The sequence below is a fragment of the Podarcis vaucheri genome (genome assembly GCF_965113315.1).
Source record: "Podarcis vaucheri genome assembly, chromosome: 11".
In the NCBI taxonomy this organism is placed as follows: domain Eukaryota; kingdom Metazoa; phylum Chordata; class Lepidosauria; order Squamata; family Lacertidae; genus Podarcis; species Podarcis vaucheri.
Window position 1 is genome coordinate 28,618,481 of NC_138749.1, and position 230,970 is coordinate 28,849,450.

General features: G+C 41.2%; 4 protein-coding genes and 1 long non-coding RNA gene across 13 annotated transcripts; 3 read left to right on the forward strand and 2 right to left on the reverse strand.

Moving 5' to 3' along the window:
• Positions 1 to 14,405: 14,405 nt before the first annotated feature.
• On the forward strand, positions 14,406 to 90,841 carry HOMER1 (homer scaffold protein 1). Of its 4 annotated transcripts, none has more exons than XM_082191998.1 (9): positions 14,406 to 14,624; positions 43,966 to 44,122; positions 54,546 to 54,677; positions 57,871 to 57,963; positions 60,241 to 60,383; positions 73,338 to 73,494; positions 83,245 to 83,355; positions 85,087 to 85,167; positions 87,739 to 90,841. In XM_082191998.1, exons 3-9 carry the CDS (start codon positions 54,576 to 54,578, stop codon positions 87,925 to 87,927), a joined length of 876 nt encoding a protein of 291 aa, XP_082048124.1. In that variant the 5' UTR covers positions 14,406 to 14,624; positions 43,966 to 44,122; positions 54,546 to 54,575; the 3' UTR covers positions 87,928 to 90,841. The 4 variants fall into 4 exon arrangements, with proteins under 4 accessions (XP_082048124.1, XP_082048123.1, XP_082048125.1 ...); XM_082191997.1 differs by lacking the exon at positions 14,406 to 14,624 and adding an exon at positions 17,378 to 18,004; XM_082191999.1 differs by lacking the exon at positions 14,406 to 14,624 and adding an exon at positions 18,029 to 18,103.
• A 2,931-nt stretch (positions 90,842 to 93,772) lies between these two features.
• Positions 93,773 to 140,693, reverse strand: JMY (junction mediating and regulatory protein, p53 cofactor). Of its 4 annotated transcripts, XR_014212104.1 has the most exons (12): positions 138,629 to 140,693; positions 127,140 to 127,313; positions 123,473 to 123,623; positions 119,107 to 119,276; positions 111,967 to 112,132; positions 111,079 to 111,266; positions 108,106 to 108,186; positions 105,809 to 105,904; positions 104,701 to 105,232; positions 103,208 to 103,518; positions 100,972 to 101,027; positions 93,773 to 100,867 (listed from the first exon to the last, which is right to left on the reverse strand). XR_014212104.1 is itself a non-coding variant. In XM_082191888.1 (11 exons), exons 1-10 carry the CDS (start codon positions 139,595 to 139,597, stop codon positions 103,211 to 103,213), a joined length of 2,835 nt encoding a protein of 944 aa, XP_082048014.1. In that variant the 5' UTR covers positions 139,598 to 140,693; the 3' UTR covers positions 93,773 to 100,867; positions 103,208 to 103,210. The 4 variants fall into 4 exon arrangements, 3 of the variants coding, with proteins under 3 accessions (XP_082048014.1, XP_082048013.1, XP_082048012.1); XM_082191888.1 differs by lacking the exon at positions 100,972 to 101,027; XM_082191887.1 differs by having other exon boundaries at positions 93,773 to 101,027.
• On the forward strand, positions 112,614 to 116,981 carry LOC309514747. Its single transcript, XR_014212165.1, has 3 exons — positions 112,614 to 113,391; positions 113,526 to 113,639; positions 115,564 to 116,981. It is a non-coding gene; the product is annotated as an uncharacterized lncRNA (long non-coding RNA).
• A 19,065-nt stretch (positions 140,694 to 159,758) lies between the features above and the next one.
• Positions 159,759 to 183,942, reverse strand: LOC309514693 (betaine--homocysteine S-methyltransferase 1). Its single transcript, XM_082191995.1, has 8 exons — positions 183,783 to 183,942; positions 177,900 to 178,032; positions 169,051 to 169,169; positions 167,515 to 167,706; positions 166,331 to 166,478; positions 164,972 to 165,154; positions 163,294 to 163,522; positions 159,759 to 161,672 (listed from the first exon to the last, which is right to left on the reverse strand). Exons 1-8 carry the CDS (start codon positions 183,816 to 183,818, stop codon positions 161,480 to 161,482), a joined length of 1,233 nt encoding a protein of 410 aa, XP_082048121.1. The 5' UTR covers positions 183,819 to 183,942; the 3' UTR covers positions 159,759 to 161,479.
• Positions 183,943 to 184,543: 601 nt separating this feature from the next.
• On the forward strand, positions 184,544 to 228,106 carry DMGDH (dimethylglycine dehydrogenase). 3 transcript variants are annotated; one of them, XR_014212105.1, is made up of 17 exons: positions 184,544 to 185,391; positions 188,159 to 188,327; positions 191,401 to 191,499; positions 194,247 to 194,411; positions 196,314 to 196,518; positions 201,039 to 201,287; positions 203,393 to 203,591; positions 204,620 to 204,789; positions 206,224 to 206,377; positions 207,914 to 208,079; positions 209,042 to 209,172; positions 210,041 to 210,258; positions 210,461 to 210,618; positions 212,615 to 212,674; positions 222,901 to 223,035; positions 223,711 to 223,849; positions 224,566 to 224,686. XR_014212105.1 is itself a non-coding variant. In XM_082191901.1 (16 exons), the coding sequence occupies exons 1-16, from the start codon at positions 185,285 to 185,287 to the stop codon at positions 224,779 to 224,781; spliced, it is 2,601 nt and encodes an 866-aa protein (XP_082048027.1). In that variant the 5' UTR covers positions 184,544 to 185,284; the 3' UTR covers positions 224,782 to 228,106. The 3 variants fall into 3 exon arrangements, 2 of the variants coding, with proteins under 2 accessions (XP_082048027.1, XP_082048028.1); XM_082191901.1 differs by lacking the exon at positions 223,711 to 223,849 and having other exon boundaries at positions 224,566 to 228,106; XM_082191902.1 differs by lacking the exon at positions 223,711 to 223,849 and having other exon boundaries at positions 184,544 to 185,388; positions 224,566 to 228,106.
• Positions 228,107 to 230,970: the final 2,864 nt, after the last annotated feature.

Here is a 230,970-nt window from a genome sequence, read left to right on the forward strand (position 1 = left end):
TTATTTATACCCCGCCCATCTGGCTGGGTTTCCCCAGCCACTCTGGGCGGCTTCCAACAGAACAGTAAAATACAAGTGTAGAGTAGACCCGCTGAAAGCAATGGAATTAAAACTACATGTCCCATTAATGTCAGGGGGGCTGCTTTGAGCACGACTGCCTTGAGCCAGCCCAATACATATTTACTTCGAAGTAAGTCCCTCTGAATTATTAGGGTTTCCCCTCAACTAAGGGGCCATAACAGCCAATAACTTCAAAGAGAGTGTATCTTACCAGCTATGCTGCTTGTTTGCTAGCTTCTGACTTCTTCAAACGTTTTACATTGCGACTGATGATGTACACTGCTTTGGACACTTAAAATGTAAAGGTGAAATAAGATAGATGAATAAATCGGCCGTATAATGTGCATAGACATCAATTACAGGTGAGGAGAAGCAGGTAGTCTTTAATCTCTAAAGGGTGTCCCTCCCTCACTCCCTGGTACTGTTAGCTTGCCGAGCCCCCAAAACTCTCTAAACTACCAAAACTGCAGTCTTAGCTCTTGTGCCTTTGCACAGTGACACAGAACTAGATTAGAAGAGAAGAAGAAGAGTTTGGATTTGATATCCCGCCTTTCACTCCCTTTAAGAAGTCTCAAAGCGGCTAACATTCTCCTTTCCCTTCCTCCCCCACAACAAACACTCTGTGAGGTGAGTGGGGCTGAGAGAAGTGTGACTGGCCCAAGGTCACCCAGCAGCTGCATGTGGAGGAGCGGAGACGCGAACCCGGTTACCCAGATTACGAGAGTACCGCTCTTAACCACTACACCACACTGGTGATTACACCACCCTTCTATAGAGTTCGGAAGTGTATACCCCCTAATCCCTTTTCTGAATATCCCAGTGGTTATGTATCAAGAAGTCATCTTCTAACCTTAGCTTCCTTCCATAGGGACACATCTTTCCATGAGTATATATCACCTGTTCTGGGCTATTCACACTCCTTTCTCAATTCCAAGACATCTAGTATCATAAAGCAAAAACACAGAAACAGTCCTATTCACAGAAATTCAGAGAACAGCAAAATCCATAGCACTTATAATGTGTTTCTTAAAATTCCAGTTTATGTTTGCATTTTTGACTAACAGTCTTGTGAGAGATTGTGGTATATTCCCCTAATTTCTGTATATGATTGGCTGCACTATAGGTTTTTTTTCCTGATATTGCTTCCTTTAATAATGCCTTTGCAGAATTCCATCTTTAAGCTGTCTTTTATGATGCTATTGTCTTTTAGTTGTAGATTGCTCTGTAGTTTTACTAATATATTCACTGTTTTTATTACAGTGGTACCTCGCAAGACGAATGCCTCGCAAAACGCGCAAGACGAAAGAGTTTTCCGTTTTTTGAGTCGTTCCGCAAGACGAATTTCCCTATGGGCTTGCTTCACAAAACGAAACGTCTTGCGAGTTCTTGCGAGTTTGTTTCCTTTTTCTTAAAGCCGCTAAGCCGTTAATAGCCGCTAAGCCGCTAATAGCCGCTAAGCTGCTAAGCCGCTAATAGCCGTGCTTCGCAAGACGAAAAAACCGCAAGACGAAGAGACTTGCGGAACGGATTAATTTCGTCTTGCGAGGCACCACTGTATTCTGTATTGCTTTCAGGGGTTTTTTTTTGGGGGGGGGTTGTTTTGCTAGCTGCCTTGAATATTTATTACAAAGGCCTGGCCAACTACATTGCCAAGTCAGGATATAAAAGGTAATAAGTACGTAGCTGTGGCAAGTTAACTATGGTACACAATACCTACTTATTTCCAGGCTGAACTGGCAATAACAAGGTCCTTTTTATCCTTTCTGCCAAAAGCAACAACAAAATGGTTGAAGATTCAGCCTTCCTTCTGGGACAGCAGCCAAATCAAGTGTTCAGCATAAATAAATACAATGCAATGCATATTGGGGCAAAAAAGAATCCCAACTTCACAGTGATAAAATCTGAACTGGCTGTTAACTAAATAGGAAGCTATCTTGGGATCACAGTGGACAGTTCAATGAAATGGTCAACTCATTGCACAGCAGTAGTCACACAGTATTTATTAGAAAAGGGATGGAGTAAAACAACCAGTATCACATTATTGGTGTGGAATAGTGTGTACAGTTCTAGTCATTCCATTTCAAAAAGAGATATTACAGTGAGAAATGAAAATAAGGGGTTGGAGCACCTTATGTAGTCACCTTTAGCTCAGAAAAGGGACAGTTAAGGTGGGGGAGATATGATAATAGTTTTTTTTGAAATTATGCATGGTGTTGGAAAAGCAGATGGAGGTATTTTTTGTGATAAACTTGGGGACATATAATTGACTTGATATCAATTAAGGACAGACAAAAGAAAATAACTTATTCACACGATGCGTAGTTCATTGCCCTAAGATATGGTGAGGGTCACTGACTTACATGGCTTTGGGATTAGACAAATTCATGGAGGATCAGTCAATTAACTACTCTTAGCCATGTTGACTAAATGGAATCTCCAGGTTCAGAGAAACTGTAACCGTAGCTCAATGTTAGTGGCTCATGGTGAGGAATGGAGGAAGGCTATTAGCTTTATACCCTTAATGTTGGCTTCTGGGAACCACCTGGATAGCTGCTGTTGGTAAGAGAATCCTGGCTGAGATGAACCTGTGTTCTGACCCAGCAGGGCTGCACTTACATTCAAATGGCACTGCATTAAGGTTTGATGGGGCTTACTCCCGAGTAAATGTGCATAGCCCGAACATGACCCTTCTTTCTTGTTGCCAGTTTGCAACAAGACGTTTTTGATATTTTTGCATATAATTTAATTTATATGATATATCAGAGGGACCAATATGACCTAGTAAACCAAACGTATTGAATACTCTATTCTGGCAGCACAGACATAAATTACATTAATTGGGTTTAATTTCGTTCAGTTTCCACAGAGAAAATTGTAGTTTTCAAAATATAATACCCATATGAAGTACTTTGAAGTTCATTCTGGGAAGAAAGCCAAAAGATCAGCTTAGCTAGCAGTAAAAGAAATTTTCTTTTCCAGTGAAAAAGCATCCCTCTGAAAAGGCAATATAGGCCTTTAATAGTAGCAAAAATGCAATTCTAAAATGGACTTCTAAGAAACAGGGCAATAACAGAGCCCGACAAGAAAATAACAAAGCTTCTAAATGACATCCTAACTTTATTTTAAAGCCTAAAAAATTAATAGGCGAAAATTGGAATGTGACTTTCAGTATCCTTCTGTGCATATCACACACAATATAAGATCAGACTAAAGATCAGACTAGCATTACTTTACTGTTGTCTTCAGTTCCCCTAAGCGTTCATTTAAGGGTTGATGCTGCAAGTCTTCAAAGAACTGGATCACATTGCAACCTCTGCAAAAGTCTGGCCTTACACCCAGCAGATTGGATCTCCTGAAAGTTTTCCTTAAATAGACAGTCTGCCTGGGCACTTCTCTGCACAGCCTCTACCATGCTGTCTCAGGCACATCTGGTTGATTCGCCTGCTGACCCTCAGAGACATGGTATCCCTACTGGAACTGAGCAGGGGTCCTAGCTCCACCTCCTTGATAATTGGCAGGGGTTCATTAGTGGCAGAGTCAGGTATCTAAGGTTCAATTTAGCCCTTCTTGGATCAGTGCTAGAAGGTATGGCAGGGCCAAGGAACCCCTAGTTTCGAGGCCCTTCTCCTGTCAATAAGATCCTATTTCCTCAAACCCACTGATATTGCTGAGGATTCCTCAGTCATAAAGAACACTTGGGTTTTGGTCCAGGATATTAGTTTAGATTAGGAATAGCAAATGTCTTCCCCTGCTGGCTAATGCTGATGGGAGCTGAAGTGTGACGACACCTGGAGGGCAACCCTGCTCTGGAGGATGGGGCTAATAAAATGTGCATGGATTTCTTGTATTGCAGGGTGTGTTTTTTGTAGTCAATGATTATTCATTCACCTACCCACCCCACCTACCTTTAGCTCTGGTGATTTTAAGTTTGCACCTTTTCCTAACACACATGTACTTGGAAAGGGGGAAGCTTTTTCAGGAAGCTGGTGCAACTGAAGCCTTAAAATGGCGACCAACTTTGCATAAGCACATCAAAGGCAGAACATCTTGAATGTTCTGTGAGCTGAGTATTAATACTTTTGTGATTTAAAATGTTGATGTGCAGATTAACTACAGGGTTAGACACTTTAGAAACGTCAAGCTCCTTAATAATCCTCTATTGGCAAATTTATTCAGTGCAAAAAAAATAGTATGTTAATGCAACACTGAGGCTAAAAATTTAAACCTGCAAATGGAAGAGAACTCAAAAGTTAAGGTTTCTATGGCAACCATAACAGGAACTCTTAATATATGCAATATGCTATGGGTTTAATTACCCCCTTTATTGATCAGCTTTATATAAGAGCTCTGAATTATTAAATTCATTAACCAATGTTTAATTACTCCAAACATGCTGTTCATACTATTATATTTAAATTTCTTTGACACATGGTTCTGTAGGTCTTTGTTCATTATTACCAGTCTTGTATTTTTTTAAAAAATCTGCCTTATGCCAAAAAGCTTTAATGACTGATTTGTAATTTTAATCCTTATATGGACACAAACTCTGTATCTTGAGTTATAAGCTTTAGTTAAGACAGCACAGCAGGTGTTATAGCTATTGCAAGCAGTAGCCAGAAGTGGAAGCTGCAACAAAATGTAGCAGTGTGGAGTGTTCTTCTTTAGTGTGCCTGACAGCCATACTCTATGCCATCTTCCACCCAAAACTTGCTCAGCATTCTGTGGCCTGAGCACCCTTTGTAGGTTGTATGAGGGGAGGGTTCACCCCTAAAAATTTGTGGCATTTCTGAAAATCCTGAAGTTTCACTGAGCCACTTGATACCACCCTCTTTTGTGTAGATGGTGCCATTTTGGCTACATAAACATCGGCACCCATGCATGAATATCAGAAATGGAGAGAATAAAAAGTAATAGATCCACTGTTATTCCTAGAGTAACAACCATTTATTAAAGCCAGGCCTGGAGCCAGGGGTCAGAACCATCAGGCAGTTGTAATATTAATGGGCAGTTGCTGAAAGCCGAAGTTCTCAGGAACCTTCGCCACCTAATACGTCACGATCCCATATTGTCTGTTATGGCCACTTGAGTGCAGCATGTATCTTGGTGCTGCAGCATCAGTGGCTTCGGTTGGTGACTTGCCATCATTCCCTGGGAGAAATTAAATTCAGTTTGCATTTTAAAGGGAACATACTGTATTTTCCCGTGTATAAGATGCTCCCATGTATAAGACACACCCCCCCCCCTATTTCTGGGGACTCCAAATTAAGAAAACACCCCTTAGCCCTACCCGTGTATAAGACGAGCCCCAATTTTAAACCAATTTTTTGGAAAAAACCTCAAGTCTTATATATGGAAAAATACGATACATAATTTACACTTTCTGTAAAAAATCAAGAACTGAAACACAACCATCATTTGATATTTGGACAAACACAGAAACTTTCACGTGAGGTAAATGCCTACAAAGAGTATACTAAACCACTTTATATAAAAAAGTGTGCCCCAGCAGTTGTGCATTATAATGAATTCAGCTTATACAATGTTTTTCCTTGATTCTACTATTTTCTAAAATAAGGTTTTCAGATCGCTGGGGGATGAGAACTATCTAAAAGCTTAGAATTAATGAAAAATGAAACTGAGATATGTCCTTCCGTGAACCTAGCAGAAAACACCAAGTCTACGTGAGGTTTCCACCCCTTAAAACATAGTTAACAAAAGCATAGCTGGGAACAGAGATTAGCTATAGTTCTTGAACTACAGGAATACACCCACAGTCTGAGATTCTTACAAACACCATTCCAATTCTGTATTATTTTCATCACAATTTGTATGTTGTGTGCCTAGAGAGTACAGCTGTGCCTTTGGCAAAAGAAAATCTAACTGCACTACTATGTATGTCTACTCAAAAGTCTAACTGATTTCAACTTACACATGGGTTTACATTCTGGGGATCACACCTAAAGCCAAAATCACATATACAGTGGTACCTCGGGTTAAGTACTTAATTCATTCCAAGGGTCCGTTCTTAACCTGAAACTGTTCTTAACCTGAAGCACCACTTTAGCTAATGGGGCCTCCTGCTACTGCTGTGCCGCCGGAGCACGATTTCTGTTCTCATCCTGAAGCAAAGTTCTTAACCTGAAGCACTATTTCTGGGTTAGCGGAGTCTGTAACCTGAAGCATATGTAACCTGAAGTGATGTAATCCGAGTTACCACTGTAGTCAAAACTCATTGAGTAACTCTTGCAGTGGGAGACGATGTCATCTGGAGATGATATAATTGGTGAATGTACAAAAATGCTCAGTGTGGAATGGTGGTTAGAGTGTTGGGCTAAGACCTGGGAGACCAGGGTTCAAATCCCCACTTGGCTATGACCTTGGTCCAGAGCTATGGTTTTGGAACCTCCCACCCAAAATCCAGTGGGGGAGCAAGATCTGCTGGAGTGCTAATGCTGTGAACCCATCCATATTATGCTCAGTCAGTTTATATGTGTAAATAAAACCATGTATAACCAGGAACATGGTCACCTCCCCACCCCCCAAAAAAAATCACACCACTCAGAGATTGGGGTGTGTATAACAATCCTATTGTTAAACTTGTATCAGGCACGCTGGAGAGTCTTTTAGATCAGACGCTCACTCTCTGCACCAGGGGCATTGTTAAGAGATGGCCTAGGCACATTCCTCAGACTTTGTTGGACGATGAAAGTGCAACTTCCAGGCTTCTGGAAAAGGAGACTTAGTTGGAGTCATAGTTCCCTCCTCTGCCCCATCATCTAGAAATCCATGGCACTATTTCCTGATCTTGGAGAGTCTGATCCTGAGGCCATTACATCTCTGTTCTTTATAAAATAATTATTGTTACAAATTTTGAAGCATTGAAACATTTATCACTGGCTGCAGCGGGGGCGGCGGGGAATCCACTGCAACTTCTTACACTATTAGTCCAAATGATACGTCAGCATGACCCACAACACAGAAGATGATTCCAAACAGAGCCTAAAACTAGAAAGGAGGAGGAAGCAGCCGCAAAGTTTAAGAGGACTGCTGCTAAGTGCTTGCCAGAGTGGCTTCATTGGGTGGGGGTGGGGGGAAGGGAATGGAAACTAAGTTCTGGAAGGTCTGAAGCAGGGAACTTGCCTTGCACACTTGGGCTTTCTGTGGGATTTAGAACCCTGTGTAATCAGGGTTCTAAATTACTTACATGAAGAATCTATAGCCCTACCTGCACTGTACATTTAAAGCAGCACCCTAGGACTTTAAACAGTCTTGGCTTCCTGCAAAGAATCTTGAGAAGTATTGTTATGGGTGTTGAGAGCTGTTAGGAGACTGCTATTCCCCTCACAGCTAAAATTCTCAGAGTTCCCTGGGAAGAAAGATTTAACTGCTAAACTACTCTGCACTTTATGTTCTTTGAACACCTGAATAGTCATATTTGGGCATCAAAGCTTTTACTGTTGCTATTTTTGAGTGGGAGTCAATCACATATTGGCAAATTCAGGATGTGCAGTTATAGTTGATTGGGAATTCTTGTGACACAAACTCGCTTCCCCAAAAGACTGGACTTTTGTGATAAGGAAAGGGATGGAAAATGCACTGGAAAGTGTGGGATAACTCTTGCTTCGTCACAACGTCATCTAACCTCCTCTCAAACAAATCCAGATGCATGCTCAATAAGCAGGTGATTTGCAAGCGCCCTTGAAATCTCTCCCCCCCCCCCAATCAGGAACCAGGATTGCACAGCTTTCTCTTCCTCCAGCTGTTCATTCTCAGTGCACAGTGAGGAAACAAAGTGAGCTGGTAATGCAGTAGGAGATCTCACTTGGCCAGATTGCCTTTCCTCTCTGCATGCTGTAAAGGGAAAGCCCTGAAATGCCACACACAGATTATTTTAACTCTGTCAAAATCAAACCTACTGAAATCATGAATTATCATAGAATTTGTTACTGCTTCTACAGCAAGAAAGGGCTGGTGTATCAAATGCTTCTTTAGCCACAGCTCTGCCCTCTGCAATATAATGACCGGCTTTGTATCCATTGCCATTTACAGTGTAATCAAATGGGCTGTGTCACTTTTTTTTTTTGTATGAAATAAGATCTGAGTTAGAAAGATCATGAACTCTTTGTCTTTACTGCTATCTTTTGCTTTCTGGTAGACACACTGCTGCCTAATCACAAAAATCCTAGATTTCTGACTTGTTTACTATGTGGAAGCAGTCACTTCTCCACCCCAGAAGAGCAGCAAATGGCTTAAAAATAAACCAGCAAGTTCCTTCTCCAGACAATAGATGTAGCACTCTAACTTTATTTCTGTCTTATTAGCTAGCTCTGAAAGGCAGGAGTAGGCTAGTTTCTTACAAAATAAATAGGCAGAATTGTACCTACATCTTTCCCCTTGAAACTTGGAGCATACAACAAATTGAGACTTGTTCTTTTTTCTTCTTTAATTGGAAATCCAAGGATTATGGCTCATCCAGAACAATTGTTTCTCCTGTTCCCTTGCAGACACTCGGGCAGGGAAGGGAGCTGAAGCACCATATATTTATTTCAGATCTTCCTCTAAAATGCTTGAACAAAACACTGTGGTTTTAAAAGCACTCGAAGGAAATGGTCAAATTGCCCAAATGGGTTTCAAGGCATGCTGGATGCTGATGATGGAGATGTTCACACACCACTACTCTTCGCAAGCACCATCGCACATTGAATAGCCTTGCCATTTATAATGGGCAACTAAAAGGCATATTGACTGAAATGCATATCACCATCCTCCTCTTTGCAGCACATGTGAATAAATGCATGATTGCCTCCCTGTTGTGACGCCGCAACCTTGTTTGCAGTGTCTTCTACAGTTAAGTCAACCAAACAGCCAAATAAATGTGGGTGGTAAGGAGCAACAAATATTGAATGAATTTTGCCAAGAGCAAAGATGAAAAGGTCAACATCGTTTGTACGGCAAGATCTATCAAATAATCGGTAAAAGTCCAGCCATGTCAATATGTGTCATCTGGTATTTTGAAGTTGATCCATGATGATGATTGCAATTTCTTGAATACATAATACTTATCCATTAGAGCTCTGGAGTGTTGTTTTATAAACATTTCACATAATGTGTGTTGATTAGGCTGCTCAGCAATCAGTTTTGGAAGGTTCATAAATTCTATTGAAATGGGACCATTACAATGTACAAAACTTCAAAAATGCAAAATTTGCATGGCTATTGCTAACAATATGTGGATTCTTTTGTAGCGCTTGAAGTGTTTTCCAGACATGAATCCATTAGTGGAGCCTGGTGCCAAGACTCCTGATGCACACAATATATTCCCAGCTCCTGAAGGCTCTAAAAAATAACCAAGTGAACTAAAGTATGCCATTTGAATATGAAATGGGCCAAAGCAAATTAAAATATTGTCATAAACTGGTGCTTCTGTGAGTTATATTTGCAATGCAGGTTTTGCAATGGCTAGATAATAACGAACAACAGCAACATTTTCTCCACATTCCTCTGCTACAATCTACCAGAGTTTCAGAGTTTTTGAATTATATCAAGGGCAGTTTTAGATTTTCAGTGTACCCCATCACCTACATAAGTAGTTCATCCATGCATTCCAGCTTCGATCTATGGGTGTCCTAGTGACGTGAGAGCACAACATTATGCGAAGAAAATCAATTCTATATCAGCCTTTTATGTTTTGAAATGGTTATGCTGATAAATTAATGCATATGAAGGCTTTCAATGAACGTCTGTAACTCTGAGATTGGATGTCATTATGGTACTCCATACATTCTGATACATTTTTTAAAGTTTGCTTGCAAAGTCATATCCTAAATTCAATGGAATACAATTTTGGGTTCTTTTTGAAAGACTTGCATCTGAAGCACCTCTGAATAAAAGTTTCACTACTCAAAGCTCATTGGGCAATAAGTAGTCTCTATGCATCTTTGAGAACTCCTTCCCCTTTGGCTCCTGCATTTGGTGCATCCCCTTATTCCAACCATTGGATCAACAATTTATTTATCATTTACATTCTGACTAACAGGATTTTACCATTGGGCATTACAATTTTGCAAAAACAGATTTATCATATAATTTTAATAGTTGTATATAGTTTGATGTAAAGACACAAAGCAGCAAAACCTGTGATTGCTGCTGGAAGAAAGTCTGCTCCCTGCTGCAAGACCCATTCCCACCTGACCTAGGGGACGGGGCCCAGATTCACCCTGATCAGCTAAAAGGCTCCTGGGAGGCTGGAGGGACATTGTTGGAACAACTCTTGGGTAGGGGTACCTGGCTAAAATGTTTTAAACTGTTCTAATTTTGGATCCTCCATTTCATTTTTGTCGGATTGGTGTTGGTTAAATATTAAGTTGGGGTTGGTGGTTAATTTGGGTATAACTGTAAATTGTTTATTGTTGTTATTATTGTTATTGGTTTTTATTGCTGTATTGGTTGGTTTGTTGCTTGTATAGGATATCTTGTTTTTGAGTGTTTGATGCTTTGTTGTGTTTTATATGTTGTAAGCAGCCCAGAGAGGCTGGGGAAACCCAGCCAGATGGGCAGGATATGAATTAAATTTATATAATTAATTTACTTAATTTATTTATTTATTTTTAAAATAGTCAAAGGTTTTTTAAAAGGTGTTTTGGTTTTTGTATACTTGAATAACATTTTTTTAAAATGTAACCAAGCTTTTCAAAAAACGTCTTTAAGTGTTTATCAGTCATCCAAACGGTGTTGCAGTCAGTTGTCTGGATTATTGGGAACTGGAAGGTTTACTGATTAATATTTCTGGAACTTAATGGACTAGGTAGTTACTTTAGAGAGAAAGAGAGAGAGAGAGAGAGAGAGAGAGAGAGAGAGAGAGAGAGAATGGAACATCTGTGACACAGCAGCTAGGCCTCCACAGGTTCTTTTGTGCTACATCTCAGGTTACAAATTATGTTACAAATTAGTGTTTAAATTCTAATTTTGTGCTTTATTTCAAGCACTATATATAATTTTGCGTTCCATCATCAGGAATGCTTTAGTAACCAGGGGTTACTGTTTAAATGCCCAGCACCAGGCAAATGTTCTGGCCAATAAATCATGTCAAATACCCACTAGATCCTGTAGCATGCTTACTAAATTTTGACCAAGGCAAACCTTTGTATGTAATGTCCATATTCTACATATATTAACTGCTGCAAGGCTAATTTAGGCAAGAGCATGGAAAGATGCTAATAAACTAACTAAGCAATCACACACACACACACACACACACACACAATTAATAAATAAATTGTATATCACCACCATAAAATATCAAGACAATGTACAGGTGTATGAAAACATACAAAATCATTCACAGCAATACAAAGCAGTAATTAAAATGGCTACTGAATATAATTTTTAAACAACTGCATAGACTTCTCAGCATAAAAAGTCTCTGAGACACTATTAATTAAATATTTATACTGATTAAATATACTTATACACATATGTATATGTCATTTATGATAAATAAGGAACAATGAATGTACCACCCAACTTTTGGACTAATAACTTTCTTACTAACAGACAGTGGTGAAGCTGCATGCTCCACTACCAGGGGCGGAGAGCAGACAGGGGTGTGGCTGGTGCCCCTGGGGGGGGGTGGCGCTCGGCCACCGCAATGGCACCCTATTGGAATAGTGGTGCCGGGGGCAGTCTGCTCCCTCTGTACCCCCGTTCCTCTGCCAGTGCTAAGAGTGCAATTCTAATGACTGTGCTCAGGAGTTGTTGTTTTTTAATGTAGATAATGGCACTGGCAGCTAGTGGTTATCTTACCCTTTCCAATGTAGTTTTCGGTTGCTTTTCATATGGGACCTTTAGCAGCTAGCTATGTGAAGGGATAATTGCAGTAGAAAGTGTGGGACAGCCATTTTTTGTGTGAATAAATAGCCCATATGGATGTGTCCTTTAAGGAAGGGAAGCAAAAGGTGGTTTTGCTGTCAGCTTCATCTTGCTGTCAAGGTGGAGTCAATACTGTACAGTCATGGGGAAAGATAAGAGATGGTTGCCTCAAAGCTATAAAATGAGCTCCCTGCCAAAGTACATATATGTCTATCACTCTTACTTTTTAAGGCAGAGAAGTTGCATATCTGTGACACTTTCAGGAACCTGCTGGTGATGTAGTACTACAGTTTTATTGGCTTTCTTCCTTTAGAGAGTGTTTAGGATTTGCTTTTGATATTTTATGTTAATTGTACATATTATATTATTACACTTTATTCATCGTCCTTGGGACACGGGTGGCGCTGTGGGTTAAACCACAGAGCCCAGGACTTGCTGATCAGAAGGTTGGCGGTTCAAATCCCCGTGACGGGGTGAGCTCCCGTTGCTCGGTCCCTACTCCTGCCAACATAGCAGTTTGAAAGCACATCATTGTGCAAGTAGATAAATAGGTACTACTCCGGCGGGAAGGTAAGCGGTGTTTCCGTGCGCTGCTCTGGTTCGCCAGAAGCGGCTTAGTCATGCCGGCCACATGACCCGGAAGCTGTACACTGACTCCCTCGGCCAATAAAGCGAGATGAGCACCGCAACCCCAGAGTCGGTCACGACTTGACTGAATGGTCAGGGGTCCCTTTACCTTTAAACCACTATCACAAGTTGATTTACACATAAAATAATTTAAAATGGTTAAAAACACAAAAATGACAAATGCATTTAAAACAAGATTAGAACTCTAACAAGTGGACACCTGCGGGAAAGACCCATTCCTTTGTGATGAGCTGTCTTGTACAAATATGCTAAAACAAAAAATAATACTGGACAACTAGATCCACATAACTTTGGCTCCTAGCATCACTGGAGGACTTTCAAAAGCAGTTTCTGTTCTGTGGCAATGAGGGTCTCCTGTTTAAAGAGAAAAACAAATTCTGGCAACCCGGAAGGGAAATCTACAGATCCTATTGGAGTTATAGAGCAGTAAAGAGTAGGAGTTTTTGCTGACATGGGGTGGGAGATTAACCTGCAGAGGCTAGATGGGAGATAAACTAAGTCTGTGTAGTTTATTAAACTAATATAGAATAAAACAGAATACTGTTGTACTGGTCATAGACCATATCAAAAAAAAACACAAAATAGAATATATTTAAAGTGCATATGAAAGTAAAATATATTTAAAACTCCAGATAAAATATACATTAAACAGATATTTTTTTAAAAAACCTAAGAATTTAACATTTTAAAAATAAAATAAGCATAGTGATATATGTCAAAATGAATTTATATTTTGAAAACTCACTAATCTCCACTACAGTTTTGGGAAATGGATTCCAAACATTTATTTTCCTGAGGCTTGAGGCCTATACTGCAGGAGGTGCCCTTTCCAGTTACATCCTGATTAGTAGCTTGTAACAAGAGCTTAATTTTTCTTTCATGCTCCAATAGTCCACATCTTTTATTAAGGGCTCTAAATAGTGTTAGGTAAAAGCTTTCTGGTATTCTATTTTCTTGGGATATGACAGTTTTCATATTGATGCTGCTAATGTTTTGCTCTTTCTGACCCATACTTGAAGAAGAAAGGGCAACTGTGTCAACTCTTGTTTCTGTACCTTACATTTCCAAGTGAATTCCATACTCCTGTCATAAATTTGAACATTTTAAAATGAGAAATTACCCAAAGCTAGAGCCTATCTTCACCCATTTTAATTTTGTACCAATAATTACACTTCCTAATATGTATTAAGTCAGAGACTGCCTCACCTTTGAGCTGAAAATCAGTATATCAATAAACCATAGAGATAACAACATACTTCCTTCACAGTTTCAAAGTAACTGACATTAAATACCAATTAATACATGTTTCTACAGGCACTTGTGTTACTAGTATTAGAATACTTTTCTGGGAAGTTCACTATTATTGCTTGAGGCGATAGGTATCGATGTGAGGCCAATGTACTTGTTGAAACTTTGAATGGATGCATGGAAATTAAAGCATCCAATTAAACAATGTAGTTAATTCAAACTGTTTTCAAATTAGAAAGCTTGTTACTCATTTAATTTTCTTTGTTGTTTCCTTTATACTCCTTTAAACAGCGGCAGCGAAAGCAACTCTATAAATAGCAGCATGTATGTTTCCCGTGAGACATTTTGGTTTTTATTAGCTAATCAGAACCTGAGGTAGATTTGAGTTAACTAATGGATCAGATGTGGGGAAATCTACTTCTTCCCACTTTGGCTGATGGCCTTTACAAGGCAAATGCATAATTTTCTGTGCCTCATTTGGAATGTGCTGTTCTTAAACAAGTCTGAAACAAGGTGCTTTTGTAAACTATTATTTCTTTACTCTGCTTCTAGAATTAGAAGGTTCTAGAGGTTTCCATGGGGATGGCAGTTGAGACCGTTGAGAGATTTGAAGAGTCAGCACAAGAACATCACAAGAGTAAACGACAGGGCTATGTGCGTTAAGACCACCAAAAACGTCTCAATATGAGCAAAGAATGAATGAGGTAAAAAGGAACCACAAGGAAGTGAATAAAGAGGGAAAAAAGGCTAAAGAATGACAAACTGAAAGGAAACAAAAGCTCCAGGTCATTGACATGCAGGTAGGAAGAGCTGAATTGCATTTATTTCCTTCCTTTGACTAAAAATTACAGTTTTACTCTTCTATCATGTTACAGAATACTATGTTTCAATTTCTTTTCATTCATCTGTATATTTGTATGCAAACAATTAGCATTACAGGATTCCAATATAGAAATGTTTTCCTATCTATATATAGTATTACATGAACTCTTGTGGAACAATACTAGCAGCTTATTTTAATTCTGCTTACAAATTCTTCCAGATCCAGCAGTAACAATTATATAAAAGATTTTGAGGCTGTTCAGTCACAAGTCTCTCTAAGCAGGGTCAGTGTGTCCTGTTTTGCCACTTGAGGCAAAATGGGAAGTGCTTCCCGCCCTGCTGCACCCCCCGTTGAAGGATCCCTTAGCTAGGTTGTACAGCGGCAGCAGGTTCTGCTGAGATCTCACAAACATCTTGCAGAAAATTGGTGCTTGCTTCTCCACAGGTGGCGGCAGGGCAGGTGGGGCTCCTGCAGGAATGCTGCCTTGGAGGCTTCCACTGCCTGAGACAGCTGCTACATCCCACCAGTCTCTAAGTGGTGTACATAATAAAATTATTGATAAAACACAGCTGAATTCCACAAACTACTAAAAAAAATATTATTATTATTATTATTAACAAAAACACATAAAATCAGTAAAACTTTTAATGCAAACAGATAACTAAATTATATGTCTGTTGATACATGAAAAGTGGGTTTCTAGTGGTTTTCTATTCAGCTCCCTGGTTCTGCCCCTGGTGTCTTGATAGGAACTGGGAAATATTTCTGTCTGACACCTGGCAAGCAGCTGCTGGTTAGCACTCACAATTCTGCCCAAGAGGAACTGATTTGTTGGTTGATGACTTGGTAGAAACAGCTTCCTGTGTTCCAGTTCAAGAGGAGGATCGATTCCCTTTAGCAATTCACAGCATTGGCTTCTTTCTAAAATTTTAACGTTTTTGCCATCATACTTTCTAATTTAAGCTGCAATCATACAAGCCATCTTTTATTTGAAAATGTGTTTATTATATGCAATCATAGAAGTCATCTTTAACACAAAACCCAAAGATGCGTAAAATTCTACTAAAAATATTTTACAGTGCAATCTAGTTGTTGCCCACTTCATCCTTAGACTATGGGTAGTATAACATTTTATTTATTTTAAGTATTTATGAGTTGCTCTTTGAGTAAAAATCTCCAAAGCAACATATAAACAACATCAAAGAGGACGTGACCCTTTTAGCATTGTGCTAGCTAGCTGCCTGCCTGGTTTGCAATTCAAATTGCAACGCCGACTCCCGGCATGAGAGTCTGGATTTGACTTGCTTCAGGGCGTATTTGCTACTTTCACGGTATGTTTTCAGTCTTTAGGTGGAAAACGAAGAGTCAGAACTTCCCTTTCTAGACAAGCAATTTTTTGAGGGTAACTATGGGGGGTGGGGGGGTTAGACGACGCACCAGGGGCAAGCCAAGATCCTGGAGGTGGGTCGCAGCAGCCCATTCTATCCTTCCCTCTCCTTGCACTCGCGCGCGCGCCCCTATTCCATTCCCTATTATAGAAGCGCTTCCGGCGGCGTGGACCAACCTGACATCATCCCCCGCACCCCGGTGACGTCAGCGCCGGGAGCAGTGTGTGACGGCGATGCGTAGGGGAGCGTGGTGACGTGCCCTATTTAAAGGTCCCCGAGTAGAGGATGGAGGCAGAATAAGCAGGTGCTGCCGCGCGGGGGGTTCGTGGCTGCGGAGAAGCCGAGAGAAGACATTGCACCGCGCAGCCCCACAGGGAAAGAGCTGGGCCCGAGTGGAGGGGCAGACCCCGCGCCTAGCCCGGGTTGCTTACACGCCGCTGCAGCCGCAGCCCTTCCACCGTCGCGCTTTTTTAATTGTATTTTTTGGGTCTGGGTGGCTGCGGGCGCCGGTGGGAGGGACGGAGCGAAGGGAGAGCGGGGCGCCCGTCTCTTCTCTGGCGCCTCCAGCTCTGAGCGCCGCCCTCCCGGCTCTCCCCCCTCACGCCCCCAGCCTGTCCTGCGCGGGAAACCGGCAGAGGGAGAGAGTGAGGGAGCAACCGACTGAGGCGGAGGCGTGTGCGAGGGCGGGGAGAGGAGGAGGAGGAGGAGGTGTGAGGCGGGAGGATGTGAGCGGGCGGCGCGGAGAGGCTTTTGCGGGCAGGGAAGAGCCGGAGCGGCCGGGCACGGATTGACCCTGCGGTTGGAGAGCCCCGCGCCTTGACTGCCTGCCTGCCTGCCCGCTCGCCGGGGGAACGGTGCCTGAGGTGTTGTAGGGGCAAGCGCCCTCCTCCTCCTCCTCCCGCTGTCGCCGCAGCAGCCCGCGCTGTGGCCCCGCTGCTGCAGAGAGGGGCGCGAGGGGGCTCTGCTGCTATCGACGCGGTTACCACCACCGCCACTCCTCCTCCTTTTTCTCCTCCCGCCTCGCTGCTGCTGCTGTTGTGAATGATTGATCTGCCAGCTCCGAGCCGGAGGAAGATGCTCCCCTGCTGCAGAAACAGGCGTGCCTGAAGTGGGGACCCGCCACATCTCCCCTTTAGCCCCCCACGTCTTCATCATCCCGCCCTTGCAAGGGATGCGCGGCCGGTGCCCTGCCTCAGCCGCCGTTTTACCGGAGCCCGATGTCAGCGCCGGCGAAACGGCTTCTTCCTCCGCCGCCGCCGCCTCCCGCTGCTGCTGCCGCCGCTGCTGCTGCTTGGGAAAATGAAGCGACACCCCCCATTCTGCTGCTGCTGCTGCCGGCGGGGGTGTTAGAAGGAAGGGCGGCGCGGAGCGCTGCGCACACCGCAAGCCCCCCAGTCCCGCTCTGCACCTGAGACGGACGGCGATACGGGGCTCTCGCAGCCGCTCCAGGGCATTTGTATTAACTGCCGACGGCATAAGCGCTGCTGTGGGGTTTCTAACCCCCCCCCTCCCTGCAGAAGGAGAGTTGGCTTGGTGCTGCTGCTTCTACCTCCTGTCCGCCGCCTCCTGGCAGGGAGCTGGAGCTGCCCCTGGACCCCGTGGTGCAGGGGGTGCGGAGGAGACTGGCTCCGGGAGGCTATGGGGGAGAGTCCCCTCGGGCCGACTCCCTAGCCAGACTCCCTGTCTTCTCTACATAAGGGTTTCTTCCCCCTCCCCCGGCCACGCTCCCACATGCCTGTAGACTCTAGCGTTTGAAATTCTGCTGAGAAGGATTATAGGGCCCCGTGGATTTCGTGGAAACACCTGGGATCTACTACAGGAAAAGGCAGAAAACCAGACCGAGAAGGAGTGTCAGCACTGCTAACTAGCTGGGGTCCAGTTGCCGCGTTGTAAAAGTGCAAGGCAAATCCATTTAGGAATTGGTCTGCTTAAACGACTCACATAGCACGTCTCCATTGGTCATCATGGGGTAAGGATTTCATACTGAATCTAGGAGTTGTAAAGGAGGGAAGTGGGTGTCTTTAACATGTCCAGGTTCCATGAAGTCTGGAATGCTTGCCTTTTAAAGGTAGGCCACGTCATTTCCACTATTATCTGTAAGAGAGGCACTGTAATAGGTAACTATGTTGGAATTTAAATCGGCACTAAGACTACCTTCCGTAATAGCTAAGTAAATATCTTGCTTCTTGGTTAGCAGCACCGAGAAATGTCACAAAGGCAATGAAACCAGAGACTTATTTATTCAGCTTTGAATATGGATAACGTTAAATATTACTGGAATGCTTCAGCCATAAAACAGGAAACATTTGTTGCTCTTGTTTTGTCAGCCAGGTCTGACAATCAGTGATCCTGTTTTCCATAAGTACTAGAAAGATAATGGAAAGAGGAATATACAGACTCTCTTTTCCTGCAAGCAGCTAACACTCTGAGAAAATCCTCTTTAGTCAAAATATTTTAAAATGCTGGGGATTTTTTTTTAGCCCTGCTGGTTGCTTTCAAAAGTGAGGAAAATGGCTCCTTAAGCAGCTTGTGGGTTGGGTGAATGGCTATTCCAAAGTAGTTTGTACACTACTGTACTACCTTTTCGTTGATGGTGCCAACCACCAGTACAGCTATGAGAGTTTTTGAAAGTGCCACTTAATGCATACAGTATACATATGTGTATTTTTGCAGTTGCGGAATCTGTATTGGCTGGAATGTGCATGGAGTTTTTTGTTTTTTTAAAAGATGATATTCTGCTTTCTATCTTTGGTTAATAATATTCTTATTTTACATATTCCCCTCTCCTCACCCAAAGAATCTAAGGATCATGTGATAGCTCAGCTTGTAGAGCATGAGACTCTTAATCTCAGGGTGGTGGGTTTGAACCCCATGTTGGGCAAAAAATTCCTGCATTGCAGGGGTTGGACTAGATGATCCTTGTGGTCCCTTTTAACTCCACAATTCTATGATTCTATGTGTGAAATGAACTGTAATCTAGATGCTTCTTATGTATCAAGATAATACATGTGTGGTTGGTTTACATAGTAAAGTGCATGTCATGGCTAACTAGTGAAAGGCAACAAATAATACGGTTATGGTTTCTGTTCTCCTATGACTTACGGTGTCTGTAGGGCTCGGTCATTAACTAATTGTCCTGGATGGTTTCTTCAAGAAGGCAAAGGAGGGGCCAGCGCCTGAAACCCCACGCCCTAAAGTGCCCTGAATTCAAGTTCTGTTGCTGCAAATATAACTTGCAGCACCTCTATTTTTGTCTTCAAGTTGGCAGCTCGGGAGACCAGGCAATATCTTGGGCTAGGGAGATGTGGTCCAAGTTCCTCATTGTCAAGTATACATAATGAGCTTGCAAGCCATGCTAGACCTTTCTTTAGTTGATTGAACCCAGCGAAAGGATTCATCTGCATGTGTAATATTTTGTGTACAGGTCTAAGCTAATCACAATTTAATGTTGTCTTTGGTAGATCCCTGTGTGCTGTGGATTTTCAGTGAGCGTAATTGCTAGGAAGCCAGAGACCTTAGTAGAGTAGATGAACACCTTTTTCCTATTTCCTCTTAGAGTCACTGTGTGTTGTCTTGTTTCTCTCCTTTCTTGTTCTCCTTAAACCAGCCAGGGGCATCTCAATGGAAGAAAGGCATGCAAGAAAGAAGCTGCTGGTTTTCAGTTCACAAACTCCCTCCCTAAACTGTCTTTTTATCTATGGGAGAGAGATGGAGAGGACAGGGAATAGAGTAACAAGGGCTAAGCACCTACCCACCCGCATAGGCCTTTGGTTTTTTAAAAAGTAAGAAGAAATAACTATAAAATATTGCTTAATCTATAACTTGAGATTTAGTGTACCTTGATTGCACCAAGTAGCAGAATGCCAACTTTCCATCTTCAGTCTTTTCTGAAGCCTGAGACTGCATGCTTAGGTTTTCTTTGCTTGCTGGGGACAATCAGTCTTGCCTGTAGATTTCCATGGCTTTTCCACTTCATGGGATTTTGTGGCCTTGCTTTCTCTCTTGCTTTTGGTCTACTTGGATCTGAGCTTCAGTATTGCCATTGAATGGCTTGTGTTTTATTTTAGAAAACCTGCTTCTGGCCTTGAAGAACCTAATCTATTACATCCTAAATCTAAAGGCCTGATTTAGGATGTTGCATGCAAAAAGGCCTGATGACCCCACTGCTTCTGTAACATGGCTCTTCTTGGGACAACAAAAAGATTCTAGTCTTCACTTCCATGCTTTTTTGTGTAACATTTAAATGCTGCCAGCACAGTTATTAGAATGTGGATTCCAGTGAAATCAGTGGGATATTTACAACATGCTGCATATGTTTTGTACTGAAGAACAAAGCACAGAAAATCTAAGGCATTAAAAATTATTCCCATTTGCCAAAGGACCTTGAAGCTTTACAGATATTCCTTAGGAAGTTGTTAGTTGGTTGGATACACCTAGAAGCAAACATTTGCATCTACATGCAGGCAATATAGCTCCCTGATCTTAAGTTTTGTTAAAACTGCCCATTCCAAAATGCCTCTGTGTAGCATTCAGGTAATTTGTTTTCTGTCTGCTACTTGCCTTAGCCACCCATGTGAAAAGTTTTCCCCTCATGTTCTGTAGATTTGCCAAATACTTCCCCAACCTGGTTCAATTTAGACTTTGTTGGACTCCAGCTCTCTCATAACTCAAGATAGCATGGCCAGTTGTCGGGGATAATGGAAGTATTTACTGGAAAGGTGGGCCAGACTAGTTTGGGGGAGTATGTTTTGACATCTCAAATCCTTGTCAGATGTTTTTCCTCTTTTGTCATTCTGTCCATACATATCCATAAATTAACTGAAACTTCTTGATCATTCCATATCACGTGGTCCAACTTTTTTACCTAATGTCATCCAGTTTTCTTAGGATTTTGTACACTTGTTGAATGATCAAAACTAAGTTTAGCAACCAAATAAATATCAAACAACATTATGACACTGCTGGAACTGTTTAACTTGTGCCAAGATAACATCCTTTCTATCTAGTTCTTATTTTCAACAAATGAGGAGTGCAGAAAAGAAGAAATGCTCCTAAAATGACAAAAAGAGTGAAAGTGTTCAAGGGGAAACACAAGGATTTCATTGCTACATCCAGTCCAACAGAAATTGTGACCAAGGTGTACTTCTTTAGCAATGAGAGGGAGAAGTTTGACATTGAAGGAGGTACAAAATCTCTGGATATGGCTGAGATAACTGGGTATGCGACCTGTGAATACAAGCTAACATGGTTGTTGGTGCTGTTGGTGGACTATAAAAGTGAAGAAGCAACTGTGACCTCCTTACACATTTTCCCCATAATTTTGTTTGATATGCATTTTGTTGTAATGGTCACAAGATGAAGTACTAACAAGAATTATTTCAAAGTGTTAATTCTATCATGCAACAGCAAGCTATCAATCTGCTTTGGAATACATTTTTAAAAGAAAAGCTTGACTGGCTTTTCAGACACCTTTTAATTGAATAACTTTCTAAAGAAATGCCTGCAACGACTAGTATTATAGTTGAAGTCTTGTTTATTTTGTTATATATTTCCTCCAAGAAGACCCATTTATCCTAAATAGAAGCCAATAATGCAGACATGTATAAGGCCGACAGATCCCATTGAGATCCCAAGATAAAATTTTACAGATAGCTATTAGAAATATTAAATAATGAACACAGTTTTTCGGAAACTTTTAATCATATTTTTATCACTTTTTAAATTTTGCAACTTAAATTTAAAATTTACATTTTTAAGTAAGTCCACCATGTGACATATCCTGTTAAAGCCCACAAAGTTCTGAAAAGATTGGTGTTTTTAATTTTGATGTATCTCAATCCTGGGCTGAGCTTTAAAGGTTTTTGTGTAGTCGGCAAGGCCAAAATTGTCAATTTTTTTGAAATTTCAAACCGTCATAACTCAAAAACAGGATGAGAGGAAAAATTAAAATTTTAGATTTAAACTTAATTTTGATCATCCAACAAGTGTACAGAATATTAAGAAAATCAATGACATGAGGTAAAAAAGATGGATCACTTGATATGGAATGACCCTTCTGTTATCTTGATGGCATTCTGTGAGTGCATAACCCTTTGAAAATAACAATAGTATGGTATAATATGTTTTTTTTAAACCCAAAACAGAACCTTTGTTGAACCTGTATGGCTTGCTAAAGACCAGCAACTGCTGGAGTGTATAATACTCTTAGTCATGGAATGGTGGTTGTTTTTATCTACTCTTATGCAGAAGCTATAATGAGCAGGCTTGATCATCTAGAGAATCTTCCATAGACTGTATGTATAAAAAGCCCAATACAAATGGAAGCAGATATCCACAACAAGTTGTGTGTTGAATTTTGCCTAAGCCCTTTTGGGAACCTGGCTGCATTCCCATCAGTCATTGGGTTACTCTAATTTTGACTCAGGTATATATGATAGCCAGCTGCTACAGACATAACACTGCTGGCTAACATTTCACGTTTCTACAGAGTATATTAATGAAAGCTCTAAAATCATGTTACCAAAAAGGCCAGACTATATGTGATGGTGGCTCCTACTTGAGTTTAAAACCCAGAACTGCTCCAATTGCATATTTGTTGTTGTTTTTAAGTATTTGTAGGCTACTTTTTGAGGTAGGGGAGCCTGAGATAGGGTTGTGGCTTAAGTGTGCATTAGTGTGGAGCACTGAGCTCTGTATTTTGCTTCCTGCAGCATCTCTTCCTCAAGTACTGTTTTCCTTGGCTAGACGTCTGTACCAGAAATGACAATACTCAGTTGGACAAAAATGTGCTTGGAATTAGGGACTGTTTCGGCCCCTTTTTCCTCTTAAAACCCATCCCTCTTTTCTATGTGATTGTGGGAGTATTATTTTTAAACACAAGGAGAGCTATCATTACTACCATGGCCCTTTCTTCTTACAAGGTGATGATAAAGATGCGTAGCCAAGCGCATGGTTTGCCTGCATATGTTTGTGACATTGTTACTGCTTCCCTCTTTGCCCACATTGAGTTAGCATGTGAAAAATGACAATCTGACCTATAGTTTATTAAATGTAACCCGTAACTTACTAGGAGGTATCTCCATTGACATGTACTTAAATCACAGATGTAGTGGCAAAAAAATGCAACTATTTATTGCCTTAGAGACAGAATGATGTTGACGACTGGCAAATTATTGCAGTTTTAAATCTCTTCTTTTCATAGATTCCTGAAAAATTCTTAGTTGCAGACCTAGACTAGATAGTTATAATTTAGTACTGACATGTGCAGAAAAAGGACTTGTTTTCTTCAAAAGCAAGCATGAGCAGCATGGTTTGGCATGTGAAATTATTCTAACTGTTGTCAGATGTTTGTCTCTCTTGTTGTTCCATTCATACATAGTATTAAATTATCTGAAACTTCAGCTATCTAGGTGGCATTCTATGAGTGAATAATCCTTTGTAAGTAGCACTCCCGTTTACTTGAACCTCTTATTTGAAATATCTGTCCCAAAGGCAAGTAGTCCCCCTTTCCCCATGCAGCTTAAAGTATAAAGTCTGGCAGAGAGAAAATGAAAGAAGGAAGGAGTGCTCAGAGAGGCAAGGACAGGGGCAGGTGGGTGTTGGGGATGGAAATTGAGGACTAAGCAGTGGCTTCATTAAAGGGGGATTTGGCAAGGAGGTGGCATCACACAGGTGTTCTGGGGTGGAATTCCAGACCCAAGAGGCAGTGTTGCAGAGTGATTAGTACTAGAGTTTACTGTGGAGATCCTTGTTCAAATTCCTTCTTGGGCATAAATGCTACTTCATGATCCTGAGTCAGCCATTCTCTCTTTCTCAGGGCTGCTTTGAGGGAGGAAATGGTGTAAGTTGTATGTACAACACGCTTTGTGTTGATTGCATTGACAAACGGTAATATGGAGTAAGATGTCATCGGGGTCTTAGGGTGAAGGGCAAGTAATAAATAATTAAATGATGATGATGATACCCGGCTCTAATTGTAACATATGAATCAGGAAATGCATGAAAGCCCTGGTTTGGTGCCCGGACTCTGTGGGCTGTTGAGGGCCAATAAACTCACTCTTAACCATGACAGCTTTCCAGGCAATCAGTCAGTTGCCTGTTTTGGAAAGAGTGGGCTCCCCTCATAGAGCAGGTTTGTAGTCAGGGAATGTTCCTGGATCCATCTTCATCACTAGAGGTCCAGCTGACCTCAGTGGGTAAAAGCGCCTTTTATCAGCTTTGGCTGGTTAGACAGCTGCTGACATTTCTGAACTGGATGGCCTAACCATTGTCATCCAGGTAAGTGCCAGGTTGGATTACTGAACTGTGCTGTTTGTAGGACTGCCTTTGACATTTGTTCAGAGGCTGCAACTTTTCCCGAGAAATTCTTTCACCACCGCTGAAAGAATTGCACTGTCTGCCAAGTAGCTAAGTTCAAAGTGGTAGTTTTGGTATGTAGAGCCCTATACAGCTTGGACCAGGATACCTGAAAGACTGTTTCGCTGGAGAGGGCCTCCTTACAGATGCATCTTATCAGGAGATCCGTTCTGTAAAATAAAGGCATCTGGCCTTTAGTATTGTGGCACTTACCCTTTGGAGTTTCCTCCTGTTAAATATTAGACAGGCACCATCTCTGTTGCCTTTTCAGCGCTTACTGAAGACCTTCTTCCAATAACCTTTTAAGTAGTGATCTTTCCTAGTTTGCATCTGTATTGGAGATGCGTTAGATGTGTCATCATTTGTGTGTTTGCCTCCCTGGGTTCCTTTGGGAGAAAGGACAGGATATAAATTTAATTAATATTAATATTATTAACAACAACAGAGAAGAAATGGTGGTTCAGAAGAACAGAACAACAAAGGCAGTTGAGACTGGCAGGGTAGATTACATTGTATCAGTTTTAGATTATTTCAGATTACAGTGATGCCTTGGTTTTTGAACGTCTCTGTTGACAAACATTTCGGGTTTTGAACGCCGTAAACCCGAAAGTAAATGTTTCAGTTTTTGAACATGCCTGGGAAGTCGAACATGCCACATGGCTTCCACTGAGTGTGAGATCCTGAGGCCTAGCTGTAGGCTATTGAATTTTCGGTTTTCAAACGTTTCAGAACTTGGAACAGTCTTCTGGAATGGATTACGTTCGAAAACCGAGGTACCACTGTATGATTATCCTTGGAATGGAAGCATGGGAAACCACTGTAGAGTTCATTATATGATTTTAAAATCTTTCAGCAGAATTTTGTCATATTCATTTGTTGCGTTTAAACCACACAAACAAATATATTTGCAATCTCAAGTACTCATGTGGATTGGACCAGTCATCCATTTAGTACAGTATTCTGCTTCCCACAGTGACCAATCGTATGCCTCTACAATGATGGCCTGAAGAGAATAGCCCTTGCTAGGTGATTCCACATAGCCATTATGGCCAATAGCTATGGTTGGAACAATTCTTCATCAATTTATGGTCATAATCACATTTTGTTATTATGTGTGGTATAAAGCAGGGGTGGAGATACGTTTTGGTTGGATGGCCAGATGTTTATTTCCCACACCCCTGGGAGGCCAAATTTGGCAGGTAGGCAGGGCAGCCCACCTGTTGTAATACTAAATCAACCCCTCTGTGGCTTGTTTCCCTGTCCGGTTAAGAGAAGCGCTCAATAATCTTATGTAAGTGGATAGAGGATTTCAGGCAGCATACATTGTTCACCAAAATAAAATCATAGCAATTATCCTAGCTTCATGGCTAAGTGAGGTTTTGAACCCAGGTTTCCCAGGCCCCTAGCCCAGCAGTCCTACTACTGAACCTGTACACTGCAGTACCTCTATAAATCACAATATAATAGAATTCTGCCCCGCCTCCTTGCAGCGCCAAAAATGGTGTGTGCATCAGCGATCATGGACATGCCAATTGCACACAAGGGGGTCGGATGCCCGTATAAGCAAATGTCCACCTTTTCTCACAACCATTTCAGCAAAAGAGAAAGCTGGGTTCTTCCATTAATTTTCTCAAGAATTTCTAAAGTAAAAGCAAAGGGTTTACAATGCAACCCCCCCCCCCCACACACACACACTTCACTCAATGTGCCTGGACAAAATCCTTCTTCCTCTCTTTCTCACATGCAAGCATATTGAGGGAGGGAGGCAATAAATGAAACTGTGCACACTCAAAGAAGCAAACAGCTTGGGTCTATTGCAGAAACCTCCCCATTGGATTCCACCTTCAGGGGCTTAGAGAGATTAAATTTTGTTTAAATTTTGCCTCCTGGGTGGTTTCTGAGAAAGAGAAAGCAAGGGGGAAGAGGAATGATTCTGCTCTGCCTCCCTTGCTTTCTCTATGATTGGGTTGCTGTTTTTAACTGTTTCCTTCCCTTGGAGACGGTGGGATCTACTGCTAATGATTTTTATGACATGCTAAGCAGAAAAGACGGACAGAATCATCTCAGTCACTGGAAATGTATTGATATTATTGTGAGTGACAGGTCAAAGACTGGACCATGGCTTTGAAGGTTTGGAGAGGGGTTCAGAATCTTGGCAGAGCTATGCCCCACTTTGCACATAAGACAAACTGTCCCTGGTTTAATATAATGTCAGAAAACTCTGCTGTTATGAGCTCCTTGGAGGCAGAAGTGTTAGCATTGAGAAAGTGCTTTAGGCTGCCCTGAGCCCATGGAATAGAGTGGGATATTTAATATAGTGGCCTCCTCTGCTAGGTGGCTGAGACACAGCCATTCACTTCAGTTTTACTTGCTGTTAACAGTGCCTCTATATCCCCTGTTCTATGTTACTAAATCTGGTAAGAGAATGTGCCGGTGATGGAGAGGCAGGCCCTTAAGTGTAGACAATGTGCTCCATCATGTTCTCCATATATTGGTGCTCTCGCAGAGAACACCATCACACCTGCTGCTACTCTGCCAGTTGAAGATTAGAATTAAGGTTCCACTAGTAGAACAAAGGGACAGATTTTGTGCCGATTCAGGAACCCTTTTGCTTTGCTGCCTCTCCCTGATGCTTCAGAAGCATATGGGTTATGTCTGACACACTTTTGACTTGAAGAGTCATGCCTGGGAAAAGGCATGAAATGCCATTACCATTGCTACTGTGAAATTTTAGAGTGGATGTTTAGTGAATTTGATGTTAATCATCATGTGCTATTAAAGATGCCACACTCTGGCATCATAAAAGTTACTGTCTAAATAGATCTATGCAGATAGAAAATGGAAGAAGACACTGTTGAAGTAATGAAAGCTACGTCTGCTAGCAGTGTCATGGGAGCTGTGCACCTCTCTTGCAGAGGCAATATTTGTGTACTTCCTCCTGGGCACACAGCAGAGTTGCTTTGTGTTGCTGATGCACAACCCAGTCACATGATTCATTTGGTAGAGCAGTTGCTTTGCACTTGAAGCTGTGTCAATTGCCAGGTTATCTCATGTCACACCAATCCTGATTTACGATGTACTGAGTACTTACAAACCTTCCTGCATGATTCTTCTGCCTGAGAGCAGAAGCATGGAAGAGGTAGTCATAGTCTTGGAGTTGTTGAACACAGACCATGTCCTGGAATCTTCTGTTTGATAGAATACGGTACTGCCAGATTGTCAGGCCTTTTGCATAGAGATGCTGTACATGAACTATATACAAATTGCTCTTGGCAGCAAGGTCATGCAAAGCCAATTCACATGATTAAACTGACATGTTGATAGGTCTTGAATTCACCTTGTAGTGAATAAATTGTAATTTCTTATTGTTATTCATGTCCTACCACTTAAAGATGTCTTTTGCATGGTAACATAGATGATGAGTTGTGTACTGAATGTGCAGTAAAACAGTTGCACAATTTATTGCAAAGTACCAAATTGTATCAAACTAATTTAGTGTCTAGGTTTTGACATGTGGTCCCAAGTCAAACTGTATTATGGTTGCCGTAGGGAACCTGCTCTTTCCTTTTTAAACAGTGTGGAAGATTCTTTCACATGAAATGTCTATACTCAGTTGTTGCTATCAACTTGTAGAGTTTTTTTTGGGGGGAGGGGAAGCACAATTAATATGTTCCTGCTGTAGTAGGTTATCTAGAATACTGATAGGAGACTGTTGTCTAGAATACAACACCCAGCTGTCACATTGTCATTAGAAAGCATTCCAGACCCTCAATCTCCCAGAACCTAGCAAGCCTTAAAAGTAGGAGACTAAAGAGCTCAAAGACAGAGGGCATGTAGCAGCACCCATAGAGGAGACAATGAGAATGATGAATGTGGAAGTGGAAGAGACGGGGAGGGGTGGCGATTCACTCGGGACAACGCCATTATCCAAGAGGCTGGGTTCTATAGCCTCTCTCTGTAAAGATTGAAATAAAAATGGAGGGTAAGAAACTTTTCCTTGTCTTTGTACTTTCCTGGGCAACCAGCCGGGAGCTGCTGACAGAATCCTGACACCCTAGTGGGAGCCAGCACAAGTCCAGCTAGTGTAGCAGGGTTGCCCCATCACATTTCCCTGTGGCCCCGGAACAGTGCATGAGTGGGAGAAGAGGGCAGATCATCTGTCATAGTGTGACATTGAATTCCTCCCTTTTCTCACCTGCATGACCAAGACTTAGCTCTGATAATGTCCTTTGGCATAGCAGAACTGTCCATTTGGAACACGTGGATATATGCTACTGTCAATGCTGGTTAAAGCCACTGTGGCATTCCCAAACTATTTGTAATGGTCATTGCTAAATATACGCAAAACCACATGTTTTTAGTGATCCTTTGGATAAGCTGCAATGGAATATGCTTGACACCAGTTTTCATATTGGTGAATTTCATTAATTTAAATTGAGATTACTGGTGTGGTGTTGTAGATGGGATGATGGATGCAAGCTGCCTGGGTTAAAGTTCTTTCTTTTAGGCTTGAGTATAACTTGCTATCATTTACCACTCTTCTCTCTAATATTAAATATCTTGTTCAGACTTATTAGGCTAACAGTAAAGTACTTTTTGTATGCTATAGGAGCAGTGTTAGAAACTCAGATATACTGTATAGGTGCCAAATGGCTCCCTAAACCAAGGTTACACTCGCCAGAACAGAATGTCTAGTTGCTATTTTTGGACAAGATTGCTTTAAAGTCTTATATTTCAAATGATGGACTAACTGTGACTGATTATCAGTTAAACATCTGGCTAGTCCAGTTGACAACCTTGAGCTAGTTGTATAACAACCTTCGAGAATTTAAGAAAAGTCACTTGATCCAGGGACAGTCCACGTATAGACTGGCCTATTCCTACCTCTTTTCTTAATGGTGATGCAGACCATTCATAATATAAAAATATTCTTAACAACTGTGAGCAGGAAAGTGGGGTGGGGTAAGTGAAGAGAAGCTACAACAATTAACTATAACATTGTGCAGTGCTCTGCTCAGGCTGCACAGAAAAAGCATTTTGGTTCCTGAAATTCATCCTGATTGTGCAGATAAAATATAACTGATAGAATTCTACAGGATGAGGCATTAGTCTGTGAAAACAGTCAAGATCCGATGATCCCCAGGCAAGCACCTCCAGATAGTGGAGATGTCAGGTGCTATCCTGGTGCCCAGGCGTCTTCACTTGGTCAATAGGTGGAAATTTGAACACTATATATGAGTATATTATATAGCAAGTGGGGACTCATGAAAATTAGCAGTGAGAGCCAGTGTGGTGTAGTGGTTAAGAGCAGTAGTCTTGTAATCTGGGGAACCGGGTTCGCGTCTCCGCTCCTCCACATGCAGCTGCTGGGTGACCTTGGGCCAGTCACACTTCTCTGAAGTCTCTCAGCCCCACTCACCTCACAGAGTGTTTGTTGTGGGTGAGGAAGGGAAAGGAGATTGTTAGCCGCTTTGAGACTCCTTAAAGGGAGTGAAAGGCGGAATATCAAATCCAAACTCCTCCTCCTCCTCCTCCTCTTCTTCTTCTTCTTCTTCTTCTTCTGCTTGGTAGGGGCTAGAATTATGGGTACAGGCACACACATAGGTCCTTGGAAACAGTTGGCAGGGGGTGAAAAACCCTTCCAACACATGCTCACAAAGGAACACTCTCAGACAGACACCCCAGCTTATCTTTTAATTCCATTGTAGGTGCATAATGTAAAGAGGTACTAAGGGTATTGAGTTGGAGATCCTGCTCATTACTACAGGATTAGTGATTGCCTGAGCAAGACCAGCTGGATGTCATCCCTAAAGCAATAAGTGATTGTGGTATTTTGTTTTAGGGGAAGTATACACCAGGCCCCCCAGAATTTACTTTGTCTTAGGCAAAGCCTAGCCCAGAACCTTCCCTGTGATAACTTTCTATGTGCACGGGATTCTTTTTGCATGAAGGATGATTCAGTTAAATGAGCCAGCCCAGTCTATAGGGTTTTTTGGTTCCCTCTGTGGGGAGAAAATAGAAACCACAGAAAGGAAACTGCTAAGCAGCAGGTCTTCTGCTTTTCATGGCAAGGCCCAAGACTCCTTTTCAGTTAGAAAAAAGAAAAGAAAAGAGTGTATCTTGTAGTTGGACAACTCTGTCTTATTATAGGAAGTGACCTGTAGAAAACTCTGAACCCTAGAGAAGCTCGCTAGGTTACTTCAGGACTGTTGCCTCTATTAGTAAACAAGTTCAAATATTAATTGTAAAATTTAAGAAAATCTTTTTTTTTTTTAATTTAGCTTGACTACCTGATCTACTGGTACTATCTACCATATATTTAAAAATAAAAAATCCAAACTAGAATTATGCATCAAATGTACATTTGCATAGTGACGCATGCAACTTGACTTCATTCAGTTGTATTCTAAATCTGGTGTGTTGTCTTCTCTAAAATAATACATCCAATTTTGGGATTTCCGTGATTCCTACTAAGGAAAGGTGATTTGATTTTTGGTGAAGACGAGGGTGTACACATGGGGTTTTGCCCTCTATATTGCCTTTTGAAGTTGTAGAATTTTGCCATTTAAGTTAGAGTAAGCTAAGTTTTTTATCAAAATGTTTAGAAATATAAAATATAAAGCTTTTTAAATACAAATTTTAAATAAAAACTCTCATACTGAAAAGCTAGCAGATTGTAAACTACATGGGTACAGTAGTCGTTTTTCCATGTAATAATGCTGAACTTGACCTTTTAAGAGCTATAATGCTAGGCACCAGTTCTTGAGAAATAAAGAGCTTCAGATAAGCACTTGAAAAATAAATCTAAAATAAATGCTGTGAAGATAACAGAAGCACTGGAGCCTTCTAAAGCTGATTATAGCAGTAGGCCTGGTAGCTCCTTAATGCTAAGCACTATCAGCTATGGAAATTTCTCTTGCACTGTTTTGTTCTGATATAGCAAGAATGCATTTAAACCAGATGTGTGTGCCTTCTGTTTAGGAACAGAACTATAGTTTTCATTTTCCTTTTAAACACACTGAAAACCTACAGCTGTCTCTCAGCAACTGCTTGCTGGTTGACACTGAAATACATACATAGTAAAAATACAACCAGAGCTACCTGTGCCAATTCTGGTACTGTATCTTTTAAAAGCTGAAGACTTAATATGGGCTCCTCCTACCTTCAAGTTAATGAAGAATGTATTATGGAAAAATACTCAATTTTCAAAATGGAGTCTTCCACTTCCTGATTAAAAATGGCACTAGTATTACAAAGGACTAGAACAGAAGATTACCTAATGCCACAATAGTTTTGTCAGGGTAGCTGTGTTGAACATTACTCTAAATTTGCTAAAATCAAATCTGTATGCATCTAGACTTGGTAGGTGTTCTCGTAGTTTAGAAAGGCTTGCTGAAATCAAAATTGTTTTTTTAAAAAACCTGTCACATGCACAGAATGTCAGTTCTTATCCGAAAAGAAATGCAACTGGATTTGTTATTCTAAGTATATTATCTGTGGGGATAAAAACCTGTGCTACTAAGTGGTGGAAAAGATTAAGATTTGGATACTAAATTAAGAATCAACATCCCAGTCATAAAAGAAGACAATGGCTTGTTGAAGGAGATTGTTTCAGTGGTTCTCTGGCTCAAAGGCAACATCTTTGGTGGTCGCTGGAGCCTGGAGGTTTCTTTCTCCCATTTTATGGCTCGCCACATACCAAGCCTGGAGCATCAGCACCTGGAGGCTCATAAAAGCTGCAAGCAAACCAAGAGAGGTTTGCATCAAGGTTTGCTTCTCTGGGGGAGCAGGCCACCCTTGTTGTTTCAGAGTATGCACAACTCCTTCCAAAGGCAGCATCCCATGGGTGTTTTGATGGGGGCACGCAGGTGTCCCTTTCCTTCACTCAAGAGAGTGGAGGAAGCCTGGCTTTTTAAAATCCCAAACTGGATATATATATAAAAATCTGATTTTCATGCTTTGCCCTGTCTGTTCCTATTTATTCCCTTTTATTCCTCCAATACAAAAAGAAGGCAATGTCCCTAGGCAAGCCCCTACATGTTCCAACTTCAAAATCTTATCCTAACCTTAATAGCTAGTTCTTTCATGGCAACTAATAGAAATTTCTCTCTCCTACACAAGAAAATGGTAAAGTGCTACAATAATTTTAGTTTGAAGTAGAAATATTGATGCTCTGTGTAGCATCAAATTGTGGTGTGTCTGGGGGAACAGGGCTAGACAATGGAAGCTCTGGGTAGTGGGCTGTCTGGGGCTGGATAGTAAAGGTGTTCTACATTCTAAATGTTTCTGTCTATATCCTGCAGAAAGCACATTCCAAACAATTGTTAAAGTTTGCTAGTCTTGATAGTGTTAAATAGCTTATTATCCTGTAAGAAAGTGATAGAGTTTAATAAAGGTTTAATACAATTCAGAAGTCTCGGTGATCCCACTGAGACTTAATTGCTTAATTGTTTTTGTTTAAATGTGGTGATTTCAATTGCAGTTTGGTACACCTAGTATCATCTAGATGAGTATCCCTCTTTGTCTTTGTATGTGTGCATTGAGAACAATTCCATATCCAAGGTTTTGGGGCATATCATTGAATTGATGGAAGAATATGATAGTGTCCAAGGTAGAAATTGCAATTAATGCTTTTGAAGAGCAGACATCACTGAAATAATAGTGTTTATACAGGTGGTAATTTCAAAGTACCGTAATACTGTAACAACAACTCCGCTTTTAAACTTGCTACTGCTAACATCAGTGTATTTAACTTTTGGAGAACAATTAAGTTAACTTCAGTTAATAAGTAACACCCCTCTGCAAAGTAGTTGTGCACAGAAACAAGTACAATGAACCCTCCTAAAAGTAGACTATAAAATAAATAATGCAACAGGTTTATACTCACTACTATCCTTAGAATTAAGTTTGTACAGCAGACCTCTTTTCCCTACTGCCTCTGAACAATGGCAAATTAAACCTGCTGGAGAATGTGAAAAATTATTGGATTAACCTGATTCGTAAAGAATGTGTAGATGAGCTTTAAGATGCAGGTGGTGAAGTTCATTGTTCGTGCCCTTATTTTAAGCCGAAGAAGAGTGGTCTTGAGCTCTCAGAAGCTTTCAGAGTCACCATCTGGAACTGGCTCAGCAAGAGGTGCTGTAGTACCTAATGGCTCATCAAGAGCTTTACTCCGCCAAGTGACAGGCTGGTTGAGACAATCTTTCCAGCATTTATTTATTTTTGTCTGTTGGTTTGTTAGACTAAATACATATAATATTTGTAAAAATCTACATTTATAACAGGGACGCGGGTGGCGCTGTGGGTAAAAGCCTCAGCGCCTAGGGCTTGCCGATTGAAAGGTCGGCGGTTCGAATCCCCGCGGCGGGGTGCGCTCCCGCTGCTCGGTCCCAGCGCCTGCCAACCTAGCAGTTCGAAAGCACCCCCGGGTGCAAGTAGATAAATAGGTACCGCTTACCAGCGGGAAGGTAAACGGCGTTCCGTGTGCTGCGCTGGCTCGCCAGATGCAGCTTTGTCACGCTGGCCACGTGACCCGGAAGTGTCTCCGGACAGCGCTGGCCCCCGGCCTATAGATGTGAGATGGGCGCACAAACCCCAGAGTCTGGCAAGACTGGCCCGTACGGTCAGGGGTACCTTTACCTTTACCTTTACATTTATAACAGAAGTTACCAATTTTTGTAGTCTTGCAGGCACATCTGGAATTTTAGAGAGTACAGTGGGCATCATCCCTTTCTTTGGTTTTCTCCCTGCTTTCCATAGTGTTACATATAAAACAGGGACAGCAGGAGAGAAAGAGAGCCCACATACATATTCTTTTGATTCTCATGAATCTGCCTGATTTTACACAGTGAACTTCAAAACACCATCAAGTTAAAGCTTACCTTGGTAGACTACAGAGTAAAATTGTACTTCTTGTTATTGTCATCACCACAAAAACATTGATCAAAGGCATGTATCTCAATGATACATTTTTTTTAAACATAGGGTGACAATAGAATCACCAGCAAATTGGAAAACACTTGTGTGGAAAAGTGGTGGCCTATTTAATAGTGGCAGTTTTGAGAAGATCCTTTGTAAAAATTATGAGTACCCATGCCTGCACTGGGTGTGTGTTTTTTAAGAGAGGTGACTAGTGATGGGAAGAGCAGGGGAAGGTAAAGGTAAAGGTACCCCTGCCCGAACGGGCCAGTCTTGACAGACTCTGGGGTTTGTGCGCCCATCTCACATCTATAGGCCGGGGGCCAGCGCTGTCCGGAGACACTTCCGGGTCACGTGGCCAGCGTGACAAAGCTGCATCTGGCGAGCCAGCGCAGCACACGGAACGCCGTTTACCTTCCCGCTGGTAAGCGGTACCTATTTATCTACTTGCCCCCGGGGGTGCTTTCGAACTGCTAGGTTGGCAGGCGCTGGGACCGAGCAGTGGGAGCGCACCCCGCCGCGGGGATTCGAACTGCCGACCTTTCGATCGGCAAGCCCTAGGCGCTGAGGCTTTAACCCACAGCGCCACCCGCGTCCCACCCGCCTGCACTGGGTGTGTGTTTTTTAAGAGAGGTGACTAGTGATGGGAAGAGCAGGGGAAAGAACCCATTAAAAATGATGCCATTTCAAGGGGATCCAGTTTACTAAATAAGATGTACGTGTGTTCATGTGTGTGTGTGCTCTTTCTCTTGGTGGCATGCCTCTTTCTCTGCCTTGGTGGCTCTTGTTTTCCTCCCTCTCCCCAGTCTCCCAGATTGCTGCCCTTTGCACACTTTCCCTCCTACCCTTGGTTGCTGCACCATCTCTCCAGCTGCTCAGGTGTCAACCTGTGCTTTGATGAGCACACAAAGCTGAATGAGGGCTGTGGGAAAGAGTGTCACTCTTACTCCTTTAGGTCTGTACTTTTTATGGATGGGGGGTGCGGAAGGTAACCACTTCCCCCAACTTATGACAAAGGGAGCAATGGCAGGGGGTGGGGCTTAGAGGCTTTGTGGGCACTATGTTGGAACCCTAGCTTTATACTGAGTCAGGGCATTGTCTACTTGAACAATATCTATAGTGTTCCTGGCAGTTATTATCTAGGGTTTGGACTAATGTCTTTCCCAGTCCTATTGCATGAGACGCTTTAACAGGAAATACCATGGATTCTGGGATCATTATATATTCAAAGTATGTACTTCTCTCTAGACCAGTGTTTCCCAACCTTGGGTCTCCAGCTGTTTTTGGACTACAACTCCCATCATCCCTAGCTAGCAAGACCATTGGTCAGGGATGATGGGAATTGTAGTTCAAAAACAGCTGGAGGCCCAAGTTTGGGAAACACTGCTCTAGACCAGGGGTCAGCAACCTTTTCAGCCATGGGCCGGTCCACCATCTCTCAGCCCGTGTGGTGGGCCAGACTATATTTTGAAAAATAATAATGAATGAATTCCTATGCCCCACAAAAAAACCAGAGATGCATTTTAAATAAAAGCACACATTCTACTCATGTAAAAACATGCTGATTCCCAGACAGTCCGTGGGCCGGATTGAGAAGGCAATTGGGCAGCATCCGGCCCACGGGCCTTACGTTGCCTACCCTTGCTCTAGACTCCTTTTGACCCCAAAGGAACCAATGTGAATTAGACTTGGTAGCTCACAATCTAAACATGTATCTCCCCCAGATATCTTTTGAAATCTAGTTAGCTCTGAATCTGAGCATACATTAAACTTGCTAATTTACCTACAGCCCCTAAAGGGATGGAGATTTGTGCCTTTATATGGAAAGATTTGACAATGAAAATGGCATCCCCACCATACATTCAGAACCAAAAGGACATTTCCCCCTATTCCAGGTTCATATTTTGTCCTGCCCCATGTGGTGGCCTAGTTATCAAAAGAAATAGACTCATAGCTATTTCCAGGGGTAACTCAGTCACAAGCCAGTTCTGAAAAACTGGTCTCGAGTGGTGAAATCATCCATAGCAAATTCTAATATCAGGAACCAACTCAACAAGCTCTCCTAGAGAAAATCTGTGGCAAAGGATGGGCAGTACACCAGTAAAATAGGCAAGTGATCCTGAGTTTGTCAAGAAACAATATTCTCTGCATTTTAGGTTCCAGTGCATCAGTAAAGCTTTGGAGATTATGAAAAGATGGAGGCAGTTCTAGCTTCCATGGCTTTCCTTATGGTATGGTATATACCAGCCTCTGCCATGCTGATGCCCTCCAGATGTTCTGAACACAAAACATCTGGACCGTTCCCAGTGTGAGGGACGCGCCTCCGCCATGCTGATGCCCTCCAGATGTTTTGAACCCAAAACATCTGGACGTTCCCAGTGTGAGGGACGCTGGTATATTCTTCAAGTAAATACAATAGCTAGGCACATTTTTTTTTTTAAAAAAAGGTTTGTCATATTGGCCATAAAGAAGAAGTTGAAAATCCACAGTTGGACAATACCTATATTATGACTAAAAGTGTACCACATCCAGGATTTTGCATAGCTGACCTCATGGCTAAAATATCCAACACAATGCTTGTACCTTTTTGTTTTTCCTTGATTTCTACCCCACAACCACTGCTTTGTGCAACTTCTTGTGACAATTTTTGTTTTTGTGAGAATTTGGTGGGTCCTGTTAAATACACTGCCCAACTGAATTTTAGACTACTTAAGCAACAACTCCTAAGTTTCAGATCTCTTAACTGTATAATTTTTAATGAGGCGCCCAACTGGTGGTGTTTTTTTAACACTTTAAAATTTAATGGTTTTCTTCATAAGGGGCAGTTTAAAGCTGGCAAGATTGCCAAACACTTCTCATAGAATCAGGAATAGAATATGTTTAGTGATTGGGTTGTTGACTGGAGTGACTGGAGTGCTAATCTAAGCAAGGTCTCAACATATATTTTAATCAACTAAAATTCTTTAAGGACTGGTAGCAGAATTGTTTTTCCCATTTAAATTTGAGTGGGTACTGTATTGGTGTGAAATGCATAGCCGAGTGCAGCTGTAATTGAATTTAGGCCTTTTGATTGGCTTTAAGGTTGACTTGCCAATTGAATATACCTTGTAGTTGTTGCTAGTCTTCCTTTAAATATCACTATCAAATGTTGCTTTTAAAACTGTCTTGTCAGATGTCCTTGGTGCATTCCATATAAGATAGCATGTTATACACGCACACCATGAGAGGAGAAAACGAGTGCATGATACAGATGCCTGGGTCACAATGACCTTAACTGAGAAGCATATTGTCTACTGTTTTGTTTAGCCTGTTATCTAAGGTGGATTTTTGTGGGCATTACTTTACACTGCTTGGCTTGAGATGAAATTTTATAGGCATGGCAAAGTGTAGTAGGCTGTGACATATTTGCAATGTGTTTACACTACCAAGTACATGTAGCAGCTGCTTCCATCTGTGTTCCCCACACAATTTCCCCCATTCATTTTAAATCGGTTTGCTAAAATACCCCATGGCTTAATATTTTGTAGGGAGCAGAACTTGCTAAAGAAGCAACAGCACAGCTTCCCTTGTTTTCAGTGCTGAAAATATGTGTGACATAAAAATGGCTACCCCTCGGTGGGTATTTTGGCTGCAGGGTGCCCATCTTTTTCCTAGTTTCTCAATGAGAACAACAGCTTACACATATCAGTGAATTCAGTATATTCCAGTAGTTAGTCTTGCTTCTCCTCCCATGTTTCAGGTGGACTGCTTGGCCTTTAAAAGAGAGGTGCATTTTGATTGACTGTAGTGAGGACTCTTCCAGGTTGGTTCAGCTGCTTTAAATATTTATGCTTGTCCTCTTCACCCTAACTTTTTCACTAGGTTTTTCCCTTTGTGCCTTCTCTACTGATGAAGCATTATAATGCATTGCATTTTTTTAAAAAGCCTACTCATTTTATCCACCATGAAAGAAGAGCAGTATAAACGTAAGCCACAATATTGCCATGTTTGTCACCCGGCTACTAGACTTGGATAGAGTGTAGCTTCATGAATAGACTTTTCCACACTCCCCACTTCTTTGAGCAGTGAGAAAGGAAAGAACACTGGGAACTTACGGAGTTTCTGTAACACTGGCTTTATTTACAATTACACAAATAGTGTGTGAGAACAAACAACAGGCACACCTGCAAGGCAGCAAATCACATCCCCACATCAGATTCCCCAGAAAGAGATCCTGAGGCACATGTGCCATCCACTACTTTCTTGCTTTCTCTGCTTCCACCTGCTTCCACGTGTTTCCAAATTGCTAGAAATGCTATTTCTCCAAACATGCACCCCCCACTTTATACACACACATGCTTGTGCATATAAGCAGGGATGCTCAAAGTGTTCAGTGCAGAGTTCTGTTCAAATTCCACCCATCTACCACGGTGTGCATGTTAAAAATCAGGGAGTGGATAGTTTAAATCAGGGGTCAGCAAGGTTTATCTTGCCTGGGCAGGATCGATCCTGCGTAGATCTCTTCATGGGCCAGATCACGCATGTGAGTGTGTGCGCCCATGATTTTCTGCGTCTGTGCGTGCACGCCTGCGATTTTCAGTGTCTGCATCTGTACAGACGCAATTTTTGATGCCGCGAAAGTGAGTCCCCGTGCCGCGTTGGTTTATCACAGTGCACAAGCAGCCAGCTCAGTTCGGGGGTGGCTTGTGGGCCGGTCAAACAATCTCCATGGGGCGCTTCCAGCCCATGGGCCTTAGGTTGCTGACCCCTGGTTTAAATACATATTTATAGTATTACAAGGTGGTCCAAGACCGGCTTTAAAAAAATCCCCATCTTCTCCCCCACACCCCTGCCCTGCCCAGTATGGTTGCTCTAGGAGAGGGTTAAGGAGTAAACCCTACACAAATCCAGAGTGGAGTCCCTAAGACAGTTGGATGGCATCTTGTATGCCTCCTTCTGGCAACTCCTGCAGCCAAGCTGGTGCCTAATGTATTGCTCTACTTCCCTTTGGACCACATCAGCAGGATGAACAGGGGTTGTTATCATCTAGGCAACCCTGGACCTCCATACACGCTGCCCAGAGAGGTCACTTCTGTGTAGCTAACATAGCAAAAACTATGGGCAGCAGTTATGTGTTACCAGTCTCTGCAGGCACAGGAGGTGCTGTGATTCTCCAGTGGTTTGCCTTCACCCCCAGAGGCACACTCCATTGTCTCTTGATACATGTGGATGTCAACAACCAATGACATATTTAAATATGCGTTTCTGCGTGGACTTTGAATAAAATCAGATTAATGCAGAAGTAGGATGGCACAGACTGAGGAATGATCACATGCAGAAGTGACATGAACCAGAAATAGACACACCTGTCCACCCCTACAGATACACTGTAACAGAAGAGTGAGTGGAAGAATGACTGAGAGCCATGGAGCGTGATGGAATGCTGGGTGGAGTCAGAGTGACTGACAGGTGGAGGGTGTCTGAGAATTACAGTTGAAGTAGAGTTGTGAGAAAGTGTATGAAAGCAGAGGTAAAAAGTAAGGGTAGCCATAAAGAGGAAAATTGGTAATTTTAGATTAGGTGATATCAGTAAATAAACAGTGTTCTTCTGTACGATCTATGGTAGCTCAATAGGTTGTGGTGGCAGGTATTGTGAGGGTCTTAAAGGCAAGTTGGTGAACTAGATGTTTGAACTAATTATTTCCAGGGACCTGAGCCTTGGCACACACACCTTTTGCTGGAGATGGTGTGATAGGTCACCTCCCCCAAATTCTGACTTTCCCTTTGCCAAACAAGAGAGGTCTCGATATAAAGAAACAATGAACTCCCATAAAAAAGCACCAACCAATCTTTAAGGACTCTTAACCAGTGATCTGCTAACAAAAAAGAATTATTAGGTCAGTGATAGTGGTGCTTGCTAATTCCTTCTCACCCTATCCTTAAGTTGTAGGAAGAATTCACTCAATTTTTTTTTTTTTTTGTATCAGGCTTTTAAGTATTTTAAATAATTATTTCTTACCTTAATGTTCAAGGCTGAGCATTTTAAGAAAATTATTCCAAGTTCCAAAAGTGACTAGATTTAAACCTGTGAATAATGAATTAATTCACTTGATGACTCTTGGGGTTCCTTCCAACTCTATAATTCTGTGCTTTACTCACTACCTTTTAAGTCAGGGGTAGGCAACCTAAGGTCCATGGGCCACAAGCAGCCCATGGGGGTCATTTAACCAGCCCACGAGTCACGCCCGAACCGAACTGCCCACTCGAGTTCCTGCATGCTGCGCTAAACTGGCACAGCATGTCATGGGGACTCACTTCTGCGGCGCTGGAAATTGCATCTGTGCATGCGCAGATGCCGGAAATCGTGGGGGCGTGCACAATCCGGCCCACGGAGGGATCTCCACTGGAGTGAACCGGCCCAGGCTTGGTAAACCTTGCCAATCCCTGGTTAGAGTCTTCTCTGTGCCCTTATTTCCTCTGTCTCCTTAAACCCTTTCCATCCTATTTCTCCTTAATTATAGATAGTGTCATCAATGTACATAGCACCATCCATCTTAAGGAGAAGTTACCCAAAGTGAACACAATAATCCAGCTTTATCTTTACTAATGCCAAACAGTGTGGAAGTATTTGAGGCTTCTCTTAGTATAACCCTAGATAGCACTCTGGCTCCTTCAGTGCATGTAGAAATGGGAAAAATCAGCCCAGGCAGCCACCCACTCTGGGTTGGCGATAATGCTATTAGGAGAACAGGAGATGAGACTAGATGGTGCCTGCTGGCTGGGTGGGTGTGTTGGGGTTTTTTCTTTATAATTTTTCTTCAAAATATGTCTGTTCAGTCACATCACAGTTGTATTTCAAAAATGGATACTACACAAGCAGAACAGCTACAAGCAGGCTCAAATGATCTTTGGCATGGTTTACTGCTTAAAGGTAAAGGTAAAGGGACCTCTGACCATTAGGTCCAGTCGTGGCTGATTCTGGGGTTGCGGCACTCATCTTGCTTTACTGGCCAAGGGAGACGGCGTACAGCTTCCGGGTCATGTGGCCAGCATGACTAAGCCACTTCTGGCGAACCAGAGCAGCGCATGGAAACGCCGTTTACCTTCCCACCAGAGCGGTACCTATTTATCTACTTGCACTTTGACGTGCTTTTGAACTGCTAGGTTGGCAGGAGCTGGGATCGAACAACGGGAGCTCACCCCGTCACGGGGATTCTAACCGCTGACCTTCTGATCGACAAGCCCTAGGCTCTGTGGTTTAACCCACAGCGCCACCCATGTCCCAGTTTACTGCTTACTACTGGTCAAAAAAACTACTTAATTTTTCATCTCTCCTTTTCAAATGAGATGTTGGTATGAAACTGGGGCTGTAGCTAGGGTGGGAAATGAGGCTTAATGGAGCATCTGAACATTGATGGGACCCGCCCCTTAGGGGAAAAAAGGGGAGGAGGCAAAGTGCCTCAGCCCCCAGGAGCTGGCATTTACACTGCAGAACTTGCATGCAACTCTTCTGGGACTCCTTACATGGCAGTGGTGTGTGGTCAGTGGACCAAGGGGACAAGGCTAGTTCCCTAAATTTTTCCCTGGTGTCTCCTTCCCAGAGCCCAGGAAGCTTCAGCCTGGCTTAGGGAGAGAGGTGCAGTGCTCACAGGCATGACATCACAGTGTCCCCCCCCCCCGCCTCCAATCACCCTTGGAAGCTGGCACCTCTGGCCCTAACTCTTTCCTAAGAAAAAATTCACTGCACACCATTGTTCTGTGGAGAGGCTCACCTAGTATATACTCTGCTATTTTTTATGTATCTGGCAAAAACCTTTCTATTTTATCAGGCTTGTTAGGGATGTTAGATTTGAGCCTGCTATTTTAATTAGAATTTTGATTCTTATGCAAATGGTATTTTCTGTTCTTAGTAGTGAAGTGTACATATACATTCTGTAACTAAATAAGAATACCTTGGGTAGGATGAAGGGGCAGAAAGGTTCCCTCTGGTGTTGGTAATGTTTGGAGACAGTGATTGAAGAATGCAGAAAGAACCTGCCAAGAAACCTGGTTTTTATTTTTGCTTTGTGTGTACAAGCATGTTTCAGGGTGGTAAATGTTAAGCCTTGTTGTGGCAGCTGTTGTAGCAGCTCTCAGTGCTTAGGATATTGTTGCAAAATATTAAAATAACTTTGTTATGAAGTGTAGAAGGAAGTGAACTGTGAAAATATGATATAACAGGAGTCAGATGGCATTTACCTGAGAGTTACCTCTAATGTGTGAAGACATACAATGTGAAGTAGCTGAACAAGTAAATAAATTATGCCACATCACTAAAATAAGAGGCTATAAGAATATAGCCAATGTAATACCAGCTTTTTAAAAAAGAATGAGACAGGATCCAGAAAATTACAGACCTATCAGTCGCTACTTCTCCCCTACATAATTAGAGAATGGTGCTAAAGTCTTCAGATTGTTAATTACAATTGCAGTGCAGTAGTAGAACACTGATGAGTAGCTACTAGATAACATCAGCAATGCTAGACAGTCTATATGGAAAAAAATCTTTCCATCTTTTAAACTTTAAAAATGGAAAGGATTAAACCTGGAAGAGAAAAAACTGGTAGCATTAATACTCTAGATCTTTTAAATGTACAAAGTTACATAAGTCATTTATTTACACACAATCCTATGAAGTTGGCTGGTGGATATTCTGCATTTGCCTTAGGCTATCCAATGAGTTTTGTGATTTAGAGATTTAATCTAAGGGATTAAATCACATATAAGACACTTAATTTGATATTTCATTGATTAACTATTCAATACGATAAACAATTCTCTGCTATCACTTTCAAATTGCCCCTGTTGTGCAGATTCTCCTCAAGTGCAAGCAACAAGCCCCTAGCCTTGACTTACTTTGATGTCCAAACTAGCGCATTGTTTCTGTCCAAACAAGCCAGGTTTGGGAAGCCAAGGATAAACCTTAGCTTAGCATCATGACTTGTTTGGAGAGAAGCAAACCATTTTGTACAGAGTGCTAGATTCCTGATCACAGCAACACGATTATTGAATTAATGAATTCATTGGAGTTAATGGACAGCTCAGATTCTGTACTTTTTCCCCCTAGGCAGACATAAGCAGATATTTTATACATGCCTCAACAGCCATAATATTAGATTGTGAGATAAAGGCTAAAAGAGACAGTAGTTGTGATGTACCATGTGAAGCATTTGACAGGAAAGCAACAAATATTTTTCAGTAAGTCATAGCTCATGATATCTAGGGCTTCTAGGCTATTGAGAAAAGGATGAGAAAACTCCTCTCACTAGGTTTCGCTCAATGGAAGAAAATCACACTTCTATTATTGACAGTTAGTGTTAAAGAGGTTGACAGATGGAGAGTGAGGGAGGGGGAGGTGGTATATCAGTAGTGCCTCTATATTTAGATATGCCTCCTTTATCTGACTGTACAGCTGGCCACTCAATTTATTTTAAAGGACTTGTGCTTCCCTTTCCTGTGAGTACTTTTCATGTGCTTCACAGATATATCCTACTCCATGCACGCAAGTCTGTGGGGGCCAAGTACATTACTCATGCAAAGTGAAGTTCATAGGGGCCAATGGATGGACTATCCAAATGACTTGTGTACAACCATATTGCGTCCAAATCAGATTCATCACTTTTACTTTCTGCCCTTCAGGGAGCAACCCATCTACAGCACCCGAGCTCATGTCTTCCAGATTGACCCTAACACGAAGAAGAACTGGGTTCCCACCAGCAAGCATGCTGTTACTGTGTCCTACTTCTATGACAGCACAAGAAATGTCTATAGGATAATCAGCTTGGATGGCTCAAAGGTAAGCTATCTGACAGTTTAAACTCAGGTAAACTTCTACGTTTAATCTGTGCCCCCCCCCCTTTTTAACGTTACTGAAAAGTGATGCAAAATGAGAGCACCACTCTTGGAACTTAACATACAATATAATACTTGATTAACATTTGAAGTTGGTTGAGAAACCTGTTTGGGGACTGCTTGTCTCCTCTGACTTCTCTGTCTTTCAATTCACTGTAAAGGAAGAAGGAGGCTAAAAGGCATTCTGCTTGGAGTATATATCTTTAGTTCTAAGTAATATGACAGATATTATGTTGAGTAGTTTTATTTTTTTTATTAATATTAATGTAGAAATCCATTTCCCACCAGAAAATCTAGTCTTCTTTTCCCTGTGTGCCAGAATGTCAAAACGTCTATACTAAACATAACACTGCATATTGAGGAACGTTATAATGTTTGCATTTAATCAATCTGTTCAACAGCAACAGTTGATCCATTTACTAAAATTTGATTGCTACCCTGGGCTCCATTGGGAGAAAGGGCAGGATATATGTTAAATAGATAGATAGATAGATAGATAGATAGATAGATAGATAGATATGCTGATAATATTGAATGTGAAGATTTCAAGTCTAAATTACCTTTTGGAAATCAACAGCTTGATTATTTCAAGTGGCATTTTCTCTCCCACTCTGAATCTTCTTTAAAATCCTGACATGGTCCAAATATATTGTATCTTAGGTAAATTGGTTCATCAATGTGTTTAGATTACATTATCCAAAACTCATCCTTCCTGACTAGAGTTAAAAACAAAAACAAAAACAAAAAAGCTTCAAGGAAAAGGCCAACTTCCTGCATACTTGTGCAGAAAATATAGATTATGTCACCCAAGTTCATGGTGTAACATAAGCAAAAGAAAAATGGAGGTCCCTGCCTCAAAGGAGTTCACAATCTAAATTTTGATAGCAGGAGAGACAATAGAATACTATTAAAACATCTGCATTGTTTGCTCTGTGGTGGAAAAAGTTTTTTTTCATTTTAAAAAATGGCATTTTGCTAATTGTCCTATAATTGTTGGGGCTGGGGTGTCTAAAGATATGCTGATTTCATGATCAGGCACTTATAAAATCCAGCTGCCTGGCCTCCAGTATTATGAGCAGTTTGTATTCTTGGAGTAAATCAGTCTGCTAATTCATTAAGAAAACTAATTGATGTCAATATGCAAAGCAGATATGAATGCTGTACGATTTATTTCAAACAATAAAAGATCATGTAATTTTTCTATTGTATCCTGTTGGTAAGGCACAAAGTAAACTTCTGATAATATTTCCACTGCCATTCAATTTCGTTCATGCTGTAGTGGACTCTTGCAGACATCAGAATAAACATGCAGTGTTTCATGTAAGGATTCAGTTTGCACAATTATCTAGCACCACCAACTGGATGATTTAAATGTAGAAAGCTAAAATATTCCTTCATTTTTCGACAACTATATGGTACCAACTCCTCATCTGGATGAAAGGCAGCTGCTGTCAGTACAAAAAATATGAACCTTTGACCTAGGCATTTTAATTAGGATTTCATTGGCTTCAGTGTCATTTGTATCTTTTGAAAACCTATTCCTTGGAATGAGGCGCAATTTAAAGTTACTGAGGTTTGAATGAGTATTTCTTTCTCCAGTTTTGCTGAGTGGCAGATTTCAAGCTGCTGTGGTAAGTCTCGATTTCTAATCCCAGGGAAGATGACCTTTGGATTCAGGAACTGATCTGACTATAGGTGTCAAACTTCCCAAGGCCCTGGTCTAAATTCAGAGCTAATTATTGCTTTAAAATGAACCTTCTCCAGTTTCTGAGCAGTAGTTTACTAAAACAAAGTGCATAGATATTACGGTATATAAGCTACATTTTTTGAAAAACACAGAATAGAGTTTATGGCACATACTTGCTAATTAGGTTTCATTAACCTAGACTTCTGAAATAAATTAAATGTGGAGTATTATTGCTATCTTGTTCTTGACTTTTGCTCAACTGTTTCATCCAAAGAGTCACATACAAGAGCACATTATAAAACTACATGTGATGCATAAGATCTGTGGATCAATTCATCCAACATTTCAAAGCAACTGTAGGAGAGCTCAAAGTTGAAGATGTGGGACTATTTAACTCTATCCTGATCTTACTACCCAAAGCTGCTATTAGCCCAGCAGAGGGGGAAGGTGCTGTAACTTTTTCTCCCTTTGGGGCTAGTGGCTGCTTTGTGATGAGACAGTTAAGCAACCCTTACTCAGTCCCACAAGCGTTGATCCAATTTGGAGTTTTCCTGTGGTTGCTTTAAATTGTAAGGAAAACTGTTTTGGAAAACTGAATTACAGATTTTCTGTGGAATGTACAGTTTCACTCCTCTATACAGAGTACCTCAGGTTACATACGCTTCAGGTTACAGACTCCGCTAACCCAGAAATATTACCTCAGGTTAAGAACTTTGCTTCAAGATGAGAACAGAAATCATGTAGTGGCGGCGCGGCGGCAGCAGGAGGCCCAATTGGCTAAAGTGGTGCTTCAGGTTAAGAACAGTTTCAGGTTAAGAATGGATCTCCGGAATGAATTAAGTACTTAACCTGAGGTACCACCAGCCATTTTTAAAACTAATGCAGCATGTTTCAAAGCCTTTCTTAACAATGCCTTTTTGGTGCATACTGGCAGAAGAAACAAACCTTCCAATACAAACTCCTCCCTTTTTCTACACACTGTTCCACATGGTGCTTTGATGTTACAGCAATTGCTGAAGGGAAGCACAACATTCCTGATTGCCTGTTCAGTCTCTTAAAACAATGATAATCCCAGTAAGCTTTTTCAGGAAGGCTGCTAATAGCAAACCTCGCCATGTGAATTAAGCAATAACATGCTCTCTGAATCTTATCTGATGACTGTTTCTGCCACCTCAGCAGGTTTTTTTTTTGAAAGGCTATAATCTTGTGCCCAATTAGCTGGGAGCAAGCCTTGTTGAATTTAATGGAAATTACTTCTGAGTAGACATGAACACGATTGTGCTGCACCAGATGTGTTTCTGCCAATCCTGTGCTAGCTTCCTAATTTTAAGGAGGTGCTATCTGTCAAACCTGATGGGTTTGTAATTCTATAACTTCAATATCTCCAACATTTTTAGTGTAGTGATGCTGTCATACAACAGGCTAATAGAGAGCGACCTTCATTTGAATCTTTGTACTAAGACTCTTTCAAGAGGATTGGTCTCAACCTTCCATAAAAGCCTTAATCACGATTTTTAAGGGTGACACAATGGCTTACTCATTAGTGCTCTTTCTAAAAGCTGTACTTGGAATTGTTTGCAATCTTCGTTGTAAATAAAAAGAGTGCACTTGATTGTGCCTTTCTAAATTTTTAACATTTTCCATTTTCTGGTTTTCTGAATGCCATCTGGATATAAACATTTACCTGCTTCAGCCTTTGATTTTTCCAAAGTCTCTGGCTATTTAGGGACTTGTAAGGGAATAGAGTGATGTGTCCACTGCAAATCTAGCTGCTTCCAAGTCTAACTAGCAATAACCTGGAGTAAGGCTAGAGACCTGTCAGCAAATAACTGTAATGAGAAAAGGTTCCTAAGAGAATATCCCCAGGGTAGCAAGTTCAGGGGAGTTTGGGTAGAAAAGAAAGGTAGCTTGCTCTGGGGACTTCCGGAGGCGGCGCGAAACGTGTAATGGCGGTCCTCTTTGCGCAGCAAAGAGGGGCTCCGCAGAAAAGGGTTGTTCGCTACGGCGAAGCGACGACCCATTAAGTTAAACCACGAGCAGAGCGAGCTCGTGGCCGTGGGATCCGGCGGGCACCGAGAGCGACCCCCAAAACGAAGAAGGGACCCCGTAAGGGGCTCCGGAAGCGCGGAGGGGAAGCGGTGCTGTGGATTCATCGCTCTTTCTGCGGGAGTGAAGCCGCGCGGCTGTTACCGATGAGCGCCGACCTTTCTTCCTTTACATTGGATTACAAAGTAACTACTCGTGAGTAGGATTTATTTGAGATTGGATTACAAATTCGTGAATTCGGCTGAAAGCGGGAGATGAGAAAAAGGAAGTCCGTCTCCCGGAGGTGCTTAATGATCAAAGGCAAAGAAACTGACAAGCTGGAAGCAGTACAAAAGGGTTTTTAAATGAGAGACAGCATACGTCTGGAGAAGTTCGGAAATTGAAGGGAAAGGCAAGTTATCTTTATTTTTCTGTGACTGTGTCTATTCTACTTGGGGTTTCTTCTCCGCTAAAACTCTTAAAACTTTCAAGACTTGAAAATCCCTAGTCCCGGACTTGCAGCGGGCAAAAAGCTGTGTTGCGGATACACTTACAAAGTTGAAACAGATACTTAGAGGCACTACCGGTGGATATAATTAAGTAACTGTATTTTGCACCTTTTAAGAAACTATTGTGGCAAAATTGAGAGGGCTCTGCAAGAAGGAAAAGTTCTTCTCTAAAGACATTTATTAACTTGACTAACTGTAGGAACTTTAATGGCGACTGAAACTTTGTTTCTTCTTTCATGAACTGAACAATACTCCCTCTAGTGGAGTTTGGGATTTACAATTTCCTGAGAACTGACTTTGTTTTGTCTCTCTGTGGTCTGGTGACTCACTCTGAGGCCTGTCTTTCCCATGGAACTTTTGACAGCTTGACCTTGAATCCAAAGACAGGTGTGGAATGAGTGTGGAATGAGTGGCAAACCAAAAACAAGAGCTGCGTCGAAAGCAGGGAAAGGCAAATTGGTACAAACAACTTTGGTTTCCCAGGGCCGTAGATCTTTAGTCCCGGCGGTATTACAGGCTGTACCATTACCAACAACCCCAGCTGAAGAATCAGAACAATTAACAAGTGAAGATATGGCAGCTGGGGGATCCAACATTCTTCTAGAGGAAATGCTACAACAATTTGCAATTTTGAACAAAAAAGTGGATGATCAAACTGCAAAAATTGACTTAGCCACATCTTCAGTTAACAAACTTTCTGAACAGGTGGCTAAGCATTCACAAGATATTGGAAACCTAAAGGACGTTGTATCTGAAAATCGAAAATTGGCCGAGGCTGCGAACGAGAAAGTAGAAGCAGTAACTAAAGAAGTGGAGGAACTGAAAGGAGAGGTAAGGCCACTCCATAAGCATATTACTGACCAGCAGGCCTATCTGTCTTTGGTGGAACTGCGAAACAGGGAAAATAATTTGAGATTACGCTCTATCCCAGAGATTGAGAAGGAGGATTTGACTGGCTTTTTGACAGAAGAATTTTCTAAATTCTGGGGTATAAACGAAGATACAGACTTCAAAATAACAACTGCATTTAGATTGGGAAGGGCTGCTGGGAAGGACAGACCTAGAGATTGTTTGATTATCTTAAGGACTAAGCAGGAGAGAGACAAGCTACTTGACCTACATTTTAATAAAGCACTTGAGATCCAGGATAGAAGAGCACAAATCTACAAGGACATACCTAAACAATTACTGGATCTAAGATCTAACTACACTGACCTAACTGGACTTTTGAGAGGCAACGGAATACCTTACAGGTGGGAGTTTCCACAAGGCCTTTCGTTCAAATATAAAGGAAAGAAGATAAAAATCAAAACGAAAGAGGATAGCCAGAAGTTCCTACACGACTACGGAGAAGACTTGCAGAAAGGAGCGGTAGCTATTTGGCCACCACCAGGGCTAGGAAAAGAGCCACCATCCTCGGATTTGGATAAAAAAGAAGACACCCAACAAGAGTAACAACAGATTGATACAGGATGTCTCTGCAGCTTTATAGTTGGAACATTAATGGCGCGAATTCCCCAGAAAAACGCAAAAGGATTTTCCATATATTAAAGAAAGAGAATTTGGACATAATTTGCTTGCAAGAAACTCATGTGACCAGGTTACACAGGAAGGTGTTAACAAATAAAAGATTAGGCCAAGAATTTATTTCATCAGATCGAGTTAAGAAGAGAGGCGTGGTGATTTACGCCAAAGAGAATTTATCACCAAAATTTTTGTTCAAAGATGAACAAGGAAGAATCCTGGCTATTGAAATTCTGACCCAAGGAGAAAAAGTTTTGATATTAGGAATTTATGCACCAAACGAGGGGAAATCAGAATTTTATAAGAAGCTGCATGAGACACTACTGGACTATCTGGACTACTCCAACATCATTATGATGGGAGATATGAATGGGGTCGTCTCTACTTTGATGGATAAGTCACAGAATCAGAATTTGACTAAAGACGGAAGACTACCAAAAACTTTCTTTGAACTAACTGACAATATGGACCTAATTGATTTATGGAGGACGAGAAACCCCCTAGGTAAAGAAGGAACTTTTTTTTCTGAGGCCCACCTGTCATGGACAAGAATCGACCAAATCTGGGCAACTAGAGGGCTGGCACCTAAGACTACAAAAATAGAAATCTGCCCAAAGACTTGCTCCGACCATAACGCTTTGAAAATGGAAATGAGATTTACTACTGCCGACTCCTTCAGATGGAAAATGAATGACAACCTGTTAAGAGATCAAGAGATCGTAAAGAAGGCCCAAAAAACTTTAAAGGACTATTTTGAAATTAACTTGAATACCTCGGTGGAAAAAAGAATCATCTGGGACGCAAGCAAAGCCGTTATGAGAGGGTTTCTGATACAACAGAATACAATTAAGAAAAAACTTTGGAATAGTAAAAAAGATAAGATATTGGAGAAGATAAGTGATGGAGAGAAAAAATTAAGAGTGAATCCAAAATCAAAAGAGACTTTAAGAGAAATCAAATTTCACCAGTCACAATATGCGAAATTGATTAACCAAGAAGTGGAATGGAAAATCAAACAAATGAAACAAAGATCTTTTGAATCTGCGAACAAATGTGGGAAACTGCTCGCTTGGCAGTTGAAAAAGAGACAAAAATTAAACTATGTCACCAACTTAGAAGTTGAAGGGAAAAACTTTCAGAAACCGGGAGAAATTAGAAAGTGCTTCCAGAAATATTTTAAAAAATTGTACACACAAGAACCCGAGGAAGCAACTGAGATAGAACAATTTTTGAAAGACAATGGCCTACCAAAATTATCTCAAGAGAAGAGATCAATCTTGAATTGTAAAATAACACAACAGGAAATCGAGGATGCCATTCAGAATATGCAACTAGGCAAATCTCCGGGCCCCGATGGACTTACCTCCAAATACTATAGGACTTTAAAAAACTATTTGATACAACCATTAATGGAGGTTTGCAACCAGATTATGGGGGGAGGGAGGGCACCAGATACGTGGAAAGAAGCATTCATCACATTGATACCTAAAGTGGAAACTGAAAAGACTCAACTTAAGAACTATCGCCCCATCTCACTCCTAAATGTGGATTACAAAATATTTGCGGATGTTTTGGCTAACAGACTTAAAAAAGTATTAAATGAAGTAATCCATAAGGACCAAGCAGGCTTTCTCCCAGGTAGACATTTGTATGATAATACCAGGAACATTATCGATATTTTGGAACTTTTACAAACAAATATTAACACCAAAGCGGTGTTAATTTTTATTGACGCGGAGAAGGCCTTTGACAACATTTCTTGGAAATTTATGAAGAAAAACTTGGAAGGGATGGGAGTGGGAAGGGGGTTCGAGAATGGAATAGAGGCAATCTATTCTGAACAAAAAGCTAAGTTGATAGTGAACAATGTGGTGACAGAAGAACTTCATATTGAAAAAGGAACACGCCAGGGGTGCCCCCTATCTCCTCTGTTGTTTATTTCGGTCCTGGAGGTTTTGCTGAAAATGATAAGGGAGGATCGGCAGGTACAAGGAATACGGGTCGGAGCGAAACAATATAAACTGAAAGCATTTGCAGATGACTTAGTTTTAACATTACAGGAGCCAGAATCTAGCACAAAAAGAGTTTTGGAATTGATTCAGAAATTTGGTCGGGTGGCGGGTTTTAAGCTGAATAAACAAAAAACTAAGGTGTTAGGGAAAAACTTGACGGTTACTGAAACAGAGGGGTTTCAGAGGGAAACAGAACTAAACATTGTTAAAAAAGTGAAATACCTAGGGGTCAATCTGTCCTCCAAGAACTTGAATTTATTTAAAGATAATTATGAAAAATGTTGGTCAGAAGTTAAAAAAGATCTAGAAATTTGGTCAAGATTGAAATTATCCTTGTTAGGCCGAATTGCAGCTATAAAAATGAACGTTTTGCCAAAAATGTTGTTTTTGTTTCAGGCTTTGCAGATCGTGGACAGAGTGGATTGTTTTGGAAAGTGGCAGAAGGATATTTCTAAATTTGTCTGGCAGGGCAAAAAGCCCCGAATAAAGTTTAAAATATTAACTGATGCAAAGGAGAGAGGGGGGTTTGCCCTGCCGGACTTAAGGTTATACTACGAAGCTGCGGCCTTCTGCTGGATGAAAGATTGGATTTTATTGGAAAACACTGATGTCCTAGATCTGGAAGGCTTTAACAATTCGTTAGGTTGGCATGCGTATTTGTGGTATGACAAGGGGAAAACACATGGAATGTTTAAAAACCATATTGTCAGAAAAGCAATATTTATGGTCTGGAAAAAATACAAAGACTTATTGGAAAGCAAAACTCCGAGGTGGATTTCACCAATAGAGGCCAAAGCTCGGAAAACATCCAATATGGAGGCATATTGGCCGAAATATTGGGAAATAATAGAAAACGTTGGAGGTAATTGGAGGTTGCAGAGCTTTGAAAAATTAAAGGATAAGGTGCAAAATTGGCTACATTATGCCCAAATTAATGAGGTTTTTAAGCAAGATAAAAAAATAGGATTCCAGGTGGAAAAATCGAAACTTGAGACAGAGTTGCTAGAACCAAAGACCAAGGTAATATCGAGAATGTACAACTTGCTGCTTAAATGGAACACTCAGGATGAAACGGTTAAATCAGCCATGATAAAATGGGCTCAAGACATTGGTTACAATATCATGTCAGAAGACTGGGAAAAGTTATGGACCACCGGTATGAAGTTTACGGCATGTAATGCCTTGAAAGAAAACATTATGAAAATGGTATACAGGTGGTACATGACCCCAGTCAAACTCGCTAAGATATACCATTTGTCTGATAATAAATGTTGGAAATGTAAGGAGGCTGAAGGGACATTCTTTCACCTCTGGTGGACGTGCCCAAGATTGAAGGCCTTTTGGGAAATGATCTACAATGAGTTAAAGAAGGTGTTTAAGTACACCTTTCCCAAGAAACCAGAGGCCTTCCTTCTGGGCATTGTCGGCCAGAAGGTGTTAAAAAAGGATAGAATTTTTTTTATGTATGCTACAACTGCAGCAAGAATCCTTATCGCCAAGTATTGGAAGACCCAAGATTTGCCCACACTGGAGGAGTGGCAGACGCAACTGATGAACTATATGGAACTGGCTGAGATGACTGCAAGAATCCGGGACCTGGGAGAAGAGGCAATGGAGGAGGATTGGAAAAAATTCAAAGACTATTTGCAAAAGTATTACAAGTTGTATGAAACATAAGATGTCGTATGATTCAGAACATTAGCCCCAGCAATGAAGTTTAATTATTTATGAAATTGTTAACATTCGGGAAAGAACCAAAGTTTGAATGGGTTAAAATGATATCAGGTTATATTTTTAGAGTAAACGGAGAATAAGAGATTTAAACTTAAATTGCAATTGAAAATATAAAGAAATATACGAAATAAGGGTATAATTTGCTGACGACTTTATTATCAAGAAGGCATTATGCGGGAGATGTGGGGAAGTCCAATGGAAATTTGAAATAAGTTATTGAAACGGATGTGATTTTTTGCTCTTTTTTCTTTCTTTTCTTCTATTCTGTCTTTTCTTATCTGTAATTTGGAAAAATGTAATAAAAATTATTATAAAAAAAATAAAAAAAAAGAAAGGTAGCTTGCTCTGCCTCTTTCCGTTGCTGCTGTTAGCCTATCTCTGAAAAAACTCCTCTGGGGAATGGTTGCATAGCTTTTCACCCCCCACCTTTATCTCTATGAGGGGAAAGATTCCGTCATTATTGCACCCATTTTACAAAGGGGTGGGCAGGGCTGTGGCTGAAGGTGTCCCCGTTTTTTAATTAAATTTTAATTAAAGGCTAGGATAACAATAGAAAAAGCTCAGCATGCAAGGCAAAAAATCCGAGGGTGAGCACAGCTCTCTCCAGCTTTCCAAAAGTGGGTCTAGCATCATTATCATTCTCAAATTTTGAGTCTTCCATTCTGCCCTCCTTTTATCCTTACAATTACTCTGAGAGCAAGCAGAAACTGGAATCCATAGCTGGATCTACACTGATCTGTTAATCACTAACAAAATTCCACCTTCTCCCTCTTCAGGTTGCTGTTCAACATGCAAAGCTGACTCCCATGACGTTAAGGGAAGCTTTATGAGTATATTACTTTGTTATTTCATAACTTCTTCTTTTCTTTTTTGCAGGCAATAATAAACAGCACCATCACTCCCAACATGACATTCACTAAAACATCACAGAAGTTTGGTCAGTGGGCAGATAGCAGAGCAAATACTGTTTATGGCTTGGGATTTTCCTCTGAACACCATCTCTCAAAAGTAAGTAAAAGGCAAGGTAATATCTCAACAGGGTCTTGAAGTATTGTCTAGTTTTTGTCAGCAAAGATGCCTCCCTACCCCTGCCCTGGAGGAAGACTCATCAAGGAAACCATAAGTTGCCACTATATTCCTCCAATTCATAGCAGCAAAAGCAAAATAATTGCAGGTTTGGGAAGAATAATGCCATATAAACATTAATTCTCAAATTTATTCTTTTGCTCTTTTAATATTTTACTATTCCAAAGGCTGAAATAGATTTTTTTAACCTATAAAAAGTTACTAAAACTACTAAAGCCATCAGTCATGAATTTGCAGAACCCTGGATACCAAAGCTAAGCCTAGGATTTTTGTTAGGCAGAGTGAGGCTGCTGCCTTAGGTAGCAAGTGCTGGGTGGTGCAGGAAGTAGCAGCAAGACATTGGAGCTGCATGGGCCTGCCCTGAACCCCATAAATGAGCTTGCTGCCCTCGTGGGCAGTGGAAGATGCTTGACCCATCACTAGAGTCAAACCAAGAAACTGCCATTCTGCTTAGTTTCTGTACAAGGAATGGGGTGAGTGCCATCATGTTGCTTGCCAAATGACCAAAACCCACTCAACATTCAAAGTCCTTAAACTTTGTTCAGGATTGGACTTGGCAGCACTTCTCCATGTGCATTACCTGTTTTGGGTTGAGAGTGCTTTCATCTAATCTTACAGTTATATAACCTGATGGAGAAGGTGAACCTTATGTGTTGGGTTGGAGTCAGTACAAGTTACATTGGCCAATGAGTGGTTTCCTTGAATTGACCAAACCAGTGGCACTGAAGACCATAATTCATTCAGGTTTTGATCTGATTTCTGCTTTGGTTGGCTTGCTTTCATTTTATGATGGTGAGGCATGAAGCAAAGACCCAAGCTGGAGAAGAGGCAATAGTGATCTACATGGTCAGAGCACTGATACTGTCTTCCTCAGCTCTCCATATAATCTTATTCAATGAGTTTATATTCACTTTTAAAGTATGGGATCTCAAATGGAGGACACCCTCTTAAAACCACACTTGACTATTCTAGTGAACATTTGCCCAGTCCCACAGTTCACACTCTCCCTTCCAGCTGAGAACCTACAGTGGCCATGGTAACAGAGCTGTCTTTGTTGCAAGAGAGATTTGGCAGTGGGCACTTAATAAGTCAGGGTTTAACCCCAATAGTGCTATAGTGTAGCTTGAGCTCTAGGAATACAGGGAGCTGCATTTATACTGCATCATATTGTTTGCCATCTAGCTCAATATAGTCTTCTCTGACTGCCTGTGACTCTCCATGGCCTCAAGCGTAGGCCTTTCTCATCTCCCGTTACCTGACCATTTCAACTAAGGATGCCAATGGATTGTATCCAAGACCTTCTAGATGCAAAGCATGTTCCCTACTAAGCTGTGACCTATCCATATAGCTATTAGTTTCTGTGTGGGAAAAGTAGGTTTTTAAGAGTATCCTATATATGGAGCAGAGTATTTGAACAGATGTAGCCCAGGGAACATTGACTTCTTGCATATTCTTTTGAATTGTTACAGCATGCAGCTGTTCTACAGAGAAGTATGTAGTGGGGTACATGTGGTTTTGTGCACGGTATCTGAAGAAAGCATTGAATTTGGAAATGGTTGTGCTGCCTACTTGTCAGAATTGCTGAAACAGATAGTTCTGTGGAATCAGACAGGTGCTTGAGTAGTGAAAATTAAACAAATGTAAAAGCAAGTGTAAGCCAGTTAGATTGGGAACAAAAATGGCTTCTTGGCAAATTACAAAAGGATTATTTTTCAAATATAGATGCCTGCACACATGTGGGGACAATTCTTGGTGATAAAATGGTCAAGTAAACCAGAGGTTTATATGTAACAAAGAATTAAAGAAAATAAGGGAAAGCTTGTCCTCTTTCCTCTCAAATTTCTCCACTGGCCCTTGGGAATCTGTCCTCCTATATGCTCCCCAGCTCAGAGTGTGACTTACGTGTGAGAACCAATGACAATAATAATAATAATAATAATTTATTATTTATACCCCGCCCATCTGGCTGGGTTTCCCCAGCCACTCTGCAGGTAGAGACATCAGCAAGTGTAACAGAGGAGCATGTGCCAGACCCTGTACACTAGGAGAAGTCTTCTCTGATTTACTGTTCATAATGTCTGAATTCAAAGGTTCTTATCCACTGATAGAGAGAGCCTTTCTCCAGTGGAGGAGAGGAGCCTTTGGCTCCCACCTAAAGAACTGATGATTCATATCATCTGAAGTAAAATGCCATTTAAAATTGATTACTTACACAGGGTTAGAAAAAACCCACAGAGCCTCTTGCTGGGGAAAAAAAAGGCTAGCAAGCTGTATTCTGAAAATTAATGGTGACTAGTACTGTAGAAAAATATAGTAGGATCAGAACAGTAACAGTTTCCTTATCAATCTCTAGGCAGGAATATTCAGCCATGGCCTTTCAGCAGTCCTTGCTTTACTTCAGTAGAAACCCAGCCAGTCAGTGGGTAAAAGAGCAAGAGCATTCAAGTATACCTAAAGGTCCTCTTCCCTGATACTGCAGGCTCTAAATGGTTAACTGTTATACCAAAAGTTCCGCCCATAACTGACTTTTGACTACAGTGGTGCCCCGCAAGACGAATGCCTCGCAAGACGAAACACTCGCTAGATGAAAGGGTTTTGCGTTTTTTGAGTCGCTTCGCAAGACGAATTTCCCTATGGGCTTGCTTCGCAAGACGAAACGTCTTGCAAGTTCTTGCGAGTTTGTTTCCTTTTTCTTAAAGCCGCTAAGCCGTTAATAGCCGCTAAGCCGCTAATAGCCGTGCTTCGCAAAACAAAAAATCCGCAAGACGAAGAGACTCGCGGAACGGATTAATTTTGTCTTGCGAGGCACCACTGTACAGGCTAGATGACAGTTTTTGAAGAGTATGGGTTAGGACATTTTTGAGAGGTAGCAACCTGGCTTAGCAATCTGAATAGCTGTTCCACATTGCATTTTGCAGATAGAATGACAAACAGAAGACAGATTCTTTGTGACCACCACTACTAGAACATGGTATTTCAAAAATGGTCTCTATAAACCCCTGTTGATTATTGGAGAGCAAATGTTTTTCTCTAGCCCGATTCATTATATAGAATATGTTCTGCTTAGCAAAGCTATGCTATATACAGTGTATAATTATGTAATCTTTGCCTTTAGTTTGCAGAAAAATTTCAGGAATTTAAAGAAGCTGCACGGCTAGCTAAGGAAAAATCCCAAGAAAAGATGGAATTAACAAGTACACCCTCACAGGTGCGTTTGTTCTGGTCTCTGTTCAGATTGCATTCTGAATGCTACTAACTTCTTTGCAGATGGGCTTCATTAATCCATTTTACTTTGCAGTTTCGGAAAGACAGGTGCTTAGTTGCATGCAAACTGTTTCACAGTCCTGTACCTGGTTTGACAATAGTTATGTTGAAGAATGCTCTGTAATAGATTCTGTGGGGCTTTTGTGGGAGTGTGTATGCAGCCCCAGTAGCAGTAATTTATATTGTCTTAAGGTTGGGATAGGGACGTGGGTGGCGCTGTGGGTTAAACCACAGAGCCTAGGACTTGCTGATCAGAAGGTTGGCAGTTCGATTCCCCATGACGGGGTGAGCTCCCGTTGCTCGGTCCCTGCTCCTGCCAACCTAGCAGTTCAAAAGCACATCAAAGTGCTAGTAGATAAATAGGTACTGCTCCAGCAGGAAGGTAAACGGCGTTTCCGTGTGCTGCTCTGGTTCGCCAGAAGCGGCTTAGTCATGCTGGCCACATGACCCAGAAACTGTACGCCAGCTCCCTCGGCCAGTAAAGTGAGATGAGTGCTGCAACCCCAGAGTCAGCTACAACTGGACTTAATGGTCAGGGGTCCCCTTTACCTTTACCTAAGGTTGGGATAGCACCAACACTGGGTGAGTGGCATAGCGAGCTTGCATACAGCCCTTCAGTATTGCAAGTTCAGCCCACCTTTGGCTCTGGCTTCACTCATCATAGAAGACATGTGCATGCACTGTTTTTCCCCCATGGGTCAATCAGTGACCCTTTGTAAGAAGATGATTTCATGCCCCTGTTAACCTAATCACAAATACCTAAGTTTGGGTTTTAACTTTTATGCTGCACCAAAGGATATTTGCAACAAAATGCTGCTATGCAAAATGCCTCTAGCAGGAGTACTCCTATTCAGGATTCAGATAGCGACTTTTCTAGAATACTGTAAGAAACTGTAGGGACCAGGTGAAGGACAGCAGGATTATTTCCTAGACTGGCAACTGGCTGCAGTGTGCAGTTGCATTCTTATCTCCAATCTAGGGCAACTGAGGAGCTAGGGAGGAGGGCAGAGAGGATTTTGGGCAGTGAGGATAGTAGAGGAGGGCAAATCTAAGCAAAGTGGGTGGGTGGGAATGCTGAGGAAAGGTGTGCTGTGGAAGATGGAAAAAGAAAAGACGACTTAGGGGCTCCTGGCCTCAAATTGTTATATCTTGCCCTCAATAGCTATTTCTTTCCCCAAAAAGCTTGCCAGGATTAGAGGGCAGGGAATCCTGAGAGAAGTATGGTGGCACAGGACGCCTGCAGAGATTTAATCCTATCTGCCTAGGCTGTGCAAGCAAAAGCAAGGAAGTACTAAAGATACAAATGTCCTTGCTTTGTCTCACACACCAGCTAGTGGCTGTTTCTCACTTTGCTTTTGAGCATATTTCTCCAAAAATGACTGCTTTCAATTGAACTCTGTCTCAGTTTTTCCAGTCCACATTAGTGGCAGTTGTTGATGGAATTTAGCGTCCTGTGTGTTGTTGTTTACTCCCCTCAGTTAGTACCTGCCTACATTCCTGAGTTCCAGAAACATGGGGTCCATTTTGGGGCATGCACACGTGCATTCATTTACCTGTGCACATGGCCATTAAAAAGAGAGAGAGATACAAACTTTATAATATACCAGACTTTCCCAAAACAGACTTGAACAAAACTATGGATTAAAAAATATTTTTTTTAATGTGTGTGCTGCACCAGTGGAAGTAGAGGGTGTGGTGATAGATGGGAAAACATCACCACAGAAGTTAAAAAAACAAACCACCTACACAATATGCTTCAGTGTGTCCACAGCTAAGTAACATGTGATGTTATCTTTGATACTTATCACATTATCCATGGATGGAGAAAAACTGAATTAAATGGGAGGAACATGTGTTATGGTGCAAAAAATACGGTGTGTGTGTGTGTGTGTGTGTATATATATATATATATATATATATATATATATATATATATATCTTATGGTGAGATGTGACATTTATTTTGTAACAGAAGCCAGTACTCTACCACATAAAACTAAATGGTCTTAATGGGCATTCTAGGCCAGTTCCCTATGGAAGTAAAGATCACCAGTTAATTCATTTGTTTTTCTTTCAAATGATGGAGGAAAATGTTGCCATTTCCCCACCCCCTTATATCTGCTAAGGTGTAAAATTCAACTCTGGTACTTGGATGTTTGTCTATTATTGGAAGTACATTTGTGCATAATTCAGCGTGTAACCATAATTTTCTTTTTTTAAGGAATCTGCAGGAGGTGATATTCAATCTCCTCTTACACCTGAGAGTATTAATGGAACAGATGATGAAAGAACAACCCCAGAAGTGACGCAAAACTCAGAACCAAGGGCTGAACCAACCCAGAATGCATTACCATTTGCGCATAGGTACAGATTTCATTCACACATCCTTATTAAGTAATACGTGTGCACTTTATTAAGACGGCCTCTTTCTCCATTTGTTTAATTTAAATTTTTAAAAAGACTTAATGCAGTGTGGATCTGTGTCCAAAGAGGCGTTTGTGCAGAGGGTGCAGTGAAGGAGACACACTATTATTAAGGGACTACTGTTCAGTTTAAAAAGAAGCTTGTCTCTTCAGGAGGGAAACCACTGCAGCAAAAGCAAGAAACTTCACATGTTTCGCCCTCCTGTGTGCATAGCCCACTTATGTCTTACCCTTTTCTTAAAGTAAAGAAAAGGAAATGGAATAGAATGGCTACTTTTGAGCTTCAATATATTTTTGTCTGGGAAGCACAATATAGATGCCTCTGAGACTTTTAATATTTTGGACTAAATGCAGATTAAAAGAAGAAGGGGAAAAAAGTAGAAGCTGCAACAAAATGTTGCAATGTGGAGTGCATCTGTCCAGGGTGCCAGTCAGCCATGTCAGAATTTTTAATTTCTTACCTCCTATCCCCTGTTTTCCTCTCTGCCCCCACGCCCATTCACCCACTGTTGGTCAGCAATCCAGGCCTACTGAGCATGCTCATTCCTCGCTGGGCTATTTTGGGGAAGTGGCTTTAAAGATTGCTTGTACTTCTGCAGCCCTTTGGGTTCCTCCCAGCTGGCAGGTTCCTCTCTCTTGTGTGTGGATGGTGCTATTACGGCTACATAAGGATCCACACTAGGAGAATTGAGTTTGCTATTAATATATAGGATGAGTGATCACACTATGCTGCAACCTTTAACTTTCTAGTGTACAAGAATAATTTATACTGCTGCAAGAATTATTGGTCTAGTGTGTGTATTTTGTGGGTAATGAGAATTACTTCAAATTCTTGAGCTACGTGGTATTATTCTCTTTTGCACTTAAAAATGGCACTTAAGCAGGTCTTGAATGTCAAAGGAAATGCTAATATCCCAAACAAGTATGTTTTATGGGAAAATATGACATTATAAAATATCTTCAGCCTGATGATTAAAACATTGATAAAATCACAATTGTGATATTTCACATGAAGATGAGCAGGCAGGTGTTTGACATTTATTATATAGTGAACCATCTTTTCGCATCTAGAAGGGCTGAACTTTAACTTTTCTAATGTAATTTTTATATATTGCACTAAAGCACATTAAGTTGAAGCAGAGTGTTTGAATTATTTTGAGCTGCTGTAGTTTCCAATTCTTATCTAAAAATCTGTAGGCACAAAACTGTGCCCACCTTCTATTTTAGATAGTCCCAATCACTTGTGTGATGGGGAAAGAAGACCAAAATACAATCTCCTCATCCCCATATCAAACAGCTGATTAATTTGAGATTGCATACCAGTGATGAGAACTGTATGTGCAGATATGGGTTCTGGATATTGGGATCCAGATTATGGTTAAGGTGAAACCGTACCAAATTTGTCCAGACACATTTACTACTCTAGCCATCAAAATATATGATCATGAGTTGAGCTAAATAACTTGAAAAGTACAGTATATGTTGAAGTGACTTTGGTAACCTATCTTGATTATTGCAAAATGACCAATTCCTATCTATATTGTGGTAACTTGGGTCTGAAGACAGGAGTGCCTGGCATGCTCTGGTCCATGGGGTCATGAAGAGTTGGACACAACTAAACAACAACAAATTGTGTCTGTTTTTAATAACAATTTAAAAACTGTCAGTCAGACTAACAGCAGATAATATTATTATTTTCCTGAAAATAAGTACTGTAATTGTACTACAGCTTAAACTGTATCATTAGTAACAGAAGTCTAAATCTGATCTATGTACATTTCTACAATATGTATACACAATTTGAGAGAGAATTGTTTACAGTATTGTGCTATCAGGCTTCAAAATTTTGAATTGGTCTTCCAGTACTGAACCTTCTGCTGAAACAAAAGAATATTTATTGCCTGAATCTCATGTGAACAGTCTCGTCTTAAGTTACTTACAGCTAGATTTCACCAGCAAGTTATGATTTAATATGCAGAGGGGACTGTCAACATACTGGTATATGTTGTAGTTCAGTGTAGATTTTTATAGACAACTGCTTTGTTATGGGCTCTTCTTGATGGAGAGAGTTTGTAGACTTTTAGAAACTCCTAGGACTTTTTTTTTATCAGAAAGGTATGTTTCTTTGAAGATCAAAAAAAATTGTGTTCACAAATACTTTGGTTTCTATTCTGTCAGTTAGGGGTGTGCGGGTGTATGCGGGTATGAGTGAATGAAAGGGTGGGGGAAGAATCTCAAATTGACTTCTGAAAATGGACTGTTGTGGTAATCGTGCTGATAGGAACATATAACTGAGTGGGAATTACATCCCCTGTTCTGTGGATCTTAAATGCTGAAGATTTATACTTACTGTTGTATCTGCTGCCCACTTTTTAAGAACAAAAAGGCGAAATTTTCAATAGAGCTCTTTCCCTGATAAGAAAACTTCATTGGGTTTTTGGATATTTTTCAAAGGAGCCATCCTAGATGTTTTAAGTTTCTGCATGTGCATAATTTACTTATTATTGTGAAAGGTGGGGGGGGGGCTGCTGGAAAGCTAGCCACATTTATAAATTTGAATCCAATTTTGGATGCTTCTAAAATCAACCTTTACATTATTAAATGTTCATTTTACAAGAAAACCGGAACACTGCTTGAAAACAAGTGGAATGTTGTTTAATAACCTTTAAAAACTGGAGATTAATAAGTAGGTTGGAGACAGCTTCTCAGATATTTCGGATGTCCTGTTAAAATTGCTTGTCAACACTGACTTGAAGATGTTCCTAAGTATCTTTTCAGTATCATAAACTGTGTCGTATATCTTCTTATTGGAACATTTTAATATATAGTGTGTTTGGAAAATACATTGTAGGACTAACAGAAATAGATTTATAGTGATGTGATTGCTTGCCTACTTAAGTAATTGTTTTTTCTGTACAAAGTTTTGGCAAAAAAAACCCCACAAACATACCTGATTTATTGCCATAGTGAAGAGGTTCTTTCAGATCATGGATTTCTTTTAATTTTTATTCTCTGTATAGCAAACCGTTTGATAATGCTGCATGTATATCCATTACTGTAACAAATTTGTTAAGACCCTGTTTCTCTCCTATGGGTTATTATTAAAGAATGACTATAGAAATTTACCTTTTGAAGACTGGCTTGCATTTTTTAAATATGTATTACGTTTGTACTGAGGCATTTATAACTTTACTGTTTAGCAAAAAGTTTTTTTTTTAATTAAAGGTTTTACTATATTCCTTAAATATCTTAGATTTGAATCCAAACATCATCTTCTATTTGCACAACCTTCCTTGCTTTAAATCACATAAATAAATGGTAAAGATAAATTGGCTTTTTACCTGTCCTTCATCATAAGGTCCCAGGGTAGAAGATTATAACAATATAATGGCACTGCAAGCAAAAATGTAGCAACCCTAGACCAGTATTAATTTTTCTATAGGTCCTTTCCATCCTTGGTTCCTCTTTTACCCCAAGTTCTGTTCTTGCACCACTTACAGTTGCATCAAACCCTTGTTTTGCTTACTGCTCCTTCTTCTATCCGCTACTTTGGCTCAAGCTCAGCATTCTTCTTGTACAACACTCCTGTTTCATTCTTTCCCAGCAATATACGGCTTAGACTATGGATGAGTCTTTTCTCTATACGAAGAGAGGCAGATGTGCACATGAACAGTTTTAACTCTGTGAAACCGCTCCTGCAATCCACCAACTCCTAGCTTCTCTCAAAGGACCTTGCATCTGTGCGTTCCATGGTTCCTATTCCCATTCTCAGTTCTTAGAATGTTTGCAAATATGTTAAGGCGTCATCAGTTGATGCCAGAAGTTTCACCATCACCACAACCAAAATCCTTTTGTTAGGTCAATTCATTATCTTACATAAATAACAGCAAACTAGGCCTTATTAAATAGAAGTGGAATGCATTGCAGAAAAAAAGCACTCAAAACTCCAGCTGGTCTGGTATTAGTGTTGTCATCCTTGTACATTCCGCCTTTTGTTCAAAAGTAAATTATTCAGGAAATTATCAGATTTTAAATTCTGAGCAATATTGTTTCCTTCCTTTGCTTCATACCCATGAAGCAAAAGTACCGTATTTTTTGCACCACAACACTCACTTTTTTCCTCCTAGAAAGTAAGGGGAAATGTCTGTGTGTGTTATGGAGCGAATGCCTGCAGGTGGCGGGGGGATCTGCTGCAGTCGTGAGCAGAAGATCCATGGTTCCCCTTCCTTCCCTCCTCCGTGGTTACAAAGCATGGATCCACATGGATCCTCAGGATTTTTGCATTGGGCTACTCCAAAATCACTGTCAGATCACATGTCTGTGGCCACAGCATGAACCACAAAAATCATATATCCACTATTTCATTTAGAATATTTTTTTCTTGTTTTCCTCCTCTAAAAACGACGTGCGTGTTATGGTCTGGTGCGTGTTATAGAGCGAAAAATATGGTACTTTTGTATAAAGTATGGTCAACCCTTACTGGGATCTGGCCAGACATCCCAAGGGTAGCCCTCTTGCCTGAAGGGAAATGAGCACAGATATTGCAGTGCTAGTTTTCAGGAAAGATTTGTGCGGATTCATATGTTATGGGTACTATATAGAGAAAGGTCCTTTCTAGCAGCAAACAAACTAATTAAAAGCAATGGTGCCTAGCCACAAATGATAAGTAAATATAATATAAAAGTCAGGGTAAAAATTGCTGGAATATTTTATTTACAAATAAATACAAAAATTCAATGATATAGCACATGCTTTTCATGCAGAAGAACTCAAATTCAATCTCTGGCATCTCCAGGTATGGCCGGGAAAGGCTCTTGGCCTGAAACCCTGTAGTGAACCACATGGACCCCATGGTCTGACATTGTAGAAGGCAGGTTTCTGTTATTAAACCAGTGATATATCTACACGTCAGCAGACAAAAAGCACACATTATTTTGGAACTCTACATTCAGGGGATAAAGTTTAAAAACAACAATAATAAACATGTTTAATAAACATGTTGCTGACCAACGTTCTTAAAAACCACAATGCATTGTAAATATGTTTTAATTGAAAGTAGCACAGGAAACATCTAATAACAGATAGTTAATGCACTTTTAATGCATAGTCTTCAATGGCTCAAATTTACAAAGCAGTGTCATATTTCATTTTCAGAATTCTCCTCCAGTTCAGGCTTGCATATAGTTACATAGCCTAACAGTAGAAGCCTGTGCATATTTCCTTGGAAGTAAGTCCCATTATGCTTAATGAGGTTTACTCCCGTGTAAATGTGTATAGGATTGTGATTTAAAGCAGTTCTTCTCCTTATTGAATTCACTGTAATGTAAATCTTAAATGATTTTCATCATATGTTTATCTCAATCATCTCATAAATATAACAAACATTTATTTGGATCTTAAGAGAAATTAATTCAAGGAAGTTCGCAGAAGGAAAGTTTCCCTCCCCTTTTCATTTGCAGCAATCTGCCCCCTTCCAAAAAGCATTTTGTTTTTATTAAATGTTCTTTGTAGAACTGGCAATTCCCTCCTGAACAAAACTGGATGGATCAGGGGGGAGGGGAAGGGAGGAGTTGAACAGCTGGAGGAAAGCAGAATTTCCCAAAATTGGGCTTGAAACCAAAACTATGTTAAGCAAGTTTACAGAAGGAAAGTTTTAATTTGCATCCCCACACACCCCTTTCTGCAGGGTCAGAGTCCCTGACCCTCTTAAGAGGCTTTGCCTGGAAGGTAGAAAGGGCACATTTGGCTGCAAGGGGCTGGGAGGGGAAACTTGCCTTTTCATGAACATCCTTGTTAGCTTACTTTATAATCCAGGTCTTTTGTAGAAGTAGAAGGATACCATGTCAATGCAGAGCCTTAATTGATCTTCAACATAATTGAACAAAATATTTATTTATGCTTAGTGTAAAGATTTACACTGAGAGAGAAGTGCTCATAGAAGCGAATGTAAATGCTAAGCATGTACAGTAGGCAAATTTCTATCTACACCCCTCTCCATTCTGCTTCCATACCAAATAGGGATATACCCTCTCAAGGCAAAACACACAAGGGTGTGAAGTAAAGTTGCTGAGGCATGTGGCTTGGAGAGAGAGGATACAACCTAGAGAGAGTCTCAAGAGCCAAAGGCAGTTTCCCAACCCTGATTTTAGAATAATTCAAGTTGAAGCGGCTTCATTTATGGCAAAAAGAAAATATGCCAATAGCAGCACTATGGGTTACACAAGACACTAATTGTGTGGTTTTCTCTTGAGTTCTGTATTTTTCCTTCACAAATATGGGAACTAGTTCCAGACCCTCTAAGTGTCCCTGTTTTCCAGAAGCCATTCCAGTTTTGATCTGATTTGATCCCAGAATGTCCCACTTTTTCTTAAGGTGTCCTTATTTTCACTGGAGAAATGTTGGAGGGTATGGAGTTCTTTGCCCTGGAATGCATTTGTGTTTTTGTGGCAGTTAATACTACCTTTCATGAGGAAGTAACAGTAAATGAGAAGATGAATTCAACTTGCTTACTACGCAAACTGCTTTGAGAATATTTTGAAGGATAGTGGTGTAGAAATATTTTAAATAAATAAATTTGTAAACAAATTTTAGTCTTGAAATTCTGTTATTAGCCAGTTGATTCTTTTGGGGGGGCGGGACGGATTGTATAGATCTATCACACACTAATTGCAAACTCCACGTTTTCTATGTAGCCAATGTCGCACTATCCACACAACACCAGCAAAGCTGACAGAACTTTTTAAAAGAAAAAAATGGAGGCAAACAGCCCAATGATGACTAAGCATGCTCAGTGGGCAGTGAATGCTACTTAACTGTGAGGAAATGAAACAGAAAATGTGGTGGGGGGTGGGTGGAATGGTTGGAACCCTGAACTGCGCACTACAGAATTTTGTAGCAGGTCCCTTGCAATAAAACTAGTGGCAATCCAACATCGCAAGTATACTGTCCTATTTCTTCCTTCCATCCATAATGGAAGGAGAGAAGCCTTAGTGCAGGAGCTATTCCTACACTGAAAAGAATTGGATGGCATGTGTACTTCACTGTTTGGAGAAGAAGTAAAATGACAGACTTCCAGGAAATTGTGAAGGGAAAGGAGTGGTCTTGCTGGTTATTACCGGGGGGGGGGGGATGCCAAAGGGCCACATAACTTTAACACACACACATGACAAATACTGCAAGAGAGTGCAAATGATCTGAGAGAACTTTTGCAGAATCTCACACAATATTGCTGGCTGCCAAGGAGAGAAGTTATGACCTTTTGCCTTGACCCGTATTGGAGGCATTATCGAACAGGTGTGACTCTCGTGCAGTTGCATTCATTATGGTGCTAATGATAGCACTTGACCTCCCAGCGTCCAGGAAAGGCATAATTATTTATACTCCAAAATCACTATACCAGATGCCATATGAAATGTGGCTCTCTCTTCACACACATTTAAAAGATATTTTTCCCAACCTGCTTTGAGTTAGGAAAATGCAGTAATAGCCCTATCAAAATATTTTTAAACAAAAACCTAAACATTTTAAGATGGCAGCAGCGTATGTATATAATGTGTGTATTAATTAAATAGTTCATTCAGATATAAATAAATAAAAATAAGTAAAACAGCAGCATAGATTTATTTTAAATAAATGAAAATACTTAATACAGTGGTGCCCCGCAAGACGAATGCCTCGCAAGACGAAAAACCCGCTAGACGAAAGGGTTTTCCGTTTTTCGATGCGCTTCACAAGACAAATTTCCCTATGGGCTTGCTTCGCAAGACGAAAACGTCTTGCAAGTCTTGCGATTTTTTTCGCTCCCCCCCCCTTGCTAAGCCGCTAATAGCCTTTTAGCCGCTAAGTCGCTAAGCCTTTAATAGCCGCTAAACCGCTAATAGCGCAAAGCCGCTAATAGGGTTGCTTCACAAGATGAAAAAACCGCTAGACGAAGAGACTCGCGGAACGGATTATTTTCGTCTTGCGAGGCACCACTGTTCTTTAAAAAATAGCCCAGTCATTCTTCACAAACAGCATTTAAGAAGCAGTGGCCCAAAATAATTAAGTTTTGAAATCCACTTAAAAGTTTGTGCCCATCTTATTGGGGAGGAAACTTCATAAGTTGGGTACCATCACAACAAAGGCCCTATCTCTTTTGCCTGGCAGCTGAATCAAATCTAGATGTATGGCATCTGAAGCACATTTTCATACCCAAGCAGGCTTGTATGAGTGTAGGCTGACCTTCAGGCTACTTGATCACAAACTCTTTAGGACTTTAAAATTTTCCAGTAACCAGTACAACTGGTACAGGACCACTGTCACATGGGGACCAGAAAACATCTGGCAGGGGGGCTGTCTTCTGCACCAGTTGAGGTATCGGAACCATCCTCAATGGTAGCTCCTCTCAGAGTGTCTTACAGCAGTCCAGCCTAGATGTGAGCAATCAAGGCAAGATCTGACCTCTCTCTAAATGGGATGCAGCTGGCATGATTCAGATTTTACTCTTGGTCACATAGATGCAGCTGGCATAAAATTTCAATCATTCCATGATGTAGAATAGTACAAAGGTAGCTCATTTGGGAATCCTAGGTTTACAAGAGCCAAGAGAAGATTTCAAAAACCCTGCATTGCATGCCAAAAGACAGATAATAACTCAAGGTGTTGCAACTAATTGTCACATAAGGGATTATTTAGCTAGCAACTATAGAGCACTTTTCACATTTTAAAGAAAGTGTCCAACAGCTTTTATTGTGATGAATATATTTTTCTGCCTTGAGCATAGAGAGAAGCAGTAAGTAGGGTAATCCAGTTCTTAAGCAGAGTGGCAATGAAAAAGGAAATTTGTACATTTTCGATACCATTTATGTTATATTTATTTGCTGCTTTTTACAGCAAAGTGTCTTAAACTGACCAACGGGGGGGGGGGGTAACAAAAAACATTTAAACCAAATGTCAGAACAGCAGTAATACAAGTACTCATTCATATATAAAAAATCCTAACATAAAAGATGAGCACAAAAGAGGCCACAGGTATAGCTAGTTACCCACTGAATTAAGGGCCAAAATTTGGCTGACATCTAAAAGTAGACCATAATGGTGCCAGCTGTGCTTCCTTGGGGGAAAGCTTTCCAGCGCAAAGCCACCAGTGAAAAAGCCTGTACTTGTGTTGCCACCTTCTGCATCCCTGTGGACGAGAAACAAAGAGAAGGGTCTCATATGATGAACACGGTGTTTGGGTTGGTTCATGTAAGGAGAGGCATCCCTGAGGTATTGGGGTCCTGAGCCACATATTGCTTAATAGGTCAAAACTAGCACTGTTGTGGAAACTTAACTGACAGCCAGTAAAGTTGTGTCAGGATGGGTGTTACATACTCAGTCCATCTGGCTGTTGAATTCTGCACCCAGAGCGGTTTCAAAGGCAGCCCCATGTATATAGTACATTGCCGTAATGTATACTGGAGTTTACCAGACTGTAGACAACAGAAGTCAGTTTATCTCTGTCCAGATAGCCACCTGGACTTAGCTGCATAGAATACAATCTGCTCCACCAAGGCCAGTTGTGCATCAAACAGCAGTAATGGATCCAGAAGTAGCCCCAGGCTATACACCTGCTCCTTCAGAGGGACCGTGACCCAATCCAGAGCAGCCATGGATCTGAGGGAAACACCCACTAACAGCACCTCAGCCTTATTCAATTCAGTTTCAGTTTATTGGGTCTTATCCAGTCCATTACTGAGGCAAGACACCAGTCTAGCAGATTCACTGCCACGACTACATAGAATCGTAGAACTGTAAAGTTGGAAGGGATTCCAAGGCTCATCTAGTCCAACCCCCTGAAATGCAGGAATCATAACTAAAGAGTCAGTGTGGTGTAGTGGTTAAGAGTGGTAATCTTGTAATCTGGTTACCGCTCCTCCACGTGCAGCTGCTGGGTGACCTTGGGCCAGTCACACGTCTTTGAAGTCTCTCAGCCCCACTCACCTCACAAGTGTTTGTTGTGGGGGAGGAAGGGAAAGGAGAATGTTAGCTACTTTGAGACTCGTTCAGGTAGTGATAAAGCGGGATATCAAATCTAAACTCTTCTTCTAAAGAATCCCTGACCAATGGCCATCCAACATCTGCTTAAAAACCTTCAATGAAGGGCAGTCCACCAGCTTCTGAGGGAGTGCATTCTGCTGTTGCATAGCTATTACTGTCAAAAAGTTATTTTTAACATTTGGTTGGAATCTCCTTTCTTGTAATTTGATTCCATTGGTTTGGGTCCTACCCACCAGGGCAGTAGAAAAGAAGCCTGCTCCATTTCCCATGTGACAGACCTTTAGATATTTGAAGATGGTTATCATATCACTTCTCAGTCTCCCCTTCTCCGGGCTAAACGTACCCAACTCCTTCAACTGTTGCTCAAAAGACTTGGTTTCCAGACCCTTCATTTTGGTTTCCACCCTCTGCACACTCTTCAGCTTGTCAATATCCTTATATTGTGGTGCCCAGAACTGGACACTGTACTCCAGGTGGGGTCTGACCAAGGTAGAATAAAGCAGTACTATTACTTCCCTTAATCTGGACACAATACGTCTGCAGCTGTGATAGAGCAATGTATCACCAGCACATTACTGAAAATGTACTCCAGAGCTCTGGGTGAGCCCATTCAGTATAGGAAAACCTAAACCAGCAGCACTGAGGACTGTAGGGGCTGAACAACACCCCCCATCACCAGCCTCTGAAGATATCCATCCCGAATTGTATTGGAACCACTGAAAAGCAGTACTGCCTACCCTCAATTTGGACAGTCACAAATACTGTGGTCAATGGTATAGAAAGCCACTGAGAGATCAAGGAACAGTAACAGAGACACACACCGCCTGTCTTTCCTGACAAAGGTCTTTGTGACCAAGGTGGTTTCCATGCCCAAACCCTGATTGAAATAGGTCTGAAAAGTTAGTCTTACACAAGAGAGCCTGGATCTGACCTGCAGCCATGCACTCAAGAACGTTGCTCAAGAAACAAACATTGGCAACTGGTCACTAATTGTTTAGATTATGGATCCAGGAAAGGTTTCTAATGAGTGGTCTTACCATCACCTCCTTTTGGCAAGCAAGGACCTTCTTGCATGGCCAAGCAAGCTGCTGCCTCCTTCTTAGATTTTACCAGCCTTGAAGAGCAAGAGTAAGAAGAGAAATGGTCACCTGTGCTGATGCCAGCACCTTGTCCACATCCTCGTGCTTTACTAACAAACTCTGGATGGCACTTGAGAATCGTATGCTAAAATAGTGGAGTCAAGGTCTCAGCTGATTCAAGTGATTTTATCTTCAAATTGCTCTGCAAACAAATCACAGCAAGCCACCACTGGTTTTAGCTCAGCTAGATTATCATTAGGATTTATTAAATTTGTATACTGCCCTTCATCTCAATATCCCAGGGCAGTTCGCAACAGATAAATACAAAATGAGAATACAAAATACTTTACATACTAAATAAACAAAAGGAAAAACAAACCAATAACCCACAAACACATTGGAAACAAAGTAAGCTTTATACCGCCTTCATTGCCACCAAGTAAACTTGATAATGAGCACTCACTAGTTTTCTGTTGCATTCGCCTGAAGATTTTCTCCACTTGCATTCAAGTTGTCTTCCAGCTTGTTTCATTGCCCAAACAAGGTTCTATCAAGTGGCAGAGGGAACTCGGGGGATTGTGTCAGTGGCCCAGATCATCCATGTTTTCTACAGGCAACCAGGGCCAGTCATATCAGCTGGAAAAGCCTCCATAGGGTCTGGGAACTAATTGAATCCTTCAGCCTCCAAGGACATTCCCCTGCCTCTGTGGAGGGGGAAAGCTGCTGAAAACCTAAAATGCAACAGGAAGTGATCTGATCTTGACAATGGACTGGATCACTCTCCGATCACCCTATTTCTGCTCAGTTAATGAAATCAGATGTATAGGCTATGGCCTGCTACATGTGTGAGGCCAATGGCCTGTTGAGACAGTGCCATGGTCGTCATGGCAGCCATGAAGTCCTGAGCTGTCCCAGATTTAATGGCCTCAGCATGGATGCCGAAGTCCCCCAGAACCAACAGTCTGCGTCTCCTCAACACCATATCTATGGTTTTAATTTTTTGATTGTTTTAATGGCTTTTACTTATAATTTCTTGTTTTATTATGTTGGTTAACTGCTTCAAGGTTTTTTTTTACAATCAAGTGATATATAAATTTTACGACAGATGTAATGGCAAACTGTGGTTAGTTTACAAATGAAAGCAAATGTTTCTATCTTCCTTGAGGTTGAGCAGGGGAAGGGAGAGTACATGGGCCTTGGGGTTGTCCAAGTTATTTTCCATATTGCTAATCTTTGGCTTAGGCATACTTTCAAACTCTCTCTTTGTATATTGTAAGATGGTTAATTAGTATAATGCAATTAATTTTTTACTAATTCCTGACCTGTTGTTGGAGAAGATAACAATAGGTATTTTCATTGTTTACTTTTTATCTTCTATGATTAAGTAGTATCTAGTATGAAAATTCAAAAAATCATTCGCATATTCACAGTCAGATATTTGTCTTCCAAAACATACAAAGCTACCTTATATTGAGTCAAATAATTGGGCCATCTGCCCCACTAATGTGGCAGTGGTTCTCTCTTAGGGAGAGGTCTTTCCCAGCCTTGATGTCCTTTTAAGTGGCAAACCAGAGTTTGAACCTAGAATCTTCAGCGTGCAAAATATGTGCTTATCTACTAAGCTTCCTCCCACCCCAATCCCTAGGCAATGAGTTTTTGCACCATAATCATAGAACTTGGGAGGGACCACAAGACTTGCTGGCTTCTGAAGACAATTGTATAGGCATGAGCCAGAGAACAAAAATAACCCAGTGATGCTGTGGTCTCCACTATTGTGACAACTGTTTTTTTGTCCATAGTTCAGCAATCGGCAAGCACTGGGAGGCAGAACTTGCAACACTCAAGGGTAACAATGCCAAGCTTACAGCAGCTCTGCTCGAGTCCACTGCCAACGTGAAACAATGGAAACAACAGCTTGCTGCATATCAAGAGGAAGCAGAACGTCTACACAAGCGGGTAAGTTTAAAGCTTTTGCCTACATATTGTTAGTGGATCTGCATGTTATGAACTAAGAAAAAGGTGCAGTAAAAATCTTCTGGTCATCTGACAATAGCATTCATGCAAGCTGAGCTTTATTTTCTCTTCTGATGAAATATATTATAAAGTTTTCATGTAATAAATTATCCCGTAGTAATAAATTATATATTATTGTATTATATAGTTTGAGTTTTATCTAACAAATCATATAAATATGTATTACTAAGTGATGTCTATAGCACTGGGTCAGACGTATAAGATTAATCTAGTGTACTTGGACTTGCCTATATGTGAGTCACTTTAAACCATAGCTAAGCATTATTTTGGTTTAAAGGTGAATGTGCAGTGTACTGGTGCATGGGGCTAAAATCGTGGGCAACTTTGCTTCTCTTCTTCTCATGCTGCTGCTTCAGTGCTGGAAGCTAAACCATGGTTTGGTTTGGTTTAGCGTTAGGTCTCAACCTGGGCTCATGGTTTTTCTTTCTCCAAACAAACCATGAGCTGCAACCTACTGTAAGTTTGCTTTTGTGAGCTTGTGCCCATTAAGACAACTGAAACCAGTGCAAAATAGCTGGAAAATAAATTCTTTATTCATGGAGAAGTGCAGGCAAACTATCTCAGTCCAGATATATGGCAGGCACAGTGTCATTTTGTCCGTGTATATTTATGTGCCTTGTGAAATGGTAGCAAGCACAATTTTTTTCACTTTATATACTGCATTGATTCATATTCAACTGAGCACTAATTCGATAAACTCATAATGTAGACAACTGTGGATATTCAAAATGATCTGCTCTCTTTTTCATCTCTTGTTGTTTCATTTATCCTCTAGTTTGTACATTCCTCCCACTCTAAACTATATTCTCTCTTTAGATCTGTTAATAAGATAAACTAAGGCAAGTTAAGTAACTGCATGAATTAAGATTCTGTAAGGGTGAAGGCATATGTAACATTTTTAGAAGAGCATTTGCCCAGGAAGGACATTCACCGCATTCAGTTCAAACATACCTTGTTGACCTCTGGAGGGAAATAGCTCTGCAAGGATAAAGTAGAAGGCTGCAATGTACTCTTCTGCCCAGCTGTTCCTCTTGGTGTCATCCAGAAGCAAATACTCCTAGAGAAGTTTTGTGCTTTTGAATTTTTTTCCCGTCTTCAATTTATGAGTTGACAAGTGAGCAGATTAAAATAAAATTAAAAAGTGGATAGCCATCTGAAGTATGGGAGGGAAGGTCAAGAATGTTGGCTGAGCTCACGCATGATTTGTTGGTATGTGTATCTGTCATTTCAGCTGTAGAGCTGGAAGGAAGCCAGTCTTGCATTGCTGTTAGAAACACCCTTGGTACTGTTTTGTTACATCAAGTTTTATTAAATGTGTTGGAATTTTGGGTGGGTGATGGTTGTAGACAAAAGGGAGCTGTATTTTGTATGCAAATCTGTTAAAGCCCAACATCACTGGATGCAAAAGATTTTTCTATGCATATCCCATTCTCCAGGGAGGATCACTGCAAAGTATTTATCCCAGCATGCCACTGTGATAAGAACCTTTCAGAGGATAAAGGATGGAAGTTCTGAAACTGTCTAAGGGGCAAACTACATATCATATGCAAATGTTTGTACCAAATCCCTGGCAGCTGCATTTCTGAATAAAAGTGGGTTGGGAGGGGCATATCTTCAGTCGAAAAGTGGGGAAAGGCTTTTAACCCTTTCCCTGACAGCTAGCTTCTCAAACAAGGAAATACAGTGGTACCTTGGGTACAGATGCTTCAGATTACAGACGCTTTAGGTTACAGACTCTGCTAACCCAGAAATACTACCTTGGGTTAAGAACTTTGCTTCAGGATGAGAACAGAGATCGTGCAGCGGCAGTGCAGTGGCAGCAGGAGGCCCCATTTGCTAAAGTGGTGCTTCAGGTTATGAACAGTTTCGGGTTAAGAACGGACCTCCGGAACGAATTAAGTTCTTAACCTGAGGTACTACTGTAGATACTTGCATCCTGATGGTAATCAGGATGGTAATCAGCTAGGATAATTTGGAAAAGAAAAGTCTGTCTGTTGGGAAAAGGCTTAAGGGCCTGCTCCCTATCTAATGCTTTGCTGCTCAAAATGGTTCTCTCCCAAAGCCTATTTTCTTCAGAAAAAGTGGCTGGAGGAGCAGCATTCACACGTGGTTCTTTTTGTCTCTAAAAGACTGTAGTCTTGTTCACACTTGTTTCACTAAAATCCATCCAAGCAAGATGTTTCAGTAAGCTTCAATACTGTTTTTTGTATTGACACAAATTGCTAACAAGTAATATTGCTAAAAGGCCTATAGCCTTCACAATGCTTAGTCGTTAACCCTTGATCCATCCACTTTTCTGGGAACAGCAGACTTCAAAGCTGTAAGGATGATTGAAACAGGTACATCAAGAGCCTCCATAATATTAATATAAATAAAAACTTCAGAATATTTTACAGGTACAGTAAGCACTTTGTGGCCACTGTAGGTCAAGTCAAGTCGAGTAACCTTTATTGGCATCACATAAGAACATTCGCTACTGTAGGTGAGGGAGCGTCTCTCATTCACCATGAAGAAACTACACTGTCCAATTCACTCCAGATGTTTTTAAGCGTGTTCATGTGCCTACAAATACAATTTAAACTTAAAGAAATAAGAAAATGTGTATTTTGCAAAAGCTGGATTTGCATGTGATACCTCCTTGCCACATTGTTTTCTATAGTTTTCTTTCCTTCCTTTCCTAGTATAATTTCTCCTTTGTTTTGTGAAATTATTGACTTAAGTTATAATAACAGAGGGTTAGTTATGAAGTTGGCTGCATGTTTATGCTGAGAAATGTGTATAAACGTGACCATAAATCACACCAGGGAAGGCTCCTGCTGTGTGCTGTCCTCTTTGGGAATTACTAAGCGTAGCTGACAGACACGGCCAAACTAATAAATCCAACTCTCCAAGGAAACCTAGGACATGTTTGTATTTAAAAAACAAATCGGCTTCAATTTGTGATCACCTCAATAGCTGTAGAGGTGAAGCAAAACAGGGAAATCAATGTGCCTATTCCTGTAAAAGGCTGACCACACACTGTTTGCTTCCTTCCTTCCTGGGCTACTTCCATCCTCAGCAATAGCAGGTTTTTCTGGCCCTCTCTCCTCCTGGCATAATTTGGTCCTCAGGAATGCTTAGTAGGTGACAGGCAAGCCTTAGCAGAGAGCACAGGTTTTGTGGCATTTTTTCCCCTTTCCCTTTTCCATCTCGTCATAAAACTATGGCCCTTTACTGATATGCAGTGTAAACCTATCCATGTATATGCCAAAGGAAGTCATCCTGTATTCAGTGGTGCTTGCATCCAGTTAAGTGTGCATAGGATTTCAACTTCAGTTTTCTTTGTTTTCAACTGGCATCCTTCTGCTGGTGCATGACTTTGATCCAGTGAAGGCTCTTGCCATCAGAATGCAGGGAGAAACAAAGTTTGCTGCTCCCCCCCCCCTTCTGTACCCACACTGTTGCGAAGGGTCAGCTGGTCTCTAGAGCAGATTTTGCATAGCGATATCCTCAAAGGATGAGGGGAAAAGGTGAAAATTGTCTCCCTTACTGTTTCGCTTACAGAAGCCTCTACTGAATTAAAGAGGCTTTTGTTAGCATGGGGATACTATTGGTTATCCCTTAATTAAAGCAGTTAAATATTATATATTAAATATATTAATGCAATAAAGCATAGTGTAGTCCTTCCACCCTCGGCCAGGTGAAAAAAATGCCCCAAAGCACATATTTGTTCATAGTCCTTTATTGGCGTTACTGGAAGACTTAATTTGCTGGGGAAAGTGTGTCCCTTGTTGTTTTTCCTCTATTTGTCCATCCAGTAAGAGCTGGAATTGTAGAATTTGAGGTTAGCCATGCACATGAGAAGAATCCAATTAATGCAGAATCTTACCATAGTTGATACATTCATATTGTAGGTGAAAAAACAAACTGCTAAATGTGTCAGCTGTTCTGTGCGTGTTTTGTGCCCAGTACTGTTTAAATTGTCACAGGCATTCTGAATATTCTACATTCCACTCGGAGTGTTTCTCCCAATTCCTGCTTCAGCTTCTTGCCCAAGTATAATGAATGTTCTAGGACAGAGGATATTGTTTTAACAGGTCCTGGAACATCAGTTATAATAAAAACAAGCTAAGGAAACACAGCAAAACAAAATTTCATCCATTTTGCCTGGAGCCATTATCCTTTTGTTTGTTTGCTCCCACTTTCAGTTGTACAACTCTTGTACTGCAGTGCTATGCAGTTACTTGTTTTGTAGATTTTGAGTGCTGTATATGCAACTTACCTTCCATGCATAGTTTAAGTTGATCATTCCCTCCTGGATACCTAGAAATGTGACCTATAAACTTAGCAAGCCAAAGGATTTCCATTTCAACTGATGTAACACCTATTCTCAATTGGAGTTTTAGAAATAGAAGAACATATACATTTATAAATGGGAGCTCCACTCTATTTTGCTTCTTCACATAAGACAGAGGTTTCCAACCTTTTTGAGTCCACGGCTCCCTTAACCAATTGCATTCTTTCTGCAGCACCCCATGGGGCCCAGGAGCCCAGTTATGTCACCTCTTGCCTGCAGAGCTGGCAGCCTCTCACTCTTTTTCAAACAGCCTTGGAGTGTTCCCTCATCCTTCTCCCCTCTCCTCTCTCCTTGGGAGTCCTCTAGGCGGCAGCTGCTGCTGCCCTTGGCCTCTAAGCCCCGCCCCCCACCCCAAAGAGAGGTGCCTGCCAGAGGCACCATTCGCCTGTAGATCTTATAGCCAGGCTGCTGCAATAAACAGCTGTGCAAGCCTTTGGGAGGCAGAGACACAAGAGAGCATCAGTGGAGGGAGGGGTGGAAAGAGGGACAGAGGCCAGTGTTGGCCGCGGCACCCCTGACCATCATTCAAGGCACCCCAGGGTACCACGGCATACCAGTTGAAAACCACTGACACAAGGGATTGATTACGTACAACAGTGCCTTCATGAAGGTACATAATTATATTACAAGTTGCCTTTTTTAACCTAAGGGAAGTTTAAAAGCAACTTTGGATATATCAGGAATGGATAAGCAGAATTAGATAGAAATTGTTATATGGGTCTTCTATTCATGCTTTGCTGGATTGGGGTTTAAGAGTAATTGTGGATTCTGCTGATACTACCCTTCTTTTAAAGCAACATGCTGGTTGTATATTTATTATAAGCACATTTTGTAGAGAGTTCATATTTTCTTGTGTTTAGGTAAATTAACTAAATAACTAACTAACTAATCAACTAACTATTGGAATTCTACATGTTACCATAATGTGTTAAGGTTAAAAGTGCATGCAAAAATGGTTTCTACACTGAAAATGTAAATTCTAAGCTTTCAGATATCCTTGGACAATTTTTCAACCCCCTGGCAATCAGGAATTGTCTAACTAACATCAAGGAGACATTGCTTGAAATATAGAAAACTTTTATTTGAATTGTTTGATATTTGACTTCGTTCTTCGTGTAATGAGTTGTGTGATGTTTCTTTTTCCTCTTTTTAAAAACTTTGTAACAAGACCCTTGAGATTTGTATTCTGATTAATTTGGAAATCTGGATTAGTCTTCTTTAGCAATACCTTTTAACATAGTAAGCACACCGGAGGGGCCACTAGGGGCGCATCAGAAGATGGCTGACAATAACATCTCTCTGACCCACACGAGGTAATTTGGAGGCTGTGATGGGAGTAAATAGCCTCCCTACCCCCCCCCCAGATTGTGGGGTGGGACTGCCCTTGCCTGCTGTGCCCTATACCACCCCCGAATTTGTGGGGATGGGGGCACTAGGCACAATGCCCTCCTGTGGGATTTCGGCGCTCCTGGACACCGTCTCTGATCCGCGCCACTAGCTGCAAGAACTTCAAAAGAAACAATTTGGATGAAGCGAATGCACATATTTCAAGGAAGGAGGGGGAGTGAAGACTGCTAACAGAAGAGATCTCTGATAAAACAAGACCAGTCGGAGGAACAAGTATAAATCTTGAGAAGATACGCAAAGACTCGGTATGGCAAAGGGACTGATGGGGGAGGGGGGAAACTTTCCTTTCTTTTATGTGATTAAACAAGAATCCCCCCCCCCACGTCAGAAATGTCGTTTTAAGGACTTAAGCTGTGGATTTAAGGCTGTGTGGAGATAAACCTTCGAACCAAAGCATGTTTTGAGAAGAGCGTGGAATGTATAAGGGCTTTGGAATGACGCAGTTAAAAGTGCCGTCACCATATTGAGAAGTTCTGTCGGAGGACTTAAGTCTGGGAGGAGAAATAGAGAAATAGAGCTGTTTTTATATTGTGGGTGAAACTCCTCAGAGGGACTTAAGAATGACAGTTCTGTAATTAAAGATGGAAAGAGCAATGTTATCTATGAAGGCGATGATATATAGAAACCATCTCGATTTGAGGATTGGAAGAACGGAAAAATTCACACAGGATTATTATTGGTGTTTATCAGCTTAAGGAGACCATCAGAAGAGATCATAAAGAAAAAAGAGAAAATATATGAACAAGATGTGACGTGGAAACAGCAAGATAAGACTGGATAGAATTATGAACTTTGTTTGGACTGATTTGGACATTAACGCAGTAGCAAGAAGATGATCAGAATCCCCCTTCAGATCTTGAAATATGGGTCCCCTCAACAAAATTTAAAATTCGGCTTTGTAATTCGGAATTTATGTGATTTGATTTGATTTGATTTGATTGGCCGGTTAATAAAAATTATTTTTTTAAAAAAATAACATAGTAAGCACACCAGCATCTTTTAACAGCTTATTGCCAGAAGCCAAAGAGTAATTTGGTTTATGACAATAGGGCCTAAATCCAGTTAGAGTCATGTGTGCTGTTAATAAACCATTGTAATTATCAGATGATCAGGACCAATACATTGGCAGTAGATCCTAATTAATGGTTTTCTGTGAACATGCAGATGACTCTGGCTTCACTACTCCCATAGCATAGGCAGGAGCAACAAACCACAATCCCTGGTTTAGCATGATGTCCAAAGACCCAGTATGAAACTGATGAGACTTATATTTGAGTTCACAGTCGGGCCTTTTGTGTGGTGGTGAAGACAGCAAAGAAGGCTTAGTGTGCTGACTGCACTGCATATTTGAGTAGCTGGCCAGCAGAACTGTTCCATGTGGTGAGAGGAATGTTGACATCTGTCCCAGGGAATAGTGTTGGAACCATGGGAGACCTGCTGTGACGAGTTTGACAGGCCTTTGAGGATAAAAGTACTTGTCTTCATGCTAAGTTCAGTGCCACCATTATTATAGAGCCAGGGAGCTGTCCAGCAAAACATATTGCCCAATCCTGTGGGATTGGTTTCAGCTGATGAGGCCTGAAAATATGGACAAGGTGCTTGCAGCTCTTTAGCCTACAATATGTCCCCCGCCCCCCGGCAACCCCTGCCCACCATGGCTTATTTGAGCTGGTCTGGGTTGAAGGTGGGAAGGTGGCCAGGTGAAATAACAACAACAACAACAACAACAACAACAACAACTATTATTATTATTATTATTATTATTATTATTATTATTATTATTATTATGTATACCCCCATCTGGCTGGGTTTCCCCAGCCACTCTGGGTGGCTTCCAACCAAATATTAAAAACACAATACAGCATCAAACATTAAAAACTTCCCTAAACAGGGCTGCCTTCAGGTGTCTTTAAAAAGTAAGTTAGTTTCTTATTGCCTTGACATCTGCTGGGAGGGCGTTCCATAGGGCAGGGACCACTACCGAGAGGGCCCTCTGCCTGGTTCCCTGTAACCTCACTTCTTGCAGCAAGGAAACCGCCAGAAGGCCCTCAGCGCTGGACCTCTTTGTCCGGGTTGAACAATTATTGCTTCTACCCTAAAAAAAAAAGTCCTGGAGTTGCTAGTTACAGGATTTTTATAGTAGCTATGTCATGGAAAACTCACTTTCTACATCTCAGGCCAGAATTACACGCCAGCCAACTAATTTTTCTATAGGAATGTGAGATAGGCATCATTTTCTCTTCCACCCCGTATTTGTCATATGCAGCACTGTTTCCATTCTGCTGCAGTTCATCTTCCATCAAATACTGTTATTCACCTTGCTGTCTGCTGTGGGAAAATTTAATAATTTGCATAATGAATTAGAAACTTCATCTGCATGTAAAGACAGGCTCTGGTGGGTTGAGTGGATGAGACCAATAGTAGGTCCAATGGTCAAGAAGGTAGTTGAATAGTGTCTTGTACGCCTCCTTCCAACAACTCCTTAGGCCCAGCTGGTACCAAACGTATTGCTGTGCTTTCCTTTGCTCCACATCAGTGAGACCAAGAGAAGGATCTTGTCATCTGGGCAGCCCAGGATCTCCATACACACTGCCCAGGCTTGCATCCCAGGGAGGTCAATTTGGTGGCATGACCCTGCTTTGCTTTAATCACAGAGAGTTTCTTCTCTATGAAAAGGGATACAGTCTGCCTGACTTCTAGTTTCCCTCTTCTTTTTTAAAGGTTCAACTCCCCACTGCATTCTGTGAGCTCACATGTTGTGGTTGAGCTGTTTTTATTAATTTCCGTTTTCTCTTTCTTTACCAACCTCTATACGTCTGAGTACCTAGGGAGTCCACAAAGCATGCAGAAATTACAGCCTTGTATTTGAGTGGCCCCATTTTGCTTCCAAAATGATAGGCGCTCAAACACCTGAGCTTACTATTATGTGGAATGATGATAGTTAAATGAGACCTTTGAAGTTAAAAGCAGTATGCCTCTGAATACTAGATGTTGGCAATAATCAATGGGGGAGGTGTGTTTCTTTCATGGCCTACTAGTGGGTTTTCTGCAGGCCTTTGGCTGGTCAAAACAGTGCCGGATTAGATGAGCTCTCTTATCCAGCAGAGTTTTTCCTTTGTGCTTATGTTTTAATGCCCGCAAGTCACATTCAGAGGATTTGGCTGCCGTTAAATAAAAATTAGCATTGGGCATAATCCAGAGAAAGTTAAGCATGCTTATGAGTTGTTGAACTTAGTGCTACATTAGTATTTAATTGTACAGTTAGGTCCCACTGAATGGCGCAATCTAGAGAAAGTTAAGCATACTTCAATTCTATTAATGTTTTCTACAAGCACCTGAGTGACAACATGCACATGGTCTGTAGAATTGTAAGTATTGATGTTTAAATCACATTGTTTTAAGCGCCCATTGGTTTTGTTGTACAGTGCTGGTGGAAAAATACAGAGGTTAATTAGAATTTTGGGGAAGTCTTTGGATGGTAAAGGTTTATGAATTACTAAAGTATAGGGCGGCATAATAATAATAATAATAATAATAATAATAATAATAATAATAGGTGTGGGGTTAAAAGCTTTGTGTGAATCATTTTAGCAAACTAGTTACACATCATTCTACTATATAGTGTCAACTAGAAGAGTGCAGTTTGAAGGAGAACAGTCTTCATAATTAAATAAGCCATTCTTAGGTTTATATTTATCACTTTAATTCCCAACCAACCCATTATTTGATTCAAACTTTGCCACTTTTAGAAGCACTAGCATCAGGCACAGAACTTAAACAGTGCTCCACCATCACTTCATAAAATACTGTGCAAAGCTAATGAAACCATTTCAATAAGTGTTAATGCTGTGATACAGATGCTTAGTAAAGCAGAAATGTCCCATATGGTCCTATAATTGTATATTTATCATTTGTATTTATTTTTACAGGTGACTGAGCTGGAGTGTGTTAGTAGTCAAGCAAGTGCGGTCCACACACATAAAACAGAATTAAACCAGACAATACAAGAATTAGAGGCAACGTTGAAGAAAAAGGAAGAGGTACTTGCTTGCATTTGTTAATTGACTTTTTAATAGCCCTGATTATTTATTTCATACACCATTCATAGTATTGCATTAAAGGTAAAGGTAAAGGTACCCCTGCCCGAACGGGCCAGTCTTGACAGACTCTGGGGTTTGTGCGCCCATCTCACATCTATTGGCCGGGGGCCAGCGCTGTCCGAAGACACTTCCGGGTCACGTGGCCAGCGTGACAACGCTGCTCTGGCGAGCCAGAGCCGCACACGGAACGCCGTTTACCTTCCCGCTGGTAAGCGGTACCTATTTATCTACTTGCCCCCGGGGGTGCTTTCGAACTGCTAGGTTGGCAGGCGCTGGGACCGAGCAGCAGGAGCGCACCCCGCCGCGGGGATTCGAACCGCCGACCTTTCGATCGGCAAGCCCTAGGCGCTGAGGCTTTAACCCACAGCGCCACCCGCGTCCAGTATTGCATTAGCATGTATCAAAATACGGGTTACAAAAATAAGTTGTCTAATTTGTTGTTTTTTTTATTCTGTTGACTAACATCTAGAATGAGATGCAAAATTCTTTGCACAGGGAAAACCATTTAGATAAATATGGGTTGTTTCCCCCCAAAAACACACATTTCTTTCAAAAGTCAGTAGCTTTCCTCTGTCCTTCCTAGAAGCGTGAAAGCAGGCTGACAAACAGGCCATAACTCATTTCTAAAAGATGGCTTTTATATACTGGTTCAAAGTGCCTGAAGAGTCAGGTGTATTAGAATTAAAAGTACTTCCTCTAGTGATGATGATCGGCAAGCTGACCCCTGCAGTATGAGGCCATGCATTGGTGGGAAGTTCAAAAAGCGTCTTTGTTGCCTTTGGCAAAGCACACTCACTTCCCCAAAGAGTGAATAATAGGTAGGGATTGCTTTTTATATCACTTCTCTAGTCCTAGAAGCACGCTATTATTTCGCTGTCAGTAATTGGCGCCAGATGTTTCAGAAGAGAGTTCAAGATATCTCACTGCAGTTCCGAAATAGCATGCCTTCAGGGAAGCTTCTTCCTAGTCACCTAACTGGTAGACTTTTATTGCACAAAGAAGTGTTGAGTTGTTCACTACTTCCACAGATGTCTACTTTAATTCTTGAAATCATTCTCATCACAGAAGGCAAGTTAGGCTCTAAGCCAATGTTATTAGTATCTAGCCTGTCTAAATGATTCCAGTGTTGTTTTAGACTTGGTCATGAATTGTTGCATATATTTCATTACGATTCCTCTGGCTTTCTTCTTGCTATAAAATAGACAGTTGTTCACAGTCCCTTGTAACTGAAATTTCAACTTTGTTCTTTGCAGCGTTCCCTCCCTGGTGTCTTTAGCCCTGAGAAACTGGCTCTCTGGCAGCCGATTCTTATGACTCAATTTCAGCTGTTGCTGCATAATCATTAGCAGATTTCTATGCTTATGAACCTGAAGCACAAATGATGCTTCCTACTGGGAACTGTGCATGTTTTGAGAAGCATGCTGAAGTTCAAAGCTCTAGGGCCGGCCAGATGGCTCTCAGGGTGATACAGTTTGGCCCACTCTCTGATTCTAGTTTCACTGCATAAGTACCTGGGAGAAGTACCAATGGTTTCTGCAGCATTGGCAACCCTGTCTTGTATGTCCAGATTGGATGAGGAGGATTTGTCCAGGATGAAAGTTAGGATTTGTCCAGGATGAAAGTTAGGATTTGTCCAGGATGAAAGATAATATGCTGTTTTATCCCCTTTAGGAAATAGAAAAATTGAGACAAGAAATTGACAATGCCAGAGAGCTTCAGGCACAGAGGGACTCTTTGACTCAGAAGTTACAAGTAAGTTACAGGGCGAATAGGGTTGTATCTGCTTGTAGGTAACAATAAAAAAGAGGAAAAAAGTTGGATAATTTTGGATCTTGAAGACTTGTACAGACCGACAGTTTGGGGGTGCAGAATAGCCCCCACCTCCTTACTTCTTTGATGGGGCTAACTGTGTTCCTGCAGTGTTTGTGTGAACATTGTACAAGTGTGATGGAAGAAGGATCATGAGGATGAGTGTCCTACTGCTGAAGAGAAGGACTGTACATCTTTCAAGGGGGGAGTAAACAAATAAAAGAAGTGATGTGCTCTGGTGTGGGTATGTGAATTCCCTTTCAGACTTCCTTTTCTTAATAAAAGGTTACATACCGGTAAGTATTCCTAGAGTTCCAGGGTGGTCCAATGTGTGGCCCTATTTTGGCGGCTTTCAGCAACATTTGATGTCCCTGTACAGCCCTCACTTTGCCTTCCCAAAGCTGGGTAAGCAAGGTGCTGGGCTTTGAGAAGGAGGTGTGAGGGCTCTGATAGGCTTCTGGAGTCCCCCTGCCTCCTTCCTAGTTAGCACTTTCCCAGCTTTGGGGAGGAGGCCAGAGCTTTATGCCTCTTTTCCAAAGAAAGGCCCTTAGAGTTGAATTTCCAGATCCCCCCAAGATCAGCAAAGAATTACAAGCCCACGAGCACAAGCTGTTAGAAGATAATCCTCCCATCTCATGCAGACAGGTCAACAGAATGCTCAGATGCAATATATTGCCCCTTGAGTTACTTGGGGATATTTGATGGTCAGGAACACGGCAGTGTATTTTCTTGGGAAGAAGCAGAAGAGGGCTGTCTAGAGCAGGGAGGGTTGGGGAACATGTGGGCATTTGAACATAGTTGCGCTCTGACCGCCATCATCCCTGACCATTAGCCATGCTGGCTGAAGCTAATGGGAGTTGGAGTCCATCAACATCTGGAGGGCCAAAATAAAGCCTTATGCTGATGCTTTCCTGAGCAGGTAAAAATGCTGAAATTAGTATCTGGAAATTTGGACTGCATTTTATATTTCTATTGAATGGCAAACAGCCAAACTTTGATAAGCAGGTAGGAGTAATTTCTGCTAGAACACAAACACTTCCTCTTACATATCTGTTGCAATTTATGCTGGGAATTTTAGCGTTCATAGCTTTTGAAGTGGCATTCCTTAACAAATGGCTGCAGGCCTTGATGTCTTTCATCTCTTCAAATGAGCGTATGTTTTAGATCTTGATTGCCTGTAGATTCTGTGTTTTCAAAACTGACTGGTCAAGTTACTTGGAGATAGCAGCAAGATTATATACACACTCAAATGATGTCATGGTCTGTTATTAGCCAAATGCTGCACAGTGCATTTTCATTTGACGTGTATGACCATTCAGTGGAATCTATGCCCTTGACAAACTTAAAAAAAAATCTTAAATAAGTACAACAAAGGAATCCTTTGCAAAACAATTTTACGTGGTTACATGTTATTTCCTACAGGTAACTCGTATCTTATGCTTATTTTATTTACGTGAACACCGCTTTGTGTGGGGCCTGGGGAAGGATAAATAAATAAGGAGCAGAGGAAATCCACACCCACACACCCCCATGCAAAGCTGTGGTTGTGGACTTACATGGCTTTGGGAAGGCGGTGTGAGCACTTTGGCAGCATCCCAGAGCCCTTGCACTACCTTCCCAAAGCCAGGCCAGCGCTAACTTTAGGAAGGCGCTCTTGCACACTGGCAGAGCCCTTCCACCCTCCCACAGCCAAGTAGGCAGCCTTACAACTTGGGTGGGGCTGGTTTCAGGGACTTCTGGCTTTACACATTTTTGCATATATGTGTGGACTCACAGAACTGAACGCTTGTGAAAGATGTGAGTTATCTGTAAGTGGGGGGGGGGGGAGAGTTCTTAACTACCATTTAAAATCCTGTTAACAATGACCTGGCTCCTGACACTGCCAAAAACAAAGTTTTCCTTTTAAATCCATTTGTAATTAAATGATGCTTAAATGACTAAAATATATATTTACTAAGATGCTAAATCATATTGTGTAGGCTAGTCCATGCATCTCTATCTATCCTCCTTTCCCTTCCTAATTGTATGTGAGGCAGCAGCGAAAGCACACTTCTGTCCATGCTAATCATGGTATATAGCATGCGGCCCTCGAGGCCATTTTGTGAGCACTCTGATGGGGTCCTAGACTCCTCCTTCCTCCATCCCAAAGCCTAGTTAGCTCTTTCCCAGCTTTGGGGAGGGGGTGGGAGGGCTCTAGGACCCTGCCAGGGTCTCTGTGTGTCAAATTTTGGCCTTGCCTCTGCCCCCCAACCAACAAAGCAGTGAGGGGCCTACAGCTTCTGGGTCAAAGTTCTGTTGCAGCCCACTTGGTATGAAAAGTTGGACAGCCCTGATGAAGATGCTATCCTACGTAGATACCTCCATTTAGGAATGTGAGCCTCTCTCCCTATTTGTGAGTAAGAGATAACCCTGTTGAGCCTGATGATCATTCCAGCTCCATGTTAACTGTATAGAAAACTGATAAAGATAATACTGCATTTACAAATGACATATATTGCTTCTTCTTTTTTTAAGGAAGTGGAAGTTCGAAACAAGGACCTAGAAGGACAACTGTCTGACCTAGAGCAGCGTCTGGAGAAAAGTCAGAATGAACAAGAAGCTTTTCGCAATAACTTGAAAACACTTTTAGAAATTCTTGATGGCAAAATCTTTGAACTAACAGAACTACGAGATAACCTGGCCAAGCTAATAGAATGCAGCTAAAGAAAACGGGATTTCAGTGCCAACCTTCTTAAAGATGCACTGTCTCTCTTCATAGGACTTTGTTGGGCTCTGCATCAAAGTTGCACAAAATTAGGAAAACGCTCCTCCAGGAGGGCCTGTTTTAAATTTTCAACAATATATTTCAGTGTAAAATTTTAGAATTCAGCTTGTAGCTAGTTGGGGAAAAATAATAACTTGAACTACAAATTACCTCCTTGTATATAATTGGCCATAGATAACTCGAAAGATATTAACAGTAATTGAATGCAATCCTTTTCTATTATTAGCCAGTGAAATAATGAGAAGTGCCCCATATGGCATCCCTTTTAGTGTTAGACACATTGTAGATGATCTGTCTTATTTTGTTTTTATTTTGTTGGTTAAGACACTCAATTGCTGTGTTTTGTGCAAGAACTTTGCGATGACAGCCCTCTCTTTTGTTGTAATCTTAATAATTTCTCAGGATATTTTGCACTGTTAAGAAATAGTGCATTACTAATTAATTCTTGCCAGGAGTGAGAGAGAGTTGCATCTTTAATTCATACCTGCTTGTATAGAGTTCTTCCCCTTTTTATACTGGAAGATACTGTATTTATTTACGATGTTCACTCTGGTGTTCACTAATATTGTCCAGTGTATGGTTTACTTTTCTCTATTTAAGTTCTTGTATGTAGAAGTTCTGTGTTCCATTTTGAAGCCTATCTATGAAGACAGGTGAGTCCCTGAAAAGTATTTTCAAATTTGCTATATACAGATAAGTATCCATCTAGTCTTATTTATTAATACCACATATGTTTAATATTCACCGTTACCAACATATGTTTTAATAATTCTTTTAACCAAAACTTCTTCAGAGTAATCAGTGCAGCTTTTATAGATATATTGTGGATATACAGCAATTGCCAGGGTGTTTACGTTGACCTTGCTCATTCAAAGAAACTGTATAATCACAGGAAATTGGAGATCTTTTCCCCTCCTCTTTGAACCTTCACATCACATGTTTATCAGAACCACACCAGGCAATATTCTGAATTTCAAAACAGGAATTGAATTCAGTTATCCTCAGTGAACATGTTTTTAAGTTGTTTTGATGTGATTTACAAAGACTTTTGCCAAACATGTATTTCTTTATATAATATTTTTTATTTTAAAGGGAAAAAAATGAAAGGTAAGCCAAGTGTCAAATGTCTGCTTACTGAATGGGAGTTGCATTATGGGACAATCTTGCTGTAAATTGTCTAATATTGGAGAGGATTTTTAAAATGAATGGGGGGGAAAAATCAAACACAAAGATGCACTGACCTTTTCTTTACACCCAAATTAATTTGAATGTTAAATGCAAAATCCAGCTTGAATATAAACTCTGTACAATAGAATTTTTTTTTTCACTTAAGGACTGCTATTCAAAACTAGATAATATAAGTCGGGTTTTTTATGTGTGTACTGTATGTATATACTGTATAATACACGCATTCTAATTTGTATTCAAAGTGGGAGAAATACATGGTGGGTTAATTTATAAAATGCCATTTTCTTTATCTGTAATATAACAGGTGTCTCCTGAAATGTCAGGATTACTGTTTAGCTAACAGTAAATTATCATGTATTATACTGTATGTACTGTACACATCATTTGAGTTTCATCCATATTTTAGAGTATTCTGCCACTTATTTTATTTATTACTGGAGAAAATATTTGTTCATTGCATTCATACGTAAAAGCTTTCTATGGTGATTTTTTTTAATAGCTAGATGTTAACGATGTGTAACTTTATCAGGTCCAGGACAGTAGTGATTACCTGATTTTAATTTACCTGGAGAAGTTTGTACCTGATTCTCTTGCTATATGAGTGTCAATTGGAAACATCTTCAGAAAAGTATAAAATTGGTGTAATTGTAGGAGGAATGAAGTATGTTCATGAGTGTTATTAATTATAACAAGTTAGAACAGAAATTTGATGGCAAAAAATGTAACATTATTTTTAATGAGATCAAAATTTTTAATACAATGACATTTACATGTGGGAAAATAGTTTACAAAATATTTCCACTGAAATGCTGTGTATATGTGTGGTACAAGAAATTTATTTGTATATGTACACATACACACACATGTATATACAACACATGGAAAAATTTAAATGTGCACATTTTTAATATTTTCCTATTGAAATTAAATTTGAAAATTGGAAATCAATATTTGAGAATTTCTTTTCTCATGTATATTAAGATGCTTGACTTTGGGTTCTTTTGTTTGTAAAAATAAAATCTATGAGGGCTGCACCATTGAACTCCCAAAAGTCATCCAATATGTATATGGGATAAGTGGAATTAAGTGCACATATAAATAAAATCCTATTCTTAAGAATATTTTAATGTTCATTTACGGTAGGTGGGTGTTTAGAAATTGTATTCTAGAAATTGTATTCTGAAATTCCTAATTAGGTATCATACCTACTTTAGCCACTACACTTCTGTATTATTAAGGTAATAATTGGCATAATGGACAAAGTCATGTTTTCCCCAGAGACTGGTATTACATATTGTATCTATCTTAAGAGAAACTGTGGGAATATATATGCCAGAAAATGTTGGGTACTGTGGACAAACAAACAGACAAGAAATTACATAGGAGAACAATTACCCTGTGTACTTGTCATATGACAATTATGGAGACTTGTTTAAAAAAACACCATTCTTTTAAAACCCAACAAATACAGTTTTTATTTTGAAATACAATTGCTGTTCTGGAGAATGTACTTTACTCAATTTTTTCTTCTTCAGCTCTTTTTAAGTATTACAAACTGTTCAATGGATGGCAGCATTTACCTTAATCCTTCAGGTGCTACTGGATTTTGAATTAGAGTGTCATGTTGTGAAATTCTGACTTTGACATAAAAAGGTTTTATAAGTATATCCCCGTCTGGAAGTTGGTTATTGGAGCCTCTTTCTCATAACTCTACTCCAGAATATTCCAATATTTCCCCCAACACCTAGTCTGGATTCAAGTAGATCCATTGAAAGAAATATGATTGAAGTTAGATGCTTTGAAATCAATGGGAATTATTAATCATGAGTAACTTAAGTCTAATTGGTTTTGGTGGGTCTAGTGCAGGGGTCTGCAACCTTTAAGACAAAAAGAGCCACTTGGACCCGTTTTCGAAGAAAAAAAAATCTGGGAGCCGCAAAACCATTGCAACATTTAAAACAAATATATCTCCGGAGCTGCGATCTGACAGCGGGCGGGAAGGTGACGTCGGGACGGTGCGTGACTAATGCACGCACCGCCCCCATGCGACGTCACAGCCAGTACAGCGCCCGCCACAGTGGGGAGTGTCGGGGCGCACAATGCACCTCCTCCCCTCGCTAGTATCCGCCCCGGAGCCGCGGCAAAGGTGTAAAAGAGCCACATGCGGCTCCGGAGCCGCAGGTTGCAGACCCCTGGTCTAATGTAATAATGACCAAGTCTGGTTCCATCCCAACAGTACCTTAACTACAGCACATGTATGGAGCCTTAGTAAGCAAGATGGAGCATAACAGAAAGTCCGATTGATTGATTGATTGATTGATTGATTGATTGATTGATCAGGTCTCCAAGAAACCAATTGACAGGCAATCTGGAGTTTAATGTGGCCAATTTCCTCCTTGTTGCTTTGTGAGATCTGTGAGATCTGATTGTAAATGTAAGGTTGGATCCAGAGTTGCCCTTTGATAAATAGAAGGGATGACAATCCAGTGAATGCTCCCAAGATGCCCCTTTCCTCTTGCATCATCATCACCACCCCCAAGCCACCTCCCGCCCTGTTCTCCCCTCTGGTGCAAGAGACCAGCTTCTTTGGAAAAGGCTGAACTCTCAATGTCTGGGCTTGAGAAGCAGTCGCCTACATATCATCTGCAGGAGGTAGGGCCTCCACCTTGAGCTCCATTTCAACTTCTTGCCTTGCGGCAAAAGGCAAACCCTGCACTGGGCACAAGAGCCAGTAGCAACAAGAAGGCGGCAGCCGCCGCCACTGTTAATCCCCCACCTGGAACACAAGCGGCTGCTTTGGAGAGGCACCACCCACTCCTTCCATAAGAACATCCTGGGAACAGAATTCTGCTCATAGGAACCCAAGCCAAAATAACTCTAAAATTCTTATGTGAGAATAGATAATATAATTCATTAAAGTTAATAAGGATGTAGTTCGAAGGACACCTACACTTGAACAGCCTCACTCAATTCAGTGTGAATTACTTTCAACAAAACATGTATGGAACTAGACAGCAAATTAGCTTTTCCCATACTTTGTTGCAAGCCAGCTCCCCACAAAATCAAGGTTCCTTTTGGAAAACGTAAGTAGAAAAATTCATTTCCACACTGTACTGGTTCTTTGATTTTTGTGCCAAAATGGCAGTATTATTGGACAATTTCCAATAGATTTTCTGATCCTGGTAGAGAAGAGGGGGTAATGGTTAGGGAGACTCACATAGAATACTGCCAGAGTTTCATACTTCATAGCAACTTTGTAGCAAGCAGGTCTTTCATGTGAGTAGTCTGGGTAGGTGGGTGACTAACCAGTTGCACAGGATCTGATTAATTACATGTTGGAACTCATAGCAATCTGCAGGGCTTGTTCATAGTTCTTAAGTTTGGTCTCAACGGCACAAAAAAAAAATCGCTTGAAATTTGGTTTTGCTACCAGGAAAAAGGAAGCATTGCTGAGAGACTACTAGTTCTGTACATGTGATCCTAGCAGCGTTCTCAAGCTCTGAAGACATAGCCTTGGAATAAAGAAAGCAAAATACATATTGGTGTCTTGACTTATGTTTGCTCTTGTTGTAAACAGTCTCTTACAAATCTGGAAAATAATCTGTGAAGTGGCACCTGTGCACTTGAATGTGCAGACTAACAAATGTATTCTCTTGTGTTAAATCAGATGTACCAATTTACACTTACACTTGGGGGAAAAGAACAGACTTACCAAGAGTAATCCTAGGGACAGTCTATGACAGAGGAGCCACCACTTCTTAAGCCTGATCCGGTTCACATGAGCCACAAAAGATGGAATGTGCTTTCCCCTCTTCTTTTTGAACTTGGTCTTTTTATTATTTCTCCCATTGACATAGTTTGTTTGAGGTATGTCAGGGGACTGGGGGGCAGGGATTGGAATCATGCAGATCCAAGACTTCCCCCAAGGTGGTCCTTTTCATTCCCTGCCAGAGTACCACCAGTGGAGTGACAGCAGCAGAGCTTTCTGCCGCTGCAATGATGAGGAGGGTTCTAGTGACACACCACCTTCTCAACCTTCAGACTTGCCTCATTGCCAACAAAGAGGCCCACAACACAAAAGGTTGCAGCATCCCTGGTCAGCCAGCTGCCTCCAAAGAGGACTATCCAGGACTGGAACCAGACTTCAGGGGTCTTGTGGTGCCCTGATGAGTCCTCAACAAACACACAAAACCCCTGCTACTCCACTATAGCCACATTATTTTTCCTTGATGGCACAGGAATGGCTGCAGCACATTTGCTGCTCTCCCCATTCAACTCTGCAGCCAGTGTGAATGGAACTCATGTGTGCTTCCTATCTGTAGTGGTTGCCCACCATTTTTAATTTATCCAAAATGAAATCTTTTGTTTTCAGAGTTTTACGTCTCATTAAGGAAATCTTGCATGGTGGAATGAGAGGGTCAGAACTACCTGTGATCCTTCAATTGCAATGAAAAAATCATCTTCTGACACATCAGTATAAGAATGTACAGAGAGTTGATAGGGATTGCTTATGGTTAACATAACCGTACAATATTATACTAGCATGTCTGCTTCAGAGCTCCACAAGTCCTTTAAATGAATGTGAAAGAAACTGTGTTCAAATAAATATCCTTTATTAAAGAAAAAAAAGGAACAACTTTTAAGCACCAAAATTTTTAAGTATGTCGTTACATTGCATGTACACGAGACAAGTCATTCAGGACTTTGGGTATAGGTTTGAATTTCAAAGCCATGATAGTAAAAAACATGAAGTACAAAGCAGTACAATAAAGTTGCAGGAAGGCTGCACTTAAAGGGAAAAAAAGCAAAAGGGCAAACAGTTAAAACTTTTAGTTTTCAAAATATTGCTAACAATGCTCTTTTCGTTTATACTTCGTGCTTAATACTTTGGAACACTGAGCATTATAAAGGTATTGCAAGTTTGCTGGAGCATTTCAGAAATGCAATGTCCATTTACAAATGTCCATTAAATACAATTGTTTTAAAGAAGTGCAGCACAGCACACCGATTTTCATTCTTTTTGCACTAAGTTAGTGAATGGTGAATTGGTTTTCTTTTTAATTTTTTAGCTGTTCAAAAATGAGGCGTTCCATTAATGTTTAACAAGCTTTATCCATGCAACATAATCAACAGCCTTCTACATTTCAGCAAATATGTTAACACAGCTCTGCTCTTGGCCACTCATAAAATGACAAACAACAAGTGGGCTGTAGCCATACGAATGTAAGACTAAAGACCCAAAGTTAAGATGTGGTAGTGGGAGATCCATGACAGGCTCCCCTGAGGTTTGTTTTTAAAAAAACAGAAGGGGGGTTAAAAGCAATCAGTGAGGGAGAGAATTAATTTGGGCCATAATGCTGCTTTGCTTTTATCTCATTCCTAATTTATTATTTCCCCTATTTAAATCTCTCCCTTTGAAATTGTTATTTACTTCACTGAGGAAACATACAGTTTCAGGGGGCAATTCAAATCAGCAAAATAGAGCAGCAGGGAAAGGGTTACAAAAATGCATCACAGTCCAACTCCTATATGGGAACCTTGTGGATGCTTTCACCTTTTAAAAAGAACTTTGCAAGATCTGGTCCTAGTTCTAATGTCCTGCCTTGTTGAGGTTGAAGTTCTACATCAAGTGTGTAGACACCGCATGTGATAGTCATTCCTAGACTGTATGATTTCTGAGTACATGAGGATGATTGCTTCCTGTAAGGTTTTTTAAAACTCCCCACATACAAGGAACAATCACATTAGTCTAGGGGCCTCCCCATCTCCTAGCTTTCAATCTGCAGAAAACATTCTCACTTGTAATCTGCCATAGAACTGTCTATATATCTGAATCAGCTCTGAAAGTAATGAACTCAAATTTCCAAAGGAGGAGTGGGGAATAGGACAATGGAGTGGAGAAAACAGTTTGACTACAACTCCTGTCATACCTAACAATTGTCCATGTTCATGGGAGTTGATGGGAGTTGTAATCCAGCAACACCTAGAGGGCCACAGGTTAGCCACCACTCGACTATGTGCAACGCAGCCAACTATTATATGCTCATACCAGCTAAGTGCCCTTCGCAGCACCACATGCCAAATCATACAAGCTTGGGGCTGTTCAGGGAATGAGACTACTTCCAGGATTATACCCAATGTGAAGTCAAGTTGACATGCCCCTTCACGGCAGGAGATTGTTGTTGATCAGTGACGTCTTAGCTGGGCTTGCAATCATTTTTCCTACAGGGAAGGGTGCTTCCTTTTCAACCCACGCCACTGCTGCCATTTCCACATTCAAGATAATGCCTGGTACATTTGGAAAGAAGGCACTTTGTGCCTGGCTCAGATATAATACTAAACCACGGTTTAGCCAGTGTCACGTGAACAAGCCTGCTTAAGAGTTTAACCCTGGTTTGTTTCAACAAACCATACTTTAAAACTAACCACTACTTCAGACCTACCAACGAACAGTGATTTGTTTAAACTAGACAGTGAATATACAGGAGTGTAAGCCCAAGGTTTGCAGCTCATTTCTGTAACATTAAGCTATGGCTTAGTGTTACATTCAAACCGGCCCTTGGCCCTTGCTGTTACTGACAGCTTTTTTAAAAAAAGAAACATTGTTTTTATGGTGCGGCATACAAAAGGCTTTCTCCCGTTGGCTAGAATTTATTTATGAAAGCCACTAGTGATTGTGGCTCAGTTAGCCCTTTTCAGATATTCAGCACAAACATATGAGGGCAAAAGATGTGTAGGAGGCTGGGGACACATATACTAGTCCTGCTTCCACTTCAGCCATTTGCATGTTTAGCCTCAAGTCCTGAAGGAAGTCTCAAAGTGCCCCAAAATCTCTCTGCAACCAGGAGCCCAATCTCAACCATGAGGGTGCTTATCAGCATGCTGAACAGGCTTAGAAGCTCCCCACTCAACCTGGCAAGGTATTGGGAGGGAGGGAGCTCACCATGCCCACCCCTGTCCCCCTTCTTTTTGACCTCACATGTTCAAGCTGAGTGACCAGAAGTTCTGATTTACCTACAATTAATGGTGGGGAGGGACCATTTTAATCTGCAGCCCACTCTTCAGCTCCTCCTGGGAATAGAGCCACAAAGAAAGTATTTTCTAAACTGGACTCTTAATCAAAGATAGTGTGAACACCCATACTAGAAAACAGAATAAATAAAATTCTGATGCCCAGGTCTAGAGAGTACATAGACCAATAAAGGCCAGGTATAACAGGCTGCTAGCCACATTGACCATGTTCCACGTCCAGTAGTGGGTAGACTGCTGCTGTGCTCAGGTCCTGCTGCCATGCTTCTCATGGGCAACTGGTTGGCCAATGTGAGAACAGGATGTTGGCATAGATGCGACATTGGCCTGATCCAGCAGGCTCTTCCTATGTTTATCTGCTTGCTGTTGATTTTTATGCTCAAAGCTAGGAATGCCCAGGAAATTGCCTTAAATAGCAGAAAAGGTTGTGCAAAACATTAGAAAACAGCTTTGCAAAATAGAACGTTCACCATGGCCCAAATTAGATTTTGATTACGTAAGATTTCACGTAGCAATTAATATACATTATTTTTTGTTGGAGGCTTTAAAATGAGTTCTAGAATAAAACCGCTAGTGCTTTGTTTTTCAAACCATTACACACAGTAACAAAACAATGTGCTTTTCTCTACTAAAGAACACTTGGCCCCAATCCAGGGAAATGAGAGTGCAGCAAAAGGCGGTGTGGCTGCTGCTTCACCACAGAGCATCAGCCTGCCTAAGGCATGATCAAAGCAGTCAGAAGAGCAGGACACCATATTGAATCTGGATGTCCCCTTTCATGGTGGTTGGTGCTGCCATCTGCTTCCATGAATAGATTGCTAATAGATTAGGGTCAATATGGATAGCACACAACTATTGACGCTTGACTCTAGTAGCATTTTAAAATTCCACATCCTCTCAATAAGGTGCTTACATCTCTTGCAACAAGCATCTCTTATGCCTCCTTTTCAATAAGCTTATTTGCTTGTTAACAGTTCACCAACACTAGATATACCTTGTTTCATGCTTCTGGGTTCGTTATGAGTAACACAGGTAACCAAATTACAAAACCATTACAGCGAAAATAAAAGAATGCTCATAAATCCAAATAGTTTTACAGTTCACTCTTTAAAGTCAGTGCAAATAAAAAGAGAACATTGACTTTGAGTGAAAGTTTCCCCCCTTTTCACTAGACTGTGACAAAAATGCACATGATTCTCTGAAGACAGTGTCTACATGAAACACAACTCAAAAGCAAAAACTTGGAATGCACCAGCAAAACATAATTTAGTGATGTTAATTAGTTTTTGTGGTTACCAATTTTATAATATAAGCTGCTCTACTCTGAAAAGCTTTACAAGCAAATGGTTGAAATAAGAAGCAAAACTATCTATACTAAAGAATATAGTCAGTATACAAATAAACCAAGCAACTAAAATTAAAGACTTATGGGATCATGCTGCAGAAGATAAAACCACTTTAATAAATGTTGCTGTTCAACATAATTTATTTTTCTAGTGGAAATAAAACACATTGGCCCCCTTGCTGCCAAACTGCCAAACACACGACTCATCACCCCCTGGCATTTATAGTTCCTTGAGCTAGTTTACCACCAGTTCAGGGGCATCCAGGTAGATCACCACATTTCTTGACAGAATGCATTGTGGACAATAAATTGAGAACAACGACTGCAGTACAACCATGTATCGCAGTCCGTCTACAGCATACAAAATACTGGAATGCATTTTTTCATGCACACTTGTCAGCTGCATAGATTTAGGTGTGAATGCCAGTTCAAGCAGCATTCATCAATAACTTTTCTTAAATGCACATATATTTGCTAAGTCTGCTGCAATAAATGTACTAGACTAGAGTACTGTGAGTTCTCAGCTGGTATGCAATGGCTTCAAGAAATAAAATTAGGAATCACTATTAATTAAAAGCAAAGGCAAAACATGTGGGAATATAATTATAAGGAATTGCACGTAGATAAGATGGACAAGGTCCTAACTTGACAAATTTGTGTAAAATGCTATCCAGGCACTATTGGCACCCAGATTAATCTCTTCTTCCTAACAGATTATGGGGAAAAACTATACTCAGTCTAAAGGAAAACTCTGGATAGGAGATCAGCCACAGTACAGTGGTACCTCGGGTTACAGACGCTTCAGGTTATGCATTTTCGGGTTGCACACCGCGCCAAACCCAGAAGTACCAGAACGGGTTACTTCCAGGTTTCGGCGCTTGCGCATGCGCAGAAACACAACCCGCGCGTGTGCAGACGCGGCACTGCCGGTTGCAAATGTGCCTCCCACACGGATCACATTCGCAACCCGAGGTTCCACTGTACAGCAGCCAAGTATGTATAAAATATGTTCCTCTGAAACAGCCATTTTTATAGTGCCAAAAGCCGGTTTTATTTTTTTGCATTAATTAAACTGTCAGAAATAGGTTGTTGTTTTTTTTTAAAAAAACAAACTAGAGCTTTCAAGGCAAAGATTCCATATATACAGTCTGAACATTTCACAATCATCTTGAGAGCTTTATAAACTTTCCATATGAATTTAAAATTTATAGTTGCAAAAGAGTGTTAGCATAAGGAGTGTTACTCTCAATTTTCAATAAGTTATGTCTCCTTGATTACGTGAATTGTCTAGCAAAATTTGCCATTCAAAGCTCCTGCTGCAACTGATTGTGTAAAGCTTCACATGATCCACCTCATCCTAATTTTTAGAAGTTCGTGTTTTGGGCTACAACTAAAATTTCAAACACAATATATTATACAGTGGAAATTTGGAGTGTGACTAAATGGAGGTGACTAAATGGCAAAGGCACACCAACTACATATATTATGGTTTATGCTAAAGGTCAACAGTTATATTTTGCAGCTATTTAATTATTGCCACCACCAAATCTTGCATTACCTGTGACTGTAACCGCACAGTGCATAATGCGATTTTGGTTAATATGCAGTAACTTGGAAAGGAAATGGGTTGTCTTGTTTTTCAGAAAATTAATGTTCAGTTCCTAATACAGTTCTTTGTCTCCTCAACAGAAGGCATTCTCACAATAATTGAACTCATGCTATTCTCAAGCTTACCTTTGGGAAAGGATAGCATTTCAGACTATATAAGGCAATAAGCTTTTTTAAAAAAACACACCAGAATGGCAGGTATCCTGATAAAATATTTCTCATTATTATTACTGGCCTAGGTAGTAACTTTTGCACACCCAAATATTTCCAAGAGTTGAGCTGGACTGTTACATGTATTGTCAAGTATTCAGGGTACTCCCAAGTATTTTTAAAATGAAAAACAGCAAGACATCTATTTAACCTGTTACTATGAAAGGTGAGTGGGCTTACTAAATGCATTCCATCCAATATGTATCTACTTATAACAGGGCAGTGAATATAGTAAATCATTTTAAAATGGATATTTCCTATCATAAGGGATCATAGTTTGTCAAGCACAAGATTCTCCTACAAGCAGAAATTTTCATTAGAGAGCATTTTAATAAGGGTAAGATTAGCCCTGGTGCAGAAATACTATTCCGTACAGTACTCTGTTATTAAAAAATGAGCTGCCTGCAGCTATTAGTCATGCTGTTTGGGATTACGTTGCTTTAGATATTCACTGTACCAACGGCTGTACCTCCTTTAGACCATTATACAACCAGGGTTAAAAATGAAGTGTTTTTCAAATAAGCAGGCTGTTACATAATTCAAATATTTTAACAATGACAGGAATAATGAAAACTGGAAAAAAAAATATAACTTCCACAACTTAACAGTAAAATGGGATTTCAGTTTTGAATTTTCTTTAAATAAAGGTTCCTTAGAGTAATCAAAAAACAGTCAAACTAATAGACAAAAATAATTTTAAGTATTCTCATTACAAAATATTGCTTCTATAAATAAAATTTTATGTAACTTTATTATCTATCACTCAGTCCTGCAATTAAAATGTTTCTATTTATACGAGCATGGGAAATTCTAATTTAAAAATACAAGATGTACACAGTATACATGGCCTTCTAAAGGGTTTTGCTATATGCCATTTTAAATGTACTAGGCTGTAAACAATACATTCTTAAGTATATGTATTCCACTCTTAGGGGGCTTCCTGTTATTCTGTAGAGCCATTTGTTCCCATTTTCAAAATAACTTGTATTTTGTACAATGAATAGTTAAAATGCATTATATCTCTGAAATCCACTTCCTACATGACAAATATAGTGAGAAATAAAGACCTTTAGGAGAATTCCTGTTGCTGTAATAGAAGCTGATGTGAAAGTAGCAATTTGTTGATTAAACAGTGAAGTCTTCAGTGAACCAAAGGTCAGATTGCATACCTGTCCTGGTAAAGTATGTTGGGAAGAAGCTCTGCTGCAATAGGTGCTGATTTAGTGTTTCACACGACTGTAAAAAGTGAGTGAAGAACCAGAAATATCTTGAATGGTTCGTTCTCCTCAGTGTTCTGCAAAATACACATCTAATAAGGTAGTTTTTGATCCCATCAGAATTTTGTACCATAATTTTAAAAAATGCATTTTAAGCTCTTCTGCACATATCAAATTGTTTGTCAGATGACGCCTTTCCCAGACAGAAGGTGGTGAGCAAACTGTTGACTATGGATGTTCAGAAGTGAAAGGAAAATCATTATTCTGTGGAATCCTCACCACCTGTTTAAACAAACAAAAAACAGCTGAAGGACAAACTATAAAGTTGCTTTTTAAATCAAATCCTATTCCTTTAGAGGCCGCATCAAAATGTGATTTTCAAGCACCTATTCTTCCTTGGCATCTGAGTCTGCAGGCCACGTTCTGTGACAGGCTGCTCTAGCTGAAGATATGACAGAAACAAAATTAGTAGAAGAAAAGGAGAGGCTTAACTCTCCCAACAGCTCATTAATATGATTAGTCTTTCCCTCCCCACATCACCTGCTTGGAATACTGAATCAAGAGGACCCTTTCCGCCTCTGCCCACAGCAAGAGTGCTAGTGTAAGAACTCAATGTCAATACTGTTTTGCAGGTGTGCATATGAAAACACAGATACCACAGCAGTACCTGCTTTGCTTATCAACAGTTCCATTTTCAATCCCCCAGTACCTCCAGTTAATGTAATCTCCAGTTATATACCAGGGCTGGCAGAGAATCTCCTTTCTGAGAACCTGAGAAGAGTTGCGGCCAGTCTAAGTCACCTATACTGGGCTAAAGGGACTCATGAGCCGACTCACTGTAAGGCAGCATCGTTTAACTCAGGAATAGGCAAACTCGGCCCTCCAGATGTTTTGGAACGACAACTCCCATCATCCCTAGCTAACAGGACCAGTGCTCAGGGATAATGGGAGTGGTAGTCCCAAAACATCTGGAAGGCTGAGTTTGCCTATGCCTGGTCTAACTACTGTACGTGAAGATCTGTGGATGAGTGGAACATTTGTAGCTTTAATTTATGTATGCTTTACTTTTTATAGAGATTTTTCCACTGCAGATTGATTTACAGAGTAAATTAGTAATTTCATCCTTTAAATCGATTCCCCCTTTACGGGAAAACTTGCCTTGCAGACTTTGGAAGTGACCTTAATTTTGATTAAATATATTGCAATTAGTTATTGGCATGCCAATTCACACATTAATCCAGTAGGGTCACCTCTGTCAAATTGATAACAACCGTGATGAGACAAATCTTACATTCCACTAATGCAACATATGTTTCCACCTGCAACCCAGAAATCAGATTAAGGTTTTCACACAATTTTTCACTAAGGCTTAACCCCCTCCATGATCACAATCTTTCCCACTTTGTTCATGCTGTTGATTCAAACAGTCAAGGTTTGCTTGCAAATACTGCCTTTCCATGTTTCCAGCATCCTGAAAACGTATCACCATTTAAGAAAGATGCTATAAATGGGGAAAGTTCTTGCTCTTCTTAAAAAAAAAAACATGTCTAGAGCTTTTGTTCAAATAAGCACAAGCATCAATATACCCCAAAATTCCATATCATCAAACTGTAATTTAGATGTTTTAGATGAGTTAGGGAGGAATATAGTGTGCATTTCTCTTCTCCGATTAGAACAGTGGAATATAACACCCCTAGCCAGCCAGCTCAACAACCCAGAAAAAATGGGCAACAGATCTCTGAATTAGGAAAACTCCTCCCAAATCAATGACTAGAAAGGAGGCCACGTCATATAACTCTAGGAGTACTAGCTAAGACACACTTTGGTAAAAATGGAAGCAGCAGAGGCATCTGTCAGTCAGAAGTAAGGAAACTATATCCATTCTGACAAAGCAAGTTTCCTTCAGATAAGTATCTTATGAGAAGTTCCAACTTTCTTTTCCCATACACTCCCCCCCCCCCGCCCCTGCCTCAATCCTCAATCCTACTCAATTAATGAATATAGCTCTGGGATTTCCTAAATGTACTAACATCCTCGTCTCCTCTGTGAAAGTTCAGGAGGATGGCAACATGAGAGCAGACCTTTTCTACTATGCCTCCTTGCTTGTGGAAAGCTCATCTTGAGGTGTCAGGCTAAAACATTCCTCTTTTCCCAGGCCTTTGGCTACTTAAACAATATTTGGCCTTTTAAAGTGTGGGGCATATTGTTTTTTCTTGTTACTATGGTATATGTATTTTTGTGTTTTTATATTGTAAACCGCCTTGTGATGCTTAGATGAAGGGTGGTACAGAAATTTAATAAATAAAAATAAAACTAATCTATTTATGCACAGCAGTGCTCTGCACTGAAATATTAATATACAAAAATTTGCCTGAAATGATTTATTGCTAATAAATATTTTGGATAAAGCCATTTTGTGTTTTAGTCTAAAAGCAGAAATAAACCCAGATACATTAATCTGCCTATTTTGAGCTTATACAGTGGCTGCGGATCTTAAGCCACACATGCACTTCTCTTGTGTAAACGTAGGAGAACTTAGGCACATTCCTAACAAGGATCTACTATTATAGGTGCTACTACTATTTGAGGAAACCAGATATATACCAAAAGAAGAAACTTTACTCCTTAATTTTCCCAGTCTGTGCAAGGCAGGTTGTCCTCTTCATCTTCAGACTCTGGTGATGCTTCCTTAATTCGCCGTAGTGCTTCATGGATGCTGCGTGTCAAAGGGTCATCATCAGGTAGAATTGTGAATGATTCTCTCATAAGGTCCTTTTGCACTTTCTTCAGTTTCACACCTTTTCTTATCTGTGCCAAGATGTTATTGCTGTCGTCTTCATCAGGGAAAGGCGGGAGATTTCTCTGCTCAACTTTCCTCAGGTGGAAGCTACCACGTTTCAAGGAAGCCAACACCTCATCCATTGGGGAACTCACTGCAGAAAAGCAAGAGTTCAGTAAGCATTGCAACTTTTCATATTTTATGCTATGAAATTTCAACAAGACAGTCACAAAAGCCAACGATGTCTGAAATCTCCTTTTCCTCTCCTCCTCCTTGCGGCTCCACCTCCTCTCCATTGGGTTCCCCAACCCACAAAGCACATTTCCTACATGGAAGGTAAAAAAAAACCTGCTATATATTTCTAATGCACTGTTTCTACAATTCTGAAAAAAATTTACATTATTTTCAGATCACAATAATCAAGCCCATAAGAAAGGAGATCAAAACAATTGGAGGATCATGTAGTTCAAAAGGTGAAATGAAGCTCCTGCATCAAGAGATGAGCCCCCACTGTTGTCTTTGGTTCTCACAAAATGTCCGGGAAGTATCTGGCTCAACTTTCTATGTTAGGATAATGCAGCTGGTATTGAGGGAGGCTGCTATTCCTTAGAGAGCCAACCCAATCCCTCTACATACCCAACTGCCCTTGTGTACAGGGGCAACAACCAAACCTGGACACCTCCTGTTCTACCTGCCCACAAATGCATGTCCGCTTAGGGATCGGGTTGGACTATGCCTTTAATTTTTAAGATCCACTGTATCATGTTTATTCTTTTCATTTAAAAACCACAGATCTGCTAAGATACACCACTTCCTACCGGCAGAGGTGTGGAACCTTGTTCTTAAAAGTTCTGTTTAAAAAAAAACCAAAAAAACTTTTGGTACTAGTACAAAATAAGTACTTTGAGCTGCAGACTAACACCCTGCACTCAAGACATTGAAAATGTCACCATTTATTAATTAATATATACCAACGCCACCTCCCCCATTGTTCAATGTTGTCAAAACAGAAATAAAAATTTGGATAAAAACATCAACAGAGTTATCAAGAGTTTTCATTAATTCCACCAGCTGGAATCCAGAGATCTACTTCAGGTGTAAAAACTTTTTATTTTATTTTTTGCTCAAAGCCACCAACACCCCTCCCCTGGGAAACATCACAAAATGCTATTAAAAGACCCCACCCCCCAGTTTAAAACATGATTTGGGGATATCATGTTCAAAAATCACAAAGCCATGCTCTCTTGGGGGTAGGGACCCTTTAATTTTATTACTCAAGGTAAGAAGAACTGCTTTTTTCTTTTCCCCGAATCACATTCAAGAGAAATGAAGTTACCTCTTCTCCTCTGCAAGCCTTCCATATCGCCCATTTTCTTTAGTTTCTTCTTGGCACTGACCAACTGGCTGCTATCAAAGAAATGAGCTGATGGTGCTATGGTGGTCAGCAGTGCTGGCTTCTCAATGCTGGGTTGTTTCACAGGGCTACTGCTCTTCTCAGAGCACTGAGTAGACTCTTCCTTGGTGGGCAGAGGTGGTGGCGGCGGCGGTGGAAGAGGAGGCGGCATTGGGGCCTCATTAACTATATTGGGCTGGAGTTCATTACTAAGAAGAGCAGGAGGAGAAGGAATTTGAGAAAATTCAGAGATAACGCCACAAGGAGGTGAAGTATCTCCAAGAGGTCCTAAATTCCTAGATTCCTGGATTTGTAAAGGTTGTATTCTTTTTTCTTGCCCCACCACATCAGTCTGTGTAGTTACAGGTAGCGACAGACGATGATCAGCACATGAAGTTGAACTGGCCGTACTTTTTCTTCTTGCATGGGCCAGTCGAAGTCTGGTTGATTTGAGTATTACCTGTCCAGGATAGCGCTTAGGAGGGGGGAAATGAGTTAAAAATTAGGCAAGCATCAAAAGCATGGTGACTAACAGCACAATTTTAACCCTGTAAACTCAGAAGGAAGTCCTACTGAATTCAATGGAGCTTACTCCCACGTAAGTAGGGTTAGGATTGCAGGCCAAGAGACTTATTACTGCTAACCTCAACTGTTCACATATAATTATGATTCAACCCTTTCAAAATTGTCAGGTTAACTTGTAAATTGAGAAACATAAACATGGGAATTAATTAATATGAAGAGAAGTATAGCACAATTTTTTCCTAAGAATAATTCCAATGTTCTTTTCTATTTTCTTGTGAATATGAATACATAGTTTAATAATTAAGAAGGTTTGTTTCACACATTATATGGCAATGATATATGGTTGCCATCACATATGCAAACAACACGAAGCCATAGCGAATGCATGCTCTCTGGAACAAGTACTTGTGTCAAAGGCGCTATTATTGGTGGGCAATCATTGTATATGTATATGTATATGTATACGTATATGTATGTGTGTGTAATTTACGAAGCATCAGTAGAATGTCTACCTTCTTCCATTTACCTGTTTAAATGTTCGAAGTCTGTCCAGTGTTATCTGTCGTTCCTGAGTAACCCATGAGCTTTTTCTTTCTTCTTCAGCTTGCAACTGTTCCCTCTTCTAAGAATGAAAACAAAAAGATGAAAGCTGTGGGTTAGAAACACCAGGCTGGGAGGGACGAATTTGGATGGAGTAACTTTCACCCACTACTGCTTAGTCCCAGTTAAAGTTAACTTTTTTCTTCCTTTCGTTAGAGGTTTTAAACCAAAACTTCTTAATCCAGGCATCATACACAGCCTGTCTTTGATGAGACAGGAAAATGGGATTGTTAATCTTTGTTTTCATTTTAATCACCAGGAGCTCAATGTTAAGTGTAAAAAGAGTTGCTTTTTGCCTTAGGAACCATAAATCTTTGGAAACTCCTGAAGAAACTTCACTACTTCCACACAACACCACAGCTTTCTTTTCTTTCTTTTCTCTTCTCTTCTGCCCTCTGCCTCTTCTCATTCCAGTGCAGAAGAGATCTCCACACCAACCACCCATCAAAGTCCAGCTTTGCAAATTAAGGACAGGTACTAAATCTCTCCCCCCTCTCCTGGCAAGTACCTCAGCTGACCATGTTCTTCTCCTCCCCCTCCATCCTTCTGTCTCTCCCCTCCCCTTTTTCATGTCCCCAGACATCCTACTGCTTTGTCTCTCTGTCTGTCTGTCTTTCTTTCTTTCTCCTTCTCCCCACCCGCATTTCTGCTGTCCTGAGGTGATCTGCTCTTTGCCAAGCCCTTTTATTCTTCCTTAGTACAGTGGTGCCTCGCAAGACGAAATTAATTCGTTCCGCGAGTTTTTTCGTCTAGCGAATTTTTCGTCTTGCAAAGCACAGTGTCGGAAAAGTTTTGGAAAAGCTTCAAAAATCACCAAAGTCTTCTAAAACCTCAAAAAAGGCTACTATGTACACTGCGTTCTATGAGTTGCTCCTCGAAGTCAAGTCGCAACTGTATTAACGGTGTTAAGAAAAAGGAAACAAACTTGCAAGACGTTTTCCTCTTGCGAAGCAAGCCCATAGGGAAATTCGTCTTGCGAAGCAGCTCAAAAACCGCAAAACCCTTTCATCTAGCAAGTTTTTCATCTTGCGAGGCATTCGTCTTGTGGGGCACCACTGTAGTTCTGTTCCTTTACAAAAATGGAACTTATTTCAAACCATGTCCCAAAGTCATCCAATTGCTTTCTTCCAATTCTTGCCCTAACCCCTTCCCAAAGCCTTCCAAAAACAATATACCAGCCTCCTTCTTCTTGACAATTTCCCCATCTCTTCTAAAGCAACTGGCCCTAGGCCCCAGTCTGTATTAATTGACTCCAATCAACCCCTTTTTAATGAACATGCTTATTTCCTTTTATTGTAATAAATTGTTTGAATGATACCCTGTGGTATTCTTTGACTCCATAAACTGCCAGGTATGGGACATGTTCCGGTCTCAATGTCAAAAGATCATAAATGGCTTGTCAAGGTTGCATGTGAGAACTACAAGTTTACAGGCAAACTGTATACTTCATAACATCTGTCAGTTAACTTCTAGCTAGCTGTAGGGTTGCAGCCATTTTTATTTTAAAAATGGCAGTAATTATCAAATACAGCATTCATTGCTTTGTAACAAGAGCAGGACCAGACCAGTCATAAATGCAAACTAGGACACCACCAGATACCAAAATTATAGGTGAACGTCCCTCAGCTGCATCATGACTTAGAAAGAGGCATAACCTGCATATTTAGACTCCTTCATGCTTTTAGAAGAAATTGGGATTCAGTCTATGTTAGTGATGCTGCCTAGGAATCTGTAGATAGTAGTTAGTGCAGATAAACTAATGTAGAGCATAAGATGACAATGATGATAAATTATGCTACAAACTGTTATTTTTCTGATGCTGTATTTTAATTGTATCTTATTATAATGATTTTATACGTGAGCTTCCACAGTACAATGTTATTGCGCAGCTTTATAAAAAATACAGCTATTTTAAAAAAACCGAATTGTGGTTAGTAACATGAAAAATGAAATCAATAAAATAATATTCTTGTCAGCTCTTGGTCATTTAAGATACAGTTCTTTACCCACTGACCTTGGACGAAGCGTCACTGAATTCAAAGTGACCTACTTCTGAGGAGATGTGCATAGGATTGTAGTGATAATGTCCTATTACTGTCCTATTGTGTATTGCTCAGTATACAGTAACATTCAAAAGCAAGGCGGGGGGATTTAAATTTGCTTAAGTTGGGGGGAAACCTTGAGCTGGAGGCTTATTTTAATATTAACCAAGATGAAACTCACAAACTGTGCAGTATGCTGTGACTCTTCTTCACTCTGAAAGTGCTGCAAGAATTTTTCATGATGTTTTGCAATGCAGATCTCCTGTCAATACACAATATACTATATAAGATATAATTAACAAATAATAATAAAATAATAATAATAATTATTTATTTATACCCCACCCATCTGGCTGAGCAGCTTCCAATCGAGTGTTAAAAACAATACAGTATTAAATATTAAAAACTTCTCTAAACAGGGCTGCCTTCAGATGTCTTTTAAAGATAAGATAGCTACTTATTTCCTTCACATCTGAAGGGAGGGCATTCCACAGGGCAGGCGCCACTACCGAGAAGGCCCTCTGTCTGGTTCAATTGAAATGATCAACAGTAATCAAGCTAAGAAAGTATAAAATGAGTAGCACAAAATAATTTCAGTCTAAACACAGCAACAAATGTGAGGTTTGTTTTAAAAAATACGCTTTTAAGTATTTTCTGTATGTTTGTTTTTTAAAAACCTGGAAAAGCAGTCACTGGTAAGGTGTAGATGGACACAAAAGTCAACATCTAGACTAAAAGAAAGCCACAGTCAGGATAGGAAAGGAACTAGATATGCTTCGTAAAGGATTTTGTAAAGGGAATACATAATAACAATTAATCATGCCCTGGAAAAGAGTGTGAAACCTTATCCATGTTTATGCATTTCAGTGAGTTTGTTGCAAAGGAGATTTCAACACAGCAAAGTCAGAACTAGGGGTAAATGGGCAATTGTGTGGCTTTGGAAACTTGTGCAGTTTTCTGTATCTTTTTGTAAAGTGGGTCTGTGTTTGTGGAATCTATAGCCTCAGCTTGACAGCCTTAAAGGTGTCAGTGAGTTTACAGAAACAATCCAGTGTGTGTGTATCTGCCTGTTTGCTTAATAGTTTAAGAAGTTTGCAACATCCATTATTGTGAATTCAAAGACAAATACAGCATTTATTTCAGAAGACATATATCCACTGGCTGCTGTGCTGATTTAGTTTACTACAGGAAAACCTCAATCAGTACTAAAATATTCTGCCAAACAGTGTGTACAATTTCAGCATTTATCTCCTATTACCAATTTATTTCAAAACTAGCTTTCCTAACACCAACAGTTGCTTGATACAATAAACCAAGACTATCAGTGCTTAGCCAGCAGGTGGTAGCACCCGGATAATAGGAAACTGTTTCCACAGTGATCCCATATCAACCTGCTATCAAGACATTATCAGGAAGGTAACATTACCTATAAGTAGCTGTTATAAAGGTACTTTGAAAAGAATTACATTAGCCAAATAAATACACAAATACACAAATACACACACACAAAATCTCTAACCATAGCAAAACAGACACCACCTATGAAGGAATTTCTAGCCTCCACACTATGAACATGAACCTGAGATCGCTGCATGCAGGAACAGGATACACGCCCACTGTGTATAGTAACACCAAATCACCACTTTGATGGTGCACCCCCTAAAAAAAAAGCTGAACAAAATATTCCTCCTCTCTCCACAGCACACAGCTTACAGAGGAAAGTGGGTGAAAAATTAAAAAGGCAATCCATGTGTGAAAATCTAAAATTTACTCCCTTAACTTAAAAATCTAATGATTAGTTTCTTTGGAAGAAAAGGCTGTTAAATTACGTCCATGATTTTGCTTACAGCTGATCAAAACAGCAATATATTAGCTAAACCTTATAGTCAATTCAGGGAACAATAATATCACTTTTATAATGCAGCTTACGGCATGAAAGCAAGTACTTACAACTAGCATTATTTTGTGTACAGCTCAACATATTTTAAAATAAAACATTTATTTTAAACTGCAGGCAATGGCCACCCTAGAGATGCTGCAGGAAATGGTTTTACCATGGTAAGGGCTTTCCCCACTCTCACCCACAGCCCCACAATTTCAGCCCTAACGTTTGAAAGTAGCATGTTGTGAATCAATATGCTTCCCAGTAAGACTATGTTTGGAAATACCATTTTTTACACCCACATCCTGCTGCTAGTGGTCTCCCTTCCCTTCTACTACTCCCAGGTATTTTCTTTCCCATCCTCCTCCTATTCTAAATCTCACGTTTTATCCATTTAACTTCTGCTGCCCCCAAATCTTTATTACCTTTTTTCCCTATGTGTTTAACACAACACTTTGCTGTATGTAAAAAGAAATAGGTTCCTCCACATTAGGGACAAGGAGTTTAGCCTAGTTTGTTCTTGATACTCTATGCTAACTTTATACATGCAACAAAGCAAAGGAAAACACCAAAATATGTAACACACACATCACCAGTAGGCTGAAGTGACAAGACTCTTCCCTTTGTGCAATGTACTTTTCATTATTACCAAAACAAAACAAAAATTACTGTCATTACAGTGCTGGGGTGAGCTAAAAGGTTTAAACGTCCCTGACAAGAATGCGGGGACACGGGTGGTGCTGTGGTCTAAACCACTGAGCCTCTTGGATTTGCTGATCCGAAGGTTGGCTGTTTGAATCCATTTGATGGTGGTGAGCTCCCATTGCCCTTTCTCCAAGCTTCTGCCAACCTAGCAGTTCGAAAGCACATAATTGAAAGCAGATAAATAGGTACAGCTGCAGTGGGAAGGCAAACAACGTTTCTGTGCACTCTGGCTTCCATCATAGTGTTCAGTTGCATCAGAAGCAGTTTAGTCATGGTGGCCAAATGACCCAGAAAGCTGTCTGTGAACAAAGGCCGGCTCCCTTGGCCTGAATTGAGATGAGCGCTGCACCCCATAGTTGGCTTTGACTGGACTTAACCATCCAGGGGTCCTTTACCTATTACCTTTTTACCTGCATTAACCCTCTAACCTCACCCCATATGAACTGATCAACTAAGAAGAAAGCGCACGCGGCCAATGGTCTGATCTGATATAAGGCAGCCTCCTATGTTCCTGTGCCAAATAGGCAAGGAACTCTTTGCTGAGTAGTGAATGAATGAGTGTTTTACCTTTTTATTTCTGAGGTAGGCTTTCTTGGCTGAAATGCGCCCACGCCTTGCTTCTAGCTGGCGGACTTTCTGTTGCAATTTCTGCAGCTCTTCTCTTTGCAAGTGTATAGATGCTGCCATATCTTCTTTTTCAAGCATGGCTTCCATACTTTCATAGGTATCATAATACACTACTTCATCTCTTTTCTCTGTTAGAAAATACTAACAATTTTAATAATTTTAAACATGCACACACACAAACTACACAATGCAATAAAATCTAGATCAACCTTCAGTTGTGATAAACAGAATTATGCAGAAATAAGTTGTTTAATGATATCGGAATGGGTCACAGAGCCAGAAGGGCTTGAGGGTTATAGTCACACACCAACACTGATCTAATACCACACAAAATCCCAACTATAGTGTGACCAGAGCAGGAAAGTAGAGCATCTAATGGAAATTACATTAGAAGTGACTAAGACCAAGGCTACAGAGGTATTTTCTCCCAAACAGATATAAGGATTGTGGGGCTCGAACCGACTCCAAGTGTGGCAAACTCCACTCAACATGGAAGTTACATCTCTCATCACCCTCAATAATAAATTCAATTTATCCAACATTTTGACTCTAGCTGGGACAATCTTTGATACCTCAGAAGGAGAAAGAAATCAAAAGCCAAACAGTTAAGGCCACAGTTCTGTGCACACATTTGAATTTGAATACCTGGAAGTGAATACCTGGAAGTGAGCCCTATTGAATACAGTTAGATTCACTTCTGAGTGAATATGCATAAGAACTGGAGTGGGAAATTTGCAGCCACAGGATAATCTCAATAACCAACTTGTACTACAGCTGCCTATGGTATATTGTTATAAATAATATACATGTAAAATGAATGTATGTCACCTGAAATAAGTCTTTTGATGCTTTCAAGTTGTGCTGTCAGCAGTAGTTCTTCACACTTCAAAATTTCAAACTGTACTTCATACAACTGAAGTTGCAGGTCATAATAATCAGATTCAAGTTGATCCAAATGGGCTATGGCTTCTGTGCCACCTTGTAAACTCTGCATCTGAACAGGAAATGTATAATAGTTACAACAAAATGACCTATTAAATCTTAACTCTGTCACAAAACGTTTACAAAGCTTCCTATCAAGAAGTATTGTGAAGTTATTGAGCTTTATGTGGGGGTGGGTGGGTTATTGGCTTGTTGTTTTTACAGTGGTACCTTGGGTTACATACGCTTCAGGTTACATACGCTTCAGGTTACACATGCTTCAGGTTACAAACTCTGCTAACCCAGAAATAGTGCTTCAGGTTAAGAACTTTGCTTCAGGATGAGAACAGAAATCGTGCTCTGGCGGCGCGGCAGCAGCAGGAGGCCCCATTAGCTAAAGTGGTGCTTCAGGTTAAGAACAGTTTCAGGTTAAGTACGGACCTCTGGAATAAATTAAGTACTTAACCCGAGGTACCACTGTATTTTAATTACGTCTTTGTGATTTTATAATTTGAATTTATTCTGTCTGAATTTTATAATTTGAATTTAACCGCCCTGAGACCTCTGGTTATAGGGCGGAATATAAATTCAAATCAATCCATCAATAAAATAAAACAAAACTATTTAAAGGTATTTTAAAAGAAAAAGTATACTAATACTACATAAACCTTAGCTTCATATGCATCATCTAACTCTCCCCACTTTATTCAAAGGGACATATCTCCAATATGAGGATAATAATATTGACCTATATATATTGCAAGCCTTTTGGAATGACCGAAATGTACATAAGCAAACTGAACCCTTGATGTGAGCTGTAAAAATGCTAAGTGTAACTATTGTTTTATAAAACTAAAGACAGCCACACAGAAATTAATTTTCACACTGAAAACCTTATTGGAATAAAACAAGGGCTGAAGAAAAACAGGACACTTTTTTTCTTCTGCTCCATGAAATACACCCTCACTTTTGGCAATTTTTCAGACTGCAGAAATGGGAACAACAGTATTTGTATAGAGGGAAGTCTCCCTGGCACACATTCAGGTGCCCCAATGCACATCATGTTCCCTTGGCACTTGAATTTCAGGCAGCAATGACATCACAGAACGGGCTCTTCACAGCCCCCAAAGGCCGCTGCTCTGGTACCAATTATGGCAAAAAGAAAATCTCCCCAGTAAAACAGTGACACTGCCACACAATTATTTTCATTTCCCCTTGCTAATATTGTCACACAACCAAACCTGACTAGCTACATGATAGCAAACAAGGCAGCAGCTGTGTTTATAAAGAAGAAGAGGAGGAGCCAAACCTGCTGTGAACCTCTCTGAAAAGGTAAGCTTTGGAGAAATCTATTGAAGAATTTTTTGGGTTACCAAAAAAAGCCCTATTTTTACAGTAAGTGGAAAATGTTTGCCTGTGAACATGCAGTTTAGCCCTTAATGCAATGTCCTAACATTCTATTCTAGGTACCTACGCTGTTTTACACATTTAGAGAACTACAAAGACTACTTGATGATTTGGTGTTTCTGGCTGTCATCACAAAGACAAGGCCTGGCAGCTGAACTGCAAAACAGGATCTGGTATGCCTCCAAGAAAACTCTTCACTGTTCCTTTCACGCTGTAACTACCCATATTCTATGTATTTATATACAAGTGCTTAAAGGAAGAAACTAACTGTGCTCATGGGTTTAAAAAAATAGTTTAAATGTATTTGGTATCAAGTAAAATAGAAACTCAGTCTTGTTTTCTTTCCTTGTATCAAAAGTCTTTATCCACATTGTCAAATTAGGACCCAAAATCCAGCAGGGACTGCTAAATGATGCAAGCAAGGGACAAAAAAATCCCTAATTATGTTATTAACAACTTTTATGAGTGATAGAACTACAACAACGGTCAACATTATTTCAGTATGCCATTTTCAAAGAAGGGACCCAAATTTTAAGCACAAATAGTTAAAGAAGAATTATCTAGCAAAAGAAAAGCACACTGGAAAACGTTAAAAAAAATGACAGCATATAGGACACTATGGCAAGATTGCAAAGTGTAACACAGAGAAGGAAGAGATATTAGAGAACCATCAGTTCCCTCTATACGGCATGACACAAACCAGAGGTCCAAGAACCAGAGAAAATATCCAGGACCAGATTTAAAAAGGCAAGTAAAGGCTGCCAACAGAGGCAGATCCAAGGTGGGCCTGGAGTCTTCCCAAAGGTATTTTAGAAGGAGCATTCATAGCAAATATCCAATGATCCATTCTCTGGATAATGTGTAGGAGTTCTCCAGTACCACCATGGGATGTGCCAAAGCTCAGCCCTTGAGGACGGGAAACACTCATCTACCCATGAAAACTAGGAAGCAGGAATAACCTTTTAAAGTACCTTTCCCCCAAACATTGCCTCAGCTAAAGCATTGTCCATTTTATGCTTGGTAAAAGTGGTTGGAGCAGCCCATATAGACCTTGCACACTTCCAATGAAGAGGCATTATTTGAACAGGCAGCAGAGGTAGTTGCAGCCCTAGTAAAAAGAGCAGTAACATTAAGGGGTGAAGGGAGATACTGAGCCTCATATGCTGTAGTGATTCAGGCACTGAACCATCTAGATTCTAGACCGTGTAGAGAAGGACATCTTTTTACCCAAAGTTATGGAATGAAAGATGAACAGAAAGTCAGATTTCTGAATTAGCCAAGTTATTTAGAGATATATTGTGAGAGCCCTTCAAACATCTGGTTAATGCCTTGGCCACTCTAAGGAGAGAGTTCAGGTAAAAGGAAGAGAGCAATTTTCCCTGCAAACAGTGAAATGAGGAGTTCACTTTAGGCAGGAAGGGAGGCTCAGTTGGCAAAAATACTGAATCCAAATGAAAAATGCAAAAACAAAACAAAACATCCTACCCACCCAAAACTATTGGGCAGGACCTCAAAAAATCCTCCTGTTTGTTCTGAGTTCCCAGAATGTACTCAGTCTTGTGGGACAGGAGACTGGACTCCCTGTGCATTGAATGAGGCTAGTTCATTCTCCCCTACACCTTCCTCAGTTGATCTGATGTATTGTTCATAGGCTATCATGGGTGAAGGCAAAAGAGGCTGCCAAATGAGGGCAAACTAGATGGTCTTTTCCAGAGCCCCTAGGGGCAATATTGAATCTAAAACAATTAGGGCAGCCAGTGGATGTGACCAGAGTGGAACTTGGCCCACGGTGAAACTTTGATGCTGGAAATCAGGAGACCAAGCACATTTTGTTGGCTAGATTGTCGCAATTAAAATGCATCTTGTATCTTTAAACATTGTATTAGTCAGTTGGCAACCCCAGTAAGCAGGAGCACTAGAGCCCAACTTGTGTATTTGATAACCCTGTAAGTACATGTTTGTTAAATAAATTTATGTTCAAGCATTACATATAATGCTTTTAAGAACATGCATCTTATCTCTGTATTCTATTATATCATTTTGAGAGTTAAAGTTGCATTTTCAGTTGGACTGAAAATTTGTTTGTGAACTTTGCAGAACATAATGTAATAACTTTGATAAGAAATAATACAAGGCTTAGTGACTTCATGGAAACCAGGAGTTACATATGTGTTTTTATGCGAATGATTTCCCTTAAAGAGGGTTAAGAAGCAAACAAACAGATGTAGCCTAGCAGATGAGCGAGCTGGCAATGTGGACTTTGCTATAAACAAATGGAAGATGTTCCTATGCAAGCGTAGAGAACAATATTGAAACAATTCAAACCTCGATCTTGGCAGAGATGAATGATGTTTTCACAAGCCAATTGAAATTATGGATTCTATGAGAAAGAACTTTTGTATGCCACAACACATGACTATAAAAACAGTTCTCTCTCAATATCAACTCAGAGGAAATATGGGGCAGAGACACCAATGGTGGAGAAGATCAAGTAGAACCGAGAAGGCCAACTGGAAGAAGCCAATTGGGAAATGGATTACAATTTGAAGAAAGGATTATAATTCAGAGAAGATTTAAAACTGCAGAAATCCAATGAGGCAGCAGGTATCCGCAGGCCTGATGTTTTTCCTATTTTTTTCTTACAGGATCTCTAGCTCAGGTCCTTGGGGTGTGTGAGTTTAGAGCTAGTGTGCTGGGTAGGGTAGTATCTTCACTCCAACTTCTATTTCCCTTTTCCTCCAGAGTCAATCTTCACAAGGGAAAGAACACCTCACTGGGTAAGTATTTTTAAATAATAAAGCTTTGGGCCTTCATTTTTGGTCTGTTTGTTTGTCCTTGTATTCCCTTGCAAAGGAATACCACAGGCTGCCAGCTTTGCATTCCCTGTGCAAAGAAATATCCTGAGCTATCTGTTTTTCAGGCCTGATCACTTTGACACACACACATAGCAATGCTGTTGTTCGAGGTTTACTATCCAATTCCATCCCCAAACTGTGTTGTAACAAGTTCCTCCCTCGCTTGAAGCAACAAAGGGGACCTGACCGGCAGGTTGTCTAGATAGGAATAAATGTGAATACCTTGCAGACTTGATGCAACACCTTTACCATCATTATCTTTGTTAAGGCTCTGGGCAGTGAAGCAACACTGAAGGGTTGGGCTTTGAATTGAAAGTCCCTAGAATTTATTTTCAGCAAATACTATTACACAATAAGGATGGGTGTATGTTTAAGAATCCCCCTCTCCCAGAAGGCAAATGTTAAAACTTTGCAAAGTAGCGTAAGCATGTCTCCTGCTATGTAAGAGCTAAAGACCAGGCACTCTTTAAGGATCCACAGTACAGTCTAATTAGATACAAGTCTCTTTGCAGTTAAGTGGGTACAGGATGGCAGCCTAGGCTTTGGTTTAGGTTTGGCACTGCGGGGCGGGAACAGGGTTCTTGTACCTTTGACAGCTGTATGGTGGGCATAAATTCAATAAGTTAAGCATTTTCTAGAATAGAAATACAATTAGGGGGAAAGCTTCACCATGACAGTACTCCTCCTTAATTTTCTATTACAGCCCTCCATGACAACCTGCAACAATGTTGTGACTGATGCCCCCAGCACTCTCTCAAAATTCAAAATGTACCACCGGTCCAAAAAAGAACTGGTGACAACCCCAATCAAAGTCCTTCCTGGACAGTAAGCCATAGCCGAGAGACATGGGAAAATGGAAACTGTTGACCTTTGGGCAAACACCTTTCTTTTACAATGTGTTTTAACTACTTGTTTAGACAGGTGGGAAAGACCATCCTTAATCTGCAGAAAAAGTGTGTGGTGCCCATGGTGGCTTAACAATCCAGCCTCCTGAGAGGGCGAAAATGAAAGGCAAATAAATCTGTCCTTCGCCTAGGAAGGAAGGAAGGAAGGACAGTCTAATGCAGAAGTGCTAACTAGGTGCTTGGGGCTATGGGTGCACCAAAATTTGTGGGTGCCTGGTCCCTTCATGGGGAATTTTGTGGGTGCCCGGGCACCCAGGGAGTTGGGACCCATGGTCTAATGAATCAGCCTTGATCCAGAAAGGGGTATGTGTGCAAATTCTATGGCAATAATCATGGACAGGAAGATTAGGTTTCTGCTACCTGAAGAGCGCTGCCTCTTTGGTAATTGACGGAGGGTACCACAATCAAATCCTGAAGCTAAGGTGGTGTTTGTTGACTTTGCTGATCAAACAGGACAGCAAGAAAATCTTCTCTTTTCCCCACCTACATTTGCTGCCTCATCAATCTCTCCTCAGTTAAAATCATTGGTGGAAAGGCAACAAGGATTGGAAAAGTAAGAAGGAAAGTAGACAGGGAAAAGAACTGGGGAGAGCTGAAACAGCAGTTTTTACATTTCTATCATCTGACCTGTCTATTAACAGCAGCCTTAATCCATGGTTATACTGAAGGCCTGTAGCTTGTCACCCAGAGAATCTATGTATATAATAGCATGCACATTTATTTAAAATAACTAATGCACTAATTCACAACAAGCACGTTGAAACAACTTGTGTGCTTCAAACTTCCAATGAATTACTGAAGTAGTATTTACTTGCGGGACGCGGGTGGCGCTGTGGGCTAAAGCCTCAACGCCTAGGGCTTGCCGATCGAAAGGTCGGCGGTTCGAATCCCCGCGGCGGGGTGCGCTCCCGCTGCTCGGTCCCAGCGCCTGCCCACCTAGCAGTTCGAAAGCACCCCCGGGGGCAAGTAGATAAATAGGTACCGCTTACCAGCGGGAAGGTAAACAGCGTTCCGTGTGCGGCTCTGGCTCGCCAGAGCAGCGTTGTCACGCTGGCCACGTGACCCGGAAGTGTCCCCGGACAGCGCTGGCCCCCGGCCAATAGATGTGAGATGGGCGCACAAACCCCAGAGTCTGTCAAGACTGGCCCGCTCGGGCAGGGGTACCTTTACCTTTACGTTTATTTACTTGCAGGGGTAGTTTCTGCAGTAATGCATGTCTGGTAATACATTTCAACATGAATAAGCACTTTCTTTGATAAATGTCCCTCAAAATGTTCAAGAGAATCAGAATCAATTAAGTGAGAGAGAGACATAAGTCAGATTTTGCAGTGAGTCAGTTGTACAAATCAGTTCATGTTATTCCTTTTAAAATGGAGCTCTGGGGAAAAACAGAAAATGCTCAATATTTTTCTATACTGGCTGCAAATGGAGACTACAGTTTTAAATGATGCCATCAATGTGTATGGCCACTTCACAGAGTTTTATAATCAAAGATTGCTCCTGACTCAAGAGCTTATAAGCTGCATTTTGACAACATGGAGACAGTGGGAAGAAAAGGAAGAAAGAAAATGTGGTGAGTGTCACAATAATCTAATCACAAATGGGGCACTCCATATTTTGAAGTGACTTTTTTCTATACAAGGATAACTTCCAAGTGGGGGGAAATATTCATACTATCTTGCCATTCAAATTTTCATAGAAAGTAAATCACAATTAGCTCCTGCATTCTTGAAAGATAAATACATTTACATTAAAAAAAAAAATCCAGTCCCTCCAATAAATCAATGTAGTAGTGGATTTTATATTGTTTTCAAATCAGTTTGAGCTAACAAGCCAATTTATTTTTGTCTTTTTAAAATCTAATTACTCTAAAAAATTACCTCTTCTTTTAACGCATGTTTCTTCTGTTCCAAACAGATTTCTTTTGCTCTCATAAGCTGCAAAGTCTCCTTAGACACTGCATACTGAAGCTTTTCCATTCGTTCCACTGCTGCTGCCCAAGCTGCCTTACCAAACTTTTTCTGGTCTGCTCGCATTCGATCATATACAGCTGTAAAAAATGATTTTTTAAAAAACAGCAGGTTTGTCATATATGGAAATGCTTCATATTTCATTACAAAACTTGGACTTAAGCATATGTTTGTGTACAGAAATAAAACAAAATCTTTATTGCTTAGCCAAGGGCATAATCCTACACAGGATCAGACAGAGAACTTTTACGGGGACTAAGGTTGGGCAGGTATGGACATAAATTAATTTACTGCCCCCTAAAGAAAAGGCATGGTATATCCAAAAGCTACTATATATTTTGGAAAATGGTTTGTATGTCTGTCCATTTGTTCTCTATACATTCGGACACCTTGGCACAAGAGTTTCCGAGGTGAGGGTGGCACTCTTTGTCAATGTTTGGATGCCAGACGCCATTCTGAATCAAGATGGTGAACCAAAACATGAATTTGATTGAACTTTTTTAGTATAGCTTCAGACGCATCTCAACATAACATCGCCAAACACAGCACGAGGGTTCCTGAGGGCAGAAAACTTGGCCACCATTTGGATGCCATTTTGAATCAAGATGGAGAACTAAAACGTCACAATGTTTTACATATCCAGCAAATTTTGAATAAGTATTTTCAGATAACCTGTTTTGCTGTTTAGTGACAGATCCTGAGAACAGGGATACATTTCACAAGGGGTTTACTTGTGAATGAACTATTACACTGTTTCTTATACTGCACCATTCTACAAATTAATTAATTCGCAAGAACAATTAATTAATTAATTAATTCACAGGAACATTAATTAACAGGAACAGACTAACGTATATGTTAGAAGTTTACAAAATCCCTTTTCACTTTGTTAGCAGCCTATAGCAGCAGTAATGTCAAGATCTTTCAACATCAAGAGACTTCCGGGTTGGCGCCATCGCCGAATGGCGGACTCCCTCCGAGCTCCGGAGGGAGTCTGCTCGGCAGGGGCTGGGTCCTACCGCGCCGGCGACGCGGGGACCCTTAGAAACCACGGGAACGGATCCCGTGGACATGGTGACTCGGCTGGCACCGTTATCGCTCTCCCGGCTTGTGAAAGAGCCTTTTTAAAGGCTACGGATCGGGCGCCGGGGAGTAGCGTGGTGCTTTGAGTCCTCCGCTTCCCCTGCCGGGCGCAGCCGCATGCCATTCGGCGGAGAGCGCTGGCTTCTTCCAAAGGAAATTCGGACAATTGATCAACAACCCGTGAGTAATTGGGCAACCGGGTTTAAAAGGAGGAAAAAAGAAAAATTTTTCCGGATTTGGCACGAGCGGGAGGGGATCCAAAAAAGGAAGTCAGTCCCCTCCCTGATTGTAAACATGCTAAAACAAGGACTGAGAAACCAAGATCTATTCAGAAGCTTATTGATGATAAAAATTACCAACTCCACGATGTGAATTATAAGAACTGTGCTGGAGGAGAGGAGTCGAGGGTGAGGAAAAAGCAACCCCCCCCCTGGGAACCGGGGCGATTCGGACAGCCTGGCGAAGAGAGATGGAGATTTTGACAGCTGTCAAAGGAGCTGTCAAAACTGGAAATTATAAAGAGGACTTTGCTACAAGTTCTTTGCTGGTTAATTTTGTTACAATTTGATATAAATATGGATATAAACTGTCGGGAAAAAGAAACAACAAATTGACTTTTGGATTAGAGGATACAAAGTTATTGTAATCCCTCTAGAGGGGATTCGGGACATTACAAGTGTCGTATGTGGAAAACTACTCTGGGATGTGTAAAGGTCTTATCTCCTGGGAAAGCTGCAGAACTGAAATATTATTTTGTCTACAGAGGTGACTATAACACAATAGAATCTTCCATTGAAGCAAGAAAGGAACTGGACGTAAGTCTGTGTCCCTGAATAACAAACCTCTGTAGAGACGTTAAATTTTGGAACAAGAATGTTTTGACAGCTGAACAAGACAGAAACCTGAGAAACCAAGAAATAAAAGAGTAGATGACTGAATACGACACGGAAAGAATAATGGGAGGAGCAACAAAAGATTAAAGAAAATTAAAGGCCTCTATTAGATTGGATTTTCGACGTTAAACATCATTAAGACAATCAAATCCGAAGAAAACAGCATGATGGACTGAGATAAATTTGGCTGTGGACTTAAGATCTCCAGGCCGACAACATACAGACAAATGGACATGGGGAATCAAAACCGGGGAAGGGAGGGGGAACCTTAGAATCCAAAGGCTTTGTAACCAACTTTTTGAATTCCTCTATACTTTCTATCTTATATTCTTTATAACTTTGATACTTTACGTTTCTGTTTTTTCCTTTTTTTTTTTAGAAAGGGGGAACTCGTGGAAGAAATGAGAGCGGATCTTGGGGAAAATTTTGTTCTATTATAAGACGAGGAGTGATGCTAAGATGGTGTAAATTTAAATTGGTTTATGAGTATAATATATTAGGTTTAATTGGGGATGAGAACTTGTGGAACCAACTTGGATAAAGGGGAATACAATCGGGAGGGGAAGGAGGAAGTCCCAGAAAGAAGGTTATGAAAAGAAGGGTCTAAGTTAGTTTCTCTTTTTCTTTCTTTCCTTTATCTTTCTTATTTTCCTATTCTGTTATTATTGGAAATTTTAATAAATATGATTAAAAAAAAAAAAAAAAGATCTTTCAACATCAATATAATGTTCAGTTCGAACATGCAAGTACAGTGGTGCCCCGCAAGACGAAATTAATTCGTTCCGCAATTTTTGTCGTCTAGCGAATTTTTCGTCTTGCGAAGCACGAAATCCCATAGGAATGCATTGAAAATCAATTAATGCGTTCCTATGGTCAAAAAAAGTCCAAACAAAGCCAAATTTGGTACAACAACAGTTTATTAACTGCTCTTTAAAGTCACACATACTGTAAAGAGCAGTTCAAAAATTTAAGGGAAAATAAATTAACTTTATAAACAAAACATGTCTTTGTTTTTAGTCAAAGAAAAAAAGTCGCGAGACGTTTTCGTCTTGCGAAGCAAGCCCATAGGGGAAATTCGTCTTGCGAGGCAAATCGCGAACGGAAAAAACTTTCGTCTAACAAATTATATTTGTTTGTTTGTTTGTTTTTCTTTTATGTTTGTTTGTTATAAAAACTTTTGTAAAACTAATAAAAATTTTATAAAAAAAAAAAAAAACTTTCGTCTAGCGAGTTTTTTGTATTGCGAGGCATTCGTCTTGCGGGGCACCACTGTACTCAGTTTACAAATCGAATCACAAACCAAGCATATTTTTTAAAAATCTAAGGGATCTCTCCAAATTTAGTGTGAAATCTCAATACCTCAAGACTGAGAAAGAGTTGAGTAATTGGGAGGCTATGAACACAAGAAAGAATCGGACAGAAGGATGCATAAATGAATATCAGGGCCTTCCAATCTGAGAAGTGGCCAGTACACTATAATGCATAGAAATACTATCCTAGGAGGAAGGGGAGAAAGGTGAGGTGGAAGGAAATGACTCAATTAAAGCCTATGCCAGCCCCTTTACCTACTGCTATGAACTATCATGTAAATGTTTTTGAAGACTTTGAGGAAGGAAGGAAGGAAACTCTAAGATTCTCACTTTTCCAAAATGATTAAGCTTCAAGAGCCAAGAACCATTGCATCAATCCACATTGTCCATATTGTACAATGGACTTTGTACAAAAGCAGCATGTGAGTGTCTCCAAGGAGGCAGCCCGCCATCTTTTTCCATACAATGTTCCTGGGAGATTCTCTGTTACAATGCAAGGAAAAATATGGCTGCCTCCCTGGGTACAATACCATCTCTCTCATTCTCTCTCCTTCTTTCCTTAAACAAAATCATGTTCCATTGCTAGCATGGGCAACACTGGACCCATTTTAATGCATTTTTTCTGGCCATCCCAGATGGCTAGTATGTGGGTTTTTTTAAATAAATAAATAAATAAATAAATAAATAATGTAATGTAATGTTAGACTTCATATTGTAAGTACTTAATGAAAAGAACGTGCTAAACCTGTACTGATTTTTATAATCCACATGGAAGGGCAGATTTAATCTATAGATGAATACATGTGAAGTGACAGAAACCAGAGGAAGTCTTATTTGTCCATCTCTACTAGCAATTCATAAAAAAAGCAATGACAGTGCTTTGAGACAAAGTAAGAAGGTGCAGCTATAAGACCTTGGATCATGTAAATAAGACTTCCTAGTTCTTAAAAGGCCTTTATTGGAAAACATGAAGTAGTAAAACTCCATTACCTTTCTGTGCTTTTGCTGTTATTTCAAAATATTTAACAGTGAGGTCTTGAATAGAAAGCACAGCCATGTGGGCCTTCCGCTGCCAGTCTGCATCTTCTTTTTGTAGACTCTCAATTCTTCTAGGTCCCAGGTAATCATTCTCTATGGATATCTGAAAATAGATCAGTCCATTATATCCACCACCAAAGCTTAAAGGCTACACAGAAAACTTCAAAAAGTTAAACTGTTTAACAATTATGATATGGATGAAATCACTTAACTGGGAAGGACAGATGAATGATCATGTGCTTTCCGGAACTGTTTAGAGAGAGATAAATCTTAGGGAGATAAATCTCACAAGCAAATGTTTCCTAAATTATTTGCTCTTAGCTACTAATCTGAGTAAGCATTACAGCATGGGTAAATCTTCATAAATTTGCATTGGATCGAAGCATGAGAAAGGGACTTTTTGAAGTGACAAGCTCAGTCACAGCACAGTCATTTACTCTGACATCTGTTTTCTACCAATGGGAGGAATCAGGTAATAGGATGAGAGCCATCCTTGAGATAAAGGTTTGGAAAGGTGAACAATACAGCTTCTTGCTGAGAATTCACAAGCAATCAAAGCTCCCACAGAATGCTACTGTCTGGAAGGAGAAATTTCCAAGACATAATTTGTACTGAGAGGCACTCTGCAAATCAAGTATCACATGAGCAGTTGCGCACAAATCCTACCCTACTTCTAATGAAAAGCTTTTGCAGGGGTCTGCAATTGTAATATATCACTTTTCTGTAGGGAAAGCATGCTTAACTTGCGCTGTTTTTCCTCACAAATGAAAATGATTAGCATGTTACTACGGATAACATGCCATTCATATATTAAAAGCATATTTTGGCATATCTCCCAATCTCTACCCCTTAAATGATCTAACTGATTTGGTTTGAAGAGATTTATAAAAAGGCGTATTAGGAAAGCATTCTTACTCATTAAACACAATTATACCCTGTGTTCCCTATCCTTAGAACACTATAAAAATGTTAAGAGTGTCTAAATTTTTAACTATTCCTTGTACAAAGGACAAGAGCAAAATGAAACATCAACTTATCTTTGCTTTAACAAAGGTTTTATTACACTGGTAGGTGAATTCGCGCTATGGAAAATTTGATTGGCTGGTTCACAAAGTACACCCACGGAACTGTCTTTTAAAGGGTATTAGTGTTGTTTCTGAATTTTGTATATGAAATGTGCTTGCATGGCTATTAAAATTTAAATCCAACTTCTAAAATGGACTCTGGTGTCTCCTACATGATTTCAGCCTTTGTTCAAAGAAAGAGGCAACTGCGGGGAAATACTTTGAAACATGTGGGCCAGTGGTTTTCAACCAGTGTGCCATGGCACCCTGGGGTGCCCTGAATGATAGTCAGGGGTGCCATGGGCAGCACCAGCCTCTGCCCTCTTTCCTCCTCTCCCTCTTCTGATGCCCTCCTGCGTCTCTGCCTCCCAAAGGCTTGCACGACTGTTTATTGCAGCAGCCCTGGCTACAAGCTCCCTAGGCAAATAGTGCCTCTGGGGCTGGCCAGGGGGTGCTTCCCAAGCCCCTGTGGGGCAGTGTGAGGCGGCACCTCTCTTTGGGGCGGAGGGGGGAGGCTCAAAGACCAGGGGTGGCAGCTGTGGCTGCTCAGAGTATGCCCAAGGAGAGGGGAGAGGAGAGGAGGCTGAGGAAACACTCCAAATGGGAGAGCGTTCAAAAAAGGGTGAGAGGCTACCATCTCTGCAAGCAAGGGGTAACATAACTGGGTTCCTGAGTCCCACAGGGGTGCCGCAGAAAGAATGTAGTTGGTCAAGGGAGCCGTAGACTCAAAAAGGTTGAAAACCTCTGATGTAGGTGATTACAGTGGCGTAGCGTGGGGGGTGCAGGGGGGGCCAGCCGCACCGGGCGCAACATCTGGGGGTTAGGGTTAGGGGGCGCAAATCCACGGGTTAGGGGGCATAAATCCATGGGTTAGGGGGCGCAAATTACTTGCCTTGCCCCGGGTGCTGACAACCCACGCTACGCCACTGGGTGATTAGCTCTCCAGATGTTGTTGGACTATTACCCCCATTAGCCACAGTAAGCGTGACCAGCAATTAGGAATGATGGGAGTTGCAGTCCAACATATGGATAGCACTATATTGGCTATCCTTGTGCTAAAGACTCAAAGCCCATAGCTGAAAAGTAGAGCTAGAGGTGTGTTTCATCTGCCCCAGGCAAACTTTTTGTAAGGTAAAATAACCAAGCATATTGAAGAACAAAGAACAGGCTCTGCTGAAGTGGAATCGACACTCAGACCCTGCTTGTGGGCTTTCCATAGGCATCTAGTTGACCACTGTGAAAACAGGATGTTGTATGAGATGGGCCAATGGCCTGATCCTGTTCTTATGTCCTTAGAGGCGTTTGCCTGTAGTGGCTGTATGCAAAAGCGGTCAGGTGCAGAGAGAAACATTTGCATATATCAAGAGTTCTCATATCTGAGGCAATGAGGGTAAACATAACTCAAATGAGAAAGGGGGGGGGTACTTCACTGCTCAGTCCCTTGTCCTGCCTTGCATAAGTCTTTGCTCTAAACAGTCACCTACAGCATGAAGCTTCTTGTGTCAAGGCACTCAGGGGTACACTCAGAATGACATTAGGACAAAGCACTTCAGGAACACCTCAGGTGGTTAATGCTTCATTATAAGAAGAGTGGTCCCTGCCACCTTGTAGGAGGCAGTCATTATATCAACTCTAACAACATCAGAAGCCCTTCTTCGATGCAGACTATTGTAACTATAAATATGAACAACTACCAGCCAGTCACAAGTTTGGGGGATATTTCGGGATTCTACAGGGGGTAGAGCAGAGCTTTCCAAACTGTGTTGCAACACATTAGTGTGTTGGCTGCAGTGTGTAGGTGTGTCACGCAAACGCTTCCCGCACTCCTCCCGGGACTGGAAAGGGGTTAGTATAACCTTTGCTTTGCTAGTAAAACTGAATTAATGTGTCACAAAATGATGCATGTCTAAAAAGTGTGTCACCAACATGAAAAATTTGGAAAGCTCTGTGGTAGAGGATCAATTTTAGCTTTTATGAGCACCATTAACTATCTGGACCCATTCTGATTTGGCACCCAAACACAACTATTTCTTTACACAGCAGGTCAGTAGCTTTTTATTCTTCAAGACTTCTAGTCACTGGCCTGTGGTTCTGCCATTTTTAGATGTTCACCTGACTTTTACTAGATCTCTGTTCTGCTGCATATGGCTGCTGCCACCTATACTGTTTTTCTTGTTTTAACTGGGCCCATTTTTATTCTAAGCTACTCTGGATATTTTAACAGGAAAGCAGCACAGAATTTAGATCAATCAATAAAAGCAATAAAAATACGGAATTCCAAATTAAAAAATTCCAAACTCTCCAAATCCATGCCCTAATTATCGACCACATAGATAAGACAGGCAGAACATACAAGTAAATACGGAACTCAAACTTTCAAGAATTTCAAACAGAACCATCACAAGGTGATTTGAAAATGACCAAAATTTCTAAAAGACAAAAACAGATTATGCATAAACACATGTAACACCTTTAAAGATTTATATTCATTTTATCTTCCTTGTTATTTTTCAAAATAAATAAATTTAAATTATAAGATTTATGTCAATGTGTACCTTTATCTGCTGTCTTCTGAGCATTGCAAGCTCCCTCATATCTCGGAATGGCTGCAGTAAGTACTGATAAAGTTCTGTAGTTGCTTCAGCAAGAATGCTATATGCTTCATCTTCCATTTGATATAGTTCAAGCAGCTCTACCATGCTTTCTGTATTCTTGTGTTTCTCTAGGAGCTAAGTAAAGAGAAATAATAATACATCAAAGCATAAACACATTTTCCTGCTATCAAAATGCAACCAGATATAATGGCTAACATTTTCAAGTTTTGTATTCTGATATCTCGGTGAATAGCACCAGTATCGCTTAATCCTACTCTCTCTCTTTTGCATAAAGTTATAAAACTAAAAAAGGGTTAACAGGGCAATCCAACTTAAAAGCAAGCCAGACTGAATTCAATGAGGCTAGGTAAGTGTGGTTAGGATTGCAACCTAAAATATTTGATCTCCAATTATATGTCAAGCATGTAGGAAGTACACAGTGTTAGGGAGGCATTCAAAATCATGGTCTGACAGAATGAGAGGAGTCTGAAACAAGCAAATCTCTGGCTGGGCTCCAGCGCCTGAAGTCCCTCATCCTGTCCAAGTCAAAAAATAAGCTGGCATAAGCCCCCTAAAAGGGGTCTAGTGGCACAAGGGGAAACTTACTCCTATTCCAAACGCTTTCCACTCAGTTGTGACCTAGCAACCCAGTGGAAGTTACAATGGCAAAAAGGGTAGAGTAAGTTATATTCTACTTTAAAGTCTTTGTTCCCCTCTGCCAGGCTTGGGCTGGCTCAGCCAGCAGTAGCTTCACTCCTAAATGGCTTTTGAAATAGGGGTAAGTTACACCAGTATAATTTACCCCAGTGTAAATTACACTGGCTTCCTTCGGTTGGACTGTTATAACCGTATATTACTTACAATTCTATCTTTAAGATATTTTTTTGTCATTTAGCAAAAGACATACCATTAGGGACATGGGTTGCTCAGTCCCTGCCCTGCTCCTGTCAACTTAGCAGTTCAAAAGCATGAAGTGCAAGTAGATAAATAGGTACTGCTCTGGCAGGAAGGTAAACGGCGTTTCCGTGCGCTGCTCTGGTTCGCCAGAAGCGGCTTAGTCATGCTGGCCACATGACCCAGAAGCTGTACCAATAAAGCAAGATGAACGCCACAACCCCAGAGTCGGCCACGACTGGACCTAATGGTCAGGGGTCCCTTTACCTTTTATAACATTTCTACATTGCACTAAGTTTTTTGTTCTTTCTGTAATAATAATAATAATCCATCCTGCTTTAGAAACCTCTACAAACTAATTTTATGTGGAAGTAGTGTATATAATATCTGTTCTGCATCATTTCTATGTTCTCTACAATTTTATGATGAAATCTTCCTAAAGTAGTTAACCTAGTTTGATAAGTAGAAACTAAGAAAGCCAATTTGTTTTTCTAAACTGTCCAGAGCTTGAAGATGTATAGTTTGTCTGTAAATATTTAAGACATTGAAATATCTCACTGTTAAACAAGTAGTAAAATATAAAAATACATAGCACGATCTACTCCCAAGAAGGTACAGCTGCCCATGCACAGAGGGACTGCCACAAATCTTAACAGAGTGCGCTGTTCGCACTCCCATCACCTTGTGGGTGCGGACAGATTTGCCACACGAAGTACACTAAACATGAGTAATTTGTACCAGGCAAGGAGCTGTGGGAGGCGGACAGAAGCCTCCCATTCCCAGTAATGGCTTGGCAGATTGCAATGTGGGGGAGGGGAAGAAGTAGGGAACTGGGCTCCACTGAGTCCCATGCTGACCTTTTTGTGTGCCTGCAGCTGTGCTCATGAAGAGGTGGGTCATACTTTTAGATTAGAATCAGGAAGAAAATTGAAAGCACATTGAAAGCACATTTCCCAACTTCCCAAGAATCCCAGGAACTGTAGTTCTGTGAACTGTTAGTGGTATATTACAGCTACCAGGATTTCTTTTTTGTGGGGGCAGAAGGCTTTAAATGTATGCAACCCCAGTTTTTCAGAGGTCAGGTCTACCCAGCTCAGTAGACTCTGCATCCAGGCCTCTCAATCAGGAGATGTACTACAGCAGATATTCTCCAACACTATGTAAGCAAGTATATACTGTACCGCTTACCCCCATCTCATGGTACCAGAAGTGTTAGGTCCTTGAATGCAAAGTATGCCCAAAATCCTGCTCAGTCAAAGGACAAGAGCTCTTTATCTTTGTTCCTCCATATCCTTGTTCTTATCTTTGAATCAAGTGACTCAAACAACAAAGAATAGTGCAAACCATATTCTAAAACCCTGAACAGGAAACAGCTGATCAGAGAGTTTAACTGCCCATACTAAGAAATGCATAGTTCATATCAAGACAAAACTGGAATACAACTTCTCATGCTGTTTTATCTACCAATTGAAGTATAAAAACTCTGTAAGGCTATGCCTTGATGTTACTTATTTAAAAGTAAAGTGGAAAGTGTAGGTATAAGGGGAAAACAATGTCCATGCCCCTGGCTGCTTTTTAATGGTTTTACAATATGTAATCAATATACAGAACTTAAAGAACTTTCATAAATGCTTACAGTGGAAATCTTTTCTGGACAGTCATTAAGCTAAATGATGCCAAGATAAGCATCGGATGGAATTAGAATATATATTCCAAGATAAAAGATGCAAGAAGATACTTGCATTTATTATTTGCACAATATTTCTTTTATATTCTTCAAAGAAATCTCAATTAAACTAAGGCTGCAACTGACAGAACTGCCTGGCTAGCTCGGCTCACACAGCAGGGCTTTTGTCTTTTGGCTCCTCCCCGAAGCAGAAGTACCCAGCATCTTATGACATACTACTTGTGAAATTAAGTAGAGTTTATAAACAGCTTGCAATGTGGTGTAAAGGTAGAGGGAAATTGGGACAAGGGAGTGGGAATTAGGCAAAAGTGTGCTGTGTACACAAACCCTCCACAGTTGTACCCACTGAATAAAGTAAATTGTTACACCAGCAATTTATGGCCTTAGGCTATTATATGCTGTAGTACCAAGTTTTAAAACGAAAGATGAGGCATAAAGAACTTCTCTAAAATATGCAAGGCAAATTTGTCAGACCAGAGCACATTTTGTTTAATATGACATCTGTCTGACCCACATGGCAGCAACACTCCTGAGACATTATTCATTACTTTTTATCCCATCCATCATCCATCCCTCCATGGAACTTAAGAGTGGCTTTCTACCCTCACAAAAATCAAGGCAGAGGAATAGAGACATGTCTGAGGCCACACTATTTGAACCTGGATTTTATACTTCCAACCCTACTTATGACCCACTGTTAACATATTCACCACTTGCTTTGACTACCTTGCTGAGGTAGGCAGAATGTAGGTTATACTATGCTCTCAAATACTCTATTATATTACTATTTGTAAATATCAATTATTTTTCACAAGTAGCAAAAAGTAGACATACAGTGGTACCTTGGCTGAAGAACAGCTTAGTTTATGAACAACTTAGATTAAGAACGCTGCAAACCTGGAAGTAGGTGTTTTGGTTTGTGAACTTTGCCTTGGAAGCAGAACATGTTCTGCTTGCTGTTGGGTGTGTTACATTTGTAAGTTGAGACCCCTGCAGCTATGGGAAAGCAAACCTTGGTTTAAGAATGCTTTGGTTTAAGAACAGACTTCCGGAAAAGATTAAGTTTGTAAACCAAGGTACTACTGTATATGGTAACTAAAACTGTGAGATCACAAACTTGCATCATAAAATAAAGCAAGGAATGTACACACTTAAACCATACCCCGTAACCCTCCAGATCAGAGCTATCCCACTTCTGACAGCACAGCTGGATATGATGCAATAAATTTCCCTCCCTTTGATTTCCAATGAAGGGGGTATTAAAAATCCCCACTATATTGAGGACCACCAAACATGGGATATAATGTTAGCACCAAATCACCAAATAGGACCACCAAGCATGGGATATAATGTTAGCACCAAACCTCCAACAGAAAGACCATAATTCAAATAAGACATATGACATGGAGTACAACTCTCTGTCCCGGTGTTACGTTATTTAGAACTGCAAAGGAGAACTTTGCACAAAACTGTCCTCAGAATATCCTGGGACATTATTAACACCTCTCTACCTAGAACCCTGAGAAGTACTCCTGCCTCAGGACTCTCAACACAAACAGCCAACACCCCACTTCACAACTAGGACTGGTAGGCTAAGCAGAAGTATAACTTCAGAATCCTCTCCCTTGTCTCCTACCTACCCCTTTTGCCATACAGTGGTACCTCGGGTTAAGAACTTAATTCATTCTGGAGGTCCGTTCTTAACCTGAAACTGTTCTTAACCTGAAGCACCACTTTAGCTAATGGGGCCTCCCACTGCCGCCGCACGATTTCTGTTCTCATCCTGAAGCAAAGTTCTTAACCTGAGGTACTGTTTCTGGGTTAGCGGAGTCTGTAACCTGAAGCGTCTGTAACCTGAGGTAATACTGTATATGAATATCAAATCTTGTCTGAAATGTACTGCTCTAATGCTGTTTCCCTACTATCAACAGCAGGAAGCAGTGTCTTTCAAGCAGAGGAGAGGCACTTATTCTCATACAGTTAAGCTCCCAGTTGGCAAAGGTCAGGCACTCTGTCCCCAGCCATCACCACTGCTGGCCAAATACTCATCAGCAGTTTGGCTTTAGAGGAACAACTGCATGCATGTTCTGGATTCCACTGCAACCCCCAAGGGATGGATACACGGTAGATACAGAGATATGTAGATACACACACACACACACACACACACACACACACACACACACACAGTCACTGCATTCCTCTCCTTCCCACATGAGAGAGGGGAGCCTGAGGCATAAGTGCTGTCTAAACATACAGGTGGCACCACGCCCTCTGCTCCCACCCACGTACAGCCACTGAGTATCTAGATTCAGGAATGATGAGCGCCGGCTGAGGTCTATTGCTCATTCTCCCTGTCTCTCCCTTTGTTCTTCACAATCTCCCCCACAGCTACAGGATGAATTTTACACCCTGTTCTATGCAGGTCCCAAACGAGATCTACACCATGACCAGCAACAGTGACCAGGATGTTCCAGTTATTCCTCCTCCAGTTATTCCTCCTATATCTTAGCAAGCTCAATGAGCGACAGTCATGCAACAGGCAAAGATGTTCCTACCAATGGCGTTCTTGAGATAGCTCAGGTGGAAGAGCGTAGCATACTTAATCTCAGGGTTGTGTATTCAAGCTCCACGTTGCAAAAGATTCCTGTGTTGCATGGGGTTGAATTAGATGACCCTCATGGTCCCTTCCAACAGTACAATTCTATGATTCTAAGCATAGGGCTGATGCTGGTGCCATGAGTGACACTGAACCTAATATGCTGCTATCTGTTCAGCCACTTGCAAGGGTGACTGATAGACATGTGTCTCTTCAGAGTACATTTCATCCTGGATAAAAAGGCATTGACTTTGCACAAATTTTTATCTTGTAACAAATATTAGGTGGCATTCTTAAACATCTTTCCACAAAAACACATATCCAAAAACTTACTGTTTACAATTCCAAACTTACAAATGGATTTCAACAGCCCTGCTTGCAAAAGAAAATCCCAAAAAAAGATTACTAGCTCAAAGAATTACTCTTTTACTGTATTTTTTAAAATGCCACTCCTCGGTGAGGAGTTTACTTTCATAGTTAGTGTTATGGATGCTCAATTAAGAAAAAGCTGCAGTCAGAAACCTTAGTATTTTTAAAAACATGGCCAACATTGTCAACAATAAAAGGGAAAAATGCAGCTAATAGGGTCAGGATGCCCAAGGCTGAAATTGTACATAATATTGGGGCATTTTGTTTTGTTTGAATGACAGTTCATTATTTCTTTAAAGAAATAAAGTCACTTATCTACAAGAAGACATGTAGCTGTTAGAAATGGAGGGTCATACATACTGTACTAAAGAAATTTTAGGTTAAAAAAGGGTGAGCAACATTAGTCCCTAGCCTACAATACTATTTTCTGGCCAAAGTCACTACCCACACTACCACCACTAGGCAGGCCTGTGCAGCACTTGTCTGAGGCCCAGGACAGGAGTCTAGTTAGAATAAAGCTATAAACTCAAACAAAAAAGCAGCCAGTCCCTGGCGGGGTTCCCCGACCAGCTTAGCCTTCTGAGCCCAAGGCAAGTGTATCCAGCTGCCCTGCTCCTCTGCATGGACCTGCCACTAGGCCCATAACCACTGACACGCACACACATGAAGGATGATTCTCCATGTCATGGGAGCAGTTGTAACAAGCCAGAGCCTAAATCTAGGCTCATGTGTCAGCAGCGGCAGATGACATCTTGGAAAAACTCAATGATCATTGGAATGAAAAATTATGGAATACTATTAAAAGAGAATCCATGTTTATACCAGGAAAGGGTTCAAGCAGTAACACTTTATAGCAAGAGAATTATTTAGATTAAAAGGACACAAAGTGCAAGAACTATAGAAACCCAGCCAGATGGGCGGGGTATAAATAATAAATTATTATTATTTGTTTTTATTAATTATTATTATTATATCAGCTATTAATAAATCTCTTCATCTTCTTAGAAGTATACCGTTCTAAACCCAACACAGATGTTTTGTGAGAACAGGCTTCTTGTATCAGATCTAGGCACCCACAGCCTAACACATCTTCCAACAGAAGCTATTCTAATGTGTCTGGGAAGCTCACATGCAAAGTACAATAAGAATAACCATCCCCTATTATTTTTCTCTATGTGGTAATTAGCAGTTTGCTCCTTTTGAATATTGCAATTCCATATAGATGTCAAAACTACTGGTAAGAGGTAACCTTCATTAATTTTGAAAGATATCTAAGCCTTAGAACATACGTTATGACAACTACGGAGATGCCACCAAAAATGCCAACCCCATTAGTGAGTTCTGGATAACATTTTGAAGTACTCAATATGTGGAATGCCACCATAGCACTGAGAGACTCCACATCTGTACCAAAAGCCACCAGTAACATGATATGAGTGCATGGAGAATCACATGGTGGTAGCACCCCACATGATGCACATGGAAGTTTCATTGCTTCTGAAAAAAACTACTCTTTTAACTTACACAGAACTGAGAATTTATGACAGATATGTTGGACTATTACAACCTAAGCTCAGTTTAAAACATTTCAGATGGAGATAAGAAGTAAGCAAAGCATTTTAAGGCCTACCGCCCACACACAACACAGTCTTTACCAATTCTAGATTACTCTGGGCTTAATTGAGCAGAAGTTTTATCTTTTCTAAAGTACAAATGCAGTCATTAATGCCCATTCAAATTATTGATCCTCTAATAAAGTATTTTAATAAAGATAAAGCATTACAGTTGTTGTATAAAATAAAATGACTGCTCCTCACTTACTTATTACATTGTGATTAAAGCTGCAGAAGGATAGATAAGGATGAAAAGCCTGGAGTTACATTTACTAGGTTTTTTTAAAAATCACCTTGATCTACAATAGTATACAAATTTATACCTATTGAGAACAATGGAACTTACTGCTGAGTAGACATGTATGGGCTTGAACTGTAAAAATCACAGGTAGAGGAAATCACTTGGCTACTGAGCTGTCCATCTTGATCCCTTGGGCATGTATAGTAGGGGAAGATGGGGCTCGTCAACCTGGGAAGATAGGGGAAGGAAAACTCTGATCCTAAACCTCTGCTGCCTTGCACATTCATGACAAAGGCTTTGGGAGTAAACCCCAATGAAAAATCTGTAACTGATCCTTGTGCGACACTTTTTGGGAGAAAAAAAAAGACTAAGGAATAAACCCTACACAAATCTGGAGTAGAATACAGTTGGATGGCGCCTTGTATGCCTCCTTCCAGCAACTCCAGCAGTAAAGCTGGTGGCAAATATATTGCTGTGCTTTCCTTTGGACCACATCAGCAAGGCCAAGAGGGAGGACTTGTCATCTGGGCAGCCAAAGACCTCTCCATACACACTGCCCAGGCTTGTGCCCCAAAGAGGTCACTTCGGTGCTGTGAACACAGCGAAAACTATGTGGGAGGCAGCAGTTATGAGTTACCAGTCTCTGCAGCCACAGAGGGAACTGTGATTTTCCAGTGGTTTGACTTCATAGTGAAGAATTTAAGCAAATTATGTTTTCTTTTTAAACATAAATCTCCTGTGTGGGAAGATAGACCAGAATTCCACTCCCTTTGTGTGATTGGCCTTTTTTAAAATTACTATACTTCCTTTTAGCACAAATCATAGCCATTCTTTTATTTTCATGCCTTGAAGAACATTTACGGTGAAGTTCTCATATTTTATTTGTTTATGATTTTGAGCGTTCCAACCTGGATTCTAATGCACTGCCTCATTAAAAAGCATTGCATACGGTAATTTAGAAAGATTTAGAATTTTACAAATAAATCTAGTACAGTACTGATCAGAACCAGTTTTAAATGTTGCAGAGTTAAACTAAATGATATATTAACCAACTGAACAAAAGACTGGCAGTGTTAGCACTCTAAAACAATAAGAATTTTGTTCAAACAAGTTGAGTCATACATACAGTAGAATCTGTCTGTTAGAAAGAGTTTTAGCATAAGTCTAATAACATCACACATTTTTGAATATCTTTGTTTTCTGTAATGTTCTTCATTTGTTTTATGCTAATAAAATATTATCTTCATTATTATTTATTAAATTTGTACAATGCCCTTCATCAAAAGATCACAGGGCAGTTCACAATATATCATTTTATGAACAATGTCAACTTTTATAGTTTCCTTTTGAAACCAAGACCACATTTTCCTGAAAGTTCTCCTAGCTTTTTAATCACACCAATGCCAGAATCCAGTATCTCTATCTGCATCTCTAGTCTTTTGAAAGCTACTTTCAAAGTGCAGGTGGCAAAAGTAACATGGAAGAAAATATATCTGAGCTTGGTTAGGTTCATATTTCAGGAAGAGAACAGAGTCTCATCCTGAAGTATGGAAAAGCACTGCATCAGAATTACACATTAATATTAAATGGCTGTCATCTATTGTTCCATTATCATGGAATAACTTAGCCAAATGAGATATGAGCTTCTTGTTTCAAAGAAAGCCACTATCAAGCGTGTAACAGACAGTAGAAACCTGAGAGCCAAAGGACAGAGAGCTACCTAAATGATCTTCTTTCTTAAATATGAAGCACATTTTAATTAAAGATGGGTCAATTTACACCGCATACGTACACTAACAGAGATACTGACACCAGATATGGATTAATATTCACTGGATTAAATTAATTGAGTCACCAAGAGAGCTGCCTTGCAATTAAACACAATATCCTACCCAGTTGGATCATATCTACACTACAGGTTGTGGTGGGTGGCACTGTGGACTAAACCACTGAGCCTCTTGGGCTTGCCGATAAGAAGGTCGGCGGTTTGAATCCCCGCACTGCTCTGTCCCAGCTCCTGCCAACCTATCAGTTCGAAAGCACACCCGTGCAAGTAGATAAACAGGTGCAGCGGGAAGGTAAACAGTTTCCATGCGCTCTGGTTCCCATCACGGTGTTCTTTTCCACCAGAAGCGGTTTAGTCATGCTGACCACATGACCTGGAAAGCTGTCTGTGGACAAACATCGGCTCTCTTGGCCTGAAAGCGAGATGAGCGCCGCAACCCCATAGTCACATTTGATTGAACTTAACTGTCCAGGGGTCCTTTACCTTTTTTTACACTACAGGTTACTTCACATTATTTTGGAAAGTTCCACACATTTGCCTTTGGTTCTTTGCATCTCACCTATTCATGTATCTGCCTCACATTTTCTCTGTCTCCATAATGCATTTGTCCCACAGAACTACAGTAGAGGAACTGAAATTTTACTGAAGTCGCCTGTTTGTTACTACGGGTGGTAACAATTACTCCTTCCTAGCTTTCAGTATCAAAGTTTTTAGGCACTTAGGCAACCAGGTGTCTTCCACCATCCTTTTTTAAAAAAAATGTCAGAAGTGAAGTTTTGCATATATTCATGCCAAAAGAATATACCTGTGGCTACTCTGTTTTGAGAAGCTGAACAGTTGTACATGGCCCTAAAAACCAAAAAAGAAAGAGGAAACACAGAAGGCACTGAATTTTAACATAAACTAGTAACTATTCATTACCCTGGCAACAGCATTCTCAGGTCAACTAGGTAAATGTAAAATGAACACCAATTAACACTAAATTACAAATACAACAGATTTTCACTAAAGTTAGCAGCCTTCAATCCATGCAGATTATTAAAAAAATATATTAAATGAATCAAATCACACTTTTCTAAAAATAACCACAACCAGCATTTCCTACAAATGCCACCATACAATAAAAGGCATATAATCATCAGAACTCTGAAGCAGCCAAGCCAATGGCTCTAGAATCACACTTAATTCAAGCCAAGCATGGCCTTCACATCATGCTGCAAAGTTTCACTTGACAAGCATGTTGGGCAAACAAGAGTAATTAGTTACTTGGGAAATGAGTGAGACTATTTTTGGTCCTTACCCAACCTCTTATTCCAAATACTGTAAATATATATCTTCATGAAAGCCACAACTAGATAGATTCGTGAGGTATTCACACAATAGGATAACAAAGATCAAACTCAGAGTCGAAATACTGTGGGCAAAATGTTGGTCCTCTGCTTCAAAACTGACAATGTTGGAAACATCATTCACTAATTATCTTCCTCATTAAGTTCACTAATAATATGATTTCATCCTAAATGGAAATATATAAAAAATTCAGTATCTGTTGCAAAATGATGCATGTAATTTTTGCCCAATTTAAAAATACGAAGTATTGTTTGATGTATCCACCACCAACTATAAATAAAAAATGCACAAGGTGAATAGAAGATATTGACTCACACTCATGCTGATCTTAGATGTAAATCTGACAGGACAATTTAGTTCTGACTGATTTTATTACAATCCATTTCCTTGTATTAGGAATAGTGTCTAGCTAGCAGAATAACTGGCAAACATATCCAAGTACCAGAGTAAACACGGTCAAGTCCAGTACCCACCCACCCCACTGACCCAGCCAGTTAAAATAAAAACATATGGCTCCTCCTTAAAAAGTCAAGATACCAGTAAGTACTGTATAAGAATACACCAGTTTTGGAAAGATACAAAAAGGGCCTTAGATACAGAAAGCCAGATCCTCTGGAAGTTTACTTGGAAGCACATGTGACTGGCGATAGATAGATAGATAGATAGATAGATAGATAGATAGATAATGCACTGGATTCAGCCTTTAGCATCTTTCTGCCCTTCTCCGAAGTCTTATTTCCCCCAATAAAGACTTTACATGAAAATATAGTCAGGTCAGCAGCAGAGTTGGAGGCAGAAATCCAAGGAAAGCTTATACTGAGAGTAAGTTGCATGGGACTCAGGGGAACTAAGCATGTTCAGGATCGGGCTGAAGGGGTTTCTATTTTATCAGCAGTGGGGACCTTCCTCACCTCCTGGATGCGCTTGCGGGCCCGCTGCAGCACTTCCTCGTAACCCTTTTGCCGCAGCTCGCTCAGGCTCTCGTAATACTCCTCCGGGTCGTCCGTTTCGGTGAAGAGCACCTGGGAGAGGATCTTCCACCCGCAGGTGTCCAGGCAGTGGCCCAGGTAGACCTGCAACCGGCAGCACAAAGTGTCCATCTCCTCCTCAGACATCTCCGGAGCTCCGAAGAGGACCGTCCACATGCCCGACGGCTCCTCGGGAAGGACCGGCAAGCAGGGCTCCAGCTCGGAGCTCACCGAGCACAGCTGCTGGTGCACGGCCCGCAGGTCCTGGAAAGAGAAGAGGCCGGCCCAGCTGCACTCCTCGCCCGACGGCGCCTCGGTCTCCGAGACGGCCGCCGAAGGCCCGGCGAGCGGGGACGGCAGCAGGAAAGCGGCGCCTCCCGCAGGCTCGTCTTTCCCCAGCTCCAGCACCTCGATGTCCTCGGCCGCGCAGGCCGCGGGGCTGAGCGGCGCCTTCGCAGCAGGATGAGGCCTCCGGGCAGGGCTGCTCCGCGCCCGGGCCGGGCTCCTCTGCGGCGGCGGCGGCGCCTCCGCCACTCGGCTGCTGCCGGGGCTCCTAGGCAGCGGCTCGGGCCGGGCGGGAGAAACCGGCGAGCTCCTGGCTTGGCCAGGCTCGGCGCTGCTCCAGGCCGGGCTGCTCCTGCGGACGGTGGGGCTCCCGGGCACCTTGGAGGAAGAGGCGGCGGCGGCGGCTCGCTGGTGCTCGAGGCCGGGGCTCCCCCCGCGGCGGATCTCCCTGGAGCCGCTGCGCTGCCTCTGCGCCGTCCGGTTGTGGCAGGTGATGGCGAACTTGCCCTCGATCTCATTCCAGGCCACGATGAAGACGAACTTGTGCTTCTCCCGTTCGTGGAAGGCGTGAGGCCTCACGGCCACCCAGTCCGCCTCCAGGGTCTCCTCCAAGGCGAAGGTGCTCATGGTGGCCGGGGGGGCAGCCGCTGCCCGCCGCCCTTGCTTCCTCACGACCACCAAACCGGGAGGGCGCTCAAGTCACTGCCCAACGGCCTCAGCCATTTTAGCGGCGGGCAGGGAGGGAGGGAACGTGAAGGGAAGGATGCGCTACTGGCGGGGCCGGGTGGGATGCGAGGGGAAGGGACGACGAGGGGGATAGGCTAAGAAGGCGCCAGAGAGTCGTCAGCGACTGCTGCTGCTGTTGCTGCCGCCGCGGCGCGCGCTCTCCTCGCGCTCTCCCGCTCGGCTTTGTTGTCATGAGCCCGGCGGCGGCGGCGGCGGCTCCTCTTGCTGCTGCTGCTGCTGCTGCTTGCCTGCCGGAGACAATACGAGAGGCAAGTCAATACAGTCCCCTCACACAGGTACTTGAGGCGGTCACGTGGAGGCCCCGGATCTGTTTACAAGCCGCTGCGGCGGCGACGACAACGACGACGAGGAGGAGGCGGCAGCTGCGTTCCGGCTGCTCAGCTCTTGCCCCGCCTCCAGGACTCTCTTCTCCCCCCCCCCCTCACGACACACACACATACACTGCGCCCCGGCGCAGACGGGGACTCCTCCTCTCCGACGCCAGCCCTGGGTGTGGGGAGGCGACGGAGCGGGGGGAGGGCTGCCGAAGCCGTTTGCACAGCCCTTCCCTCCCCCCCTCCTGTTGTCTCCGGCCCGACCAGATTGCCTCCTTTCTCCAGTTTCTCCCTCTCCCGCCTGCCAGGAGCGCCTTCATTATCCCTCTCCCTCAAACAATGTTCCTATTATTCAAGCCACGCAGGCAGCGCACGTCAGGCTTAGCCTCCTGCTCCTCCCTCGCTGAGGGACTTGCACCGTACCCGAAAAAGCACAATAACCGCACCGTCCTCCCAACATAACAATACCCCTCGCCACGGCCCTTGTGCCTAGGGAAAAGCAATGGCGATTGTGGACCTGGTGTGTGCGAATAAATATGGTAGCCCAGCTGCTGGAGGCTCTCCTGACAGCTGCATCTCACAACCGCTTTGCGCCTCATGAGGACACGCCAGCTTTTGCTAGTATGAATGTTGACGGTGGGTGTGTTATTCGGAGGAGGGTGGTATTTTATTCACTGTAAATGTCTATATTCCTAAATTAAATCTATTCATTTCAAATGAGTCCTTGTTAATATCCAAACGCTTTGGGAAGGAGATGTGTGCAACAACACAAATGGGCATTCATGTGCTACTGGTCAGGTGGTCAGAAAGGACATCTCTGATTCCCCTGGAAATCAGGAGGACTTAATTTTGAGCTGGTTTAGTCTGTAGAAACTGTTTGTTACTTTCAATGCCTATCTCTGATCCTGGAATATATTGTAGCAGCCACACCAATCTCCAAGCGGCGCAAGATTCCAGGGGCTCCAGGTGCTTACCCAGGCTTTGTGCTGCTTTTTGGAATGAGGCACAGCAGAGACTGTGATGTCTTTATAATACAGTGGTACCTCGGGTTACAAACACCTCGGGTTACAAACTTCGCTAACCCAGAAGTAGTACCTCGGGTTAAGAACTTTGCCCCAGGATGAGAACAGAAATTGCATGTCCGCGGTGCGGCAGCAGCAGGACGCCTCATTTGCTAAAGTGGTACCTCAGGTTAAGAACGGTTTCAGGTTGAGAACGGGCCTCCAGAATGAATTAAGTTCGTAACCAGTGGTACCACTGTGTATACAACCTGAGCCTACAATGGAGGAGTTCACAGCATGGACACCCCAAAAGAGTCTTGTTTCTCCCATAGCTGCAGCCTTGGATTGAAACAGAAATCTTGAATGCCTTGAATCTAGCCCATTAGCCAATTGGCAGCCGATACAATATTTTCAACACGTGTGTTGCATGTTGCTAGTAGGTTGCCCTGGAGAACAATCACACAGAAGTTTTCTGCACAAGCTGCAAGTGGTGTAGCATGGGTTGCCAGTGCCCGGGCAAGGCAAGTATGCTCTCCACCCCCTGCCAGTAGACGGAACAAACGGGCAATAGCTTGGCAACCTACATGAGTGGCAAGCGTAGTGCCCAGTGAGCACCGAGCGCGGCAGAGAGCAGGTATATTTCTAAAGCCCATGTGGAGGGCACCCTAGCAACCAGCTGTTGCCCAAATCCGCTCCTCAGTCTGCCCATGCAAACATTGGGAGATTTTCTGTGCAAGGAGGAAGGCACACTAATTAATTAATTAATTAATTGATGATGATGATAAATTATTTATACCCCACCCATCTGACTGGATTGCCCCAGCCACTCTGGATGGCTTTGAGCATATATAAAAACATAGTAAAACATTAAACCTTAAAAGCTTCCCTATACAGTGCTGCCTTCAGATGTCTCCTAAAAGATATATAATTACTCATTATTATAATGATTTATTATGACTACTTTCTTTCCTTTTCTTTTGAAATTTTGCACCCCAAGAATTTTGCACCCAGGGCCCCTGCCCCTGCCATGCTCCTACAAGCTGCAGTTTCCAGACCATATTCAAGGGAAACCCCAAGTAAAGTGTATTACAATAATCAAGTCTATTAATTAATCTAGTTTCTAATGCATGCACCACTGTATCAAAGCAATCCCTGCCCAGGAGCAATTGTAGCTGGCACACCAGCCAAAGCTAGCAAAAGACATTCAAAGACATCGAACACACCTGAGTAGTACCCCCTCCCCAAGGAGTTCCCCTAAGCTATGCACCTGTTCTTTTAGAGGGAGTGAAACCCCATCCAAAGCAGTCAACAGACCATTTCCCCAGATCTGGCAGTCACTCACTCACAGGGCCTCCATTTTGCTAAACTTCAGCTTCAGTTTATTGGCTTTTATCCAGCCCATTACTGAGTTCAGGCAGTGGTTCAGGACTTGCTCAACACCTCCTGGTTCAGATGTTAGAGAAAAACAGAGCTGTGTGTCATCAGCATGTATATAACACTGTGCTCCAAACAGACTGCATACTGAGTTCCAAGCAGATGCCTTGGCTACTTAGCAATCCAGGCTCTAATGCATAGTGTTATTAGTTGCAAGTATTAACAAAGCTCTCATTGCAGCTTATGCAACTGAAGCACATACAGTCTTCTTTCTTTTCTTTCTTTCTTTCTTTCTTTCTTTCTTTCTTTCTTTCTTTCTTTCTTTCTTGATTTATATCTCTCCTTTCTGGTGTATTTGCATTATTCAGAGCATCTTACAACAATGAAACTACCACTTCCCTAATAAAACCACCATATAAAACCAAGCAATATAAAAACCAGCTCAACAGATATTAAAACACGCTCAGCAGTTTAAAAGCCCTAAGCAGCACTCACCATATGAAGACTCATCTGCCCGACAAGATAAAAGCTTGCTGGTCCTTGAAACATCACAAGATTATAAGACCATCTCCAGTTAAAGCAGCTGTCAATTGTAATCCTGTGTTTACACAGCAGTGGGTTATGCCCTAGTGCAGGGATTGCCAACCTTTCTGGACCAGGGGACACACCTGGAATTTTGAAAAAATGCCATGAGTGCCAGTCACAAAATGGCTTCTGTGGGGATATGTCATTGCATTATTATTATTTTTTAAATGGCTACAGTGGGATAACACAAAATGACTGCTGTGAGAACAGGAGTAATGGCTGCCATATTTAAAAGAGCAGAAAAAGAGACAAGAACACAAAATGATGTTGGCATGTCACCCCATCAGACACTCCATCAATGAGCATATTTCAGAGGGGGGTGTTCAATGTGGGAGAAGCTGAGCCAGTGCAAACAGGAATTGAGCAGGAAGACCAAAAAATTGATTTTTGAGGGGATATTGACATTTCATGGGCACCATAGCAGGTACTGATGGCCCCTGGCATGGTGTGCTTTCCAAGTGTTTTTGGAAATATAATTTTTCAAAACACCCAAAGGCTATTTTGAGGGTTGTTCCCAGATTCACTTATGCAAATATAAAAGGGAAAATGAGAATTAGTCTTGAGAATTACATTGGTAAGGAGTAACATAGTGAGTTTGCTTAATAAGGAGACTCCTGTCAACTGTGAATCATATAGTAGCAGGTTATATTCTGGGACGTGGGTGGAGCTGTGGCCTAAACCACTGAGCCTCTTGGGCTTGCCAATCAGAAGGTCAGACGTTCGAATCCGTGCAAGGGTGAGCTCCTGTTGCTCTGTCCCAGCTTCTGCCAACCTAGCCGTTCAAAAGCATACCAGCATGACCCGGAAAACTGTCTGTGGACAAAAGCTGACTCCCTCGGCCTGAAGCAAGATGAGCACCGCACCCCATAGTCGCCTTTGACTGGACTTAACTGTCCAGGGGGTCCTTTACCTTTTTACCTAGGTTATATTTTAATGAAATGATGGAGAACCTCACTAGCCAATGAATCTCTGCTTCTGTTTCCTACAAGAATAGAAGTATCCCATTCCAACAATCATGTCCACATATATTTGCCCTATAAAATAAATAGGAAAGACTGCATCAGGGCACTCTAGATTATGGACTAATGCTATAATTTCACTAGAACAGAATACTTATTCCAAAAACAAATCAGAATTAAGTAATTTAGCAAGTAACCACCACAACTGGAAGCTGGTCCTCCAAACAGTAAATCAGGAACTGAGGGAAATGCCACAAACCACACAATATGTATTATGTAATAGCTGCTGGGTACATTTATTTTAAAATGGAAATGTAACTCATTCATAAAAGAAAGGATTGACCAAGGTTAACTATGAAAACATTACTCTAGCACTGGTTGGGACCCACTATCTGGTCATGGGTTTGGGTCTTATTCCCTAACCTTTATCCAAGGTGGGTCATGACAGCAGTATTATCACCATACAAATATATGGTAAAAAATTTCAATAAATGGGTCCCAAAACACTAGGTGGGTCCTGAGTTTGAAAAGGTTGAACTTTACTACTCTAGTACAGTGGTACCTCGGGTTAAGAACTTAATTTGTTCTGGAGGTCCGTTCTTAACCTGAAACTGTTCTTAACTGAGGTACCATTTTAGCTAATGGGGCTTCCCGCCGCCACCACGCAGTTTCTGTTCTCATCCTGAAGCAAAGTTCTTAACCCGAGGTACTATTTCAGGGTTAGCAGAGTCTGTAACCTGAAGTATCTGTAACCCGAGGTGCCACTGTATTCTATAAACTAAAACGTCCAGGCCATTTCCCCATTAACTTTCCAGAAAGAAGCAAATAATATTTTACCCTTTCAGCACTGCTTTTTAGATGAATCTCCCAGTCTCTCATTCTTCAACAATAGTTCTTATAATTGAGGTGTGAGATTTTGACATGGATATCTTCATGTTACTTTGCTTCCCAGCACTGTCACAATGGAAAACACCAACCCTTGGAACTTGGGAGGCGATAGGTTTGCTAAAGAAGATGGAAGAGATTTGTTCTCTGTTGTTTACAAGGGTAGGACTAGAACCAAGAGTCGAAACTGCACAGAACCGTATTTCAGCTAAATATTAGGGGAAACTTTCTTTGGTAAGGGGAGTTCAACAATGGATCAGACATCCTCAAGGGGTGGTGGACTTACTCTACCACCGCTATTTAAACAGAAGCTAGATTAGACAACCATCTGTCAAGGCTGCTGTAGTTACATCCTGCATTTTGGATCCTGCACTGAGTAGCAGGTTGAGCTGCATGACCTCCAGGATCTCTCCCAACCCTATGATTCTATGAGAAGTAACAACTATGTTGAAATATGGTGTCTAATTAACAGCAGGCTGGTATGTTATTGTTAAGGCAAAACTTCCTTCTTGTTAACGCAGACACTGATTCATAGAAAACAAACAATATTATTTAATATATATTTTTACCTCACCTCTCAACCTAGTTTCCAAGTGAGCATATGCTAATGATATACTATGAATAAATGATGGCCTATTTAAGCTTGCATATTGTATATTCATAAAAACATTGTGCCCTTGTTTAGTGAAACAAAAGGACCAAGGATTCATCCTACCTTGGTATAACTGAGGAATTACAGATTAGATATGCTATGACAAATGTGTCAGGAAAGTAGATATTTAAATGTTGTTCCATTTTGGCATTTTTAGATCCTAAAATAGTTATCAGCTTAAAGCGCTTCTCTGAAGTAAAGCCAGGCTATCCTTTCTCCCCCCAATCTCTATCTGGTTTGACAAGTTATTTTGCCAGCGCTTTGCTGCTAGAGGTGTGTCAGAATTTTTGCATTCTTTTTCATATGAGGCAGTATATAAATGATATCTCAGTTGTCATACATTCCTGTTTGGTGACTTAGTATTGCTTGGCTTTAGGGAACTCTTTGTCAACAGAAATATTTGTTTGAAGCATTCTTGGGGAATGTAACTTGGGCACATACAGGCACTTTTAGTAGATATTATTGTTTTTCATTTCTTATTTGTAATAAAACTTTTGTATCCTCATAAATGAAAATGAAAATGAAAATGAAAAATTGAAACTTCTCTCGTTAATTTTACACATTTTCTCATCAAACATTGCATATCTGGTGAAATTTAAAATCAACTGAGTGATGCTTCCTTTATTGTTTCCCAAATTGTAATTATGAAGTGCATTGCTTCAATTTACCATCTCTCTGAATTATAATTATTCCAGAATTTCTTTAATAACAGTTTACTAATTAATCCAAACACTGTATTTGCTGCAACAAATTAATAGCTACATCTCTCAAATAAATTAATATAATCAGCTTACTTCCTTTCTTCTATAAAACTATCAAGCAATTTCAGCCAGGTACACTTAAAAGGTATCAGCTATGTGCAGATCTTCACTTGTTTTGGCTAAGGAAAGTAAAAAAGCTCAGTCTCATGAGCTTTTTTAGCTTGTCCATACAGCTATACAGTAAAGATGGATGGATAGATGGAAAATCCTAAGCTGTCTTGGTTTTAATGGATGTGTCAGCAATGTCAGTACTATATATTGATCAGAATGTTTTTTAAAAACAGTTTATTTAACTTTACACACAGTATGTGGGGAAATTTAATATTCCTTTGTGTAATGTAACAACATTTTGTATTTACTGGATCAAAGATCACTGAGTTTATGCAATATTAATGACCATGTGTCCCCATAATGAAAATGTTCTTTACTCCAAATTAGAAACATACTGTTGCACACAACCTCAATTTCAGAGTTGTGCAAGATTTCAGGGTTTGCAGGCTCTTTACCCTTTCCTTTTGGAAATGAGGAGCAGAGGAGATTGCGGTGTCTTTATTATATATGTTTTATTTACACAAATATACAGCCTGAGCCTACAATGGAGAGGTTCACAGCATTAACACTCCAAAAGTCTTGTTTCTCCCATATCCATAGCCTTGGATTCAAGCAGAAACCAGCCATGGCTTTCTCTCTGCCTTTCCAGACCACAGCTTTCCCCTCTAGCTCACATCACATGAAGATCTGCTCTCAAACCAGACTTTTGTTTTTCTCACTATCTCAGGAAACTGAAAGAAGGGCTCCAATCATTTCCCTTCTGGCACAGAGCCCCCTTTCCTCATTTCTCTGAACAGCCCATCAACCCAGACTACATTGGCTATTTCACCCACTGAATCCATGCTGGATCCAGGAATCAGAAGGTCTTCCATTCAGCCTACTTCCACCCTACCTCCAGCAAACTGGTCTGGCACCCACAAACTCATAAGAATACATATTGGAGCAACCCTGATTCTCAAATCTACTGGCTAAAGGGGACTAGGACTAGGCTGAGGAAGCCACATTTACCACACAGCATCCTGCTGTGGCTCAACCTACAATGCAAAACAGAGAACAAAGGCATCAGATGAAGTGTGCTTGAATCCACGAAAACTTATTTCATAGGAAATTTGTTAGCATTTAAGATATCACAAGACTCTTTGATTCTTTTTTATCAGTGTTGGCCAACATATCTTGAATGTAGAAGCAGTTGTAAATCATTGAATGACTGTGGGAACAGGAGATAGATGTTGATGTGTACTCTTCATGCTCATGTTCATCACAAGGTGAGCACGTGTAAAACCGGGGTCTAAAATTACCTAACTGTGCTGCTCAGCATGCTGGACAAAATAAATTGCTTGCCTGAAACCACAAACTGAGTACAAGGCGGTACAGGTGGGGGTCTTCTGAGCCCCACTTATTTGAGCCCAAATTTGCTGCTGCAACATCCATTCCTGAAGGCAAGCTAATCAGATTCTGAGATATTGTGAAATAAAAATGAGAGACCCCAGATCCCGAACTTAGGTGGAAGGTAAAGTTCTAAGGTTTCCAAAGTACCATTTCCTGAAATGCTTCCTATTCTATTTACAAGCAAAACTTTATGGTCTCAAACTGTCAGTGCATGTATGACAAGATGGTATTAGGAAAGAGGGATTACATTTGTTAGGTACAGATAAATATTTTTAGCTATAACTAAAATGTGACTCTACTGCTGGTACTTAAAATGAATTAGGTTGCAGAGAGGCTTTTAAACTAACATCTGGAGGAAGGCTGACAGGTACTGAGTTCAGTTTGGGATGACTCATCCATCTGGCATGATAATAAACACACACAGCTAGCATGCTCTAAAAATGGTTATAGAATAGAAGCTAACACTGTGTACATAAAATCCAGTGAGAGGCAACCAAATAAAGTAAAGTGTCAGGTAACAAAATATACAATTGATGGTTGCGTGGGTCACCACACAGTTACAGTTGCTAGAAATTCCAGGCCCCTTAATCAATCTGGTGATCATGGCTTTGAAACATTAAAAAGAATTGGGGCAAAAGTAAACAAGGGAACAAAATTGGCTGACTTCAGCTCTCCTTGTATTGAACAGCATAAATGTTAAGAATCAAGGCAGGTCACTATTAAGTATTATTGATTCCAGATAATGATAGGTATTCTTCTTCACATCAGTGATCTGAAGGCAGGCTCTTGTCTAAACACCTGGTTCTCAGAATTGGGTAGAAGGGATAAACATAGCGAAACGACTTGATTAAAGTAACTTCAGTCTACCTGAGATGTGCAAATCTCCCCCCAAATCAATATTGACACTAAAATTGAATGGGAAATTTTGTGTGTGCTTTTGAAAGGACTGGTTAAGAGGAAACATAAATGTATATTATGTGGTGGGTCCAATCTCTTCAAGCAACATGATAGTTATTTCAAACACTACAATAGAAGCTTAATTTAGCATATGCACAAAATTCTGCAAAGCATATACAGGACCAATATTATGTTTAAATACAATAACTGAGAATATGAAAGTGACAATAAAGTTTATTTTATCATATTGAAGTGTAAGAGTCTCCCATTCTTTGAATTAATCTGGGCAAAGAAAAGACAAAGGTAAGTGAGTAAAATGGAATATGAGATTTGAAAGATCAGAAGCAGAATGAGTGGATCAGGATATATGAAAGGAAGAAGCGACTATTAGGTTCTAGTGGGGACACAAGACACTGCGCTGGGCAATGTTCTCTCTGTCTTGCTACCTGAAGAGGGCACCTACAAAAGGTGCAGCCTACAATTCGGAATTGTGGCACTGGCCATCATTCTCAACTGGCTTGGGATTCTAGTCTCTATGCTTCCAAATAAACTTTCTCAAGAATGGTAGCGACAGCAAATTGGGGTAGAAAATAATGCTAGGAAGGTATGCAATATAGCATGGAATTTCAAAGCCAAGGTTGTTATAGATATAGTCAAGGTGAAGCCATTTCAGCATCACCCCCATGGATCCAGCTGGTCAATTTAGACCATTCAGGGCTGGATCAAGGCAAGTTCTAAGTTATGTCAAGTTGAAGAGATGCCATAGCCTTAACAACAACAAACTGTTATTTTAACAGAAAGGACAATGAAAATAGAAATAATTAACTTTCATACAGTATTTGCATATAAACTGGTACATAGCTGAGGATGCAACTAAAAGCTAACAAAAATGTGTATTTTGCAATAAATAAGTCTATTTGTTTTCTTAACCAATTACATAAAACTTGAAATTTAGTTTAGTTTGGTTTTTGTATTTAGAGACCCTAAATTGCAACCTACGTAGCCTACTTAACCTGATACCCTAAACTGCAGCCTGCTTAGTTTGCACATATATCTGGCCCTGTGGACCAGCAACGATCAGCACGTGGGCTACAGGTGCCAGCTGCATAGAATCATCTGGAAGCGCTTCAATCTGGAAACAATTCCAGCATGTCTGGCTACCATCTGTGCAGCAGATTCACCTTTCCAGGTTTTGAACACAAGTCTTGAATATAAGATTGACACGAGCCCAGAAATGACAAGGCAGTTATAATGGCCTACATTTCCTTCAATTAGTATGCAATAGCTCTGTCTTCCTTACAGTCTGAAGGAATGTATCTTCCATTACACAGACTGATCGCTCCTTTTATGTAAGTACTGTATTTGGTCCTCTTGTAAACAAACTTTGCTTCAGGAACTTTTTGGCTCCCCTGTGCAGTAACACAAAGAGCCTTTGTTATGCTCTGGTTAAGTCTGCCAATTAAAGGAAAAAAGGAGAAACGTTCTGGAGCTATGAACTAGTTCTGCAAAAGAGTTTTCTGAAAAATTATATGAGGCAGTGATGTTGCAATACTAATGGAGTGGGTCTATAGTACCGTTAACATTATTCTGATGCCACTTTGCTTAAATAACAATTTTACAATCCTGCTCTTGCAAGTTGTTACAATTGTTACAGGTTTTTGCTTCAAGGATTCTACCATTTCCCCCAAATTCTACATTCTACAGTGGTACCTCGATGTTCTAATGCTACATACAGGGATAATAATTAAATCTATATAAATTGAATCCCTTATGCTTGAATCCCTCAACATTTGTTTTATTTGCTATTATATGCTTTCACATTGCTAATTTATTGGTATTACATTGTATTTTTGTTTTCAAAATATAGATCTATAGAATACTGCTAACAGGTTTGTAAAATATCAAGCAGTTTATAAATGATTTTAAATACATAACTTAAAAATAAAACAACACAGAATAATAAAGTCAGAGATTATCTAAACTTTCCTAACATCCAGGAACAGTAAGGGAGACACCAAGGCATATGCCTAATTCCTATCAATTATAATGAGCACATTATAAATCCCTTAATATAAGCCTTGTTGTTTTTTTCTAACATGCAACAATATGCCTAATTGTGTATAGACCCAGTTTGTATCAGGAAATGCCTTTTCTCTCTTACATTAGCTTCCCTACACATCCTGAAACATTCCAGAATTCCTTTCACTGCTTTGGTACCCATGATCCAGACTTTTCCATTCATATTTATACATTACAATCATACCAAAGAGCCAAGACTTACAATTAAAATCACAATTGATCCCTACATTTAATTGTACTCAATGAGAGATAATGGAATAGTGAAGTGGTGGCTTATTCAGGGCAAAAGCAATTTATAGTCCAGCTATTTTGGTGATTTTGATTAGTTTCCTGTGGTTATGAATTTCACTCTGGCTGTCCTAACATATTGGCTTGCAAGCTGGTTTTGATTGATCATTGTTATTATTTCGCCTAACAGAATTGGCCTGTTGTTCCTTCCAAAAGCTACCAAAGAACAAAAATAGTTTCCTACTGAAGTAATTTGCATTTTTCATCAGTAAAAAAAATGTTTGGATGCAAGTCACAGATTTTATAGGTTTTACCCCTTCACACATATCCTGGTCACATGTCACTTTCTGCCCTTTCTGATACATATAAAAATCTGACAACGGTGATGGATGAATCTCAGTTATTCTGGGTCTATCAGAACAAGGAAAGAAGCTGAAAACACCATGACAAAATAAAACCAAAGCATTAACAGCTAATAACTGTGTATAGTGTCAACATTGTACATAATGCCAAGCTCCTAAGAGGGCAAGGCCCTACTGGACTCCATAAAGCTGTTGTTTCTCAAAGCTGCTGCTGAAAGCCGGTGCCAAAGGCAAATACCTTTTAAATAGGGTTGCCACACCTCCAGGTCTGACCTGAAGTCCAGGCAGAGGGATTGAATCTCCAAGTGGTGCATTTAAAGAATAATAGCAGCAGCAAAAACAGTAGTTTAACAACAACAACAACTTATACCTGCCCATCTGGCAGGGCAGGTAGGGCCTCAGCCTGTGTGCCTGTTGGAGCTGGTAGACAGCTGCCCTGGACACAGAATTGACCTGCGCCTCCATGGACAGCTGTGAGTCCAAAATGACTCCCAGGCTGCGCACCTGGTCCTTCATGGGCACAGTTACCCCATTCAGGACCAGAGAATCCTCCATACCCACCCGCCCTCTGTGCCCCAAAAACAGTACTTCTGTCTTGTCAGGATTCAGCCTCAATCTGTTTGCCGCCATCCATCCTCCAACTGCCATTAACTTCTGTTTCTTTATTCTATAATGTTTAAGATATTAGATTTTAGTTGATTTAAAACCTCTTAACACCCTTTGCCTTCTTTTTACCTGTTTGCTCATGTCTCTTATTTGTCTTCTTGCTGTCTTTGTTCTTCCCTAACTTTCCTCATAGCTAAACCTTGAGTCACTTATTCTCCTTCATGCCTCAGCCCTTTTCTCTAGAAATCACAGCCTCCCAGCATCTGAGCCTCTCCCTCCTTGCTGTTCAAACAGCTTTTAAAGTTTATCTCTTATTCTCCTGTGCCTTTGACCTCTAATACTAGCCTTTCCTTTCCTTAACCCACTTCTTTTTGTATCTTTCCCTCTTTTCTAAGGTCTTATGCCCTCTGTTTTATTGCATGTCAATAGACAGGGTTTCTTCTGTTAAATGTAATTGGTGCCCAGTGCCCAGTTCTTCAGGCTTACTATTATTACTGTATTGTTATTATTTTACCCATCATTAGAACTTCTCTGGGTCCCTCCTCTTAGGAAGCCGCAGAGGGTGGTGACAAAGGAGAGGGCCTTTTCAGTTGTGGCTCCCCATCTGTGGAATGCTCACCCCAGTAAGGTCTGCTTGACACCTTAAATGACATATTTCTGGCTCCATATAAAGATTTACTCTCCCTACCCTCCCCTGGCATTATTTTTTATCGATTGAGATGATGTTTTGTTATTAGTGTGCTGCCAAAATTCACGTGACTGCTATGGGATTTAGAAAATCTGAAAAATATTTGCCATGGTATGTATGACTATATAACTCATACACGTTTGCAGGTGACACAGAGCATATTGCCTCTCAAAAACACCTATACAATACTATGTTTGTATTCTGTTTAAAGACATAATGAGAGGGCACAAAAACATAAAAAGCTATGCTGCATATATGGTAGTTAGGCTTATTTTAAAATTGTAGATGTTACCACGCATATATTCATACTGTAAATGAAAGCGCATTAGTCTGGTATGCTAATTAAACAAGACATAGGCATACCTAATTTTCAAGATGATGAATAAGGTGGATCTCTTAGACTCTGAGGTTATTAATCCATCAAAACTATTAGAAACACATCCTTGTGAACAGCAACACACCTCTTTCTATTCATTTCTGAAGCTGTTGGTTCATTTCTCAACTCAATAAACAATTCTCCATTCCTATTTACTGGATTCCTTGATTTGTTGAAATTCAAGTACACCTAAACATTAGGGAATATTCTTCAATAGAGCAGGATTTTCCTTTGTAATTCTTAAACAGGGTAAACTAGTACACAAAACCAAGAGAACAAAGTTTGACTTCCATAAGATAAATGCTCTTTTAAAGGCATCGCTTCAATGTGTAAAGGTAGATTGTTATCCTAAATTAGCTTACTAGGGGATAAATCCCACTGGAAAAAGTGTGACTAATTTCTGAGTAAATATGCTTCTGATCCAGCTAACAAATACATTATCCTAATAATCACACTAATGCACAAAGCAATATACACTTGCTTACAAAGTGTGCAGTTTGCCCCAAAACCTTGAGGTGTCTTTTGACACTGAGACCCGAATGTGCCCCTAAATTGGCATTCTATGAAGTCAGAAAACATCACTGAGTATCTTTCAAGCAATTTAACACTAACAATAGCTTTAATACCTTAAATGATTCATGCCTAATGATTCAAGCTGCCAGTTGCAAAAGCATGCAGCAAAACACATAGAAACTGCAAGATGTAGAGAAATGGTCAAGGGGAAAAAAAGATGTTGACTAAAGATAGAAGGGGAAATTTTAGCTGGAGGTGGAGGGCATCCAGAAGGGAACCAGATGCTGACCAGAGCCACTTGCTTTAGAAATAGAGAGGAAAGTTGTCAGAAGAAGGAGAATGCAAGACTTTGGGACATGGCCAAAGGTTGAGGTGAAAGTGGGAATGGGAAGAAAGAGAGCAGGTCTACTCAAGAAAAAGGGACCTGATAGACACTGAAAGCAAAAGAAGATTGTTCTTCATATTTTGAAGATCAAAAAAGTGGACACATTTGCTGACTTCTACATTTAACTATGGATCACTATGACTCTGATTTTACATACCCATTAAAAAAGGACCTGTCCTGGAAAAAGAGGACATATGGCAACCCTAAGATGGATTTGCCAGAGGGATTAAAAGTCAAATCGTTGAGCCCAGACACTGAGATCCAGCATTCTGGCAGTTCCCACACTGCAATAAATGAAGCTACAGGGAACCAGGCAGAGGGCCTTCTTGGCTGTGGAATGCCCTCCCATCAGATGTTAAGGAGATGAGTAATTGTATAACATTTAGGAAGCACCTGAAGGCAGCCCTGTATAGGGAAGCTTTTCAAGGTTTAATGTTTTACTGTGTTTTTATATATGCTGGAAGCTGCCCAGAGTGTCTGAGGCAACCCAGCCAGATGGGTGGGGTACAAATTAATGATGCTTATGCTGATTAATTGGGGGGGGGGTCAGCCTGGATGACACTCTGGGTACCCTTCCAAACCGGAGATCCTGTATCTGTGAGGGTAATGACTTTGGCTGACTAGTTTAGTACCATGATTTAGCATATCCAACTAAGTTATAGCAGAGATTGGGCTCTGTTTTGGGCCACTGCTAGCTGATTCTATTTGGAAGTCTGATGTGGAAGCAGTGGCCTTTGTTTGTCTGCTGGAGTGTTTTAAACTGTGCCTTCACCTATGCTAAAGCAATACATTAAAACAACAACAACACGGAAATGTTATAAAATGTCAATAAGCCTCTAGTGACATCCTTTCAGAAGAAACTGGACCCAGGTAAATGCTGCACCCATTGAACTTCTCAACAGGTCTAGCAACCTACCTGTTAAATGGTGTGAATTTGCCTCAGCGTAACTGTACTCTGTCTTGCCGTGTTCACACACCAACTCTTCCAGATAACAAAGTAACTTGCATAATGTACAGTTATTTATTGGAGGATAAGGTCCACATGTACAGTCTGGGCAGTTTTGGTTACTGTATGACTTTTATTGTGCTCTTATTATGAGGGTGACATTTGTTCATCTGTGTTTTTTTAAATCAGAATAACACACCAGGAATTCGATTCAAAGCAGAATGCTAAAACTTGGGGCTGAAGAGACCACTGGGAGAAAATAAATTACACTTTGGTTACTGTTGTCCACATTGGCTCTATCCTCTGGGGAATGGCCATAGCTCAGTGAATAAGCATCTGCTGTGCATGCAAAAGGTCCCAGTTCCAGCATCTCTAGGTAGGGAGATGACCCTATCTGAAATCCATCTGCTAGTCAGTGTAGACAGAATTGCACTAGATGGGCACATTTCTATGTAATAATTTAAATAAACCATGGTTAGGACCTTTCCAAACTGTCCTAGAATTCAAGAAGCAAAGTGTGGACAGCAGGAAAATACCCCAACCTACCAACATTTATGTGGCACCGGTGAACTTTATATGTTGATTGTGTACGCACAAATGTCATGGGCTGCAACGGAACAGTATGTATATTGCTGTGAATGGCAGCACAATCCCATCAACCCACATCTTCTTGGACCCTGGCTGTGATCCCCCCCCCCACTATGTCCAAGAAGGAAACAGTCTCCCGTGTTTCACAATAGTGATGTTCCATTGCTATACTCCCTTTGGACATCACTATTGGTGAGTGTCTGCTCTGTACTACCTGAAAAGCCACATGGGAGTAGACCTTGAGCACTGGGTGCCTGCGTGGAGAATCTGTCCCCGGAGTGTATTCACCATGACAATGTGGCGTAGGTATCATCAGTCCGTTGCTCCTAGATCAGCCTCCCACCTGACAGTATATTTGTTGTTAGGTGTGCAGCAGGTAGATATGTGACTTGATCAACTGCACAACTGAGTTGCCCAATTGCCTGTGGGGCTCTTGGTAATGCAGCGGATCCTTTCAGAAAGTAGAAGTTGGCTTCAAGCCTGTTGGCTAGAAACTGTGCAGGACTCTTTGCAAGCCTTGTACAAGGCATTGAAGTCCCGATTGGAAGTCGTTGTGATGCAATATTGGAACACATTAAAGATATAACAAGTATTGTGAATGCAATCAGATACATGAAGCCTTATTCTCAGTTTGCAAGTATATATCCTCATGGATTTAAGTAGAAAAATTGTAACCAGCAGGGCCAAATGGCAATTAAATGTATAAACTAGCACCTGTGGCAGTTGAATTTAAGCTTAAATGTATGCAAAATAAGCACAGCAACTGTTCACAACTTAATTAACTGGGAATAAATCCCTTGGGAGGGTTGCCTTATCTTTCACTGCTCTTGTAACTATCTCGCTCACCACAAGGAGGCAGTGCTTTTACATTTTTACAGTACTTTAAAAAAATCCACCTAGTGATGTGTAGGGTGGGGTGGGGTAGGGAATGCTGAGATGGAAAAAATAATTATAAAGATGTTTTCTAGGGACATTACCTATTACCTGCTTTTCTAGATTATTTTTTTGTATTAGTGTTGAACTACAAATAAAGAGTGTGAGATTCTGCTCTGCTGCCAGAGCAACACCCTTACGATGGGTTTTCAAGGCAAAATGCCTCACAATACCACATAGTTGCACCACTTTCTGGGACAACATAAAGAGAAAGAAGCCGAAACTGTTGATGTCAAAACTCAGCACAAGCACATCCATTTTGTGCTAATGCATCACCTTGGGTTTTGCCAGTGTTTAGCTCATGTTTCTTCAGGTTAAGCACCAGTCTTCGGTTTGGGGCAAGGACGGAAACAGAGGCTGCAGAACTACAAATACTATTCCATTAGGTCATCATCAGATAGTAACTGTTGGATATCCCTGTTGAATTACAAATTTCTTCTCATCCTTCACTTTATGGCTGACAACCAAGGGCACTTCTAGACAGCCACTGTTTTTGGCTTGCAATTTACACAATAAAAGTTGATTCTGATCTATTGTGCAGCAATCCTGCTTCCTCCTCCACTCCCCCCCCCAAAAGCCCCCAGACTTTTTACAATAAGAAAAACAGTGGGGGAAATAATAATAATAATAATAATAATAATAATAATAATAATAATAATGCTGCACTGGAATATATAATAAATAATACATTATTTATATAATAAATAAGAAAAACAGTGGGGGAAATAATAATAATAATAATAATAATAATAATAATAATAATAATAATAATGCACTGGAAAGTATGGGATAAGATTTGCTTGACTCAGCATCAACTAACCACCCTGCAACCAAATCAGAATACTCAAAAATTAGCTGACACAGTCTCATCTCCCTGCAAACCTTCTGCAAACAAATCTGGACGAAAGTTCAATGAACAGGTTGTCTGGAAGTGATCCCAGAATGGCAACCAAAAAGCTGCTCTAATGTGAAGATCATGGAATTCGATTCTTTTTAATTAAAAACTGACCGTCATGCACATTCAGTACATCCTAGTGCAGTGGGAACGTTAATGCATTTCCATGATGCTATCTCACTCAATGGTAGGGAAGAGTTGCATTGTTACCACAAACTGCAAACAGATGTGCAGCGATTTTACTTTATTTTTTAAAAAAATACTATATATAGAAACAGTCACACTATTGTTTATGGCCATGCATAGCTTAAGGAAAAATTTCATGTGTGTTTTAATAAAAAAACCTGTTTCACATTTTGTTTGGTTTAATTCACTTTATTGCCAGCTGAATGGACATTTTATATGTAATGGAAAAGTTTCTCAAGTTGAGTGGATGTGGATTATCATGACTGCTTAATGGAGCATTCTTCTGAGGCAGCCATCTATTCCAGTTTAATAAGCAATTCATGTTATTTACTCTTGCTCAGAGACATTAGTGAGGAAGAAGCATTCCATTGTTACTATTAACATTTACTTGTAAATGTTTTCCCACTTGAAGGCTCTCTAAACAGTGGATTAAAATACAGTCAATGTAAAGCAAGGAACCTGTGGGCCACCATATATTGTTGGACTCCAACTCCCATCAGCCCCATCCAGCATAGCCAATGGCCAAGAATGAGGGGAGCTGGAGTTCAACATCTGGAGGGCCACATCTGGAGGGTTTCCCCACCCCTGATTTAAGGAGCATATATTCCTAAGGACTGTTTATTACCATGCATATTACCAGAACAGAACACCCTTATGCCCAACCTAAAGGCTGCCCCAGAGAATTGTGAGACGGTGTTATATGATTTCCCTCAGCCAGCTCCTCCTTGTGGAGAAAATAGAGAATGAATCCAAATACCGTACTTTAAATGTGTGTAAAGGCAACACAAACTCTTCAAAGTAACTGCTGCAGAAATGCCCTATTTGGCTTCCAGGATGTGCAGCAAATGTTCAATTCCCAGTGGATGGTTAACTGAAAACATTCAAGGGTTGAAAAATTGTCTGTTGCTATTGTTTTTAAACAAACTATGGTTGCTCCAGAGCACCCAGGCAAAGCATCTTCTTGGACACAAGACACACAAAATGAAGTAAAGTCCTAGATTCAAGTTATTGACAGCTACAGTATTAGATTAGACCTTTTGGACACCAGTGACAAAGAACAGGAATGATATATATATATATATATATATATATATATATATATATATATATATGCTTTCGTAGATTTTCACGGGTACAGGAATGCAGGTTTTGGTGTCTTCGGGTGTCTTCCCGTGTAAGAGTCGGGGTGTCTGTGCGACGTTTCGACGAGGTCTCACTCGTCATCTTCAGGCTGGTGCTTTCGGCTTCTTGTTACTGGAACAGAGCAGAATCTGGTGTTTGAGTTCCTATAAATACTGTTGAGGGGTGTGGTGTATAGCCTCCAACGTTCTGGGCAGAGAGGAAGTTCCTAGATTAGTGTGCCTCTTCTTCTTTTGTTCCTTAATTACTTGAGGGATATCTTGAGTGATTTCATGAGTGATATTCTGAATACCACTGGGTGGGTCATTAAGTGTAGATTAGTTGCTAAAGCTTTTGTGTCTTGACCTCTTGAGCTTGTGAAGAGTTTTTCTGAGAAGATGGCTGTGCTGCATTTAGTTGTGCTCTGGCTTGGCTTCGTGTATAGGGGCGAGCTGTGGTTTTGTGCCTTGTGCCAGCCAGATCTGTGTAGGGATTGCAGGGATTGTATATATATATACAGTCAAACCTCGGCTCCCAAACGCCTCCGTTTTGGAATGTTTCAGCTCCTGAACGCCGAAAACCCAGAAGTAAATGCTCCAGTTTTTGAACATTTTTAAGAAACTGAACATCTGACACAGCTTCTGCTTGAAGAGTTTGGATTTGATATCCCACTTTTATCACTACCTGAAGAAGTCTCAAAGCGGCTAACAATCTCCTTTCCTTTCCTCCGCCACAACAAACACTCTGTGAGGTGAGTGGGGCTGAGAGACTTCAGAGAAGTGTGACTGGCCCAAGGTCACCCAGCAGCTGCATGTGGAGGAGCGGAGACGCGAACCCGGTTCACCGGACTACCGCTCTTAACCACTACACCACACTGGCTCTCCAGAGTGCAGGAAGCTCCTGCAACCAACCAGAAGCCTTGGTTGTTGAACATTTCAGAAGCTGAATAGGCTTCCGGGACAGATTATGTTTGACAACCAAAGTTTAACTGTATGTATATAGTTACAGCTACATCTGGAGGGCCAGAACTTCCCATTCCTGCTTTATTGTTACAAGACTGATATAGCCTTTTTTATGTGTATGCACAATTACAAAAGAGTTCTATAATGTGTCATGGAGAAGAAAGGTGTCAGGGCAAACATATTCAGGAAGAATATTTTGTGCCAAACAAAGCATGTTAAAACATTGTGTTAGGTACCTTTATTCATTTTTTCTTAACACTGTACGTTTTAAATATAATTTCACTCTTAAAACAGCAAGACATTAGGGTAATTTGTAAATCTTTATTGGTATTCATACAGAACATTGCTCTTAGATATAAAAGAACTGAATGATGTCACATATAGGCCAATCCCCTCAGTATATAGCAGATATTAGTCATCTATTTAGCTTTTTCAGGCAAGGTGAGGCAAGCACCTTAAGTGGCAGTAACCACAGGGGGCAGCAGATTCCAATGTAGATCTTTATTTCTCCCCTTGTTCCTGATGCCTATCTTCACTCACCCCTTCTTCCCTAGCAGGGAGGGTGGCGCCATTTTGTGGTTTGCCTCAGGTGCCAAAATGTCTCAGGCCGGCCCTGAGCCACATGCCAGAAGATTTTCAGTCGTTAAGGTTTTAACATGTGACCTTAGTTTCAGTGAGAAATGGAGATTTCCCTTTTTAAAAGCGGGTACCAAAGCCCTCATATGATACTGTTATTAGATGTAAGAAAGATGATTTCAACTACTTGATCAGGTGCACCAGTGAAGTATATTGGAATGGATCAATCATGCTGAGTGGTGAAAGTAAATGTGATCAGCTTCCACAGATGCTACATGGTGAAGTGGACCTAAATATCTGCATAGTTATAGAGTGGTATCCAGTGGCAACTATTGACGGAAGGAATTGGTCAGCAAAACAGGGAGGGGTTTTTTTTGTCCATTTCCCCTTCCTGCTTAGCACCTCTCAAAACCCATATACTGGGTGGGGGGGGGGCAAAAATCTGAGGGATTTAGAGAGGGCATGGAATTTAGGGGTCATTGAAATGGCTTCCTGCCGACTCTACTGGTGGATTATTTCAGTACCATCACTTTTGGATACCACCCACAGTCTGGGAAGCTAAGCAGCTCAAGAGGAAACTTCAGTCATGATCTATATAAGACTTCTTGCTAATTTGTGATGGAAAATCCAAGTGGATTTTATACATTTCCAGAAGTTACATGTTTGGATTTCACATGCAGAAAAGAGTTTTATATTCTTGTATCTTCTTTATATTTTTCTGTTTCTAATTGGGACTGTAAATAACCCTTTTTAATAAACTTTTTTTTTTCATGCAGAATAATTTTTAGCTAAATTTGATCTCCTGCAATATGCATTTAGAGATGGCAATGGCATCTCAGGCCTAGGAGAATAAAACCAACAAATATTTTGAAAATAGCCTGCTGTTTATCAGAAGTATTTTATTTTTTTAAATTATATAATTGCAGTGATCTAAACTATTCCTATCCTGAGAAAAAAATATCTTTCCAAAGTAAGTATTCACCTCTTTTTTTTGCTTTCATAGAGAGTGCTATGCTTATTGGGGGGGGGGGATTGAAGATAAAACTTCTCCATCTGAGATAATGGGCACAATCCATATAAAGTTCCAATTAACCCAAGTTCTTTGGTGAAATCCTAAGCACATTCACTAGGAAGGAAATTCTGTTAAACGCAGTGAGACTTGATTTTGAGAAAAGTTGCTTAGGATTGGACTATTTTACATGTAAGCATTAAATCCCAATTATTTCAATAGGATTAGAGGATGAACGTGCTCTGAATTGTGTGTACTGCAAATAAATTGGAGTATTCAATAAAAGTGCAGCACATAGCATGAGCGCATTTTCATTTTTTAAAAGTGTTTTGAGATTTATTATACTTCCAACTTGCAATTAATAAATTCTGTCTGATCTTTCTACTGAGTTGTCAATTATACAGTGACATGCTTGTTTTCGCATAGACAAAATTGCTAATAATCTATGCTACAGTGCTGGATTTGAATTTCTGTCTTTTGAAGAGTTCTTTCTGCTGTTGTTCAGATGTTGCTTCTTTCTGCTGTATCAACTCAGCATCCCCTTTGGTCACCCCCCAGGCATCTGGCTTTGACAGTGAGGGGCAATATGGTCTTCCTGAAGCAGGCAACAGATTCTCCCAGTATTCCTTCCTAGCCCTAAGTTAAAAAAGGGACAGATGCTATTCAATATATTTTAAATCAAAGAGGGATACAGTACAAGATATTTTACAAAATATTTTAGCATGTAAATCAACAGATTGTCATAGAATAATTTTGGTTGTAAACCTAACAGTGCAAAGGATTGTTTTAATAACTCAATTTAAGGTGTTCTACTTTTAACTATGGCTCACTATGATGACTGATTTTACATACCCATGAAAAAGAGGACCTGTCCTGGAAAAAGAGGACATGTGGCAACCCTAGGATGGACTTGCCAGAGGGATTAATAGTGTAATCATTCAGCCTGGACACTGAGATCTAGCACCAAGGGCCTCAAATGCATAAGGGGGCACACCAACATTGGTAGTGTTGTATTGTTGCTAATTCTCCCCACCCCACCTCCCCAAGGATATTGAGGAATAAAACCCTAACATATCACTTTTGAAATACAGGTGCTTTTGAAAGGGTTATATGGATATTTCCTAGTTTCTTTTCCTCCTAAGGCCAGGTCAAAAATAACATTGACCTATATAATACAAGTGATAAGGGGGAGGGGGCTAAAATGAACTTTGTAGCCCCAGGAATATGGATAGTAGTTTTCCAGAAATCTTGACTATAGCTTTAAACATTGTTGAATGTTCAAAGGCAGCACATTGTTGAACTTCAAAGGCAACCTATATAATGATTGCAATGTAAGACGTTTAAATGAGGTTTCAGGACCTCAGACAACCTTCACAACCATGCTACAGATATATGCTGAACTTTTTAGTGGCCCTCTGGCTTAGCTGCAACAAAAAGGAGGGCAATACCACATAACAACAAAAGAATCCCCAACATTTTGTGTCAGGGAGGGAGAATATTTGGAAATCTGAGAAACTGTTATGAGCACCACAAAATACCCATTTCACAGAATGAAAGTGGTGATGTTCGGAACTGCCCCCACCCCCTGAAAAAAAAAATCCCCAGGGGCCCAGGCAACGTATCTACATACTCAAAACAAAGAAAACACAGACCCCCCCCAAAAGAGAAACCCCTGGCCTGAAATAAAACCCTCACAGGTTTTTTTTAAAAAAAATAAAAATTGGTAGGGACAGAAGGCCTTGATGGGCACTGCATCGGGTGCCCAAGTAGTAGTATGAACAAAACAAGTTAATTATGAAATTGATTTCTAAATGTTCCCACATGTTTGGAGCATGAGGGCAAACTGCACAACTAAGAAGCTAGTATTCTGATTGAATTCAGTCTCTCTAGCTTTACTATACATAGCAAATGCTTCCAGCCTAACATGAAAGGAACAACATTTATATCATCAGGAAATCTGAATGAAACTTGACTGTACAATGGTTGAATAACAGGTACCCTTGTAAATTGGAGGGTATTTAACTCAGTCACTGTATTGATCTAAATGCACATATTTAGTAATATCCTGCATCCATTACTTCCATCTTGGTCTTTAGGTCTATAAAATTACTGTTCAAAACTGCTTGTGTGCATGGTTTTGTACCATGACATAGAGTTCTACTACTACCAAGTAATTTGCTATATGAAGCAATGCATTTCTGAAAAAGAAATATATATAGTGGGTTATTTTAGTATCAGAGTTAAAAATATACTTTACCTTGCTCTGACCCATGGTTTGGTATGCATGCTCAATTCGCTCCCCCAGCTGCCATGTTTTTCAGAGGCTTGTGGTAAAAATCCTCTTTCAGGGGCCAGCTCCTCTGCAATTGCTCTGATGTGATATGGTTCAAACCCACAGCACCCTCCAATATACCGAACCCCCAAATTATAGGCCTCTCTTGCATATTTGTGAACATCCCATCTGGATAGAATTCTTGGCTCCAAAGCTGTAATGATATGTAATTACTATTATCTGAACATTCGGTGATAAAAATCTGTGCAAAACACTACCATTGTCATCCAAATGTTTTACAAAATATGCTTGTTTTCTTTAGACAGCGCTAACCAGGACAGACAATTGTGTATTTATTCACAACTACTGAGTTTGCAAACAGCAGCAAGGAGTGAATCAACCTTGGGGAAGAGTCTCTTTCCAGGTATCATAAGGCAGAGCCACAGTAGCCACGCTTGGGGAGCAAGTTTTTAGTTTCCAAACTGGCTTGACTTAGGTAGGGCTCCCTATTCCACAAAGTGATCTAAACAAATTTTTCAGCACTCTTTTCTAGTTCCAAGAATTACCTACATGTTTTCCCCACCAAATGGAATAGATCATCTGATGAACAGGGAGGTTCTAATTTTTTTTTTTATCCCCAGTTCAGCATGCTGGGTGGGAAGCTTTAAGCATACTGAGATGGGGATGAAAATCAGTAGCTTTCTCCTGCTCCTTAGATGATATTTGCAGATCATCTGGGAAGCAGATGGCCCAATTTCATCCCAGTCTCAGCACGGACATCAAGCTCAGCCGTATAACAGGATGAAAATAACACACACACCCCTCAGCTGATCTGCATGGTAACTGGCCCTGTCTACTTTTGGACTCTGTCCACGAATGAAATGTGACACACACACCCATAGCTTTTTTGCTGAGTAATGTGGTCTGTGGCCTGAAAAATGGTTCCTATTCTTGCTATAGACGTTTACCTGCCGGCAATCTTTAGGTTTAAATATTTAGACTCTGACCCTACTGTTTTAGTGTTGTATTTTATAATTAATCTAAGTAAAGGTAAAGGGACCCCTGACCGTTAGGTCCAGTCGTGACCGACTCTGGGGTTGCGGCGCTCATCTCACTTTATTGGCCGAGGGAGCCGGCGTACAGCTTCCGGGTCATGTGACTAGCATGACTAAGCCGCTTCTGGCAAACCAGAGCACTGCACGGAAACGATGTTTACCTTCCCGCCAGAGCGGTACCTATTTATCTACTTGCACTTTGACATGCTTTTGAACTGCTAGGTTGGCAGGAGCTGGGACCGAGCAACGGGAGCTCACCCTGTCACGGGGATTCAAACCGCTGACCTTCTGATCGGCAAGTCCTAGGCTCTGTGATTTAACCCACAGTGCCACCCGCATCCCTATAATTAATCTAATTGACTATAAATCACTCTTGAAATATGAATAGAATGATGGTGCATTAAAAAAATAATAATAAATACATTTTATACAATGCAACATGGCTTCAGTTCCAGACCAACTGTATGCTTTTGAAGGCAATGGGGCCTATTTCCAGTACATGTACTGGATATTTGATGTATACTGTATTTTACTGTACTATTTGAGGTATAAGTGCTATTTTTCTCGCAGCTTCATGCTAAAAACAGCAACAACAACAAAAGTCTTACCAAAAGGAAATTCTGGTAGATCAATGAACCCCTGCTTCCCACAGTCCGGAGTATGAAACGCAAGTGGCTGTGACATGAGGTGCGCTTTTAGTTTAGCAGCTGCCAAGCCCTCCTTCATGAGTTTCAGAGTTTTGAGGGAAGTAGCTGGATCAAAATGGCAGTTCACGCCAACAATAGAAGCACCTAAAGAACAAGAAGTGAAGTGTTTCACAACGTCTTTCAATTCAATGTTTTAAACTAATGTGATCTGTGCATAAAGGGCCCCTTTTGATGTTGTGGGGTTTTTTTGAACTGCACTTTAAATATGCATGTATGGAAACAGACATAAATAGCAAAGTACTTATTGTCTTTGAAATGCTGGGAGTGTCAGATTAAAGTATGAGATCCACGCCTTGCAGGGCTGGGCTGAATGTACTCTAGACCTGGGGTGGGCAGATGGATTTGCTAAGTTCCCACCCACAAAACCCAAAGACCACAAGCTGGCATCTCTAAATAAATAAATAAATAAATATTTTAATTTGTATCCCACCCTCCCCGGAAGAGCTGGGCTAACATCATAAAAACAACATAAGATGCATAAAAACAGACATCAATTAATTAAAATACATCTTAAAATTAATTCAGACAAGTTAAAATCTGGGCAGGTGGCAATTACCAGGTTGGAATCACATGCAAAATACTACGTTAGAAAGGGAGGTGAATGTATACTTAGAATTAAAGGGCAGAATGTACCTCTTAGTGATACCTCCCAGTCCAGAAATTTGGTTGTGTGTGTTTTTGTTTTTTGCTCACAGTCCTTTCACACAAAAACCCACTCCTGATTCCTCCCAACCAAAGCTTATTTGCTTTAGCCGCCTGATTTAAGTGTGGAATTGTTGGTATTGTAAAGCAACCAAGTATGGGTGTGGGATACAAGCTTCAAGTATTTTGTGCCGGGATTTGCATCTCGTGCACCTTTTCAGGCAGAATCAAGAGATTGATAGCTGTTCCCCACTTGCCTGTGGATGGGGCCACTTGCCTGTTTTTCTGTGCTGCAATAGCTAAAGTGGACGATAGGGTCATTTGCAAAGCACTTGTTAAAATGACATTTTTACTTTGAGCTTTAATAAAGCAGATTCGAAATTTTAAAATAAAAAGTAGAACTATTTGAGTAATTGGTCCATTAGGGAGAATGGGGCAAAGTTCCTCCCCCCCCCCCCAAGCTGGGTCCACTATGATCCAACAGGCCTTCCCTTTCACCTTGTCCAATATTTTCCTACTCAAACATGCACCTACTTTTGCTGAGCTTCTTTCATCTCATTCCATATCGCTAATATTTTAACTTGTATCACGATGGATACGTCAAATATAGAATCTTACCAGCGTTTACAAGTTTGACAGCACATTCTCCAGGTAATATGCCATGCATATCTCCTTCTGGACCAATACAAAGAGTTGCTGCAACTGGAACCCCAGCTTCTTTTAAGGTTTCAACTGCCCACACAGCTTCTTCAACATGTTCAAAATACTAAAAAGAGATGAAAGGAGTAAGTAAGTAAGTAAGAGAGAGAGAGGAGAGAGAGAGAGAGTTCAGAGCATAATACTACCTTTGGTGTGAAAATGTAACAAAAACAAACAAAAGACTAAAAGAAAAAGTACATTTTAATTTTTTAAAAATTGGGATACAATGCAAAAACCCCACCCCCTGACAAAAGGGCTTTATTGAAGGTCAGAGCCATCGTTGCATCTGCCCCATATCTATGCATGGTGGCTGTGGTGAAATGGAGGTGGACTACGATTAGCTCTGATCACTGCCGGAGCTCCAGACTGGCACAGTGATTGACTCCACACAGGGCCTAATGCCTAGCTCTGCTCCCTCCCCACCTTTGGAATGCTCCATATTTCAAGGCTTTCTGCTGCCCTCCAATGGCAAGAAGAATACCACCAGTGGGCCACTCACCTGCATGTTCAGTTGGCAGACACCTTTGCTGAAGCCAGTGCTTCCCCTTCCCAGCCCAGCAGAGAGGGAAATGGGGATTCCTGTTATTTTCTAAATATTCAAAACTTTCCCTCAAAAAATTGCATTTGCTGAGTATCTTTCGTCATATACTAAACTCATTTGTACCTCAGGGTATCTGTTTAAGGGTTCTACCAACCTATTCACTGAGCATCTATCCCGATTTGTTCATGTAAAATTTATGTGGAGGCTATATGATATCAGTTTATTGAGCATTCGTTCTGATTTGTTTGTGCAGAGGCTAGGCCCAAGTCATTGTTATCCCACACCTTCCAGGATTGGGGTGGGGTCTGAGGGGCACATGGCCCTGGGCACAATTTTCTGAGGGGTGCCCTGCCCCCCCAACTCTTTCTGGCACTCTTTGATGAAGCAGATTTTCTAGATCCATTTCAATAGGGGTTTAGGCCCGGTTTTGGCATGCCTTGGTCACTCTTTGGTGGCAGGTGGTTTGCAAATCTGCAGAGCCCCAAACTCTGGATACGAACCTATCACAAAAGCAGTTTCCCCCATTATCACCGCTTACTGTTTCCTTAATGGTTGCATTTACCTCTGCAATTAAGAAGTCCACATTCTTTTTGGTAAAAACCTCTAGCTGCTTTCGAAAGATTGATTTAACTTCAGCTTCACTCTTGCTACTTAAGTATGAAGGGGTTTGGCTGACGCCTCCAGCCACCAAAGCATCCCCTTCTTGAGCCACTTCTTTTGCAATATCACAGGCTGCTTCGTTTACTTTCTTGCCCTGATAATACGGAAATAGCATTAGTACAGACTTACACCATACACATACCTACACTTTTATTGTAGGAAAAATGAATACACGTTACATTTGTTGTCCAGCTAAGAAGTCTCACATTTTACCAATCATCACAGTACAATTTCATAAGGGGGTGTTTTTTATTAGAGGACAGTGTAAATGTTTGCCTGCTTCATTTTTGGGTCCAAAATAGTATCTTCAAAGGTCCCAAAAATATTTCCTGAAAATAACTCCTTCTAATCACAACATAAATATAGTTCGCTTCTCTTTGCTGCTATTGAGCCAGCCTGCTTCTATTTTGGCAAAAGCAACTAACCAACCAACAACTAACTAGGTCTTCATCAGTAGTCTCATCCAGACAGTCAGGAATCATGCAGCAAATGTCATTTATTCTGTCACTCTTGGCAAGCAAAGTTAATTTAGAGTGAGGACATATGTGATCCTAACCAACTACCTAAAAATAGGCAAATGATCCTTAAAATATTGAAGAGGAGAGTGCTTCTCAGTGTTGACAAAAGTGTCTGTATCTCTTCTCTGGTTCTGTCCTGACATTGCTGACATGTTCTCAAGTGAGAGATTTAAAAGCACCTGAGGAAAATATTAGGGGGGGGGGGTGTTTTCAAGTCTGAAAGGTAACCACAGTGTTACAATATCTCTAAGAAGGAGCAGTGGCGTAGCGTGGGTTGTCAGCACCCGGGGCAAGGCAAGTAATTTGCGCCCCCTAACCCGTGGATTTGCGCCCCCTAACCCTAACCCCCAGATGTTGCGCCCGGTCCGGCCGGGCCCCCCTGCACCCCCACGCTACGCCACTGAGAAGGAGCAAAGGACAAACTGGCCTCCAAAATCAGTTTCTAGATTAAAAAATAGTAACTAGGTTTTACTGAAAAATCAAACAGAAACATTCTTCTTGGCTATTCATGGCTTGCACATAATATTATGTCACACTATAAGGTGTTACTTCTGTATATGGGTAGACAAACTTTTCTTTGTCACAATTAATTGATAAATTTAGCCCTTGTCAGCTCCTGTTTTCCACAGTATTAAACAACTTGAAAGTGCTTTGTGAGAAATAACTACAGTAAGAGTAACTAGCTTGCTTCTTTCATCTGACAGGCAGTTGTCCCTGTTTTTTTGGAAGGTAATCCAGGCAGCATCTCTGTCTTGCCATTTCAGTATACTAAATCTTCATATATTTTATTTCTATTTGAATTTTTAAATCTACATTTTTGTATTAATGAGTTAGGTCTTGCAAAGGTGACCCATGTTTCTGCGTTGAGATCATGTAACTGTGCTTGTCAATAAAAATAAAAAACAGTTGAAACTACTCACAGAATGTTTATCAGCTACATAGTTCCCCCTGTTTTCTAATTTGTCATCACTGGCATAAAAGGTGAATGTCTGTAAAACATTTGATCCAGCCCTGAGGAATTCTCGATGCAGCTGACGAACTGCAAAATGTTTAAACAAAACGAAGAGTCAAATATGATGTTAATATTGTGGCAGCAGCTCCTTTTACATTTTATTGCCTTATGTTCCATTTTATGACCTACACATAGTGATTCGCTTCATTTTTAACTGAGTTGTTATACTGTTAAAAAGAAACACTCCCATTGATTTATTAATAAAGGGTATGCGTATTTAATCAATTAAAAAATCTGCACATTAATTTCCCAACTTGCAATTGGTATATGATTAATGCAAAAGGCATCTGAGACTGTTAAACCATTTCACTTGTAGATCTGACAGTTGGACAAAATTGGATTTGAACCAGGAAGGTTTAAGGTTCATCTCTATAGTAGAGGTATCTTGGGAAAGCAAAATCACTCTCTCTCTCACCCTCTTTTTCCTGCCTGTAAAATAAGAACAATGCTGACTTGAGCGTTTTGAAAAACTCTGCAAATTAGAAGTATAAATAAATAGGATTCATATGATAATAACTGATGAAAGACTTCCAGGTAAATCTGAAGTTGCAAAAGAAAGGCACATTCTTTCCTTTCCTTAGAGTGTTATCCAGTGTTATACAAGCAGATTTCCCCTTCTTTTCTTTCCCTCTGCAGCCTCCTGCACTCCTCCCCCAAATTTCTCTAGACTCTCAGGGACACCCAACTCCCAAATGACTGTGATCTACTCACAGTATTAAAAAAAACTGGCAGTGATCTACCCATTGTTGTTGGATGAACCAAAGTTGTTGAACTTTTTTTTAGGAAGACACAGGTCCCCCCCTTTTTTTGGGGGGAGATCACTGAGGGGCCAAAGATCTACTAGGAACACCCCGTGATCTACAAGTAGATCACAATCTACCTGTTGGACATGCCTGCAGTTTTAGTAGGCATGCAAGGAGCTGCATGAGGAGGAGGAGAGGAAGGGGAAGTCCTGTTGCATGGATAGAAGTCTGTTCTCCACTACTGGATATTGTCAATTAAGCTATTTTTCCTTAGTCTACTGGTGCAATATGCAATAGCATTTTTAACAGGCAGTGTATCAAAAGTAGATTTTAAATGGGAAATGTGCCACCCACAACTACAATGAATTTATAACAACAACAACAACAACAACAACAGCAACAGCAACAATAATTTATTATTTGTACCCCGCCCATCTGGCTGGGTTTCCCCAGCCACTCTGGGCGGCTTCCATAGAAACCAAAAATACACTAAAATATCACACATTAAAAACTTCCCTGGGCTGCCTTAAGATAGAGACAATAGAACACAGACAGCCAATGCAGTGTCCTCCAGATGTTACTAGATCCCAACCTCAATTGGCCGTAGTCAGCATGACCAAAAGTCAAGGATGATAGAAGTTGTAATCCAACAACACCTGCAGTGTAACCATGTTGGTATCCCTGCAGTGCAGGATAATTAATGTGCACAGGTAGGCCACTAATTACTTCTACTCGTTACCTCATTTAGGAAGCATTTTCTGCCACAATAAAAAGGACTTAATTCCAAGCAAATGTGTTTATAATTATGATGCCAGAATAGCTGTCTCAAATCCCACAGCAGTTACTGTGCAATAGCTGGCACCATCCGCACTCTAACCAAAGGCCAGAAAAACAGGCTGTTTCTTCACTTCAAGACTGTTTGGTTTCCTATCCAGTTTCAAGGTCACATCTGACACACTGACACTCTCTGTCACCCCCCCCCCCCATTTTGACCCATACAAATGTAATTTAAGAATGATTTAAGGTCACATCTATTTCACACTTAGAACACTGTTTGCCTGACTGGTATGGGACTTTCGCAATACACCCCAGTTGTGAAATAGTTGTTTGTTGCATTTTTAAAATCTTGCCTTACTTTGAAGGAGCTGGAGTGATACATGGAAAATTGTAGTGGTGGACAGAAGTAGTAGCATCAGGCTTAATTTCACTCTCCCCATACTGTGGCAGGGACAGTTTTGTCTTTGAAGAGGTACAGGTTTTGCCAAATGATTTTGAACATAAAGCTACTACTGAAAATGGTACCAGAATACCTAGAACAGTGGTACCTCAGGTTACATACACTTCAGATTACAGACTCGGCTAACCCAGAAATAGTGCTTCAGGTTAAGAACTTTGCTTCAGGATGAGAACAGAAATCGTGTTCCAGCGGTGCAGCGGCAGCAGGAGGCCCCATTAGCTAAAGTGGTTGTCAGGGAACTGACATCAGAGGAAAGGGAGGTGGTAGGGCTCCCAGAGGCTGGGAGGGAGTCAGCAGCTAAAGCAGGGACCAGCAGGGGGAGCGAGGGGTCTCTGGAGGAGGATCTCAGTAATGCTGAGAGAGACGCAGCAGCCAAGGCAGGAACCAGCAGGGGAGAGAAAGGGGTGAGAGACACGTCCAGCGAAAACAGCGGGGAGGTGTCAGAAGCAACCGTAGGGAGACCCATACTTCGCCGGAAGCTGCCACGTCGTGAGTCCAGGAGACGCGTTTCCGTTAAGGAGCTTCTTTGCTGGAAGCGCTTCCGCAGGCAGCCACTGTCAGACTCTACTAGTGACTAGAGCAGACATGTCTGAGGAGCTCTGTCACACACAGAGGTTTGTGGAGCCGCACAAACTCTGAGGGGGCACAATTTTAAGCACAAGCAGCTAATCATCCCCTCACAGCAGTCTGACAGTCTTGTACGCTGCCTGTGCAGGAGAAAGCATCATGAGCAACCCAGCCGGAACCGGAGAGGCAGGGGTTAGAGCTGGTCCAAGCTTGGAAGAAAGGTATCAAGCTTTGGAGGTCCAACTTGCGCTGCAGACGGCGAGGCTCGAGGAGAGAAGGGCTCAGGATGCAGACAAGAAGGGGAGAACCACTCAGTTCCCCAGAAAGGTACCAGGATTGGTGCAGAAGTTTGGGGGGGACCCCAAGGATTACCATGCCTTTAGGACAGAGATGCAATATGCCCTTAATGTGCAGTTTGATGAGTTCCCTGATGAGGAATCGCGAGTTGCTTTCGTAATTGGGCATCTTGAGAAGGGGGCGCGAGACTGGGTTCGACCCCTGATGGCAACGCACAATGATATCCTAAAGGACACTATGAAGTTCTTTCGTGCAATGGATATCATGTTTTCCAGCGATATTGAGGAAGGGGTGGTGCGCAGACAGCTAATGGCTTGCAAGCAGGGAAGCCGATCTGTCCGTGAGTACTGGACTGAATTTACCATGCTGATTCACAGATTGGGGTGGGATTTATCGGCGGCACCCATTCAGATGCTATTTGAAGGTCTTTCTTCGGCTGTGAAAGACGAGCTGTCCCGGAGCCCCAGGGCGGTGTCTATGGATCAGCTGACCAAATCTGCGCTGACCATTGGAGCGCGCCAGGAGGCAAGAGCCTTGGAGAGGCGGGAAGGGAGAGGGGAACGTTGGAAGGAGTTCCGCATTCCAGACATTCCTGAGCCAGCTTTCCCGCCGGCAGAGCCGATGGAAATCGGAACAGCGCGCGCGCGCGCAGTTTCAAAGCCCAGTGAGGGGGCTAAGAAGGAGGGAAAAGGAGCCCGGAAATGCTATCTCTGCCAACAGCCAGGCCACTTTGCCAGAGTCTGCCCCCAGAGGAAGGAATGGCAAGGGATGGTGGGAGCTGTTGAGGGGGGAGAGCAGGGAGAAACGGAGCAGGTAAAAGCCAACGCCTGGTTGCCACAGTCAGGGCACTGCAGCCAGGCCAAAGAGCAGTGAAAGTGCCCGTGCCAGAAGCTCCTCGACCTGCTCTAGTGATTGAAGTGTCGCTAGAGCTGCAAAATGGACACCCCCTAAAAATAAAGGCGCTGTTGGACTCAGGCAGCTCCTGCAATTTTATGAGCAAGGAGTTTGCTGCTGAACACCAGATACAGACGATCCCTTTAAGCAACCCCCTTCAGGTGACCACGATCGATGGCAGGGAACTGTTGGGAGGAGGAGTCAGCTTGCAGACCGTCCCAATGATAATGAGGGTGGCAAGGCACACAGAACTGATAGCGTTTAATGTGGCCACCTTGGGAGGCGCTCCCATTATTTTGGGAATGAGCTGGCTAGCCCTACATGATCCGCTGGTGGGCTGGCATCAAAGAGTGGTTTCCTTCGGTTCAGCACATTGCTTAGAACACTGCAGGGGGGAAAAGGGTTCAGCAGGGGCCCAAGCCACCCTGGCAGGGACTGAAGTAATGGAGAAGGTGAAGGTGCCACCACAGTATGCAGATCTCAGCGACGTGTTCAGCGAGAAGGAAGCTGACCAACTACCCCCGCATAGGCCCTTTGATTGCCAGATCAATTTACTCCCTGGAGCACAGCTTCCTGTAGGCAAGTTGTATGCCATGTCAGACAGGGAAATGCAGGAGTTGCGAGAGTTCATTGACAAGAACCTGAAGAGAGGCTTCATCAGAGAGTCCAAGGCAGCGGGGGGTAGCCCAGTGTTTTTTGTGGATAAAAAGCACACGGACAAGCCGAGACTTGTATGTGATTTCAGGCTGTTAAATGCAGTGACAGAGACGGCGGCTTTTCTTATGCCCAGGATTGATGATATTTTGACCAGGGTGCGGAAGGGAAAGATTTTTACAAAGCTGGACCTAAGGGGGGCGTACAACCTGATACGTATAAGGAAAGGGGATGAATGGAAAACCACCATGTTCACCCCTTTGGGGGCATTTGAATACCTCGTGATGCCTTTTGGATTACAAACAGGCTCCGCGTGTTTTCAATCGTTCATGAACCACGTACTGGGGCCTTTGCTCTACAAGAATTGCGTGGCCTTCCTAGATGATGTGTTGGTGTATTCGGAGAATGAGGAGCAACATGTGAGAGACGTCAGAGAAGTGTTGAGCAGGCTGCAAGCCAACAGGCTGTGGGTGAAACTGGAGAAGTGTCAGTTTCATACCAAGGAGGTGGAATTCCTGGGGTACCGCTTGTCAGACAAGGGGTTGGCCATGGACCCCGGCAAGGTTCAAGCAGTGCTGGAATGGAAAACACCCAAAACCAAGAAGGATGTGCAGAGGTTCCTAGGGTTTGGAAACTTTTATCGTAAGTTCATCCGAAACTTCGCCCACCTGACGGCGCCCATCACGGACTGTCTCAGCAGTAAAAAGAAGTTTGTTTGGACGGCGGAGGCGGAGCGAGCGTTTGAGGAACTGAAAAGGGCCTTCGCCTCTGATGAACAACTTCTGCATGTGGATTTACAAAAAAAGCTGAGGGTCGAAACAGACGCATCTGACAGAGCCATAGGGGCGGTGCTTCTTCTGCAGCCGGGGAAGGAGGAGTCAGAGTGGCGACCGTGTGCCTTCTTTTCGCGAAAGCTGAACAAATCCGAGAGGAACTACACGGTGTACGACCGGGAACTTCTTGCGATTCATGAGGCTTTCCGGAGATGGAGGCACCTGCTAATTGGTGCACAACATAAGGTGCAAGTGTGCACGGACCATAAGAATCTAGAGTATTGGAGAACTGCGCGAGTGCTCAACCAACGGCAGTTGAGATGGGCCCAGGAGTTCTCCAAATTTAACTTTGAGATTTGTTACGTGCCAGGCCCAGAGAACGTTAGGGCGGACGCTCTCTCACGCAAACCTGAATATTTGGAGGGGGAGGGAGCACCCGAAGAGACCCATGTCATTCCAGAGGACCGCTGGGTGTGTGGGGCGGCATTGGTGGGGCAAAGGGAACTGGTAGAGGGAACGGTGCAGGATGAATACGCCCAGGACAAACTCAGGGGTCTCAGGAGGGAGGGAGACAAACCCGGGGGTTTTGAGGAGAGAAACGGGGCGTTGTACTACAAGGGAGCGTTATATATACCTGAAGGGGAATTGAGGGAAAAGGTACTCAAGCAACTGCACGATAGCCCCACAGCAGGGCATTTTGGGCAACACAAAACCATGTGGCTGGTTACCAGGGAATTCTGGTGGCCCAAGGTCAGGGAAGATGTGCGGGAGTATGTGAGAGGGTGTGACCAATGCCAACGAGCCAAGGGGGAGAGGCGGGCACCGGCAGGTTTATTAGAACCACTACCCACGCCGGAAAGACCATGGGAAGCAGTGGCAATAGATTTCATGACTGATCTGCCAAGGTCCAGAGGGAAAACAGCCATCATGGTTGTGGTAGACCTGTTAACCAAGATGGCCCACTTTATAGCCTGCTCACATGCGGTCACAGCGGAAGAAACCGCTAAATTGTTTGTGGAAAATGTGTTTAGGCTGCATGGCGCCCCCTTGAGGGTTGTTTCTGACCGAGGGAAACAATTTACTTCCAGGTTCTGGAGGAAGCTCATGAGCTTATTGCATGTAGAGGTGAATTTCTCAACTGCCCGTCATCCAGAAACCAACGGGCAGGCGGAAAGAGCTAATGGTGTCCTCCAGCAATATTTGAGGTGTTATGTGAATGACAGAGAGAATGATTGGGTGGAGAAGCTGGCGTTGGCAGAATTTGCCTACAACAATGCAGAGAACGTGTCCACGGGGATGAGCCCCTTTTTGGCTAATCACGGGTGTCATCCCCGAGCCTTCCCAGGGGGGGAAGGGGAGAACTGGAGCGTTCCAGCTGCAGAACAGTTCGTTGAAGAAATGGAAGCGATCCATCGCCAGCTCCAACTTAACTTAAACAGGGCTAAGGAGGAATATAAGAGGCAGGCAGACAAAACCAGAAGGGAAGGGGAAAGCATTAGGGTGGGGGACCAGGTGTGGCTGTCCACCCAAGGGTTACCATTCAAAGGGGGTTGTAAGAAGTTAAGACCCAAAAGGCTGGGCCCATTTGAAGTCACGCAGCAGGTCAACCCAGTGGCTTTCAGACTCCGGTTACCGAACCACATGAAGCTGCACCCAGTGTTCCACAGGTCGTTGCTGTCACCGTATAAAGGGGACAGAGAAGGGAGGGTCAATAGGGGACCAGCTATGGAGGAAAAAGAACACAGCTACCATGTAGCGGAGATTCTCGATTCCAGGTGGAAGGGAGATCAAGTAGAGTATTTGGTAATGTGGGAAGGGGAGCCGGAGTCGGAAAACACCTGGGTCATGGCAGAGGATGTAGATGACGAGGTTTTGATAGAAACTTTTCATCAGAGATTCCCTCGTAAACCTCAGCCAGTGGCGAGGTTCCGGAGGGAATACTTCGCCACCACCGACGAAGAAGAAGAGTTGGAGGGGTTCTCTGATTCCGAGGCGGAGGAGGATTCAGCGAGCCGGAACGAAGACCGATGGAGGGAAATGTTCGAGACGTCTGAAGATGAAGAGGATTCTTTTCGGGGTTTTAGCTCCTCACCGCCCAGAGGAGAGAGTAGGGGCGGGGGGGAAGGGGGCCCTGGAGGGGAGGTGGATGTCAGGGAACTGACATCAGAGGAAAGGGAGGTGGTAGGGCTCCCAGAGGCTGGGAGAGAGTCAGCAGCTAAAGCAGGGACCAGCAGGGGGAGCGAGGGGTCTCTGGAGGAGGATCTCAGTAATGCTGAGAGAGACGCAGCAGCCAAGGCAGGAACCAGCAGGGGAGAGAAAGGGGTGAGAGACACGTCAGCGAAAACAGCGGGGAGGTGTCAGAAGCAACCGTAGGGAGACCCATACTTCGCCGGAAGCTGCCACGTCGTGAGTCCAGGAGACGCGTTTCCGTTAAGGAGCTTCTTTGCTGGAAGCGCTTCCGCAGGCAGCCACTGTCAGACTCTACTAGTGACTAGAGCAGACATGTCTGAGGAGCTCTGTCACACACAGAGGTTTGTGGAGCCGCACAAACTCTGAGGGGGCACAATTTTAAGCACAAGCAGCTAATCATCCCCTCACAGTGGTGCTTCAGGTTAAGAACAATTTCAGGTTAAGAACGGACCTCCGGAACGATTAAATACTTAACCCGAGGTACCACTGTATTTGACACCATCAGATACAAACAATGTGGTGGGGTACTACTGTTCACCTGACCTCCTGTTAGTTGCATCACTGCTGCTTACCAGGAGGTAGAGGGGTGAAGTGCTGGCAAGGCCCGCATGGTGCAAACGCAGAGGCAGAGCCAATCCAATACTCCCATTAGCGCATTTGCACAATAGCCACTATCCCCCTCCTGGTAAACATCAACAATGCAATGACAGGAGGTCAGGTGAGCAGTGCCATCCCACCACATTGTCTGCTACTGTAGAAGCAGAGGATAACCAAAAGACCATTGATTACATTAATATGGCTTTTTTGTGATTATCACAGTATTTGCTTGCATCCCCTTGTCTTTGTAAATCCAGGACCCTATCTTCAAAGACCTATAGATGCCTTCAGACACAAGATAACAAACAGTATACTTTAAATCCTTATTTTAAGGCAATCCCAAAACTGCAAAAATATAAAAAAGATTAAATATTACTGATATAACGTTAAAGCAATATTTCTGTAATAACCAGTTCAAAGTGTCATAAAATACTAAATCAGGTATAAATCAGAAAATGTGCCCATTAAAGAGCCCATTAAAAATTGTTGAACAGAACCAATTTTCATTGGCCTGTGCGTTGTGCCCAACAGCCCCTATTTAGCTAAAGTGGACTGTGATTAAGTCCATTGAATGAAATGGGATGTGAACTAATTGCACCCGACTTATTCCACTGATTTCAAGGGGCATAAAGCACAATCCTCTAAAGCCTTACTCACTGTATTTAATGATGTTTACTCCCTAGTAAGTTTGTTTAGGGTCACAGCTTTTATTATGACTAACTTTATCAAGCACAGGGGTCAATGTGTATTCTACAACTGGGAATTTTACACAATTCATAATGTATACATTGCAGATTAAACTAACCTGCTTCTGGGTGTTCTAGAGCAGCTTCTGGAGTCCAAGGCCCAGCTTTTACATATCCCCTCTTTTCGAGAGCAATGACAAATCCTCCATCACCAATCACAATTTCTCCAGCATCTAGACGTTCAAGAATACCCTAGAAGAAGAACAACAACAACTACATAGTGTTCTAATATTTTAGAACGTTCAGCTAAAATGTCTCCAAGCAACTTACATCTGAAAACATATACATAAATACATTATATCATGTAGAGGAGAAAAAAATAATAAATTACATTAACATTTCATATAACATATAAAGTTAAGCCGCTGCACTTGTGATCTTCCTGGGCAGCGTGTATGGAGGTCCTGGGATGTCTAGACAGAACAACACTTCTTGGTGTGGCCCAAAGGAAAGCAGAGCAATACGTTTGATTCCAGCAGGGCAGCAGGAGTTGCCAGGAGGCGGCGTACAAGGCACCATCCACTCATCTTAAGACTCCATAATGGATTTGTGTAGGGTTTACTCCTTAGCCTTATCTTCTCCACAAGATATCACACAAGGCAGTGGAGGTTTAGGATCAGAGTTTTCATTCTCTGAAAGTAGATGGGCTACTTTCCCATGTTGATGAGCCCCATATGCTCCTAATTTCCCTCTACAGCATATGCAGAAGCCGCCTTCTTGACTGTTGGACCCACTATTTATCTTGTCCACTCAATCCGCCACAGTCTGTCTTCACATGTAAAGGTAGTCCCTAACTTGCCAAGGGTTTGAGACTCATCGGCTACCCTCATCTGGTTTAGTTTGCCAGTTGAAGCTGTTCCTGAAGCTGTCGCATACTGACAGCTTCTAGGAGCCACAGATGAGAGCTGAAGAAGTTTCTGAAGAAACTTTGTAAGATTCCACTGGTGGATTGCCATGTAGAAAGCAGCTATCAACCATGCCAACACATCTGTCTTAAATCTCTCTTTGTGTGCTAGTTTTATATAATTCCCACTGATAAGAGAATGCTTGCCAGGAGGACTATGCCAAGTTTATTACTCAACCCTCTGAAACTCACACCAAGTCATTTTGTGTCATTGTATTAATTCTTTAAATGCAAGACTACTACAACAGCCACTAAATTCACCAATTGTGTGCTGGGTTCACAGAGCACAATTTATTTATTTTTTTGGACTAGCTACTTTGAATCTGCACGACAAAAACTACAGGAAATATGTAGAGGGTCACATTCAGCTTCCAGGATGGAAATTACCCATTCCTGATTTAAAAGGACTATTGAAACCCTGAAAGGTCAAAGGAACACAACCTTCACCCTTCATGGCACTTCATTATCACCAATGCACTTCTTGGAAATCCTCTCCATTAGAGCAAATTCGTATATATATTTATAAAAAAATTATTTGTACAAAATATTTTACTACTTTGTCTATAGAAACCTATCTGGTGGCTATTATGGGCCTAAAAGGAAAAACAATACTTGCATTCTGTAAAATACCCAGTCTGGAGGTGATTCTTACCACTGACGGCATTTATAGTATATCATACTAGCATCTCTTGGGCGAACAGGTAGACTTGAACCTATTTGTGCCCTATGTTGGTTTTTATATCAAGTCACATCCATCTAGCTCAGAATTTTCTACACTGACTGGCAGTAGTTTGCAGGATTTCAAGGAGGAGTCTTTCTTAGTCCCACTTGGATATCCTGGGGATAGAAGTTCCTATACTAAACTATGCCCTTCCCTAAGATGAGGTGTTATTTTGGGTTATTACTCCCTTATGTGCTTGATGGCAGATCCTGTTCAAAGTATTATTTCCCCTTGAGTATGTAATGCTATTTATTAGGAAAAAGTTTGCTGACAATTGCCTGGGCTGCCATCTGAACAGCTTTTTGTGATCCCTCAGTCATAGTTAACTGAGGCATTAGTGACAGCTGTCCTGTGTTTCTTTTCATAGCTGCAGTGACAGTTGCTGTTGAATCTCAGACTGACCTCTCCCTAAATGTCTGTGCCCCCTTTTTTATTAACTGCTTCACGATTTACCAGACCTACTTCATAAAACTCTGCTTCTGAAGTGAAGACAGTGTGAATTGAGTCTAGCAGTACACATGTTACACACTACACTTGCCCATATGTTCTAGGAACATATAATCTGGACGCTAACATTTTTTAAACAAATCTGAAAGGCAGTGTATTTCCCTATCACCAAAAAGTTCACCCTTCCGTTAGGAAACAGCTGTTCTGGAATGGGGCACACTGCCTTTCTAGCTTAAGTAAAAGCTTTACAGAAGGTTCCACCAAATGCTTTGCCAGGTGTTGGTCACCCACATATGCAAATACTGTACTTATAAACACTTGCAGAAGAATAGTTCTCTGCTACAGCAACATGACAGTGTCTCTCATTCTTAGTTCTATGCTTCTTTTCCTCCTTCTCTCTGTGAGGCTTTTGGGGCAGCATGATTCCCAACACAGTCTTTCTAAATCTATACAGTATCACAATATAATCTCCTGCCCAAGCATTGTTTACACTTCTCTTCATTTTCCATGCTTTGTATGCAAGAGGTGCCCACATTTTCCACTGTAGTCAAATATTTTTGTTCTTCTAGCCATAACATTGCCCAGATTTACCTTTCTTTCTCCATTAACACTGCCAAAATCATTGCCAAGGAGCTGTTTATTGGTTGACTGGTGCTACTTTTTTATCTCTGTTTTTCTGAACACTATCTAGTATCATATGCTAGATTATCCATCTTCATAAAAGCTGTGTTGATAAAATCTAATAATCTATTTCTTCAGGTTTCCCCCTGCATGTGACTTTCCTTCAAACATATAACTCCATAGCTATGCACACATACATACTCCATTTTCCAACAGGCATATTATCCATAGGTCTAATATTTAAGAGTACGTTTACCTCTCCTATTAGGTTTTAGTCATATACATGATCAAGCAACAGTAACACAAATATTTAGATGAATTCCTTTGAAATCACACGGAGTAACGTTTACGAAAGCAATTAACAATGAGTCTTCTAGTGAAGCTTTCTAATGACAATGAAGTTTCACATCTGCGGGACTGCAAATTTGCATATTCATGGAATAGGAAGTGACCCAACAATTCTGACTGATTACATTTTTATGCAGAATCCTGGCCAAAGCATGGAAAAGGTATCTATCTAAATCAGTATCACATTCAGTTGTTCCAAATGCAGAAAACACACTTTGCTATCCAATAATACCAGAGGACTGGGGATTGGCAATCATCGTTCCCATATTCAAGAAAGGCTGTAAACTTGATCCAGCCAATTACAGACCAATCAGTCTCTTAAGCATCATCAGCAAACTTTATGCAACTCACTTACGTGAAAAGTTTGCGGACTGGCTAGAACAGGAGCACATCCTAAAGGAAGCCCAGGCTGGCTTCAGGGCACATAGATCAACTCTAGACCAAGGACTGGTATTGCAACATCTAGTGGAGAAATACACCTCAAAGAAAGGAGGCTCTCTCTATGTAGCCTTTATAGATTTCAAATCAGCCTTCGACTCGATACCCCGGCACAGACTTTGGGAAAAACTAAATGTCACAAACATCGATAGACGTCTTTTGCTTCTTATCCGTAGACTACATGAAAATACTCGGATCCGTGTTAGATGCGACCGTTATGGGAACCTATCAAAGGAAATCCAAAGTTCCCATGGTGTCAAGCAAGGCTGTGTTCTTGCCCCTATTCTTTTTAACTTCTATATAAACTCCTTAGTCGGAAAGATGGAGGAAGCAAGTACTCACTCCCCAAATCTAAATAATACACCAATCCCGGTCCTTTTGTACGCGGATGATGCGGCCCTTATTTCCTTCTCTTGTGTGGGTCTAAGAAAACTTTTACGAGCTCTTACAGAGTATTGCGAAGCTGAACACCTAATAATAAACTACACCAAATCAAAAATTATGGTGTTCTCCAAGAGAAAACTCCGACATAAATGGAAAATTAATAACCAACCTATTGAGCAAGTAACATCTTTTAGATATCTTGGAATAATTTTCGATGAGAAGGGATCTTGGTGCCATCAGATTAAGAATTCCATTGTAAATGCGCAAAGATCTTCCAGAGCTATCATAAGATTCTTTTATAGAAAAGGAGGTCAATATGTTCCCGCTGCCTCCCAGGTCTTTGTTGCAAAAATACTTCCGCAATTGACCTATGGCACCCAGATATTTAATTGTCAAAAACTCAAGTCCCTGGAATCTGTACAAACTAAATTTTATCGTTCCCTACTAGGGTTACCTACCTGTGTCTCTAACACTGCCGTTAGGCTGGAGGTTGGCCAACTCCCTATTAATGCCAGGATATGGATCCTGAAGATTCATTTCTGGCTAAAACTCATATTTTTCCCAGTGGGAGTGGCTCCATTGACTCTACTAGACCCGTTCCAGTCTAAATGGAGATTGTCGCTCTATGAAAAACTGAGGGGCCTGGGGCTTTCCTCACAAGAACTTATAGCCTCAGGCTTTGAAAAGGCTAAAATGATGGTGAGCCAGCGAATAGGAGATGTAGAGCTTCAGGACCATATGAGCAAGATAGATAAATATCCAGCTATCCAAGATTATGGAAAAGGGTTTAACCTAACCCCATATTTGATGGACCTACAAATCGCAAAATATAGGCGGGCGTTTACCCTTACTAGATTTGATGTATTGCCATCTGCCTTACTAAAGGGCAGATACGAGGGCACACCCTATGCTGAACGAGTTTGCCCATGTGGTCTGAAGGAGGTGGAAACGGCTTCACATGTGCTGTTACACTGCGACCTTTACGGGGATATCAGGTTACTGTTTATCTCCCCTATCGTTCAGAAATTTCCAGGTCGATCTGAATCTCAGCGGCTGAAAATCCTACTAGGAGACAAAAACCCAGAAGTAACATTGAAAGTGGCCAAGTTTTCTGCGGCCGCGATCAAGCGGAGGGCATTAGCTGTAAAAAAGTAAAAGATCTGACCCCTGGATAAGCCCCCCCTTTTTTAAGCCCATACATATACTGTAGTGCATATATGAGTATGTATATGTGTGTGTGTGTGGGTGTGTGTGTATATGTGCATTGTTTTTATGTATAATTTTACAATTTTTAACTGACACCACCATTCCCTTGTAAATTATTGCTGCCTTTTATGTTTTTTTTTCTTTTTCCTTTCTTCTGGTCTATGACCGTAATAAATTTATTCATTCATTCACACTTTGCTATCATACTGAACATTTCCATAGCAATGTGAATAATCAGATTTATACACAAAATAAATGAAAAGTCTTGGCATATAAAAAATTTGTCAGAACCAGGTGCCCCTGGCTTCAATACGTCCCCTGGCTTACACTTCACAGCGTCTAGGGCAGCTGAGATAGTTAAGGGTGTAGACCAGTGGTTCCCAACCTTTTTTTGCCCATGACCCACCTAAGCATCTCTAAAACCCTGATGCCCCCCCATATATAATTCTTATTATTCGATTATTCGAAAAGTGAACTCCTGTTCACGTGGAGGAAGCCTAAAGGGCCATTCACTATTAATAATTCATTCTCGAATTGCCCACCTTAAAAATCAAATTGCCCCCCTGTGGGTGTAGATCGAGGTGTCTATTTCTATACCTCAACTCGTGGAGCGGACTTTCACCTTTGACCCTCTTGAAGCCCCCAGGGTCTGCCTATTAGCAAAGCCCCAAACGACCCCTCTCTCTCGCTCACAACTTTTCTATTAAAACACCGTTGTTCTTTTTCTCGAGGACGCCTTGCAGGAGATAATCGACCACCTCTTGCCCGAACACTACAAAGACAGAGAAATGTCTGGCGGCTCTATTTCACTTCGGGGCTTCTCTTCACAACAAAACCAAGCAAGCAAGAGCCCCAAGCAGCCGGCGGCTTTACCTTCTTGTTTTTCGGGGTCCCTCCAATAGGTGCCATGATCCGCCGCCCTGTCGATCCTTGTCGGGAACTGCACTTTCCCTCCTCTGCCGCCGAGACAAACGAACGGAGCGCGCCCCAGCGAAGAGGCACAGAGAGCGCTGCAAACCGCTCGCGCCTTTTATATCCCTAGGAAGGGGCGGCCGGAGGTGGGTGGATCCTGAGCTGGACGTCGATTGGAGAAAGAGGCGTCTCAATATAGCTGCGTTCGCCCGGGCAAGACCCTGCTCGGACTTGCTCCTTTCTGCGAAGGGCGGAAAGTAACGGTGCCTCGAGAACTCAAGCACCGGATAACCTCTCTCTCACGCTCGAAGAAGCAGCAGCGTAGAATCACGGCTACTTAAACGCTCCATACATTTAAAGCGCCACTTCGAGCATTTGGCAACTCGTAGCTACCTATAAATAATTATTAGGGTGTTAAGCGCTAACGGCACAGCATTTTGCCTTGCATGCAGGAGGTCCCAAGTTGGGGAAAACTCGTGACTGAAACCCTGGGCAGCCGCTGCCAGTCAGTGTGGACGATACTGCGGAAGATAGACCGATGGTGCGGCTCAGTATATGGCAGCTTCCTACGGGGCAGTGGCGTAGCGTGGGGGGTGCAGGGGGGGCCCAGCCGCACCGGGCGCAACATCTGGGGGTTAGGGGGCGCAAATCCACGGGTTAGGGGGCGCAAATTACTTGCCTTGCCCCGGGTGCTGACAGCCCACGCTACGCCACTGCTACGGGGCAAAAGGAAGCAATGCTTCAAATTCCCACATAATTCCCCTCGCCTCCCTCAAGCGCCTAGTTCATGGATGCCACAAATGCATCATATTTTTCAGTGTGCTGTTAGAAGCTGGCTTCCAACGGCCATTTTCAGGATTTCGTGTATACTTCCCAAGGTTTTGAGATTCCTCACTGCAGGAAGCAAGTCATTTTTCCTAAACCCCACTCACCCAAATATGTATCTTTACCGGGTATAAAAACATGGGCCGCTTACAATGGGTGGGAGAGGGCGCAGGAGGAAAAGCACTTTTTAAAAGACGAAAGAGTTGGTCTTAGGTTTGGGCGCGCCTCCACCGCGTTTCGCCTCCCCTCACGGCGCCAATGTCGTTTTCTTCCTTAACTTCCCCTGAGCCTCAGTTTTTGTCTCCTCGCCCTGACACCCGCATCCCTAGCTCCCGAGAAGCCATTTCGGCGGGGGGAACCCACCCAGCAGTTATTGCTCCCTTTCCCCCACCCCTCAAAGGGAGAAAGGTTTAAAGATAATAACAACACCCCCATAAGCTGCTCTTTCGCCTTCGAGGGGCGGTCCTGGTTCCCTCCGCCGTGGGGATTGGCCGCAGAGTGAGCTCTGCCAACTGGAAAACGACGGCTCAGCCTGTCTGTCTTGTGGGGAGCAGCGGGAGCGGGGTGCACATTGGGAAGGAAAGAGCCTCGGCTGGCCGAGCCACCATCTCCTGAGACAGACAGAGAGAGAAGAAGCCATGCTCCGGGGAGCCCTGCGGTCGCTCCCGCCAAAGCTGTGGGGCAGGGAGCCCGCCTTCTCGCCCCCTGCTCGGCCTTTTGCCTGCAGCCCGACCACTGAAAGGTGGTGAGTCCAGCTTCAGGCTCTTGCCTCCACTTCTTCTCTAGCCGCGTTATTCTCTAGTCTGGCCTGAAATAAAGGCTGATTCTGTGTGCATAGGCAGCCAAGCTGCTCTGTGGTGTTGTTGTTGGTGTAATTTGTCCCAGACCCGAGACTGGGAAGTTTTGGGGTGCTCCTGACTTAAAAAGGGATGTTTCTCCTATTTCGTGAAATTGGTCTGAGGCAGAGAGACTTGGGGTTGCGTTTTACATGCGTGAAATTATTAAAACATAGCAGGGTGAATTACACCTGAACAAATTTAATGTAGATCCTGTGAGAAGTCAAATTAATATTTAGTTACATTTTTATTGTATTGTTCCTTCACAGAGTTCAGGGTAGCATACATTGTTCTTTCATCTTCACAACAGCGGAAAGAAACTCATCCCTTTGTCATCTGGGAAGCTTTGTGGTTGAATAAGGATTGGAACCCAGGTCTTAATGTCACAAGTCATTTCTAAAAGGCTGCATATATTCCTGCTTGCCTTTGATCCATTCTTGGCATACTTGGAACTCTACAAAATTGCCTTTTTCTCCTCTAACAGTGTCTATGGAGGCGTTTTGGGGGTGCATTTGTGTGCATCCTGTTGTAGCCCATATTTTGTAACTCCTATGCAGGTGTGAAATGCCTTAGCTAAAAAGGTAAATACTTTCTCCAAAATCCTTGCATGTTGGTGACACTGAGATGTCCCTCCCTCTCCCCATCCCACAACTATAACCTTTGTGTTTAGAGATCAACCAAAATTGAGAGAGGTCCATTCTGTGTCCATTCCCACATGGTGTATCATTAATACACACTGAAAGGTAAACACAATTGAAGACTTTTGAACATTAAATTGGTGTACCTCAGCTCAATATGGAAGCTGCCTTTAGGGTGAATGAGCCTGTGAATGGTTGTGAGTAGTGAACAGTGGTGGTGGCTGCTGCTCCTCACTTGAGCTGGTAGGGCAGTGGGCAGGGCAGCTAACAGCAACTGGAGCTAGGGATAAGCAGAGCCAGAGGTCACAAGAGGCAAGCTCACTTAATCCAGAAACACACACTGGGCACTTCTAGACTGTCGCCATTGTATAACCTCCCTGCCAAAAGAATAATAATAATAATAATAATAATAATAATTTTTTATTTATACCCCGCCCTCCCCAGCCAAGGCCGGGCTCAGAGCGGCTTACAAGCAATAATAAAAACAAGATGAATGATTACAACTTAAAAACAAAAATAAAATACAACATTAAAATAATGGAACATTAAAATATTAAAATGTAGCCTCATTGCAGGAGAAGGAAAAGAAAAAAGAAAATGGGGGGGGGAGGGAATCAAATTGGCTCCAAGCCAAAGGCCAGGCGGAACAACTCTGTCTTACAGGCCCTGCGGAAAGAAATCAGATCCTGCAGGGCCCTGGTCTCATGAGACAGAGCGTTCCACCAAGTTGGGGCCAGTGCTGAAAAGGCCCTGGCTCTGGTTGAAGCCAATCTAACTTCCTTAGGGCCTGGGACCACTATGGTGTTGTTATTTATGGACCTTGAGGCTCTCCGTGGGGCATACCAGGCGAGGCGGTCCCGTAGGTACGAGGAATAAGAATAAGAATGAATGCTCAATAAATAGCTCCATAAACATGTACAAACAGACAGGGCCAGCCCAATACATTTTGGAACCTGAGGTGAACCACCAAATGGTGCCCTCCACCCCACCAAGAAAAATGGGGTGAGTGAAGACCTACATCAGGAACAAAGGAGGAATAAAGATCTACACCGGGACCTGCTGCCCCTGTGCATCCTGCCGCCTGAGGCAGTCATCTCACCTGTCCTCATGGGTTGGCTGGCCCTGCAAACAAAGCAGGATGAAAGCTCGATAAGTAGGTTATATGGAAGCAAACACAGAGTTGACACATACACAAGTGAGTGTGTGGCAGGGGAAGAAAGCAAGGCTGGGGACTCGGAGAAGGACAAATGGAGATGTTGAAGGCAGGCAGGGGGGTTCTGCATGGCACTGCAAGAAAGCGAGTCTTTCCCTCCAGCACGGAAACCAAAAATCTTGCTGTGGCTCATTGCCTCTGCTTCAAACAAAAGTGGCACAACCTGCCTGCTCTTTCTGCTGCTTCCTACCCCAGTGTCTGGAATGGTGTGTTAACTAAGCTCCTCTCAGATTTGCAGCAACGGCAGCAGCAGGGTGATTAGCTGAAAGCATTCTCAGTGAATCCTCGTTTCGCAACCTGGATAAAATGGGAGGGGAATATTTTGAAGCACTCTCAGTGGATTGGTAGTGGGTGTCATTCTGAAAGGAACAGTGTTATGAATAGAATCATTGAATTGTAGAGTTGGAAGGGACCATGAGACTCATCTAGTCCACCCCCTGCTATGCAGAAATCTTTTGCCCAACATGGGGCTCAGACCCACAACCCTGAGAGTCTCATGCTCTACCAGCTGTGCTATGATTTTGCACAAAGTGCAGCAAATAAGTCTCATAATCGCACAAAGTGCAGCAAATGTCTCATAATTGGCTAGCTGTTTTCATTCTCTAGGAAAGAAGGGAATTTGATTTTCATTCTCTAGGAAAGAGGGGAATTTGATAATTTATTTATTTATTTTTTATATAATTTGTTTTTTAAACTGAGGCTTCTTTCACTCTGCTATCTTAGGGATGACAATATACTTCTTGAACTATTTATGTAAAATACGTAAGAAATACAGTATATAAAAAAGACAAAGAAGCAAGATTCCTGTTTCTATGTTTTTCCTAGGGAAGAAAAACCTTCTATAGAAGCAAGATGGAAAGATGCAGCAGAAACAGTAATTATTGGAGGTGGCTGTGTTGGTGTTAGTCTTGCCTACCACCTGGCCAAGGCTGGCATGAAAGACGTACTTCTGTTGGAAAAGTCTGAACTCACTGCTGGATCTACATGGCATGCAGTAAGGGAAAGTTTTAACATATTAAATATGAAACAAGCCATCCGATTTCTAGTTGCTTAGATAATAACAATTTCATAAATTATATAATTATTGTCATTCTAAATATAGCCTTTCGCAACTCATTAAATTGTCTCTCAGAAACACAGTGGAAATTTGCATAGAGCTGAAACTCATTAATTACTGATGTTTACTATGGGAGTGTGACAGAATAGCTCATCCATTGCATGTTTGGCAATTGAAGTTGGGCCTCGCAAATGCTACCATTATAGCATGTAACCTAAGCAAGCGGAAGCAGTTTTCAAAAAAAAAAGAACCTAACGTGTTTAGTTACGGCTCCTTGCCAAGGGTGCAAGGGAGCCTAGGTACACCTCTGTGTCTTCTGAAGCAGCAAAATCCTTCTTGTACCACCTGCATTTTTCAGGAAGATTGCTCCCTACCCATACAACTGAAGCCAATAGAAGCCTTTTTGCAACACTAGGTTTTCTTTTGCAGGGGAGGCACAGCACACAAGGAGGAGAGTTTTAGACCTTTCTTCATCAGCTGCAACTTCCCTGCAAAAAGATGCCTCATGCCACAATTATGCATGAAAAAGGCAATTATTGCCTCCAATAGAGGGCTTTTAAAAAGACTAATTATGGAGGGGTGGGGAGGCAGAGGTACAGAGATCTGCAGGGTGGATGAAGGGTCCCCAGGGGGTGTATCTGACCCATGGGTAGGGATGTTTGAGAATTCCTAAGAAAACAGAAACAGGAGTGGCAATTGGCAGTGTTTGCTTATTTTCCCATGTCTGGAACAGAAATCAATCCAGTGAATGTGTTTAGCATTCAGTGTTGTTGTTGTTGCTTTCAGCCTGCAAGCAATACGTAATTGATTACCTTTGCCTCACATTTTCATTGTGTTTCCTTTGCATTGAAATGAATGGGGTGGAATAATGTAACGACAACATAATTTATATAATTAATTACACGTTAGGTAATTTCACTACAGTTGACAGCAAGACGAATAGCATACTTTTTGGCAGATGATGACTACAATGGGGTGGAAGCAACGCTGCCTGCTTACAAATACAGGAATGGAAAACAATGCCTTCTTACATCACTACACATAGACTAGCAGTTCCACATCTCTGAAAGTGACAGGACTCCAATGTTTGACCTGAGTTAATGTTGTATCTTAATTCTGCCTCTGCCTCGTTAAGATTGTCAGGATTGCATTGAAAGGTGAACAACTCTTACACTGATTTAATGGAGAGAGGAAGACCATTTGGCAAGGTTCCCTGCATATACTAACCATAGCATTCACAGAAAAACAATCTATTTATATTTCTGTAGTTATGCAAGGCATTCTGCTCCATGTGGGAATTACAGATTAGTAGCTGGATCCATATTACGCAAACTGTGCAGTGACCTAGCTAGTTACCAAGAAGAAGTTGTTTTCAGTAGCTTGCAGCCTCAGGGTAATCCTAGATATCATATCATGTGTCAGTGGTGGTGGCTGTAGTAAAGCCAAATTAGACATTACTAACATGTACCATATCTGCTGAAGTGGTATACATTTCTAGTCACCTTGCATATTCATATACTATTGTAAATTATCAAAGTAGCACTTGATAGGCTTTATGAAATATAGTGACTCTTTCTCAAATTTTGTGTGCATAATTCTGCACAGTGTGTCCTCCCAAGACCAAACTTCAGTGTGTATTTTGGTTCCATAAATTCCTTGAGCATTTGATGCTGCTCTCAGCATTTGATTCTCAAGCTGTGTTGATGTGCTTGCCATTGAAATTTTAGGCTGAAATCAGATACACACTTAGCTGAGAGTAAGTCCCATTGAACTCAGTGAATTCACTCAGTGTTAACCACTTAAGCGATTATGAATAGAAGAGCTTCCTCTGGCTTGCTTCATAATTAAAGCTGTTGCAAACTTTGAGAAAACTCAAGTCTTTCCAAGAATTTTCTGAGAATGCTTTCTGAGCCCAGTGGAGCTCTCCATTAGCTCTCTTTTATCGCTAATTCTCCATCCCAAACTTACACATCGAAGTGGTGAGGGAATTGGTCTAGGTTGGCAAAGCCTATTGCAGATGTTTTGAAACACTCCTGCAGTATAGATATCACTGAGGATATTGATCATAGAAGTACAGGCAGCACTAACTAGTATGATACAGGCAGCACTAGAGCAGAATTGTAGTAAGGCCCTGCCCTTGCATTCCTGTAAGGTAGAGATGACTGCTGGTTATGAACTATGTTGTGCTAGAATGAACCTACTTCTATGCCATTCGTTTCCAGCCAAAGGATAGGATCAGGTTTTAAGACAATGAATAAATTGAACTCCCAGAATTATGCAGCTTAGATTTGCAGAATACAACATACAGGGATTATTTCATCTTTCAGTGAAGCATGCAAAGTGTAGCCTATATAAGAATACTGTTTTTAGTCTTCCTATGCTCATGCTTATGCACAAGAGAGAAGTATAGCTCTAAGGTATGAACAAGTAAAACAAATCTGATGGAAAGAAAAACCTTAAGAGGGAAAATCCTTACCCCCCCCCCAAACCCCAGCTCCATAATAATTCAGTGGCATGGAACATTGAGGGACTAAGAGGGGGGAAACTGGGTGGAAGGAGTATAGAGTAAAATGGCTAGAACTGAGAACAGAGAAGCATAGCTACGTAGAAGGAACTGTCTCAGTGTTCAAATAGGTCACTTCTTGGTTCTCAAGGAGAAGCTCTTTTTCATTTTTCCCAGGGGTGAAAAAGAGAGTTGCTCATACATGTTAATGGAGAAATTAAATAATTTAATGTAGCAGGGATTGGGCACAAATGTGTCTTTCTCCTCCCTCACCTCCATAAAACCCCAAATGTGGCAGTGGTGGAACAAATTGTCTCAACAGAGTGGGGAGCTCAAAAAAGCTCAGTGGGGGACCCAACATGCTTAGTGGGGAAGGGGGAGGAAAACAGGTAAGTGGGGATGGAGTGGGGTGGAGCGACTGGAACCATGAACAGAAGCATTCCACGCTGCAATGTTTTGTTGAAGACACCCTCATTTGTATCCTATTTTTTTGTTCTTTTTTAAAAGGCAGGTTTGACAACGTATTTCCACCCTGGAATAAATCTGAAGCAGATCCATCACTACAGCATCAAGCTTTATGAACAATTAGAAGATGAGACTGGACAAGTGTGTTATCTTTAAATATATTTATTACAGATCCAAAATCTTGTGAAATACAGCATTCTGCACAAAGCAAGAACATTTTGCATGCTTGGGGTTGTTTAGCAACTTTAGAAACTCCCTAATGATTGCTCCCAGTGGCTTCATGTAGATTTTAAATAGCACTGAAGACAACATAGTGCCCTGTGGCACACTATAGCTCAAAAGCCAAGGGGCTGAGGTCCAGGAATTATTGCAGCTGCATCAAACACAACCCTCTCAATACCTCCCCGCAAAGGGGGTATTTGTGACCTGTGGGAAAATGATTGCTTGTACATGAAAGCGAGCTGCAACTCGACAGTGACCAGGTGGTGGTTGTTAAATATTGTTGAGTCTAGGGTGGGTTTTTACAGGGGTGGCTGCACTATTCCTTCCTTCTTTCCACCTCCTCATACAGAGACCCATTCACCACATCCTGAACTCACCCAGTCTTATCCCCCACCTTGCTAGCCTTTTTTAAATATATATATAAATTTTTTATTAGGTTTTACACAAATATCACCAATCCAACAATTTCACAAATAACATATTTCCAGCTTCTCTGACAATCATCCATGTTAAAATTTTTATCTACGCATTCCCCAAATTTTGTATCGCCTTTTAAAATACCTTTTCGAACATATTTACATTCTTGCAATATTCCTTATACTTTTACAAAGCTTCTTCAAAACCCACTAGCGTTGTTTGTTCATCACATACAGTCTTCAAATAATCTGTAAATTTTCCCCAGTCCTCAGTGAACTTGTGATCTTGTTGATATCTTATTTTTCCAGTTAGTTTATCCAGTTCTGCGTAGTCCGTTAACTTCATTCTCCATTCCTCCAGAGTCGGTAATTCTTCCTGTTTCCATTTTTGGGCCAATAATATTCTCGCTGCTGTTATTGCATACTGAAAAAGTTTACAATCCTTTCTATTTATTTCATTTCTTGTTATTCCTAGGAGAAAGGTTTCTGGTCTTTTTACAAAAGTATATTTCAACATCTTCTTTAACTCATTATATATCATCTCCCAGAACCCCTTCCCCTTCTTACATTCCCACCACATATGAAAAAAGGTTCCTTCTTTTTCTTTACATTTCCAACACTTATTACAAGTTTTAAACATTTTTGCTAATTTAACCGGTGTGATATACCATCTAGATACCATTTTCATAACATTTTCCTTTAACGTGGTGCACGCTGTAAATCTCAAATTATCATTCCATACTTTAACCCAATCTTCAAACTGTATATTATACCCAAAATCTCTGGCCCAGTGAATCATTACCACCTTGCTAGCCTTAATCATCCAAGAAGGGCAAGGGTCCAAATGGCATGTCATTGGGAGCATACATGCAGAGGTGTACCCAGGCTCCCTTGCACCCTTGGTCAAGAATCTGGCCTGGCTATTCCAACAATTTAATCTTTGCTAGACCCAGGAATTAGAAGTGGCTCAGGGATACAGGCTAACATCTCCCCACCACACAAACTCACAATACTATGATAATGGCAATTTGTCAGTGCCATCTTATTCAACTTCATGAAGGTGGAGCGGCAAATAATTTCCCTTTTTTTGTTTTAATGATTGGTTTTATTGTTTGCTACTTTGGAAAATAGTAATGAGTGTTTAAAAAATATGTTTGAACATTAAAGTATGACTTGTATTAGAATAATAGAATTGTAGTGTTGGAAGGTGCCCTGTGGGTCATCTTGTCCAAACTCCTGCAATGCAGAAATCTCAACTAAATCATACATGTCAGATAGCCATCCAGCCTCTTATTAGAAACTTCTGTTTGTCCACCACTGCCAAACAGTTCTTGCTGTAAGAAAGTTCTTTCTGATGTTCATAATCTCCTTTTTGTAACTTGAAGCCACTGGTTTGGGTCCTACCTTCTGGAGCTTGTTCCATTTCCTGTGTGACAGCACTATAGATACTTGAAGATGACTGTCCTATCTCCTCTCAGACTCCTCTAATCCAAACTAAACATACCCTAATCCCTCAACCATTTCTCATAAGGCTGTGTTTCCAGACCTTTGATCATCCTGGTCGCCCTCCTCTTCACATGTTCCAGTTTATTATTGTTTATTATTTTGTTATTTATTTCATTTCTATACTGCTTTATATTTTCAAGAAAAATCTCAAAGCAGTTTACAGCATATTAAAACATCAATAAAACAATCTGAAGAAAGTCAAATATAGAGTATACAGTCAAAGCAACATAATTAGTGAAAAACTAAAATATTATCTTAAAGATTTCAAAATAAAACATTACAAAGGAGGTCAACTACAGAATACATATTTAACTCAAACAAAGTTAACATAAAACTTAAACATTAAAAAACCCAATTGCTAAGTGAAGTCAAATATAAAATGCACATTTAAAACAGCATAATGAACAAGAGAATAAAATATCATAAGCATGACACAGCTGTTTAGCAGGCACAAAAAGATGGGACAAAAGAATCCAGTAGTTGGGGTTTGTTGTCAGACGTATCCTTCTTAAATTGTGGTGCCCAGAATTAAACAGAATTGAAAAGAAAACTAAAAAATAAAGTGGTTAATCTGTTGGTACATTTCAAATAACTATAAAGTTAATTATAGCAACTCATTATTTATTCTGTAGCCTCTTCTGAAGATACACTATGCCATGGTTAGGTTATCATTTAGGACTTTATTGGACTGCTTGTAAGTATTCTATATTGGGAACCTGATAGTCTTTTTTCTGTTCCTGTTAGGCTGTTGGGTTTCATCAGCCAGGAAGTATTAGAATTGCTTCAACTCCAACGAGGGTGGATGAATTTAAATACCAGATGTCTCGGGCTGGTTGGCACCTAGCAGAGCAGTATCTTATCAAGCCAGAGAGAGTACAAGAATTATTCCCTTTAATAAACATGGAAAAGGTAAACAAATTCAATTATTTTATTTCCAAATGATGTGAAATTTATTTTACATGCAGAAAATATGACTCTATGATTCAATATCCCTCTTCAAAATTTGAAGATTATTTTATAGTACACAACTCTATTAAATTTTCCTAACATGAAACCATTTGAAAGAAGTTGCCTCAGGCAGCAGATTTTACAGAGGGTGCCATTTTTATGTATCCAATATCCAGCTTAGTGTGTCATTTACAGAATGAGCTTCAGTCTGGGTGAGAGGTCATTCTGACAGGAGCTACAGGTGCAGAAATGTTACTGGCATTCTGCAGGCTGTGCTGGGTACAGAAGCAAGACTTGACTATTAGGATTTATTGCAGAAGGCTCAGCATCTGACAGTATTGTAATGTTCAACGTATATTTGTGATCTATTCAAAACCAACTTTATCAGTGTTGCAAAAATGAAGCAGAGCAACTTGGACATGGTAGAAGAATCCTTTATTAATATGTGTAAATATATTGGCCTCTTGGTTTTACAAATCCTTCGTAATTCCTAAGGTTTTGATCAGAAACAGCCACCAGATATTCAGATGAGGGAACAAAGGACACTTTGAGTACAGTGGTACCTCGGGTTAAGTACCGTATTTTTTGCACCATAACACTCACTTTTTTCCTCCTAGAAAGTAAGGGGAAATGTCTGTGCGTGTTCTGGAGGGAATGCCTACGGGTGGCATGCCTACAGATTTTCCTCCTCTAAAAACTACGTGCATGTTATGGTCGGGTGCGTGTTATAGAGCGAAAAATACGGTACTTAATCGTTCCGGAGGTCCATACTTAACCTGAAACTGTTCTTAACCTGAAGCACCACTTTAGCTAATGGGGCCTCCTGCTGCTGCTGCGCCGCCAGAGCACTATTTCTGTTCTCAACCTGAAGCAAAGTTCTTAACCCAAGGTACTATTTCTGGGTTAGTGGAGGATGTAACCTGAAGGGTATGTAACCCGAGGTACCACTGTAGTTATGTTGATCGTCGTGACAGTAACAATGTATTGTAGGGGCCAGTGCTTTTTTTCTTTAAAAAATGTTTAGGGGGTACTCTCATTTTCCTACTCATATTGAAATACTGCCCCTCAATGAGGCCAAACTTAGATTCACAAAATGTTTAGGGGTATGTGTACCCTGTCCCCCCCCCCGAAAAAGCACTGGTAGGGGCCTATGGGAATTGTAATTGAGTGACATCTGGAAGGCCAAAGGTTCCGCACACCTAAACTGGTTGTAATTCTGTTCTCCTGAACTGAGTAGCAAAACACCCATTGGCTGCATTTCCATGTCATGGAAAGCCACCTACACTGTGGCTTACCATACATGAGCTGAACCTGTTTCACTCTTTGCATTCACACTGTTGAGAAACAAACAGTGAACTCTGGCATTGCGTTTTATCCGGACTAGGTATTGGGGTTTGTTTCTCTCCAAGCAAATACAAGATTTGTTATTGGCTTACCAGTTGTGGTTTATTTGAATGAAACAAATCATAATCTCTGATTTGGAAGTAATACTAAGTAAAGGATCATGATTTTTACAATGTGTAGGAGTGAAGGAAGTCTGATCAGTTCATGTAAAAAAGACACTATTTTTGATCTACTGTTATGTGTTGATACAGCCATTGATTTTAATGAATATCTTTGATTAACATTGAGGTAAGTTGAATTTCCATGCTATATTTGTTCTTTTTGGTTTTTGCTGAAACCCTTAGCTATTTTGTTTTTTCTTACATCCAGATTCTGAATTTCTCTTTCCTAGAAATTACACACAAGTCTCCAGTTCCTTGTTCAAAGAAGTCCTAATATGTAGATATCCTCCATTTCTAACATGTTGGTTAAGAAAACATAACAATACTAACACAGTTTCATTTTGTTTGACCCACTTAGGTTTTAGCTGGTTTGTACAACCCTGGAGATGGTCATATTGACCCTTACTCACTCACCATGGCTTTGGCTGCAGGGGCCAGGAAATATGGTGCTCAGATAAATTATCCAGTCCAAGTAACTGACCTAAAATCTAGAGCAGATGGAACATGGGAAGTTGAAACTCCACAAGGAATAATTCATGCAAACAGAGTTGTGAATACAGCTGGTAAGAAATGAAATATATTTGCATGTCTTTGGAAATTTAATACCCTAACTAGGCCAGATGAAGTAGCTCACACTAAACACAGATTGAGCACAAATGCTCTAATGAATGCCATGCAGAACGCAAGTGATATATGCTTTGCATTAGCTATTTGATGACCTCCTGGAAGATAATTTGGCATGAAGCAGTGATTCCACCCCCCCAAAAAAATAATTTTAATAGTTCCTAGAATAGCATGCTTCATTGCTTAATGATAGGATAATGTACATTCCATGTTATTAGCATTCTGGTTTTAAAAAATGTCGTTATGTAAGTCTGTGAATCTTCCTTCCATGTATATTAGTTTAGGACCAGGATATGAGAACAGGACTCCTGCCTGTAGATTGGCCTTAGACTTTAAAAACTGAGGAAATAGCCACACTGTTAGGCAATTCCAGTCCAAAATGTCTCCATGAATTGTGGAAACACTTGCTTGGCATTATATTATGTTTACACATTATAAACACTTAGAAGATTACCGTAAAATGGGCTGCGTGTCCTTGTTTCCTGGAAATAGCTTTTGCCTTTTTATTGAGTTAAGATACTGTTAGACACCACCCCAATCTCCACAGCAGTGCAAGATTCTAGGGGTGCAGGCGCATACTCAGGGTTTGTTTCCTTTGGAAAAGAGACATAGTGGAGATCGTGGTGTCTTTATGATATTTAGTTTATTTACACATATATACAACTTGAGCCTAGGATGGAGGGGTAGACACAGCATTACACTCCAAGAGGGTCTTGCTTCTCTTATAGGCACAGTCTTGGGTTCAAGAAGGCATCAGATATTTTGTCTGTTGCCCTGCAGCTTACCCTTCTCTCCCTGTCACGTAACTCTTAACTTTGCACTAGGCAGCTGCCTAGATTGATTCAGCTTACTGACTGAAAAACCATTTCCCCCAGAGCACACCAGGGCAAACTGCAATCCTGAAATTCTACTACTGGCCTTTGTCCTTCTACCTAATTCTGAGCTCAGGGAGAGGTTCTCTCTTTTCCAGCTGGCACAGAATCTCTGCTTTATTAATCACCCATCTCCCTGCCCCATTTGTTTGCTTAAAGAGTTGGCCATTATCAGGCTGACCTGGACATGGAAAGCTGAGCCCAGCACTTACTAAATCCAGGCACCCACAAATTCTAGCACCCCAAACCAACAGCAGTACATTCGGCTCCTAAATGTAATGCAGTTGCTGTCATTTAGAAAATGACTTATTTTTGTGTGAGTAAAGGAGTATTTTATTTGGTATCTATAATAACGGAACAGTAACCTTATGCACAGAATGCCAGAGGTGGTTTTTTTAGGTCTTCCATTCATTCACACATCTACATGTTTGTGGAAACTTCCTCTTCCCTTTCCTCTCCACATTACTGCTACTTACCTAGATGAATCAGGGGTGAGTCAGGACATCTGCAAGGTCAGGGCTGCACAGGTACCCCAGCCAATCCAATCCCACAGAGCTCCAACCTTGCTGCCTCACCCCTACCTGGTAAACAGCAGTGATGCCAGTGGCCCCAATCTACTGTTCTGGTCATTCCTGATGGTAGTTTTTGCCAGTAATTGGAAATTGCTTATATCTGGTGCTTTTGAAAACAAAAGTTTAAATTCCTATTTATGTATTAACCATTTGGCTCTAATGTATTAAAGTTTATAATTATAGCATAAATACCACAAGTAAAAAGGGCTCTGATGAGTACACTGGAACATGGGAAGCTGCCTTATTCTGAATCACATCAGTGATCCTGCTAGCTCAGTGTCGTCAGTTTTGAGTAATAGGCTGCAACATTACAGCAGATGGTCATAGGCAGAGACTGTCCAGGGTTTCAAACAGGGTTTATTTCCCTGCCCTCCCTGGGGATGCCAGAAATTAGACCTCAAATCTTTTCCAAGCAAACCATTTACCCTACCACTTTTCACAGTTCCATATCATCAGTACACCCCATTTATTCAGTGCTGAGGAATAACCTACAACAGTAAAATGAATGGCACAGGAACCCATTCTTGCAGGCACTGCATGTGACTTGGACCTTTGACATGCATGCCACGGTTTCCTCACTGCTATTTCATATATCTTCTTACATACTCAGTAATTAGCAATGTTTTACTCTTGAGATGTGAAGTTGTGACATCTCTTCAGGCTCTTTCATTTCTTTTTAACTTATTAAACCAAAGGCATACTTGTCAAGTTACAATGTTCAACCAAAGGGAACATTTAGAGCTGGCATTGATTAATGTCCTGGGTCAGGGTAGGTAAACAGCTATGATGTTCCTAATACTCTAGCAGCCAATCTTCTTCCTTCCTTCCATACCCTCCTCTCCAAAAGAAAATAATAATTTACTGTGAGCTTTCATTCCTGTTATATTGCTAAGTTTATATTGCCAACTCAAAACATAGCTGGGTTCATTAGACAGCCGCTTACCTTTCAACCCCTTTCTCATCCAGTTGCTCAATTCAGACGGTACATTTCACATTTTCCAAAGTGTGGTCTGGATATTTTGCTGAATTATTTTATTGTGTTCTGTCTTGTTGTCTCATTTGCTCACCCCTTCACTGCTTTTTTTACATACCCTCCTCCATTTCCTAGCTTTTTGCTGTTATTTGCAACGATGTTTGACTCAGTAACCCATGGTTAGTGCTCATCTCCCAGTTTGCAAACCCACTTTGGAATATGGTTTAAAATTATGGTTTGGGGGCAATTTGTACAGCATGACAAACTATTAGTAGAGAACATTAGGAAAGACCAGCACCCCATATCAGAGAAGGAGATATAAGGGTACAAGCCCTGCTTATGCTCCCAGCTTCCAAATCACTGTTTGGAAATTAGTCCATATAATGTCTGCTGTTTTTATATTTGAGATTATTTTCAGTTAAATGAGAAATTACTGTGTGTGTGTGTGTGTCCCAAATCTCTTACACAAATCCTGCCTAGATCCCATAGTCACTTCTTATTGCCACTCTTGCCTGTGGTGTTGGTGCATGGATAGGAACAACCTCAGTGTTTTGTGAGTGTTCTAGGGGTTGTGGCTCATTAACTACCTGATAACTTATTTCTTGTTTGACCTACGCAGTGTCCTTATTTAATGTTAAGTTATAAAGTGGGACAGAGGGTTTTAGCCAACAGGCTTTTGCCTCATTACCAGCTTCCCCTCCATTCCTCCTCCATGTTTCACTTTGTCTTTTTGCTCAGCATATACTTCATGAAACTCTTAATCTTAGGGTTCTGGGTTCAAGCCCTACATTGGGCAAAAGATTCCTGTGTTGCAGGGGGCTGGACTAGATGGCCCTCATGGTCCCTTCCAACTCTACAATTCTATGTGTCTATGATTCATGGCCAAGACTAAATTGGCTGTTATCAGCAGCAGACATTTATTCTGCTATTTTAATCACAGCAGAAATCTGAGGCAAACCTCAGCCGCAAACAACTGTATTCATGATTAAGCTTGAGAAATAGGAGCATTAATAGAAATGGGTGGAGTTGAATGTAAAAAGCTGGACTTAAATTTTTTTAGAGACAGCCCCCTAAGAGGTGGTCTGTGGTGTTATCTTATTCTCAACACTGTCCAATACTGTCTATAGAAACTCTGGGTGCTATTAGTAGTTAGCTGGAACAGTGGTAGTTTAACTAGAAAAAAAAGGTTAGTAGAATAAAGTAGGGGAAGTGAAAACTATCAAAGCCGTGGTGCCCATAGATGATGCCTTGTTTGCCTCCTCCAACACAGAAATAAATGTTCTCTCCACAGGCAACCTCTGCCATCCTGAAGCAACATTCCCACCAAATGTAGGCATTCTGTTTGTTTTTCCTGTTTGGAAAACATTATGATCTTTGGCATAAGGAGGAGTCCTCCAATGAGTTGTCTCTTTGTCAAAGACAACAACCCAAACTGTTCCACACTATTGAATCATCTCCTTGTTTAAGTAATATTCTGCTTTTATTATTAAAACTCCTCTTCCAAGGTTCATAAATAGTTACATACACAAAAACTTGACATCGTTCCCATATGAGGAAGTTGCAGCTTGGTTGCAGAGAGAGACAGCAATGAAATTTGGTTCCCCTCCCAAAAAGCTTCCTAGCATTAAGCTCAGGTGGACTGCAGAAGAGCAGGGTTTAGAAATGTGAGATAACTGGGATGAGCAGGAGAGCCATTTCTGTATTATAAGCAGCAGAGAAAATCAAGGAGGGGAGAGAAGAGAAGAAATTACACAAGAGAGAGAGGTAATGAAGAGGAACCATAGTAGCAAAAATTTCAGAGGTCAAGGAAAATGCTAGGAATGGTTAACTGGTTTGCAGGACACAGACAGAGAGAAACTATCCTCAACCTTTCCCTTTGCTGAGTAGGGACTCCTAGGTTTAACAGCTGAGATCAGCAGTGGTTCAAAGCCATATCTTTTGATGTAAGAGGGGATTCAGAATACACACATCAACAAGATTGTTCCTTTAGTTTCCAAGTACTTCGTTCTAATATTTGCATTTCTGTCCTTTGTGTTTTCTAGGTTTCTGGGCTCGTGAAATAGGGAAAATGATTGGATTGCCCCATCCACTCATACCAGTTCATCACCAGTACATTGTTACTGCAACTATTCCTGAAGTGAAAGCCCTTAAAAAGGAATTTCCTGTGATTCGTGACCTAGAAGGTTCATATTACCTAAGACAAGAAAGGGATGGGATTTTATTTGGCCCATATGAAAGTCCAAAAAAAATGAAACTACAGGAATCCTGGGTAAAAAATGGAGTCCCGCCAGGTAATTTTGCATGAAAAATAATCTCAGGCTTTAGCTGCAGTTATATGATTGTCATAATCCTAGAGTAGAGGCAGAGTTCTCTGGCAAATGCAGGCTCAGAGAGGAGATGGATCCTCTCCCTGGTTTGATGCATGTGTGTTCATAGGCAGCAGACCCCCCCCCCATGGTACACCCCCCAGGAGCCGCCTCTGCCACCAGATTCTGGTGGCTTGTCCATAGACTCCTTAGGGATCAAGAGAGCCCTGAGGAGAGTTTCCCCACAACTGGAAACCATATTCCCCAATGGCTGCAGCAGGAGGCACCTTTAGCAAGTCAAGAGGCATCACTTAGTGGGTGAAGCCTCTAGTCAATAACTACTTAAAGGTAAAGGTAAAGGGGACCCCTGAGCATTAGGTCCAGTCGTGGCCGATTCTGGGGTTGCAGCGTTCATCTCGCTTTATGGCCAAGGGAGCCGGTGTACAGCTTCCGGGTCATGTGGCCAGCATGACTAAGCCGCTTCTGGCGAACCAGAGCAGCGCACAGAAACGCCGTTTACCTTCCCGCCGGAGTGGTACCTATTTATCTACTTGCACTTTGACGTGCTTTCGAACTGCTAGGTTGGCAGGAGCAGGTTGTTTGTTGCGGGGATTCGAACTGCCGACCTTCTGATCGGCAAGTCCTAGGCTCTGTGGTTTAACCCACAGTGCCACCCACTTCCCCAATAACTACCTAGCTCTGCTATAAAACTTAATCAGTTGCTCTAGGTCCTGGCTGAGACAATTGAGATATTTGGATTCAGCTATGGGAGCACTGTCCATGGGACTGAACCCACACCTTTGAGTCTTTCTAAGCTACTTTTGCTGCTCGAAACTTCCAACCTCCCATTGCTTGGGCCATCACGCCTCCTCGGTGGTGGGGATCCTCATGGATCACAATCATGGGATAATAGCCCAGTTCTGCTAATTAGTTCTATCCTTTGTGTGGATCACAGTGGTACTATTTTTGTCATTGCGCTGATAGTCGCAGCCAGATACAGTTACTGATACAGGGACAAAACTTTATACCAATGCTATGAATGAAACTTTAGTGGCACTGGTGAAGTGTGGAACGCCATGGCTGCAAATTGCATGTCTGCATCTGGGTCTTTTGTTGCAAATAGCATGGAGATCATGAACATACCTGTGTTTCCCCCAGATGAAGAAAGTAGCATTTGGTGGACTGGGGGCAGGAGGGGAATGGATGTCTGATGAACTCCATGTAGGCATGTCTTTGCATCAGTAAAATAGATAAAAAGAATTGTGTTAAATAAATGCCAAATATTTCTTGTATTGTTTTATGCGATGGGAGGTAGAAATTAGTTTATTTTCGGATGCAAGATACAGCTAGGTGTATTGTTATTTTTGCAAGATACGGGTGGCGCTGCAGGTTAAACCACAGAGCCTACGACTTGCCGATCAGAAGGTCAGCGGTTTGAATCCCTGTGATGGGGTGAGCTCCCGTTGCTTGGTCCCTGCTCCTGCCAACCTAGCAGTTCGAAAGCACATCAAAGTGCATATAGATAAATAGGTACCACTCCAGCAGGAAGGTAAGCGGCATTTCCGTGCGCTGCTCTGGTTCGCCAGAAGCGGCTTAGTCATGCTGGCCACATGACCCGGAAGCTGTATGCCGGCTCCCTCGGCCAATAAAGCGAGATGAGCGCCGCAACCCGAGTCGGCCACGACTGGACCTAATGGTCAGGGGTCCCTTTACCTTTACTTTATAGCTACAAAGTTTAGGTTTCAATGATGCAAATTATCAAGCTCACCACTTGTTAGAATTAATTGAATTTATGTTGGCAAAGATATTCGGTGACTGGAATCTGTGAGTGACTATTATATATATGTATGTTACACATGCATATTCGTAAAGACAAAGAGCCTTTCTGGCATCATTAACTTGTTCTCAGATTTCCTATATAAGCCTGTCTTTCACTTTGTGCTCTTCAAGGCAGCAGATGGGGATTCTCAACATACAACTCCTATCCTGCAACATTTGTGTGTATCCTGAAAAAATAAGTGCTTTGTGTAACTAAAGAGCTTTTGGAATTGGAAAATAACAAATGTATGACTCAAAACCTTTTTTTCTAGGATTTGGGAAGGAGCTTTTTGAGTCTGATTTGGACCGAATAATGGATCATGTTGAGGCTGCTATGGAAATGGTCCCAATCCTAAAGCAAGCAGACATTATCAATGTAGTTGCAGGCCCTATAACATATTCTCCAGATATCTTGCCTATGGTGGGGCCACATCAGAGTGTTCGAAATTATTGGGTGGCTATTGGTTTTGGGTGAGTAAATTGATCTATTGTTAGGAGAAACCTTGTAAATGTTAAATTTATACTTATACGTCTGTCTTCACTGGGTCCTGGATGGTATCTACATGAGTTCTTAAAGAAGTGGCCTCTGTAACACCATTTTGTTAAAAGGATTTTGTGGGTGGGGGTGATCTCCAATAAGTTTGTCCTGTTAGCTTAAAGTCTGTTGTCAAGCATAAGTACAAGTTTGAGTGAAGAAGAATCAGCATAGCTTCTGCGAATGTACGTCTTGTCTCATTTTATAATTCTTTAAGAGTGTTAGCAAACATGAAGATAGGGGTGAATCTGGTTGACATTCTTGGACTTTCAAAAAGCTTCTAACAAGTCCATGGCCAAAGACTAGAGGGTGAATGTATCACAGCTTTTGAATTGCAGAAAGGAATGTGAAATGCATCCTGGAACAAAGAAAATTTGTCTAAGAAATTTAAGTTGCCCAACTTCCAGTGGGCTTAAATTTGTGGTAAATGTTGGTGGGATTAGTTATTCTTCCTAGGCAGTCTGATCTTGCTTAACATATTATTTCATCATGACATAAAAGCCAAGGTTATCATGCTGTTACAGAGAAAACAGAGCAACAACACAAATTTAATTCCAGCCAAATGTAGCTGGAACTCAGATGTTTGTTCTGTTGCTGTAATCATTTAATCTTTAATTCAAAGCCTAACTGGGCTTTGCCCAGCCCTGTCACTGAACTGGCCCAGGGCAGGTTACAAAAGATCTCAGGTATAATTTAGCTTGAAATCATAAAATAACACAAAGCAAACAAATGATATAATTAACAAATGAGCACACTGTCCCATCTTAAATTCCAGGCTGCATAAGTGCTCCAGATTTTTAACAAGTCTAACTTTCCAGTAATGAGAAAGCACCCCCCCCCAAAAAAAAAAAGGTGATAGAGGAGAAGATAATAATAAGTGAGTTTATAGTCCTCAAAGCTTGTACTGAAATGTTATGTGAAATAAGCTTGTGGGGGAACTGTCTATCTCTTCTTCTTTCCCCAGATACGGCATCATCCATGCTGGTGGCATAGGAAAGTATCTCAGTGACTGGATACTCAGTGGGGAGCCTCCTTTTGATCTAATAGAATTAGATCCAAATAGGTATGGAAAGTGGACCACTCCAGAATTCACGGCAGCAAAAGCAAGAGAATCTTATGGATTTAACAATATTGGTAAGGTGTAATTTTCCCCATAGAAAAATAAATTAGCAATTGAGTAGAGAATTCTTGTGCTGGTTTTCTTCACCTTTCCCCCACCCCCAGACTAATAGAGAGCAGGGCTTTGCCTTGTACAGTGGTACCTTGGTTTACGAACTTAATCCGTTCTGGAAGTTCGTTCTTAAACCAAAGCATTCTTAAACCAAGGTGTGCTTTCCCATAGCAGCAGGGGACTCAATTTACAAATGGAACACACTTAACAGGAAGCTGAACATGTTCTGCTTCCAAGGCAAAGTTCACAAACCAAAACACCTACTTCTGGGTTTGCAGCATTTTTAATCCAAGTTGTTCATAAACTAAGCTGTTCTTAAACCAAGGTACCACTGTAGTTTGCTGGGACATTGCCAGGCATGGAGAGTCCTCCTCTCCCTTTGGTAACTTCACAGACAAGAATTAATGAGCAGTTTATATTTTATAGTCATTTTAATTCAGTCATCTGGTTGCAAAAATCCACATCTGTCAGGAGTGTGTGCAGGAGCCAGGCCCTGTGACCGGTAGGGCTTTGCAGGACTGGGGCTTACCTAAGTTTGTTCTGAAGAGCCAAGGCGTGGCTGCACAGGTGAGGCCAATTGGTAACTCACAGCACCTGGTGGCAAGAGGCGGGAAGGGATATAAGGTCAGCATTTCCCTTTGGCTCTTTGCCACAGCAACACACTTCCTGCCTTGCTGCATTTGGCTTGTTGACTTCTTGCTTCCTGATCCTCGGACCCTTGGCTTCTTGACTCCTGGTTTCCTGACCCTTGGCTTCTGGACTCCTGTTCCTTCTCCCACCCCGCTGTCTTGCCCCCGGTCCCGATGTCCTCCACCAGGACTTTGACCATCCGTAAACCAGACCATGACAACATCTCTCCATAAGGAGAGCAGTTGTCTACTCTCAGTCTTCCCCTTTCTGTCCCCAGCAACATCCTGGGGGCCAACAGAAAGTTCCTCCTCCTCTCTGCATTCTTTGTTCTCTAATACGGATGGACCTCCTAGTTTTTTTTGGGGGGGGGGATCCCCCACACTCTCTAATGACGTCTCTGCTGGCTGCTCCCTCCCTTCTGTTTCTCTTTCCATTATTTTGTAACTAGGCAACTCCTGTCGAAACTGCTCAGTATCTGTGTCTCTCTGCTTCTGAAACCACCGGAAACAGGGGGTGGGGGGTTGAATCCCCCCATCTCTGCCTGAGAATGCATTCCTCACTCCGCTGATTCAGACCATTCTCTGACATCCAGTTTACACTGTACTGCTTACCTTGCTTATTTTATTTCCATCATTATGATATTTCACAGCCTGCAAAGTTCTTCAAAAGCATTATTTGTAGCTGCATGAAAAATACTGTGTACATGTGCAATAAGTGATTCATTGTCATATGTTTTACCATGTTGATTTTGTTTGTTTGTTTTGCAGTTGGCTATCCTAAAGAAGAAAGATTTGCCGGGAGACCCACAGCAAGAGTCAGTGGGCTTTATGAAGTCCTTAAGTCGGAATGCTCCATGGGATTCCATGCAGGATGGGAGCAGCCTCATTGGTTCTACAAACCTGGGGATGAGATTGGATACAAGTAAATGAAAAATATTTATTGATTGTTCTTTTGTGCCAAATTAATAGCATTAGCAATATTATGTTCAGGGTTGTTAAAATAAAGGATTGCGAACCGTAGTCTGAAACATAGTATCACTGTTCAGTTGGTCAAATGCACCTTAAGAGGAAGTGGTATCATTCATTCATTTAATAAAATTTATGCACTACATTATTGTAAAAAAACTTCGAAGCAGTTTAATTGGTAGCAGTTACAATAAAGAAAGAGGAATATTTTCATGCATGGCCAGTGGTTAGGGATGACATGAAAACCCCTCCTAGTGGTGCAGCAATAAAACTGCTAGTGCATTTGCAAAGCTAAGCAGGGTTCAGTATGGTTTCAAATTGGATGGGGGTTGGACTAGATGACCCTCAGGTTCCCTGTCAATTCATACATAGGCTATTTGAGCAGTATGCAGTATACATAGGCTATGAGAGCAGTATGCATATTCACTGAGGCCACCTAGAGAGGGACAGCACCTGGAAGAGTATGAAGAAGAGCAGAAGCACTGTTCCGCTGCTGCTGCTTTGCACAGCAGTTTTGGTGACCCTGCCATGTAAAACAGCAGCGGGGCAGGAGGTTCCTTTCCTCCTCAATGCCGTCTCTTTTCAGGTGCTGCCCGAGGCAGCTGCCTCATCCCACCTCATTCATGGGCTGGTCCTGCAGATGGTTCATATGTTGGTTTAGGTGTGCAGTTGGTGGCTTACAGAAAGCATAGTCCCCACTACGCTTCCATTGTTAAATTTGTATGAGTATAGGCATATTGCAGATATATAAACATCCATGTATATGTAATGGGTGTGGTTTGCTGCCGTGATCCCACTCAATGGCTCTTATTAGATTTCACCCTTAATCTTCAAAACATACTATAAGAACTTGTGATAATCTCCAGATGATAATGAAATGCAAAACAAATAAGTGACAACATTAAAGATTAATTCACGGGAGCTATTGGGGGTTTTTTTTTGGGGGGGGGTAACCTCAGATGAAAAAGTTACCAATCTAAAATAGTTCTTCCTTCCACATATGCTTAACCCTTTTGTATAAGAAACGGAAACAGCAGAAAGTCTCCTACAGTTTTACTGGGGAGGTATGTCGGGACTCCAAGTGACCTTAAGGGTCTGTCCATGTAATGATGACCGAAGTTTCTACGTTATGCTTACTCTTGTACTGTATTGCATTTATATTCTGCACTTCTATACAGTAATAGCACCTGCATCTGTGGAGTTCCTAGTTTTTGTCTATAGAATGCAATAATTAATAAATTTTAATGTAAAACATCCACTCAATGGAGTTGAGCAGCATTTGTAATTAAATTAAGCATTAACCTAAAGTTAGTTAGGGAAACTATTGATAAACTTGCCAAAATAAGGTATGCCTATGATTTTTTTCATTTCATTCCCCTTCCCTACTTGTCCAAAGGGGTTGGTAGACGAAAGGAAAGTGAGAGGGCTACTTACAGCTAAGTTGAAAATTACTAGGTCCTTTTCTAAAAAAATGCACTTACTATTTTTCTAGGCCAAGTTTTCGACGTACAAACTGGTTTGAACCTGTGGGCCGTGAATATAAGCAGGTGATGGAAAAAGTGGGTGTGATTGATCTCACTCCATTTGGCAAGATTAGCATCAAAGGCAATGATTCTGCTAAATTTTTGGACCGTCTGATTGCAAATGTGATCCCAAAGGTAAGTGGAAATGTAACAGCAATATAGGTCTTAGATTAGTTTTAATATATGCTGAAAATAAATTTATAGTCCTACTCATATGAAGTCCCAATTGTACTGAGCCTAAGAGTGGTAAGGAAGTAGGATTACATCTACCTCCACCTTCCTGTGTGCACTTGGCCTGATCTGGATCAACCTCATACCCATACTATAGACATGATGTTAGACTGGAGTCTGTACATTTCACATATGCCCACCTTGTGGAAGCTGCATGCCTCAAAATTTAGTTGCGCAAAGATTGCAGGAATTGTAGCTAAACAAATTAGATGCTATGCACCTAAGCCTCATTTAAACATTACCCCAAATTTGTGAATGTGAATCGGTTCCAAATCAGGTGGACAAATGTCGGGATGAATGAGGAATTCTGTTAACTAAATTTTCTCCCCATCCTTATGTTAACATGTGAACCTATTTAATATGTACTTACCAAAGCAATGCATAAACTGAAATTCAGCTATGCCTACATAGTTCTCCATACTTTGCAGTACAGTTCTCCAGCCAAGTCAAGTACACAAAAACATATATACTGAAGTAAGTGAGCATACAAATACATACTGTATTAGTGAAAATAATATATATAATGCATTATATTAGGGGAAATTGCTTACAAAAATGTATATATTAGGAGAAATTTGCACTAAAATTCTGCTGAATTTTCAAATTGCAAACTGATGTGGAACTGTGACAAACTGAAAAACAGAAAAACAAGAAACTGAGAGAAACAAAAACTGACATTCACCCATCCTTGTGTGAAGCAAAACCAAAACTGAGGCCTCCAGGAATCCCATAGAAATCAGTGGTGCTTAAGCATGCCTAAGTCTGTGTTGGATTGCAGCCTGTGTATTCTAGGAAGAGCTCAATTTCCTTATACTGTATAATGTCTGCTGTACTGTATTATAATTTCTTCTTCTTTTATTATTCAGATAGGTTTCACAAATATAAGTCATATGTTAACCCCAAGAGGCAGAGTCTATGCGGAGCTCACAGTCTCTCATCTAAAGCCAGGGGAATTTTTGTTAATTACTGGTTCTGGGTCAGAGCTTCATGACTTGAGGTCAGTGTACATTGTAACTACTGAAGTTTAAAAAGCCATTTGTGATGATGGAAATAGGGAAGGAGCTGCAGTTCAGGAAAGTCGCAAGAGCCAGAGCACATAAGAACAGATTAAGTTGCCTTGGACTGAACCAGACTATTGGTCCATCTAGCTCACTAATGTCTACACTGAGTAGCATTGTTTCAGGCAGGGAGACTTTTCCATCCCTACCTTGACATGCCAGAGATTGAGGCTGGGACAGATGCTTCACCATTGAGCTCTGGCCTTTATGCATCCTGGGATCTTCTGAATCAGAGATAACATTGTAAATAGCTCAGAGTACATCGTAAAAATACTGAGATTACGAATCTTCTCTCCAGAAGTTGCTGGTATAAATCAAAAGTATTGTTCACCTCTCTCTGAGAGTGCTCAGCCTATTTATCCTGGTAAAACAAAGGCTTCAGCAGACTATGATTGCACACTGCAAATAGTGTAGAGGACATATACTAGCAAGGCGGGTATTTATTTGGGTAGAAATGACTAATGGTCCCAACTAATTTCTGTTGGCGGCTCCTTGATAAAAAACTAAATGGAGCTCAAAAAGAAGTTTATAAATATTTGTAGTGATAAATGTTGTGATAGCCTCAGAAAAGCTGTGGGAATTGGTTGCATTGGTGGATGATATTATTATTCAGTTGGGTATCTCATGCATTAAAAAAATATATATCTGGAATCTGAATATGGGACAGTAGGGAGTGGGGTGAGCTTGTCTCAGAGGTACAGGAGACGTTCTTCATGACTTGGGTTTACCTGATAGTCATAGTTATCAACCCAGCTATTTTATGCATTTTAATGTTTGGATTAATAAAATGTTGCCTTTTATTTTCAGATGGATTGAAGAGGAGGCATCTAGAGGACAATTTAACGTTGAGATCAGAAATGTCACAGAAGAAATTGGAGTATTGGGTGTAGCTGGTCCATATGCACGAAAAGTCCTCCAGAAGCTGACAACAGAGGATCTCAGTGATGCAGCATTTAGTTTTCTACAATCCAGACATTTAAACATTGCGGGTATTCCTGTTACTGCAATTAGAATCTCCTATACAGGTAAGGCGGGAGGGGGAGGGATTATTGTTGTTATAAACAAAACAGCTGGTTTCTATACAAGGCAGCAGTGCTTGCAAGTAATACCACTATTACTTGCAGCGATGGGTCATTTAATGTTTATTTTCATGTTATGCCTTTAAATAAGCATGATCATAATTTAATTCTAGACTTGATTAAGATGCCATCCTTTGGTTTGTAATAGGTGAACTGGGTTGGGAGTTGTACCACAGGCGAGAAGATTCTGCACCTTTATACTCTGCTATCATGGAAGCAGGCCGTGAAGAAGGAATTGACAACTTTGGAACATATGTGATGAATACATTAAGGCTAGAAAAGGCTTTTCGGGCATGGGGAGCAGAGGTTTGAATATAATTCTTTCTTTTGTGTTATTTGTGTATTGGTCACAGGTAAATCATATTTAACTATTCTGCTTCTTCAAGGCCTGATAAGAGTAAAATAAGAAACCAGCTACTATTATGATTTACACCTATTTTTCATGGGGGCAAACAGTTAGTATTCTCAATTACATTTGTGGCACCAAAGCCTCCTTTTTAATTCACCGATGTTTCTTTTTCCTCTATATTAAAAAGTCTGTTCAATTAAGAGATCACAGTAGTATGTTTGGGTGGAATTCTTACTTAGAGCATGCTAATTAAACTCTGTGCCGTTTCAGTCTAAAGTGTTTTCAGCTCCTAAGAGGATTTGAAATTGTGCCCAGATCCTTACACCCATTTTAGCAGGTTACTTTGAAAAGAGCTAAGGGTTTGTCTTCAGAGAAAACAGCATGCACTGTGGAGTCAATGAGACCTACATTTAGGTAGATGTATCTGGAATTCAAACCTCTATTCTGAAGCATTTCTAATTCCTTCCTCTGCTGTATGAGGAATTTATAAGAACCTTCTCATTTATCTCAAGGCATTTCTGTTTCAGCAGTGAAAATGTGCACTGATTGCAATTTTGCCTTTGTATGACACACTTTAGATATACTGTATATCCTATCATCACAGAGAATATGAATACTAGCTATCCTGTTTGTCCCAATCCTTCTCATAAAATGTTGGATATTATGAAATCCCTTCCATTTTAGAGGAGGCTGAGCTCACACCTTCCACAGATTTAAACAAAATAAAACTCAACAAATGTTTTTTAAATGTTATTGATAAAGTTGGAGGTAATATACCCTTGCTGGTGCTTCCCCCTTAATACATGAGCACTTGTATGGTGGATGTGTGTTGCAGAGGATGAACAGGAAAAGCAAAGAAAGAACCATGTGACATGTTTCCTGTTCAGTATTCTGCTTGCTTAAGCATGCCTCTCTTCTGCTTCCTCCATTCAGTTCCCATTCCTACCTAGTCAGGATTCCACATCAACTGAGGTTGCTCATGCCACATTGGACTGCTTGCTTGCTTGCTTGCTTATTTATTTATTTATTTATTGTTCCACTTGCACTTCAGGGTATTTTCCTAAAGATGTTTTGCATTTTCTGAATTGGTATAAGCCAGCTTCTTATTTCCCTAATATTTCTCGGCAAAAAGATGCCGAGGTAGCTCCTTCAAAATGCTACGACCGTAATTCCGTAGGTAATGATGCATGTGTATATAATTCTCTCCTTCTTTGGAGGTTTTTATGCAGAGGTTGGATGACCATCTGTCTTGGATGCTTTAGTTGAGATTCCTACATTGCAGGGGGTTGGACTAGATGACTCTTGCTGTCCCTTTCTGGGTCTGCAATTGTATGATTCTACATGCAAAAAAACTGCTGTGGATATGGAATTCTCTGGTTTCACCTGGAGAGCAGAGATAGTCAACATGGCACACTACAGATGTTGAGATTACAACTCTCACCAGCATGGCCTATGGTCAGGAGTGATTGGAGTTGTAATATTGCCATATCTGGAGGGCACCACACTGACTACACCTGGTTTAGAGAGCATGCCAATGCAATTGTCTCACTTCAACAATCCCATAGAATTCCACCCTACTGTCTTACCTGCTGAAAATGAGAAGAACAACTGAGGCATCAGTTAGCTGTTCACTGTGGGATGGGGGATAGTGAGGTAGATTTGCAAGTAAATGATTATTGCATCTTCCTTGGTTAGTTCTCAGTGGAGTAAAGGCTTTTTTTGCAGGATGTCTCATTTCTTATTGTCTTCTTAACTGTAGATATTGAAGAAATATATACTTGCATTTTTTTTATTGGAGATACAAATGTCACTAAGAATTACAATCCTTTAACAAAAGAGATGTTACTTGTTGTTCATAAAGAAATAAATGGAAAACAGTATGAGAAAGTGAAAAGACGTGAAGGAAATATGCCATCTAGTGATTAAATCTCTTATTGCATATTTTTTTAACAGATGAATTGTGATACCAATCCTCTGGAAGCCGGACTGAAATATTTTATAAAATTAAATAAGGTAGGTCTGAAACATTTTTGAGATATATATTTATGAAAATATTCCTGGGTTTGCAAGTATTATATATAAACTCTTCAAAACAGATATTGATAAATTTCTGCAGCACTGTTCCATGTTGTATGCTGGAGGAATGGTTTCAAATAATGTTGCTTTGATAGGTAGATTGGTCCCACTGATTAACTCCATCTGCCAAAGAATGTGAGAATCAGAACTAGTTCCTTGTGCATCTCTTTATCTGAAATGAATTTTGTTCTGGTGTAGAATTTTGGATGCTGATTGATTCATTTCTTTAATTACTACTGCAAAACCATTTATATTTCCTACAATCCAACTGGACAGCTGTAAGTGTGGTGGCAAATTCAGTATGTGAGATTTTACAGATGGTCTGGGTCTGGTCAGTGCTTGGGACAACATGGGGACCCTATGTATATCACCCTTAGTTCATTTAAAAAGAGGGGAATATAAAGTATAATAAATGTCCAGCTGCTGATATTTATCTCCAGCATTTAGAGAAATAAATTTACTGCAAAATACAGTGAGCCTTTTGAAAGCATGAATGGAGGCAAGAAGTTTACACAAGCCTAAACTATTCACCTGCTTCAATGGAAGAAATAAATTTGCAGATAAAGTCTTAATTGTGACTCCTTAAAAAAAGAATATACATGGGTGGAACAGTTCAGGATAGGAAGTCTGTCAAATATTAGTTGCCTCTAGGGGCAAAAGACTTTTCTGTGTTTACATGTCAAGGGAATTTAATTTGGAAGGCTGTCCTGGAATTATTCAGGAATGGCCAATGAAGAATAATTAATTTCAAAATATTGCACAGGCCTGGCTCTTGTGTGCTGTAAGGTGATGGCTAAAGCAGATTGCAGCAGATGTTGGTGCTCTCTTACTCAGTTGAGTAGCTTTGTGTATATAATTTGGATCCATTCCAGGATTCATAAGAGATTTACCCAATAAATTGTGCCATTAAAAGGTGTTCGCATGTCTTATTGACAGATTGAATTATAATATTTTAGTTCCAAAGGACCCAAACATCATTGTCCTTAATTAACTCCTTTTATTTTTCTGACTGGATAAGAAAACAAACTCACAATTTGGGTGTTTCTATCTACACTCTACACATCTGCACACTTCGCTTAAAAATAATAATAGCAATTGCTACTGAGAATGTTTCCTATAAACGAATACAGCGTATAGGAGAATATACCAAGGGTTACATCGTAGAAGGCACCTGCTGTAACCATTTGTCACAAATACTCAGATGAATCTCTTCAGGTATGATATAGAATGAAAGCAAATGACAGACTAATACTCCTACTAAGCACCCCACTTCCTTGCCTCAGAGGATCAGAATGAGCTCTGTTACACAGTAGGTAGAGGCCAAAGATGAGTACCAAGGAAGTAAAAGGATGAAGGAAGGAAATGCCACCTGAAAAGAATCATGGCACCATAGGGATACTATCTTTCTTTTCCTGATACCACACTTGAATGAAAGTTTAATTGAGCAAATCTTTTGTAAGTCACTTTGAAAGCTTCTCGGGTCTATAAAGCAGGCTAGAAATAGTTTAAATAATTTTTTAAAAAAGAATTTGGGAATCAGAACCTTTTATACAATTTGCTCATAAAAGAAACCTTAGACATAAATGGAAGGACAGTACTTTGATTGGAGTCTTCATATTCTGCCATATATGCTCACACTAGAAAGTCAGGCTGGTTTTATTGCTATTCCATTTTGACAATAGGCATTTTTGGGACTTTAAAACACCACAAAACCTTGGAATGCACTTTCCTAGCCAATTAAGCCTTATGTGAAGAATTGCAACAGTGCAACTGTATCCCATGCTTGTTTATTCAGAAGGGAGTCTCACTGACTTCAAATGTTTGTGGGACTGTAACCTTAGTCTTCATTACTTTTTTTTGGTCAATGTATAAATTATTTTGAGGCTTTTCATATCTTTGATTTTTAAAAGTGCAGCAGTTATTACAGGTAAGCAACCATATACAGCAGTTTTACTGCAGCAGCAGCAGCAGCAGTAGTAGTAGTAGTTGTGAGAGGTATTTTCAATTCTATCACTGCTTTGGTGTTGCTGGTTTTCAGAAACAACAGCCTAATGGCTGAATGTAGACAAAGAAAATCCAGGAAACAACTTAATTTTGATGGAGGTCTGCTGACTGAGGTGGCCATGGTAATGTAGGGGTAAAAGTGGCTATGTCAGAATTCCACATCTATGGAATGGCTGAGGGAGGTCTGCCTTGCCCATGGGGTTTTGTGCCTAATATGGGTGTGTTGCTGTTTTGATTAAGGATTCAAAATGTCAGTAACTAGACCTGCTAAAAAGTGGGTTGTTATTTTTAGAGGACCACTTACTTGATCAGAAAATTCATTTTCACTGATAAAAGTTATATGAAGATTAATTACATCAGTCTCTGTGTTTCTGACATTAATATTTATCAACTGGCATTTTTCTGATGTTTTCATTTTTAAAAAAATTCTGATTGGAGCAACTTGGTCAGAGTCAGCCCTTGGCTATTGGGGATTGGTATACATAGAGTGGGCAAGGCTTTCCAGCCATGGTGAAAGCCAAGGATGCAGTGACTTTTTGAGATAATTTGGATGCTTTTGTGGTGCATATTATGAAGAATTTCAAGGAAACTTGCAGCAGGGTTGGTATTGTGCTTGACTGCTGCAAAGACCCATCAATCAAAAACCTTATGGTAAAGTGTCAAATTGGGGAAGGAAGGAAATAAGAGTTGACATTAGCAGCAAGGAAAACAAGGCCTCACTTGTTCTGTTCCTCAAAAGAGAACTGCTGCAGCAGGCATAACGTAGTGACAGAGACAAGCAGTGGTGATCATGATGGTTATGATGCTTCATCAGTTGGAAGAAACACAGACCACCTCAACTCCACTCATATGATTGTGCATCTGTCTGAGGCAGGGTCAGGAGGACATAACAGAGTCACTGTCACAAGGAGCGATAGAGATGCTGTATTGCTACTGATAGCCTTCTAACCTCATCTCAACAGTGAGCTATGGATGTAAGCAGTCATGTCAAATTATATGAATTATATGTTGCCAAGCACAAAGTGGAATGCCATGATTAAGGAAGAGATTGACAGCTGGGCTTTCATGCCACCTTGAGGCATGATACCACAAGCTAGCTTCCAAGACTGGAAGACCTGTTAAAAGTCTCAATCTCCTGTCTCATACATACCTGATGTCCACCTGATTTGAAGTGTCTTACACACCTGATGTATGAACCTACCAGGAAGACACATTTAATTCATATTCTGTTCATTTGCTCCATTCAGAAAGGGAAAGAAGTGCAATGCTACCAACAGAAGAAGCACTTATTCAGCAAATTGTTGAGCCCGCCACCAAGCCTTAATTTTATAAAATGCTATTGTGGCAAACTCAGTTTTCCAAGCCCCACAGAAAGTGGTTGACACATTGAGCAAAGTATGCTGTCTCTACAGATAACAAAAGCCATTTAGCTGAGTGATTGGACATTACAACCTGTGGGTGTACAAGTGGACATCAGTTTGCTTATGTGCATTATTTGTTAAAGTGAACTGGAAATCAGGATGTAAGTGTGTGGATTGGTGCCAAAATCCATACAGTTACAACCATGACAGTGATTTATGTGTGCATTGAAGGTGTCTTGTTATTTTGAAATGTTATATTGTTTACTTAAGGATTAGATTTTAGTCCAAAAAAATAATTCAGCCAAAATAGGTTGTTTATATAATTTGTTGCTTTTGGCTCCATTACTGTTTAGGTAGCCTTTTAGGGCATAGAGCAGAGGTGTGGAGTTTTATCAGTCTGAGGGTCACATTTTCTCGTGGGAAGCATACCAGGGTGGGACCACAGGCCAGGGCTCAGAGTTGCCAGAATCAAAAGGATATGTAGGCCCCATTCTAGCCATACAAAAGTCAGAGAGGGGTGTCATACTAACCAACTTTTCAAGCACCAAACTAGAATGTGTGTCTTCTGGGATGTAGTCCTAGGTGAGTCACATGATCCGCACCTCACCCTAGCCCTGAAAAAGTGTTTTTTTCAGGGCGAGAGTGCAGCACTAGAGCATGGCACCCAAAATGGTCGTTGAGATCTTATGCAAAAAAAAAACTGGGATGTCCTGTTTTTCCAGGGCACTTAGGAGGTATGGTGTGTGTGTGTGGGTGTGTGTGTGCGTGAACCTACACACAAGTAAGCAAGAGGCCTTTATCCCACAAAGAGTATTTATAATGGCCACAACTCTTGTGGGGTACAGCTTAAGAGACAAGTGGTCCTATTTTTGACAACTCATGACTTGCAATGATGTTTGGCTCAGTCCAGGCTGCTGAGTCTTCAGAAGTCAGGAAGCAGCTACAGGTGACTACTGTGTTTAAGTGGCTACTGCCCTGCCACCATTAGGGCACAATTCTGTCGCCACCCTTGAGATGGAATAGCTTGTGCCTGCAGGAGCCCACTGCAACTCCTTCACTTTTAAGGATCCTACCTGAGCACCCTTTGATAGATATGTCAAAGTTGTGAAAACAGAAAACAGCAAACCTCCCATGCAGGGGCAACAAGAATATATATTTCACAGGGTTGCAAAAACTCTATGATCAGTTCTGCCAGTACTGGGCCCAGGTAAGTTTTCTTCCTAATCCCATCAACCAGCAGCTAACACTGGGTCCAGAGAAATCTTGCACTAATTTACTTCAACTTATGTTACATAATCTCCTGCCAACCTAGCAGTTCGAAAGCACGTCAAAGTGCAAGTAGATAAATAGGTACTGCTCTGGTGGGAAGGTAAACGGCATTTCCATGTGCTGCTCTGGTTCTCCAGAAGTAGCTTAGTCATGCTGGCCACATGACCTGGAAGCTGTACGCCGGTTCCCTCGGCCAATAAAGCGAGATGAGCGCCGCAACCCCAGAGTCGGCCACGACTCGACCTAATGGTCAGGGGTCCCTTTACCTTTACCTATGTTACATAATGTTATAGCAAAGAGAGTAGGTAGGGATGGGCAGGCTAGGAAAACACTAGCTGGATCCTCAAGAGGGAGATTGCTCGCCCTTTAAAAAAAATAATTTCAGTCGAATCTGAGAAAGATGGCTAGGAGGAGTTCAATCACAAGTTGCATATGTGGCATGTTTTCTGTGACACCTCCCCTCCAGCACATGGGCACAAGGAAAGGCTCCCTGTGCAACTGGAAAGCCAGCCTTTATCATACATGAGCTTTATTGAAAGTAATGGGAGTTGAGCACAAGTACTCTTCTAGTACTGTTTGTCCCTTGTGCAAAAGAAGCTCCTGCAGGATTGCAATTTTGTACAGTACTTGTTTCTTTGCTCCACTTTTATCGCCCTTTGTTGAATTCATGCATGAACTATAGCACACTAACACATTTTCCTTCTGGAAATAACATGACATATGAATCATTTCCCTATGCTGCGATTTTAGTTCCTCATGCATGATTTTAAAGTGAATGAAGGAGGTTGGGGTATATATACAGTGAACATTATTTTAGTTTAAGTTGTATAGTTTCATTTGCTATAGTCAGTGCTTTTTTCTGAGGGTACGCAGGGGTACGCATACCCCTAAACATTTTGTGAATCTTTGTACCTTTGTCCATTTACTGTATTTATTTTTCCGGATTTGAACTATAAAATGGTTATTTCTTGAGTCAAAATGAGAGTACCCATAAAAAAATTTTTTAGAAAAAAGCACTGGCTACAGTGGTAAAAACTATTACAAAACAATTTTTGGAACATTATCCTACCATACAGTATAGCAAAAATCCAGAACCTCCACAGTGGAATGTGCAAACATAAAGAAATTCAGTAAAAGAAATACATAAAGTATATTAATTAAAGCTATGATTCTCCTTTACTGTCAATAGGAAAGGAAATATCCTAAAAGCTCTTTTTTTGTATTGTAATATAAACATGCTTCTTTGTCTTCACTAAACAACTATTTCAGAAAAAATACAGCACATAAACTAAAATGTTTTCCTGATCATTGATTCAGCTGTTGTATAATATCTAGTAAATGTGGTTTGAACCATTCTTTTCTTTCTTAGAACTAAATATAACACACATGAAATTTTCTTTCACAAATTAATTTGTGAGGTTTTTTTTAAAAGGCTAAAGCAAATCAGAATTACTCTAGCTGTTGCCCTGTTTATATATTCACAGGAGTTAACTACCTTCTATGCAATTAATCTAGAAGTGACCCATTAAAGCAATTCACATCTGTTACCAGGTCATACTCAAGGCTCCAATTATGACTGCTGCATTAACCTTCATGCAAACTGTGTTTTCCATTTATAAATGATGGATTTATGGGAGTCAAGTGAATAATGTTGAAGAGTAAGCATGGGGGAGCTTGGAAGTATTCAAATGCATGGGCTTCTTTTAAGGACAGTTTCACTAGAACATGGAGAAGCAATGCACAGAACTACTGGCTGCAGATAAGAAATGCCAAGAGCCAACAAATGTAAATTGTCAGATTCACATCTATGATTTCCGCCCCGTCCCCCCTTTCCATTGTATCTCCTGGAAATAACTGGAGTGAACCAAAAGCAATAGCGCACTCAATTTATATCATCTGGTGTACTATGGATTACTGCTTTTAATTGGCAAAGCCTGATTGCCATTTTCTATAAGGGTATGTCTGCATTGCTATCTCTCTGGTGGCTTGTGTTTTGGTTTGCCCTTCATTGTCTCTCCTCTTCTCTCTACCTCTATTAATACATTCATGGTATATGGAGAGGACAGCAAAGAAAAAGGAGACACTAAGGACAAGAAATAAATTGTGCCTGTTCAAGCAGCATGCTGCCCATGCCTGCTCACAAGTGTGAGTAGGAGAAGTGGCACATGGATTGCAATAGCATAGTGTCCTGGTTTAATTGCTAGCAAATTAATTGGCAAGTAGAAGGGCAACATGTGTTTAAAACATGGGTAAGGAAACTTTCTAGCCTGGCAGACCAGATTGTTATTTCCTACACTGCTTGTGGACCAAGTTTGACAGGCCAGCAGATCCTATTTTGCCCCAAAAGGCAAAGACTCTCAAAACACTATTTGTGCAGTGCTTTGAGCCGTGCTTCTGAAGATTTGACAAATCAGCTGATTGCCAGATCTTCAGAAACGCCTTTTAGAACGTTATTTTCTGCAGCCTTGGGACTTTGCAGGTACCTGCAAACAACTGTTTTGGCTGAGCCCCACCCTTACCTGACCCACACCTGTAAAGTGGCCTTACAAGCCAAATGAGAAACCTGGCTGGCTAATTAGGTCTGCAGACCAGAGCCTCCCCCCTGCATATTGTTTTCTGGGCTTGAGGAACGTTGCAGGAAAGTTCAGTACTGACTTGCTTGAGAGAGGTGGAGTCCTGTGGAGGAAGGCCACTTAGGATTGTCCCAGCCACATCAACTGTCTGCAGCATTTTTCAGGAAAACCTGCGTACATATCCTGAGTCACTCTGCGGTTTTGCTGCATGCCAAAAAAACACTCAGTTTCCTTTTCTTATATTGAAACTGGGCAATGGCAATAACAGCAGTAGAAGCATATTTTGAACTGAGATTAGGAAGGCTTCCCACATTCCTCCCATGTTCTCTTTTGCCCTGTCACAACTACAAGTAAAGGAATTGCAGGCAAAATTCTCCCCGACTCCCTCATGTGCCCAGCACTGGGGTGATGGAAAGAAGAGAAGGAAGATTTATGTATTTCTACTGCTTCTCTTGCCAGCTTCTAGCTTAAAGTGTTCTTGGGTGTGGGACAGAGTGGTGGATACGGACAGGGAGTATTTAATCCAAACCTGAGTAGAGTGTTGGGAGTTGTAAAGCTCACTTTTCATATTGAGGTCAGCTTTAAAAGCCCCTGAAGTTTATTTTCAAGACTAGCTTGGAGAACTTCACCGGCATATCTCTCTATCTGTTTGTTTGTTTGTTTGTTTGTCTGACTGTCTGTCTGTCTGTCTGTTCGTTTGTCTTAGACAGAACATTCCAAATAGTAAGCATTGCTCTTGCTCTAGTTTGGCTTCAAAGGTCATCACATAGACAAATCGCACCATCCAGAAACTAAATTGGAGTAAGTGCTCCCCGATTAATTCTAGCATCTAGTACCAGAAGGAAACATATTTACCATCACCACTGAAACCATCAGAAAGCAACAACAAAAAGACAAAGAGGGGTTTTCCCCTTACCCGCCTCCTGAAAGCCTAGCAAGCTAAAAAAAGGCTGCCTGACAGATTTTAGTTCAGGCCTTCTGTCGGGCTTCAGCAGGGGGCTGCTCTTAACAGGTGCCAACCTGAACGTGGGCAGGCATGGTCCATACCAGAAAGGTTAAGGCCAGGGCAAGCCTATGAAGCTATGAGGAACCAGAAACAGGAAAGACTCAGAGGCAAGGGCAGAATCTAAACAAGTGTGACTGAAGGTTGATTCCAGAGGAGGCATGAATTGTTGATTTGTCTCTACTGCTGCTACTGATAGCAGACACAGGGGCCAAGCTTGAGGCCAGGGTTGGATAGGCCTAAGTAAGCCTGTTTGCTGATACTCAGCTACTGCAGCCAACGTAGCACCCTTGCAGTTCTGTATACACACAGCATTCTATTCTATTATCAGTTGAAATTCTTTGTTTTCTCTTCATACACACACTATCTAGATCTGTTGCATATTTTGCCCCTGAAAAGCGCTTCTTGAGAAACTGGTTTCATTCTGAAAATAAAGGCTCACTGCAGGTTGCTTCTGTATTACCCCAAGTAATATGTAGGTGGTCCCAGCAATGGTGGTGGTGGGGTGTATCCATACCTGACCAATGAAGTTGTGGACGGGTGTACACCAAAAGCACAGTCACAACTTCCTTCTCCTGGGGAACGTGCAGAGAGAAAACGGCGTGCCTAACCTAAGCAAGGTGATGGCTTTGAAACGCTTATCAAGTAACTCCACCCACCCTAAGTAGGTGGCAGGATCTAGAATAAATCTTGATTGAAATCAGCATGTTGAAAACAAACATGAATGGTTCTGGATTTTGTGCTACTGTAGCCTTATGAGGCTTTGCCCTTGGGTGGGAAAAATATTACGCCCGGGAAAGGGAAGTGGGAGTCAACAGACACTCAAGGAATAGTTTCAGAGAAAAAGCTTTATTTCTACCATCCATGAACTGGTAGAAGAAGCAAGTGTGATAACTCACAAAAAGCATGCACGAGTTCACAGTCATATGCACAGAGTATATATTCCCCTTCTAGTTCCCTCCCCTTTCTCCTCCCTCAGGAGTCCTGCCCATGAGTTCATCTGAGCATGAACAGAAAGCTGTCTTGGGACTATTGGACTCTTGGCACCCTTCCCAGGAAAGGGGGGTGAGAGCCAAGGGGTCGAGGAGCCCTGGTGGTTCAGCATGTCCAAGATGTTGCAATCAAATGAGATAAGATTCATTTCTCAGGCCTGCTTTGAACAGAGCCTATTCATTAGCTTTTTGAAGCCTTCTTGTACTGATAAAAAGTAACGTTTTGCCTTGCAACAGCAGAGCAAATGAGCAGATGCTTAGCTGCTGAGAAAATGATTTTGAAAAGCTTTGAGCCTGCTTTTGGGTGGGGGGGTGACTTCGGGCCTAGGTGGGGTCACCTGTCCTCACCTTCCTTCATTACCAGTGAGTTAATGTGCACATAACCTCAGATTTTTGGTCTAGTTGTCAGTAGTTCATACACACATGCAAGAGTCTTTCCCACAACTGTTACCTCACGTCTTTTTAACTTGAGAGAGATACCTTAGGCAAAGCCTGGGGTTTTCTGCATGAGCTACCCCAATAGCTTTGGAATGCACAAAGTAGTTTACCAGATAAATGTCTGTTGTTGCTATCTTTTGTGGGATCGGGAGGTGGGGAAGGGGATGTGGGTTTTCTTGCAATAGTTTTCTATAAATGTCTCTGCTGTTACTTCCCCATGTAAGTAGCCAAGAGGAAGCTTGAGCTCTTTTCAGTATAATATTTTTAAAGGTATATAATCAGAATGTATAGCGCTTAAAGGTTACAAATGTAGACAAATATGAGGTAAAATAACTGAACATACCCACATTGTGAGCAAGATGAAATAACATTCAAGAAGCCCAATGGTTTAATTTAATTTGTACTTTTATCTAAAGCTTAATAATGGATGGAAAAACAAGTGAAGGCAAATTTAAATGCTTGCATCCATAACCCTGTCACAGAGCCTGACTAATCATTTATCATCATTATCTTTCTTTCCCAGCCAGCAGACTTCATAGGAAAGCAAGCACTGAAGCAGATTAAAGAAAAGGGGCTTGAACGGCAACTTGTGTATCTCACCTTGGAAACGGATAATGTTGATCCAGAGGGAAATGAAAGTGTCTGGTATAATAACAAGGCATGTAGCATAGATTTTGTTTCAAAAAACTGAAGCAAAGTTTTCTAGAACATATTGTGCTCCCATCCATATTTCAAAATGAACAAAAGATAGTTTGCATACAGTTTAAAAAGGGTTGCAAACACCAGCATATGTTTGCGCAAGGAAATACACACATGTGCAGTGACATATGTTTTTATTTTTGCTATAACAGATTAAAAAATGCCACCCCTTTGCAATTTCTACCAGTGGCAGTTCTCACAGTCCTCTGCTGGGCTTCTCACAACAAAAGGAATTTGCTACTGGGCCAGGTTCAAAGTTCTTGTGTTAATACTCAGAGCTCTAAGCACCTTGGACCCAAAGATTATGTAAAGAAGAAGTGGAAGAAGAGTCTGGATTTGATATCCCGCTTTATCGCTGCCCTAAGGAGTCTCAAAGCGGCTAACATTCTCCTTTTCCCTTCCTCCCCCACAACAAACACTCTGTGAGGTGAGTGGGGCTGAGAGATTTCAGAGAAGTGTGACTGGCCCAAGGTCACCCAGCAGCTGCATGTGGAGGAGCAGGGAATCGAACCCGGTTCACCAGATTACGAGTCCACCGCTCTTAACCACTACACTACACTGGCTCTCTAAAGTAAAGGACTGATGAGGACTGTCCTGATGTACTCTGTGCTCCCCCCCCCCTACTTTGAAACAGAATCAGGACTCCAGTCCACCCAGCTTTCAGGCAGACAAGATAAGACAGCCTGCTGAAACTGGACACAGTTTATAATTCAGGAGGGAGAGAGAGGCTGGGAGGAAACAGGAAAGCAGGGAGAAAACACATCCTGACCTAAGTAGGTCACAATAGCAGCACTACCTTCATACAAATGTATGGTTAAAAAATTAAGAAGTGGGTCCTCAGTTGCATTTTTGGGTTAAAGGAGGGTTCCAGGTCCAAAAAGGTTGAAGAGCTGTGTTCACACCAAGATTGTGCTACCTTCAGGTGTCAAATTTCCAAAGAGAATTAATACTTTGAGATGCATTCAGATCAATGGACTTTAATAACTCAAGTGGTTTCAGTGGGTCTACTCTAAGTATGATTTAATTTAATATCTCTCAGAAATTAGAAATGGAAAATTTATTACAATATTGAGTCACTTTTTAGATCCATCTGCATGTGTCCATATCAATAGCTTTCATTTATATAAATGAAAGTTATTTCTTTAGAGTGGGGAATATTCTAAAAACTATATTTATTACTTGAGGAATGTGATATATTTTTATGCTTCAGTGTAAGTTTGTAGGGTAGGTTTGTATGCAGCGGTCGAGCTGTGTTGCTACTCAAGAACAGGTGATGCATGTGCAATATCTTTTTCCAGGGCACAAATTATTCTCTATGTTGAGATGCTCCCAGCCTTTTTTTGGTTAAAGCAGACAAGAAAACTATGTAACGTGCAGTCATGTGTTTGATTCTCTAACATACTGACTGTTTTATTGAATAATACAACCTACATCAATTGTGTAGGCTTCCATGCACTAAAACCTTTGTGATATTTGGGTAATTTTTCAGGTTATTGGCAACACCACATCTGGATGTTACAGCTACAGCACTCAGCAGAGTCTGGCTTTTGCATATGTCCCCGTGGAACTCAGTAAAGTTGGACAGAAACTGGAAGTTGAACTACTAGGCAAAAATTATCAAGCAACTATTATCCAGGAACCATTGGTTATGACTGAGCCAACAAGAACACGGCTTCAGAAGAAGGGTGGAAGTGCTAAAATATAAACAGGCAGGCGTTTAATTCCTCAACATTAAGAGTCAATACTTGATTAGCATATTTCATTTGAGTTGAATGCAAATTACACATGAAATATGCAACAAAATAATACTTTATGTTTACTAATCATTAAGAATAAGGAACAATTTAAGAAACCACTGTTACTTATACACATTAGTTCTTGCAAATAATGTACACCAAGTCAGTAAATAGCAGCAGCAACAGTTTTGAGTATGTTGTAAAAAAATGGGATTGTTGCAGTATTATTGAGCAAGTGTCAGGAGTCCTGGGCTACAGAGCATGTGGCAAATCTTTGTAGAAATAATGGTCTGATCACAAAGGAGAACAAAATACTGAGGCTATAAGCCCATGAATTGATGGGAATTTGAAAGAGGTGAGAGCCTCCTAGCTAGGTTGGCGCAGTGGTGAAATAAGTTCCATATCTGAAGCAAGGGTCTAGGTAACCAAACAGAAATTTACTTAGAAGACAGTTTTACCTCCCAATGATTTTTGAACTTGCATTGCATATAAGGATGGGGGAGAAATTCAATTCAGTTTGTATTTAAAGGTGAACTTATCTCATTTGCACTTTCTGAAACACTGCACAAACCAAAAGATAGCTATCATTTGAAATTCATAATTCTCCAATTTTGGGGGCATTTTTTCACAACCAAATCGTGTGTATAAAAATGCATATACTAAAGTTAAGTGTGTATAAAAATGCATATATCTGTGAGATTAACATACAAAAATGCATTATATTAGGGGGAAATTGCTTTGCCATTTGTGCATATTAGGCAAAATTGTATGCACATATGTATACATAAGGAGAAATTCACAATAAATTACTGTCTAATCTTCTAGGGGACATATGAAAAATGGTGAATCGATGTGGAAGTCATAAAGCTAAATTTAAAATAGGGGGGATTTGAAATAGTGAAACTAAAATTGACAGATTCCTCCATCCCTATTTGCAAAAGAGCTAGCTGGTCCACACCATTTGGGCTATTTTTTTAAAAAAAAGGAAATTGGGAAAGTGAATTGGAGATAAAACCAGTGACACCACAGGGGTCTAGATTCCTAGGTACACTCTAGATGGTGATTTATATCAGAAAATAGGGAATCTCTCTGTGCGTGTTTTTCTGTGTTTCTGTGTTTCTTTGAACACCTGTACAACACAAATCTCTCATTTGAAACTTCATGGCTGGTGGGCTAGCCCTTCCAGAAAAATCTATCTGCCTTGGTTGAATAGCCTGTGCCGGATACCAAATCCATAAAACATTGATTAATTTCATTCTTAAGCCATAATTTTTCCTTTTCATAAACCTAATGCTAATGCTAACTTAAAACAATTCTGTGTCCCTGCTCACACTATTCAACACTAAATTTTCATTGTCCTATTTAAAGGTCACTTAAACAAAAATTGCTCAAAAGTGCAGAATCTTCCACAGACACTGATACATCTAAGTCCTTCAGTAAAGAAGCTGACGCATAAATAAGACATGCCAGTAGAAACACAGTTTGAATAATGAGCACCTATTATTGCCAATGATTTAATGCAAGCTGACATTACATTGTACAGATCTGAGTATCTGTTTACAAAGCAGGTCGCAATAAAATATAGAAGCTGACAGGATTGCCCATAGTGCTAGCTGGAGTGAGAGAGAAAAATCCATTTCAAAATTATTCTCTTACATTTTATATTATTTGGCCTGTTTTCTTCAACCATGACAGGATCTGATTTTATTTTTTTAAGATGACATTGTTTGTAATCAATCACTTTTTACATCTTAGTTTGCCAATACATTCTTTTAGATGTTAAAGAGGATTAGAATTAAGCATATTTTATGTAGAAACAAAAATATATAAACACAGGGCACAATTTCTCTCCTGCCTCATTACCTATAGAACTCATTTATAAAACTGTGAACAAAGGGAAACTTTTATCTCTCCACCTACCCCTTGCAGCTATGTGATTGTCCAGCCGTTATGTGGAACGGAAGGTCCATAGATAGATAGATAGATAGATAGATAGATAGATAGATACCTCCCATAGTGTAGTCATCCCCAACCTGCTGCCCTCTAGAATATGGCCATGTGGCTTGGGGTTGATGGGACTTTTAGTGCAAAACATCTGGAGGGCACAATGTTCCAACATTGGTTGTTATGGTGGTACTGGTCTTTACTACACCACATGAGTGCGCTACTTGCTCTTGGAGCATGAGTAGCTTGCACACAGCACTTTGCACAGATGCTACTACGGGAGGTACGCATGCACACCCTACCCCAAATTTAAGCCTGTGCTTTGTGGAGTCCTTTACAGATTATAATTTATTTATTATATCTATAACATGCCAGGATTGGCTCCCAAAGCAGTTTACAATTAAAGCCTCTTAAAAGGGGACAATATACCGTAATTAAGGATATGCTTGTGACTAGAATAGATCAGGCCTTTTATATTAATTATTTATTGGTGTGATTTCACTCGCTGAATAATCATAAAATGTAAGTTCATACACGTTTGCAATTCCTGATGAATATCATATATTTTTGTTCCTTGCATTATTAAAATTCATACACTTTTTCCTTTCAAAGCAATATAGTTTTTTTAAAGCCCTTGTTCATGTTTTCATGTCGCCAATTTTGTAAGCAGATGGAGATTGTAATTCAGTGGTTTTGTAAGAAAGGTAGCTCTAGCAGTTATCCTTGAGAAATACTGTCGACATGCCTAGATTACTTAACTTGTTGCACACTAACTGACACAAGTTAAAGCAAGAAAATGCAGAGAGACCTTACCTTACTTTTTTTTTCTTAACTGGTTTCCTAAAGTTTAAGTCAGGCATAGGCAAACTCGCCTCCAGATGTTTTGGTACTACAACTCCCATCATCCCTAGCTAACAGGACCAGTGGTCAGGGATGATGGGAATTGTAGTCTCAAAACATCTGGAGGGCTGAGTTTGCCTATGCCTGGTTTAAGTTTACAAATATTTCAGTAAGAAGAGTTACACTGGGCAGCACAGCTAACCCCACAAATAATTATTTTTATATATTGTACAATACAATAATAGCGCAGTCTCATCAAAATAGCCTCTGATTAATACACTATCTACAGTAGTGTCAGATTCCCAGGTCCAATAGGCCTAGTGTAGTGAGGAGCATCCCAGAACAAGATAGGAGAGCAGCAAGAAAATATAAGGCCCCAGACTCCTAGAGCATTCTACAGTAAATACAAGTAGCTCAAACTGAGGAGCAAGACTGAGGATTAGATGTTCTAAGAGTTGGTGGAGTCGGATTGTCTTTAGGATAAGCTAGGATTGCCACCTAAATTGTACTCTAGAACAGTGTTTCCCAACCTTTTTTGGGCAAAGGCACACTTGTTTGATGAAAAAAATCTCGAGGCACACCACCATTACAGCCCCGTGACGTCAGCGCGCAGCGTCACGCCGGGAGGGACGCATGAAAGTGTAAGTTTCAATTTTTTTCCCTCCCCCTTGCCGGGGAACCTCCAAGCTTTGGGGGTGGGGGGGAGGAGGAAGCAAAGCGAGGCAGGAAGGAGAGCGCGGCTTGGCTGGGTGAGCTTTGGCAGGGGCAGGGAATGAGAGCCGCGAGGCGGGCGCTGCGGACGGAGGCGCTGCCCGCCGAGCTCGCAGGCAGCCAGGCAGGCAGACGGCGAGAGCCCCGCGCTGGGCGGCCTCTCCTCGCTGCCGCCGCCCCGCCTCTCGCCGCCCAACTCGCCCGCCTCCCTCCAGGCAACATCTCGCGGCACACTAGTGTGCCGCGGAACAGTGGTTGAAAAACACTGCTCTAGAAGTTCTTAACCCGAGGTTAGCGGAGACTGTAACCCAAAGTGTTTGTAACCAAAGCTGTTTATAACCGGAGGTACCACTGTACGTCCTTTTTCTTACCTGATTCGAAGCAGTCCTATAGGGAGAATGTTCTTGGCCTCCTGCTGGTTTTTTTTTCACTAGTAGAAGACTTCTATCCTTGTTATCCTTTCAAAACTCACAAAAAAATAAAATCCAGTTGGTAACTCTGTGTCCACATGTGGCCTGCTAATGTATACAGTGGTACCTCGGGTTAAGAACTTAATTCGTTCCGGAGGTCTGTTCTTAACCTGAAACTGTTCATAACCCGAAGTACCACTTTAGCTAATGGGGCCTCCCGCTGCCGCCGCGCCACCGGAGCACGATTTCTGTTCTCATCCTGAAGCAAAGTTCTTAACCCGAGGTACTATTTCTGGGTTAGCGAAGTCTGTAACCTGAAGCATCTGTAACCTGAGGTACCACTGTACAGTGAGATTTACCTTGTTAAGAAGGTTGCCTGAAGTAGCATAGGATAAATCAGGTTCTGATAATTGGGCTGTGCTATAACTGATTGTTAAATGCAAGAGAGGGAACATAGACAAGCATACGAATTAGCTGAAATGTGAAGGGAAAATACATCTTGTCCTTGGTCTGGAGGAGGAAAGTGAAAACAGCTGCAGGTAACAGACTTGCATCATAGCCCACAGATCAGATAAAAGTGCTGCTGCAGTTTGGCAGACTATTGGGTGGGTAGTGGAGTCAACCCTGAAGAAAGTACCCCAGAGGGTACCTGGAGGCTGCCACCCCCTTTAAGTTTGTAGTGATGAATTTATCAATCTAGTAGTAGAAAATGAGCAATGCATTATTAGGTGGTAATTGAAATAATATTTTTTGCTTCCAAAAAGTTGCCTATAAGCAAGTGACTGAATCAGTAAAGAGTAAGGCAAGAAGGAAGTGGCTGTGTTGCTGTTTCTTTGGCATTGTACTGACGTGGGTGGAGGTAGGCGAATGATCTGGGTCTCAAAATGTTTAATGCTGCCATAGATTCTTCACAAATGAGAAATTCACTTTGTGACAAGTGGTTGATTGGAAATAAAGCATGTTAAGGGTGTGGTTGGTGGGAATGGTTGAGAGTGAGATTTGCATGTGGGAGTGTGCTATTTTTGGGAGATACTATTGTGAAAGAAAGTTTAGGCACAGCTGCCTCTTATTTTGCTTAGCAAATGATGCTTTAATATGTGAATTCTGATCGTACTTTTGTCTTTGATTTTTTACTTGTAATGTTTACTGCTGTTGATATTTTGTTTCACTGTTAATGGTGCTGCTTTAAATGTGGATCTTTATTACATTTTTGTGTATGATTGTTATTTGCGATGTTCTTTTCTAGTATTTTGTAATATTTGTATTTGATGTTGTATGATGTGCTGTAAACTGCTTAGAGATTTTCTTTCCCCATGTGATGTAAAACAGAATAGAAATAATAAAGTAAGATTCCTATGCTTCTAAGCCAGCTTTATAAACACCAGATCCATATAAGACAAGCACCTGTTAGTTTAGTGTTTTCTACAATAATAAACCTTGTTATTCTTCCATTTCTGCTGTTCTCAACATGGGTTCAGGAAGTCCGGAGCACACTTGTAAGAGTTCTTAAGTTACAGCTTCCCTCCTTCACCCATTTGCAGTCACTAGATTTATCTGAATTTAGCCTGAATTTAGCCTGAATTACAGGTTTTGCCCTTAACTGTCCTAGTAACCTTGGGCTCCCAGCCAACAGATAACAGCCATGGTTTCCAGTAGGGCCTGTAATCTTAACTCACTGCAGCTCAGCACAGTGCCTAAGGCATGGGTAGGCAAACTAAGGCCCCGGGGGGCTGGATCTGGCCCAATCGCCTTCTAAATCCGGCCCACAGACGGTCCGGGAATTAGTGTATTTTTACATGAATAGAATGTGTGCTTTTATTTAAAATGCATCTCTGGGTTATTTGTGGGGCATAGGAATTCATTCATCCCCCCCCCAACAAAAAAGATTGCTGACCCCTGGGCTAAGTCAAAGGATTGGGCCATTCACAGAATAATACTGCTGTGTTCTGCTTTAATATTTCCATTTTTTTACCAGATTATTTCTTTTTTATGGCTCTTGCACTTCAGCTGAAACATTCCCTTACAAGATTTCAAAATAAAACATTACTAAAGGAAGCCCATTTATGAGATGCACATTTTAACCAGCACAATTAATAAGAGAATGAAAGAACTAACTTAGTTAATAACAAGAACTAACTTAGTTGGTCTTTAAGGTGCTACTGGAAGGAATTTTTTTATTAAGAGAATGAAACAATATCGTAAGCCTAGGGAAGGCACCGGAAGGATGAGGCAGCTGCTGCAGCAGGTCTTCTC

Bases quoted from the DNA above. Each gene is read 5' to 3' on its own strand.
- JMY (XM_082191888.1), bottom strand. From the start codon at position 139,597: ATGAGCACCTTCGCCTTGGAGGAGACCCTGGAGGCGGACTGGGTGGCC. The intron at 127,314-138,628 runs GTGAGGAAGGTC...CTCTTTACTTAG, and splicing joins CCCGCAAGCGCATCCAGGAG to CTCCTAGAGAAACACAAGAA. The intron at 105,905-108,105 runs GTGAGTTTCATC...TTTCATTCTTAG, and splicing joins CACAGCATACTGCACAGTTT to AAGAGGGAACAGTTGCAAGC.
- DMGDH (XM_082191901.1), top strand. From the start codon at position 185,285: ATGCTCCGGGGAGCCCTGCGGTCGCTCCCGCCAAAGCTGTGGGGCAGG. The intron at 194,412-196,313 runs GTAAACAAATTC...TGACCCACTTAG, and splicing joins CTTTAATAAACATGGAAAAG to GTTTTAGCTGGTTTGTACAA. The intron at 206,378-207,913 runs GTAAATGAAAAA...CTATTTTTCTAG, and splicing joins GGGGATGAGATTGGATACAA to GCCAAGTTTTCGACGTACAA.
- HOMER1 (XM_082191996.1), top strand. From the start codon at position 43,859: ATGCAAAGTGAAGTTCATAGGGGCCAATGGATGGACTATCCAAATGAC. The intron at 57,964-60,240 runs GTGCGTTTGTTC...TCTTTTTTTAAG, and splicing joins TAACAAGTACACCCTCACAG to GAATCTGCAGGAGGTGATAT. The intron at 85,168-87,738 runs GTAAGTTACAGG...TCTTTTTTTAAG, and splicing joins CTTTGACTCAGAAGTTACAA to GAAGTGGAAGTTCGAAACAA.
- LOC309514693 (XM_082191995.1), bottom strand. From the start codon at position 183,818: ATGGCACCTATTGGAGGGACCCCGAAAAACAAGAAG. The intron at 166,479-167,514 runs GTAAATGCAACC...ATCTCTTTTTAG, and splicing joins TGGACTTCTTAATTGCAGAG to TATTTTGAACATGTTGAAGA. The intron at 163,523-164,971 runs GTAAGACTTTTG...ATATCATTACAG, and splicing joins TCTACCAGAATTTCCTTTTG to CTTTGGAGCCAAGAATTCTA.